The sequence below is a fragment of the Diabrotica virgifera genome, chromosome 3 (genome assembly GCF_917563875.1).
Source record: "Diabrotica virgifera virgifera chromosome 3, PGI_DIABVI_V3a".
NCBI classification, from domain to species: Eukaryota; Metazoa; Arthropoda; class Insecta; order Coleoptera; family Chrysomelidae; genus Diabrotica; species Diabrotica virgifera.
The window spans coordinates 262,752,984-263,041,341 of NC_065445.1; the positions used below are offsets into that span (position 1 = coordinate 262,752,984).

The following is a 288,358-nucleotide window of genomic DNA, read 5'->3' on the forward strand; positions in this document are numbered from 1 at the left end:
AAAAAAGTTTTCTGGTAAGCTTTAGATCAAAATGTTTTACAGAAAAAAAAAATGGTGCCACTTTTAATGTCGATATTAGAAATCCCCAACATACCGCTTATTTTTCGAGACACTGACCATGGGTGAAGAATGCCTAATTTTGGTCTTAGATTATGTTTTTGACCGTGATGAAAACGAAAATGAAATTTATTTTAAATTTTATGTGGGGGAATATTTTCAAAATTACAATTGTACCCTAAAAATAAAAAAAATTAAATCACGTTTTTTTTCGTTTAGCTCGCTACAACTCTGGTCCGTTTTAATATTTTTTTCTGAAATTGTACACTATATATCGCTCACTTTTTTGAAGAAAATGGTTTCTGCTTTAAGCTTTTAGTCTTATTCTAGTAAAAGTTATGAATATTTTAAAGTATAAGGTGCAGACTCGTGAATTGCAAAGTTTAATCGCAAAATTTAACTGACAAAATTTGAAATATACATTTTAAATTAAATTCAAAAATAAAACATGAGTACAAAGAAGTTTTCTGGAAAATTTTTGATCAAAATGTTTTATAGAAAACAAATGGTACAACGTTTAATAATATACGTTATAAATCCCCAAAATAACTCTAATTTTTCGAGATACTGATTATTGGCGGTTAATGGCTAATTTTGGTCTTACTTTATGTTTTTATGGTGCGCTAAAAACGAAAATCAAGTTTATTTTGAATTGTAGGTGGGAGAAAATTATCAAAGTCGCAATTTTGCCCTAAAAATAAAAAGAAGTTAAACAATGTTTTTCTTAAAATTAAAAGTCGCACCATATTTTTTCTATAACACATCTAGACCTAAAACTCCCCATAAAACTTCTTTGAACTCTATGGTTTAACATAAACGTAATCAAATAAATAGATTTTAAATTTTGTCACTTAATTTTTGCGATTTAACTCTGCAATTCGCGAATCTGCACCTTTTATTTTTAAAAATTCATACCTTTTATAAAAAAAAGACTGAAAGGCTACAGTTACTTTCATAGTCTTCACAAAGGTAAGAGATACATGCCGTAGAAATTTTAGAAAAAAACATTAAAATGGAACAAAGTTGTAGCGAGTTAAACGTAAAAATTCGTGACTTTACTTTTTTCCACTTGATTTTTAGGTTAAAATTGCAATTTTGACAATGTTCCGTCACATAAAATTCAAAATAAACCTCTTTTTCATTGTCAGCACCATCGAAAACATAAAATAATACCAAAATGAGCCATTCACCTCCCATGGTCAGTATCTCGAAAAATAGGCGTTAATTTGCGGATGTATAACGTCTACATTAAAAGTTGCGCCATTTTTTTTTCTATTAAACATTTGTAAAACTTTCCAGAAAACTTCTTTGGACTATATGTTTTAAAATAAACGTAATTATTAAGATAAATTTTAAATTTTGTCTTTAAACTTTTGCGATAAATCTTTGCAATTCACGAATCTGCACCTTGTACTTTAAAAAATTCATAACATTTACTAGAATAAGACTAAAATCTTAAAGCAGATACTGTTGTCTTAAAAAAAGTGAGGAATATAATATAGTGTACAAACCTTAGACAAAAATATTAAAATCCACCAGAGTTATTAGCGAGTTATACTCAAAAAACGTGATTTCACTTTTTTTATTTTTATGGTAAAATTGGGATTTTGACAATATTCCCCCACCAAAAATTTAAAATAAATTTGATTTTCGTTTTCAGCATCGTCAAAAACATAATCTAAGACCAAAATTAGCCATTCATCACCCATGGTCAGTATCTCGAAAAATAACCGTTTTATTGGGGATTTATAATGTCAATAATAAAAGTTGCACTATTTTTTTTTCTATAAAACATTTTGATCTAAAATTTTCCAAAAAACTTCTTTGTACTCTCTATTTTAACATAAACGTGACTAAAAGGCTAAATTTTAAATTTCGCCACTCAACTTTTGCGATTAAACTTTGCAATGCACAAATCGGCACCTTTTTCTTTGAAAAATTCATAAACTTTATCACAATAAAAATTAAAGCTTAAAACAGATACCGTTGTCTTCAGAAATGATAGGGCTATATACTGTAAAAATTTCAGAAAAAAATATTAAAATTGAACAGAGTTGTAGCGAGGTAAACGCAAAAAAACGTGATTTCTTTTTTTTTATTTTTTTTGGTTAAAATTGCGATTTTGACAATGTTCCCCCACATAAAATTCAATGTAAACCTTATTTTCGTTTTCAGCACCTTCAAAAATATAAAGTGTGAATAAAATTAGCCATTCACGTCTCTGTGGTCAGTACCTGGTCATTTAAGGGGTTTCTCCCGCTCGCCTATTAGAACTGTTACTTAATTTATACATACATGTTATACAGTGCTAGCCGAAAGTCCCCTCTATGTCGTTTCTGTTGAACGGTTATACTTATACCAGTTCAGGAACCGAAGCTTTTCACCTCACAATTTTTACAGAATGGATCGATTTGCTTGAAAATTTGAGAATAAGTAGTAGATAGTCCAAGGATCAAAATCAATGATGCTGAAAGGCGCTTTTACCATCGAAGTGGTTGCCACCCCATCTCGGGGATGGAAATTTTTTTGGCAAAAACGTTTTATAGTTTTCGATTTATTCGCTATCGAAAGTGTTAGTTTTATATTGAAAAAATCAGTGTTTTTCGACAATACTCATTTACGATTCACTCAATTTTTGCCGTACAGAAAATTTTTTTAAACCAAGTTCTTGGGAATTAAATAACCTCGAATCTCTTGTGCTAATCTTTCTATTCTGAAGAAAATGGCATTTTTTACCAAACTACAAAAATTCGTTATTCGCTTTTAACTCCAGTTTTTTAAAAATTGATCATGCTAATCCAGTCAAACTTCTAGAATCTATTAATAATACATAAATAAAGAAGAATTAATAAGGCCAATGACTAAAAACACCGCTAACTTATATTATTATGCTTCCAATTGGATTTCTCCTTTTTTCTTTCAAAAAAATATATTGATTTTTTTAACCGAAAGTTTTTTATTTTTTATCTTAGAAAGTTTGGTAAAAAATAAATTTGTAGGTTTTTACAAGATCTATAAGTCTATTAATATTAAATCTTTTTAAAATCCTCAGTCACAAAAACTAAAATCGTTTTCCTTTTTACAGTACCGTCCCCTAGAGGAGCTTGGCTACTATGACAGCAATCTTAACTTTGTTGGCTGCAGTTGTGAAGAATTATTGTATTGAACTTCATCCGTGCCACTCTCTTAAATTTTGCTACCAGGAAATTCTCCTACATCCCACATGTCTCTTTCCCGAGATTTTTCCTTGGATTATGAGCCTTAGCAGGGAGTACTTTTCCCCTCTCATTATGTGGCCTAGATGTTCAAGTTTTCTCATTTGTATGGTTTTTATGACTTTGCATTCCTTCCCCATATTCAACAAAATACCTTGATTTGTTACTCTCTCTGTCCATGGTATTTTCCACATTCTCCTATAGCACCACATCTCGAAAGCTTCAATGATTTTAATGTTTGTTCTTTGTTAGTGTCCAAGCTTCCATGCCGTACATCAGAACGAAGGAAACATAGCACCTTAACATTCTCGTTCTCAATTTCACATATACAGTAAAACCTGTGTTAACGGCCACCTGTCAACATCGGCCACCTGTCATAACGGCCAGTTTAAAAATTTCCCAAAACAATTATATGTAGATTACAAAAACTGGCAATAGCGGCCACCTTTCTATATCGGCCAATAGTTCTTTCATTTTTAGTGGCCGTTACTGACAGGTTTTACTATACTTATAGACCAAGAGGCAGCGCTGAAAAATCTCTTTTAATTTCCTAAAGCTAGTTTTTCACAGTTGATTACTGTGAGTGTGTAGAGAAACATACTGCGGTCGGTCAAGCGAAACGTAGAACAGGGGTTACTGAGAGGGTATCAAAGTTGCTTTCCTACGAAGGTAATTATTTCCATTTACTAAGGCTGAAAATCAGTACACACATTCTAAATTAAATATAAATAAAAGTTATTATAGTCGGTCAGCTGTATGACGGGACAGAGCCGGTCGGTCGGCCCCAATAGTCGATTGAGGAAATGAAGCATTTTGGCTCGCAATTTTTTCGTCCAGCATGGATTTACTTGAAACCTTCACAGAAGGTGGGGAATAGTCCAAGGATCATTTTCTATATCATGCTGCTATCATACGCTACAACCTTGGGGGTGGTTGCCACCCCATATCGGGGGTGGGAATTTTTTATTACATTTTAACCATGCAATTCGATGGAAAAAGTGATTCTGAGAAATAAATGTTTTTTACATTTTCTTCGTAAAACTAATATTTTTTGAGTTATTCGCGCTTGAAAATAACAGATTTTCGACGAAAAAATCGACTTTTTAGAGGGTTTTTTGAGAATACCTCGAAAAATATTCTATATATTTTTGGCGATAAAAAGTTTCTTTAAAAATAATTTTGTAGGATTTTTAAAGAGCTATAAGACTGTGTAAATTAGATTCCGTAAGATCCCTTAGTTTTTAATTGGGGCGGGTTTAAAGGGCTCGAATAAGGGGGTGTTTGCTGGTAAATAGAGGATTTAAACAGCTATATCTGACTAAATATTCACTATAATGAAAATCGGTGCACAGGGTAACTTTAGTCATTAAAAAAGATACAATTTAGTAGTTTGTAATTTTTTTCGTATCTTCAGTATTTTCGGAGATATTTTGAAGTAAAAGGTGAAAAATACCAAATTGCAAAAAATCTATTTTTCTTTAAATTCCAATTTTTTCAAAATTAGGCATTTTAAATAGTTTTAAATAAGTCAAACTCCTTGAGTGTATTGATAATATAAATATAAAAGGAACTACAGAAAGGTGAAGACCATTTTTGAATTATGAAGGTAGTTAGGGGGTTGTTTTCACTGATTTTTTCGTAGAGAAAAGCAGGTACCGATAATTTTTTAATTATAAGTCGCTTAATTTTCATGCTAGAAACTTTTTATTATTTTTTTTTTGAAAGGTCTAATTGTATACTTGAAAAAAGATTACCTATTTAAGTTTTCCTCGAAAAATGCAAATTTTTCCCATTATTTGGATTTGAATATTTCAAATTATGCATTTAATTAAAAAAGCTAACTTTTAACATGCCGTATCTCGGTTTGTGTTGGTCTTAAAAATATTATTGGAAAAGAATTTGGTTTGTGTTACTAAAAGATACAATTTTGATATTTACCTACACTTTTTTTGATTAAATGCATATTTTTTTTAAGTTTTAATGGCATACCTACTTTAAAAAAGATTATTTAAGTATTCCTTAAAAAATGCAAAGTTTTTCCGTTATTCTGCTTTGAATATTTCAAATTATGCATTTGACTAAAAAAGCTAACTTTTAACATGCCGTATCTCAGTTTGTATTGGTCTTAAAGAGATTACAGAAAAAGAATTAGGTTTGAGTTATAAAAAGATGCAATTTTGATATCTACAGTTTTTTTTTGATTAAATGCATATTTTTCGAGGTATTCTCAAAAAACCCTCTAAAAAAGTCGATTTTTCCGTCGAAAAACTGTTATTGTTATGAGCGAATAACTCGAAAAATATTAGTTTACGAAGAAAATGTAAAAAACATTTTTTTCTTAGAATCGCTTTTTCTATCGAATTACATGGTTAAAATGTAATAAAAAATTCCCACCCCCGAGATGGGGTGGCAACCACCCCAGGGTTTTAGCGTATGATAGAGGCATGATATAGAAAATGATCCTTGGACTATTTCCTACCTTCTGTGAAAATTTCAAGTAAATCCATGCTGGACGAAAAAATTGCGAGCCAAAATGCTTCAGTTCCTCAATCTACTATTGGGGCCGACCGACCGGCTCTGTCCCGTCACACAGCTGACCGACTATAATAACTGTTATTTATATTTAATTTAGAATGTGTGTACTGATTTTCAGCCTTAGGAAATGGAAATAATTACCTTCGTAGGAAAGCAACTTTGATACCCTCTCAGTAACCCCTGTTCTACGTTTCGCTTGACCGACCGCAGTATGTTTCTCTACACACTCACAGTAATCAACTGTGAAAAATCTAGCTTTAGTAAATTCAAAGAGATTTTTCAGCGCTGCCTCTCCGTCTATTATGTCTCGGCAGCACTTTGATAAATGGTTGTCTCGCTATTTCTATTCGCCTCTTAATTTCTCTTGTCTGGTCACTAGTATCAGTGAATTAAACCCCAAAATATTTATAGGACATAACTCTTTTAACTAAAATCTTAAAGATTAATAATTTGGCAGAGGAACTTTTTCAGAAATACCTGGCATAAATAAAAAATATATTACAAAGTCATATTTTGCAGTACAATTATTGAGTTAAGAGATGATTTTAATTTAAAAGAAAATCTGGGATCCCACACCGCCAGCCAGCCATATTTCTTAACGTTGTTCACAGCTTCTAAGATGAATTGGCATGTTTCCTTCATCATAATACTCCCGTCCCGACGGATTTACGTCGAACACGCCGCAAGCTGGAAATAACGGTTGTTTTTATTTTGGAGAAGGCCGTTGCGGCAAAAAATCGTTGACCGGCGCTCTATGGTATGTCTTGCAGCATACACAAGCACAAGCACAAAAGAGAACGCTTGATTTATAGACGGTTTTCTTTTTTTATATATAAAGGGCTTCGGTAATGAAAGGGATAGCGACATCTGGAAAATAACTATATTTCATTTAATAAAGAAGGTTTTGATTAATAGACAGCCTTCGTAGCAGTAAATGAAAATTTCTTCTTCGGCGGACAAAAAATCAAACGCAGTGCGGCGTGGGTGTTCAAAGAAAGTTTATCGATTTATTAGGAAATTTTATATTATTAAAACGGTTTTATATACTTGGCTTGGTCTTTGTAACTATGTAACTATGTCCGCAAATTGTAATCCATTTTAAAAATACTTCTAGGCTATCTAGGCACCTGAAATTTTCAGAATAGTTTAGAACTAGCTATCAATGCTTCCGACGCTATTATATGAATAAAACGATTTTTTTTAAATTTCAAACTATTTTAAAAATAATGTGATTCAGTGGAAGAGCATTAGACTGTAGATCGAGAGGTCCCGAGTTCGAACCCGGCTGCACGAATCTTTTTTTAATTTTTTTAGTAAATAATTAAAAGTTGATATAATAAAAATTCATATTGTATAAATTAATTACTATTATATAAATATTATACCTATATACCATTTTAAATATTTTCTTTGATTTATATGAGATTATAATTTAATGCGGCCGACATTATAGCGGTAATTACATTGTTGTCAAATCTTCCGTTTTTCTGGAAATCTAATGAACTTTCTTATTTTAAATGGAACACCCTGTATATTTGCGTTTTGGAATTCTTAAGGGATACTGATTATTTTTCATTTGATATTCCCTATAATTAATTGCCATAATTTCAGAGTTATTACCACATTTATAAAAAAAAATTAAACAATTTATAAAAATCAACTTTTGAGGCCCGGTTAGACATCATTTTAAAATCCTTGGATCACTGTAAACAAAAAAGGTCTTTTTTTAATTTAAAACGGAAAAAAATCGAAAAATGGCGATTCCTAGGTTCAAAAACACAAGTAAAAATATTATTTTTGAAGCTACAAAGTGCCTAAATTCAAGTAGGTACAAGCCTTATTTTATCAGTTTCCGATAAGCAATTTGGTCTTGTTTCATTTTAAAGTATTATTTTTACCGGGCGGGCCGGTCGCCCGTTCTCTCATATGCGCATTAGTAATAATTAAAAAATAATATTTTACAGTAAAATCTCCTAAATTCTAATAGGTATCTGATAGAGGAAGTTAGGTACTTTGTAATTTCAAAAATATTTTTTTTACTTGTGTTTTTGAACCTTGAAAATCGTCATTTTTCTTTTTTTCAGTTTTAAATTGTTTATAACTCGAAAACCATTAACTTTAGAGAGAAATTACAAAAGACCTTTTTTGTTCCCAATGATCCAAAGAACGTAAAATAATGTCTATCCGGACCGCAAATATTGATTTTGATAAATTGTTTAAAAATTTTTTTTTTTTTAAATTTAGCAATAACTCCGAAATTATGGCATTTAGGTATAGTGAATATCCCACGAAAAATAATCAGTATCCCTTAAGGATTCCAAAACTTAAGCAATATACAGAGTGTTCCATTTGAAATAAGAAAGTTCAATAGATTTCCAAAAAACGGAAGATTTGACAACCATGTAATTACTACTGTAATATCGGCCGCTTTAATAGACCCTTACCCACCAAAATCTATAAAAATCGTTTAAGTAAAATAACGTGTTGCCAGACTTTGTCGCTACCCTGTATGTACATTACTCTGAAATTATATTCTCCCAATCTTTCCTAACATAATTTATGTAACCATATTTTACGTTTTTAGGGGAGAAATCTTTTTAGTATTTTTTAACGAAACCGACTCTGTTTTTGAGGTAAATTGAAGTATTTATCATTTCATGTCCTCCACATTACTCATTCCACTTAAAATTTAATTTAGTTGTAGTTGAAGGATGCGAATATGGAAATATCAAGTAGAAATATTGGAGTGCTTCTCGGCAATTTAAACACGGATTCAGATTTGATATTCTGTGTGACCCATAAAAGATGACGGTGGAGAGTGGTGAGTCGAAGGGTGTTAAGGGGAAGAGAGGACGAATTTAAATTATCACAGTAATGCAGTAACGGTCGAAGTGAATTTATAGCATGTCGTTTATGCATTAAATCAAACATTGAAATGTCCAACTCCCGATAGATTTTGTTTATTAAATAGGGTCAAAGAGAACATGTCAGTTCTGTGGGAGTACGCTAGACGAAATTGCTGACCAAAGTTTTTTATGACTGTAAAGTATGTTTTTGCTTTTTCAATTTTAATAAGAATTGAAACAGTTTTATAGCCAAGTAGAACAAAAATATCTATACAGTTTCAACTCATAAATTTAAATTAAACTCGTTTTACATGTGCTCAATTTTAATTTAGTTCAATGCCAAAACGTGGTAGTAGAAATATAAATAGTTACTTTAACCCATTAACGCCGACAAAGAAAATTGTTTTCCACCAAATTTATCAAAGATCGTTAAATGTAACAATATTCTGTACAAAACGTAAAAAGATTTTTTTTTGTAAATGAAACAATTATTGAGAAAAAAACTGTTCCCATATGGGACCACTAGGCGTGAACCCGGTAGATGTTCGTTAAGGGTTACTTGGTATGAAAATTGCGAAACAGTCAATACAAAGGGCCACATCATATTTGCAGAAGATTGTTCTCCCTCGGCTTAAAAATTCAATGCGTGCGCATCTTCATCTTTTGTTTTCTGGTACAGAAATCACAAAATGATTTAATCCCTCGTACCGAATATCTCCAATTCGAGAGTCACTTCTTGCAGCTGCGGACACTCTTCCGGGTGCTCTCGGTGGGATTTTATATATTATTGGATACATTTGGATAATATCCCGTGTAAATTCCAATTGGCTAATGTTACGACCAGATTTTCTATACAACGTGCATGCATTTTTAATATTCGCGTCCACTAGGTTTGTAAAAATAGGCCAATACCATTTTTTTGGAACAGATTCCAATTCGATAACAAGATACATCGCTATCCATCAAATCAGTACCACCTATATTATTATTGTATTTTGAAAACAATATTTTTGGCCTCGGAACAACAATGTTTTTTTTTTCTCTTGTTTTGTTGAAGTAGAAATGTAGAAATGTTGAAAACCTTTCAACATGTCTAGTTGCTGTAATATAAAAAGTTCTGAAGGGCTTGAACCAGCATACTTTGAGTAATCAGACTCTAGAAAATCATACACTGTAGAAACCAAATCCCTTTCTTTGCAAAAGTCTGCATTTTGCTGCAGCGTGAACATATTTAGACCTCCATCAGTTGCCGCAGATGGAATTGCTCTGCTAGTATGGGGTGGATCTAAGTGGATTCTTCTAAGATCGTGTCTTCAGCAGTGCCTTCGATTCTAGTATCATTCGAAAAATTTCCGCGCCTGAAGACAGCTGGTTCCGATTTCAATTATCAATAAACCCGTGTCATTTTCATCTGCCGAATCTTCGTTTGTTAAAATATTAGTATCTGGAGATTCTATGTAAACAGCAGAAACATCATTTTTATTTTCGTTTTCCTCAAAAGCCATATCGAGATCTTTTTTCGAAGAAATTACTCTAAAAATAAGAAAAGTAAAAAAAGAATAGTGAAAATAACATATCCAGCAAACCGCCTAGCGGTTCCATTTGGGAACACCCATTTTTTGGCCTATTTACGAAAAAACGAAAATATGAAATATTATGGAAACCTGTACAATTCATTTATTAAAGTTTGTAGAACATCTTTTGAAAACAAAAACAGGGATGATACTACAAAAAATAATAAATAAAACACTTACACCAAACGAATGTCCATATTTTGGCTCAAACAAAACCAACCGTACATTCAAAATTTTATTGTACTGGAAAATAGGTATAAAACTAAATTTGGGTTGTTCACTCAAGAAGAGGTAACCTTGAACTACAAATACACCGAATCTCTCTGCTAAATTTTACCTAAAAATATGGTAAATTGACTCCGATGCGTACGCAATTTGTTGGCTCCATATGGTACCCGTAGGCGTTAATGGGTTAATCTCCGTGTCCGGAACACCAACAACTTTAAATTCTGTATTTCCAATGGTTGGCCACATAGATGGCCCTGTCATTTGCTATAATTAAGTCTTCTTCTGTGCAGGACTCTCTCATCTCTGTGCATGATAGTAGATGCCGGCTGGTCTGAACCGCGCCATAGTCGTAGGTATCGTCCTCCTGGTATTCCTATTTTTTCAGGTGACTAGCACAACGTGAAACGCCGGTTCTTTGTCTGTTTAGCGCTTTCCAAGTCGGATACGGTAAATTGTGTCGCGGTAGCTGACGCTTGCCATAGGTGTATTCGGTGCGTCTATGGCGCTTCGGGGATGGATCTTGATGTTTTCAGAAAGCTTTTCCGAGATCTTAGTCTGCTTGGCTGAGTTTGGTGGTCATATAAGGGGTGTCTTTCCGTCTCCTACTATTTTCGTTCTACCTCTGACGTGACCTTCCTCCTGATAGGTGGTGGAGCAATCTCAGCTATGGGGTATACCTTTTCGGTAGGTGTCGGTTTCAGGCAACCCGATATTATAAGAACCGTTTCATTTAGAGCCACCTCAACGTTCTTTGCGTGAGCAGAGTTTGCCCATACTGGTGCTCAAAACTCCGCGGCCGAAAAAACATAATGCTAAGGCAGAAGTGCGGAGAGTGTGTGGTTGTACTCCCCATTTTGTATTAACTTGCGGATGATATTATTTCTGGCACTTATTTTCTTCTTGACATATTGATAGTGGTATCGGTAAGACAGAGTTCTATCCAGACGGACGCCAAGGTATTTTGGCGTCTTGTTGTGTTCCAGCATCTGACCACGCCATTCCACCTCCAGCGGCCTTCGGGCATGCTTGTTTCTAAGGTGGAAAGTACATACCTGGGTTTTTGTGGAATTGGGTTTCAGATGGTTTTTATCGTAGTATAGAGCTAAGTCTCCCAGGGTATCTGTCAGTTTCACTTCGACTTCATTGAAGGTTCTTCCCTGAGCTGCCACACCTGTATCATCAGCGTAAATAAATTGCCTTGTTTGTTGGTATATGGGTTGGTCGTTGGTGTATATGTTGTATAGAATCGGCATGAGGACACTTCCCTGTGGCAGCCCATTTTTTTGGTACCTCCATCGACTGATCTTGGACTGGAGCGTTACGTAGAAGCGTCTATTCTGGAGGAGATATTTCACTAACTTTGTTAGTCGGAAATCCTTTGTAGTCTCGTAGAGTTTTGCGAGTAGACGTTGATGGTTAACTCTGTCATAGGCGGCAGTTAGGTCTATGAACGCTACTCCTGTTATTTCTTTCCGTTCAAAACCATCTTCAATATGTTGGGTGAGATTAAGAATTTGACTGCAGCAGCACTTTCCGGATTTGAATCCTGCTTGTTCTGGAATAATTTTGGTCTCCATATATTCAGCGATCCGGAGGCTCCTTTCATGTCCCCCCAACATACATATAAATAGTTAACACGAGCGTATAAATGTTATCATTACACAATAGATATTTATTCCTTTTGACCTTGTATAAAGAATGCAAGTCGCATATTTAAAAAGGAAAGAAAGTAGATAGACAAAGTTTAGTTCTTAAAAATTATAATCCGTCTTTATTTTGAGAAAACTCAACATGAGAAGTCAACTGGGTTAATGTAGAGGAATTCCAACATTGCAAGGTCAAATAAAGAATAAAGTTATAATTTTCTCTCTCTTGCATTCACTTTTGTGGTGATTTATTCTTTGTGTTAACCACTGCGATGTTTGCGCTATATACTGCCCATCATATTCGAGATAAAAAAGTTGGAAAATGCAATGAGTCTGGTTTAGAAGCAGTTATGCTTTGAGAATAAGCTATAATTAGATATGTTGTTATATTTAGCTATGTAAATTCCAAGAGAACGAAATGGAAGGATCATCTGAACATACACAAATAGTTAAGATAAAAACCGGAGAGTTAAGCGAGGCCCTCAAAAGATCGGAAAACGGTAAAGCAGCAGGAACTGGAGACCTCACAATTGAGTTGGTAGAGTACGGACCAAAAATATTATATGAGATGTTGGTTCAAGTATTTAATAAATGCTTAAAAGGACAAAATATCCCTGATGATTGGAGTGTTAGATACATCAGCTCAATATACAAAAAAGGGGATAAACGCATATGCTCTAATTACAGAGGAATAACTGTTATCAGCTCAATAGGGAGGTTGTACGGTCGAATAATAAAAGAAAGAATAGAATCAGAATACGAAGACATGGAAAAACAAAATGGATTTCGTGGAGGAAGATTGTGCACTGATAATATATTCGTTCTGCAGCAGGTAATAGAAAAACGGAAGGCAAGGAATCTATCTACCCACCTATTGTTTGTAGATTTAGAGAAGACATACGATACGGTACTTTTGAAAAAACTGTTTCAAACATTGACGAAAGTAGGTCTTAGTAGAGAGTATGTGGATGCTATCGCAAATATATGGAAAAATGCAAGAAATGTCATTAGAGAAGGAAACTTTATATCTAAATCATTTCCAATAACAAAGGAGCTTAAGCAAGGATGTTGTCTGTCTTCGTCTTTATTTAAAATATATATTCAATCATCGCTAGAGCAGTGGAGGAAACAAGTACCCGGGATGGTAATAGACATAGGCGGTGGTAAATGTCTAACAACTTTGTTTTTCGCAGATGATCAGGCAGTCGTCGCGAATGGATTGAGGAATCGATGAGGAAGACATGGACTACATGTTTAGAAAACTAAAGAAAGAATATGAAAAATGGGGCCTCAATATGAATATGTCAAAGATAGAATATCTTAAATTAGGGGATGATGAAGAGGATCCAGATTTGGAAATTATAACCACAAAAACATGTAAAGAATATAAATATCTCGGATCTATAATATATGCCTAAAGAAGGCACCACCAAAAGAGACATCGAAAACAGAACGCACCAGGGCAAAAACTCTCTACTATGGTCTAAAAATATAAGACAAAAAACGAAATTGATAATCTATCGTACCTTGGTAGAGCCTATTACGACTTATGTGGCAGAAGTTTGGCAGATCAAGAAGAAAGATCGAAAAAGAATATAAGTAGTAGAAATGGATTATCTAAGGAGAGCGTGTGGTATATCCAAAAAAGATCAAATCAGGAATGAAGATATTAGAATGAGAACAAGTACTGTGTATTCCAGTGTAGATAGAATTAAACCGAGACAACTAACGTGGTATGGTCACGTGAAACGAATGAATGAAGATAGATGGCCAAATTAAGCTTTAAATTACATACCACAACAAAGAAGAACGGGAAGGCCTTCAGTTGCCTGGGAAGAAAATGTACGGCACATCATGAGAGATAGAGCCATCAAAGAAGACGAATGGATGGACAGAAAAAAATGGCGGTCTAAATGCGAAAAGCCGCAGAGGCTGTAGGAACCTCGCTTATACAGTGCGGTGGAATAAGTGTTGCCCACCCTGTTAACTTGTTTATTTTAAGAATGTGAGCAAAACGCTCGGACAGGTCGATTTTTAAACTAACCATAGTATATTACAGCATCAACGTTTCGAACTTTACGCGATGCCTCTTCAGGTGACAGCCATAACTTTGATTTTTTTAAATGGGAAAGTACATCATGTGACACCTCATTTAAAAGCTCTTAAAATACTGATTTCAAACATGTATAATAATTTAATCCTGTTTGAGAGCGTAGGCGCAAAATTTCGGTCGAATTCTTTCTAAATGCAATCATTTTTTTCGAATCCTGAAAAATCTAATAAATATTTTTGAAAAATTTAAACGCATAATGAAATATTACAGTATTCTCAATCGTCCAAAGTCCCTGAGAACTCCTATAATGTTTATTTTAATAAGTCACAGTGGTGAAAAAAAGAGAAAATTTAGTGTGATTTTTAATGTCAAATATATCATTTAAAAGAATCTTTTTGTTTATTCTAAAGGACAGTCGGCCTCGGTAATAAACTAATCTTTCATTCTGCGTTTAAATTTTTCAGAAATGCTTATTAGTTGTCTCAGATTTCGAAAAAAATTAATACGTTTAAAAAGAGTTCGACCGAAATTTTGCGCCTACGATCTCAAAAAGGATTAAAGTAATATACATTTTTGAAATCAGTATTTTAAAAGCTGTTAAATGGGGTGTCACATGATGTACTTTACTATTTAAAAAAATCAAAGTTATGCCTGTCACCTGAAGAGGTATCGCGTAAAGTTCGAAACGTTGATGCTATAATATACTATGGTTAGTTTAAAAATGGACCTGTCCGAGCGTTTTGCTTATATTCTTAAAATAAACAAGTTAACAGGGGGGGGGGCAACACTTATTCCACCGCACTGTAGATAGATATCTAGCTATTTTGATTTTAGGAATTCCACTCAGCAACTTAAAGTACAGTCAGAAAATGAAAGGATACCCATGAACGATCACATCAAGCACTTATTTTCAATTTGCTTTCTTTTTTTATAACAAACGTTTGTTATTTATAGAAAAAGACAGCAAATACAAGATAAGTGATTGATGTGATCGTTCATGGGCATTCTTTCATTTTTCCGACTGTATGTATATTGTTAGTTAAGCCATTCATTTACGTAGGGTAATAAATAACTTCAGTGTATAATTAATAACTTCATAAATAATTCAAAATAGGTGTTTACGGGAAACAACACCAAAATTACAAATTCTAAATATAAAGTAAACTAGGATAGGTATATGAGATAAATAATAACACAAATAATACACACATACATACACAATAATACGCATTCAATGATCGAAAATCATTTAAAATATGGGATTGTGTATTCTTGTGACGTAAAGTCAAAAATATAACTCTCCCCACCACCGTCGGACAAGACAACCGTAGTTATGTCTAATAACCGTAGTATATACGCCCTGAGCTTCGCTGGTGTCGCTCCTAGCGGATTGCTAATGCCACTTTCACCGGTAATTTTTAAATTTATTATTTAATTGTTTTCGCTTAATATTTACAACTCAAAAAAATTATTAAAGTGTAATCGATTTTTTAAAGATTTTGCTAATCATTTTAACGTTCTATTAATGAAATATTAATTTCTTACTTCGGATACTTTCACAATTATCGTGTAGATGGCGCTTAGATTAATTTATAATTACATTATTACGAAATATTAAAAAATTAAATTCAGTATTTAAAACGTAAGTATGGTTCATTTCACAAACATACGACTGTTTTGGATTATCGCGACAACGAATATTTCAGTGTGCAACATAAGAAGTACGAAAGTAAATGGCTCTAATAATTATTCCAATAAACAGCAATGTAATTTGCAATTTATTTCCGTTCTTCATATTTTGCACATTAAAATATTCGTTGTCGAAATAATCCTACACATTCGTATATTCGTGGAGTAGGGTATACATTTAAAGTAAAAATATACACCACAGCTTTGACACCACAACTAATATTATTTCCTATTAATGTTTTTAATTTCAATGTTTTAAATTAATCACTTTGACATTTATGTCAAATTTCAAGTAAAAGCTTACAGACTTGTCACTACTGGCGCTCGCGAATTTTTAATTATCCCCTCTACCTAAGAGCTCATAGTGTATACAGCCGGAAAAATTAAAGAATACCCATGAATGATCACAACAATCACATATTATTCATATTATTAATAATCTATCTCTCTCGTTTGTTATTTATGAAAAAAAAAACAGCAAATACAAAATATGTGATTGATGTGATCGTTCATGGGTATTCTTTCATTTTTTCGACTGTACTTACAGTTTAATTCAATTTTACATAATGTGTTTCTGTCTGCTTAATTAAAAGTTAATAATATTTCGTCTTAAAGTTTGAAATAAGAACAGTTTATATGGAGTTGCAGATGTTAATTTATTGTTTTCTCTTTTAAAAACTTAATATTAAATTTTGATTAAATTGTTGTAAAGTTAATTGTGTGGGCTAAATTTCAAAAGTTTTATGAAACCTTTTTTAATTTTGGTCCTGTTTTGATCTTTAAGCCTCGTCCAACTTTCTTCAATTCCAGTTTAATTTCTCCGTTAAAGTTCTTTCTTAATTTCGATAAAGTACAATAGCTTATGTAAAGCTTTAAACTCAATTTGGGGCGCCGAAAGTTTATTTACAATAAACCAAGAAGTATAGCCTTTTGTATCCAAAAGTCCTCTCCCGCTCTAATTTAGTCTAGGAGCCCGCTGGATCACGGTGGCCTTTTCAATTATAATGGGTCTACCCAAGTATTTTTTTTGAAGTATTTTTGGCTACTGATTACGAATTTCGATGGTAGATCTCGATCTGAGTGGTAAAAAAAAAAACAATTTAATTTTTATACGGCTTTATAGCTCGTAAACTAATATGGATAGAAAATATTGAAAATAAAAGTTGTTTCTTGAATAAAAATAAAGAAAATAGCGTTTACAAAACTTTAATCCAACAATTAGAACTAGAGGCATAGTAAAATTAGTGCAAAAAGGTTTCAAAAAAAAAATTCCAAGCTTTTTCAATCGTAACTCAGCTTTGACACATATAAATGAGCTTTATTTTTTTGATACATATAAATGAGTTCTATTTTAAAGCTTAGTTTTTCATGGGCGACAGGAAATGATCTTCGATCACTTTCCCAGGTATCTTACACTGCTGTAAATATATTAAATCAATAAGTAAATGTAAATATAAAGGAATAAGAAGAAATGATATACAAATTAAATAAATATTTATTAAAAATAACTACTAGATTTTTGACAATCTATTAGTTAAACCAAATTGAATATTATGTGACTCTAAAATGACAAAGTTATACTTTAACAGAATATACAATATAACAGGGGTGGCCAAGCTCCTTGATAGTCCGAGCCATTTTTCAAAATTTGAAATTTTTCGCGAGTCGCAATTAAGCAATTATCTAAAAAGTGTATAAAAGGTATTGAATTTTTCTCTTACCGTTTGGATTTCAAGAATTTTAAAGTGAAATAAAATGAGGACTAAGTTTTCATTCTAATGGCATATAAAACAAGATAATGCTATTCTACATCCCACCAGAATGAAAACAATGGGAACCTTCTCTGGTTACACCTCCGAGGCTTCTACAATTTGCAAGCCATTCGGATGCTGAGACTAAGGAAGATGAGGGAATTCTACAATTTAAAATTCACGTCCCATCTGCTCAGCGCGGTAAAGTTTCAATGAGAAAGGTTCCCTTCATACTCCAATCAGAGTAAATGTAAATAAAAAATGAATAACCATTTTCAATTTCGTTGCAAAACGAAAATACAGCCGAACCATATTCTAGTCTAATCAGATAGTGCAGCAAGCACCTCTACCGGTTTCGGAACTTATTAGTCTCTCATCAGGAGGCACATATGCTGCTCTCTCTGATCCAACCAAAACAAACACTCAGCGTGCAGTCCCGGATTGCAACGAACGAAATGGCATAGATGCCCTAGCGGCAACTGCTAGCAAAAGGACTAAGTTTTCACTCTAATGGCATATAAAACAATTGTACAATTGTAGAAGCCTCGGAGGTGTAACCAGAGAAGGTTCCCATTGTTTTCATTCTGGTGGGATGTAGAATAGCATTATGTTGTTTTATATGCCATTAGAGTGAAAACTTAGTCCTTTTGCTAGCAGTTGCCGCTAGGGCATCTATGCCATTTCGTTCGTTGCAATCCGGGACTGCACGCTGAGGGTTTGTTTTGGTTGGATCAGAGAGAGCAGCATATGTGCCTCCTGATGAGAGACTAATAAGTTTCGAAACCGGTAGAGGTGCTTGCTGCACTCTCTGATTGGACTAGAATATGGTTCGGCTGTATTTTCGGTTTGCAACGAAATTGAAAATGGTTATTCATTTTTGAAATAAAATGGTTCACAACGTTGTTTCAAATAATATGCAAATAATTCTACAAGCAGCTTTTACTAATTCAGGATACTTCGATTCTTCATCATCCTTCCATATTTTTCTGGGATGGCGTATTGGTCTTCTATCGCCTCTCAAAAAACACCATCTTTAACACTCTGTCTTCCTCTGATCTACCACATGACATGCCCATCTTATCTTAGCTTTTGCATGTCTGACTATGTTTTCAGTCTCCTGTCAATTCATCTCTTTGAGGACCAAATATCATTCAGAGGACTTTGCTTTCAAATACCAGCAGCTTAATTAGTTTCCAGTGGTTTATTTTTTTAATCTGTGAGAACATAGCCGATCTTCAACAACTTGTCACTATAATCGGAGAATACAGTAAGAGAATGTGATTAGAGGTTAATACCAAAAAGACCAAATTCATGATCATCTCCAGAAACATGGATGCACCTTAAGACTCCACCATAACACTGAATACCAAGTCCATTGAAAAAGTGAGCAAATTAAATACCGGGGAAAATGGCTTTTTGAAGACTGGGCATCGGGCAGGGAAGTAAAAGGTCGCATTGAGCAAGCTCGACAAGCTTTCGTAAAATTCAGGAAGGTACTGACCTGTTCAGAGTTCGATCTTCAACTGAGGCTAAGATTTACTAAGTGCTACGTATGGTCGGTGCTGCTATATGGCGTAGAGGGCTGGACACTCAAAAAGAGGGATATAAACATATTAGAAGCTTTCGAAATGTGGCTTTATCGCCATATCCTAAAGATACCATGGACAGCGAAAGTCACAAATGTAGACGTCCTTAAAAGAATCAACCAAGAACGCCAACCTTTCGAAACCATTAAGAAAAGGAAGACTGTGTATCAAGGTCGTCCCATGCGAAATGAAAAATACCAGTTCCTCCAACTTATAATCGAGGGTAAAATTTAAGGCAAGCGAGGAATGGGACGCAAGGAAATATCATGGCTCCGAAACATAAGGCAATGGACTGTGATTTAACGACAATCAATCTCTGATACATTTTACAAGAAATAGAGATTTAATGAAAAATGCGATGGCTAATATCCATTAGTGGATTTGCATCTGAAGAAGATTTATTTCCCACTGATGTAGAGTCCAAGTTTCACTTCTAAGCTAGCAGCTTTAGATCTTAGTATAATGCTCTATTTCACGCAGCTATCCTTGCTAAGACCTCTTTTTAAAATGTGATTTTCATGTGTGATTACCGTTCCTAGATATTTAAACTCTTTTGCTACTTCGAAGTTGTGGTCATTAATAGTTTTGTTCTGCCTAACTCTTGATCTTAGATTTTTTGGTTACTAGCATGTATTTCGTGTTCTCTTCATTTGTTCGAACGCCCAGACTACCTGTTTCTTCCTTGAGTTCTGAAAACTTCTCTCTCATATCTATTGTATAATGATCGACTGCACCTATATCATCAGCAAAGGCCAACAATAGTTTTGATCCTCGATTCGAAAATCCTCCTGTCAGCTCAGATGATATTTTACTTATTAGATATTCAAAGGCCAAACTGAATAGCAGCAGTGATAAGGGGTCTCATTGGCCAAGTCCTGATGTTACGCTTAGTCTTTAATATTTGTTGCCACATTTTGAAATGAAAATTGAAAGTAATTCAGCGACATTTATTGAGAACCACAAATAATCCTTCTAAGAGCCACATGTGGCTCACGAGCCACAGTTTGGACACCCCTGCAATATAACAACAGTCCTGTTAGATGTTACAAAATTGAATACCTCTTACTTATACATATATGGTACAACTCACATGACACTGCCTTCACCAAATGATTATAGTACGCTTGCTACGTACAATTAAATTAAAAACCGACAAATATGAATAATAATATAAATAAGCAGGTACAAGCCTGACTAAGGGAATTACAATAAAATGAATTAAGCAAAGTTAATGAATGTACGTTAAATAAATTGAAGTTAAGATAAAGACCTATACAAACGACTTGAATTGACCGAACAAATGAAGAAAATCAAATGAACACCAAAATATCTGGGAAACAAGCCATTAATATTACAAACTAAATTTAAATAATGAAATGAAATTAACCAAATTAACCAAAAAATAATATAATACCTTTTTTGGCAGATACGCGCTCAACGTAGAGTACCGCAGGATTATACATGACTTTGGGAACTTACTAAACTTATGTGTATAATAAAAAAACCCAACAAATGCAAGCTAAATCTTAAAAATAATAATTACTAAACATAGTGCATTAAACCAAAATGTCTGTGATATGACACACCATATACAGAAAGATACTGTCACAAAAACTCATTGTTCCCAAACAAACCCAAACGACTCCTCAAAAGGTTGCTGCTGCATCCCCGAAAATAAGCAAAATGCCTCCTGTGCAAATTTGGTGCCAGCCATGCCTCCTGTAGACCAAGGTGCCAAGACGAAAATGGAGCTGGAACGCTCCAAAAGCTTGTTCCCCAAGTGGCTAATGGTTGGAACTGGTTGCCTCTCGGTGTTTTGATGTGAGGGGTTTTTTAAAGTTTTCACATGAGTGGCATGTGACTGCAATAATTATATGCCGGAAAACTCCACAGATTTATTTCTTGAGTTCTTCTAGACACTCCTGAATACATTATTGATACACATTTTGAAATTCCAACAATTTAACTAAAAACTAGGTATTGTTAACCTCTAAACTTGACCAAAATTTGCCACATGCCACTCACAAGTTCCAACCAAAACTGAAAACCGATCTTTCCGTCTGTCACAGGGACGACCTCAGAACACGAAGTAATTTCACCTAAACCAACCCAAGAACCTAACAAGTAGTTTTAAGTGCGTTTAGGTATAACGTCATTAAAAAATATTTTTAAAATATTACTTCGATTTGGACTGTAATTTCATAACAAACGTCATTAAAATTAAGGGAAAAAATAATAAAATTAATTAAAGATTTCAAAAACACTTGACTAACGGAACGTACCGTTATTGAAAAGCTTCGGAAGATATTTATTTTGCAAACATTTTGCACAAATTTTACAATATCGCAAGTTATAATTATTATTTGATGAAAGTTTAGTTAATTATTTTTACAATTTTGATCGAAATCCACCCTCGAAATTCGTAATTTATAGGGTGAATTTCGATTCTTTTCCAGCAGCCAAAAAAAAAATTAAAAGAAAACTTGGGTGGGATCCATCACAATTGAACAGGCCACGGTGACCTAGCTGGCTCCAGGACTATCTCCCGCTCTAATTATTTTATTGGGTGAAAACTGAACCAGTTATTCTTTAATGCGTAAACTTCACACTTTACGATGCCGTTTGAATTTTAACTCCCCCTTATAGTGTGCATAAAGCGACAAATAAAATACACATTTATGTTTTATAGCCCTTTTTATCTATGAAGATGGTAAGAAGTGGTAGAAAGTATCCATGAATCAAACTTAATAGGCCTAGTTTAAGGTTTCGACTGTTAAATTATCCAAGTCTAAGTGTCTTAGTTGGCAAATGGGGCTCTAACTTTAAAGTAACTATTTCTTTTGCTAAGGCGGTATTAAGCTTACGTTTGAATGTGATATTCCCTCGTTTGCACCCATAAAAGTTACATTGATCATAGTGAGTATCTGCGAGGTCTAAATGAATAAAATAAGTAATATTATTAATTATTGAAGAAGACGAGTAGGGATGGCGGTTGTTGACAAAACACAGGTTTTCGATTATACCGGTTTTTTTACCTACGGTTTAACCTGGCGGTTATAACCGGTCAATAAACCGGTTATTCCCAAAACCGGTCAAAAAACCGGTTATTTCAAAAACCGGTGTTAGGTTTTTTTAGTCAACAGCCAATACTCAGTAGGTTAGAATTACATTGCTGTTTATTTTGCGATACTCCATTCGAATCGATATCAGTCATCAGTGTTGTCAAGTCGGTTTCTGTCAGCTTAAACTTTCTCCTTTGCGTGCAAGGAGAGAAAAATTTTCCCATTTATTCTGGTTTTTTACGGGTTATTACTTAAAAAAGAAAAAACCGGAACCGCGACAAAAAACAACCGAAAAAACCGATTATTGCGGAGTAAAAAACCGGTTTTAGTTTATAACCGGTAGGTTTTTCCCATCCCTAAAGACGAATAAGAAACAGAACGGTAAAAGGGTGATTCCATTTCAAATCACTCAATTTTGGACCAAAAAAACATTTGGATCTCCGATCTGTCTGAAAATTGGCATATAGCATCTGCGGGATGTAGAAATAAAATATTTAAGATCGAATTATCTTCTTCTTTTTCTTCTTCTTTTTTTTTCAAAATGGTATTTTAAGCGATTTTACAGTGATTTGGTATTTTTATTTAAACTAATTTGCATTTTCTATCGTAATGGATCAATGGAAAACATATTATTTTAAGAGAAAGAAGTCAAAAATATCATTATGTGGCATCATAACAAGTTATTTTGATTCAAAACAAGTTTTTGATCGAATTTTATTGTGTAGAAAACGTTAAAATATCGTTTTTGACATTTTCCTCCATTCCCAAAATACATCATAATTGATGTGGCTGAAAATCTGCCTACATATATCCAAAAATAGGACTTTAAGTTTTTAGAAGGGTTTGAATTATATTACAATACCAAAAAAGTTACATGCAATATCATAGTCAAAAATATAGGCTTCTACTGTAAGTACAATTAACTCGGAAAATATCGACATCGCGACAAAAATTGCTAAAAAGAAATTGTAATAATTGTAAGTACGACTCACTTGGAACAATTTCAGCTCACCATTTTTGTTGAAAAGTTAAAAATGGGGGAGATATTGAGCAAAATCGGTTCTCTTTAAAATAAAGATTGCGGCTAACGTAACAGAAGAATTCATTCGCGATTTTAAACTTACGCTATCATTGATCCCCATAAAGATTAGAAAAATTAAATTTTGGGCAGCTCGGCTTGCAAGGGATGCAAATGCTATCCCGACTAGACTAATATACTTTTGAGTCTGATAATATTACATGTAACTTTTTTAGTATTGTAATATAATTCAAATCCTTCTAACCACTTAAAGTCCTATGTTTTGGTTATCTGTGGGCAAATCTTCAGCCAAATCAATTATGATGTATTTTGGGAATGGAGGAAAATGTAAATTTTTAACGTATAACGTTTAAGTAAGGTATAACGGTAAGATTTTTAACGTTTTCTACACTATAAAATTTGATCAAAAAATTGTTTTCAATCAAAATAACTTGTTATAATGTCATATAATGTCATTTTTGAGTCTCTTCTATTAAAATATTATTATTTCATTGATACTTCACCATAGAAAATACAAATTTGTTAAGTAAACACAAAATCACTGTTCATTCGCATAAAATAACATTTTGAGGAAAAAAAGAAGAAGAAGATTTTTTGACCTTAAATATCTTAATTTTACGTCCCGCAGAAGCTATACACCAAGTTTCAGAAAAATCGAAGATCCAAAAATTTTTGCCAGAGTGGTTTTTGCCGACCGTAGGTAATCGCTTCGACTAAATAAATAATTTTTGAAGTGAAAACTTCTTGAGGGACGTTGTGCACTTCTTTGATGGGGAAAAAGTATTGACAAATTGAAGAGTCTCAGATGCAGAATCCACCAAAAATGGTAAATAGTTATTTAAATCTGAGACTATTCGTGTTGAAAGTTGTTTCTGGTACATCCTTAATCTGCGACTTTTTCAATTAATAAGACCGCAGACGACGAATATAGAAAACGAAAAGGAAACGATCACATTCCGTTTTCATTCGTCTAGGAAAATAGGACAGAAGAGGAACTTTCAGTAATCAAATCCGAGTAAAGATAGAAAAATAATAAATTATGGTTTTGCTTGTTTTCTGCAATGGTACACCGAGAGAACAATTTCTTTTCTCCTAAAACACCAATTTCTTTGAGCAATATTTCTTAAAAGTTAACATATCCTATTAACTTAAACATACCGGTTCACATATAAAGCAACGAGTTTTTTAAACACAACTCAATAATTTCTTACAGATAATTTCTTCAATACTAAGAAATGCATTAATGGTTACATTTAATTTTCTTATCCTAAAGTTTTTATTTCTTAAATTGAAAACTACAAATATTTTGCAGTATAAGAAATATAATGTTAAGTTAATCCATATTTATATTTGTGAACAAGAAATTTTCTTGCAATCAAATAAATATTTTAAACCACAAGAAATAATTCTTCAGAAACACCCTCTGTAGTAACTGTGGTTATAAAATAAAAACTTTGTCATTAATGCCGAAATGTAACTTGCAAAGAGATTTTCTTCCACAAAAGAATTGCGCAGATTAACTATTTATGATTTAGTCGTCAGTGTTTGTCAAGATGGCGTGATATGTTCATGCTCATATAGATGGATTTTGGATTTATCGGTGTTCTTTAAAAATTAACGGATATTTTGAAGGTACGTACATATATAGGTATTAAATAAAAGTAAATTGAGTAATTTAAGATGTAATAATAATAATGTTGCGTATCCGAATGGTTAAAAGAGAAACATAATAGTATTTTTATATGCTTTTTAGGTATAATGATGGACGACTCTGAAATAAAGGAGCTTATTATTCTAACTGGGAAATATGCCACAATTTAAAGCTGGGACAGAATGATATAATATATAGCTTCAGAACAATATTAAGAAAAGAGTTATTAACCAACTGCGGGGCCTTCCAGAAATGGTAGAACTTCATACATGTAAGTACCTTTTTAAAAATGTGTATACTTATGTATCAATTATAATAGGTTTCTTGAATGTATCGTCTTCTATAAAAATATACAATAAAACGATATATCAAACATGGCGGGTGCAACGCTGAGGATGTGTTCTCTTAATTTATTTGAGATAAAGAAATCAGTTAGTCTAAAAGGAATATATGTTTATGGTTAAGAAATGTTATTGCCGAAAACCGTGAATTAGTTAATATGTATTAAATGACTTAGATGTAAACTAATAATACTTTCCCGTAATAAAATTTCTTAATGATAAGGTATGCTGTCTCTTTTAGATTATAAAAATTAAGAATATTACATATTATTATGTCTGCTTCAATGTTTTACATTGGTTGTATTTTCCCTCTTGTTTTAGCTAAACAATGTTTATTGTGTGACTTAATATTATACAGATAAATAATTAATATTTCATTAACAAAAGGAAAAAATAAACAAAGATGTCTAGGTTAAATAATGCCATGTTTGAACTAAATATGATTGATTATTATTAGTATTAATAGTTCTTATGTGGGGCCGTGTATTTGTTTTTTTTTTGTGTTTCCTAACTGTGTTTCCTTTTTATTACAGTAAGTTTACTCTTTCTACATAACGATTTTGTTTTAGTGAATTGCTGATATACAAAGTGCTATTAACAAAAGAAGGAAATTTTGAGGAAGTTGGATTTGCCTCTCCGTCCTTTTATTGTTGTGCAGAAGCAAGTGGTTTAAGAGTGGAGAAAATATTTGTATGTAATAATAACGTTTTCTTAACACAATGATTTATTTCGCCGTATGCAATATCACTTTATTTCAAGAAATATTAACTTAACTCTAAATATACGTTTATCTCTGCGAAATATATTTCTTAACATTAAATACATTAATTATTAATAGTAAAATAATAATATTCCTTATTAAGAAATATTATTGCCCAGAAAGAATAGTTTTGTAATGTGTAGAAAACATATTTTTATTACTAATAAAATTAATTAACATCAAGTGTAATTTCTTTCTGATAAATGGGTTTGAAGTTTGCCAGAAAGTGATAGTTCAATCATGTTTAAGATATATTTCTTTGGCTATAGTAGAATTTATTTGAAATATTTTAAAAATTATATCTTACATACAAAGATATATTTCTTAGGCAATATGCCAAGTCGATCTTTCTTAAATATTAATAAAGTTTCTTTATGTCAAGAATTTTTTTCTCTCGGTGTAGAAACAGCCTGTCCAGCGGGTGTACATCCCTCTGAATCGAAAACAAGGAAAACCATCATTTATTAAAAAGTATTGAATTTGCGATCATCATCACGTTGCTGAAATAAATTTTATACGTATATAAATTATGTGTATGTATACATAAATTGCATAGGGCATCCGCATCGCGCATATGATATAGGTATAGTACTTATTTTTGGATGGGGAAAAAGCACTGACCTCGTAATTTATTTACTATAAGAAGTTTTCACTTCTGTCGGCATTTCCATGAGTGCCGTCAATTTTTTTTTTAATTACAGGGTGTTACATTTTAAAAAACCCCTTTTTATACCATCTGAACCGCCTATGCTAGAGTAAAAGAACTTTCAGCGATTATCCATCTACTGGTGTTATTTACAAATTTCTATAATGCACCCCCATTTTTTTCCGGAACCACCCAAGAAAAAGGAGAATTAATAAAGAAAGTGATTTTCTTGGAATCCTTCACACACCACGCCTTTTATTAAAATGCTTTATATATCATTTTGTGCAAGTTCTTATTATCCAATGCAGACGATACAGCAATAGCGGCCAAACACAGAAATATCGACATAACAGTTAACAACCTACAAACAGCACTAGAAGACATCGAAGAATGGTGCATTAAATGGAAAATCGCCATCAATTCAGAGAAAACACAAGCGGCAATGTTTAAGAAAAGAAGAGAACGGCCAGAAGAACAACTGACGGTACTAAATAACCCCATCGAGTGGAAAGACAACGCAAGATACCTAGGCGTAATAATGGATAAAGGCCTCACATTCCAAAAACACGCAGAGGCCACAGTACAAAAAGCAAACGCTGCAAAAGCGTCAATAAGAGGATTAATGGGCAGAAAAAGTAAATTAAAAACAAAAACAAAGATAAGACTTATAAACAGCATAATAATCCCGATACTGACATACGCATCTCTCGCATGGGGGCAAGTATGCAACACGACAAAAAAGAAAATCCAAGCGGCACACAACAACAGCTTAAGGGAAGCAGTAAACGTACCAAAATACGTAGCAGAGAGACATCTCTTCAGAGATCTGAAACAAATAAGAGCCATCGACACCATGAAAGAAAGAGCCAGGATAAAATTCCCAGAATTAGAAAATCATCCAAGCCCCATACTGCGGGAGATGCTAGGGTACGACGCTTTCCACCGATGGAAACACAGACGACCAAAACAACAAATAGTGGAATAAAGAAGTACACGAAGAAGAAAAAGAAATAAAAACAACATAGCAAGGGAAAAAACGAAAGCAAAGTGGACAGTTCGTAGTTCTACACAACAACGACAGCGCTAAAAAATACAAATACAAAGGTAAGACAACTCAAAATAAGATACATTTCAATAATAATATCCAATTGGGACCAGGCCTTAAGCCTGGGACCCAAGCAAGCATAAAACAGTACCGCGGACAAATCACCAGTAGTCACAGGCTAAAAGCGCTTCACGCTGGCCTAAATTTCAAAACCGATTAGGACACCACATTGGAATCTTATTACCCAGGATTCCCATGTGAAGAGCATTTGGCTGATAGTTGTGCCCCCATCGCGCATCAGCGTGCTATGGGGGGGGGGGAAGGGAAGGCCTGGAGCATTGGAGCGGGGTGGAGTGACTCCTGCCATAGGCACGGGTTAAAACACTTCGCTCCAATGAATTGTTACACCCGAACGTAATTTAAAAAGGGTGAACAAGTCTCACGGGTCGGGTTTAATGTGCTTGCTTGCTTGCTCTTATTATCCATGCATGGACACCAAAAGCGATTTCTTAATGCAACCCCTGTAGCCAAAAAAAAATAAATAAGGGGGGTTGAAAAAAAATATTTTTTTTTGCTTTTTGACCCATACGGACATATGCTCCATCAATAGAGTTTCTCATAAATATATATGATTATTTCGAGCATCTTATATGGTCGCCTAAGTGCATATTCAGAGGAGCTTCTTGGAGAATATCAAAGTGGTTTTAGGCCTGGTCGATCAACAACAGACCAGATCTTTGTGCTAAGACAAATACTGGAAAAAACCAATGAATTCAATATCGACACTTACCATCTTTTCGTAGATTTTAAATCGGCCTATGATAGTGTCCTAAGAAATAAATTGTATGAAGCCATGGATGAATTCCACATCCCTGACAAACTGATAAGATTGGTTAAGGCTACAATGCGTAAAGTCGTTTGCAAAGTCGAAATACAGGGCGAACAATCACAGGCGTTTGAAACTAATATTGGGCTGCGACAGGGAGATGCGCTGGCGTGTCTCCTCTTCAACATAGCTCTGGAAAAGGCGGTCAGAGATGCCCGAATAGACAGCAGAGGTATTATTTTTAATAAATGATCCCAAATTTTGGCATATGCCGATGACGTGGACCTAGTTGCCCGCACAACACGCAAACTAGAAGAAATGTATACCACCTTCTCAAATGCCTCAAAAAATATGGGCCTGACAGTAAACGAGGAGAAAACTAAGATGGTGGCATCAACACCCAACAATAGAGCCATAAACATCGGTCACCAATTCTCTGTTGATAACTCTACCTTTGAAGTGGTGGACAAATTCACATACTTAGGCTCCCTGATCACCAAGGAAAACGTCATGACAGAAGAAATCAAGCGAAGGATAATCCTAGCGAACAAATGCTATTTTGGACTGAGTAGACATATGACAAGCCGAAACTTAAGCCAAAAAATAAAAATAACCATATACAAAACCCTTATACAACCAGTGTTGACATATGGATCGGAGACATGGACCATCTCCAAGGCAGATGAAAACCTTCTGCTTATATTTGAACGAAGCATCCTAAAAGGCATATTCGGTGGCATCTGTGAAAATGGTATTTGGAGGAGGAGGTACAACTACGAGGTATACCACAGATATAAACATATATTTGGTGGAAAAGACGTAGTATCTCTTATAAGAATAGGACGACTAAGATATGCAGGACATCTAGCAAGATCATAGCATAACAACCCTCCTAGAAGAATCCTTATGTCACAACCTGTGGGAAGTAGAAATAGGGGTAGGCCAAAACTTAGATGGAAAGATGGTGTAGATGAGGATGGAAGAAAAATAGGCGCAGCAAACTGGCAACGGTTGGCAATGGATAGGACTGACTGGCGTAATAGACTTGGGAAGGTCGAGGCTCTTTCATAGGGCTGTAGCACCATTGATGATGATGATATATGATTATTGCAACATCCTTGTAGAAACTACCCCTTTCCTTGAAAATGTACTGCACAAACTACTCCTATCTCTCCCTATGCATTTTTTTAAAACAAAACTTATACAGAACTAAAGACCACTATTTTTTTCTACAAATAAGGTCCTATGCATTTTTTTCGTATAAGCAACCGTTACGGCACTGTGGCGCCGTAAACCTCAGAAGTGCTTTGGGGGGATCCAGTCTTTTTTTCGTCACCAATTCATTTTATGGATAACGTACTTATGGAAAACAAAATAACACACTCTCTGCTACACATTATGACCTATGCATATTTTATTTTCTTTGCACCCTAAAGCCACAGTGCAATTTTTGATTATTCTCTTTATTAATTCTCCTTTTTTTTAGGGTGGTTCCGGGGAAAATATGGGGGTGCATTATACAAATTAATAAATAACACTAGTATATGGATAATCGCTAAAAGTCTTTTTACTCTAACATAGGCGGTTCAGATGGTTTAAAAAGGGGTTTTTTGTAACAATCTGTAATTAAAAAATTTGCAGTTTCTTTTAAATGTAACCTATACTAAAACACCATCCACTTATTTGTGATTAATTTCCGCAGGGTTTCTACTTAATTTTCGTTACAGTTAGGGAAAAATAATTTTTTTTAAAAACATATTTTTTTAAAATTTGTCAAATTTGGGGCGCCACCCCCGCTAAACTGTGGGTGATAGACATATGCTGTCGCGAAATAAATAGTAGGAAATATAGTCTTCTTCATTTTACTATTAAGTAATTTTTTTGCAAAACGTACAGAAAGGGCTACGTTTTGCAAAAAACCACAAATTACCCCCTTTAAAGAGATGAAAGGGGGTTCCGGGCGAAATTTTTTAAGAAAAAGTTGGTCTTATAATAAGCACCTCTTCATATACCAAAAAAAAAAACTTGACTTGTGTCCATTTTGCGAGGTTCAACCTCTGTTTCCTACACTAATAATATGGTTCATAAGCTATTTCCACTTTCATCTTATTTTTATGCATATGCTGCAAATCCATCTTCAGAGCTATGGTCAAAAGTTGAAAATACCCCTATAAAGAGGGATCTCATTTTTAAATGAAACAATTTTTAATTAAAAAATTCCATATGATGCTAGAAAATCTCTGTTGGAGGTTGAAAAAATTCTGCCAGTCGCGTCCACTTCAGATGGTGTGTACGTAAACCTTGGCATGATAAAATTGTTAATGTTCTTTGTGAAGTTCCAATATGCTGTTTTAGAAAGTATTTTTTAATTCTAATGAAATATTGTTCAACTTCCAACCAAGTAACTTCATTTGGGAATTTTTTCAATTCAAATTTTTTCAATTAAAAATAAGTCTATATATACCACAGGCTGTAGGTGAAAAAACGTGATATAATTCAGGAATTTTTGAAACCTATCAGGTGTTGTAAAGGACGATGCCAGGAATAACTTCTACTAAAATGTGACCAAAAATATTGTGAGCTTTTTTTGTTATTGCGATTTTCATTTGTTAAATTTGCAATTTTTAAAGATTTTTAAGTTTGCAGCTTATGATATTGATTCTAGAGAAAAACTTTTTAATAGAAAGTTGTAGTAAATTAAAAAACCTACAATTTGAGCTATGGTAAGTTTAATTTCGTTTATTGGCTATTGCAAAACAGCCCGCGAAAAGTCCAAAATGGCCGTTTTTTACAATTGCGTTATTTATTGTACAAATATTTCTTTTTATTTTTTAAAGCTTTAAAATGAAGATCTCTCAATTCCAAATATAAAAAAATATTGTCAGGCCCGATTAACGAATTTGTTGCTTAGATATTATAAATTGTTTATCCCAAGAGGTCAAATGTCGAAGGCTATAACTTTTTGAAAAAAAATCGTAAAGAGTTGTTGAAATATTCAATCTACTTGTAAAGAGTTATGTTTTCATATTCTGATGTAAATAAATGCGTAAAATATTTTTAAACTTATAATTTTTGGGTTTGAAAATAAGGGGACAAATTTCGTTATAATCATTTAGAGCTGAAGCGGCTCTGTACATGCTATAAGTTTTTAACTTACAGATTATTGTTGCTGAAGACGAAACGAAGATTTATAAAAAAATTAAAAATTTTTACAACCAACTGAAGCCGAGCTAAATGTTGGGTTTGAATATTAGGGGGCAAATTTCGTTATAAACATTTAGAGCTGAAGCAGCCCTGTACATCCTATGAGTTTCTAACTTACATATTATTGTTGCTGATGACGAAACGAAGATTCATAAGAAAATAAAAATTTTCTACAACTAACTGAAGCCGAGATAATTGTTGCTTTTTTCTTAAATCGTAGTGCCTTTATTTGAAACAATTAAGAAATTATTTTACAGTCATTGACTAAAGAAAGACTTATATTATCTTAAAATAAAAATTATTATACAATACAGTTACATTTAATTGTTAAAAATTATTTTTAAAATCGGCTCGCTTCAAATCCGCGCGCTCTGAAAATTTTTACGTAACTTGTATTAAATTTTGACCGAAAACAGTCTATTAACCGCTGTACTTGTTTTTCTTGATAAACTTTTATATGTGAAATCTCATTTCTGAAGAAATAATATTACAAAAATGATACATATATGAAATATATAACTATATTTTTAATTTTTTCGTTATATAAATATTTTTTATATAATAAAAATTTTATATATATATATATATTAATAAATTATTTTTTATAATATTTTTTTGTTATATAAATATAATAATAATAATGTTACTTTTTATTAGACAATATAAAACTTTTTCTTCTTGTAGTGACTATCCGTTTTGTATGTTCTCGACCATCATGGCAATTTGGCAAACCCCATTTGGAAACTGAGAACCAGGAAGGCGAAGGATTACCTTGCTAGAAAATTTACGTACGTCGTTCAACACAACAACTACAATTTTTTTTAGAGCAGCAGTACCGATTTAGTGAGTAAGTACAGATTGCCATGATGGTCGCCAACATCCAAAACGGATAGTCACTACAAGAAGAAAAAGTTTTATATTGTATAATAAGAAGTATCCTTATTATTATTATATTTATAAAACAATGAAAAAATTAAAAAATATTGTTAAACATTTCATATGATGTATCATATTTGTAATATTATTTCTTCAGGAATGAGATTTCACATATAAAAGTTTGTCAAGAAAAACAAATACAGTGGTAAATAGACTGTATATTATAATGGTAATATTATTAAATTGTTTTCGGTCAAAATTTAATACAAGTTACGTAAAAATTTTCCGAGCGCGGGAATTTGAAGCGAGCCGGGCGATTTGCAAAATTCGGCCGCTCGCAAAAGCGCCGATTTTAAAAATAATTTTTAATAATTAAATGTAACTATATTTTCTAATAATTTTTAATTTTAAGATAATATAAGTCTTTCTTTAGTCAATGACAATAAAATAATTTTTTAATTGTTATAAATAAAGGCACTACGATTTAAGAAAAAAGAAACAATTATCTCGGCTTCAGTTGGTTGTAGAAAATTTTCATTTTTTTATAAATCTTCGTTTCGTCTTCAGCAGCAATAATCTGTAAGTTAGAAACTCATAGGATGTACAGGGCCGCTTCAGCTCTAAATGTTTTTAACGAAATTTGCCCCCTTATTTCGAAACCCAACATTTAGCTCGGCTTCAGTTGGTCGTAGAAATTTTTAATTTGTGTATAAATCTTCGATTCGTCTTCAGCAAGAATAATCTGTAAGTTAAAAACTTATAGGATGTATAGGGCCGCTTCAGCTCTAAATGTTTATAACGAAATTTGCCCCCTATTTTAAAACAAAAAATTAAAGGTTTAAAAATGTTTTACGCATTTATTTACATCATAATATGAAAAGATAACTCTTTAGAAGGAGATTGGATGTTTCACCAACTCTCTACGATTTTTTTTTCAAAAAGTTATAGTCTTCGACATTTGACCTCTTGGGATAAACAATTTATAATATCTAAGCAACAAATTCGTTAATCCGGTCTTACAATTTTTTTTTATGTTTGGAATTGAAAGATCTTCATTTTAAAGCTTTAAAAAATAAAAAAAATTATTTGTACAATAAATAACGCAATTGTAAAAAACGACCATTTTGGATTTTTGGCAGGCTGTTTTGCAATAACCAATAAACGAAATTAAACTTACCATAGCTCAAATTGTAGGTTTTTTAATTTACTACAACTTTCTATTAAAAAGTTTCTCTCTAGAATTAATATCCTAAGCTGCAAAATTAAAAATTATTTAAAAATTGCAAATTTAACAAATGAAAATCGCAATAACAGAAAAAGCTCACAATGTTTTTGGTCACATTTTAGTAGAAGTTATTCCTGGCATCGTCCATTACAACACGTGATAGATTTCAAAAATTCCTGAATTATATCCTGAAATCGACATATTTTTCACCCACAGCCTGGAGTAATAGTGATACTTTAAAGTTTTGACCATAGATCTGAAAATGGCTTTATAAGCTGAAAGCGTTCAGCTAAGAAATTAAATAATTTTACCCACTTTAAAATTTAATTTTCTTTTTCCATTCATGCATCTTATTTTTCCAACTTTTGACCAAAAATCCTTGACTATTACAGTGAATTACTAAATATAATTAAATATAAATATAATAATAATTGTATGCATTAATTTCTAGCAATTCTAAAAACCTGTTATCAGTACTGTATAATTACCTTAGGAGGGTAGTTTAATGAACATAATCCAAATAGCTTCTCTTGTTACCGTAATAAATCATATCGAGGCAAATCAGTCTAGTTACATAAACTGTATATATTTTCAAGGTTCAAAGGTTTGTACAGACCGCTCTCTAAAAAGACTTTATCTCTGCCAACAACGATAAACATCAGTTAGGAATCCCTTGATCGGCAAAAGGATTGGCCAGAACTCATTTCAGTGATGGATCGCAACGCTGTGTTATCTTACACATTAGAAATACTGAAGGGCTGTTGGCTCCCTTCTTTTTCCCTCGGTAGTTATAGCAAAAACAAATTTAACTAAGAATACAGGCAAAATTTTTAACTCTACTAAATAAATTGTAGAGTCAATAAATGTTACTTGTAATTATATTCACAATTCGCGTTTAAACTAATTTAAATCGCTGGAGTATGTTAAAAATCTCCAGAAGGACAAAATAATTCACAAATACTTTTTTTTTAATTTGACAAAAATGTTTAAGTATCAATATATTTTCATGGAGAAAAAACTAACACTATTGAAAACTATATCGAAAGAAAAAAAGATATCAGCGGGCTTGAGGATTGAGGATACGGCGGGTAATGACAATACCTACGTAAAAAGAAGACAACAACAATGTGTCATAATGCTATTTATCGACTTCAAATAGGCATTTGATTTATGATTTAAAAGATTCATAAGAATATAACTAATTATAGCACTGGAAAATTAATAATCCCACATAAACTTGAAAATAGAAATATGGCAATGATAACTTAATGCCATATTTGCGTAATAATGACAAAATTAGCACAGACACAAAGAGGGGAGAGAGATAAAATAATTACAAATAAAGAGGTAAAACAAGAACATGCCTTTTCCAACACTGATTAATCTAGCTTTATACTAAGTACTACGAAATATTAACAAGAGGAACGTAAGAACAAGAAGTGAACGAATAATTGCCTCACACAAAAAATGTTCTTATTGCAGGAACAGAAATATAATGAAGAAAAGCTGGAAAATGGTTAGAAATAAAAGGGAACGGAGAGGCAATAGTAGAGATAATAAATTAAATCAAAAAGAGATAAAAATATTGCGATTACGAATAAAATAAATACAATTTAAATTTTCAGAAATCTGAAATTTTTCATTTTTTAATTTCAATCTAGAAATTAATACAGAAAAACAAAATATCTGCCAATAGGTACCGAACTATCGAACATCACATTAGAAAATAATGAAATCATCATGCCCTGCAACCATTACACATACCTAGGAATCGTTTTGACACAACGGGGAAAGATGATAAAGAAATAAAGAGAAGAATAACACAATCCAGAAAAACAATAGGTTGTCTAAACAGCGTACTGTGGAGTCATGAAATAGGAAAAAGAAGAAAGCAAAATATCTACGAATCTCTTATTAAAAGCAGTCTATTGTACGGAGCAGAAACTTGGCGGAAAACCGAAAACAACAGAAGAAAACTGGAGGCAGTAGAAATGGACGCTTTTACAAGATCAGTAGGAGTGTCACGCAGAGAGAGAATACGTAATGATGAGATAAGACAGCGAATGGGGGTTGACGGCTCTCTAACAACAGACATAGAAAGAAAACAGCTGATATGGTACGGACACGTCCAGAGGATGGATAACTCAAGACTCCCTAAAATAATTATGCAATGGGTACCACCAAACCGCAGAAAGAGAGGAAGACCCAAGAAATCTTGGAGAGAGGGAGTAACGAAGGCGATGAGCGCAAGAGATCTTAGAGAGGGCCAATAGGATGATAGAGTGTCATGGAAATTAGACATCGGACAACGTCGCAAGACGTTTTAAAACCGATTGATATATATAAATTTAAAGAATGAATTTTAAATTCGTAATAATCAGCATCAGCTTAAATCTCTATAGTCAAGACTTACCAGTAAATTAAAAATGATTGATATTATTTTTGTACATACCTGCAACAAGAAATAAAAGTTAATATAAATAATATTGTTAACGAGAAAAATTATTATTTTATCTGTTATAAAAAAATTATGTATACTTTTTTAATCCAGTGCAAATTTAATGGAAACAATATGCACCTAAGTGTCATCAAAACACAATTTATTTTCAATTTGGATTCTTTTACAAATGAGTGGCCGTTTGCCAAAAGCTGATTATGTTATAATAAGCGAGATAAAAATTTTCATAAGTATTATAATATTAATTAATAGATAATAATATCCAATATTGAACTGGATCAAGATTGTGAAATGTCGAGTAACCAAATGTATCTAGTGATGAGCGAGACTGGTCTTGGTCTTGCGGTCTTGGTCTTGGTCTCGCAGCAAGACCAAGACCAAGACCGCCTTTTGGTTGCAAGATCAAGACCAAGAACAAGACCAAGACCAAGACCAAGACCGAACCTTGCAAGACCACGCAAGACCAAGACCGACCTGCAAGACTCTTGCACTTTTTTGAGAAAAATTGGTTTTTATTATTTAACTTTATTTTTTAGTTCAATAATATATACTGACATTGTAAGAAACCTTAAACAATATCGAATTTTTAAAATACATAATATTTTGGTTATATTTTTAAGTCGTTTTGATTAAGTCAAACGGTTTGCATTTTCTCAACCTTCAAAATGTCCAGAAGGCAAGTTTTCAAACCAGGACAGTTCAAGGACAATTGAAATTACTTGTAAGACAAAAAAATGTAATTATAGATAGGGTAATCCATTTTAAAAAAATGCAATTAAAAACGGTTTTTTTGTACCAGTAGTTTTCGCTTTTTTGTCCAATAAAAATACTGAACCTTATTTCAATTCTTTTCGCATAATCGAGGAAAAATGTAGGTCGTTAAATTTAAAATGAATACAAAAAATATCATAACAGATTTTGAAATGGGATTCACAATGCTCTGAAAGCATTGTGGCCTGAATAAAAAATAACTGGTTGTCGATTGTAATGTGTCAAGCTTGGTATCGCAAAATCCAAAGCTTAGGTTTAGTTTCTGAATATAATGACAAAAATTCCGATACTGGGAAATTTTTAAAATTATTTTTTGGATTAAATTTTTACAATCAACGAAAGTTGGAAGTTGAATTATTTGTGAAAATCCCGGATGACAAACGTATAAAGAATTTTACTGATTTCATAGTTGAAAACTATTTGGAAGAATCTAGGTTTTCCCCAGAAAAGGCCAGTAGTACAAATAGCACTTGAAATGCATGCGCATCATTACAGTGTGTTTTAAATTCTAGTTTTTACTACCCACATCCGAATATTTTCAACTTTTTAAATGTCATAATGGGTATTCAATCCAAAAATATGTGAAAATAAAAAGTGTGAATAACTCGTGTTACGAGATCAATGTAGTTTAAATAAAATTAAAGAACTTCAAGATAACAAAATACAGAATTAAGCGTTTATAACTCCCTATTAGGTTTAGTTATTATGTTATAGTATTAGGTCTATAAATAGGTATGGTAAATATGTACGTATTTACTAAAAAGTATGTATTAGTTAGTTTATGAATAAGTTAATTATATTAAATAATGATTAAATAGAGTAAAAAATATTTGATTTTTGTGTTCTCTTAAAAAAATTTAATTTATGTTCTTACATTTGACCCTCGTAGGATAAATACTACAATGTTCGAGTGAAAGGAGCAGATCATTATCTGTTAACAACTATAAACCGTTTATCCCTTTTCGTAAAATCCGTGAATGAAGGTCCCCGGCCATTTGTGGCACCTTTAAGGAGGTCTTTTTCTTTAACATTTTATAAAATACAGGGGCAATAAACAATAATCCAGACTCAAGACGTGGTCTGAATGCAGGCGGCAGTTATCGACAGCATGCAAAACACAACGTGACACAACCGAAGGCCGGCAATTGCAACAAGGGTTGTAAATGCAGGTTTTTCATAATGATAAACATTACCATTATAAAAATATACTCTAATCTCTTTATATATATAGAGAGAAATAATTAGGTTATTAAGTGAATGTATAATGTTAAAATTGGTATCCGTTTGAAACTACATTATACATTCCGTTAAAATTTTAAAGCAAAAAATATAGTTTCATTCTTCACATCTTTATTTATTTCAATGTACATTTTATTCGAAATGGTTTGGTTCAAATTATTACTACCAAAAAAGCAACGCCAGCAAGACTCTTGCAGCAAGACCAAGACCAAGAAAAAGACCGGCTAGTGCAAGACCAAGATCAAGACCAAGACTGCCTTTTAGCTGCAAGACCAAGACCAAGACCAAGCTTGCAAGAACAAGACCAAGACCAAGACTAGCCTGGTCTTGGTCTTGTTCTTGTTTTGCTCATCACTAAATGTATCATTGTTGGAACAATTTCCGAAGTATAAAATGTATACTTCGGAAATTGTTCTTAAAATGCAAATTTCGAATTTGAGAAGGATTTCCGAAGCGAAAACCGAAACGTCAAAAATATATTTTAAATAGAAATTTTGATAGTTCCCAATATAAACAGTAAAGAAATAATTAATTATTGTTTGTCAGTAAACAGAGATAATACTCCCATTCTCAGAACATATAAAAAGTAAGGCACGTCAATGTAAAATTTAAATACAATTTATTTCAAAAATAATTTGACAAAGTAAGACATAAAAAAATCAATCAAAATTCTAAACCAAAAAACGTAGACAAAAGGGACTTACGGATAACAACAAACCTTTACTGGAATCAAAGAGCACACGTTGTAAGAGATATCGAACCTAGTGTAGAAATGGCCACTCGCACGGGGGCGATTACAAACAATATTACAGAGGTATAATAGAATTAATAAGTTATCCTAATATAGTAGCATTAAGTTGTCACAATAATATCATATAAAAATGTTTTAGAGTTTATGATACAGCGACACTTTAAAAAAAAATGAGAAACTTTGTCTATCTGGTTGGAGTCACTGAGTATTTCACATAGCTGCGGTTTGAGTTCTAACTGTCGTTTTACTGTACTAAATTTATGACATTTGGTAAGAATGTGTTTGACTGTTAGGTAGAACTGGCATGTTTGACAGTTAGGCCGGACATCTAATGTCATTAGGAAGCTGTGTGTTAGTTTGGTATGGCCTATACACATTCTTCTTATAATTGTAAGGCCTTGTCTAGAAAGTCCCGTGGGTCCAGTGTATAGAGCCTCATGCAATGACGGCTGGACTGCACGTAATGCAGTATTTAAAGAGCCCAGTGGGTTTGCCATAATCTCCTGGTGAATCTGTACGCTTCTGTTTTTAAGTCTTTGGTAATCTGGATATGCGTTGTTGACATGGTATCTGTTAAAGCAGTTTTAGCATGTTGATCTGCGAGCTCATTACCAGGTATACCAATGTGAGACGGAATCCATATGAAGGTGAGCTTAGTGTTTAGTGTAGAAAGGTGGTGGTAAGAGTGATGGATATTATGGACAAGGGGATGATCGGTAAATAATTTCTGAATGCAGAATAAGGAAGCTAGAGGGTATGTACAAATGGCACCATTTATGTTCGGGAGGTTAATGTGCTTAACAGCCTGTAAGATACTATATAATTCTCCAGTATGTACGCTACACAAAAGAGGAATAAGAGAAGCACAAATGAGATTGTTTTTAGAGGTAACTGTACAGCCAACGCCCAAGTCACTTTTGGAAGCATCGGTGTAAAAATCTTGATCAAATTTGTCCTTATATAGTGGTATCCCTCAAAGTGTTTTAAATGAGGAAGTTTGGAATTTGTTGCGTTGGTTTCTTGCAGGCATATAATGTTTGGATTAAATTGTGATATTAAGTGTTGGATTCTCTCCAGCCAACGGAAGAACCCATCGCAATTCCACTGGATTAACTTAAATACAAAAAAGAAACAATATACGAAGACAACTATTCATTATGTGTGCTGTGATTAGATCCGACATCAGAGGGGTTATCGGAGGAGGCAGGAGGCACTTATATAATCTGGTGTATCATCGAAAGTAGGCTGTTGTTTTAATTTTTTCGAGATTCTGGTTATACGGTTTTTAGTGACCTTTCCTTAGTACCTGTGTGAATCTGTAATAAGTCCTTCAGAATACCATCTATGTCGGAGGAGAATTTTTGGGCTTCTAGTAGAGGGTTGGGGCCTCCAAAAGAGTTCTCAAGGAAAGCAATGAGTTGAGTAGAATTGAGTGTAAAATTACACGGATTTTCTTTGTAAGCCGATTCTATTTTGGAGATACCATTAGGCCCCATTGAATAATTCGGTCGAGGATTAGATTTGGCCTTTTTTTGGCCTGTTTTGGTGGCATCATGAATGTCGAACTGTCTTGAGAAGTTGATTGCCCGGAGTAATGGAAGGAGAGATCATGGTAGGAGTGTCAAGGGGACTGTCAGTAGGGTGTCCTCTTTTTTGTCCTACTGTCAAAATGGGCTCAGTATTAGTTGAAAGAGTGATAGATAGATCCGTAATGGTAGCCGAGGTAGGTGTGTCGTTAGGGGAGATGGACTCAGTTTCTGAAGATGGAAGTTCTTTTGCTGAAGTTAGGGAGTCAGCTGAAAGTGAAGAATTGGTAAGAGCATTAGCTGAAATAATTGTATGGTCTATTTCACTGGGGACTTTAGAGCAAGACTCCGCAGTATGTCCCGTAAGTTTACAAAGAAAACACTCCAACCTGTCGGTGGATAAAAATATCGTAGAAATATGATGTAAGAGTTCCAGCTCTATTATTTTTGTTGGTTTTAATTGTATTAAAAAACAACAGATTTTTCAAATTTTGCGTCGCCGTCGAATTATTAACAGTACACTTGTCGCTAATGTTATTTTTTTTAAATTCATGTTTAACCTGATGTAGTTCTATTATTATTCTATGCTTGGCTGACGAATTATTGGTGGCGGATACGGGTGTCTGACACCAGTGACTTCATCTGAAAGGGTACTAAGACACTCATCGACGAATACTGAGTCACTAAGAGGAGCGAGACAGGTGGCGGACACTGGTGTCGGACACAAGTCGGTTCGTCTGAAAGGGTACTAAAGACAACCGCCTATTATCTATCTATATGTAATCCCGAGAAACGTATGTCTTCTACTAACGTTACAGATATTTATGTACAAAATTTGGGAAAATGTTAAACATACATGTTTCTAATGTGTGGAAAGCGTACCGGTGCGCCTTTCTATATTGCTAAAAATAAACAAAGCGCACCAGTGCGCTTTCCATATTTAAAGAGTCAACTCAAGTCTACCTAACAAAAGTTTCTAAAATTATACAGGGTGACTCACCACTAACGCGACGGAAGATTACAGCGAAATGGTAAAAGATTTGAAAACAATTTTTAATTAGTGGTTTGTAAATTGATAAAATCTATATTTTAAAATTATCTTAAAGTATACAGGGTGTCCCAATAAATAGCGGCGTATCAAAGTTATACTTTTTCTTATGGAACACCCTGTATTTTATTGCATTTTTTATATAATATAGTATAGTTTCATAAGGCTTCATTACACCTATGTACAGAGTGTTCTGAGTTATGGTGACTTTTCTTGAAATGTAAAGTTTTAAAAGAAGGCTTATTCTCAAGTTATTTAAGAAATTATAAAAAATACATTTACATCTAAATATTTGGATATTGGTTGAATTTATTTCATGATTAATTGTTACACATTTATTTACAGGGTGTACAAAATTTACAGTTTTAATATTGGATTATTCAATGTGTCATATGATACTTATTTTAAATAAAACACCATGTATATTAATAAATAATTATACTAAACAAATCTACCTCTTTCGAATGGTATATAGATGTCCTATACCCAGGAGTCATAGTTTTTGCGTAATTTACAATTATTAAAATTCTTAATCTGTAAATCGATTAAAAAAAAAGATGTAGATAATTAATGGCATTGTATGACATTGTCATTTTATGACAGTACGGTCTGGTAATTATTTTGTAATTAATGTATTCCATGATTGATTATTACACATTTATTTACAGAGTGCTCAAAATTTACAGTTTCATTATTGGATTATTTAATGTGTCATGTGATGCTTATTTTAAATAAAACACCATGTATGTTAATAAATTATTATACTAAACACAGGTTCTTCTTTCGAATGGTATAGGGATGTTCCGTAACTAGGGGTCACAGTTTTTGCCTAATTTACAATTTTCTTAAATGGTGAATTAATTTTAAAAATAATATTTATGCACTCTCGATTTTTAAACTGTAAGAAAAAAATGTTAGTTTACTGTATCATAATGAAATGAAAATTATGCCTATTTACTAGACCATTATTATGAAAAGTAGGTAGATTGGTCTATATACAATACACTAAAAGAAATCAGGATCTGCTCCAAAGTCTAAAGTCCATAAACGATAAGTTAAATATTTATCATAATCCTGTTCGGTCTAATATTGGTGTAGTTGAATTTTATACGGATAATAGTGGTTTCTCTTAAGTATGTATTCTAACAGTCGTTTGACTGATTTACCCGAAATTTTTTCTTTACTAGTATTTGGGTTTTCCGTAACAGAAAGCAGGGCATCAAGTTCCTTGACGTGATCACAAATAACTGGTTTATTTTTATTTAACTTTCCGAAATTTCTCAAAAACTTCCTTTTTTGGATGTCTTCTATCAGGATGCGTAAACTTTACTTTTGAGCGTAAATTTTAGAAAGTAATATACAATTTTGCAAACACTCCCCAATGCAAAGTACCATGTCTACTCTTTCGTAGATAACGTGGTTATTCATTTTTAGGAACAATTATATTTGAATATCATACATGGATGTTTATATTTTTGATAATTACCAGACCGTACTGTCATAAAATGACGATGTCATACAATGAGATACATCTTTTTTTTTTAAATCGATTTACAGATTAAAAATTTAAATAATTGTAAATTACGCAAAAACTATTAAACCAAGGTATAGGACATCCTTATACCATTCGAAAAAGGTGACTTCGTTTAATATAGTTAATAATTAATATGCATGGTGTTCCATTAAAAATAAGCATCATATGACACATTGAATAATCCAATAATGAAACTGTAAATGTTGAACACCCTGTAAATAAATGTGTAATAATCGATCATGGAATACATTTAACCAATATCTAACTATTTAGATGTAAAAGTATTTTTTTATTTTCTTAAATAACTTGAGAATAAGCCTTCTTTTAAAACTTTACATTTTAAGAAAAGTCAACATAACTCAGAACACTCTGTACATAGGTATAAGGAAGACTTATGAAACTATACCTTATTTTTTGCGGACAATTAAAAGATGCAATAAAATACAGGTCGTTCCATAAGAAAAAATATAACTTTGATACGCCGCCATTTATTGGGACACCCTGTATATTTCAAAATAATTTTAAAATGTAGATTTTATCAACTTACAAACCACTAAATAAAAAAATTTTTCAAATCCTTTACCATTTCGCTGTAATCTTCCGTCGCGTTAGTGGTGACTCACCCTGTATACACACACACATCCAACGATCAACTGATGGTTGAGTATGCTAAAATCTCTAGAGTACTTATAACGTAGATTTTTTGCAGTGTAGGAAAGTAAAAATGTAGACATAACAAGTATGTTTGCTTATTTCCTTTGGCCTTTCTACTTCAAGTCGGATATACTCGAAATTGTTGACTTTATGTAAAGCAAAATTTAATTACCTTCTTATGAGCACAAGGAAGAGCAAACTTTCCCATTTTAACATAATTGTAAGATCAGCTAACTATTATTGCTTCAATAAAGCGCCCTTAATATGACTGAAAATTAGTTTAAGAACAACAAAAACAATCCGGAGCTCCTGCTATTATTGCTTTCGATTATGTTATAGCTGTTATGAACTGAACTCTTTCTATTTTAAGCTCGAGGGTGAGTGTTGGCAATGGGGAAGATAATTCAGAAAGCCCCAGGAGGTAAAGCAATATCTTGAGAGCGCCTTCCTAACAATGGACGTTCATTATCGAATGATTAGTGCCTCTTTTCAAAGAGTGGAAATTGTATAAGGGTTTTATCGGAATAACCTATTATAGGTCTAATAACAGGTAATTTTTTGCACCGTTGGGTGATGAAATTTCACGGTGCTGGCTAAAATGCCGGTAAAACATTTAAGTAAATATAATAGACCTAAAGTGGATACTTCCATCTATAAATTTAGAAATATTTTTTTAAAATAATATGTGCTTGGGAATAAAAATTAAACTTTCTCGGTTGTAGTACCAATAGTATATAGTCTAGGAGCTAGGCTAAACTATAATACTACCCTTAAGGGGATGGGTACGAACTTTCGGTTTCAATGGTATTTAAATGGGATTCATTTTTTTCGAATCCTGAAAAAACTAATAAGTATTATTGAAAAATTTAAACGCAAAATGAAAGGTTACGTTATTACCGAGGGCCGAAACTTCTATAATGTTTATTTTAATAAGTTACAGGGGTGAAAAACTAAGATAAAATTTAGTGTGATTTTTAATTTCAAATATCTCATACAACAAAAACTTTTTATTCATTCTAATGGACTTTCGGCCCTCGGTAATAAAGTAATCTTTCATTATGTGTTTAAATTTTTCAAAAATACTTATTAGTTTTCTCAGGATTCGAAAAAAACGATTACATTTAAAATACATTGAAAGTCAAAATTTTGCATTTTGTTCCTTTCCCCTTAATGCAGCTAATATAAAAATATATCTTACACCTAATCCTAAATAAAAAAGTTATTTACCATATCGTAAAGCCAGTGACCATAAGTAGGTAAACATAAAACATTACTTGACCGTGTAGAACATTACTTTAAATAAGTAACAAAAGGCAATCTAAATAACTTAAGGCTTTCTTTAACAAATGGCGATACCTGCGAACTAGGCACTTCTATAAAGTCGGGTTCTCATTAGTCAACCTCATTGATCAATAGCGCTGATTCTATGCAACTGAACATAGAATTCAAATTCACACTGAACATAGAATTCAAGGATATTGAATTCGGTCTACAAAGTGCTAACTTTGTCTAATAATGGCTGTAAAGAAGAAAATTGTGCATGCTGGCGTTCGCAGTGTGTGTGAATATTTAAAAAAACGTAATTAAAAATTGGAAAACAAGAACATCTCTGACTGTCTTTTGCAACGGGAACACCTCTTAAACGTTTTAAATCGGCCAATTCGCTTGGCCGAACCAAAATAGTTTGGGTTTATGGTTTATACTATACAGATCATCTGTTCCTGTACCACTTTTATTTGCTTTTAATATTTTATTCAGTTCAACTTTGTAGGTTGTCCGGATACTTTTAATTTTATTTTGAATATCGTTTAGAGTCAGGGTTTCTATTTCCATTCCAAAACGATTAGCCTCGTAGCTTGTTTCCCGCTTTATTAAATTTTTATATTGTTCACTCCTAATATTCCATAGCACTCCTCTCTCTGGTATAATTCTAGAAACTTGCAGATATGGTTGTCACTCCATTTAAAATTTGTCATTTTTCACGAAATTATAATATATCTATGGTTTTCACAAAGAATTTAACCTCATCTCATATGCTTACTATTTAACTCCACAAAATATAATGCTAGTTCTCATTGTCAAGCACTGATCTATTTGATAGAATCATGTCCATTGATCTATCAAAAGTAGGAAGGCTTTTCACTTTTATTGAAATACCATATGATAGAACAATATCGCTGAATCGACGTTCATATAAATCTATTTTTCTTCTATAGCATAGAATCAAGGATATTGATCAATGAGATTGACCAATGAGAACCCGCCTTAAGACAAACATTGCAATAAGCAAGTGTCATATAACTAATGAGTCGTCATAAGAAATGTAGAAGTCAAAATTAGTAATTTTTAGAAGAAGAATTATTTAGATTAGAGAAAGGACAATATTAGAATGCTGAGCTTTCACAAGACAAGACAAATTCATACAATAAAAATCACACAGTTTTGGTCTCAGTAAAAAGATACTAAATGATTATAGAAGCTTGAGAGCTTACAAAATACAAACTCCGTGTTTTGAAGGTTACCTGGTCTTATTTAAGGATAAGCATTTGGATAAAAACAGGAGTTGAGGTTGTAAAATATGTTAAAGAATTTGAAGTGCATAAAATATCCATTCTCGTTGTTTGAGCTAACCATGTCACTCTACGGATTGTGCATATGGATCAAGGTGAAATTTCGGCATCAAGATTTCCGAAAATCTACCCACCGAGTTAAACCATTTTGATTTAGGTCAAATGTAGGTACTGGGGCTACAGAAATGAAATGAATATGATATATAAACGATATAATGAAATATGAATACGAAGATATGTATGTCAATATGAATTATGTAGGAAATGGTTAATGTATATTAAATTTAGGAGAAAGTACTAATGTATAAAAAAAATTGAAGTATGTATTTGTGGAGTAAAAGGCAAAAAGGATACTCAGCTCCTACTATTGTTTTCGATTATTTTATAGCTGTTATGAACTGAACTCTTTCTATTTTAAGCTCGAGGGTGAATGTTGGCAATGGGGAAGATCATTCAGAAAGCTCCAGGAGGTAAAGCAATATCTTGAGAGCGTCTTCCTAACAATGGACGTTCATTATCGAATGATTAGTACCTCTCTTCAAAGAGTGGAAATTGTATAAGGGTTTTATGGAAATACACCGTTTTCCGTAAGGGTTTTTGCACCGTTGGGTGATGAAATTTCACGGTGCTTGGTAAAATACTGGTAAAACAGTTAACTAAATATACCATTTTTAATTTTAAATCCAGCCGTTTTTCAATCATTTATACTTCATAAATGGCCACATTATCAATTTTACTATACAGATTGATCCAAAGTACAAAACAAAAGACGATGTGCAATAATCAATATTCAAAGTAGATTAAAAAAATTATTCAAATTGTCTTGTGAATCATCGATATAAACCGCTGAAATGATAGCCATACTTTTTGATTTAAGACACATATTTAGTAACGAATCCTATAGTTGCATAATATTGACAGACAGTAAGAGTGTCGTTGATAAACTAACGTACATAAGTCCCAACAACTTAATCATATAGAACTGGAAATTATGACTCTTTATAATAAAATTGCAAATTTAAGAAAAACCATCATTATATCTTGGATAAAGGGACACGCAGGCATTAGGGGTAACGAAATAGTAGACAGGCTAGCAAAATCCGCCCTAGAAATAGGCGAAGAACTTCCCATGAACTTACCACCCATTTCGGATATTGATATTATTAGTAGACGACACCAAAACGAAAATTGGCAAAGGTATTATCGAAACACTAGAACTGGTAGTAATTACAAACAAATGCGGCCTGAAATTCCCATTAGAAGATGGTTTCATTCTGTATCAAATCGCCATTTCATAAGAGTTATAAATATATTGAGATGTAATCATGCTCTTACCCCCTTCATATGTACAGTTTGGGTCTCACAGAGTCACCTAACTGTAAGTGTGGAATAAAAGGTGACCTACTACATATTCTCCTCGAATGTTCACATCAATCAGTAAATATAAACAAATTTTATGATAATTATAATATATATTAAAAATTCCACTTCCCGTTTATCTAAACAATTTTATATTTTCTGAAGATATTAATACATTAAAAACAATTTACGAACATATCAAAAACTGTAAATATAGATTGTAGCAATAAAATTTACCCTGTACTTAAGTAATTTTGTTAAAACAAAGCAGGCATGTTTGTTAAAACAAAACAAACATGTTTGTTTTGTTTTTATTTTTTTAAACCCTATAGATTTATATTATAATTGAAAAAACAAAAGAACATGAAAAAAAAAGAGAAAAGAAAAAGAAAAACAAAGGGAAAATAGCAAAAAAAGCAAAAAAAGCAAAAAAAAAACTAAGAAAATGTAAACCTCTGAGATGTTGAATTTGGTTTGTCTTAGCGTAGTAAAAAAACAATTAATAAAAAATAATAATACAAAAAATACAAAAAAAATAAATATGTACAAAAAAATATTTACAACCAAAACAGTGTATTATTTAGATAATAATTGTAATATGTTATTAACCTATTTAGAGTAAAAATTTTGTTATGTACCTATTTAGAGTTAGAAATACAGAAAAAATTCCTCTGATTGGAAAATCAAATTTGTTTGTTTTTAAAATAACAAAATGTCTGGCTAATTGGCTTGGTCAAGGCCATCAAATTCACAAAAAAAATATACCATTTTTAAAGTTGATGTCTTTAACTATAAATTTAGAAATATGTTTTTAAAATATGTACTTGGAAATAAAAATTAAATGCACGATATACATACTTATATTGCTAGTAAATATAGTATTATAGAAATAAAGTTTGCTAACCATAAAAAAAGTTTTCGTTATAAAAATGCTCACATTCCTAGCTTGCTAATAAATAATTTTAAAACATAATATCTATCTATAAGCGCTATGAGACACTTTGTTTTTGATTATAATATCAAATCCACTTCTATATTTTCTGTTTGTTTGAATGTAATTCACACCTTTATCCGAGATAAAAGAATCACATTTCCTTTTTATTATTCGAAATCTCATTTTTCGTCTTTCTTGAAACAATATTTCCGTAACCCAAGAAATAACGATGAGAATAATATTACCGGCTTTTGATGATTACTGTATTTCGTGAAATGAAAATACGATTTCTAATTACGCGGCATTATACAGGGTGAGGCAAATAAAGGGCCTATTAGAAATATCTCGAGAACTAAAGGCAACAGAATCATGAAAATTGGAATAAAGGGGTTTTGAAGGACGATCTATTAAATGAAAATATTTTCATCTCTTTGGAACTTCCGGTTATACCGGAAGTTGCTTATAACTTCGTTTTTTTAAATGGGACACCCTGTATATTTTTACATTTTTGGATTCTCTTCGATGTCTTCTTTTTAAAAATATGAGGTTTTCTAATATTATACAGGGTATTTTAAAAGATAATTACGTTTTTTTATCAATTTTGTAGCAAAATTCACACCCTGTAGAATTGTAGTAGTTTGACATCTAAGACTTTACTTACGTTCAAATGATTTTTATTATATTCTACTATTGTTAAAAATCATTAGTATAGCTAAATTTTTAATTTTAGTATACAGGGTTGGTCGAAACTCGGCATGAGAATTTTCTGACTTTTCTTAAATGGAACACCCTGTATTTTAGTATTGTAATGAAATGATATTTTATGGTACTTTTTATTTCTTAAGCATTCCCTATACCTAACTGCTTTAATTTGTGCTTAATTTTTAATCGCACCAACAATGTTAACTACGTAGGTATTTTGATAGCTAAACCATTATTGGTAATTTTAAGGATCAGTCTGGATTAATATGTATTTATTTCTGAAAAATTATTTGGGATTGAGTATTTTCACGGCCAACCTAATAAAATTTTACGTATTTTTTGTTGCAATTTATGTTTAGTTTGAATCACCAATAACTCACAAATTAAAGCAGTTAGGTATAGGGAATGCTTAAGAAATAAGAAAGTACTATAAAATATCATTTCATTACAATACAAAAATACAGGGTGTTCCATTTAAGAAACCTCAGAAAATACTCATTCCGAGTTTCGACCAACCCTGTATACTAAAATTTAAAATTTAGCAATACGAATGATTCTTAACAATAGTAGACTATATTAAAAATCATTTGAACGAAAGTAGAGTTTTAGATGTCAAACTACTACAATTCTACAGGGTGTGAATATTGCTACGAAATTAATAAAAAATCGTAATTATCTTTTAAAATACCCTGTATAATATTACAAAACCTTATATTTTAAGAAAGAAGACATCGAAGAGAATCCAAAAATGTAAAAATATACACGGTATCCCATTTAAAAAAACGAAGTTATAAGCAACTTCCGGTATAACCGGAAGTTGCAAAGAGATGAAAATAATTTCATTTAATAGATCATCCTTCAAAACCCCTTTATTCACATTTTCATGATTCTGTTGCCTTTAGTTCTCGAGATATTTTTAATAGGCCTTTTATTTGCCTCACCCTGTATAGCCATCACAATATTCGGGTTTAGAGAAAATAGTCGCTCTTTCGTATAATCTAAACTCCAAATGGTTTCATTAGTGCTTAATATAAACTAAGAGGATTACTAAAGTATTTCGGATTAAGACAAATCATTATTGTTGTGTTCTATATTATCCCCCTCGGGACCAAGCGCTATTAGGGTAATATTTCTCTTTCAGGAAAGTTCTGAATAATTCTCGAAATTATGGTTAAGCGTCGCAATCATGGTATTAACACACAGAACTTATTTGGACCCTGTAGTCCAAGTCATGAAGCTTAAAATAGGACAAATCCTCGCAATTTTTACAGAATGGATCGATTTGCTTGAAAATTTAAGAATAAGTAGTGGATAGTCCAACGATCAAAAACTATATATTAGCCAAAAGACGCTTTTACCATGGGGGTGGTTGTTACCCCATCTCGGGGGTGGAAATTTTTATTATATTTTGACCGCAAGAGTTGGTAAAAACATTCATTATAAGCAAAAAACTTCCTATACATTTTTTTGATAAAATTAATATTTTTCAATTTATTCGCTATCGAAAGTGTTACTTTTGTACCGAAAAAATCAATGTTTTAATCAGTTTTCTCCTAATAACTCAAAAAGTTTTCGTTTTATCAAAACAACTTAACTAAACAGAAATGTACCTTTTAAAAAAATAAACAAAACCGTTTTTTTTTACTTTCTTTAAGACCAATAGTAATCGAGCTATACTTTATTATATGTTGGCTCTTCTTCGTCAAATGCTAAATATTGCACTTTCAAAGTCAAAGGCCGGGAAAACTATGCATTTTTCAAGGATAACTTGTTGAAACTAATATAAAGTATTTAAAAATATGTATCTCCAGAAATAAAAAAAAATCTCTAGCTAAAAAAATTAAGTGACTTATAATGAAAAGAATGTCAGTCCCTATTTTTTTAGCAAAAAAGTGATCATAAACAACCCCCTAATCACCACCCTAATTAAAATTTGTCATTGACTCGATTTGGTTTTCTTGATTTATGCATTTTTACTAGGCTCTAGAAGGTTGATCGGCTTAGAATGATTAGTTTTTAAAAAACTGAAGTTTAAAGCGAATAACGAATGTTTCCAATTTGGTAAAAAATGCCATTTTCTTCAGAATAGATAGATTATCTTCAGAGATACGACAAAATGTTTAAATATGAAATTGTAGGCAATTTAATTTCCAAGAAGTTGGTTTAATAAAATTTGTTCTACGGCAAAAGTTGAGTGAATCGTAAATGAGTACACCATCGAAAACATTGATTTTTTAGATATAAAACTAACACTTTCGATAGCGAATAAATCAAAAACTATTAATTTTATCAAAAAAATGTATAGAACATTTTTTGCTTAGAATGAATGTTTTTATTAACTTTTGCGGCCAAAATATAATAAAAAATGTCCACCTCCGAGATGGGATGGCGTCCACCCCCATGGTACAAGCACATCATATAGATTTTGATCCATGGACTTATCCACTACTTATTCTCAAATTTTTAAGCAAATTGATCCATTCTGTGAAAATTGCGAGGTGAAAAGCTTTGGTTCCTGGACTACTGAGATAATAGTGAGTTTTAATTCATGAAAACAAAGTTAACGAAAAATTAGATACAGTCAACTAAGCGTCATTATTAAATTTCTTAAAGCTCCCTCCTCCTATGTACTTCTTACATTCAATGTCCCAATTTTAATTACTTCCTTGGATTTTGCCTTTTTGTGCCTTTATCTCCATTTTCGATAGACCGTTTATATTCCGTTTCCTTACGGGTTCGTATCATTCCTCCTACCTTCACTTTGTCGGTGGATTTTCTTCTTGATTTTTCTTTTGGCAATTTTATTCTGGTATTTTTTTTTTAATTTTTGTGTTTCTTATTCACGTTCCTTTTTATTCACGATCAGCTCCTTATAGCCTATTTTTTCATTGTACAGTTTTATTTATTTGATCTTTAATATAGTAGCGCACGCAGAGCTTTCTACAGAAGCCAAAATGCACGCAATATTTTATACAGCACAAGTTTTTTTTTTAACATCCAAGTTTTTTTACAATCTGTTTTACAATGAAAACAATAAGTAAAATTGTTAGTCTTTACAATGGCAGAGAGATGTAAGGTCCAGTGACCAAAGCATCACGACACACACACACACATTACCTTGTTTACCGGTGAGATGCATGCGCACATATACTGATACGCGAGCACGAAAACTAAAACTAAAACTGGCACAGAACACAATGGCTGGACGCTGTTGAAGGCGTAGCTTCCTCTGCTGTAGGCTCTGTCAGGATCGGTTAGGTAGGTCCAAGGGATCATATCGCTTCAATCTCTTCGCTTGTTGCTTGTTGAGAAGATTGTGTGCCAGGGTATTTGGATGTACCCGCAACCTATTTTGATATTGTTCAGAAGATTTTTTGCACTCTTCGGAGACTGATAGTACCTGAAGATCTCTATGTATTGCGTCATTATGGATGTACCAAGGGGCATTAGCGATTGTTCTTAGAGTTTTGGATTGAAATCTTTGTATTTTCATAATATTAGATTTGCTAGCTGATCCCCAGAGCTGCGAACCATATGTCCAAATGGGTTTTATTATTGTTTTATATATAAGCAGCTTGTTATCGATCGATAGGTCAGAGTTTTTTCCCAACATCCAGTAAAGTTTTCTGTATACAATTCCCAGTTGAAGTCTTTTCGTCCATATATGTTTGGTCCAAGTTAGTCGTTTGTCAAGGTGAATACCTAGATATTTTACGTCATCCTTTTGAGGTAAAGGATGTCCATCGAGATTAAGTTCTGGACATGTACCTCTTCTTAGAGTGAATGTAATGTGTGTGGATTTTGAGGGGTTTACTCTAATTCTCCAGAGTTTAAGCCATTCATTTGTTTTGTTCAGATACAGCACAAGTATTTAATAATAGGAACCGTCTCTTTTCGAGAAGGCCTGTTGCACAGCCATCAGAGTAGACAGCGCTCTTGCACTTCCTCACTGAAATTGTGTAGTTTCAAGACACGGCGTTCCTCTTCTGTTTTTGTGTTTGTATTCTGCTCGGATGGCTGATGAGGCTATGAGATGCCGAAACATGTATCATCCTATTGAATATCAATTCATCACCAGAACGAGAACGACTTTTACCTGCTCTTTACCGTGCTCTTTTACCATTTCCGTGTGTGACTTCGCTCTATCCACTTCCTTCTTACTCCATTCTCCTCTTTCTTTGATTTCCCTTCCTAATTTCCATACTTCTTCTACTTGTTGTCTCCATCTCAGTTTAGGACTGCCTCTGGTTCTTTCACCTGGTGATATCCATTCTGTTATAACTCTTAACGGATTGTTTTTCTCTCTTCTCATTAGATGTCCATCCCATTTAATTGTTTGTGCTTTTATTGCACTAACTATGTTGTCTTGACCCAACCATTCTTGTATTTCCTGGTTCATCCATTGCCCATCATCCCGTTGGTTTTCCCTCTTTGGTCCCAGTATTTTTCTCATAATTTTCCTCTCAAAAACTTTCAGCTGCTCTTCTTCTGTTGCTGTTAATCTAAATGTCTCCAAAGTATATAGGCACTACTGGTCTTATGGTCGTTTTGTGAATTTTCACGCTTGAATTCTTCTTTTCATATCTACACTTTCATTTCTTCTGTTGACTAATATTCCGAAATATTTGAACGTTTCAACCTCTTCGAAGCTGTGTGCGTCTATTGTCATTTCTGTCATTTGTGTCTTCTCTTTCTTGCTTATATTTCTTACTATTTCTTGGAAGGTTGTCTTCAACCCCCTTTTATCTGATGCTACTATCGTTATATCGTCCGCATATCCTATTATTTGTAGTAGATGCTTCTTTATAGTTCCTGCGTTTGACAGCTTTTTATTATCTTGTTTAGTGATAAAATAAATAAACTTACGTGCATAGAAATCGGCCCATTTAAAAATTTGGTAATTTTTGATGTCTCATATTTCCTAAACCCGTTGTCCGATTTAAGTGATCTTTTAAACATGTTATAGCCTGATTCTTTAAATACTACTGTAATAATATTGTTGCTAAACAGGTAAATTTTTATTGTATTCCGGGTGTACCAGTCAAACTGTGTTTTTTTCCCAAAGTTCGCATCACCCTGTGGAATATTCTAGCATTTTTAAAATACTGAAATTAAAACAAAACTATAGCCTCAGGTTTTCTTAACATTCTGGTTTTTGATTCATTCTTTTATGTTGGATAATAAAAAAATTAGGTACTTTAACAACTAGACATGTTCTTCATCACTACACGGTGTTTCTAAATAAGTGCGACAATATTTAAGGGGTAATTATGCATGAAAAATAATGACAGTTGGCTCTATAAACGTATGTCCGCAAATGTTTTGAGACAGAGGATGTTGAATTTTTTTTTACAAACTGACGATATATTTTATTGCTTTAAAACCAGTTTAGTTATGCCAATGAAATTTGGAGATTTTACGTCATAGTTATTGCACATTTTTTGACATACAATTAAGAATTTAATATTCGCCATTAGCGCGCACACGTGTAATATGATATTACCCGTATGCACGTGCACGCTAATGGTGAATATGAATTCTTAAAACCTACCAAATTTCATTTGCTTATCTCAACTGGTTTTAAAGCAATAAATAAATCGTCAGTTTGTAACACAAAATTCAACATCCCGTATCTCGAAAACGAAACATTTCGAACATACTTTTATAAAGGCAACTGTCATTATTTTTTATGCAGAATTACTTCTTAAAGTTTGTCGCACTTTTTTGGAAACACCGTGTATTGATGAAAAACATGTCTAGTTGTTAAATTACCTAACTTTTTTATTATCCAACATAACCCTTACGCTCCATACACTCACAATTGTGAGCGTCTTATTTATAAGTGATATTAGGTTTAAAATATCATTTTGCACCAGTTGCTGCTCTACGACACGATAGTGGGTGCACGTGTCTATCATATTGTCGCGGGAGATTACCGAAAATTTGCTTAGATTCGTATGATATTGTTCAGTGAATGGTAACAACTTTTTGTCAAGTGTGTTAATATGGCTTTTAGACGTTAGTACACATTTTTATTTGTTTTAAAATATTTATTTTGGTGGATAGTCGTCACAAATTGTGTATGTTTACCTATTTAGACAAAATCATTCAATACTAATTTGAGGTTACAAATCCACAAACGTGTTTTGAAGAACAACACGTTTGTGAGGGTCAGGAGTGAGCGGTGTCAATGTAAGTTTTGAAGTGTTTCACGTTTATGTAGGCCGGGAGTAAATGGTGTAACAATGTAAAAAAAATAAATAATGATTCAGTGAACAAAACTGGTAACAAGGGTTTCTTTTTCAGGAACAACTAGAAAAGTTGACATGGCGAGACTGGCTGCTCATCCAGATGAAATCTACGAACTGCTGGATGAAATTGATTCCGATTTGGAAATTGAACTCGGAGATGATGATGATGATGATGATTGGGTACCGTCTGAAGAGGAGAATTTGTCTGTACAAGATGATGAAATTGAAGAAAGTGATAAATCTGATGAAAGTGGAGACGAAAATGATTCAGCAGTTCCCAGTACTGTACAAAATCTCCAAAAATCATCAATGCTAAATTGGGGTAGAACTAATCCATTTAAAAATGAAAATATACCCGAAACAATACTTCCAGATCCCACTGAAGTTTTAACACCATGGTGTTACTTTGAAAAGTATTTAGGAAACTCATTTTTTCAACTGTGTGCAGAACGTACTGCACAATTTTATTTACAAAAACACGGAAGGGAACTTAAACCCAAAGTAACTCCTGAAGAAATAAAAAAATTTTTTGGAATCCATGCAGTGATGGGTTGTTTAAAATTCCCTCGAATTCATTTATATTGGAGCAGTCGCTTTAAACTTCCTGTAATTGCGGATGCAATTCCAAGAGATAGGTTGTACCTCTTGAGAGTCAATCTTCATATTGTGGATGTATGCACGGTAACAGAAGAAATTAAAAAAAAATAATCGTCTGTGGAGAGTTCAGCCAATGATCGATTTAGTCAGAAGCCGATGTCGGGAATTAAAGAGAGAATCTGAAGCTGCATTCTCAATAGACGAACAGATGATTCCGTTTCTTGGTAGATGTGCTCTTCGGCAATATGTAAAAAATAAACCAAGACCTGTGGGTTTAAAAAATTTCGTTTTATCAAAAAGTGATGGTACTGTCCTAGATTTTGAAATATATCAAGGAACAAGTACCAATTTAAGAAATAAAGAACTGGGACTCGGACCGTCAGTCATCCTTAGGCTAGTGGAAACGTTACCGGTTAATAGCTTTGTATTCTTCGACAGATATTTTTCGACGATACCTTTGTTGCTCAAATTATCTGAGCTACAAATACATGGCACAGGAACTATTATGAACAATCGTTTTAAAGGATTTACATTTAAAACAGATAATCAGATGAAAAGAGGGGATTCTGAGCAGGTTGTTAGCAGTGATCAGAAGATATGTATCACTAAATGGAAAGATAATAAATCCGTTTTAATGGCATCTACGGCTTTTGGCCAAGAACCCACACATTTAGTCAAACGATGGGATAAAGCTAGTGCTAGTCGTGTAGAGGTTCCATGTCCAAACGTAATTAAAATTTACAACGAAAAGATGGGTGGAGTCGATATCTGCGATCAAATGATGGAGTGTTATAGAACTTTCTTCAAAACTCGCAAATGGACATTAAAGGTAATCCTACATCTATTTGATTTAGCTATTGTTAACAGTTGGATGGAATACCGTCGCGACTGCCGAAGTAACCAATACAAATCAAAAGATATTAAAGATTTATTATCCTTTCGCTTAGAACTAGCAGATTATTTGTTATGTGGAACGAAAAGTCCAAATACAGAAAACGTGGACACAGAAGATGAACATGAAGACCCTCGTCCAAAGAAAATGAGACCGTCACCTTTACCTTGCACTGACAAAAGATATGATGGTTTTAATCACTGGCCTGTCTTGGAAGATCTAAAAAATCCTTTATGTTGCAGATTGGAATCCTGTAAGAGTAGGTCTAGAGTTTCATGTAGCAAATGTAAAGTTTATCTCTGTATGAGCAAAAATCAAAATTGTTTTTTTAACTTTCACAACAAATAATTTGTTAAAAATATACTAGTTATTAACATTTGTAATAAATGACAATATTATGTGTACTTAATATTACTAATAAATGTTGTAAAATGTTATAATTTATTTGTTTTGTTTTCTAGGGGGAGTAGTCATACACTCCCAGTACTCACAAATGTGTCAGTCACACAATTGTGCATGTCATGCATATACTCCTGGAAAACACAATCGTGAGTATCAATAAAATCTGTCAAAGTGACATACCAAAATTCTGAAAAAAATTAGTATATCTCTTTGTTCCCATATAAATTGAAAAATAGACTGAACAACTTTATATGTCAACTTACATAGTTTCGGGAGTGTAAGGGATAAACGAATGAATCAAAAAACAAAATAATAAGAAAACGTAAGGCTATAGTTAGGTTTTAATTTCAGTATTTTATAAATGCTAGAATATTCCACAGGGTAATGCGAACTTTGAAAAAAAACACAGTTTAATTGGTACACCCGGTATACAATGAAAGTTTACCTGTTTAGCAACAATATTATTACAATGGTATTGCTAAAGAATCAGGCTATAACATGTTCAAAAAATAACTTAAATCGGCCAACGGGTTTAGGAAATATGAGAAATCAAAAATGACCAAATTTTTAAGTGGGCCGATATACAGGGTGCTTCATCTTATTCGCCTCGGTCTCTGTACGGAAAACCACTTGATATTTTAAAAAAATTTCTTCACAGAAATATACAGGGCCTTTAATACTACAACCTAAAAATAATGTGAATTATACAGGGTGTTCCAAAAAAGAGTGGTATATCAAAGTTATATTTTTTCTTATGGAATGTCCTATATCTGATGACATTATTACCATAATCGAGGTCGATTACCTTAAAAAATAAGCTATACTTTCATAAGGGTTCCCTATACCTAAATACAGGGTGTTTTGATTTATTTCGATTTTTATAAAAATGTAAGGTTTTAGAGAAAAATAAATATCTACGAATCTAAGAAGCAGTAACAAATTCTTTCTTGGATCTTCATAATAGACTATTTAGCATACTTAAATAGATGCTTATTGCAACAAAATTTCTTACAGGGTGGTCAAAATATGAGATTGTTCTATTAAAAAATTCAAGCTGTAATAACTTATTTATTTTAAATGGAACACCCTGTATCTTACTAGTCTATCGCGTAGAAAATTTAATTAGCTTTCAATTTGTATTAGGGTTTCCTATACCTATCTTTTTACAGGGTGGTCAAAATATTAGATTGTTCTATTAACAAATTCAAGCTGTAATAACTTACTTATTTTAAATGGAACACCCTGTATCTTACTAGTCTATCGCGCAGAAAATTTACTTAGCTTTCAATTCTTATTAGGGTTTCCTATACCTATCTTTTTACAGGGTGGTCAAAATATTAGATTGTTCTATTAACAAATTTAAGCTGTAATAACTTACTTATTTTAAATGGAACACATCCGATTATGGATTTGCAGATTGAGAACATTTTGATTACTCAGAAATATCCTCATCTTCAAAAAAAAACTACTCTCGATGGCTCTATTCTTAATCTAATTTCTCATCTCGGATTTAGGTCTTTAGTAGATCTTCCTTTAACATTCTACTTTTTCTTGTATTCAATAACTTGCTTCTTCATTCGTACCTATTGATTGATACCTCTATGGGAGATTGCCATTCATATCACATAGTGATCCTTTGGACTTAATTGATCGTGGAGGTGATTATTCCTGAAGCCGAACTGATTTTTTGAAGATTTTTTCTTATAATATCAAGTCTCTTAACAATCGCTCCCAAACAGTTTTGATATTATTGGTAATACTAGGATACGGTAGCATTGTCCAATACGAGGAGACTGTATTTAGTGATTTTTTATCTTTGGGGGCATTATGACTTTAGCCTTCAGGCTTCATTTTTTTTAATTATTTCTGTTATGAGATTATATTTTGGCGTTTTTTGGATTGATGTTTTTCTGGATTTCTTTAGCTACTTAGTTGGGAGTTAGCTGGCCTGATGTTTAATTATAGCTTCATAACTTTACGGATTTTGGTCTAATTGGAAAATCTTCTCTAGGTGCGTAGCGAACATGTTTTTCTTCTGCGTCTTGTCTTACTTTATATAAACAGAGTTGTTTGTTTATTTTGGGGCGGTTGCCTCTATGGAAGATTGTTACTCTATCTCTTGCTCGTTCGACCGATACTTTTTCTACCACTTGATGATTTGCCCCTTGCTATTTTAACAACTTTTGCTTCCTTCATTATATTCATCTGATTATGTCATTCTTTTTTCTATTTAGTGTCTACTCGTTTATACCCAGTACGTTACATTTTGTTCTAATCACGTCACTCCTAGCATCATCTTGGCGTGCTGTACTCGATCAAAATTCCATTATAAAGAATAGAATATCGAGTATGTCATTTAAAATAAGAACACTCTGTGCGATTAAATGATAATAATGTGAATTTTATTAATGAAACTATCTTGACTAAGATATTTAAGTATATTGGCGGTGTTGATGATGTGTTGTACATAACCACGACATAGGTATTTAATTCTAATTTTTAAAGCTTACAAATTAGGAAATCTTTAAATATTTAAAAAATGAAGGGAGATAGGTATAGGAAACCCTAATAAGAATTGAAAGCTAAGTAAATTTTATACGCAATAGACTAGTAAGATACAGGGTGTTCCATTTAAAATAAGTAAGTTATTACAGCTTGAATTTGTTAATAGAACAATCTAATATTTTGACCACCCTGTAAAAAATAGGTATAGAAAACCCTAATACAAATTGAAAGCTAAGTAAATTTTCTACGCGATGGACTAGTAAGATACAGGGTGTTCCATTTAAAATAAGTAAGTTATTACAGCTTGAATTTGTTAATAGAACAATCTCATATTTTGACCACCCTGTAAGAAATTTTGTTGCAATAAGCATCTGTTTAAGTATGCTAAATAGTCTGTTATTAAGATCCAAGAAATAATTTGTCACTGCTTCTTAGATTCGTAAATATTTATTTTTTTCTATAACCTTACATTTTTATAAAAATCGAAATAAATCAAAACACCCTGTATTTAGGTATAGGGAACCCTTATGAAAGTATAGCTTATTTTTTAAGATTAATTCAATAATGTCATCAGATATAGGGCATTCCATAAGAAAAAATATAACTTTGATATACCACTCTTTCTTGGAGCACCCTGTATAATTCACATAATTTTTAGATTGTAGTATTAAAGGCCATGTATATTTTTGTCAAGAAATTTTTTTAAAATATCAAGTGGTTTTCCGTACAGAGACCGAGGCGAATAAGATGAACCACCCTGTATATGCACGTAAGTTTAGTACCGTTGAGAGCGCACTTCCTTGTCTTACTCCATTTTTTATTTTTATTATTTCTGTTCTCTCTCTTCCGGTGTCTACTGTTGCTTGGATATCACGCATTGTCATTTCTTATCATTTCTATAATTTTATTTGTTATTTTACTCTCTTGTTCACTTTGGATAATTTTTATTTTGTTTAGTTTGTCAAGGCCTATTTAAAGTCTAGCAAAATTATAACGAGCCAGAAGTTCTACTGAATATAAAAAAGAGAAAACTTGAATACTTAGGCCACCTGATGAGAGGACAAAAGTACACATTCCTACAAAATAGAATGCAAGGAAAAATTCAAGGACGAAGGAATCCAGGCCGTAGAAGAATGTCCTGGATGAGAAATTTGAGAGAGTGGTTTGGCTGTACCACTAAAGAATTGTTTAAAACAGCAGTAAATAAGATTAGAATCGCCCTAATGATATCCAATCTCGGATAGGAGAGGCACTCAAAGAAGAAGAGAAAGTTATGTGCTTTTCCCTCGTACTCGTATGTTTTCCCTATCACCTGTTTAAGTGTATGAATAGCATCTACCGTGGATCTTCTTTTTCTCAAACTCTACTGGTAGTCGGCTATGCTTTGTTTATATGTAGAACATAAATTATATATAATAACAAAGTAATTATTCTATATAATCTATTGAAGAAGAGGGAAAGAAGATGGGACTAAGAATTAATGAAAAGAAAACAAAACTAATGAGACTCGGAAAAACAGAACAAAACAGAGAGATAACGATAGGAAATAAAAAACTCAAGAAAGTAAAAACATTTAAATACCTGGTCGTTATGATAAACAACAAAGGAGAACGAAAAACGCAGATGGAAGAAAGAATAACTGAGACCAACCGGGTATACCAAACAATTTGGAAACTACTAAAGAGTAAAATATTCACCAAACAAACAAAAATGAATATATAAAACAATATTAAAACCAATAACAATGTATGCAGCAGTAACGATGACAATGATAAAAAAAGAAGAGAAATTAAGGATACATGAACGAAAGAGAATAAGGACAATACTGGGTTTAGGGAGAATCGAAGAACAAGAGTAGGTATAGAAGAAGAACGAATAAAGAAATTTTAGAAGAATTAAATGGAGAAGATATAGTAAAAAAAAATAAAAATACAAACAACCAAATGGCTGGGTCATATATGGAGACCAGGACCAGAATCAGTATCAAAAGCTATGATATTATGACAACCAGGAGGAAAAAGGAGACGTGGTCGACCCAGATCAAAATGGTTGACTGAAGTAGAGGAGGACCTAATAGGGGCAGAAATACAAAATTAAAAGAGAAGGCAATATAGGCGGAAGAAATGGAGACATATTAGTAAACAAATACAATGATTATGGGGAATTATCCACCCCGTAAAATGGATCTAGCAAGCGGCGAAACCCCACATGGGGTGTTAAGCCATATAATTACTATAAAGCAATTATCATTTTTTGTATATTTAGATCAAAATAAAATATCTTAACAAAAATGACTCCTGCCTTCTACTGTGATTTACTACCCTAGGTTATCACAATTTCCATCATGACTTTCTATCCTTTTTTCCTTTCTCTCTTTCTCTGATTTAATACAAAATATTTAATAATATTTTAGTGCTTAATCACTGATTCTAGAAAACTATAATAACTTTATACAGTATAAAACTCGTTACCTTGATAATACTTGAACAAATTTTATAACATTATTTTAAACCGTCCCGATCATCTTAATATAACCAACAGACCAAGACACAAGTATCCCATTATCTTCTATGATTCAGGCTTATTGGAGTTTGCTCACAAATTGAATATATAAACCAGTCTCTCGAAGTTTCCAAGAACTTATTTGAAGGAATCCTTGAAGTTCATTATTGATATTGGCATATTATAGTTTGGCACTTGTAAGAGAAACTTCGCTTGTAACTACCGAAATGTTCACAAATTTTAGAACAAACGCAAGGATGATAATGTTAAAACGACATAATACTCACTTGGAAGAAATTGCCGAGAAGACTGATATTTGCTTATTGCGTTATAAAGTACAACTTTCGAATGCTAAAGATAGGAACTTTTATCGAACAGAAGTGGAGAAAAGAATACAAAAAACTAAAAAGCTCTGGTATCTAAATTTGTCCACCATTTTTCAGGGAATTACTATTATACATAAAATGTGGGTTATATTATTATAGTCTCTTTACAGTCTGTTTAGACTTGCGGGTACGGACATACCGAAGATACACCTATTTTATCTTCAATATTAGCCTCCTAAATTCTTGAAGTTATCGCAACATCTTTTTCTTGGTCTGCCAATATTTCTCCGTCCATTTGGTGACTTATCTCGTACTATTTGTACTATCCTATCCTCTGCCATTCTACTAATGTGTTCGTTCTACTCCTGTTTCCGTTTTTTCACCCATCCATTTATGTCTTCTACATTGCATGATCGTCTTATGTTTTCGCTTCTCTCCCTATCCAGCAGACTCTTAACTGATATTCGTCGTAGTATTTTTATCTCTGTTGTTTCTAGTAGTCGTCTCGTTTTAGATGCGTCAGGTCTTGTCTCCGCCGTGTATATCAATATAGGTCTAATTGCTGCTTTATAGATTCTTGGTTTTGTGTCTTTTGTTAGGTGTTTGTTCTTCCAGATTGTGCCATTAAGAGATCCCGCCGCTTTGCTTGCTTTTAAGCTTTGTTGTCGTATTTCCTCTTCAACATCTCCGTAACTGGTTATATCTATTCCCATATCTCTAAACCTTGCTTCCTGCTTTATTATTTCCCATCAATTTCGATTTTACATCGTAGTGCAGCGTTTCTCAACGTTTTACCATTTGCGCCCCAATTTTCCATAATTATTTTCACCGCGCCCCCCCCCCCTCGTTCAATAACAATATATCTATGCAATAATAATATACCTTGAGCAGCAATAAACCTAATAAACTAAAAAGACATTGGGAAACGCTTCATAGTGAGTACATTAACAAACCCCGAGAATTCTTCGAGTTAAAATTAAAATGGCGTGAAAAGCAAAAATTAGTTTTAATAAAAACTTTGCCTGTGAATGAAATAGCTTTACTTGCCTCTTATAAAGTCTGATATTAAATAGCCAGATCTAAAAAGTCTAACACTATTGGTGAATATCTTATGTTACCAACTGCCATCAAAATTGTAGAAACTGTGTTTGGAGATAATTTTGTTAAAAAATTGGGATATACCTCTATCAAATGATACTGTTGCCCGCCGAATTGGTGATATAGCTGAATATGTACAGGATCAGCTAATCAGGAAGTTGCGTGAAAAGCTGTTTTCGATTCAGCTTGATGAGGCAACAGTAACAGTAGCAATAAATATGCTCATTTTATTGCCTACGTTCGATTTTGTGATGGCAGATTAGTAGTAGAACTACTTTTCTGCTAACCAATAGAATTGATAGCAAAGTTGCTTGAATTATTTGCTATGTTAAATGATTATATAAATGAAGCAAAAATAGAGACACTGTATGATCAACAGAGAAGCTCTGGTTTGAATATTGTGCTAACTACGGTTGTAACCATAGTTAATTATCTACATAAAAATGAGACCTTTGAAAACTAGAATCTTTTCTGTACTTTGCAAAGACATGGATGCAGTACATTCAGCATAATTATTTTATTGTGAGGCAAGCTGGTTATTGCGTGGGAAATTTTTACAACGTGTTTTGAATTAAGACATGAAATCGCCATTTTTCTAGAAGAAGAAAAGAGGCCGCAAGCCTAGATGTTTCACGATGGTTTATTTTTGATGAAATTAAGTTACTTGGTTGATATATTCGAAAAACTAAATATTTTGAACTTAAAACTTCAAGGGGCCAATACACATATATTTGATACGAAAGATAAAGTTACCGCTTTCTGTAGAAAATTGAAATTGTGGAGCAGAAATTTAAAGCAAAAAACCTAGAAATATTTGAAAATGTGGATGAATGATTTAAAACTTACCAGGCTGAAGAACAACACGTGAAAGTTGTTTTTGTAACCATTGAAAATCATTTAGCAATGCTGACAAAAAATTTTAAAAAGATATTTTTTTGCCGACGACCAATTAATAGGTACCTAATAGTTATAAGTGGGTCGGGAATCCGTTTCAAATTACACCCGAAGAACTCTCTATTGCAGAAGAAGAAACCTTCATAGACTTCACAGCAAATGCCCAAATCAAGAAACAGTTTAATATTAGAGCCCTCTTTGAATTTTGGGCAGGGGTAAATGATGAGTTTTCTGCACTGAAAATCAGAGCGTTCCGTATATTATTACCGTTTTCACCATCCTACCTTTGCGAAACAGGATTTTCCGTGATGGCTGCTTTAAAGACCAAGTAGATCGCAGCTAAATATAGAGAAAGAACTGAGAGCGTCTATTTCTAATATTACACCCTGTTTCGATAAGCTTTGCTCTGCAAAACAGGCCCAAGGATGTCACAAATTTACATTAAAGTTGTTGATTTAGTATTCAGTGCTCATAACCATGTACAGCTCCTTGTTCATGGGTATTTTATTTTTTTGTTTGTCAGAATTTTGTTTTGCTTTGATTTTAGTAAATTAGTCAATGTTTTAGGTGTTTTCTTTGATAATTTCACGCCCTCCCATTGCTAAAAGCGCGCCCCCCTAGGGGCGTACAGTCGTAGTGGGTATTTAGATGTTTTCATACATTTAGTTTTTTCTGCTAATATTATCATATTATATTTCTTGGCTGTTGTATTGATGATGTGTGTTAATCTTTGGAGATCGTCTTTTGTCTCGGCGATAAATGCGGCGTCATCTGCATAACATAATATTTGGATTTCTTTGTTCCCTATTATGTAACTATGACCTTGACTGGAGGTTATGAGCGCAAAGACTGAGTGGATTGAGTAGCTCAGAAGCCGCGTTCACACTCAGAGCCGGTCCCAAGTCTGGATAAAAGAGAAGGGTTGATGGGCAAGGTTAGTATCCTACCCATTAGGCAATCCATCGACCTGTCAAAGATAAACCATGTGATCTTTGGTTGGCACACAAAACTGTTCTTAACCTAAACTCAATGTAATTATTGATTTTTCTTATTTGTTTTTTGTCGTGATTTTGAGGTAGTATAGTATTTAAAGACATTCATTAGATTAATTATTTTATAAACTTTACGTTTTTGATGATTTTGAGTGCTGACAACATGCCTGTGACTTGTATAGTAGTGAACTGTGGAAGTCCAACTGATCGGGATAATGTTAATTTTAATTTGTTTTTTGTCCTGATTTTGAGCTAATATAGTATTTAAAGACATTCATTAGATTAATTATTTTATAAACTTTACGTTTTTGGTGATTTTGAGTGCTGACAACATGCCTGTCACTTGTGTAATAGTGAACTGTGCAAGTTTAACTGATCAAAATAATGTTAATTTTAATTTTTTTTGTCGTGATTTTGAGCTTAATATAGTATTTAAAGACATTCATTAGATTAATTACTCTATAAACTTTACGTTTTTGGTGATTTTGAGTGCTGACAACATGCCTGTGACTTGTATAGTAGTGAACTGTGGAAGTCAAACTGATCAAAATAATGTTAATTTTAATTTTTTTTGTCGTGATTTTGAGCTTAATATATATAGTATTTAAAGACATTCATTAGATTGATTATTTTAAAAACTTTTCGTTTTTGGTCATTTTAAGTGCTGAAAACATGCCTGTAACTTGTATAGTAGTGAACTGTGGAAGCGTTGAGTTAAGTTTTTAAATGGTGTCTAAGCTGTCAGGATCAGACATACACACCGCTCAGTATAGCCGAAAAACTGAAAAACTAAACTTTGAAAATTTTGGTTTTTCGACAATTCCTCAAAATTTCAACCTACGAATTGCGCCAATAACTGAGCGTTTGTAAAAGGACTCTAGACGAGTCTAACGGTGTATACCTCATATCCGGGAAAATTCGAATTTTTAAGCTATAGGCTTTATAAGTATGATCAAATCTATTTCCTATGGAAAATAACGGTTTTTCAAGCTCAATATTTCCTGTAATAGCCTTAGTTATCATACTTGACCTTAGATGCATCAAATACTACTTGTCAATATGTTTCAAATTCATGTTTAGTGATCAAAATCGGTTAAGCCGTTTAGAAGTTATTAAGCAACAAAAGCATAATCCAATTAACGATTATTCCCGAAATGGTTTATGTAGTTGTAGTGGTTACGACGCTAAATTTGATCTGGCAACGGGCAATCCGAGTATATTTACCAACCATCCCAATATTTTTTTCAATCTATTTCGAATATAAAAAAATCTAGTGAATATTCGATGGACACTAGATTATTTGGGAGATAATGCGACAAAGGCGACCATTTATAAAGCTTAACGTGTAATCGAGAAACATTTCATTCAACTTCATACATTCAATTTATAAATAACTTTGAAAAATTCCTGATACAAGAATAAAAAACCGCTAAACGCCGTAAAAATGAGTGGCGCATACAATATTCCAGCTACAAAAGATCTGATATGAATATTACGTGGCGCGAAAATGTATTTTCTTTTTGATGCAAAACAAAATTCTAGTTTTATTTTAAAAGATTTTTCCATATTTGCTAAATTTGAAGTAAAAGCGCCACAAAAGATTTTCAAAATTCAAACTGTATCAAAGTTACTCTTTTGTGGTGCGTTTTACTTCAAATTGAGCAAATATTATGAAAAAATCTTTTAAAATAAAACTAGAATTTTGTGTTGCATCAAAATGGAAATACATTTTTGCGCCGCGTAATATTCATATCAGATCTTTTGTAGCTGGAATATTGTATGCGCCACTCATTTTTACGGCGTTTAGCAGTTTTTTATTCTTGTAGTTTAAATACCAGACAATCTCAATATATTGAATTCAAAAAGCCTTTACGAGTAAATTAAATTCTTGTACACTTAGAGTTATCAACTATAATTAGGCACAGATTTATAATTTGTTTCTCCACTTAAAATTTTTGGGAAGCCCCTATTAGCCCTTATCCACTGACATTGATGTTTCAGGACGTAAACTCTAACAAACGGTATATTATGCCGTTGCCTATTCTTCTTTGTTTTCATTATGAATTTATCTTATATCACTATATTTGTTTTTTACATCAACTACGAAATGATTATTAACACTGCTGTCGAATAAAATATGTACTGTTCCAAACAAAACAATAGTATATTACTTTATGAGGCGGAGAAGCATGACTTTTCTTGACGCGCCCGATATTACGCGCCGAACGAAGTGAGGCGCGTAATAGAGGGCAAGTCAAGAAAAGTCGCTTCTTTGCCGAATAAAGTATACTATTTTTTCTTCAAGAGAGGTGGCAACAACGCATTGTGCGAAATAAAAGTGTTAAACATTTTCACCAGAGTTTATTCCGATTTTTGAGGTAATAGTGCGAAATAAAATATTAACTATATGCGAACATTTGTATAAGGTCATAAACTATCTAAAGTGCAAAAAATAGTGGCAAAAATCGGCCTATAAGTAACTTATAGAACATTTTATGTTAATCAAAACAAACGACATTTTATAAATTCCAGTTCTTTTGACAACAGATAAGAGAACAAGTCTTGATCAAATTAAAAGCGACGTTGCCGGTTTTCCAAAAAGTTTTAAAAATCCAAGAAAGGAAATCAATCAATTAATAATAAACTAAGTAAACAAGATTTCGAAGTAAAAAGAATTTTAATATATTTAAAGTCATACTCAATTATTGCTTGAGAAGTTCTAGAGCCTTCGCCGGGTCGACTGGGGAACTAGAGCTTATCGCTTGCTTTAATATAGAGTACAAATACATAAAAAATGGTGGATAGTGATAATGATTACACCTCAGAAGACAGTAAAAAGAGAAGTCTAGAGATAGATGCAGACAATATTTTTAACAAGAGCAAGAAACTATCCAGAACACCAACCAAACAACAGAAAGATGAAAACAAAATTGATCAGCTTTTAAAAATGATGCAAAATTTAACAGATCAAACACAAAATTTAACATCGGAGGTAAAAGGAATAAAAGAAGAACAACGAGAATATAGAAATGACCTCCGAGAATTAAGAAAAGAAATAAATGAATTCAAACAAAGTAACCAACAACTACAAAAAGAAAATGATGAAATGAAACAGGAACTAAAGATAGTGAAAATGAAGGTAGAAAAGTTCGAGAAAGAGAGAAAAGCTAACAATGTTATTGTCCAGGGTCTACCGATGGATACAAATAACCCAAATGTAGTCAATGAGGTTATGGCAGATTTCGTGGAAAGAGAATTAGGTATTCAAGTAGAAATAGAAGAAGCTTATAAAATAGGGGACAAAACATGTCTTGTAAAACTAAAAAACAAAAATGAAAAAATAAAAATTATGAAGAACAAAAACAAACTAAGGAATTCAAAGCCGGAAATATATATCAATAACGATCTAACGCAAGAAGAGATGAAAATACAACAAGAAATACGGAGAATTGCAAAATTTCAAAAAGAAAACGGTAAGAACACTAGAGTAGGTTATCAAAAATTAATTATTGACGGGACTGAATGGAAATGGAACAAAGAGAAGAATGAACTGGAAAGGGCAAAGCAGGACACGCCAAAAAACTGATAAAAAAACAAATATTGGATACAACACAAAAAACGGACACGAAAATGGCAAAGGAAAAGGACCTGAACAGATTAGATAAAATAAAACATACGAACACAAAAAAATATAATAAAAAACCGAAAAAATGTGATCAACTAAAAATAAGTACGTGGAACATCAGAACAATGCTTGAACCAGGAAAAATGCAGGATATCGTCTCAGAACTAGAAAGATACCAAATTGATATTGCAGTGATTCAAGAAATCAGATGGGCAGGTCAAGGAGAAATAAATAGAAAAAACTACACACTACAGTACTCGGGACATGAAAAACAAGGTCAATATGGAGTTGCTTTCATAATTATGGGAAAAATAAAAAATAACATTATGCAATTTAAACCAATAAATGAACGTATGGCTTACCTGAGAATTAACGCCAAACCATTTAATATATCAATCATAAACGTATATGCCCCAACTGAAAGTGCTACTGCGGAGGAAAAAGACAAATTGTATGAGGAACTCGAACGAGAAATGGAGAAGTTACCTAGAGAAGACACAATACTGGTAATGGGAGATTTTAATGCCCAAATAGGTAAGGAAGACTACATTAACCAAGTAGCAGGTAAGCACACAATACACGAAAAAACTAACGACAATGGCCAACGATTATGTAATCTAGCATCTAGTACCAATATGATTATCGTTAGTACAAAATTCGAACATCCCAAATACCATAAAGTGACGTGGATTTCCCCAGACCAAAAAACATGGTCACAAATAGACCATATTCTGATTACAAGAAGGAAGCAAACATCGGTAACAGACGTGAGGTCCTACAGAGGTGCACATGCAGACACAGACCATTTTATGGTGACTGCAAAAGTAAGACAAAAAGTCAAAAGAACACTAAAAAACACGACAACAAAAAATAAATGGCACGTAGAAAAACTGAATACTCCAGACATAAGGATTAAATATGCTGATGACATGAACAAAAAACTGAAGGAACAATCTAAACCTACAAAGGATATAGAAACAGAATGGAGAAATATAAAAAAATGTATAAATGAAACAGCGGAAGTACACGTAGGGATAAAAAGAAACAAAAAAAGACAAGAATGGTATAATGAAGAATGCCATAAAATGTTAAAAAAGAAGGTAGAAATGAGACAAATGTGGATAAGAACAAATAGACAGGATTATAGGGAAGAATACAATATAATAAGGCATGCATGTAAGAAAAAAATAAGGAAAATTAGACGTGAGTGGTTGGATGATAAGATAAAAGAAATAGAAAAAGAGAGTAAGAACAGAAACACAAAAGAATTCTATAAGAAAATTAGTGAGCAGAACAAAACGTTTAAAGGAAAGATAAAAAGCATAAAAGATAAAAATGGAAAAGTATCAGAAAACGATGAAGAGTATAAAGAAATTTGGACTAACTATTTTAAAGAATTATTAACAGAACAACAAGATCAAGACCTAAATGAAAACAGAGGAGAAGAGACAATGATGTTAGGAAACCAGCTACAAATACCAACAAAAGAGGAAGTTGAGGAAATTATTAATAGCAGCCGTAATGGTAAAGCCTCAGGATCGGACTGTATCAATATGGAGCTTATAAAATATGGTGGTGAAGAATTAAAAGATAGATTATACAATTTAATAAAAGACATATGGGACGAAGAAAAAATGCCGGAAGAATGGTACAAAGGACAAATTATCACGATTCATAAAAAAGGAGATCAACAGATGTGTAAAAACTACAGAGGACTGACGCTATTAAACACAGCATATAAAATCATGTCCGCCTTAATACAACGAAGACTGACCGAAGCTACCACGAATATCATAGGACACTATCAATGCGGATTTGTTAAGGGAAAGTCTACAACAGATGCCATACATACAGTTAAACAAATTATGGAAAAAGCTCATGGATATAAAATAGAAATTGAACTGCTTTTTATAGATTTTCGACAAGCATTTGATACAATAAATAGATCAAAACTAATGGTAGCTCTGAAAGAAATGGGAATACAACATAAATTAAGAAGATTAATACAAATGACAATGAGTAGAACTGTAGTTAGTATAAAAACTCAAGTAGGCGACACAGAAGAATTTGTCATCAATAAAGGGGTGAGACAAGGAGATTCATTATCAGCAACTCTGTTTAATCTTGCCCTAGAATACGTCGTCAGGAAGATCAACAAAGGCACCCTCCGAACGAGAGAAGGACAAATAATAGCATACGCTGATGATATTGTGCTAATAACAAAAAATAGAAAAACAATGGAACGAATGTTAAACGAAATGGTAACAGAAGGAAAAGTAATGGGATTAAAAATAAACCAAGAGAAAACCAAAATAATGAGATTTGACAAAAACTTTGAAAACAGAAAGGTTAGAGTAGGAGAATACACTTATGAAGAAGTCGAAAAATTTAAATATTTAGGAATATTAATAACAAACAATGGAGAAAGAGAAACCGAAATCAAAGAAAGGATTATTACAGCAAATAAGAGCTTCCATGCAAATAAAAAATTACTTAAAAATAAGTTATTGAGTAAGAAATCAAAAATGAAAGTATACAAAACAATAATTCGACCGACGATGATGTATGCAGCCGAAACTCTTAGCATGACAAAAAAACAAGAGGAAAACCTTAGAATACAAGAAAGAAAAATACTAAGAGCAATATTAGGACCAATAAAAATAAATGACAATGAATTTAGACAAAGAACGAACCTTGAGTTACTGGAAGAAATTGAGGAGGATATAGTATGTAAAATAAAACAGCAAAGAGCAAAATGGCTAGGACACATATGGAGATCCGGATCAACTACGACGATATACTCAATATTGGAATGGACACCAGCTGGCAAAAGAAGACGTGGAAGACCAAGATCTACATGGTTACAAGAAGTAGTAAGTGATCTCAACAATGCGGGCATACGACATTGGAAAGGGAAAACCAGAGACAGGAAAGAGTGGAGAAAAATAACAGAGAAAATTAAATAACGAACATGAGGACTGATCTACCTCAAAACATAGATCTAGAGAGCGTAAGCGGCGTAACCCCTAAAGGGGTGTTTAGCCACTATATATATATTTTTTCTTCAAACGTAGCAAAATCTAGAATGCCTCAAACGACATGGGGGCTGGAAATCAAGCACGGTTGCCGAAGGATATATAGAGGATTCAATAAGAAATAAGAACGATAATGCTCAAAAAATTTTAAACCCTCATGATTCGCCAACATCGGGAATGATTGCTGAAAGTTGTGCTCGACCATCAGTATCATCAACAATTACCAATGCGTATCAAGAGTCGGGAACATTTTTTGCACGGTTTCAATTTTGAAAATGCCTCATTAACTAATTGTACTTTTAATATTACTATAAATAAAAATGATGTTTAATTGTTGTTAATGACATTTGTATTGTTGCTTTGTGACATGTTTCATATTGTTGCCATGACAACATTTTTCCCTCCGCCGTAAAGAAATGGGAAAAAAGCTGCTGCCGGCGGAGACATCAAACTTTGACAGGATCAAGTCAGATAAGTAATGTCATCATTATTTGACGTTTGAAGAAAAACATTTTTTTTCAAGAAAATTATAAACGCATGTATAATATTATTAAACTTTTCTTATAAAACCCTTTATAACCTGAATTATAAAAAAACTTGAGTATTGGTAACTCAAAAATAGGAAAACAGTGCTTTCCACTAAAAAGGTAGGGCAACTGGATGAACTTGCTGCCATACTAATAGTGAAAAAATACACTGAACTTCTTTTAACTATAGAACATAACATGCGGTACGTGATATAACAAGAAAACTGTACGTCCAAGTAGCTCAAGGACTATACTAAAACTGCAGCTGTTGGGAACAGGTACAATTACGCACAGTAGAATTTTGCGCATATCATTTGACAGCTAATGTCAAGCGTGTGACGTAGAAAAGATCACTGTGAACGAATATTTATAATGGAAGTTACTATTATGTGGATTATTTTGCAAAATTCTTATAATTAACTCGTTTTTAGCGATTTTTCTTTCAGTGTTTTGGATAGTATATACAGGGTGTCCCGAAAAGATTGGTCATAAATTATACCACACATTCTGGGGTCAAAAATACTTCGGTTTAACCTAACTTACCTCAGTACAAATGTGCTCATAAAATCGATTACAAAATTAAAATCGATTTTTTTCAATATATCGAAAACTATTAGGGATTTTTTATTGAAAATGGACATGTATTATTCTTATTATGGCTGGAGCATCTTAAAACACAATTATAGTAACATTTTTCCACCCCATAAAATTTTTGGGAGTTTTGTTCCCTTAAACCCCCCAAACATTTGTGTACCTTCCAATTAATTCATTATTGTGGTACCATTAGTTAAACACAGCGTTTTTAAAACTTTTTGTCCCTAGTCTTTTTTTGATAAGTTACATTTTATCGAGATGTGGCTTCCATTTCAAAATATACCTAAAAATGTAAGTTATAAATAAATTTTCAGATTGTTAAAATGTATCATAATCATACTCTTAACCATTTACAAATATGTGGTGGATTCGATAAATATTCAAAATATCTTGATAAACACTGGCTTATCAAAAAAGTACTAGGAGGCAAAAAAGTTTTAAAAACATTGTGTTTAACTAATGGTGCCACATTAATAATTTAATTGAAACATACAAAACAGTTTGGGGGGGGGGGTTAAGGGAACAAAACCGCCATAAAATTTTTATGGGTTGCACAGTTTTCACTTTTTTTGAAGTTATACTTCTTTAGGCGCGATTGAGATTGAGGGTGAATTTATATTGGTCTGCGCGCATGCGCACACCGACAGTTTGGTATTAGTCTTTATTATATATGTTGAAATGATCTGTCAATAATTGTTCAATATGGAGGTTATCGGTAAACAAAAATGTTGTATAATATATTAGTTTTTATTGTTGTGAGTCTGGATAATTAGGAGTGATAATTATAAATCAAATTTATAATTATAGTGACTTTTTAAATAGTTTTGAAAAGCCGCAGGTACGTAATTCTAAATGTTTCAGTTGTATTCCAATAAAAAATTATCTTCATAACTATTTGGAAAATGTAAAAAAATAATGTATTTACCAAGTATTTGCTATGCTATACCCCTAGTAGGCAATGCTTTAATTTACACAATCTGATAACGAATCAACTTTCTACAAATTTTCATCTAATGTATCGTTTTCTTACTCTATATATTGTTGTATTTTAATTCGACAAAAATCAAACTAATAAAAATTCATATAAACAAAACGTCAAAAAGTTGTTCAGTTTGTGTATATTCCCACATGACGAAGGTATGTGACGTATACGCGAAGGTGGTACAGTTTGAAATCGCTTCGACTCTCGTACGGCGTAATACACGGCAAGTAGGTTCAAGCCCAATGCAAGTTATATCATTTTTTAATTTTTTTTTATAGATTTTATGATTGTAAGTATATTATTATAAAATTTTTTTTTCGGAAAATACGTAGTTAATTAAAATTTTTGGCAACAATTATTGTTCAGAAATCATTTGTGGCATTTTTTAATGTGTTTGCGTGTGTTTTATTCTTTTATTTTTTTAATTTTTGGTATTGTTTTAATAAAAATTTTTAAAAAGTAGTAGAGAAACTGTATATTGATTTGGTTGAAATCATATAATAGAAGTATAACTTCTTACGTGCGTACAAAGTACACACATTCATTTTTTTTAAGATGTTGCTGCCATAAAAATTCCACATGTCCATTTTCAATAAAAAATCTCTAAGAGTTTTCGATATATGAAAAAAAATCGATTTTCATTTTGTAACTTCAAAGGCCTGTAAACTTTTTGTATGTACTATTGTATATAAGTAAGTGAGGTCCAATCAACCTATTTTTGAGACTGGACTCAAGTATAGCTACAAATTTTGAGTATCTAAATTACAAAGTGATCATCAACAAATTAAGAAGTGGGAAAGACTGTCCACAATATGTCTGCAACGAATTCTGCAATTCTTTGGTCACGTGGTTCGCAGAGGTGACGACAGTTTGGAGAGATTAATTGTTTCTGGAAACGTTCCGGGGAGAAGATCAAGAGGACGATCACCAACTAGATGGTCTGACCAAATAAAGCATTCAGCTGGAAACTCATTTTGCGAAGCTCTTAGAGCAGTTGAATATAGAGACCAATGGAAAAAAATTGTTAGGAATATTGGAAGAAATCACGATCCTCAGTAATGGGTAAACGACAAGAGAGAGAGAGAGAGAAACAACTGAAATATCGAACTCTGGAGTACCACTTGATCAACCTGTATGTAATAACTTGTATGAACAAATAATAATTAAAAAATGCTTTATAATGGATATCTGTGTTAACATAATAAAAGTTTCTAAAATATTAGTTTAAAAAATTCGGTAAAATAACTACCCGAAAATCAACAAAGTTAAATTAGCTACAAAATATTTTTTACTATTAAATATTATAATAACATAAAACTTTATAATTTCTTTATAATTATTATAATTAAATTAGCCAAATTTTATTAAAAATTTAAAATTCAAAAGTCTTTCCTATAAAACTACATTCAAATATTGCCTAAAAAACAAAATGATCAAATTCTTAAAAATAGCTATTTGGAATGCCAACGGGCTAACAAATCATGCTCAAGAGGTTAAACTTTTATACTAATACACAACACCAGCATAATGTTAATATTTGAAACACACTTTACAAATAGAAGCTATCTGAGAATTCCCAACTATGCAATATATAACACCAAACATCCATATGGCACTGCACATGGAGGAACTGCAATCATAATTAAGTCATCGATAAAACACCACGAGTTAAATAAGTTTAAAAGAGACTATATACAAGCAACAAGTATTAGCATAGAAGACTGGAACTGTCCCTTAACAGTAACTGCAATATATAGCCCACCACGACATACTATAGGCAAAAATCAATACCAAGAATTCTTCAACACACTTGGAAACAGGTTTCTAGCATGCGGCGATTATAACGCAAAACACACTCACTGGGGATCCAGGCTAATAACCCCGAAAGGTAGGCAATTATACATGGCAATGGAAACCAACAACCTTAAATACATATCTACTGGCGAACTCACATACTGGCCCACAGACAAAAACAAAATTCCAGATTTGGTTGATTTCTGTGTGACGAAAGGAATACCACTTGAATCCCAGACAGCACAATCTTGTTTCGATCTTTCATCCGACCACTCTCCTGTCTTGGTCATGATATCCACAAATATCCTCGAAACAGAACCTCCCCATATCTAAGTGGTAAATATACCAATTTGATTAAATTCCGGGCTATCCTTGATGAGAGACTGGACCTAAACATCCCACTAAAATCGGATGGCGAAATTGACGATGCAGTAAATCAATTAAATAGGATAATTCAGGAAGCTGGCTGGCAGTCAACACCTACACAACCAAGAACAATCATACACAAAGATTTACCCAACGAAATAAAAGAAAAAATCGCAGAAAAAAGAAGACTAAGGAAAGTATGGCAAAGAACCTGCGCACCCCAGGATAAAAATTAATTAAACCAAGCTACAGCGCGATTAAAAACTTTGTTAAACAACAATAAAAACAACGACATAAAACGATATCTATCTGCCACGGAAACCTCCGAATACTCGCTATGGAAGGCAACACGAAAGATTAATAGACCACAACTCTCTAATCCGCCTATCCGGACCAGTAACGGACGATGGGCTAAAAGTAACAACGAAAAAGCTACAGTCTTTGCCAAATACCTGGAGGAAGTGTTCCAACCACATGCCCAAAACAACAACCCTGATGAAGAAGATAATTATCAATTGTATTTAGAATATCCATACCAACTAGAAGCACCGTTAGAGAAATTCACAGCCAAACAAGTTTTCAACAAAATCCAAACAGATATGAATCCTAAAAAGTCCCCAGGGTTTGACTTAATCACTGCAAGAATTTTAAAAGAACTTCCCAAGAAAGGCGTGCAATATTTGACACAGATTTTTAACGCAATCTTAAGAACTGGTTACTATCCCCTTTTGTGGAAAGTGGCACAAATCATCTTAATACCCAAACCAGGCAAACCTGTAGAAGAAGTTAAGTCTTATAGACCTACCAGTCTACTTTCAGTGATGTCAAAGGTTTTTTAAAAACTCTTACTAGACAGATTACAGCCAATCCTCGTGGAAAAGCAGCTAATACCCAACCACCAGTTTGGATTTAGACAACAACATGCTACCACCGAGCAAATTCATCGAGTCTGCAATTCCATAAACAAAGCCTTAGAAGAGAAGCAATACTGCTCTGCAGCCTTTTTGGATGTCTCGCAGGCTTTTGATAAAGTCGGGCACACTGGCTTGCTATAGAAAATGAGAAAAGTCCTTCCTCTCAACTACTTTCTAATCCTCAAGTCCTATCTCTTCGACCGACATTTCCTTGTAAAAGTTAAAGATCGGTGCACTAACTTATATCCAATCAAAGCTGGAGTACCTCAGGGTAGTGTCCTTGGACCAGTTCTCTACCTACTCTACACAGCAGATCTTCCTACAAGCCAAAACATCATCACAGCCACATATGCAGATGACACAGCAATCATTGCAGCTCACTCAAACCCGTACATCGCCTCGCAACTGCTCCAGACAAATCTCGACAGTATAAATATCTGGTTACAAACATGGCGAATTAAAGTAAACGAAAGCAAATCAGTACATATAACGTTCACTAATCGAAAATATACGTGCCCAACCGTCTCATTAAATAATCAAGTACTACAACAAAAGGATGATGTAAAATACCTAGGTATGCCCTTGAACCGCAGAATAACGTGGAAGAAACACATATTCACGAAAAGAAAACAGTTGGGTCTGAAACTCAATAAAATGTACTGGCTGATAGGAAAAAGGTCACAACTGAGTTTGTACAACAAAATTTTAGTATACAAGGCAGTGATTAAGACAATATGGAGCTATGGTATCCAACTGTGGGGATCTGCATCGAGATCCAATATCGACATCCTTGAGAGATTCCAATCGAAAACCTTGCGCATTATCACAAATGCACCGTGGTACATGCCCAATGAACACATTAATCGTGATCTCCAAATGAACACTGTCAAAGAAGAAATTGCCAGTTACGCCCAAAAATACGACATCCGACTACAAAACCACCCCAACGGACTAGCGAAGAACCTAATGAGACCCCAGCCAAACAGAAGGCTAAAGCGCCACACTCCAAGCGATCTACGAACAAGATTTTAAATTTTAAATTTTCAAAAATGTTTTATTTATTATTGTTTAATTTATAGGGTTTTATTTATTAGTCACAAATAATTTTGTTAAGTACTAAAATTATGATTTCATAGGTTATTGTCACTGGACAAGTCTTTATTTACTTATTGTAATCATTATTACAGATTGTAAATAAATGGGATGTTAAAAAAAAATATTGCGTGAAGAAGGATCTTTACTACGTCATGCGCGAAAGCGACCGATTTTGGAACATTACGTGCCATACCTAAGAAATGTATTGTACCAAAATCACGCACCACTTGAAGGTACATACAGAGAAATGGTATTCTAGAAATCTTTTATAAAATACGTTTTATAAAAATAGTTATTTTTTTACAAAGTCAGTAAAGTTACTCTTTATCGAACGAGTCTGATATTATGAGCAGAGCGAGCGTAGCGAGCGAGACGAATATCAGACGAGTTCGATAAAGAGTCTTTACTGACGTGGTGCATACAAAATTTTATCGCTAACATAATTTTTGATTGGAAATCAACTTGGAATTTGCATTCCGATGATTCGCACCTTAAAGTTGTCTACGTACGAGTTTGGGCTCTGTAATTATTTTTTAAAAATAATATAAAATTTATAAAATAAGTTGAATAAAAATCTGTCGTTTATTTAACTTCTTTAAAATCTTATAACACATTTTTTAATTTTATTATGTTCATTATTTCATAATATTAATCATTTTTAATTTTAATAATCCCTGAATGAAAAACTGGAAAATGAAGTATGTACTGATGGCCTGGCAGCTTGGATAATGCCAAAATATATTTTATCTAAAATTTCACTTTCTCCAATAATTTGATATTGGTTTTAACACTTACCTACTTGCAACTTACAATTTAAGAACTTTTTAAATTTTAGACGTCATAATAATTTCATGACAGTGTTGACAGATAGCTGTCGATTTTTAATCGATAGTTATCAATATTGAATAATTACTAAAGCGGTAAAGTTTTAATTTATTTTATATGAATAAATTTACAAAATACTACAGAATTTCACTTTTTGACATAAATTTAATTGATAATTACACAAATTGTGTACAATATTTTTAATAATTAAAGTAAATAAATTTTAAGTTCACTTAAATTCTCGCCATTCGATTACTGCCATCGACCACTTACATTCAATCTGGGTTAATTTGATTAATCGCGGCAGGTAAATTAAAATTCTTCTTTCAGTACAATAAAGGGTTACTTTACTGCCGCAAATGGCGGCAAATGAGTACAATAATGAATGACTTTAGTGACGGTTGGCGATAAAATATATTTATTTTCGTCAAGGTATGACATACCGTATGTCAGTGGTTAAGGGTTAAAAGCTACATTACTTATTAGTTTAGAATAGGATAGGATAGAATATAACTCTTATAAGAATCTTACAATTTAATTACCATCTTTCTATTATTATTACATATGTTGAATTGTAATTTAAAGAAAAAATCTGCTTAACAAGGTGAGTAGAATTCATATCTAATTTTCTGTGTTACCCTGTAGCAATTTCTGATAAAATCGCTGTTCGCATTTGCCATCAGAAATAAAAAGAGTCAAGCGAGTCATCGGCCGATCCCACGGCAAAAGCAAAACCGGAGATGATGGAAAAGGCAACAAGAGAGTGCGACATTTCATGATAGATGAACCTCTAAATCACGAAAATTTTGACGTGGTGACAAGTTGTTTAAAGCTCGGACATGTATCAAGGAAAAAGTGACAGCTGCCTATTGTGATGAAAATGAAACGAACAATGAACCGGTTTGTGTCTTTCTACGGCAGTTATTTAATCATGGTTTTGCGGGATATGAGCTCTGTATGCTAGATTGGAGTGTCATTAGAGCCCGTTCACATGACCGGCGTTTAACGCGCCATTTTATAACGCTCGATTACAACTACGGTATGCAGCAAAATAAACAGCACTGAAATTCGTTTGCCTTAAAGTTGTATGTGTATGGCGCCGAAACGTACTGAGTAGTTTCCGAACGTCGTTATAACTTATGTGAATATCGTGATAATGTTAGGTGCATCGGAATGGTTCTCAGTTTTGCAGAAAAAAATTTTATGGTGGAGTACTATTTTCGGTATACTTATTTCAGAAATCACACAGGCGCTAAAAGAAATGAAATCAGATAAAGCAACTTGGTTTGATGGTATCCATCCTGAGTTCTTGATACACAGTCGTGCATACACGAAACAGTGGCTTGCAATGTTCTTTAATGTTATACTTTAGTCAAATAACATTCCTTTCTCACTTAAGCGAACAAAGATAATTGCAATTCCGAAACCGGGTAAGTCAAACGATAAGCCAGAAAACTACCGCCCCATAGCTCTACCCAGCATGGTATATAAACTACTAGAAAAGCTTCTCCTCAACAGAATTAGTCACAGGATACTAGAAAATGTCCCAATTGAACAAGCTGGCTTCCGCCCTCATCGAAGCTGTACGGACCAAGTGCTGCCATTAACAACTTAACAACAAAAGCTAGTTTTCAAAAGAAACAAAAGACAGCAACAGTATTTATAGATCTAACAGCAGTATATGATACTGTTTGGAGACAGGGATTAATATATAAACTGACCCGTATTATCCCCTGCAGAAAGATAATTAACCTCATTGACAACATGCTGACAAACAGAGCCTTCCAGGTTATAATGGGAAAGGAGACGAGTAAACAGATGAAACTTAACAATGGCCTTCCACAGGGTTCTGTCCTTACCCCTTTACTTTTCAGCCTCTATATTGCTGATATGCTTGAAACCCAATCTCGAAAGTTTGGATATGTTGACGACTGGACCCTTGCAACAAGCCACCAATCTTTAGAAACTACAGAAATCACTCTCACGAATGACATCCATCCTCAACGAATACCTTAAGAAATGGAGACTACAACCAAGTACTATAAAAACTAAAGTATCAGCTTTTCATCTCAACAACAAGCTGGCAAACAGAGAATTGCGAGTGTGTTTTAATAACAAGCTGTTGAAACAGAATAAATACCCGAAATACCTTGGGGTTACTCTAGACAGAACGCTCACATTCAGAGAACACCTGACGAAAACAGCAGCAAAATTGAAAACACGCAACAATATAATACAGAAACTCTGCGGCACTACATGGGGGTCCACAGCATCAACTTTAAGATCCTCTGCTCTTGGTCTGATATATCCGGTGGAAGAATACTGTGCACCAGTGTGGCTAAATAGCAGGTACACCCACCTGGTTTACACCCAACTAAACCGTGCTACGCGTATGATAACAGGCACAATTAAGCCCACCCCTAAAATGTGGCTAAATACCTACCCTTAGTCATATAGCACCACCCAACCTACTCCGCGAACATGCATTGGTTAAAGAATATAACAAAATAACGGACAGTCGCCAGCTTTTAGTCCACAACGATATCCCCGATATTCTTGGAAACCGTCTCCGATCCAGGTTACCTCCTCTACAATTTGCTTAAGCGCTGCAGCAATCCAACTTTGACTTAAATACCCGATGGAGAGAAGATTGGAAAAGTAAGACAGATCCGCATTACCATAGTCTACCGGACATCATAGGAAAACTTAGCGAATTTGAGCGTCCCCGTAAGATTTGGGCAGACCTTAATCGAATTCGAACAAACTGTGGAAGATGCGCCGACTCCCTCTACAGATGGGGTAAATTTCCCTCGCCTTCTTGTGACTGCGGAACTGCAAAACAGACGATCAGTCACATTGTTCAGGACTGCCCACGCAGAGCATACACAGGCGACCCTATAGACTTTGTAATGGCAACCGAAGGGTCAATCGAATATATAAAAAAACTGGACATCTGTTTGTGATGCATTGGATAATGCATAACCCTAAATATATTCTGTGATGTACTTAAGCCATACGCTAAAAAAAACTATTTTCGGTCATACGAAAAAAATCACGAAAACGGACCAAGCTAAAATCATCAATGGCTTCAGCAGGACGCGACAACGTGTCACACTGCCCGGGAGTCTCTTCGAATACTGCGTGATCATTTTGGAAGTTGCCTGTCACCAGAACTAACATTACCAGAGAAATTTACCCTAGGGGGAACATCCAATGAAAAACCAATCAAAATACATAAAAAAGATAAACTCAGATTACACAAAAGACATAAATAATAACTTTATAGGCATTAAGTTCACTTAATATTCCTAACAATCGTCTCTATTGGGTTGAATTTGTTTTTCTGTGTGAATTTTTCTCTTTAATTTTGCACTTTGTTCTGGTTAGGGGGCAAATTTCCTCATTTCCCTCCCCGTAGATCCGCCACTGGCTGGAGAGCAGTTTTAACATCTGTTTTATCGGGACCGTGCGTCGTCGTGAATAAAGTTTGCATGTATACTAGATAAATAATCAAAAAACACTGTAATATTCATTTCAGTACTGTTTATTTTGCCGCAATCTGTACCTACATTTTATTCACATGCTAACGCGAGTTTTAATGAAACGCTTGCCACGTGAACGTGCCTTAGAGTCCGTTCACATGACGCGCGTTTTGATAACGCGCGATTACACCTATATACATTTTATTTAAGTTCATGCCAACACGCGTTATAATGACTTGAAACGCGAGTTAGCATGTGAACGGTTTCAAGTAAAATGTATGTAGTTGTAATCGCGCGTTATCAAAACGCGCGTTAAGCGCCTCTCATGTGAACGGTCTCTTAATCATGGTTTTGCGGGATATGAGCTCTGTATGCTAGATTGGATTGTCATTATTCGTCGGCGACATTATGTACTTCTATTACTAATGAAAAGTTGGGCCATAATTTCAAACTGTTGCGGAGTGCAAATTACTAAGTTGTTCTAAACATTCGCAGGATTGTGTTAAACGGCCTTTTTTGTTTCAACTGTCGACATGCAGCGCTCTACTATTAAACTATTTACATCTCTTGTTCTGAACTTGTGCTTGCATTTTCATGTATCAGTTATTAAATGTTACTCTTTCTTTGTTTGCAACTTCCAACTCCCAAAAATTTGTAGGGATATTTTCATATTATAAAAGTAATAATATATTCGGGCTGTCTAATGTTGCGAAATCTTGCACAAAAGATATTGCAAATAATAAAATTACTAAGTTACTCTAAACATTCACAGTTTTGTGTTAAACGGCCTTTTTTGTTTCAACTGTCGACATGCAGCGCTCTACTATTAAACTATTTACATCTCTTGTTCTGAACTTGTGCTTGCATTTTCATGTATCAGTTATTAAATATTACTGTATCTTTGTTTGCAACTTCTAACTATCCAAAAATTTGTAGGGATATTTTCATATTATAAAAGTAATAATATATTCGGGCTGTCTAATGTTGCGAAATCTTGCACAAAAGATATTGCAAATAATAAATTGTCATTGTAGAGCATGGAGAATTGTAGAGAACAATTAATGCATGCCCTGGAGTCAAAGTAGCTGGACTACAATGGCCTCAGGATTATATCGAATTTCTACTGTAAACAACGAGCAAAAGTACGTGTTAACGACCAGCTGTCAGAGGAAATTGAAATCAGACGTGGAGTGAGACAGGGATGCGTGTTGTCGCCAATTCTTTCTAATGCCTACTCGGAAGAGATCTTGAAAAAAGCTCTTGACGGTGAAACAGCTGGAATAAAGGTAAATGGAGTTCCCATTAACAACATTAGATATATGCGGATGACACTGTCATCTTAGCTGAAAATATTGGGGATCTTCAGAGGCTGGTGACCAGAATAGCAGAGTTTGGACAAGAATACGGGCTAACAATGAATGTCAAGAAGACAAAGTTTATGAGAATATCGACAACTCAAAGAAATAACGAAAATCTCTTCATAAACGGATCCAATATCGAACGAGTAGACCAATATGAATACATTGGAACAATGATCAACTCCACAGGAGATTACTTACAGGAAATCAAAATCAGAATAGAAAAGGCTAGATCAAATTTTAACAAAATGAGAAAAGTGCTCTGCACAAGAGATTTGAAGTTGTAGCTAAGAGTTACGTTGGCTAGGTGCTACGTTTTCTCGGCTTTGTTTTATGGAATGGAAGCTTGGATCTTGAATGCTGCATAAATAAAAAAAAAAATAGAATCATTCGAGCTGTGGGTGTACAGAAGAATTCTGAAAATATCGTGGACAGAACACGTCACAACCAAAGAGGTTCTGAGAAAGATGAATAAAGAAATGGAAATTCTAAATACCATCAAAACAAGCAAATTGGAATATCTCGGACATACACATGGAGAGAGATACAGCTTGCTCCAATTGATTATGCAGGGAAAGATTCAAAGGAAGAGAAGCATAGGGAGACGCAGAATATCGTGGCTGCTCAACCTGAGAGAGTGGTACGGATGTACATCAAATGAACTTTTCAAAGCAGCCGTCTTTAAAATACGAAAAGCTATGATGATTGCCGACCTCCGCCGCGGAGATTGCACTTAAAGAAGAAGAAGTAGAGCATGGACACGCTGCCAGCTTCAAAATTGGAAGATGGCGACTTGAAGACCTAGACACGATGGTTATTGAAATTGAGGACGTCCTTCAACAATGTGGTCGGAGGACATCAAGCGCATTCAGCACAACTGGATTCAGGGTGCTCAAGATCGAATGCATTGGAGGGAGGCCTATTTTCAGCAATGGACTCAAAAGGCTAATGATGATTATGATATGGGATTCGTGGAATAATTGGTTCGATATGGAAAGTTTTGTAAGATGGACGAATTTGAACGGTGAATAGAGATCGAAGATTTCCAACCTTCGATAGAATAACTTAAAGAAGAAAAAGAATAGAGATCACTGAGGCGGTAATAGATATAACACACTTATTGCCCCACTGACGTTTATAACCGAGTTATAGGGTGTTTTATCGAGTTTGTCTATTTTTTTGGATCCATAGCTTTAGAACCACCTGGTATATTTTTTTGATATTTGGAACATATAATATTTATGTGTCATTTAGAACCTAAACGCTCCAACTACTAATCGGAAGAAAAAACCAGGTACGAATTACCAAAAAATAAAAAAAAATTGTGACCTTGAAACAACACCCTGTAAGTTAAAATTTTCAGAACCCATTTAAATATTTAAAAAGAGTTTAAAAATCTTAGTTTAATGGTACTCTTCAATTTTTTGGCTAGACAATTTAATATCTTTAATTTTGAAATTACATATATTGAAATTTTTAATAACATTAAAAAGCAGTTATTATTAACTTTTAATAATAAATTATTAAAGTTATTTATTTACAATATTTATTTACTACATTGAAACGACCCCACTTAGTAATCAGAATAAAAATCCAGGTCCGGATTAACAAAAAAATATAAAAAAATACTAGATTTGTTGTAAAAGGTATATTTTAAAATACCCTAAATAAGGGTCAAATTAAGACAAAACGTTTTCGGATTAAGAAATAAATCATCAGTGTTCTAAAAGCCACAAAATAGCATGCCACCACAATGTGTTGGGTAAAAACGCTTTAAATGTGAACGGTTATGTTACGTTACATATTTATATAATGGTTAAATGATGTTTCAGATATGCCTGGATGTTACCCAGAGCAACACAGGACTCTTCCCACGTGGTTGGAATTTTTTTGGAGAAATAAAATCTCATATATTGGATTTCAATGGCCAACTAATGTGAATGTTGGCCAACACTTGGTCATTGAAATCCAATATGTGAAGTTTTATTTCTCCAAAAAAAGTTCAACCACGTGGGAAGAGTCCTGTGTTGTCCTGTTGTCCTGGGTAACATCCAGGCATATCTGGAACATCATTTAACCATTATATAAATATGTAACGTAACATAACCGTTCTCATTTAGAGGGATTTTACCCAACACATTTTGGTGGCTCAGGCATGCTATTTTTTGGCTTTTAGAACACTGATTATGGATTTATTAATCCAAAAACGTTTTGTCTTAGTATGACCCTTATTTAGGGTACTTTTAAATATACCTTTTACAACAAATTTAGTATTTTTGTGATATATGGTATACAGCAAGCTACAGGAAGTTTAATTTCCTCGTGGATTTTGTAAAAAATATAAAGTAATTGTCATCTTAACAATACCCTGTATATTGAAATTTTTAATATACGTTTGCACATTTGAAAAGAGCACAAAATACTGACTTTATGTTTGCTTCAATTTTTTGCGCAGAAAATATAGGTAATGCCTTTAATTTTAAAATTACTTATATCGAAATTTTTAGGAACTCCGAGAACCGTAACAAAAATTTCGATATAATTTCAAAATCAATGTCATTAAATTACAATATCTAGGACATGCAATGAGAAATCAAGAACGTTACGGCCTTCTCCAACTGATTCTCCAAGGGAAGGTAAACGGTAAAAGAGAACCGGGAAGAAGACGCATTTCCTGGCTTCAAAATTTACGAAAGTGGTATAACACGACTACCACTGAACTGTTCCGCGCTGCGGTAAACAAAGTCAAGATAGCCATGATGATCGCCAACATCCGGAACGGTTAGGCACTTTAGGAAGAAGAAGAAATTGTCTGGTCAAAAAGTTGAAGCGAAGCGATAAACTTATTTTGTACTCTTTTTAAATATGCAAACGGAATTTGAAAACTGCAATATACAGGGTGTTGTTTCAAGGTCAGAATGATTTTATATTTTTTCGGTAATCCGGATCTGGATTTTTCTTGTAATTATTAGTTGTGTGGTATGAGTTCTAAATGAGACATGTATGTATATACCAAATATCAAAAATATTCGAGCTGGTTCTAAAGTTATGGATCTTACCTATGGATCAAGTTACCTATGGATCAAGAAAGAAATGGACAAAATCGATAAGACACTCTGTAACTCGGTTATAAAAATCGGTGGGGCAATACATGTAGTATACAGTGCGTCCATAAAGTAACGCATAAATTCATTATTTCGTAAACCGGCGACTTTAAGGAAAAATTCCGAAACAGGTCGATTTTTATTTTTAAATTACAATTTTTTGGCATATATATCATATTGGTGACGTCATCCATCGGGGCGTATTGACGTAATCGATTATTATTTCTTTAATGAGAAGACGGGTCATGTGATAGCTCATTAAAAAGGGTATTTAATTCTCTATTCAATAATATAAACACTAACATAATTATTTTATAAAGGGTGTCCAAAAAAAATTTTTTTTAATTAAATGAGTTGACATAAAAATATAAATGTACGTAATTTGTTTAATTGTTAATACATTTTGCTGCTATCAGAAAACAGAAAAATGTTTTATTTGAAGAATAAACATTGATTTTCGCTTAAACGAAATGTTCAAACTGTCAAGAGGCAGGTGGGTGGGAGTTTAACATTGAATTTAAGCGAAAAGCAATATTTATTTGTCAAATAAACATTTTTTCCTGTTTTCTAAGAACATAAAAACGTATTTTGAATTAAATAAATTATATTTATACATTCTTCTTTTCGTCCCAAATAATTTAATTAAAAATTTTTTGAACACACTGTATAAATAATTATGTTAATGTTTATATTAGTGAATATAGTATCGAAAACTCTTTCAAATGAGCTATCAAATGACCTCTATTCACATTTAAAAAAAAATCATCTATAACGTCATCACGCCCAGATGGATGACGTCACTATTATGATATATATGCAAAAAAAATCATAATTTAAAAATAAAAATCGATATGTTTCGGGATTTTTTCTTAAAGTCGCCGGTTTACGAAATAAAGAATTTATGCGTTACTTTATGGACGCACTACATGTAGAACCGCCCCACTGACCTCTATTTTCCATTCAAATATTTCCGTTTTCCAATAAAATACCTTGTATAATATGCAAAAAAAGGTAAATATGGTGTATAATATTTATTATTAAACATACATTTTGATATGTCGTTATTGAATAAAAAATTCCATCTGATATATTATCCAAACACATTTTTGTGAGTGTAGCGAATCTGGCTTCTGAGCCACTTAACCGTTAACTTGACATGCACACAATACATTCAAGAAGAAATTTTCCTATTTCGCGGTTCAGATTTTTACAGTGTTGAACTCACAGCCTCTCAAGAAGCACTCCTCATTTTTCAGCTGGTAGATAATCTTTTGTGCTAGTGCATTGCACTTTGCCTAGATTTGTCTACCCAAGGGTACATTCGTGGTAAAGTGCAAATGGCTATTCACGGATGCTCTGTGCTCTAATATGCACATCCATTTTACACATGACATTGCTGTAGGGTTATCCATCTGTATCTCGGAAAAGGGGTTTTAGAGCACGTGTTTAAATAATGCCGGGCGGTGGTGCTGATTCTACAGGAGCGTGAAACACATTCACCTAAATTAATACAAAGAGGATTAAACTCGAGAATAAAAGAATTCTTAAGCTTAGTTAAGGGCTAGGGGTTTAGTCCGTTACTGGAAACTGAAAATCTGACCAATATACATAGAAATTTAATAGGAGGGTAGAGATTTTTAAAAAAAATTTATTCGACGCGCTTTAGCAAGACGAGAACAAATAATATATTTTTCCGGTTTCATGTCCGTCTGTCTATCCATTCATAAGTGTAATCCTTCGTTGTTATAACAGATAGAATGAGAAATTATGAAAAATGAAAGCTTATACTTAATTTAAAGACGCTTTAAGATACTAATAAAAGTGAGAAATTCTAGTTCCAGAGTTGCAGCCGGAGGTACCGTTTAACGTCGCCGATATAGTACAAACAATACATAAAAAAGAATGTGTGTGTGTGTACTTTGTACGCACGTAAGAAGTTTTACTTCTATTGTATGATTTCAACGAAATGAATATATTTACTTTAAACACTTTTTTTTCTATTTTATTTAAATATTAAACTAATTCTAGGAAGATCTTATTTATTTTTTTTATTTTTTTTTTATTTATTTATTGTTTTTACATATGACCTGGCCTCTAGTGACTAATCCAGGTCGTTTTTTCCAGATGGGATTACAGATATTTTTTTATATTTTTACATTTTTTACTAAACTACTAAATCTATTTTTACAATTTATTAACTAATTTGCCATAATCTATTAATTACATTACAAACATTTACAAACAAATACAATTAACAAATTTAAGTAAACATAAAATATTTTTGGTACCATCAACTCCCTTCTAAGTTATAAAGACAGTCCCTCTATTTTCAGCAGAGTGTTGGTAGTATTCTTTTTAATTTAATGAATTATTTATTGATTTATTATTTTTATTTATTTATTTTATATTGAATTATTATTATTATAATTGTAAATATCTATTTTGAATTTATATTTTATTTTATTTATTTTAAGTTTATCTTACTTAACTTCAACAGGGTTGGATTATTTGTTGCCTTCTTCTATTATTATAGATTTCTTGTTTTTTATATATTATTTCTGTTAGATTGTTTAATATTCCAAAATATTCTTCATTTTGTAATATATCTCTTATTTCAATTCTTTCTAATCTTCTTCTCATTTCTCTATGTTTTTAATTTTCTATAGTATTTTCACAATGTAACACTATATGTTCTGGTGTACCTAGTTCTCCACATTCACAATATGCATCATCTTTTAAGTTAAATCTTTCCAAATATGTTGGGTACGGTCCATGTCCTGTTAAAAAGTGTACTAAACCTTGTTTTGGATTAAAATAATTTGGAATGTTTTCTAATATTGGTATAAAATTATATAAACGTCTAGATTTTGTTGGATTTTCCCATTCATTTTGTCTTTTTCTATTTATTATTTCTTTTAATTCTCTTTTATTTCTTATATCTAATCCTATTATTTGTATTACTTTTTCATATTTTTCTTTTTTTAGCCAATAATTACATGCTCTTTTTTGTGTTTCTAAATGCTTTGGCATTACTCCAGTTAAAACTGTGAGTGCCTGTGTTGCCGTTGTTCCAAATGCTCCCGTCATTCTTACAAGAAATCCTCTCTGAGCTCTATTTAATTTTTCTGAATTTTTTTTATTTATTAATCTATGTGCCCATACACTTGAACCGTACCCTACAATTGATGCAAGTATTGTACTTAGGTATATTCTCATCTGTCGGAACGAAATTCTATATTCCTTCTGTGCTAGACTAGCAATGCTATGCATGATCTTTGTTGCCTTTTCACAGACACAACTCATGTGTTTTGTAAATAATTTTTGTTCGTCTGTTATAATACCTAAATATCTTGTTTCCATTTTTCTTTTTATTGTTTTCCCTCTAATTTTTATAATTGGATCTCTTTCAAAATTTCCGTTTATTAAACTATATGTTGTTTTTGAATCTGATATTGTTAATTTTACTTTATTCATCCAATCATTTACTCTTATTAATACTTCATTTGATTTATTTTCTAATTCTCTTCTTGAGTTTGCATCTATGATCAACAACAAATCATCTGCATCTGCTATGCTTGCAAGCACGTCAGAATCTATATTCAATTGTTCCAACAGTTCCTCTAGCATTACATCCCAGAACATAGGTCCACATACTGATCCACATACACATCTAGAAAGAACTAAAAGAATACCAAAAATTAAAAAAATATGAATTGTCCGGATTGTAACGCGGGACCTCTCGGTCTGTAAGCGAATGCTCTACCGATGAGCTACCACCGTTTTGTATACATACGATCATTTTTCGGATTTAATTACAATTAGGTCTGGATCCCGCGTAAGAACAAAAGTTGATTAATAACAAGCTGAAAATTTTTTAATAGCTTAAGGGTGTCTAGTCGGACAAACTTTGATGTATGGGAACACTGGAACAGGGGAAGTTTTAATTGAGGAACAGGTTAAAAATTTGGAACGTTAGACTACGAAAACATCCCATGTATTTTGTCGGACAGAACTTCCAATTACAGTAAAACCTCGATATAACGGACTAATTGGGGGGACGGGGTGTCCGTTAAAGCCGAAAGTCCGTTATATAAAAATAGGTTTAAAATAAATAAAAAAACTTCTTTTTTGAAAATATGTACATTGTATTTAAATATAAATAAAAAACACAAACAAAATTCTATTAAATTATCTTCAGAAATTCGTCGTGAAGTGACGTTGTTTGATATCTACACGCTTGCTTTCGGTAATCCTGCTTTGAAAAAGAAATCAAGTTTTGTTTGCACTTTTGAAGTTTGCTATTTTTTTATAATCAACTCTCTAAAATTACGAAGCTGGGTATAATACAGTTGAACTTCGTCTGAATAATCAAATAAATGTTATTAGATCGTTAAGATGCGATCTTACCTCTGAGAACTTCATTTTTTGCAGTGTTGTTTTGCCATCTTTGCTATCTTCACTTCCATCCTCATGTTTTAGGTTCATAACTTCATCTGCTATTTAACTTTCAGGCGTGATATTATACCCAGGGGCACCTTCATCTACTTCTAGCCATTGTAAAATAAAACATTTCAGCTACCTACTTCTTCGCCGGCATTATTAGATATGTATTGTCTTACAGAAATCAGGAATTTCCAACCCTTCTAATCTTATGTCTGTATCTTGGCCAACAGACAATTTTTTTTTATTAGATATTCGTTTGGTTTCCAAAATTATTCCCTGATCCATGGGTTGAATATGCGATGTTGTATTTTTGGCAAAAACATACAACTAAAGTTTCTAGGTAGGTGTAGCATTTGGGGTCCACGGGGACCCCGTTGGTATTCAATGTATCTTGGTATGTGACAGATTAAGCATGTATCATATCAAGAGGACGTTTTTATTTTTTTTTACATTTGACCGGATTTTTCGTCCGTTATATCCAAAGTCCGATATATAGAGGTCCGTTATATCGAGGTTTTACTGTAATTTGTTACTCTTTCATTAAACTGTCCTGCAAAAATCAGACTGATATTTATCACCAACTAGGCATTTTAATGAATGGAACACGTAGAACATGTCAAATGACAGGAATTATGACAGGTGACAAAAAGCAGTCTGATTTTTGCATGAGAGTTTACTGAAAGGTTAACAAATCTATTGGAAGTTCTGTCCGACAAAATACATGTTAAGTTTTAGTAGTCTGACGTTCCAAATTTTTAAATTGTTCCACAATTGAAGGGCTCGGAGCAATAAGGGACCTAAGCCACATTTTTTGTGGCCACATTTGCCAATTTTGTAAAATTGGCAAAAAAAAATAATTATTAAATTGTTAATAATGGCCAAATATTTAGTAATTTTGCCAATATTGGCAAAATTGGCAAGAAACAAAAGAATTAACTACTAAAATAACTAGCCAGTTGTGTCTGAGTTTAGCAAACCGACTATAAATATATTTACTAAAAACATTAATATAGTTTTTTCACGCACAACTTATTTGCGCTACATAACTTAAAAGATTTAGTGACTACCACTATACTGTCGGTGTGCGCAGGCGCGTGGGATAATAAAAATCACTTTCAATCGCGCGTAAAGCAGTATAACTTCAATAAATTATTCGACGCACCTTTAAAAGACGAAAACCTTCGGTTTCACGCCTGTCTGATCGTCTGTCTGTCTGTCCGTGAACACAAATACTCAGTTATCCCAGGCAACCAAGTGACGTCATATAACGTTGGGGAAACCTCAGTTTTTGGTTGAAAATAACACGTGTTTGAACAGTACGTCAAATAGACGTCTTTTGTAGGTGATTTTAAATACGTAAGATTAATGACGTTAAAATTACGTTTAAAAAACGTTTTAACTTTAGACAGCCTAAGTCTGACGTCACAAAATTGGGAGGAGCTTGCTTGTTTGTATTGACTCCAAACAATTCCGTTTTGGTATAGGTAACGCTAAATGTTTATAAGAAATTTCTCATTTATTGTTTATGCGGTTTGTGTCTTGTGTGATAAAATAATACTTTTCATTTATATATTTAGTTAAAGAAAGGTATAAATTAAGAGATTTTTACGCGTTTTTGCTCAGTGAGTTAGTTTGATGCAGTAATTCTTCTTGACAACTATCTGAGGTTATGTTAATTTGTTTTTAATTAAGCGTTAAATGAAGATATTAAGACAGCGTTAAATTAAGATATTAAGTATGCTGGATAATTTGTTAATAAATTATTTATTAGTTTCATATTTTTTGTTTTTTTATATATTTATGTTTCATATTTTTCGTTGTTTCAGTTTTGACACAGTAAGTAGGTATATATATTGGATGGATGGAAGTAGGTACATATAACTAGTGAAAATTGTATAATGTGAGGGCTGGTACAATCAATGTTGCTTCTAGCCTAGCGCACAAGCGATCTTAAACAAGAGACACATGGGACGCAGGCCTATAGGTTTCATGTTATGTACCTATTATACTATTTATACTATTTTGAAACATCTGAAAGAGGTCACTTTTTGAAAGTATTAAAGACGTGATTTTACCGACGTGAAAAAAACGTAGATACGATTACGTTTTAAAATCGTCACAATTATAACGTCAAATCGATGAGACCAATAGACGTGATTTTCAACGTCAGTACTACGTCATAGAAACACGTCAATTGGTCATTTTTATGACGTGTTATCTACGTTATAAAAACGTCGTTTGGTTGCCTGGGTTCTAATATATTAGAACAGATAGAATGCCAAATGTGATGTCGAATGAAAGCTAATAACTCAAAAATGATAATAAAGGTGTATCTTATTGACGTAAACGTTGGCAAAGACGAGCAAATATTGCGTGATGGGATATCCTACGTCCTGAATTTTATACAATAGTCGAGCGGACCATTTCCATTATTTTGACCATAGACAAAATCCAATCATCCAAATCGTTTGTATATCTAAACCGGTTTTAGAGAAATAAATAGATTATCAGTTTGTAAAAAATCGACACCCCGTATTTTGAAAACACAGCATTTGCGGATACACGTTTATAAAGCAAACTGTTATTATTTGTTCATGCAGAATTACCTCTAAAAGATTTTAGCACTTATTTAATAACATCCTGTGTAAAATGATGAAATAGTTGCTGGTGTGAGTACATATTCATATATGTTAACTCTTAAACGCCCAAGGGTGGGTGAAAAATGTCCACCTAATGCGTATTCCCTTGTAACTTATTTATTACGTGTTTAATAGTTATTTATGAAACAGTTCGTGAAGTATATTTTTGCGAACGCACGCGATTTTTAGAGCAGGAACGACAACGGAGCGAGTGCTATAAATCGCGTAAGTTAGCAAACAGTACTTCCCGCACAGTTTCATACAATATTTTATCTACGATAAACAAATAAAAAAGCTGTAACTCTTCGTCACTAGAATTCATTTCTATTTTACAATTTTTAGAACTTTGACATTTAAAAATTCTAACTACTTTCAAACCACAAAACTGTCAAAACTTTTGTTGTAATTCATTGCTCATATTGTCATCACCATGACAACGCGAAAGTTAAGGATTGTCACCATGACAACGCCAAAGTTAAAAACAGTTCGGAAAAGTAAGTCCCATTTAATAGTATATTACTTTATGAGGCGGAGAAGCATGACTTTTCTTGACGCGCCCGATATTGAGGGCAAGTCAAGAAAAGTCGCTTCTTTGCCGAATAAAGTATACTATTTTTTTCTTCAAACGTAGCAACTTTCAACGATAAATAGTACAATTCATACGCTATTTTTACTCGAAATTAACTGTGACAACTATCAAAGTCGTCTAGATGTTAGAAATTAAAATAATTAAGTCGTCGGTGGGATTTGCGTCTCCCTGGTTACAGTTGTTTGACAGTTGTTTGCAATTATTAAAGACAGCTTATTGTTGTTGCAACCGCAAGCGCAAATTTAGTGCGAAAATGGAAAACCTAAACGAAATTGAGTCCTTGGCTAATGATGCAGTAGCACGTTTGGCGCCCTCCAAGTCCGGAATAAAGTATCGGTTAGCGTACAAGCACTTCCAAGAGTGGTGCGATACAAGAGGAGTACGGCAAGTTACCGAAGACGTTTTACTGGCATATTTTAATATAATGGAAAATGAAAATAAATGGAAATCTTCTACAATGTGGTCACGATACTCTATGATAAAATCCGAGTTAGTTATTAGAAAAAATGTGGATATAAGCAAATTTTTAAAGTTACGTGCCTTTCTGAAAAAGACAAGCGAAGGATATACTGCAAAGAAGTCTAAAGTTTTCACTAAAGACGAGTTTGATAAATTTTTGTTTGAAGCGCCAGATAAGTTGTATTTAGGATTAAAGGTAAAAAAAATTATATTGCAAAGCATGTAGTATACTATACTAAATTATAAAAATATTTCAGATTGTTTTGTTAATTGGGGTTACCGGCGCCTGTCGATGTTCACACGATGTTCAGTTACTTCACACACACTTTAAATCCTTCACGTACTGCTATCTATAATGACAGTTTTCACAAACTAAAAACTTATACATAATATGACATAGAGTAGATAAAAGTTTTTTTGAGTCTATTTTATCTACTCTATGTCATATTATGTATAAGTTTTTAGTTTGTGAAAACTGTCATTATAGATAGCAGTGCGTGAAGCGTTTAAAGTGTGCGTGAAGTAACAATGTATTTTAAATGGGACTTACTTTTTCGCACTGTTTTGCCATACTTTTATATAATCAAATATTCTTAACTTTCGCGTTGTCATGGTGATGACATAATGAGCAATAAATTACCACAAAAGTTTTGACAGTTTTGGGGTTTGAAAGAAGTTAGAATTTTTAAATGTCAAAGTTCTAAAAATTATATAATAGAAATAAATTCCAGTGACGAAGAGTTACAGTTTTTTTATTTGTTCATCATAGATAAAATATTGTATGAAACTGTGCGTGAATTACTTTTTGCGAACTTACGCGATGTATAGCACTCGCTCCGTTGTCGCCCGTGCTCTAAATATCGCGTGCGTTCGCAAAAAGCATACTTCACGAACTGTTTCATAAATAACTATATTGTTAAAAAGGCAGCCTTTTATCGAATGTGAATTTGGTTCTACCGATATTTTTGAAAATAAAACTAGCATCTTGAGTTAAATATGGGTGGGCATAAAAAGTACACCCTTGGTAAAACTTGTTCCTAAAGGTATCTATATAATTTATCGTTGGTAAGAAGGTAATCCATATAATTTTCGACGTATAATTACAGAATTTACATAATTATCCGCCAATGAAGAGGCTGAAAGGAAGAATGTGGAGAAAATCGACAAATCTGAATTACTGGCTTTTGCTGGTATGTTAATTTTGATGTACATTGTAATTTTGTTGTAAGGTTTGTAAATTGTTTATATTAATATTTTAGAAAATACTGTGTTTATTAAGCATAAGATTCTTAAGTTTAATGCATTTCCAACAACTCTAAATAAATATATTAGCTATTTTCGAGGTGGACTTTTTTACCCACCCTTGGGCGTACATGAAACCTAAAAAAGGTTGGGCGTTTAAGGGTTTTAAGGAAAAAAAGTCCGCTAATCACAATCGTTTTACTTGGTTTTATTTAAAAGATTGTAAAAAGTCGGCGACCGGTTTCGCTGTTTACAAGTTCCACGGCATCCTAGGCCCACACGAAACTAAGGATATCAGTACAATATCTTACAATTCTTCATTGCATTTACGTGGTACATACTTAATGAGATAAAATTAAAATAAAAAAATAGCCACCTCCTTCTAGTCACTTTTTAAAAAAAATTTAAGATCAACAAAAAAACCTAAAAATACATGTACAAGATCTTACAATTCTTCTTTGCATTTACATGGTACATACTTAATGAGATAATGGTAAAATAAAAAAATAGCCACCTCCTTCTAGTCACTTTTTAAAAAAAATTAAGATCAACAAAAAAACCTAAAAATACTCATGTATTTTTAGGTTATTTTCATTGGTTTCAATTTTTGTTATAAATTGATTATAAAGAGGGGGCTATTTTTCTATTTTACCACTTTCTCAATAAGTATGTACCACCTAAAGGCATTGAAGAATTTTAAGATCTTGTACTGATATCCTTAGTTTCTTGAAGACCTGAGGATGCTTTACAACTTGTAAACAGCGAAACCGGTCGGCCAACGTTTTACACTCTTTTAAATAAAACCTAGTAAAAAAATTGTGAGGAGCGAACATTTTTTCTCTAACATACCCTGTATAAAATTCACCTCTGTGTTAGAATTTTTAATCATTTATCACATAGGCCATTTCTTATCTCAACGATTTAAAAACCTTTACAAAAATTAAGCGAAATTTGTCATAGGCGGCCAAGTTATAATTAAGCTGCTATATACAGGGATAATTATTTTCCCCAACATCATCATTAGTCATTCTTTGCAGGAAAACATAGCCGAAGTCAGGAAACTTTCTCGAAAATATTATATATCAATTTGACTGGAAGTCTGGCTAAATTTATAACTGCCAGGGACAGGAGATGAAGAGATGACGTATATTACTTCATTCCTTTTTTCTTTTACGTAACAGGCAGAGTCTTCTAGACATGAAATAAACAACATATGCTGCAGCGATTGAGCTTTTCCTCATAACTGAACATCTGATTTTTAATGTAACTATTTCGAGTTTTCAATTTAGATTTATATTTCCTTCTACAATCCTTAAAAATGAAATAAATGTTTTACAATATTCTTATATGTTTAAAAATTTTAAATAAAATGGAAAACTAATAAATTTATCATTATAAGTGTATGCTTGCTAAATAAGTAGTTCTCCATTTCTTTCACTTATTTTGTAATATAATTTTTTTAAATAAAACAAAACAAACCTAGTATTAACCGTGGTATTAACAGTACTTCGAAAAAATTGTCTTAATAATCAACTTGATCATTTTCTTTGCCTTTATTCCTATGCAAGTTCGGTTTCCCTAATTATATCTTCCATAAGTTTCTATCTTTCGCGCTGTTTACAAGTTCCACTGCATCCTAGGCCCACACGAAACTAAGGATATCAGTACAAGATCTTACAATTCTTCATTGCATTTACGTGGTACATACTTAATGAGATAATGGTAAAATAAAAAAAATAGCCACCTCCTTCTAGTCACTTTTTAAAAAAAATTTAAGATCAACAAAAAAACCTAAAAATACATGTACAAGATCTTACAATTCTTCTTTGCATTTACATGGTACATACTTAATGAGATAATGGTAAAATAAAAAAATAGCCACCTCCTTCTAGTCACTTTTTAAAAAAAATTAAGATCAACAAAAAAACCTAAAAATACTCATGTATTTTTAGGTTATTTTCATTGGTTTCAATTTTTGTTATAAATTGATTATAAAGAGGGGGCTATTTTTCTATTTTACCACTTTCTCAATAAGTATGTACCACCTAAAGGCATTGAAGAATTTTAAGATCTTGTACTGATATCCTTAGTTTCTTGAAGACCTGAGGATGCTTTACAACTTGTAAACAGCGAAACCGGTCGGCCAACGTTTTACACTCTTTTAAATAAAACCTAGTAAAAAAATTGTGAGGAGCGAACATTTTTTCTCTAACATACCCTGTATAAAATTCACCTCTGTGTTAGAATTTTTAATCATTTATCACATAGGCCATTTCTTATCTCAACGATTTAAAAACCTTTACAAAAATTAAGCGAAATTTGTCATAGGCGGCCAAGTTATAATTAAGCTGCTATATACAGGGATAATTATTTTCCCCAACATCATCATTAGTCATTCTTTGCAGGAAAACATAGCCGAAGTCAGGAAACTTTCTCGAAAATATTATATATCAATTTGACTGGAAGTCTGGCTAAATTTATAACTGCCAGGGACAGGAGATGAAGAGATGACGTATATTACTTCATTCCTTTTTTCTTTTACGTAACAGGCAGAGTCTTCTAGACATGAAATAAACAACATATGCTGCAGCGATTGAGCTTTTCCTCATAACTGAACATCTGATTTTTAATGTAACTATTTCGAGTTTTCAATTTAGATTTATATTTCCTTCTACAATCCTTAAAAATGAAATAAATGTTTTACAATATTCTTATATGTTTAAAAATTTTAAATAAAATGGAAAACTAATAAATTTATCATTATAAGTGTATGCTTGCTAAATAAGCAGTTCTCCATTTCTTTCACTTATCTTGTAATATAATTTTTTTAAATAAAACAAAACAAACATAGTATTAACCGTGGTATTAACAGTACTTCGAAAAAACTGTCTTAATAATCAACTTGATCATTTCCTTTGCCTTTATTCCTATGCAAGTTCGGTTTCCCTAATTATATCTTCCATAAGTTTCTATCTTGAGTCATATCAATAATGGTCCCTTTTACCGATATATCCGGTCTAAGAGTTTCCTCCAGGTATTCTTTGGTCTTCCTCTCCTACTCTTTTCAGGAACCTGCAGTTCAAAAATTCTTCATATGGGTGACAGATGTTTCCACGTTGAACATGACCAAACCATATTAACTTATGCTCTCTCATTTTAGCATCAATTGGTGCCACACCTAGACTTCCCCTAATATACTCATTTCTAATTTTATCCTTCTTTGTCACTCCACTCATCCATCTAAGCATTCTCATTTCCGCCACGTGCATTCGTTGTTCCTCTTTCTTTTTCACTGCCCAACATTCAGTTCCATGCATCATAGCTGGTCTTATGGCTGTTTTATAGAATTTTCCCTTCAGCTTCATTGGAATTTTTCTGTCACACAACACACCACTCACTTCTTTCCACTTCATCCATCCAGCCCTAATTCTACTGCTTGCATCTCCATATATTTCTCCATTACTCTGTAATACCGATCCCAGGTACTTAAAACTATTGCTTTTTACAATCAGTTCACCATCCAAAGATACCATTTTATTTGTAGTAACTCCATCTTTAAATGAACATTCCAAATACTCTGTTTTTGTCCTACTAAATTTTAAACCTTTCTCCTCCAGAGCTTGCCTCCAATGTTCCAGTTTTTGTTCTAAGTCTCTTTCACTATTTCCTACTAACACGACATCATCAGCATACATTAAGCACCATGGAATATTACCCTGTAGTTTCGCTGTTATCTGGTTCAAAACTAATGAGAATAAATACGGACTAAGCACCGAGCCTTGGTGCAATCCTACTTTCACATGAAATTTATCAGTCTCTCCCACACCTGTCCTAACACTAGTCGTTACTCCCTCATACATATCCCTCACAATCTTTACATATTCACCAGAGACTACTTTCTTATTGAGTGCCCACCACAGAATCTCTCGAGGAACTTTATCATATGCTTTCTCAAGATCAGTGAATACCATATGAGCGTTTGTTTCTTTACTTCTGTATTTTTCCATCAACTGCCCTGATGACTGGAATAATATGTATAAATTGAAATGTATGAATATTTTGTATGTACATACAAGTAACAAATATACGCAAAAAAGTTTTTATTAGCAAATGACCAAATGACTGGATTAATTTTTACATAGAAACGAGAAATATCATCGGAATAGTTGATTTTTAAAACGTACCAAAATTAATGTGCATAGTTTTATTGCTATATTACTGACTCAACATATTCGAAGCAAAAATACATAACAGTAACAAGTAAATATGAATGGCCGGTATCCGTAATGAATTTGATTGTATAATATGTGAACAAATCAGTATTAAGCCTTTGTTAATTTAAATTACATTTCATTGTATTCAAATTATTCCAATTATATTTGAATAAAGTGAGTTTTGATTATAAAATTCAAATAGGCATGTGGTTTAGTTTATTCCGATCGATTTAAAATTCATTAAAAATAAATTTGCAGCTAGTGTCGAATTGGTCAATAAATAGACTGGATCTTGAGTGCTTTATTATTAATTTAAATATCAATGGAGTGGTGCTATTGTTTTATTATACTCAAAGGTTTTTGGAAAACTGTTCACGAGCTTTTGAAATACATTTCATTTATTCATTTACTGATGTTTAAAAATATAATATTTTGAAAATAATGGGCACATATTTATTTACAACTAAAGTAGCTAACAAATTTTTTATTTATTAACCGCCATTTTTGATAAAAATATTAGACGAAGCTATGAAGCAAGCAGGTCAAAGCGATTAGGTCAAGTTAAGAAGGGGAGACATAAAGAATGGTTTGAAGCCGATTGAAATAAAAGCTTACCAAACGGAATGAGGCGACACTAAAATATATGGATAGCGGCGAGAAAATACGCCAAAAAAGTGTGTAGGAGAAAGTCCCTGGGCAAATGGATAACAACAATTTGATAAAAGCAAATGGATAAAAACCTGAACAATTTGATATTTTCTGAAGATATTAATATATTAAAAACAATTTACGAACATATCAAAAACTGTAAATATAGATTGTAGCAATAAAATTTACCCTGTATTTAAGAAATTTTGTTAAAACAAAGCAGGCATGTTTGTTAAAACAAAACAAACCTGTTTGTTTTGTTATTTTTTTTAAACTCTGTAGATTTAAGTAATTATTGTATATTATAGTTGAAAAAAGAAAAGAACAAAAAAAGAGAAAAAGAAAAGCAAAAAAAAACAGAAAAAGCAAAAAAAAAGAAGATGTAAACCTCCGCGAGGTTGAATCGGGTTTACGTCTTAGCCTAGTAAAAAAAAACAATTGATAAAAAATAACAATAAAAAAATAAAAAAAAATAATAAAAAAAAACAAATTAACAATACAAAAAAAATACAACAAAAAATACAAAAAAAAATAAAAATTTACAAAAAAAAATGAACAACCAAAACAGAGTATTATTTAGATAATAATTGTAGATAATAATGTTAGTTTGTTATGTATTTAGAGTTAGAAGTACAGAAAAAATTCCTCTGATTGAAAAATCAAATTTGTTTGTTTTTAAAATAACAAAATGTCTGGCTAGTTGGCTCGGCCAAGGCCATCAAATTCACAAAAAAAAATGGATAAAAAGGTTCAAGTGATTGAAGAGTATATTAATAAAAATGTAACAAACTTCTACCAAAACCCGAAAAGGAGCAGTGACCAATGTGAAAAAAAAACATAATTACTACAAGAGTAAAGAAGGGCGCCTAATAGGACATAAGCAGGGGCAGCTAGGTAGATGGCAAACAATTTTAGAGAGCTGCTTAATAAAGAACCGGACGGAGGTGATGAGGAAATGGTAGAGAAAGTTAACAACCCGGCGGAAACCATGGAGACTCAAACTGTAGAAGAAATAAGAGAAGTCATACATTGCATGCAAAAAACAATTAAAGTACAGGCAGCAATGGTATTACTTCAGAATTAATCAGGCATGGGGGAGAGTACTTATAATAGTCGAGGCATTGAAGGATTGAAGTGTCGATTTTTTGGCAGTAAGACGGATTTTAATGCGGATTGGTGCGTTGGATTCGTGAGAATGTCAGTAAATTTTGTGAACTAATGTAATGAATAAGAAATCTCAAATTGCATTTGTGCATAAGAAAAATGCATTTCAAAAATGCATTTCGGTAAATAGTGGGAAAAATTGACTCAATTTTCTTAATCGGGGATTTTTGGGGTCGCTGAAAACGAATATGTGGTCGGCGAGAGTGTGCAAACTACCTGGTGCCTGCAGCTGGTGTAATAAACGTCTTCCTCCAGAGTATTATGGTAATTTATCATATAATTAGTTTAAACTCGTTACTCGGGGGTTTTTGGGGTAATCTATTTTCTTCGATGTAACTATAGTGATCGAAAAAGGTGGTATTTTTATTATAAATAAACATAAATTTTAATTATTATATATTTATGATTAAAAAAGTTCATTATAGAAAATTTATCGTAATTTATCTTTAAAATTCATTTTTTTCATCATTATCATCTTCTTCTTCATTATTGCCTTCCTCTCTCGAGTCCAATGCAATATTTGTGCAATCAGAGCCTGCACAATTTTTGCAGGCTAAATTACAAACTAACCCATGCTTCCTGCACCCGCATATGTTGCCGCAGTCTGACTTACAACTACAAAATATTAAATTTAAAATGTATGGAAGACCAGGTGGCTGAGTCATTCTAACTGGAATTGTTACATTATTTTGTAATTCCCATCCCCAATCGGTTGGGTTCATGTTATTGTCCTCTCCATGCAGCCAAATTTGTGTTTGTAAATATACCCTTTTTAAATGCTGACAATCCAAAAAAAATTTTTTCAACGACAATCTTTTTATTTTTGGCAATAGCCATTAAGTACATTACGTATCTAGTAATTTTCTCTCAAGGCAAAACCACATCATTCACTTGCGCCTTAATTCAAACTGCTTTAAATGATATGAAATTAGAATTTAGTCGTTGCGATATTTATTTTCAGCGACCCCAAAGACCCCCGAGTAACAAGTTTGGGCCAATTATTTAACAAATTACCATAATAGTCCAGAGGAAGACGTTTATTACACCTGCTGCAGGCACCAGGTAGTTTGCACACTCTCGCCGACCTCATATTCATTTTCAGCGACCCCAAGAACCCCCGAGTAATGAGTTTAAGCCAATTATATTATAAATTACCACAATACTCCAGAGGAAGACGTTTATTACACCCGCTGCACGCACCAGGTAGTTTGCACACTCTCGCCGACCTCATATTCATTTTAAGCGACCCCAAAAACCACCGAGTAATGAGTTTAAGCCAATTATATGATAAATTACCACAATACTCCAGAGGAAGACGTTTATTACACCCGATGTAGGCACCAGGTAGTTTGTACACTCTCGCCGACCTGATATTCGTTTTCAGCGACCCCAAAAACCCCCGAGGAAGAAAATTGAGTCAATTTTTCCCACTATTTACCGAAATGCATTTTTGAAATGCATTTTTCTTATGCACAAATGCAATTTGAGATTTCTTATTCATTACATTAGTTCACAAAGTTTTCTGACATTCTCACGAATCCAACGCACAAAACTGCATTAAAATCCGTCTTACTGCGCCAAAAATCGACAGTAAGGCCTATTTTTGTGCTTCAATACCTCGACTATAACTCATGTTGCCTACTGACGAAAATCTGGGAGCATGAGGAAATGCCGGAACTATGAAGACCAGCAATAGTAAATTATAAAAAATCCTTTTTAAGCAGGAAGATAGAGCAGTGTGCGAAAACTAGGGGTGTACCACTCTTATAGATGCAACATATAAGGTACTCGCCACAGACATAAGAAGCAGACTGGAAAGGCACTTAAATGAGTAGGTTGGTGAATACCTGGGATGATTCAAAACCAGCGTATCCACCATAGATGAAATATTTGTATTGAAAATTGTTGAGAGCAGTACGTACGAGCAACAGTTGAAGTTAAACCTCCTCTTTATAGATTTTAAATAAGCTTATGATTCTGAGATAAGAATGCGTCTGTATCAGGCCCTAAGAGTACTCGAAATTCCGAAAAAAAAGATCAGACTAGTAAAATTACCTTAACCCTTATCCGGGCAAGACATTTTACTTCCATATAAAAGACATGGCGTTTCGGGCCTATTGAGCCCCACTTGCCCGGATAAGGGTTAATTAAGAAAGAGATTATAGTAAGGATAGAAGGAAGTCTAATAGAAAAACTTGAAGTTAAAAGGGTATTAAAGCAGGGAGATCCGCTGTCCACAGTACTCTTCAGTTTCTTGTTAGAGGCAATATTAAGAGAGAGTGGAGTACGAACGAAAGGTATGATCTATAGCAACAGAAGCCAGGTTCTGGCCTTTGTTGGCGGTGTAGCGTTATATTCTGGGGAGTAAAAGATAATGAAGACGTTTGGAGGGGACAACCAAATGCAGATATCAAATAGCTGTACTGAAACCAGAAATTAGCCAGATTGTAAGAACAAAGAGGCTTAATTGGTTAGTGACGGGAGGTAGGCAATGGATTCGCTACTGAGAGGGAAAGGAAAGTGATAACAATGAGACAAAAGAAAATGGTGGAAATCAGTGGAGAAATTCCAACCCATGGGCCTTGGAATTTCATTGTATTCATATTATTCCAATTATATTTGAATAAATTCATTAAAAATAAATTTGCAGCTAGTGTCGAATTGGTGAATAAATAGACTGGATCTTGAGTGCTTTATTATTAATTTAAATATCAATGGAGTTCTGCTTTTGTTTTATTATACTCAAAGTTTTTGGAAAATGGTTCACGAGCTTTTGAAAAACATTTCATTTAATCATAATTTAGTAATATTTAAAAATATGATATTTGTAAATATTATGCACAAATTTATTTACCGGTTTTTATTTATTCGCCGCTTTTGTTGATAAAAATATAAGATGAAGCTATGAAGGAGGCAGCTCAAAAGCTGTTAGGTCAAGTTAAGGAAGGGAGAGATAAAGAGTGGTTTGAAGCCGATTGCAAGAAAAGCCTTACCAAACGGAATGAGGCAAGTCTAAAATGTATAACAATAAAACACTGAAAACGTTTGTTTTCTATACTTCCACAAAATTTATTACATACAACTATGTGACTACAGCTGTTTTGGCATAGTGCCTTTCTCAAGTGATTTAGATTACTATGGGTTTGCCTTTTTAAAGTCTTTAACTGAAGAGGTTGAGGAGTGGGGAGCTGTTTGTCTCGAGTTGGTCATTCAGAATTATATTTGTATTTTTCAATTTATTAATTTCCATAAATTCTAATAAAGATAGCGTAAGGCCTTTATTTTGAATATGCAGAATTTGAAACTGTTCATTAAAAGAATGATTATGGTCTAGAAGGTGAAGTGCGTATCAAGAAGTGTCTGTTTTTCTATTGTTGAAAGCCCTTTGGTGTTCTGTTATCCGTTTGTCAAAGGTTCTGTCAGTTTGACCGATGTAAGTTTTCGCACAGTCACCACAATTTAGTTTGTTAACACCACTCTGTAGTTGTTTTCTCTTTCGGCTCTTACTGTTCTTAATATATCTGCTTAAGTTGTTGTTAGTTCTGACAGCTGGTGTTATTCCTTTCTTTTTTATGTATCTGTCTATTTTTGTTGTTATCTTGCCAGTATATGTGATAGAGCAGAAGGTACTGGGTTCTTCCTGTGGTGGTGGATAGACTAATTCCAGGGCTTTCTTATGGAGTTTTTGGTTTAAAATTTTATTAATTGTTTGTTGGTTATAGCCATTGTTTACTGCTATTTGTTTAATGATGTCCAGTTCTATCTCAAAATTATTTTTTGACATGGGAATTTCTGTCAGTCTATACAGGGTGTCCCGAAAAGATTGGTCATAAATTATACCACAGATTCTGGGGTCAAAAATAGGTTGATTAAACCTCACTTACCTATATACAATAGCGCTCACAAAAAAAGTTACAGCCCTTTGAAGTTACAAAATGAAAATCGATTTTTTTTAATATATCGAAAACTCCTAGAGGTTTTTTATTGAAAATGTACATGAGGAATGTTTATCGTAGCAACATCTTATAAAAAAATTATAGTGAAATTTGTGTACCCCATAAAAATTTTATGGGGGTTTTGTTCTTTTAAACCCCCCTAACTTTTATGTACGTTCCAATTAAATTATTATTGTGGCACCATTAGTTAAACACAATATTTTTAAAACTTTTTTGCCTCTTAGTACTTTTTTTATAAGCCAGTTTTTATCGAGATATTTTGAATATTTGTCGAATCCACCACCTATTTGTATATGGTAGTATGATTATAGACACCTGTTAATAATCTGAAAATTTATTTATAACTTAAATTTTTTGGTATATTTTGAAAAAGAAGCCACGTCTCGATAACAGTTGACTTATCAAAAAAAACTAAGAGACAAAAAAGTTTTAAAAACACTGTGTTTAACTAATGGTACCACAATAATAGTTTAATTGGAACGTACACAAACATTTGGGGGGTTTAAAGGAACAAAACCCCCATAAATTTTTTATGTAAATATAGTAAAAAAGTAGCCGCATCTCGATAAAAACTGGCTTATCGAGAAAATACTAAGGGGCAAAATAGTTTTAAAAACGTTGTTTTCAACTAATGGTACCACAATAATGAATTAATTGAAACGTACACAAAAGTTTGGGGGGGTTCAAGGGAACAAAATCCCCATAAATTTTTTATGGGGTGGACAAATTTCACTATAATTTGGTTTTAAGGTGGACCTGTCATAAGAATTATACATGCCCGTTTTCAATAAAAAAATCTTTGAGAGTTTTCGATATATTGAAAAAAATCGATTTTCATTTTGTAACTTCAAAGGGCTGTAACTTCTTTTATGAGCACATTTGTACTAAGGTAAGTTAGGTTCAATCGAACTATTTTTGACCCCAGAATGTGTGGTATAATTTATGACCATTCTTTTCGGGACACCCTGTATATCATGCTATGGTAGGCTGCTAATTTGTGTTGTGTAGGATGGAAGCTTGGATGTTGAACTTTCATCAAGTAACGGTCGGATCCATCAATTACTAAAATATATGAATAAAATAAGTGACGAAATGAATATGAAGCGGCTCAAAGGAAACGCGAAAAAATGTGTAGGGGGAAGAAAATGAGCATACGGAGAAAAGCTTCAAGAGATTGAAGAGAATTATATAATAAAAATGTAGAAAACTTCTACCAGGAGGCAAAAAAAGAGAATTAATATAAGAGTAAACAAGGGCACCTAATAGGAGATAAGCAGGGGAAGCTAGTAAGATGCCAAAATTTTAGAGAGTTGCTTAATGAAGAATCAAATGGAGGTGATAAAGGGCAAGTGGAAATGGTAGAGGAAGTTAACAACCCGGAGGAAACAATAGAGTTTCAAACCGTTGAAGAAATAAGAGAAATCATACATAACATGAAAAACAATAAAAGTGCAGGCAGCATCGGTATTACTGTAGAATTGTTCAAGCATGGAGCAGAAGCATTTATAACACGGATATGTAGCCTACTGATGAAAATCTGGGAGCGTTAGGAAATACCGGAAGTATGGAGAGATACAATAGGGAACTTGCACTAAAAATTTTTTTTGCATAAAATTGTTAATTTATGTTTTAAAATGTTATATTCAAAATATTACGTCTGAACAATGAATATTGTACGTACAACATCTAATCAAAGTTTCGCGCCTAAAATTTCCGTTTTAAACAACTTCAAAAACGAGACCTGGGGTCTGACGTCACAGGCCACTCGTATCGTTTGCCCGTTCGGGGTGGGCTATTGCATTTAATGTAGTTTGCCCATAGATAAATAATATAGTTAAAATATCTTGTTTAACTCTGTGGCAAAAATGATTTTTTCTGTGACAGGCAAAATATTAACATTTTATCTCTGTTGACATGTATCAAAAAGTTCTTTTTTATGAAATTACTTTTGTCGTTTCTTGTGTTGAAGAACAAAGAAGAAACAAGTAACTTAAAAATAAACAAAACTTTTGGTAATAAAAGTAAGAGTAACTAAAAAGTATTGGTGCTACTATAGTATGCGGTCTACAGTCGGGTTACTACTATAGCTTGCGGTCTACCGAGGGATGCGGTGTAAGTATAAGCTGAGATGATAAAGATATTAACTTGTAAAATTACAATAATGATTCTTCTTATTTATGCGTAATATTAACTTTGTAAAGAAGGATTCTGTTGGTTATGTACACGTTATATCGGTACGTCTGCTAATCACCATAATCTTTTCTCAGAAGGCTTTGAACACAATAATGAAAGGCTCCAGTAGGTACTAAAAAATATTACAATAAAGTATAATCTTTATTATAATGCAAATTACACCGTAATCTTTTCCAGGATATACGAAATCCTTCGATTAGAGGTAGGTAGATCAAACCCACAGGGTAAACCGTATACTATAATTGGTACCAAACTATTGTTATTAACGGTTTAAACATGCTTATTAATAACTCTTACTTATTTGCCTTGACACCTCGCATTTCTCTAATAGAATAGAGCTTTCACTACTTTTTATAAAAGTTGCCACGATGAAGACATCAACGGTAGGTAAGTTAGTCAGATTGACCTATTGAAAAACCCTCGTCCGTCATATTATGCGTTTTAAACTATTTACAAAATAGCACTCAACTTTATCAATTTCAGTTTAAAACTAAGCTGATTGGGGAACTACTATTACAATATATAAGGTGAAGGTTTCCGACTAGCTAGCCCGGTTGACGGTGGCCAGTGACGTCGAACCAATAGAAGGACGTTTAAGAGCCTCCTAAGATATTTAAATTTTATAGCATTTTCAAATCGTGGTAATTAGCGTAGGGGTTAAAAATATTTGTTTTTTTCGCATGCAAGCGTTTTAAGATCATGTTACCTTATGTTTTTTAATATTATTTTAATATTTAAAAATTTATGCAAGTTCCCTATTGTATGTAAAAAACTACAGGTATATTACTCTTGTAGATGTAATATAAGGTACTAGTGCTCGTAAGAGAAAGAAGAAGATTTAGCTGTAACCATATTTTAAATTGTTCGAATATAGGCTTACATTAACCTAAGCTAACGAATAATAAAAAATTTCTAAACTTTTACGGTAGTAAAAATAAAATAATTACTTTATTTGTTACCTAAACTTGCGTGCATAGAAATCCGCCCACTTAAAAATTTGGTCATTTTTGATATCTCGTATTTCCTAAACTTGTTGTCCGATTTAAGTGATTTTTTTTTAATATGTTATAAGCTTATTCTCTAACAATATCGCTGTAATAATATTGTTGCTAAACAGGTAAATTTTCATTGTATACAGAGTGTACGAATCAAATTGTGGTTTTTTCTCAAAGTTTGCATCACTCTGTGGAATATTCTAGCATTTACAAAATACTGAATTTAAACCCCCTACTATAGCTTCAGGTTTTCTTAACATTTTGTTTTTTTATTCATTCGCTTGTGTTGGATAATAAAAAAGTTAGGTACTTTAACAACTAGACATGTTCTTCATCAATACAGGGTGTTTCTAAATAAGTACGACAAACTTTAAGGGGTAATTCTGCATGAAAAAATAATGACAGTTTGCCTTATAAACGTATGTTTGCAAATATTTCGTTTCCGAGATAGGGGATGTTGAATTTTTTCTTACAAACTGACGATTTATTAATTGCTTAATAATCGGTTGAAATACGTCAATGACATTTGGTGAATTTAAACACGTAGTTATTGCACATTTTTTAACATACAATTAAGAATTTAATATTCACCATGGGCGCGCATACAGGTAATATAACTGATCATATTACCCGTATGCACGCTAATGGTAAATATAAAATTCTTAATTGTATGTCAAAAATCCCGCAATAAATATCTTATAAAACCTACCAAATTTCATTTGCATATCTCAACTGGTTTTAGATCAATAAATAAATCGTCAGTTTGTAAGAAAAAATTCAATATCCCGTATCTAGGCAACAAAACATTTGCGGACATACGTTTATAAAGCAAACTGTCATTATTTTCTCATGCAGAATTACCCTTTAAAGTTTGTCGCAGTTATTAAGAAACACCCTGTATTGATGAAGAACATGTCTAGTTGCTAAAGTACCTAACTTTTTAATTATCCAGCATAAGCGAATAAATAATAAAAAAAGAATGTTAAAAAAAACTGAGGCTATAGTTGGGTTTTAGTTTCAGTATTTTATAGATGTTAAAATATTCCACAGGGTGATGTGAACTTTGAGAAAAAAACACTGTTTAATTCGTACACCCGGTATACAATTAAAATTTACCTGTTTAGCCACAATATTATTACAGCGGTATTGTCAACTAATCAGATTATAACATATTTAAAAAATCACTTAAATCGGCCAACATGTTTAGGAAATACGAGACATCAAAAATGATCAAATTGTTAGGTGAGCGGATTTTTAATGCGCAAGTTTATATCTAATAAAAATATGGCCAAATCTGTCACGATTTGAATAGTGCAATATTTCAGCCTACACTCGCACTTTTATTATCTCCATTCATCTCCCAGGTTTATAAAACCAATCCAGAATTTAATTTACAGATACATCATACTCTTTATAAACATTTTTGACGATAACATCTTTAATAAATCCAAATAAAAACTCAACCTTTTATCTGCTTCGAGTGGAATACGACCAATGGTGCTACTCTCCCTTGTTCTGATTGTTTGATTTTACAGTGGATACAAAAATGGCAATCTCTTTTATCTGTCACTTTTCGTATTGTATATATCAAAAAATATATTTAGATGTCAGAGCTGAACTGGCGCACTTCTTTTTGTGCTACTTTCTGAAATGTCATAAACATAACTCGCTGTGAGCACAAACAATTTATAAAACTCACAAATCAATAACAGATTTGTGTCCGTTCCCTTCAAACAGATCTGATGGAGGACGATTAGCAGGCTATGTTCTCAAGAAGACAATATTGAAAAATATATGAGATTTATATACTTCCTAACTTTTATCAGCCGTTCTTGCAAATATTGATATTGTGAAAACATTGCCATTTTATAACTGAATTAATATTCTCTTATTGAATGATATTGAAAAAATATGTATCAACTGTAAATATACAGTATTGTAAATATTTTTTCGGCACATAGGCCTTTCAATGCAATGGAGTTAGATTCCTTGACTTGAAATAATTTTTAACCAGTATAAAATTTAAGACAACTAGTCCAGTCGGATTAGACGAATAACAGGCCTAAACCTGCATTAGGAGCTGCCCCAAATTTTATTTTTCTAATCTTTAGGGAGGGTCAATAGTAGTTTAAATTTAAAATCTCGACTGAATTGCGCCGTTGCGTTAGCCGCCATCTTGATTTTAAACTAGAACCGTTTTTGCTCAATATCTAAGCCATTTTCAACTTTTCGACAAATAGTATCTGAACCAAAATTAATAAAAATGTGATTTTCTATAATTTCTATTATTACAGTTTTTCATGTGGTCAATATTTTCCGAGTTATGGAAGAAGATATATAGTATATTTGGAATATAGTATAAATATGGAATAGTATTTACAATTGAAGGAATATTTCATCGGTAGTTTAATTCGTCTTGCGCAATCTACTGTAGTAATTAATTCTTTGACGCGAGAGAAACAATTTTTCTTTGTCCAGAAAATTACGAAGATAAGGTAAATGAAACCAAACAATAAAAAATTATTTAACGATATTAAAATCTGTGATCGTTAATATTTACACCACCTAATGAAAAATGCGTCTTCTGCAAATATTGTTTTAGTAGATTGACGGCCTAAATACGCCTCCTACCTCGTAGATACTCGTATCGACCCTTCTGGATATACTCTGGAAAGACGTGTACTAAAGCGGGGTGATTGATGTATTTACCTGTAACGGAACTCATGTTTGAACGGGGTCCAGAGCTTTGTTTAAGTTAGAATCGAAAAAAAACGGCACACGGGCAAAATTAGAAAGGTAAGCAAATATTTAGGGGCTTTGGAATTCGCTAGGGATTATAGATGTATTTTTGGACGAATAAGCTTTGTTAAAAGTTTTGATCTAAATATAAACAGATTTCGGATTCATATGCGAATTTCGGATTTGGTTATTCGTGATTAGGTTTCGAATTGATGAAGTGGATAATGGGATAGCTTTATACAAAATATTGTAATATTCAACGAGCAATAATATGTACAATTACGGCATATACATAATATCAAATTATTAATATAATTTCAGCTGTGTGGACTGTATGCTTTTAGGTTGCTGGGTCAAGTAGAATTTAGAAAGGGTTTATGGTATTATACAGACAAGATTATAAGTTTACAAAAAATCTTACACCGGTTTCACACACGAGTGCTTCCCGTACGAGCTTTAATTGTTTTTAGTGAATTAAGGGGTACCCCGTCAAAATAGCCCCGTCAAAAAAGCTCCGACAAAATAGCCCCGACATAATATCCCGCACACAAAATAGCTCCGACAAAATAGCCTGCAGACAAAATCGCCGCGGAATAATAGCCCGCCGACAAAATAGCCCCGACAAAATAGCCCCGACAAAATAGCCCCGAAAAAAAAGCTCCCTTCAGAATTCATCATGAAATAATTCCTTAAAAATACATTTTTTCGGAAATGGTAATTATCCTCTATTCAGATGTTTATTTTAACCACATTAAATAAAAATTGTCTTTTCAGAGAACTCGAGTCCTGTCTTTCCTGCCTCTTGGAAGTTTGAACAATAAAGTTAAGCAAAATTCAATGTTAATTTATGATATAAACATTTTTTTCTGTTTTCGGGCAACAGTAAAATGCATTTTAAATTAAATAAATTAAATACATTCTTCCTTTTTGTCAAATAATTTAAATTAAAAAATAGTTTTTGGACACCTTGTATAAATAATTATGTAATTGTTTATAAGAGGCTGTTTTAGCCGGGGCTATTTTAGCCGGGGCTGTTTTGACCGGGGCTATTTTGTGTGCGGGCTATTTTGTCGGGGCTATTTTGTGTGCGGGCTATTTTGTCGAGGCTATTTTGTGTTGAGGCTATTTTGACGGGGCTTTTTTGACGGGGCTGTTTTGACCGGGCTATTTTGACGGGTCACGGAATTAAGGGTTTGTCTATATCTGATTACCGTCTTACATTATTGCAGAGAGAGTAAAAGCGTTTTTTCAGCGATATTCAAAGACAGAGAACGGTTCGCTTTCAAAGTAGAGGCCCAAAGTAAAGGCAGGTTAACATTACTAGTGAATAACAAACGTGGCTCACGCTTACGTATTTTGCCCGTGCTATTGTTAGATATTTTATTTCATTTTATTTCATTTGTATTTATGTAATGCATAGATATAAATACAAATGTACTGCTCGAGTTTGAAAATAGATAATAAAATATCTAACAATAGCACGGGCTAAATACGTAACCGTTCGTTATTCACTAGTAATGTCAACCCACCTTAAGGTTCAAGTACCTGAGGGATGTGTGGCCAACTAAAGCTAACACAAGAAAGAGTTTTTACTTACAAGTAGGGACCTGTCCAGAGTTCTTCTTCTACTTTTGGCATTATAACCCTCAATGGGTCTTTGCCTATCTGACTATGTCCTTCCATTCACATCTCTCTTGTTCCCTTCTCCTCCATTGTCTTATATTCATAGTTTTCAGCTAGTCTTCCACGTCATCCAATCATCTCGTCCTGGGCTTCCACTGTAATACCTTTTTGTCGTTTTAGTACTGTCCAGAATTACACCAAAATTTATAGGCTGGTCTAATTGTGTTGGTGGGTTCTAATGTATTACCACTTCACATGAAATTTTAAGTTTTCGCTTGGCTTCCTTTACACCTTCGCGTAAAGCGGCACAGACACAGGCACAATAAAGGCACAGACTTGGGTTTTATAAAAATTGGATCTCAGAGAATTCTGCAGGTAGTGTACGCCGTGACTGTTTTTAAATCAGGTTCGAGTGTCTCCTCCACTTCTTTAAAATTGGTTTCTTAAGCACATATTGCGAGATCTTCAGCTTAGAAGTGCTTGGTGTCAGTACGCGTGGGTTGCTCGGTTGTATATATGTATTATTGTGATCTACTTTGATTAATTAATCAATTATTTATCTCATTAATCAAACAAATCAAACATAAATAAATTGTAAATCTCAGGGCTAAATTATGCTATCAATACTTACTTTCGTGGCTTCAAAATATTTCTCAGTGGCTTCCTAATAGGGATAGATAAAAGAGAATAAAATAATACACATATGAATTTCAATTAGAAATTATAAAAGTCGTTTATTTTATCAAACAGAAATAAATGTTCAATATCCCAAATTTTATTTATTCTTCTATCTTTATTTTATTTAACAATTATGAAAATAGGAATCTTATTCCTTTTTGTCTTCAAATTTGTTTTTTTTTAATAATTAACTATAAATCTCTCTATCTCTGCTATACAGGATATTCTACCTGTTCAAATTTTTTTGATATAAAAAAAAATTATTTTATCAATATTGTTGTATATAAAAAAAATCAAATATAATGATTTATAAGTAACAAAATTGATTGAGGTTTGATGATTTTATAATAGAGAAATGTATAGTTCAATATGCACTGTGGTATTTAATACGCAAAACCATACATTCATGTCTCAACAAACAAAATAAAACTGACCTTTGCTGATGATTCGACAATGTCTTCACACAAAACACGTTTCCTTCTTTGCTGGTGTTGCGATCCAAAGAAACTCGTCCACGTTTTCCAATAATGTCCCTGCTCCTCTGCAAGCTCGTTCTCCCTTTCCTCACTATGCCTCGTACAGTACTCGTTCCGGCTTTCTCCTGATGAAGTGTTCCAACTTTTTAAAACACTTAAAACAAACACTGGATACTTTGGACTCAAGGAGTTATATCATCTCTCGACTTGGCCTATTACTCGTTCCACGATATGATGCTTGTCACTTTTCCAAAAACCAACCGGCGTTTTACTTTTTTTGTACACTACACTCAAAACTGGACTCTTCCTTTCGATCCAACAAAACAGACTGACTCTCTCTCCTCATTTATTCTCATCCTTTCAAATCGTTTCCCTCCAGAATTAATTTTCCAACCAATCAAAACAACTCTCAATCATGACGTTTTTACCAAAAAACTCTTTCCTTTTTCTAAACATGTCTTTATGGATTTCCAAGAAAAAATAATATTCCGACTATTTTAATTCTATTTTCTACACTAATCATATTTTTATCTATGTTTAAGAATCTTAATACACAGGTATATTTTAACTATCTATTATGTACCGTGCGGCTAATGAATTACCTACCCGCATATCTTGAAAAACTTAATGACCTACATATTCTGCCGTGCTAAGCCCAAAGGCGCGAACTGATTTTTTATCGAAAATGAGATTTTTGTATTTTTAGGTAGAATAGGGTATTAAGTATATATTTATAAATTCTTTGTAGTTGTGGAAGCATTATATTTTAAATAAAATTGCAATTTTGTTAGCGGTATCTACACTTTTCAGTTAAAATACTAAGCCATTTGGCGGCAAATGTTAAATACTATGGCGTTTTGACGGTATCTGCTACAGTTGCCGTCCATATATAATCTACTTTCAAGAATGCTACGCCTACATTTAGAAACCGCCAAATCGCCTTAGTATTACAAAGTAAATTCGGCCTAACTTTAAAAGGGTTGTGTTTGTAAAAGAAATAATTAGCGAAGATGGTAAGAACTTTTCGAGATTATTATCTCTATTGAAATGTATTTTCATTTTTTTTTTATATTTTTGTATTTCAAGAATTAACCAATTATGTTGTCCTAAACAATATGAATCTGCGACAAGTGGATAATTTATATCTTGAATTAGGCGGTAAGATATTTTCATATTTAAAAATATGTCTTTTTTTAATTAGGTTTTAAAAACTTAATAATATATCCACACGCTGTCCACAAACATTTTTAGAAAAAGAGACTCAAAATATGTTGTTTTTTTAGAAAATCAAGTAGAGTCGAGTAAGAGTTGTGAAACACGAGGTGAAACCACTGAAGACAATATTCTAGAAAGAGAAAAATTTATTGTAAAGCAATTAAAAGAGGTGGAAAAAAATTATGTTCAGCCTGTACAGGCGCAAGGTTTGTTTCATACTTAAAGTTTTCTGTATGTTTAAACCCTTTGTTGGTCGTACATGGAATTAGCAGTCCCATTGATTGCATTTTTTGTTTAAATACAAGCTATTATAAGTTTTATACAAAAATGCTGGTTTTATTCCTTTATAAATTTTCTAAGAATGCGTCAGGTACTTGGATAATGATCCAAAAATTTGTTTGCATATTTTAAAAATCTTATATATCCCATAATTAGGTATTTTTCGGTCTAAAAGACAATGTCATCATATTTTAATCATAACATATAACTAGTTTGTACAATACAACTAATATAAAATGTTAAAATTTGCCCTAATTACTGTAAGTAATGGTATTTACCCGAATGTAATATTGAGAAATACTCAATAATATAACAATGCATAATAATATTAGGGTAGGTCTCGGCGATCATAAGAAGCTCTATAATAACCTGTCGTAAAATAGCAAACCTTTGTCGCTAAGAAACAAAATAAAAATAGCTGAGAAAGTCAAAAGTATGGTTTACAATCACATTCACATTTGAAGAATTCTTTAAAACGCTTAACATCAGCAGGTGTTTAAACATCTATAACAATCTGAACGGATTCTGTTTTTTCCTAGTATAAGTACAATTCTGCCCAAATTATTAGACGCACTATAAAAGATTTTATAAGAAATGTTAATTATGAGGTAATTCCATTGTAATACTAAATAGGTGTTGTGTATGTACCGGACACAAGGTATGTTGTTCGGTTGTCTATTAAATTGTCTATATTGAATCACAAATAGAACATTAATATTAATGAACCAATATAATATATTATATATTATAACATATTATGTATTTATTGACTCTTGAAAGAAAACAGATATAACGACAACTAAATATTGTTAATTTGTTGTTGTCATATTGTGGCTTAACAAAATAATAACATTTAATAGTACTTTAATTCTTTCAATTTAGTAAATTTTATTACACAGAAAAGCTTTTTATTTCATATCAATCACAACTGTAAACCACATACCGCTAATAGGCTTAGTTTTATAGTAAGTTTTGATAAAACGTTTTAACGGTGTCTACCTCTTTTTATATAAAACTTTGTTTTAAAATATAATCCTAACGGGCCAAAATTTTAGCATTCAATTTTGAAATCGATTTTGCCACCATTTTGTCAAATGTTAGTTACCGCCTTTGGGCCTAGCACGGCAGTATTATATTGTCCGTGGTATTGATAAACAGTTCAAAGAACACTTTCTTAAACCAGTACCCTAATTGCTTACTTAAAATGCATTGTTCATGGGGCTAGTAAACAATTCTGCGAAAACACTTTTTTAAAACTAGCTATAACTATTTTTACAAAATTTGTCTTCTACAGGGTGTTCTATATGCTCATGGTTGAGGAATATGAAAATTTTTATTTTAATTTGAATTTTAAATATAAATATAGTCTTTTATTTCTCATGTCAAATAGGAATATAACAGTATATTGAAAAGCATCGGTGCTAAAACACACTTGCCAGTTGGCAGGGGGGGGGGGCGTTCTCTTGAACTCTCCACCAGAATGCCCTCCAGAATGACGAAAAAACGTCTGTTTTGAAGTAAGAAATATACGAGCTTACACAAATGGTGGTCATTGAGAGTTGTCGACATTTTTTTCTATTCTGGCAAGGATGAATCTCTTGTATAGTTTGAAAAAGTGCCACAACGGCGAAATAGGTCTGTAGCTATCTGGGTCCTTTCCTGGTTTTAACAAGGCTAGTACTTTAGATTTTCTCCATGATTTTGGAACTTACATAAATACATCGTTGCAAAACTTTTTAAATTGTAAATTATGATTCGGGACTGCCCTTAGTAACATTTAACGTGTCTTGGTTTGTTTATTTCTACTCTGCATCTTGAATGCAAATTTGGTATAACTATATCTCCTCCGTTCGTTATGTCCCTTAGTTCATGGTACATTCTTCTTCTCAGTTCTCCGTTTTCGCTTCTTACCGGGCCCATAATTCTTCTGAAGATTTTCTTTTCGAATATTCTTAATTTTTCTTCATATTCATCTGTGAGGTATATTGTCTCAGCTGCGTATATAACTACTGATCTAATTGATGGATTCGACCGTTACTTGATGGAAGTTCATTTTATCTAACAATAAAACACTGAAAACGTTTGTTTTCTATACTTCCACAAAATTTATTATATCTAAGTGACTACAGCTGTTTCGGCGGAGTGCCTTTCTCAAGTAATATAGTTTACAATGTGTTTGCCTTTTTAATCTTCAACTGAAGAGGTTGAGGAGTGGGGAGCTGTTTGTCTCGAGTTGGTCATTCAGAATTATATCAGTATTTTTCAGTTTATTAATTTCCATAGATTCTAAAAAAGATAGCTTAAGGCCTTTATTTTGAATATGTAGAATTTGAAACTCTTCATTGAAAGAATGATTATGATCTAGAAGGTGAAGTGCATATGTAGAAGTGTCTGTTTTTCTATTGTTGAATGCCCTTTTGTGTTCTGCTATCCGTTTGTCAAAAGTTCTGCCAGTTTGACCGATGTACGTTTTCGGACAGTCACCACAAGTTAGTTTGTACACACCACTCTGTAGTTGCTTTCTCTTTCGGCTTTTATTGTTCTTAATATATTTGCTTAAGTTGTTGTTAGTTCTGAAAGCTGGTGTTATTCCTTTCTTTTTTATGTATCTGGCTATTGTTGTTGTTATCTTGCCAGTATATGTGAGAGAGCAGAAGGTACTGGGTTCTTTCTGTGGTGGTGGATCCACCACCACAGAAAGAACCCAGTACCTTCTGCTCTCTCACATATACTGGCAAGATAACAACAACAATAGCCAGATACATAAAAAAGAAAGGAATAACACCAGCTTTCAGAACTAACAACAACTTAAGCAAATATATTAAGAACAATAAAAGCCGAAAGAGAAAGCAACTACAGAGTGGTGTGTACAAACTAACTTATGGTGACTGTCCGAAAACGTACATCGGTCAAACTGGCAGAACTTTTGACAAACGGATAGCAGAACACAAAAGGGCATTCAACAATAGAAAAACAGACACTTCTACATATGCACTTCACCTTCTAGATCATAATCATTCTTTCAATGAAGAGTTTCAAATTCTACATATTCAAAATAAAGGCCTTAAGCTATCTTTTTTAGAATCTATGGAAATTAATAAACTGAAAAATACTGATATAATTCTGAATGACCAACTCGAGACAAACAGCTCCCCACTCCTCAACCTCTTCAGTTGAAGATTAAAAAGGCAAACACATTGTAAACTATATTACTTGAGAAAGGCACTCCGCCGAAACAGCTGTAGTCACTTAGATATAATAAATTTTGTGGAAGTATAGAAAACAAACGTTTTCAGTGTTTTATTGTTAGATAACTAGTGATCTAATTGCAACTCTGTGTATTTTTAGTTTTGTATTTTTGTATAAGTTCTTGTCCTTCATTAACCTATGATATCTTCAGTATACTTTTTTGCCTGCAATTTTCACTCCGTTACTTCTTCACTTCTCTTATATTTGCTATTCACAACTATTCCCAAATATTTAAATTGTTGAACCCTTTCAAGAGTATTTTTTCTATCTTGATTTCTCTTGCCTTGTTATTTTCTCTTCTAGAGCACAATCTTCTCTTCTACTAGAGCAGAATATTTTGTTTTTCCTTCGTTAATATCTAGACCAATTTTCCATGCTTCCATGCTAGTCCTTGTACTGCTATGTTGAATAGTGTGCTTGACACAGAATCGCCTTGACGCACTCCTGTTTATATTGCAATTGATTTTGTGGTACCTTCTACTCTTGTTACTTTAGCTTGTCGTCCATTCATAGGTATTTTTGGTATAAATCTGACCAAGTCTAAGAAAAGGGTGTGGAGATCTAGGCTGTGTTCGTGGCATTTCTTGATTGTTTGCGTAATTATGTGGATCTGCCTTTCTCGAACCTTTGCTGTTGGTACTTGCTCCCCAATTTTTTTTTGAACAACTAATTCAAAAAATGATAGAGCATGTGGACACAATGATTGACACTTATCTACAAATTAATTGTTTAAAAATTAACACCGTAGTAATTAGAATGATTATTTCATTCATAAGAGATTCTGACCAATAGAAAGCTACAGAAATCTAAATTAAATTGATTATTAGATTCATAGGAGATTCTGACCAATAGAAAGCTATAGAAATCTGAACTAAATCGATAATTTTTGATAATTGCCAGTCGTTAAGTATATTACGTCAGATGCCCTTCGTTGCTACGAAAAAATACATTCAGGGACATTAATGACAATTAATGTTTTAAAAATTATAAAAGTGATGACTTTCAATCGTCAATTATTTATAAAAACTTTGTGTTTAATTGTACTAATTTGTACTTACATAAATAAATTACAATAAAATTTTGGTTTTGAACAGTTTTATTCATGAAATAATCGCAACAAATTGCACTCAAACTCTAAAATTAATATAGAATTTTAGAGCTCTTGTGCAATTACTACTGATTATTTTTTAATGATTTTAACTTCCAATCGTATAGTAAGATATTTGGTCACGTGTTTAATTCTGTCCAATCAGATTAAAATTATACTGAGAATTATCTACTGTAGGAAATTACCGATAGAATTTTTTTAAGTAGATTATTTCTGTTTAATGGCAACGAGTTTCCTAATTTTGACAACTGTCACATTTAAGAAAATATCCATAATATACGTATTAAAAAATAATCTTACGAATATCACACGACAGTAAGAATAAATAAGAAAATAATGGTTCATTTTTACTCAAATTTGTTGTCATTGGGCAATAGCCACACAAGTCCTGCGGGCTCTCGTGTCTATTGCCAGACAACAAATTTTCGAAAAACTGTCGCACTATTTCCAATTTATTCTCACTCTCTTGTGATATTATACCCGATAATTTTTGATAATTTCCCGTCGTCAAGTATATTACGTCAGATGCCCTTCATTGCTACGAAAAAATATATTCAGTGGCATTAATGACAATTAATGCTTTAAAAATTATAAAAGTGATGACTTTCAACCGTCAAATATGTATACCAACTGTGTGTTTAATTGTACTAATTTGTACTTACATAAATAAATTACAATAAAATTTTGGTTTTGAACAGTTTTATTCATGAAATAATCGCAACAAATTGCACTCGATCTCTAAAATTAATATAGAATTTTTGCCATCGTGACACTTTGACATAATTTCACTCGCTTTCGGCTCGTGAAATTAAAACTGTCAAAGTGTCACTCGGGAAAAATTAAATAAATTTAGAGCTCTTGTGCAATTACTACTGACAATTTGTTGCAAAAGCGACTAGGAGACCTTTAAATGTATTCCATAGATTTGTATCATACTGTAGAGTAAATAATTGTTATTTTAGTATTATATTTTCTTTTCGTTCAACGCTTGAACGGAAAACTAAGGTAAACTTTTAAAATTGTAGATCAATTTTGTGTTCACTAACAAGTTAACAGCACGAGGGCAAATCCTTTTCCTGGTGGTAGGTGTCAAAGCAGGAAAAGCAGGAAACTGCCGCAATATCGGGTATATATTATGTTCATGCGTAATTTTATGTGAACACTCTATCTTCGATGTTTCCCATATGAATATAAAAGTTTTGATTGGATTTTGGAAACTCGTTTATGAAATTGAATTTCAGCATGTCGACGGTATTCGGGCAATATTTTTTTGGAAGGCTCGATTGACTGGCATTTTGTGTGTTCGGTGCTGTTTGGCTCTGTTTTGCGGGATATTCTAGATGAAATTTTCCGCTTTTTGTACGTTACTGAATAATGGAAAATACGTGAATGTGTACGGATTAAAATGAAAATATTTCATAGAATATGCGTTCGCCAAATGGAATATTTTCATATAGCAAAATAAGAATGCAAATTAAATTCCTAGTAATAATTGTTTTAATAAACATCGGTTGTGTAGAAATTTAATTCGACGGTGGTTGAGTGTTACTGGGAATACTTCTATTTTTTATGAAAAATGGTATGTTTTTATAGAGCCATCGCAAAACATTCTAATTGGGGTAGGTTTTTTTAATGCGGTATTTACAAAGATCCACGAGGAAAATAAAATTCCTTTAGCTGGCTGTATACCATAAATAACATTTATTTTATTTAGCGTATGGCTTAAGTCATCACAGAATATATTTGGATTTATGCATTATACCATGCATCACAAACAGATGTCCAATTTTTTTATATATTAAATTGACCCTTCGGTTGCCATTACAAAGTCTATAGGGTCGCCTGTGTATGCTCTGCGTGGGCAGTCCTGAACAATGTGTCTGATCGTCTGTCTTGCAGAGCCGCAGTCACAAGAAGGCGAAGGAAGTTTACCCCATCTGTAGAGGGAGTCGGCGCATATTCCACAATTTGTTCGAATTCGATTAAGGGCTGCCCAAATCTTACGGGGACGTTCAAATTCGCCAGTTGTATCTATGATGTCCGGTAGACTATGGTAATGCGGATCTGTCTTACTTTCCCAATCTTCTTTCCATCGGGTTTTTAAGTCAAAGTTGGATTGCTGCAGCGCTTGAGCAGATTGTAGAGGGGGTAACCTGGATCGGAGACGGTTTCCAAGAATATCTGGGATGTCGTTGTGGATTAGAAGCTGGCGACTGTCCATTATTTTGTTATATTCTTTAACCAATGCATCTTCGCGGCGTAGGTTGGGTGGTGCTATATTACTAAGGGTAGGTAGCTACATTGTAGGGGTTGGGCTAAATTGTGCTTGTTATCATACGCATAGCACGGTTTAGTTGAGTGTCGACCAGGTGGGTATGCCTGCTATTTAGCCACACTGGTGCACAGTATTCTGCCAGCTGATATATCAGGCCAAGAGCAGAGGATCTTAAAGTTGATGCTGTGGACCCCCATGTAGTGCCGCAGAGATTCTGCATTATATTGTTGCGTGTTCTCAATTTTGCTGCTGTTTTCGTCAGGTGTTCTCTGAATGTGAGCGTTCTGTCTAGAGTAACCCCAAGGTATTTCAGGTATTTATTGTGTTTCAACAGCTTGTTATTAAAATACACTCGCAATTATCTGTTTGCCAGCTTGTTGTTGAAATGAAAAGCTGATACTTCAGTTTTTGTAGTAGTTGGTTGTAGTCTCCATTTCTTAAGGTATTCACTGAGGATGGATGATAGGTCATTTGTGAGAGCGATTTCTGTAGTTTCTAAAGATTGGTGGATTGTTGCAAGCGTCCAGTCGTCAGCATATCCAAACTTCCGAGATTCTGTTTCAGGCATAACAGCAATATAGAGGCTGAAAAGTAACGGGGAAAGGACAGAACCCTGTGGAAGGCCATTGTTAAGTTTCATCTGTCTACTCGTCTCCTTTTCCATTATAAACTGGAAGGCTCTGTTTATCAGCATGTTGGCAATGAGGGTAATTATCTTTCTGCAGGGGATAATACGGGCCAGTTTATATATTAATCCCTGTCTCCAAACAGTATCATATGCTGCTGTTAGATCTATGAATACTGTTGCTGTCTTTTATTTCTTTTAAAAACTAGCTTCTATAAAATTTGCTAATGACAGCACTTGGTCCCTACAGCTTCGATGAGGACTGAAGCCAGCTTGTTCAATGGGAACGTTTTCTAGTATCCTGTGACTAATTCTGTTGAGGAGAACCTTTTCTAATAGTTTATATACCATGCTGAGTAGAGCTATGGGGCGGTAGTTTTCTGGCTTCTCGTTTGATTTGCCCGGTTTCGGAATTGAAATTATGTTTGTTCGCTTAAGTGAGAAAGAAATGTTACCTGACTGAAGCATATCATTAAAGAACATTGCAAGCCACTGTTTCGTGTATGCACCACTGTTTATCAAGAACTCAGGATGGATACCATCAAACCCAGGTGCTTTACTTGATTTCATTTCTTTCAGCGCATGTGTGATTTGAGAAATAAATATTCTTGCTGAATATTCCAAGTTCGTTGTGTTCGTTTGTTTTAAAGCCCTTAAGTCTCTTTTCACGTTGATAGTATGTGTTCGATCTATACAGATACAGATACTATATGTGAGGCAACCTTGTTAGGAGACATTTTAGACTCTCTGCATTCCAGCTGGTTAGCTCCTCCAATTTTCCGAAACAGGGACCATGTCTGTCGGCTTGATTTTTAAAGTCAAGTTTTTCAACAGTCTTTATCCATTTTTGGCGTCTAGCTGTATCGATGTTGTGTAAAAGCTCGTCGGCTATTTCTCGGTCACCACTTTCGAGAAACTTTGCGTATAAGTCTTCACATATTTCAGTCCATCCGGGCACATATTCTTTGCGATACCCCCTAGGGATGGTTTCCTTGACAGCGCTTATTACTGCACCCACAAACCTCTCGTAATGTTTGCTGGTTGGAGGGACCCAGCTCAAGGTCCGGTCTAGTTGTTCAGAGAACTTCTTCCAGTTTGCTTTTTTAAGATTCCACCTGGATTGAGGATATGATCTAATTATTGGAATTGATATTCCGATGGTGATAAGCACAGGACGATGTTGAGTATGTGGAAAGTCTGCAAGGACACTTCTCGCAGTTGCTAGTGGTCTGTCATTGGTATCTTTTGAGACAAAACATAGGTCTGGGTTATATTCTTTTCTCCATGCAGCTGATTTAAATGTTCCTTTGTCTTTGGCATTAAAAACTAGATATGTGTTTTGCTCTTCGGACCATTCTACTAGTGCCTCCCCATTTTCATCATTCTTGGTGTACTTCCACATTTCGTGGTGGTTGTTGAAGTCGCCAATGTATATAGTAGGGTGTGGATGAATCTTTAGCACTTCTGGGTTCCATGTAGTGGCTGGAGGTTTGTATATGTTAACTACGGTAATCTCTCCAATTTTGGTGACCACTTCATGTATATTATTTTCATTAGAAGCAGAAATCAGGAAACCATTGTCTACATTGCAGCGAATATAGGTTGCGACGCCGTAATGTTTATCATAAGTGGCTGCCAGTATATCGTAGCCAGGTATCTTTCCCCTTAAATCAAGCTGGGCTTTGTCTTCAGTATGGGTCTCTTGTATGGCAACCAGGTCAATGTCGTTATCGTGCAGGATTTTTTGCAACACTTGGCATTTTGCCTTGCCTATGCCCTCGATGTTAAGGTGACAGATCATAAATCACAAAAAATACAAGATATTTTGTAAAAGGTATATTTAAAAGACCCCAATAAGGGTTACATCACAAAACAAAACGTTTCCGTAACAATCCATCATCAGTGTTAAGCCAATAGCATGCATGCGTGAGCTACCAAAAAGCTATGGGTAAAAACCCTTTAAAAGTTGCAAGATATTAAAATGATACTACATATTATGATTAAAATAGATGGATGTTGCAAATATCGTTTGAGGATCCTTTTATATCACATCCACGTGGGTTACAGTCCTGTGTTGCTCTGGGTAATATCCAGGAATATTGCTTTTGTGACTTCGCATTCCTTCCCCATCTTCAGCAAAACATCTTGATTTGTTACTGTATCTGTCCATGGTATTTTCCACATTCTTCTGTAGCACCACATCTCGAAGGGCTCAATGTTCTTGACGTTTACCTTTTTTAGCGTCCAAGCTTCCATGCCGTACTACAGTACGGAGAAAACAGCACCTTAACATTCTCGTTCTTAATTTCAAATTTATGTCCCGGCAGCATAGGAACTTTTTCATTTTGATAAATGATTGTCTCGCTGTTTCTCTTCATATTTTATTTTCTCTTGTCTGGTCATTAGTATATCAGTGAACCAAACCGCTAAATATTTGTAGGACGTAACTCTTTCTACTTGCTTATTATTTATGGTTAAGTTCACATTGGTGTATAGCTTCTTCAATACAATCATAAATTTAGTCTTTTTGATGGTCAATTTTAGACCATACTTGTTGGTTTGAGTGTTTATCTTTTCCAGCCAATACTGTAAATTTGCTAGGTTATCTGTTACTATTAGTGTGTCATCAGAGTATCGTATATAGTTAGTTAACTCTCATACATATTGTTTCTCTAAATATATTGAATAGTAGTGGAGAAAGCACACCTCGACGAATCTTAATTTCTTCTGTTAACTCATTATCAACTTTGATTTTTGCCGTTTGTCCCCAGAACAACCTGGATATGATGTTATTGTCGCGACTGTCGATGTTTTTGCTTCTTAGGATTTTATACAGTTTTTTTTTGTCTGACTTTATTGAAGGCCTTCTCAAAATCTATGAAACCTACATAGAGGTCTTGGTTTACATCCAAACATCTCTGCATTGACACACTCAGACCAAACAAAGCTTCCCGTGTTCCCAGTCCCTGTGTATTTTTTATCGTGATTGGTAATTAAAATGTTTATTCCCCGAGGAACCTAATAATAGTTAACCTTTAACTACACGCGCTGGCGTACTTTGTACGCCAGATATAAGAATTCTACTGGAATGTGCTTTACAATTTGGTTTTAGTTTCGTTATAATCGGCGTTCTGGAAAGATCGTAATTTACATTTTATTATTTGTTGTTTCCGGTGGTGGACAATATACCCCAGGATTATATTACTATAAGTCGTAATATAAGTACATATTTTAATTGTTTTTTAGTCATTATGGCAAAAAATATATTTTTTCTTCAAACGTCAAATAATGATGACATTACTTATCTAACTTGATCCTGTCAAAGTTTGATGTCTCCGCCGGCAGCAGTTTTTTTCCCATGTCTTTACGGCGGAGGGAAAAATGTTGTCATGGCAACAATAAGAAACATGTCACAAAGCAACAATACAAATGTCATTAACAACAATTAAACATCATTTTTATTTATAGTAATATTAAAAGTACAATTAGTTAATGAGGCATTTTCAAAATTGAAACCGTGCAAAAATGTTCCCGACTCTTGATACGCATTGGTAATTATTGATGATACTGATGGTCGAGCACAACTTTCAGCAATTATTCCCGATGTTGGCGAATCATGAGGGTTTAAAATTTTTTGAGCATTATCGTTCTTATTTCTTATTGAATCCTCTATATATCCTTCGGCAACCGTGCTTGATTTCCAGCCCCCATGTCGTTTGAGGCATTCTAGATTTCCGCCTCCATCAATTAAAAGTGTTGCTGAAGTTCGTCGTAAAGAGTGACCCGTGTATGCGCTTGCATCGTTTAAATTTAAATAACTAGCTACTTTTTGGGCTACTGCGCTGATCGAATGTATTCCCATGACACTTCGGTAACACTTTCCATTTTGGTACTTGATAAAAAATCGGTTTTTTGTGAAATTTTCAGGCCGCAGTGATGCATACTTTTTATACAGTTTAACGTAGTTTTGACCAATTATCGTAAATATCTAATTGGTCGTGTTTTACTGTCTGGGATTTTGATAATTATTACATTTTCTTTATCCTCAATGTCCACAGTCTTCATTTTTACCATTTCGTCGCATCGACAGGCGCCGGTAACCCCAATTAACAAAACAATCTGAAATATTTTTATGATTTAGTAGAGTATACTACATGCTTTGCAATATAATTTTTTTGAAGTTATACTTCTTTACGGGCGTAATGACGGTGAAATTTTATATGGGAAAACCTAGCGACCGGACGCATGCGCATTATAACTTTGTTCTGATTGGATGTTCAAATGACATGACAAAAATTATCCAATATGGCAGCTGTGGCACAGCTGTGGGACTGTGTTTGGTTATAATGTATGCTTGTTGCGTTTTAAAATTTGTAGGAAGAGAAACAACAAACAAAAAGTTAGTTAATGGTTATACTGCCTTTTTAAATAGTTTTCATATTATATTTTTGGACTTATTTACATAGAAGAGATGATTGTTGCATGCCAATGTGAAAGCTCATCAAACTGTGCCTAGTATGAGTGCCGCAGATCTCGCTTATTTAAAGCTAAAGAATCTTTCACTGGTAAGTGTTTTATAAATAGTTGATCAAATTTTGTTATGATATTTGAACATAGCCACTTTGCACGACGCAAGTGATTGCGAAATTTATTAGTCGTTATACGGGCTCCGATACCTACCTTGAACCTACCAAAATACATAAGTAGTATGTAAAACTTTTTTTTACATAATTTGATTACCATCAAAATTTCTATCAATATTCACCTAATATATTGCCTTCTTACCCTATGTTTTGTTGTATTTTTTCAATTCTAAATCATTTCAATTCAAAATCAAAATAATTTGATTTACATAAGTTAAAAATGTCAAAAGGTTAATCTGTTTAGGTAGACGATCTTCGCACATAATGACAAGCTGTCTCTGTGGCGCAGTTTTAATGCGGGTGAATCCCAATACAACGCAAATACCAGCTGCGTGGTAAGTTGGTTCGAATCCCAATAGAAACTTTAATTTTTTTATTTTTTTTATACATTTTATGATTGTAAGTACAGTGGAACCTCGATAAGTCGGATTAATCGGGACCGCAGCCGATCCGGGTTATCGAAATTCCGGATTAGCCGGAGAATATGGTAAAAATTAGTAAAATACATATAGATAATAAACAAATACAGAGTCTAATTGCAAAAACATGAAATTAATACAAATGCACAGTATGTACATACATCCAAATTACGTACAGTTGTATACAGTATTGTTTATTTCTTGGTAAAAACTCAGTCAAAATGAACAAATGTTTGTTTTGGCTGATGAAAATCGGTCCGGGTTATCCGGACTTCCGGGTTATCGGGGGCCGACTTAATGGGGTTTCACTGTATATTTATTATATAATTTTATTTTCAGAAAATACGTATTTAGTTAAAAATTTTTCCGACAATTAATGTTCAGAAATCATTTGTGGCATTTTTAATGTGTTTGTGTGTGTTTTATTTTTTTAATATTTTAATTTTTGGCACTGTTTTAATAAAAATGTTTGAGAAGTATAAATTAATTTAATATTTAAATAAAATATAAATAAAAAGTATATTAATTTCGTTTATAATCATATAATCATATAATCATATAATAGAAGTATAACTTCTTACGTGCGTACAAAGTACACACACATTCTTTTTTTTACCTTTAATCCTAAATACAACTTATCTGGCGCTTCAAACAAAAATTTATCAAACTCGTCTTTAGTGAAAACTTTAGACTTGTTTGCAGTATATCCTTCGCTTGTCTTTTTCAGAAAGGCACGTAACTTTAAAAATTTGCTTATATTCACATTTTTTCTAATAACTAACTCGGATTTTATCATAGAGTATCGTGACCACATTGTAGAAGATTTCCATTTATTTTCATTTTCCATTATATTAAAATATGCCAGTAAAACGTCTTCGGTAACTTGCCGTACTCCTCTTTTATCGCACCACTCTTGGAAGTGCTTGTAAGCTAACCGATACTCTATTCCGGACTTGGAGGGCCCCAAACGTGCTACTGCATCATTAGCCGCGGACTCAATTTCGTTTAGGTTTTCCATTTTCGCACTAAATTTGCGCTTGCGGTTGCAACAACAATAAGCTGTCTTTAATAATTGCAAACAATTGTCAAACAACTGTAACCAGGGAGACGCAAATCTCACCGACGACTTAATTATTTTAATTTCTAACATCTAGACGACTTTGATAGTTGTCACAGTTAATTTCGAGTAAAAATAGCGTATGAATTGTACTATTTATGGTTGAAAATTGCTACGTTTGAAGAAAAAATAGTATACTTTATTCGGCAAAGAAGCGACTTTTCTTGACTTGCCCGATATTACGCGCCTCACTTCGTTCGGCGCGTAATATCGGGCGCGTCAAGAAAAGTCATGCTTCTCCGCCTCATAAAGTAATATACTATTTGTTTGTAAACAATACTTTTTCTCCTGTAAAAAATCACATTTAAAAAAATTTTTTAATAGTAATTTTATTTATCATGGAATCCAGTTATTCCATGATTCCAGTTATAAATCCCAATTGGCTTACTGAAAAGGAACTCCAAGTATTCACTGATGCCGAATAAGATTTATAACAAACAACTAAGTGTATTTTTTCAAAAAAAAATTAAACAAATCCGCTGTTTTTAAGTGTATTTTCTGGTGGCGTACAAAGTACGCCACGCGTGTAGTTATGTTATAACTTGATGCGCGGGTAGTTAAAGGTTAAAAACGTATGCTTTTCTCTTTATCCGCTTACAATAAGCCGTTCGGGTGGGAAATTATTCCGAATCGTCGTAATTGCCAGAGAGCGGTTGTTACTACTAAAGTTGGCAAGCATTTTAAGCCTTCAGGTTAAGTATATTAATTGCAAACATATTGAATTTGCACACCTGCGTTATTAATTAGTTTGGATTACAACCAACGCCCATAAATCTTATCGGGATTGCTGTTTGACTGAGATTCTGTTGGATTTGGTGCCAATGGTAAGCTTCAGGACCGAGGTAAATCCACTATTGAGAGATCCTTTATTATCACGATAACTGCAAATCATACATAAACAAAACTAATTATCAGTAAGAGAATAAAAGTTTAAAAGTAGTAAGTAAAACATTTTTAAAATAAAATCCTTTATAAAAGGTATATTTATTAAAATTTCCTAAAAAGGGCTACATCACACAAACAGAACTAGTTTTCGATCTGATTACAGATCATCATCAGTGATGACCTAAAATAAGTATAATCTAATAAGTTAAAGCAAAATTTAAAATGCTGACTAAGGTTGAACAAACATATAGGTCATACTCATAGACGAAGAGGCAGCGCTGAAAAATCTCTTTAAAATTACTAAAGCTAGATTTTTCACAGTTGATTACTGTGATTGTGTAGAGAAACATACTGCGGTCGGTCAAGCGAAACGTAGAACAGGAAATGAAGTATTTTGGCTCGCAATTTTTCGTCCAGCATGGATTTACTTGAAATTTTCACAAAAGGTAGGGAATAGTCCAAGGATCATTTTCTATATCATGTCGATATCATACGCTAAAACCTGGAGGGTGGTTTCCACCCCATCTCGGGGGGTGGAAATTTTTTATTACATTTTAACCATGTAATTCGATGAAAAAAGTGATTCTAAGAAAAAAATGTCTTTTACATTTTCTTGGTAAAACTAATATTTTTCGAGTTATTCGCGCTTGAAAATAACAGTTTTTCGACGAAAAAATCGACTTTTTTAGAGGGTTTTTTGAGAATACCTCGAAAAATATGCATTTAATCAAAAAAATTGTAGATATAGATATTGTGTCTTTTGGGAATACAAGTCTTCGTTCTTCAAAACGGCTGATTGGACTAATATTCGACTTACCATTCCGAATTTCGTGTCGAGATACTTTTAGATATTTTAAAATCTAACAGTCCCATCTATTTACATCTATAAAATAGTTTCATGTGTGTTTAAGAAAAGGTTCAAGTAGTTGAAATTTTTGGATATACATTCATACCATACCAGGCATAAAGACAACTTTATTCTGAATAAAATATGTATACCACAATTTTTCAAAAAAATTACCTTTAAATTCAGGTATCGCTTTATATAATATGCTACCAGAACAATTAAGCTTCAATAATATCATTTTGTATATCACTTGAAACTCTCGAAAAACAGTTGATGTTTCTAGATGTTGGCAAAATTTTTGATCTTTTTTGTCAATTAATGTTAACAATTCCCTGTAATTGCCTCGAATATCAGAGCCGTCGCCCTCAAAATTACCACGAAACGCTAATCCTTGTTTGGCCAAAAAACATACGGTATCTATTACAAGTGTGCTAAGGATATACCTATCTATTTTTTATCAAACTCAATATGTTTAGCAATATTTGCTTTAAAAGCTTGTTTAAGAGAACTTTCGATTCTTGTTTTGCCAAACTGAATCAAATTGGGTATACATCTTACATGTAGGTAACGGAGAAATTTCATGTCTCTTTCTTAAAACTCTAAAACTATTTAAATCGTGAACCTGGTCCACCCATTTTTCTGTAGAAACCAGAAGACATAGCCAACAATATAGTCCATTTTTCTTGCAACCACGTAACCAAGGATTTTCACTATACCAACTAAATTTAAAATATCGAACTACTTTTTTTTGATTCCTTTTTTAAATTGTTTAAAATAGGTCTTTCATTTTCAATAATCTCATTATTTTTCTTCAATCAGAATTCCTTTTCAAGTAGTTGATCGATTACGCAGCGACACTCGTCCATGGTGAACTGCACGCACACTTTTTATAGGTACTGTAACCAAATTTAAATCTGGTAACAGCCCTACTGATATACACAGCGCGCTTACGCCCGTCGCTCCTTCAAAATTTTCAGACACTAGCCGGTCCCGAGCCGCCCGAGCCGGTATATTGTGATTGCGTGCAGCGGTCAAATACCTCCTGGGGTACTCTACACTCTAATACCCGAAAGTTAGGTTTGGACCGAAGGGTTCCTTGTTTGAAAATTGTACTGTATAGTATATAATATATATAATATATTAATTTTTTAATTAATTAATTTTTTAAAATTAGCAAAAGTTTCGTTCAAAACGAATAAGAAGTAAATAAAACTTAGACACCCTGTTGAGAACCCTGACCGCTGCGCGCAATTGCAATCTGCCCGCCCGAGCGACAGCGAGATAACCATTCATTGTAACCACAAATTAGACTGGTAACAGAATATAATAAAGTGCAACTGAGTCACATAAACTCGCCAATATTTTCGTGTGTCTACGAGTAGTTGGCTATTTACCGAATTAGGTACTTACTATTAACACACAAATATAATAATATATTTCTATTAGTAAAAATTTAGATAAATGAAATTATTCATCATCATAAAATATTTATTTGTAAGATTTTTAACTGTTACCAATGGTAACAGTGGTTACATGGACGCTTCGCCAGTGGTGTAGTGTAATAGTGTTTTTGTATATTATCTGTGTTTTGACTTTGATTATATTGTGTATGTTAACACACTATATTTTATATTATATGTAATTGTAATTATTTTTAGTTTTAGCTTATTACTTATTATTATATACTTATTATACATTTTTTTGACACGTCCAATCTGTATATTTACAGTGTAAAGGGATTAAATAAATTTGATTTGATTTGATTTGGTATAAATGTGAATATTATTTTTCGGTTTTTATCTTTATTTATTAAGATCTACTAATCTAGACGGATCGAAGTATTTACTAATTTCATTATTTTATGTCGAATTCATGTTTAATTATCCTGTCAATAAACACATAAAGTAAATCCGAACAGCCTCCTGTTTGTACAATTGATTGAGGCTACTACCCCTTTTAGCTTAAAATTTTCAAACGCTCCGTAAATATTGTAACTTAGTGCAAACAAAGCGTTAATACGTATGGATCAACTAGACATAAAGTCTTTAATATTCCCCTCTTTATTTACACTGCAAACAAAATACAAACGGTTTGCATTAAAGTTTGTTTATATACGAGTGGCAGGTTCGGTTAAACTAGAAAATCGCTTCAATTGTAATTAGCGTATTCGGGTAAAATGATTCACTGTTGACGTCGACAGGTTAATGCGGATGAAATGCCTTTTTGTTATTTCAATTATGAATCAAAGAGATTGTTCAGTGTTTTAATTTTAATCAGTTGATGGTATCAACCGTGGCTGATTGAAACTTTATTTAAAAATTAACAAGAGATATTATATTTGAGACCGAAAAAAAAATTAAATCAAAATAAACGGTTTCTATTTGATTGAAATCGAGTCTCCTGTCATCCTCTGACGCCGTGTTTCTGGGTCTGGGTGTCACGATTTAAATCAAAACGAAACCGTTTATTTTGTTTTTACACTTTACTCAGTATACGAGTGCAAAAATGATTTCTGTGCCTCTGGTACTTTGGGCCTTTCCGAATTGCAAAGAACGAAGTATCACGGATGCACTAGATGTATGATGCCTGGAGAAATCGGAGAAAAGAGGATATGGGACTGCTGATGAGGAGAAAAAAAAACCTCCGAAACCGGTATACACTCTTCCTGCACTCTCCGATTTAACCAGAGTATTATGCAGTTGCTGCATTTTCATGTAGCAAAGAAATTGAAAATGTTTATACATTTTAATTCATTTACTCATTTGTTGAGTACTAAGGAATTTTTCTTGTTGGAACTTTTAACAAGCTGAGCAGATGGGTTGTGAATTATTTAAAATCCTCTCATCTTAATTTCCTCGGCATCTTGTATGATTTATAATTTTTGAAAATCTCGGGAGGTTGTAACCAAAGAAAGTATTCTACCCAGAGTTGCCAATCGGCGTATAATTATCCAATTTGCGTATCTTTTTGAGAGTTGTCGTATCTTCTTCGTATTTCTAAATAAATCGGATATTTCCGTATATTTTTCAGTGTATCTACCAATCTACTACAACAGACTAATAACAAAAATAAACTTCTCCGGAAAAATCCGCTTCTCATTCATATATTCCCAACAACACATTAATTTTCTTTAGTTCCACCCAAATTTCTATAAATAGCCTATATATTGGATGAATGGTAATTATCTTAGATTAGAAGGGACAAATGTGACCTGAGCGAATTGTTTTGTTTAGAATTTGAATGCACAATGCACAAATGTTTCCACTTAAGGCATACTGATCCAACTCAAATTTCAAAAACAGCGATTCTGCCGTCCGATTTTATTTATGGGTTTTTAGTCTTTGATGGCCACTGCACGATTTAGTTTTATTTTTATTTTATGTAGTGCAATGCTTAAGTAAACGTCTGTTGAAATAACTTTTGGTTTGTGAAAATACTTTTTTATAATGGATAAATGGTAAAATTAGAAAATGGAGCTAAATATATTTGTTTCCTAATTTAAAGAAGTATTTTCATTGCTATTTGTTCTACCATTTTCAAACGCTAGTGTGAAAGGGTTTTTAGTAATGTATTCAATATAAAGAAGATAAAAGAAACCAGGAGGATCATAATCCTAAGGGAGGGGGGGGTTACAACTACTGGATGGTCTCTGGGAGGAGTCGTCCCCAAAATCGCAACTTTGAAACGAGAAGTATAAAAAAAATATGCCTGTAATTTTTTGAGCATTATAAAGTGAGTACAAACACATACAATTTTTTTTTGTAATTCCATCTTCAATTTACCCTGCACTTCTCGTAGACTGTTATTGATGAGGTAGAGTTGTCACTATTTTGGGTCGCGCCCCTCTGGGTGGTATCGAGAGCTCAAAGTACATCCAAATGGGAGGGGCTATAACCCCCAAACCCCCCTGGTTACGCCTATGAGCGTATCTTTTCGTGAGAAATCGGATCTTTTTCGAGCGATCATCGGATAATCTAGAGAAATTCGGTTGGCAACACTGATTCTACCTGTTGTCAATTTGATGGTATGGGAACGATATTTATTGTCGTTTTCAGTGCTACTTCGATTAATAACTTTTTTGTTTTAAAATAGAATTGTTGAAAATTCCATAAAATGGTAAATTAATCGCTAGTCCTAACTGTTATAATAGGGAATTATAGAATAACTAAAAATCGTTTTCCAAAAAGAAAAACTGATTCAAATTGGTTAAACGCTTTTAATTAAACAAGATAATACAAAAAGAGATTTAATGAGCTTTCGTTGGACTGAATTTTGTCATTCTTTTCTACGAAATTCATTTACAAGACTAATTCGAAACGTCGTTCAAGGAAAAAAGGGTAATCCAGGATTGTAAAGGCCCTGACACGTTCTGGGCAACTCTAATCCTGATAGGATGGGTAGCGGATCTAATTGTCACTGAAATCGTGGCAAGGATTGCTTTGTGGCGATGACTAATTCGGACCTGTTAGGAATATTCCGACACTTTTTGCAGATGTAGTTTTGGTATTATGTTACGATTAATGTCATGTAATAGATTTTTTCTACGACTGTATAATGACATGCTCATTATTGACAATTTTTGAATAGATAATTGCTTTACCCGTGAGTAATAGTTTATTACTCAATGGTCATTACTCACGGGCTGAAATTAAATTCAAGTGGCGAATGTCACTTTTAATATTAGTCTTATATAAACTGCAAATAAATTTACTTAAACTTGTTTATTTAACACAATAATTATTGTAATTTATCTTATATCTTAAAACCATGATTTTTTGGAGTTACGCGCCCATTGAGTCTTTTGTTCTACACATCAAGAACTACCACAACCTAAAGTTTCAGAGCATTTGACAGAGAGCCATTTCCCACAAGGTTTTTGCGGGGTCCTTTAAAAATAAAAAGAAGAAATTGTTTTTGTTTTAAGTTTTCAATGTAATTAGTACTTATAAAAACATATAAAAACGTTAAATTTGATTACAAATTAAAAATGTTTAGAGAACTTCAAAATTTTAAAGGAAATTTTAAAAATAGAAAAATTATAACTTTATGTTTAATATGAATTTTCGTTGTTTTATTATTGAAATATGTTTTAAAAAACAAATTCTTGAGTGTTTGATCTTTCAGGGTGGCTCTTTTTTTTTGTACAGAAATTTGCTGAATTTGAAAACAGACTTTCTGTTGATGTAGGTCTGACACTTTTTAGTGCAGTGAGTACCTTTTTTAAAAGTCCGGTCAGCTGATTTGCACCAATATAATGTATTAAATTTCCTATGTACTACGACGAGTATATTCTAATTGATGTATATTTTAATTCAAAATAAATATTTATTTTATAATTCTGGATACTTCCAAATGGACCAGATCGTCTCATAAACAAAAGAATGTTTATGCTGATAGATATAATACAATTATACATTCTGATTTAACGCCAAAATTGTAAGGTTTAAAATAATATAATTTAAAAATAAATATTGTTAGTTGAATAATTTAAAATGATTAAGCAGACAGAGATAATAATTGTATCAGAATCATTTATTCATTTTGAGTTAGTAATATCTCCGCTCATAATTTAAAATAAAATATTTTAAAAAATCTCGGGAAATTTGCAAGAATTTCCGGGAATCGGAATTTCCATTTTTTACTGATTTCCCGGGAAATTTGTACCGGGAATGCAGCTCTAGCCAGGGTCAGTATATTTTTTACTTTTATACCTTGATTATTAAGAATTTTGACGTTTATTATTTTCAATGACAGTGACATTAGCGTATTTGCTGTGTTTATTAGAATTTGAAACTTATATTGTGTTTAATTTATATTGTGTTATACAGTGAGGACGTTTGAGTTGGAATAAATTGATTTTCTCGGAAATGGGCGACTCTGGAGATAAATCTCGAAACAGATCGATTTTTATTCTTAAATTATAATTTTTTGGCACATATATCATACTAGTGACGTCATCCATCTGGGCCTTATGACCTAATCGATAATTTTTTTTAAATGAAAATAGGGGTCGTGTGATAGCTCATGTGAAAAGTTGTTCAATTCTCTATTCAGTAATATAAGCATTGCCAGTATTATTTATACAGAGTTCCCAAAAAAATGTTTTTTTGAATTAAATTAATTGAGATAAAAAGAAAAATGTATATAATTTATTTAATGCAAAATACATTTTACTGCAGTCAGAAATCAGAAAAAATGTTAATTTGAAAAATAATCATTGCTTTTCACGTAAATTAAATGTTCAAACTGCTAAGAGGCAGGTCGGTCACAGCTTGAATGTTGAATTTAAGCAAAAAACAATATCTATTTATTAAATAAACATTTTTCCTGTTTTCGGACAACAGTAAAATGTATTTCGAATTAATTAAATTATATACATTCTTCCTTTTGTCACAATTAATTTAATTCGAAAAAATGTTGTTGAGCACTCTTTATAAATAATTATGTTAATGTTTATATTAGTGAATAGAGAGCACTGAATAACCTTTTGAATGAGCTATCACACGACCCGTATTAATTCCCATTTAAAAAATCATCACGTCATCACGCCAAGATGGATAACGTCATTAGTATGAAAAAATTATATGCCAAAAAATTATAATTTAAATCTGTTTCGGGATTTATCTGCAGAGTCGCCCATTCTCCAGAAAATGAATTTATTTCAACTCAAACGTCCTCATTGTATATTTGAAATATATTATAACATATTAAACTCGTACATAGTTATATTATTATATTATATATAGGTAAATATAAATGTACATTATAATTTTGTAAGATACGCCCACCGATAATAGCCATTTCCTATTTATTGCAATAACAGTAGGTACAAAATTTGTACTTATAATTTTTCGGAAATGAATATATCAAAGTAGAATTGACTATTTGTTGTTGGGCTTTTTACAATAATTATTTTGTTGTTAGGTAGTTTTTGGGCAAATGATTATTAAATTTATTGGTAAACAAAATTTATTTTTGTACATTATAACTTTAATCTCGAATAGATGATAATTATATTTTTTCACTAATTAAAATAAGAAGGTCGTAGAAAAAGTATAGTATTATATTTGCATGTAATGGCTATTACATACTCGTTGAATAATATACTAATTTTCACACTTTTTACATGATAATGAAACAATAGGTATAGTACGTCTGCTATAACTTTTCCCGTGCGTCACGATTCATTTTCAAACAAATTAAGTCAAAACATAAAGTGAAACGAAGGTCGATGTGTATATGCATTTTGTATACTGTATACTATACAGGGTGAGGCAAATAACGGGCCTATTAGAAATATCTCGAGAACTAAAGGCAACAGAATCATGAAAATTGGAATAAAGGGGTTTTTAAGGATGATCTATTAAATGAAAATATTTTCATCTCTTTGCAATTTCCGGTTATACCAAAAGTTGCTTATAACTTCGTTTTTTTTAATGGGACACCCTGTATATTTTTACATTTTTGGATTCTCTTCGATGTATTCTTTCTTAAAATATGAGGTTTTGTAATAATATACAGGGTATTTTAAAAGATAATTACGTTTTTTTATTAATTTCGAAGCAAAATTAACAACCTGTAGAATTGTAGTAGTTTGTCATCTAAAACTCTACTTACGTTCAAATGATTTTTAGTACACTCTATTATTGTTAGGAATAATTAGTATAGCCAAATTTTTAATTTTAGTATACAGGGTTGGTCGAAACTCGGAATGAGTATTTTCTGAGTTTTCTTAAATGGAACACCCTGTATTTTAGTATTGTAATGAAATGATATTTTATGGTACTTTTTTTTTCTTAAGCATTCCCTATACCTAACTGCTTTAATTTGTGCTTAATTGTTAATCGCACCAACAATCTTAACTACGTAGGTATTTTGATATCTAAACCATTATTGGGAATTTTAAGGACCAGTCTGGATTAATATGTATTTATTTCTGAAAAATTATTTGGGATTGAGTATTTTCACGGCCAACCTAATAAAATTTTACGTTTTTTTTGTTGCAATTAATGATTAGTTTGAATCACCAATAACTCACAAATTAAAGCAGGTAGGTATAGGGAATGCTTAAGAAATAAAAAAGTACTATAAAATATCATTTTACTACAATACAAAAATACAGGGTGTTCCATTTAAGAAAACTCAGAAAATACTCATTCCGAGTTTCGACCAACCCTGTATACTAAAATAAAAAATTTAGCTATACTAATGATTATTAACAATAGTAGAGTATATTAAAAATCTTTTGAACGTAAGTAGAGATTTAGATGTCAAACTACTACAATTCTACAGGGTGTGAATGTTGCTACGAAATTAATAAAAAAACGTAATTATCTTTTAAAATACCCTGTATAATAATAAAAAACCTCATACTTTAAGAAAGAAGACATCGAAGAGAATCCAAAAATGTAAAAATATATAGGGTGTCCCATTTAAAAAAACGAAGTTATAAGCAACTTCCGGTATAACCGGAAGTTGCAAAGAGATGAAAATATTTTTATATAATAGATCATCCTTCAAAACCACTTTATTCCAATTTTCATAACTATGTTGCCTTTAGTTCTCAAAATATTTCTAATAGGCCAGTTATCTGCCTCACCCTATATACTACACACATCGGCGTACATTTCACTTTATGTTTTGACTTAATTTGTTTGAAAATGAATCGTGACGCATGGGAAAAGTTATAGCGGACGAACAATATATAATTTATTTGCAGAAAATTTTTTGTCTTTTGTCAAGTTATTGTGTAGCAAAATATTGGTAAATAATAATCCCCAGTACACCGTTCTTGTTTGAAAATGATTATAGATATCTTAAAAATAGTTTTCACTGCTTCGTTTCAGCGAGTCTACCACTTTCTGAAAACTTTCTGAGTGCAGTTTGGACGCGTTTCCGCACGCACAACACCTAAACCTGTAGCTCTAGCGCAGCTATATTTTGTTATGGTAAAACTATAATTTTTAAGAGTGTACGCGCAAATATTTTACTGCAATCCCTACTTTTTCTCTATTTAGACGGCAAGTTATGTGTAGTAAAATTCTCACTGGTATGGATATGTAAACATTACTTGACAATGTCATCACTTTAAAGAGATGGCTTTTGAATGTTCTTGGATATCTGTAACTTGTATAATTGCTTAAATTATTAATTCATAATATATTATATTGTTACTATGGAACGCTTAGATAAAATTTGAAACTATTTAACAACAAAATATTTGTATCACAGAATATATCCTGGGCTATTCTCTGCTTGGATCTTCCATAAATAATAAACAATAAATAAATTTTTATTAAGTTCACTTCTTAAATCAGTTATATTTTTTAAGAGTGTACGCGCAAATATTTTACTGCAATCTCTACTTTTTCTCTATTTAGACGGCAAGTTATGTGTAGTAAAATTCTCACTGGTATGGATATGTAAACATTACTTGACAATGTCATCACTTTAAAGAGATGGCTTTTGAATGTTCTTGGATATCTGTAACTTGTATAATTGCTTAAATTATTAATTCATAATATATTATATTGTTACTATGGAACGCTTAGATAAAATTTGAAACTATTTAACAACAAAATATTTGTATCACAGAATATATCCTGGGCTATTCTCTGCTTGGATCTTCCATAAATAATAAACAATAAATAAATTTTTATTAAGTTCACTTCTTAAATCAGTTATTTATCAAATACACTATAAATATTATTTAATCAACAACTCAAAATATTCCCGATGCCATATCAAATATTGAAAATTGTCACTGTCTTGTCACCATATTCTATTCGACTAAATGCGTTGTATGACAAAGATAGCAAATTTTTGATTTGGAAAATATCACCACGGACATGTTGTCCATTATTTTCGAATCATGAAAAAAATAATAAATATTTTTAAAAAATTTAAACGCAGAATGAAAGACTAAGTTATTATCGAGGGCCAAAAGTCTCTTCTCTCTCCATCAAGACTCCACCTTCTATAAAACCCCATATCAACCCCCTAAAATAGTATAAATTAGCCCCCAAAGCCCTTCAGAGTAAGCATCCCAATTGTTATACTTTTATGAAGGATGTAATTGGTTAAATATTTAGGTATGAATGTAATTTTTTCTTGGAAAACTGTGTGGAGTATCCAAGTAACTTGGGTTGGGTAACATTGATCTTTTTAGATAAGATTTATAGCCTTTAGTGGTAGATTTATGTTTGTTGTGTCACAAGATTTCAACCGGCAGTCAGTAACAGCTTTAAATTTAATCGAGCATATTTAATTTGTTTTGCATTACTTTTTTTTTCACTCGTATTTTGGTATTGGCCAGTCATGTCCCGCTAAAAAAAAAGAAAAATATGAAAAAATAATACAAATAATAGGATTAGATATAAGAAATAAAAGAGAATTAAAAGAAATAATAAATAGAAAAAGACAAAATGAATGGGAAAATTCAACAAAATCTAGACGTTTATACAATTTTATACCAATATTAGAAAACATTCCAAATTATTTTAATCCAAAACAAGGTTTAATACACTTTTTAAGAGGACATGGACCGTACCCAACATATTTGGAAAGATTTAACTTAAAAGATGATGCATATTGTGAATGTGGAGAACTAGGTACACCAGAACATATAGTGTTACATTGTGAAAATACTATAGAAAATGAAGAACATAGAGAAATGAGAAGAAGATTAGAAAGAATTGAAATAAGAGATATATTACAAAATGAAGAATATTTTGAAATATTAAACAATCTCACACAAATAATATCTAAAAAACAACAAGAAATCTATAATAATAGAAGAAGACAACCAATAATCCAACCCTGATGAAGTTGAGTAAGATAAAGTTAAAATAAATAAAATAAAATATAAATTCAAAAATAGATATTTACAATTATAATAATAATAATTCAATATAAAATAAATAAATAAAAATAATAATTCAATACATAATTCATAAAAATAAAAAAAAAAAAAAAAACTACCAACTCTCTTCTGAAAATAGAGGGACTGTCTTTATAACTTAGAAGGGAGTTGATAGTACCAAAAATATTTTAAATTGTTTATTTAAATTTGTTTGTTATACGTAATTAATAGATTATGGCAAATTGTTATTGTAAAAATAGATTTAATAGTTGAGTAAAAAATGTAAAAATATAAAAAAAAAAAAAATATCTGTAATCCCATCAGGAAAAAACGACCTGGATTAGTCACTAGAGGCCAGGTCATATGTATAAATAATGAATAAAAAAAAAAAAAAAAAAAAAGTCATGTCCCGCTAAATGTTTTGTCTAGTCACCCCCACATTAGCATCAGATTACATCCAGATTACAATTATTAGCAACGATCAACGAGAATCTGTTCACTGCGCTATGAAATTCACCCCTATCAAAATGTCCTAACGCGGTCCGTATTACGTATATAATAGTTAAAAATTTTTAATAGTGTTATATTTTTTAATCTAATAATGATACTTTTCGCCCCTGACATTTTTTGTCTGCTAAACTAAACTTCAATTTTTTCTTTGTTTGCTTATCATATTTAGAGTATCTATATTGTTGATAATTATGGTGTGGGAAAAAATTGCAATCTTTATTGGCTCTTTGAAAGAGAATAGAAGATTTTCCGCAATAAGATGAAATCGATCAACCGCACAAAAATTTTTCTGTTGTTTTAGTGAGGAAATAGAAGAACAGACTGTACAAAGCCCTGCTTTTACACAGTCAAACATATTTAATATCTTACAAAAATTTAATATTTCAAAGGAGTCTATTATACTGTTAAAGACAAAACATAATAAAAATTATAAAATGTGTATCCTAAATACGACATTACATGCACCGTCGGCAATTTTTCGCAGTTTTAGTCTTCTTCTTCTTCTAATACTTGTTGTAGATCTGTCGATCTGTTAATTCCGACGTTGAAGTATTTCTTGAGAGGTAGACTGATAGCTATATCTCCATCTTTTTGGTGGTTTCTCCGGTGGACGCTTGCCTGCTGGTTTTTCTTCTAGCGCAATTCTTGGTAGTCTGTGCTCCTCCATTCTTTTTACATGACTGAACCATTCTCTTCGTTGCCCCATCTGACTACATCTTGCTCGCCATATTGTTCCCTGATGATGTTGTTTCGTATTCTATATCTTCTTGTCTTCCCTGCTATTTTTCTCTTAGTGTGTTCATTTTGGCTGTTCGTAGCATGCTTTTGGTTTTATTGGTGTCTTCTCTTGATTCAATGCCATAGGTCATAACAGGTCTGATGCAAGTTTTATAAATTATAACTTTGCTGTCCATTCTCATATATGGGTTATTCCAGACCACATCTCTCAAACATCCTTGACAGAGGCCTTGTTAATTTGTCCTCTTAGGTCTCTGGATGGATATTTGAACTGGTTTAGCTGTTCTATGGGTTTCCCCTCTACCACGAGCTTGTATCCAATTGGATCTTTCGCAATGGTAATGCATTTTGTTTTCTGCATGGATATGTTCATATTGAGTGGTCGACATGCTTGATAGAATCGATAAAGTTGTCTTTGTAGGCCATCCTCGTCCTCTACAATCAGGGCTGTATCATCCGTAGAGCACACTACATTGATTCTACTGTGGCCGGGTTTGTATCCTAGTTGTAGCGATTTCACATCTTCTACTATTTCATCCATTAGCATATTGAACAGAAATGAACTCCTTGGAAAAAGCTGTCTCCTTGCCTAATTCCTCCTGTTGTTGGTTTGTTGGCCGTAGTGGTGACGTTTGTTTTAATTTTTGTCGTGTTGTTATTGTTCATTTGTTTTTTGACTTCAACAATGTTTGTCGGTATCCTCTTTTGCTTAATTTTCTTTATTATATCGCTAAGTCTGACTGTCAAATGCTTTCGTTACTTCTACAAAGCAAATATATGCAGGTTTGTTATATTCTATTGACTTCTCTTTCACTTGTTTCATCACAAATATTGCGTCCGTCGTCGACCTGTCTTTTCTGAATTCTTGCTGTTCTTCTCCGTTCTTTATCTGCGATTCGAATTTATCGTTGAGTATGCCTGTGAATAACTTCATTGTCGTATTTAAGAGATTTATTCCTCTGTAGTTGTTCGGACGTGATCTTTATCCTTTCTTAAAAATCGGTATTGTGATACTGGTGTGCCAATCTTGTAGTATCTCTGTGTCTAAGATTTTGTTAAACAATGTTGTGAGACAATTAGTGAGTTTCTGACCACCGTATTTCAGCAGTTCGTTCGGTATTCCATCAGTACCTGGCGATCGTCTATTCTTTAAGATCTTCATTCTCGCTTCTACTTAAATTTCTTTAATGACATACCTGTCTTCTCTTTTGTAATCGTGTTCGTCATTACCATTAGCGTCTTCACCTTTGTAGAGTTCTCTAAAGAATTTTTTCCGTGTCTCAGTTGGTATCCCCTTTGTCTGTACAAATTCAGTTACTGGTTTTATCTGTTTTTTTGCATTTTGATGTCGTGATCCATGTCACTTGTAAACTTGATCCAATACTCTCTTTTTATTGCTCTTATTCGCGAATTTATTATGTTTCTTGTTTCTACATGTACTATGTATCCTGTCACATAAAAGAAAAAAGTATAACAGCAATCTTCTTCTTTAAGTTGCATCTTCTATCGAAGGTTGGAAATCATCATGGAAATGCGGACCCTGTTGACTGCCGCTCTAAATAGCTCTGCACTACTGCATTCGAACCATTCCCGTAAGTTCTTAAGCCAGGATGTTTTTCGTCTTCCCACATTTCGCTTTCCTCGAATTTTGCCCTGCATAACAAGTTGTAATAATGAGTATTTTTGCCCTCCCATCACATGTCCCAAGTACTCAAGTTTTCGTCTTTTGATAGTATTATTTCCGGTTGATTTCCTATCCTTCTAGTTACTTCCACGTTCGATATTCTTTGAATCCATGATATTCGTAGGATTCTTCTGTAACACCAAAATTCAAAGGCGGCCAACTTATTCAAATGGACTTGTTTCAATATCCACGCTTCCAAGCTGTAAAGAAGAGTAAAGAACACGTAACATCGAAGCATCCTTAGGCGTAGTTCTAACCTTATATCCCGACAGCAAAGAAACTTTTTAAGTTTAATGAATGATACAGCGTACTATTTCAATACGTGTCTTAATTTCTTTGGTTTGGTCTACATTTGATGTTATCCATGTTCCTAAGTATTTGTAGCCATCCACACTCTGAATTACATTATCTTCAATAGTTAATTGGATGTTTGCGTGTGCTGATTTAGTCACAATTATGCATTTAGTTTTCTTTAAATTAATCTTCAGTCTGTAACCATGACAGCGTTCATTATGGCGTTGCATTACGTTCTGTAAATCATTGTTGTTTTCCGTGATTATTACTGTATCGTCTGCAAAACGTAAGTTGTTTAAAACTTCTCCATTGATAGATATACCTTCTATTGAATCTGAGAGCGCTTCTTGAAATACCGCTTCACTGTAGACATTGAAAAGTAGTGGAGACAGCACGCATCCCTGACGGACTCTTGGGTATCCTGGTTGTCAACTCTTAAACTAGCAGTTTGATTCCAATATATCGCACACCTAGTTCAATTGTGCCACAACTGCAAAAAAATCGAATTTTGGGTTAAGGCTGTAAAAATATTGCCTATATAATGGCCCATCTAATTCAATACAGCCTGAACTAAAATATTGTTTTGGATAAGTATAAAGTAAGTTACTTCGGTATTTCACTGTAGGGTTTTTGGAGGTTTTGAAAATGCAATATGGCCATAACTGGGAGATGTGGCGATAATATACACTGCCACAATACAACCGATGTAATTCAATACGTTCAATATGGCCACAACTGCAAAAATCAAGAGAGATGTGGCGATAATATACACTGCCACAATACAACCGATGTAATTCAATACAGCCACAACTGCAAAAATCAATTGCTTTTTTCATTATATTGCCGCCGTATCTCCTAGGTATCGTTTTATAAATGACTTTCTTCACAATGCAATATCGCCATAACTATCCAAATCATAATAACGTTTTATTTTTAATAAATTGTAATAAGATCCAGCGAATAACTGTATAATATGCTACCTAAATTGTAATTTCGAAGCCAGTCATTCTCAAAATAAATCATTTACAGGGCATAACGCGTTTGCTACAGAATGTTTTGCTCATTTCTCGAGAATATTGTGTTTTGCACTTGTGGCACTATTGAACTAGGTGTGCGATATATAAGATATAATTTTCATATCACGACTGTCAATATTTTTGCTATTTAATACATCTACAAGCTTTTTATGTTGAACTTTATCAAATGCCTTTTCAAAGTCTACAAAACATAAGTACATATCCTGATTCATGTTTATGCATTTCTGGACCAGCACATTCAAGCCGAACAAAGCATCTCGTGTGCTCATACCATTTCTAAAGCCAAATTGTGTGTCACTGATTTCATATTCGAGAGTTTTAACAATTCTGCTGTGTATTATTTTCAAAAATGTTTTAAGTATGTGACTCATTAAAGATATTGTTCTGTTATCCGAGAAGGTTGTTGCACTTGACTTTTTGGGAATTGCTACAAAGGTCGATTGTAGCCATTGTCTGGGGATTGTGGCAGTCTGATTTATTAGATTAAGCTGTCAGTATCTTTATACAAATTTACTCAATAAACACATTTTAGACCAATTGGGTAATAGAAACTAATTCCAAGAAATAAAATTTCGTTTTCTCGTATAACAGACCCGTTAATAGTGTTGTCTACTATGTCACATTCCGTAATTGCTTATATTACTTGGTAAATCTTTTAAGTGAAGTTATAAAGAATGCTCCCCAAGTGACAAATGGATTCAGTCCACTAGCGCCCATTCCTAAATTTGCCTTTCGCATGCTAACTGGTCGTTAGACATCGCCAGCAATTATGTGCATCAACGAGACTTATCGGGGAACACAGAAGTCTTAATTTTATTGCGTTTCGTTTGTTAGAATGAGCAATTTGCTAGATTATCTTAGAGGAATAAATCTTAAAAAATAGGTAAACTGGACTACAAGTTCCTGTGTCAACTTTTATATTTGAATACGTCGGTCTACAGATTAATGTAACACGATTCAGCGAAATGTTGTTTGAAGTTAAAGTTACAGTCCCGATTTCAAAGAAGTTTCGCTAGTGATAGTGTCTGATTTAGTATTTATCCTGCTTTTATTTTTACATGTTTTCCATATGTCGCAAAATTATAACAGATTCAGTTAAACAGAGACCCAAAATCGTACCATTTTTATATCAACGGATATAAACGAATGCGAAAACTCATAACAGAGATGGGCATAATAATGAATCTATACACTCATCAAATCATAAGACTCGTCACAAAGATGACCTAATCGAACAAGTCCTGAAAATAGCAACCTGAAACGCCAACGGACTCAGTCAATTTACTCATAAACTAAAATACTTCATTATCAACAATGGCATTGATATTAAGGCCATCGGTACATAATTCGCCAATATTTTACGGGAATCCCTACTTTGTCTGTCTTTACACGCAAATTACGTGTAGTAAAATTTACACTGGTATGGATATGTAAACATTACTATGTAGAATGTCAGTCTAATTGAAAATGTCATCATTAATTTAAAGAGATGGCTTTTAAATGTTCTTGGATAAGTGTTATTTTTATAATTGCAAATTAATAATTCAGTTAATAGATGTTATAATTTTTTTTACTAACTATGTATTCAGTTATTGTAATAATTTATATGTACAAGAAAAACTAATACTCAATCGAGAAAAGAGGAAAAGTGTTAAAGTAATTTTTTAAGAATATATTGTTACTATGGAACCCTTACAATTTTGAACATCTTTAACAACAAAATACTTGGATCACAGAATATATTATCCTGATGTATTATCTGCTTGGATCTTCCACAAATAATACACAATAAATAACTTTTTATTAAGTTACGGTTCACGTCTTTTAATCAATTATGCTTTTTCTCATGATGATCTTTCTGCGCGTCACAGTTTTTCGATTTCTTTCTAACGCGTTAAATTGCATGTGACAGAAAAAAACGCACGTCGGTGATTATATTTCGTCGGTGACATTTATAACATTTATTCTAGTTGTCAATAAAAATTGAAAGTTCAGTTGAAATAAAAATTATTTTCGAATTATGTATACAGGGTGAGGCAGATAAAGGGCCTATTAGAAATATCTCGAGAACTAAAGGTAAGAAAATCATGAAAATTGTTGTATATAGGGGTTTTGAGGTGTGAACTATTTAATGAAAATATTTTGATCTCTTTGCTACTTCCGGTTATACCGGAAGTAGATTGTAACTTCGTTTTTTTAAATGGGACACCCTGTATATTTTTACATTTTTGGATTCTCCTCGATTTCTTCTGTCTTTAAATAGAAGGTTTTGTAATATTATACAGGGTAGGTTAAAAGATAATTACGTTTTCTTATTAATTTCGTAGCAACATTCACACCCTGTAGGCTTGTAGTAGTTTGACATAATAAACTCTATTTATGTTCAAATGATTTTTAATTTAGTCTACTATTGTTAGGAATTATTGGTATAGTTAAATTTTTCGTTTTAATATACAGGGTTGGTCGAAACTCGGAATGAGTATTTTCTGAGTTTTCTTAAATGGAACACCCTGTATTTTGGTATTGCAATGAAATGTTGTTTTACGGTACATTTTAATTACTTAAGCACTCCCTATACCTAACTGCTTTAATTTGTGAGTTATTGGTGATTCAATCAAAACATTAATTGCAACACAAAATATGTGAAATTGTATTAGGTTGGCCGTGAAAATATTCAATCACAATAAGTTTTTTGGAAATAAATACATATTAATCTAGACTGATGCTTAAAATTGCCAATAATGGTTGAACTGTCAAAATACCATCGAAGTTAAGATTGTTGGTGCGATTAACAATTAAGCACAAATTAAAGCAGTTAGGTATAGGGAATGCTTAAGAAATAAAAAAGTACCATGAAATAAAATTTTATTACAATACTAAAATATAGGGTGTTCCATTTAAGCAAACTCAGAAAATACTCATTCCGAGTTTAGACCCACCCTGTATACTAAAATTAAAAATTTAGCCATACTAATAATTTTTAACAATAGTAAACTATATTAAAAATTATTTGAATATAAATAGAGTTTATTATGCCAAACTACTACAATCCTACGGGGTGTGAATATTGCTACGAAATTAATAAGAAAATGTCATTATCTTTTAACCTACCCTGTATAATGTTACAAAACACTATATTTTAGGAAAGAAGAAATCAGGAAGAATCCAAAAATGTCAAAATATACAGGGTGTCCCATTTAAAAAAACGAAGATATAAGCAACTTCTGGTATAACCGGAAGTACCAAGTAGATGAAAATATTTTCATTAAATAGATCAGTCTTTAAAACTCCATTATTCCAATTTTCATAATTCAGTTACCTTTAGTTCTCGAGATATTTCTAATAGGCCTTTTAATCTGCCTCACCCTATATAATATATCTACGAATATAATCTGTACAATTTATAAGACTATACAAATCAAAGAAAATACCATTTTATAAATGCAATAAACAGAATTGATTTGTTTTTATGCCAAATTGCAAATAAAATTTGACAACTGTCAGATTTAACTAAAATGTCATGTCACTAAAATGTATATTATCACGGACTTACCTTTTTTCTATCATTTGTGACGCACTGAAAAATGCTCATGAAAAGAAGCATATTTATCAAATACACTATATATCAATATTATTTAATCAACAACTCAAAATATTCCCGATGCCATGTCAAATATTTAAAATTGTCACTGATTGCCACTGTCTGACAGTATGCTGACAATATTCTATTCGACTGAGTGCGTTGTATGACAAAGATAGATTTGGAAATATTACTACCACGGACATTGTGTTAATTTTTTTCAAATCCTGAAAAAACCAATAAATATTTTTGAAAAATTTAAACGCAGAATGAAAGACCATATTATTACCGAGGGTCGAAACTCTCTTAGAATAAATAAAAAGTTTATTTTGAATGAGATATTTTAAATTAAATATCACACTAAATTTTCTCTTAGTTGTTCACCCCTGTAACTAATTAAAATAAACATTAAAGAAGTTCTCAGGGACTATCGGCCCTCGCCAATAACGTAATCTTTCATTCTGCGTTTAAATTTTTCAAAAATACTTATTAGTTTTCTCAGGATTCGAAAAAATTAATCCCCATTTGAATAGCATTGCAGCCGAAAATATATACCCATCCTCTTAAGCTATTATCAGAGACACACATCATTCACTATCATCAAATTTACTAATCATTCAGACGGGAATGCCCATGGTGGAACTGCTTTTATTGTGAAAAACGGCTTAAATCACCAAGAGCTGCAGATCTATCAAAAGGATCACATACAGTTCATACGTATCGCAGTAGAAGATAAAAAAGAACAACTAGCTTCTCAGCAGTTTACTGCGCTCCCATATTTAATAACATGTAGCAGCAATATTAACATTTTTTCCAAAAACTAGGTGATAGATTCGGCGCAGGTGATAACTATATTATTAATAAGCTATACAAAGTTGAATCGAATCTGGATACGACATCTGATCATAATATGGTTATTTCAACTATGTATACCAACATAAAAAAACAACATTTTTGTTTATTTTAGTAGTATTTTGTATTTTGACAACGAAACCCGATTTGGGCTTCGAAACGTTAATAAAATTATTTTTTTAATTTAATTGTGGCTTATTTCCCATCTAAATAGTTAATAATAAAAATGCTAAAAGGAAATAGCTTCAGAACAACATAAAATTAATGCTAAATATATGCTTTCCAGTTAGACCCCAAGAATGTACCGAGTTGTACCCAGTTGAATCAGGTGTACCCTATGACAGTGTTCTTGGATCTGCGCTTTACCTACTGTACACCATGGGCTTTTCAGCAACACACTCAACGATAGTAGGTACATTCACGGAAGACACTATCATATTAGCATCACATCAAAATGAAGACAAGGCTACGAGAAACTGAACATTGAAAAATAAAAGCAAATGAAGCCAAATACATAGATTTATCCACCTTAGACAAGGCACTAAACTCTTTTCACGATATTTGAACCAAGAGAAAGACATTGAAGGTAGTAAGAAATGTTCACTCTTGAATCGGGATTTAAGCAACTCAGCAGCATCCCTTGTAAAATCTTCCTTGGATCTCTTCCTGGGAGAATAATTTTGATCTAGTGCCATTTTCAAAGTCAGCTTGTATTTCATCTGTATCTGAGTTTGGTATATTTCTTAACGTTTCAAGAGTCTTGGCACAGATGTTTCTATATCAAGATTTGGATATGTAATATGGTGTTTAATTTCAAATACCATGATAATGTATTTTTCTCTAGCACAAGTGAGTCATTTGAATTACATAAGGTGTTACACATATTTGAAATAATATAGAAATTTTTATGACAAACATTAAAATTCTAAACAGGTGGAACGATTTTCAAATATTAAAGAAGAAAACAAGTTCAAATAATAAAACGTTATAAAACAGTAGCCCCACCTACTTTGTTATAATTATGGATGTAAAAGCTAGAATATAACGAAAAGAGAAAATTTTCGTATACAACCTGGTGAAATGACACCTAGTAGAGTTGAAAATTATTGGAAGACTTGACAGACAAGTAAAAAAAGAACTGAGTATTTACTCGCTTAACGATAAAGTGAAGGAATGCAGAAATAAAAGGAAATAACACAAGTAGAATGGATGAAAACCGACTAAGCAAATACTTAATTGCAAACCGGAGGGAAGAAGAAGTATGGGACTACCTGAACGGAGGCCGGAACCGATATCGACGGGCTATATCATCGAATAAAAAAGAAGATATTGTTACAAAATCCTTAGAAATTAATTTGTTCTGTGTTGGGATTGATTTCATTATAAAAGGTTGATTCAGTGTTTTATTCCGTTGTTAAGAATGAAGGGTCAATTTATTAGTAATTACATTATTATGTCAAAGCTACTATCTCTAGCAATTACTTCACGGCTCCAGATGTGAAACACCTGATGCCACACAATTATTATAATATTAATAATCGCCAACGTATCCTCCTTCTTCCTCTATTACAGTGTGTTCACTCTTTATGTAAGCAATAACTGGAAAATTTTGTCAAGTTTAATTTTGTGGCAGCGCCTTTTCTGCGTGATTATTTAGGAAAAGAGTCGACCGGCGGCTTTATGGGAATTATGCGCTTATGAATAATTCAAATCGAAAAAATGCGTCGAGTTGTGACTTAATTTGAAGTCAGTTTTGTTTCTCTTTATGGATTTATGGATGGAAAGGGGGAGTGGATTTTCGTGTTTAAGAAATACACGAAAATTTCAGTCGTAACCAGATTTAATAGCTTAAATTTTGCCGCATAAAAGGTTAGGGATTAAGAAACAAAGTCCTTGATAAAAAACTTTTAATAAAAAATATTTTTTATGACGCGAGTGTTTTTTCAAAAATAAATTGTTTCTTTTTTATTAGTTTTTCGCCTTAACACGTTCGGGGTAAATGAGGTATATATAATTATGGTACATTCCATGTCAAATCACTCAGGCAAAAAATTTTGGATCTCCGATTTGTCTGAAAATTGGTATATAGCTTCTGCGGGACGTAAAAATAAGATATTTAAGGTCAAAGAATCTTCTTCTTCTTTTTTTCTCAAAATGTTATTTTATGCGATTTTACAGTAATTTGGTGTTTATTTAAACAAATTTGCATTTTCTTTCGTAAAGTATCGATGAAAAACATAATATTTTAATAAAAAGGACTCAAAAATGTCATTATATGGCATTATAACAAGTTATTTTGAATCAAAACAAGTTTTTGATCAAATTTTATAGTGTAAAAAACGTTAAAATACCGTTTTTTGCATTTTCCTCCATTCCCAAAATAAATTATCATCGATTTGGCTGAGAATTTGCCCACAGATAGCCAAAAGATAGGACTTTAAGTGGTTAGAAGGATTTGAATTATATTACAATACCAAAAAAGTTACATGCAGTAATATTCAGACTCAAAAGTATATATTAGTTCAGTCGGGATAGCATTTGACCTTGAATGCCGAGCTGCCCAAAATTTTATTTTTCTGATCTTTAGGGGAGTCAATAGTAGCCTAAATTTAAAATCACGAATGAATTCCTCCGTTACGTTAGCAGCCATCTTGATTTTATAGGAGAACCTGTTTTGCTCAATATCTCCGCCATTTTTAAATTTTCGACAAAAATGGTAGGAACTGAAATTGTTCCAAATAAATCGTGTTTACAATTATTACAATTTCTTTTTAACAATTTTTGTCGTGAGGTCGATATTTTCGAGTTAATTGTACTTACAATAGACGCCTATATTTTTGACTATAATATTGCATGTAACTTTTTTGGTATTGTAATATAATTCAAATCCTTCTCACCACTTAAAGTCCTATGTTTTGTCTATCTGTGGGCAAATTTTCAGCCAAATCGATTATGATGTATTTTGGGAATGGAGAAAAATGTAAAAAACGGTATTTTAACGTTTTCTACACTATAAAATTTGATCAAAAGCTTGTTTTGAGTCAAAGTAACTTATTATAATGCCACATAATGACATTTTTGAGTCCCTTCTATTAAAATATTATGTTTTCCATTGATACTTTACGATAGAAAATGCAAATTTGTATAAATAAACACCAAATCACTGTAAAATCGCATAAATAACATTTTGAGAAAAAAAGAAGAAGAAAATTTTTTGACCTTAAATATCTTATTTTTACGTCCCGTAGAAGCTATATACCAATTTTCAGACAAATCGGAGGTCCAAAATTTTTTTTGCTCCAAAATGAGTGATTTGAAATGGCCCCTATACATATAATGTTTTTGCGAAGAAAAATTTTTAATACGTGACTTATCAAACTAATTAACCTGTATTCGTCGCATCTTTTTGCTATAGTTGTTTTTTCGAAATTGCTATAAAAATAGGCTTTAACCATCCCTCAGGTATTTTATCAGAAGTATATGGGTCATTAAAAAGCTTAACTATACTAAATTTACAATCAAGATGCAGTAGAAATAAACAAACCAAGACATGTTAAATCCTACAAGGAGCACTCCCGAATCATAATTTACAATGAATATACATTGTAAATCCCAAATTATGATTTCCAAAGTTTATACATTGCTAATTATGATTCGGGAGTTCTCCTTGTAGCATTTAACGTGTCTTGGTTTGTTTATTTCTACTGCATCTTGATTGTAAATTTAGTATAGAGTACTGATATTGTACTCTTATAGCATTTTTAAGAGTTCTTCTGGGATGTTGTTCAGCTAATTAACTTTTTTGGTTTTGGCTGATTTTGTAGCATGAAAAACTTTTAACTTTCAGTTATTTCTGGGTTTCCAGACATCATACAATTTAGTTAAATACATATGTAGTTACTCTAATTTTTTAAGTAGTTTTCGTTCATCAATGATTAGTTTTTTATTTTTTCACTATCAACTAGATTATACAACTACGAGGTATGCCACAGATATAAACAAAAATTTGTTGCTAAAGACGTACTATCTCTTATAAGAATAGGAAGGCTAAGATGGGCAGGCCATCTAGCATGATCACAGCAGAACAACCTGCCTAGAAGAATCCTTATTTCACGACCTGTGGGAAGTAGAAATAGGGGTATGCCGAAACTCAAATGGAAGGATGGTGTAGATGGTGGTTTTTTGTTTTATTTCTCTTTGTTTTCTTTTGTATTAATATGCCTTCCCTTGCATTGTGTTCTTTGTTGCACATTGATGTTTTCTCTATTCGTTTTAGTCTGACTCCTGCATCGGTGTTTAAGTATATAATATAATATAATATAATATAATATAATATAATATAATATAATATAATATAATATAATATAATATAATATAATATAATATAATATAATATAATATAATATAATATAATATAATATAATATAATATAATATAATATAATATAATAACCATAGTTTCAAAAGTTATGCTTCACCTAAAATTGAATTGATTTTTCGTGAACAGATTAAGTAGATATAGGAAATAATTTTATCTTGGTCCTTAATGTATAATAAGACATGGTCTTCTCACGTATCGCATGTCGTCAGTTAAGACACATATTAAAGAGTAAAACCGTCTAGTTTCTTTGTTATTACAGATATCAGAGAAACAAAAAAACAAATGTTTACAAAATATAAGATTACAGCATAATTTCCATGTATTTTCCTTCCTACAGGGTGTCTCAAACTTTGGTTTCAATTAAAACACATGTTAAAGATTAAAACCGTCTATTCTCTTTGTTTCATAAAAAACAAAATATTCACAAAACATAAGGCTATAATACGATTTCGATGCATACTCACACTTTGACCTTATCGTCGCTAGAGGGCGTTGTATAAACTTAACATAAGAAAAATATTTCTATTCTTCCACGCGGTATAAATAAAAATAAAAAAATATGAAACAAAAATTTTTTTACGAAACGCTTTTCTTTAGTTACGAGTGACTAAAATTAAAAATATTATAAAAAAATCAACTAAAAAGCAAAGAATAAAAAAAATAAAGAAAAATCTAACACATCCGTCAAAGAAAGGCGTGTTCAGTGTTCATCGAATAAACGGTTATCGCCCCACGTTTTTTTTTAACGAATGTGTTAGATTTTTTCAATTTTTTTTTATTTTTTGCTTTTTAGTTGATTTTTTTATAATATTTTTAATTTTAGTCACTCGTAACTATAATAAGAATTACTATAATAAGAAAAGCGTTTCGTAAAAAAAATTTCTTTTTCATACTTTTTTATTTTTTCTTTTTAGTCTTACACTTTTCAAACATTAAAATGTATCGTCATGTTTATTAAAATATGTATAAAACATATTTGAAACTTTATTGTTTAATAATGAAGCATAACGTAAACAATTAACGTAAAAAGTAAAATTATGTATTGTTCATATCATTAGCTATTACTAGTATAGTTGATCCAAAAGATGGCATAACCCAGACATCCAAAGTGAAAGCTATCCTTCAACACCAAACTGTTCTATATGCTCCACACAATGTCCAGAAAAAAGTCACACCATTTTGAGCGTCGGGTTTGGGAGGGAGAGGGGGGAGAAATCGGTAAATTCGTAATTTTTTAAGTTTTTCGCCAATATTTCTAAAACTATGCGGTTTAGCATGAACAACCCTCTATACAAAATTGTTCTACATTAAATTTGAAATAAAAAAAGTTATATGCATAATCTTTCTAAAATGAATGGTTCCAAAGTTACGGAGGTAGTATAGTATAACTGGTCCAAAAAAAGGCCTAACCCAAACATCCAAAGTAAAAGTTTCCCTCCAACACCAAAATGTTCTATATGGTCCACATATTGTTGAGTAAAAAGTTACACCGTTTTGAGCGTCCGGTTTGGGAGGGAGATGGGAGAGAAACCGGTAAATTAGTTAGTTTTTTTAAGTTTTTCGTCAATATTTCTAAAACTATGTTTTAGCGTAAACAATGTTATATACAAGAATGTTCTACATGTAATTAAAAAAAAAGCGTTCTATACATAATTGTTATAAAATCAACGGTTCCAGAGTTACGGAGGGTGAAAAGTCGAGGTTTTCGATACTTTTTATATTTTTTGGGCAATATTTATGATATAACTATACCAAAAACCCAGACATCCAAAGTGAAAGTTATCCTCCAACACCAAATTTTTCTATATGGTCCACATAATGTTCAGAAAAAAGTCACACCATTTTGAGCGTCGGGTTTGGGGGGGAGAGGGGGGGAAATCGTTAAATATAAAAAGTATCGAAAACCTCCACTTTTCACCCTCCGTAACTCTGGAACCGTTGATTTTATAACAATTATGTATAGAACCTTTTTTGTTTTAAATTTTATGTAGAACATTTTTCTATAAAACATTCCTTACGCTAAAGCATAGTTTTAGAAATATTGACGAAAAACGTAAAAAACTACTAATTTACCGACTTCTTCCCCATTTCCCCCCCAAACGGGACGCTCAAAATGGTGTAACTTTTTACTGAACAATATGTGGACCATATAGAACAATTTGGTGTTGAAGGAAAACTTTTACTTTGGATGTCTGAGTTAGGCCTTTTTTTGGACCAATTATACTATACTACCTCCGTAACTTTGGAACCGTTCATTTTAGAAGGGTTATGCATAGGGCCTTTTTTATTTCAAATTTAATGTGGAACAATTTTGTGAAGAGGGTTGTTTATGCTAAACCGCTTAGTTTTAGAAATATTGACGAAAAACGTAAAAAACTACGAATTTGCAGATTTCTCCCCCCTCTCCCCCCCCCAAACCCGACGCTCAAAATGGTGTGACTTTTTTCTGAACGTTATGTGGACCATATAGAACAAGTTGGTGTTGGAGGATAACTTTCACTTTGGATGTCTGGGTTTGGGTCTAACTATACCATACTATATACAATCCGTAAAAGTTTCAAGTTTTTATATTGTAAAAAACAAGAGAATTTAAGCGTTTTCCATTAACATCTTTTTTTTTATTTAAACAATTAATAAACATGAAAAAAAATTTTATTGACTATTCGTGTATTGTTCCAGCGAATGCATATGTCTGCAAATTTTCATTCATTTGCATTGAAGAAAAGGCAGTCAAATTAACGTCTAAAGATTTGACGCAAATTATTGGACTAAATAAAAGCGTTTAAAAATAAGTTTGATTTCCACTCTTTGTCCAACTGATTAAAAACCAAAGAAAAATATAAAATAATAAAAAAAATTTGAGGAATCCGTTATTCTGTTCATGAAAAAATCAACCATGAAAATGAGTATAATTTTAGGTGATGTATAACTTTTGAAACTATTTGTATAATAATATAATGAGAAAATATACGATTAGTAGATATACATATAGTCCGTCCGCTATAACTTTTCCTATGCGTCACGATTCATTTTCAAACAAATTAAGTCAAAACATAAAATGAAACGAACGTCGATGTGTATATTTATACATTTTGTATACTGTATACTATACACAGTGCGTCCATAAAGTAACGCATAAATTCGATATTTCGTAAACTCGCGACTTAAAGAAAAAATCCCGAAACAGGTCGATTTTTATTTTTAAATTAGGATTTTTTAGCATATATATCATACTAGTGACGTCATCCATCTGGGCGTAATGACGTCATCGATGATTTTTTTTAAATGATAATAGAGGTCGTATGATAGCTCATTTGAAAGAGTATTCAATTCTCTATCCAACGATATAAACATTAACATAATTATTTACAAAGGGTGTTCAAAAAGCATTTTTTTAATTAAAATAAGTGAGACAAAAAGAAGAATATATGTAATTTATTTAATTCAAAATACATTTTACCACTTACTAAGTAAATAAACAAAATTATTTGACAAATAAACATTGATTTTCGCTTAAACGAAATGTTCAAACTGCCAAGAGACAGGTGGGTGGCAGCTTTAACATTGAATTTAAGCGAAAAACAATATTTATTTGGCAAATAAACATTTTTTTCCTGTTTTCTGACAACAGTAAAACGTATTTTGAATTAAATAAATTACATACATTCTTCTTTTTGTCTAAATTATTTTAATTAAAAAAACGTTTTTTGAACACCTTGTATCAATAATTATGGTAATGTTTATATTAGTGAATAAAGAATTGAATACCCTTTCAAATAAACCTATTTGGCATATAAAATATATATGCCAAAAAATCAGAATTTAAAAATAAAAATCGACCGGTTTCGGGATTTTTTCTTATTGTCGCCGGTTTACGAAATAATGAAGTTATGCGTTACTTTATGGACGCACTGTATACTACATACATCGGCGTACGTTTCACTTTATGTTTTGACTTAATTTGTTTGAAAATGAATCGTGACGCATGGGAAAAGTTATAGCGGACGAACAATATGTAGCATACCTCAGTTGAGAAACTGACACATGATATTAAAGTACATATTGACAATGTCGCTAGAACATAGAATCAAAAGGCCCAATAGCAAGATGAAAATTACACATAAAAAGATATTAGTGATTATATCTAACGACTTATTTCAAAGCGTTAACGAATAATACAAACTTCCTATTCTTGACAATAAAAATAGCTTTAAAATAGAGCTAAATGACTAAACTACGGACGAAACAAAGAAAAAACAAAACTAATTGTTTATCGCCGGAATAATGAGCCTCAATATATTTAAAAAACAAAACTTTTAATTGCCCAACTTTGTTAGAAGACGTTTACAGCATACGATTAAGAAAATAAATGGTATAAAGTTGCAACAAAAGTTTAAAAAGTCCAATACCTACCACCGGAAATGTAAACATTGATTACACCTTTCTTAACAACTCTTTAAGTCAGTTTCGAACTTAATGTTAAATTTACTTTTCTATTTATTTTTTCATTTAATCTCCTTTGGTAGTTTCAATATATAAGTTTAATTTTAAAAGATTTTTTGTAAACACTTACCGCCAAATTTTTTAGTATATTATATTTTATGCATACGTACCTAAAACAAAAAGAATAAAATTAGTGCATGTATTTAGTAAAAAATGAAAACAGTTCTAAATAAATTACTACTTTTAGTAATTTGGTGTTTGACTGGCATAAATGCCAGTGGCATAAATCATTGGATAAGCCGTATGTAATAACGTTTTTTTTTTCTAACTTTATATTTTTTGTGCCCCTAAATCCGAATTGAATATTGCTAATTATCTCCTCTAATATAGTGTTACTTAGCTCTATGTATTACTCGCAGGAAGATCTTCAAAAAGTTACTCATCAGACTTATTGTCCGATTATAACTGTATATCTTTGCACGATGTTTCTTTGGTATAAATAGTATCTGCTTGCTGGGGCGTATGTATTTCTGGTTATACAGGAGCGAGATATTGTTCTGAAGCTATTTCCTTGTGGCATTTTTATGATTAACTATTTAGATGGGAAATAAGCCACAATTAAATCGAAAAAATAATTTTATTAACGTTTCGACGCCCAAATCGGGTGTCGTTGTCAAAATACAAAATACTACTAAATTAAACAAAAATGTTGTTGCTAAGTAAAAAAATTCTTCTAATAATTTATTTAATCCGACTCATTTATATTGGCAATTAAATTAAAAGAACGAGATGAAATTCTGGATGTGATTAAAGTCATCAATCCCAAAATAGACCATTTTATTGATACTAACCCGGCTTTCTATTGGCGTGAAAAGTGTTGAGCTTACAATCGTTTAATTCTAATTGTGCGTTCTCTAATCCGTTATATGTTTTTATATATGAGTTTCGAGGTCAAAACCCCATGCTTCAGGCCAAGTTGCAATTGAAGACTCGAGTGGATAAAAGAGGTAACTAACATTTTCTGAAAAATAGAGTTTTATACAAGGATAAAAGGGGAAGTGACAACCTAATATATAGCATCAACGCAAAAATATAAAGAAATATAAAACGTTCAAAGGGTTTCAAAGTGCAGAGTTCGAAAGCTGTTCTTTAAAAAACAATATTATTAATGAATTAAGCCAACTTGGCAAATGGGACTTCTCTTTGTTTGTTTTCATCTACTTTGCTTCTATATTTGGTTAAACATTAACAGTTCTGTCTTAAAAATATTTAGATAATTTTGATTATTTATACTCATTTTAACATTTCACTTTAACATTAATTATTTTAATTTAAAATTTAGCTTCATAATTTATAGTAACTTCACTTAACTATATTTAACCTACACATGACATCTTAGTCATTTTCAAATTTTTTAATTATTATTTAATAATATAGAGGTCAAATCGAACTCTGTTTCCGCTTAGATGCTTCCTTTTTCAACATTTAAAAAAACTGTCAGTCTAACAGCTGTTCACGTTACAATGTGGTAGCCATATTGTGTCTAAGCACATTGGTGTGATATTTAATATTTCTAAGAATTTTCACCCTAGATCAGAGGCCTAGCCCTATATCAATTTAATTTTAATATGTTGCTTGTCAACAATAATAATATAAGACGTAAGTTTTTCAATTTTTGTATTTTTATGAATAAATCTCTTAACTTATGTTTTTATAGGAAGCTCTGATGATGGCATTTACTATGCCGAAAGTTGCACTTTCTCGCACGTCGTGCGTGAAAGTAAATTTACCCGCACGGCGTGCGGGGAAGTAGAATATCTTTTAATATGGTATTATAATATACTATAATACATGCAGTAAACTAATATTTAGATATTATCTACTAATTTATTTTAAATGTATCTTATTGTGTTCATGTTTTAATGAAATTAACGCCATTATTTCATTCATAGGAGATTCTGGCCAATAGAAAGCTACAGAAATCTGAACTAAATCGATAATTTTTGATAATCTCCCGTCGTTAAGTATATTACGTCAGATGCCCTTCGTTGCTACGAAAAAATACATTCAGTGACATTAATGACAATTAATATTTTAAAAATTATAAAAGTGATGACTTTCAATCGTCAAATATTTATAAAAACTGTGTGTTTAATGGTACTTACATAAATAAATTACAATAAAATTTTGGTTTTGAACAGTTATATTGCAAATATAACAAATTGCACTCGACCTCTGAAATTAATACAGAATTTTTGCTCTCGTGACACTTTGACATAATTTCACTCGCCTTCGGCTCGTGTCATTAAAAACTGTCAAAGTGTCACTCGGGAAAAATTCAATAATTTCAGAGCTCTTGTGCAATTACTACTGATAATTCGATGAAATAAAATTATTTTGACATAATATTTAAAAGTCAAATCAGTAGACAATTACAATGGTTTTGAATCGTCGTTATGGAAACCAATATCGTCGTGCGTCGTCTTGGTAACCCATTATATTGAAAGTTTGGTTTTGGCAACCTTGTCAAAGAATTAATTTGTGTATTTTCACTCCTAAATAAAAATTAATATGACTCTATACTTTGTGGCTTTTTTCCAAACGTACGGCCCTAGAAAAAATATTGTTCCTAACTCATGCGGAAAGTGTCTTCCCCGCATTCGACTGCTTGCCCGAACTCCGCTCTCGCGTCGCTCGGGTCAACGGCAGTCTCGTGCGGGAAAGTATCACTTACTTTCCGCACTAGTTAGGAAAATAACTATTTTACACACTATCAGTTTTTGAAAACATACACCTGTTGCCGTTTTGACTTATATAGGGTGAGGCAGATAAAGGGCCTATTAGAAATATCTCGAGAACTAAAGTAAAGAAAATTATGAAAATTGGAATATAGGGGTTTTGAGGTGTGAACTATTTAATGAAAATATTTTGGTCTCTTTGCTACTTCGGGTTATACCGGAAGTTGATTGTAACTTCGTTTTTTTAAATGGGACACCCTAAATATTTTTACGTTTTTGGATTCTTCTCGATTTCTTATTTCTTAAAATATAAGGTTTTGTAATATTATACAGGGTAGATTAAAAGATAATTACGTTTTTTTTATTAATTTCGTAGCAAAATTCACACCCTGTAGAATTGTAGTAGTTTTACATCAAAATCCCTTTATATGTTCAAATGATTTTTAATACGGTCTACTATTGTTACCAATTATTAGTATAGCTAAATTTTGAATTTTAGTATACAGGGTGGGTCGAAACTCGGAATGTGTATTTTCTGAGTTTTCTTAAATGAAACACACTATATTTTAGTACTGCAATGAAATGGTATTTTATGGTACTTTTTAATTTCTTAAGCAGTCCCTATACCCAACTGCTTTAATTTGTGCTTAATTGTTAATCGCACCAACAATCTTAACTACGTAGATATTTTGATAGATCAACCATTATTGGCAATTTTAAGTATCAGTCTCGATTAGTATGTATTTATTTCCGAAAAATTATTTGTGATTGAATATTTTTACGGCCAACCTAATAAAATTTCAGGTATTTTGAGTTGCAATTAATGTTTGGCTTGAATCACCAATAACTCACAAATTGAAGCAGTTAGGTATAGGGATTGCTTAAGAAATTAAAAAGTATCCTAAAATAACATTTCATTACAATAATAAAATACAGGGTGTTTCATTTAAGAAAACTCAGAAAATACTCATTCTGAGTTTCGACCAACCCTGTATACAAAATAGGAAAAATTTAACTATACCAATAATTCTTAATATAGTAGACTATATTAAAAATCATTTGAACATAAACAGAGTTTATTATGTCAAACAACTACAATTCTACAGGGTGTGAATTTTGCTACGAAATTAATAAAAAACGTAATTATCTTTTAACCTACCCTATATACAAAAACTTATATTTTAAGAAAGAAGAAATCAAGGAGAATCCAAAAATGTAAAAATATACAGGGTGTCCTATTTAAAAAACGAAGTGACAACCAACTTCCGGTATAACCGGAAGTAGCAAAAAGATCAAAATATTTTCATTAAATAGTTCACACCTCAAAACCCCTGTATTCCAATTTTCATGATTTTCTTACCTTGAGTTCTCGAGATATTTCTAATAGGCCCTTTATCTGCCTCACCCTGTATAGACGTGTGTATTAGGGTGGAACGAAAGGATAGGAAAAAAAATTTTTGTTTCAAAGAACTTTCTAATAGCACTCGAAAGTTGCCTTTTCATGTCTACAATAAAACTACAAAATATTGTTGTTCTAGGTTTACATCTTGAGGTGCCGCAAGAGCATTGAAAATATAGGTTTTTAACAAAAAAATACAGACATTTTCAAATATTTTATATATTTAATCTGGTGCCATAGCTAACATTTCTTAGTCAAATATTGTTTATAATAACAGTTAACATTGCTATCATTGCTATATGTACACATTGCTATAAGATTTCTTTAGTTACAATATTCCGCTTGATACTCAAAACATTGTTATTTATTTCAAACTTAAGAATAATCTTGTTGGAAGCAATATTTGCCCTAGCAAAGCCATTTCTTGCTTCTAGACCACAGACGCTAAGAGATGACTCAGTCACGAGCTTTGTGACTCTTTCCACTGCCTTTGTATGACAGGGAAAACACTGAAAATCCACACACTGCAACAACTAGGGTATCTTGCTTCACTTATATACTTTAAGTCCTCGTCAGTTATATGTTTTATCATATGAGGTTCAGTAATTACTTCTTCCGTCCAGTTAATTACATCAATGTAGTCATTGGCATTAAAGTTAAGCTTTGGGACAACAAAGTTCCTTACACAATTTATGAGTTCCGATCTTGCCTTCAAAAGTCGTCGTAGACGACATATGTGTTTTCTCTCTTATGTGTTTTCTCTCTTATGTGTTTTCTCTTGTCACGTAACATGGAGAGAAGCATATTTTTTGGGTGAGAGAAGTAATCATTCCTTTGAATTACTGGATCAGTTATTTGGAGATGTTCCTCACAAAGATAACGTGAAAATTTGATGAGTCCCCATATAAATTTTGATCCATTTACACAAGATGGTTTTAGTTTGATATGAGACAAGACTGGGGCATACACCTTCATCACATTCATAGTTAAAGTTTTCAGATTATCTGAAGGATTCTCTGTTGCAACACATAACCGAAGAATGTGATTGGCCAAAGTAAGCCATCGTGAATGAGCTAATTTCCCAGGGGTTTTTAATGAAAGATCAGAAGGACATACACTACTGGAGATTGTTTTGCACATATCAAGTAAATATTGTCGATCTGCGCTTAGATCATCTTTAATCTCTAGAATAGGGAGGTTGTTTTGTATGGGAGCGAAATTAACCACAGGAAGCTGGTTACAGATTTCAAGTTCTTTGCTTAAAACATCTTCAAATTCATTAGGGTTTTTAGTTTTTCCATGGCAAATGACGCAAAGGCAATTCATTGGCATGGAACAAACAAATCAGCCACTGCAGCGGCTCATTAAGGTGTTTTTCTTTTAAAGCAATTACACCATTGTTAACACCGGTGATAGGGCAGTTCCATCACATCTGATAGCTGTTATATTGGAAATATTCAAAGGATTGCCTCCTTGAAAATGCTCTACTATGCTTTCTTTTATAGCTTTACCTGTTCCGGAAGCAGAAGTTATATGCCACAGGAAGGTTGATCCAGGTTCCTCTACTATTGAAATGTGCTCTTATAGTATAAGTCTGTTAGTAAAATTTGTGCCCTTGTTTTTCTTGATTAATTGTTTTGTCTTTTCTTTTTTTGAGTGAAGCTAATTTCTGTGGCATTTGAACGATTTTTCAACCATGCTCGATGTATTTTCATCCTGTGTAATTACCTTACTTTTATTATCTTTCATAATAATGCCAACATCTTGTACAGCACTGGTGATTGCTGCTGCTATTCTGTCTGAGACACCAGTCCTGTCACAGATAGAAGCTACTGTTGGCAGTTCTACTCACATTTGTTTAGTTATACTTAAAGAACTTGAGGGCTTTTTGGACTTATAAATAAATTCTTGCAGGTAACTTTGATCGTGATCATCAGTAATGTAATATTCACAGCTGTGTTACCATCAGCTACTGATTGTCTGTAATTCAAATGCTGCTGTACAAGTTTTTGCCTCCTTTCCTCCCTCGTTGCCAGAACCTTTGAAACTATCTTGTCAACTCTATCAATACACATTTTTCTCACGTCTTGGCTTTCATCTGCTACTAAGAATGTTAAAATATATTAAAAAATGAAATAAATATTGACTACTAAATATTTCTTTAAATGTGGAATTCTAGTTCAAACTTTGTCAGTTTTAGTAAAAATAAATATTGGATTATTGTAAGTTAAAACTAAAATTATCTTTAAAGAGTAGTTTTAGAGTGTGTATTTCTCATTTAAAATAGGAATTAGGACATTACAATAGCTATTTTTGACCAAAATAAAATCATCAAAATTCGGAAAATTTAACTAAAAATTCTAATTTTCAACCCTTTTGCGGCACCTCTAAAAATATTTTGTTTTGAAAAATATTTTATTTGTGGCTTAACAATGGCTATACGCAACTTTCTATCACTATTACACTTTAAAATTATAAAAACATTTTTTTCGTTCCACCCTAGTGTGTATAAGTCAAACAGTCTTCTTATATTTAGAGATAGTGCAAATACTCCTGACCATGGAGCTGCGCGAAGGCGGAGTCAAAATTCACGTAAAGGCTACTGCGTCGTGGTCAGGAGTGTTTACACTATCTCTAACTATTTGTAAGAACCATGGCAACTCTGTAATTTAATCCCCAAATGAAATCTGCATCCCTTCTCCTGTTTGCGCGCAGCTCACACTCACATCTGTTCCTATACCAGTCGAGGTGTACCTGCATCATCTATGCGGTATAAGTGCGATGCAAATAGAACCAACAAAGTACGGTCAGGTACGGTCTTATTTTTTCGACTTACCCCCTCTACCAAAATTAACATTTTATCTTCGCTTTAAAAATATTTAATATTATTTTTGTATTTTAATTACGTCGGCAGCTATTATTTTCTTAAAAAAATATTCGACACAAAATAATTTGGGTCTAAACTGAGTGAGTTCGTTAGAGGTAAGGTGGCATTAAATAATCCTGTCAACCGTTACTCCGTGAAAGCCTCTTTGTAATCCGTTTTTGGATTTTTACGGTTGAAGACTTGCGGGTGTCGAATTCATTAAAACCAGCTAATTCTTAAGAGGGAGTCAGAAATATTTAATTGGCCTTATGCTAAACTTTTAAATTGCTTATTATTTTCCGTTCTGGACGTTTTTCTATAAAAAAGGACTCTTAGCTGTTTCCTAAAATATAATAATTATTATTTTTTTTTTATTATCGTTTAAAGTTTTTATCTATATTTCTGGCGATTGCGTTAGATATATAATATTATAGACCAGTAAGGATCTGTTTTTAGGTGGATGTGAGAGGTGGCATTCAGATTTTTGTGGATAAAGTTAGGTGATAACCTCGTTAATAATAATTGATTTATGCTCATTCTCAAATATGCCCAGAACATTAATAAAAAAAAACAAAATATTTAAAAATTTCGAAAAACATCGATTTTTTTCTGCTTTCTTTGCTTATAACTTTAAAACGATTCGTTTTGGAACAAAGTCGTATGGGAATAAAACAAAGATAACTAAATTTTCTATCAGATGCGATTGGTTAAAAATGTCTTAATTTATCACCCTTGCTGCAAAATAGCAATAAATATAAAATAAGGGGGCAAAACAAGCCTATCCTTATTCAATGATTTTCCATCACTTAGGTTACACTTGGAACCTTCCTAATTCTCTTAGAAAATTTTTGTAATGTGCTAAAATCGTACACCAAATTTCATTAAAATTGACTCACTAGATTTTGAATAATAATTTTGCAATCTAAACTTTTTTTTTTAATTAAAATTTTTTAAAATCTTGCACAACAAAAACTAGAACATACAAAGATTTGTCAATTTTTTTACATATAAAGCACTCCACCTATCTAGTTCACTTTACATAATCGAAATCGGATTGTTTAATCAGCCTCAGCAATGTTTTAAAATTATAAACAATTTTTTGGCTTATAAACAAATTAGTCCTGTGGTCAGGAGGGGGTGCTACGGGCTCCTTTATTTAGATGGACTTACCCAAGATTTTTATGTATTTTTTGACCCGTAGAACACGATTTTTTTGGTTAACAGTTGATCCGGATATCGATAAGATTGTTATAAACAAAGAACTTCAGGAATTACATAACATCGATTTTTCGCAAAATAAATTTTTTTTGTATTTCTTGGGTAATTCTAAGCAAAAATGTTCTTACAAGTTTTTTCGTAGGATGCATAGTTTTCGAGATAAACGCAGTGAAACTTTCAAAAATTCGAAAAATTGCAATTTTTGAATTTTGAAAGCGAATAATTTTGATTAAAAACTAAATTACCAATTCTGCTTCAGCATTTGAAAGTTTAAGTCAAATAATACCGGTTTTAATTATTTGCATTGCTAAAAATTAATTTTTTTATTATTAAACAAAGCTATTTGTTTATAAGTCAAAAAATTGTTTATAAGTTTAAAACATTGCTGAGACCCCTTAAATAATCCGATTTTAATTATGTAAAGTGTATTAGATAGGTAGAGCACCTTTTTATATGTAAAAAAATTAGATAACTTCTAAATGGTCTACTTTTTGTTCAGAAAGATTTTAAAAAATTTGAACTTTTTTAAAAACATTTAGATTGCAAATTTATTATGCAAAACATATTAAGTCGATTTTAATGAAATTTGGTACACGGTTTAAGTATCTTACAAAGAATTTCCTAATCGAATTACTAAGGTTCTAAGTGCCACCAAATTGGTTAAAAATATTGAATAACAACATGCGTATTTTGCCCCCTTATTTTGTATTTATTGCTATATTGCAGACAAGGTAATACGTTAAGACATTTTTGACCAGCCGTATATCATACAAAATTCAATTATCTTTATTTTGTTTCTCTACGACTTTGTTCCAAAACGAATCGTTTTAAAATTATAAGCAAAGAAAGCAGAAAAAAATCGACGTTTTTCGAAATTTTTAAATATTTAAATTTTTTTGTTAATGTTCCGGGCATATTTGAGAAGGAGCATAAGTCAATTATTATTACTGAAGGTGTCAGCTAACTTTATCTGCAAAAATCCGAATGCCACCTTTCACATCCAAAAATAGACGTTTTTCACAGATCCTTACTGGTCTATTATAAAAGTGAGAAAAAACGTGGGTGAATAAAGAAGTAAAACCTTAACGCATACATACGAAATCAAGGGAGTAATGTTCTTTTCACGGTTTTTTTTTTCTGTGGTGCATTGCTTTTTAATCCTTTCCTTCACGTGCCATATCAGAATGATCGATATTCTGCAACATGGAAGATTTCTCCTGCATTTGACATCTGAGTCCATTCACGAATGGACCAAGAAATATTCTTACCAAGAGACTTTTGGTTTCTAGTCTACATTTCTAGCCTACATTTCTAGTCAACTTTTGGTTTTCTTCTTACGCATCTACGGCCCTCTATTTTGCCTTTAAAAATAAGTTGTAGTATTCTATATTTATGGATTTACCTGGATGAAAGTACTAAAGAAAATTGAACCAGAATGAAAGATATAGGGTTAAGGATCCTATTATGAGACCCGTTCCTAATATAAGACCCCTGTCTCTAGAGTCTTGTAAGTGCTGCAGCCTGGTGAGTGGGGTAAAAACTAAACTCTGGTATTGTTTCCACTAGGCTCTGAATAAATCGAGTGTCTGTGATTTAGTATTACCAGTCAGTAAAGTTTTTAAATTTTTTGCGAGTCAAAAGTTTTTTAATCGGTGTAGCTCAAACTGAATTTTTATTTCTAAGGTGAGAGAAAAAAATCACCTTAGTAGTTAGTTGATAGCTACTTAAATTAGTTACAGAAACACGCAATTATAGTGGCTCAAAAACCAATCCTTAACTCAAAACACGGACTAAAATGTTCACAGGTGGTTGCTCCTAATATGAGACCCTCAAGTGTGCCTAATATGAGATATATCATATTAGGGTACTGTAATGGTAGGGGAGCAAAGTATGCTAAATGTGCAGTCACTCGAGCGCTTTGGAGACCTATTGGGTTGTGAAGAGTAGGTCCTAAAACCAAAAAAAGTTAAGTAACATTTTCCATTTTAGTGGGCGCTTGCCATTTTTAAATTTAATTTTCCATTTCCAACAATTGTTTGTTCCGATTATAACGCCATCTATGCATAATTCGAAAAAATGTTTCGAATAAAAGTTACTTATTTTTTCGTAAGGAATCCAAATCTGCAATAAAAAATGAGGGCTCCTATTTAAGATTTTAAAGTAACCCCCCACCCCACCTCCGTGGGGGGTCGTGTTTGGTGCCATTCGATAGATTTTTTTTAAATATTAAATAAGTGTATTTCACAGTTTTTCGATCTGATGTTCATTTCGCGAAATATCGCGGGATTCGTATTTAAAATATTAAATTTACCCCCCACCCCTCTACGTAAGAAGTCGTGTTTGGTATCATTAGATAGATTTTTAAAAATATTGAGCACATATTTTTTACTTTTTCGATCTGTCATTCATTTCACGAAATATTCGCTTTTTTCTTGTGAAACTTTGGGACACACCCATTTCCATACGCCCGGCTCAAATCGTCAGATTTTTGAAATATACACTCTTTTGCATGTACTTAACTTACTTTACCTTAATCCGACAATTTTGGGTTTTTTTAAGGATAGATTTTTATTTTCGGCCCTCCTTAACGAACTCCCCGGTGTTAAGAGCCAATATATGGTAGATGTACATCTGCAGGGTACCAGGTTTCTCTCTATATGATAATCTGACGCGCTCGAGTAACTGCAAAAATCCCCGCTTGGGCTCCCCTACCATAATGTTTTGAGTATAGCATCATGTCTTTTTACTATTTTATTCGGAAATAAGCCGCAATTTAAGTTAAAAATGAAATTTATTGACGTTTAGACTTCCAATTTTTATTTTGAATTTAAATTGTGGCTTATTTAAAAAAAAAGAAAATTACATAATATGCCACAAAGAAACAGCTTCAGAACAATACAATCATGTCTACAGCATATAATACAGTTTATATCCAGAACAATGCGTTAAAATAATTTGTATCACCTGTTTAACCTATATAACGTGGTGTCTCATATTAGGTTACCACATGGTCTCATATTAAGACACCTTTTTTTAAGTTGGGAATTTTGACATTTTTCAAAAATTCATTTATTGTTAAAAAAATATTAGTTTAAAATTAATTTTGAACCTGTTGCAATATAATAGCATAATTATCTGACATGTATCTAATTTAAAACTTCTTTAATCCATAAACTTTACGATTACCAAGAGTTTTAAAAAAAGGTCTCATATTTGGATCCATTACCCTATTAGGGACCGTTTAAGAAAAAAATTGAGTGCTGTAAAATAAGTAAAAAACAAGGATGCAGAAACAATAAATACTGAGACTTCGGGACCAAAGAAGAGAAGTCAAAAATAAAGGTAATCCGAATACAAGAGCATCCATGCAATAATCAGGCAAAAAAACATAACATGCGAAAACACAATTTCATAGAAAAGAATGTACGGGAATTGAAAATTAAAAAAAAACACGATACATTTCATCTGTACAAGAAATTTCTGCATTATATGAGGATGAAAAAGTAGAACCTATACAACGATTGCCATAACAGGTCCATAAGAGAAAGTAAGGTTACGTGGCAATACAAACAGCAAAAAAACGGAAAAGCACTTGACACCATTGAAGTAAGTTCTGAAGTACTAAAGATTTTGGGGGAAAAGAAATAAAAGCACTATGTGGTCTCGTTAACAGAATTTGTGACACTGTGATATTTACAACCGAATTTATGACACGTCAGCGTCTAGAGTTCGTTATACGCTTATCTCCTTAGGTTTTTCTTAAGCATATTATGATTAGCACAGAAATCAAGCAAGTCAAAATTGGGCGTTGTTATGCAAAAAGCAACCAACCCACATTTTTTAGGAAAACAAGATAATGTCACATATCGTTTTTAAAATGTGTATTCTACATTGTGTAAAAAGCAACCAAGCCATTCTAAATATTAAACCATGAAAAATACTACTCCGAATTATTTCTGCTTAATAATAGTTCACTTAAGATTTCTCATAAGACAACCAACCCACTTGGATTGTTTGTGTGACTGAACATATTATTACATTGCACTGTCGAAAAGTACCAGGCAACAACAACATTGTTTGATTTGCTTGTCTGGATAATGTTCAGAAGAAATGCGTTCAATGTGCTTCCCCGTTTAGGATTTTGTCCTCTTCAGGGTTTGAGGTGAATGTTTAGTGTTGGCAGCAAAAGCAAACAGTCCGAAAAACACACTGGGGCAAGCGCCGTGTCCTGGTGTTCTTGGATCCTGGGTTATGCCGGACGGTGGTGTCCAGAAGGCTAAGAAGTCAACAGAGAAGAAAGTTTGATGGATTGTTGTTGGTTCCATAGACATTTACGTGTACTGTCCGTGCTTTGCTCTCGACCAGTCTCCCTAGAAACCATTGTACAACGACAGGCGAACCTGCGTCCCTCGTCGGCGGTCAGGAGGTGGCTTTGAGCGCAGCGTGGACAGTGTGCGTTCGAGTGGAGAAAATAGTTGCGGCTATTTTCTTGGGACGAACAGGTATAATTGTGCAACCACGTGGGTTGATATTTTTATGCCGATTACGGTCCCTGGAATGTTGCATCTTTTTGTTTTTACGTGTAGGTACTGACCAATATTAGTTCGTGCTTAAATATTAAAATATTTGTTGTGTTATATCTATTATATGAAGAAATCTTTAAATCTTTAATGCGAAAAATATGTTTAAATCAAGAACTGTTAAAATAATTAAAGCGGCTCGTGAAATTGCAGAAAGTGGTAAGTTTTAGGATTAAGGCTATGTTTATCTTACTTTTTAAATATTAAGGTTTGTTGTTTTGACTGATTACCGCATATTTTTTATTTGTATTGATACTATGTTTAATAGTAGAAATTCTACTGTATGGTATTACTGAGTTGACTGAATTTATTCGGTTTTATTCATGGATCTTGTGGGTTGGTTGGATTTTGCAGATTGCATTTTATTAGATATATTTCCAACAGCAAAAAGAAACCAACCCTCAATACGGCTATTTTTTTTGTAAAAATTTATTAGGATCCTTTTGATACTACTATGATAAAATTGCTCTAAAATTATACTATTGATTCGTGAAGTTATCGTTTAAAAAAGTATGACGGAAAATTAAATATTTAGAAAAACATAAAAAGTTAATTTTCTCTTAATTTACAAATTGAGGGTTGGTTGCTTTTTGTTTAACATGGCCCAATTATACAAAATATAATCCTCTCCATTTTTGTTTTTGTGTATTACGGGATTTATTTGTAAAGAAGAAATTGTAGGAAATCGTAAATGCACCAATTTAAATCCTTACCATTTTCTCGAAAAGCTTTAAATGTCATAAATTGTTATCAGGGTGTCCCAAAAGCAGTGGAACAGTCGAATATTTCGCGAACTAAACATCGGATCGAAAAACTGAAAAATACGTTTTCAATCATTTTCAAAAATCTATCCAATGACACCAAACACCAACCCCCACCACACCCCCTGGAGGTGGGGTGGAGGGTAACTTTAAAATCTCAAATGGAATCCCCTAGTTTTTCTTGCAGATTTGGATTCGTTACGTAAAAGTAAATAACTTTTATTCAAGACATTTTTTCGAACTGTGGATAGATGGCGCTATAATTGGGAAAAACGATTTATCCTGATACCATAGGTAAATTATAGAAACGGTCTATTATCTCGAGAAATACACTTCCAAATGAGAAACCAAAAAAAAAGTTTTTAATACGTTTCGAAAACCTATCGAATAACATTAAACATGACCCTCAAACCTACCCCCTGGAGGTGAGGTGGGGGGTAACTTTAAAATCTTAAATAGCAACCCCCACTTTTTATTACAGATTCTGATTCGTCATAAAAAATTAAGCAACATTTATTCGAAACATTTTTTAGAATTGTTGATAGATGGCGCTTTAATTGGAAAAATACGATTTATTAGCGCCGTCTATCAGCAATTTTAAAAATGTTTCGAATAAATGTTGCTTAATTTTTCATGACGAATTCGAATCTGCAATAAAAAGTGGGGGGTTGCTATTTAAGATTTTAAATTTGCCCCCACCCCCCGTCTCCAGGGGGTGGGTTGGAGGATCATTTTTGGTGCTTATCGATAGGTCTTCGAAAAATATTAAAAACCTGTTTTTTGGTTTCTCATTTGGAAGTGTATTCCTCGAGATATTAGACCGTTTCTATAATTTACCAGGGGTATCAGGATAAATCGTTTTTCCCAATTATAGCGCCATCTATCCACAGTTCGAAAGAATATCTTGAATAAAAGTTGCTTACTTTTACGTAACGAATCCAAATCTGCAAGAAAAACTAGGGGTTTCCATTTGAGATTTTAAAGTTACCCCCCACCCCACCTCCAGGGGGTGTAGTGGGGGTTGGTGTTTGGTGTCATTAGATAGATTTTTGAAAATGATTGAACACATATTTTTCAGTTTTTCGATCCGATGTTCAGTTCGCGAAATATTCGACCGTTCCACTACTTTTGGGACACCCTATATGTATAACCAATGTGCCGCTGGCTCGCGCCTTTACGGTATATTATGTACGAGCTCAGATACTGATTTTAACAAAAAAAATTAAAGGGATCAAATTTGAATAAGATGTAATTTTCTCAATTTTTTCAAACGAGATAATTCAATAATTATGTTTCCCCTTCTACTATTTTCTCCCGTTTATTCAGTCAATTTGTACTCTACGAGCTCCCTAGTGGGAAAGATTTGGGGTAGTTCTTATTTCTTCATTATATATGGATTTTGGGCTGATGAATCCAAATATGAGGTTTGCGGACAAAATTTCTTGCCGGAACATTGAAAAAATCGCGAGAAAATCGAAAAATTTCAGCTTTTTTCCGCTTTTTTGCTCAAATCTCGAAAACTATTAACTTTCAGTAAATGGTCTGTTAACATAAATTAAAGTACTTAAAATTATCTACAAATATCGCTATTTACTTTTTTTTCAGACGAACCGTTCGGTCTTAAGTGCAAGTTGAAAATTGCCAATTTTTAACGGTCTCGGCAAGCCCCACTTTTTACATTCCAAAACTTTAGTTTTTATTAGAGTGCTGTCATTTGATAAATTTCTCCTAGTTTTCTGAACAAATAATAAATGTTAGTTCATAATATGAATATGGTATGTCTCTTCTTACAGCTTCCATGAATCCATTCCATCCTAAAATACCGAGAATGTCTCTGCTTTTCCCTTAGAGCCACAGAAGATCAGGCACAGATGGAGTCACAGTTTCAGTTAGTGTGAACATTCCCATCGGATCTTGATTTCGGATAAACCTTGAGGTTTTGTCCTTTCAAAATGTATTACTTGAACAGCTCTCTGACTTCCATAAACCTCAGGTGCGGGTTTAGTTTTTAGCTGAGGAATGGATTGGTTAGGAGCTATTGCATGTTTTGGTGCAATACAAGAAATGCCACCAATAAGGTAAAAAGTGTGGTATCCGTCGATTTTATGTACGTTAACCCTTTCTGTCCCAACGCTGCATATATATGTCCAATGCCCTAGAAATATGCCCAAATATGTTATTATTGATTAATTATTGTTCCCAAAGCCTCAAAATGTTGGCACCTAAGACAGGTCATGCGGACCCATTGCCGTATATATATAATTGCCGTATATTTTAGATATATGCTATATTGTAGCACTGGTGGCAACGCTTATAGGTAGCTGCTAGAAGGTGAAGCGTTTGTAGCCAGAGAAAAGACCAGAAAAAAAGAAGCGAATCGAGATACATGTGTGCAAGATGCGGAGTCAGCCTTTGCGTAGTGTCATGTTCTAAGGAGTACCACACAAAGGAAAACTTTTAATGTTAATTTACATTACATCATTTTTTTTAAGTTAGTTACATTTTTTTCAAGTTGGTTTTGCTCTCTGATAAGTACTTTTGAAAAGATAACGTTTAAGTTGGTTAAAAAAACTCATTAAACAACATGTTTTAGCCATGTATTTGTTCATTTATATGCGACGTATATATAAGGCAATGGGACTCTAAGCATGAAAAACCTTTGGGATTAAGGGACCTACATGCAAATTAAGGCCTGGCATAGAAAGGGTTAAAATCAGCGTTTTCGTACACCTGTTGTGTAAATCATGGCTGGTCAATTTTCTGCGGATCACCTGCGATTGCTGACACTTCCAGATAAGCAACGCGCTTGCTCAAAGTCTTGTAGCGGCAGTAAGGCCTAGATAGTTGGTCTCGCCATTCCTTGCAGGGCTTGCCTTTTTCTCTACAAAAAGTACGGCTCAAGAAAGTAGGTTGATCTTGTTTCCTCTTTGGGGTTTTGTTCATCCTATACAGAAGCTGTTTGCCTGGAAGTGTCAGCGTTCGCAGGCGATCCGTAGAAAATTGACCTGACGTGCTTTGCACAGCAGGTGTACGATAACGCTGATTTTAACGTACATAAAATCGACGAAAACCACAATTTTCTTGTATTGCACCAAAACATGCAGTAACTCCTAAGCAATCCATTCCTCGGATAAAAAAGAAACCCGCGCCTGAGGTTTATGGAAGTCATGGAGCTATTCAACTAATTCATTTAAAAAGGACAAAACCTCAAAGTTTATCAGAAATCAAGATAATAGATCCGAAGAAAATATTCACACCAACTGAGACTGTGACTTCATCTGTGCCTGATCTTCTGTGGCTCTAAGGGAAAAACAGAGATATTTCCGGCCTCTTAGGACGGAATGGACTCATGGAAGCTGTCACAAGAGACATACCATATCTATGAACTAACATTTATTATTTGTACAGAAAACTAGGAGAAATGTATCAAATGACAGCACTCTAATAAAAAATAAAATTTTTAAATGTAAAAAGTGGGTTTTGCCAAGACCGTTAAAAATTGGCAATTTTCAACTTGTATTTTAGACCGAACGGTTCGTCTGAAAAAAAAAGTAAATAGTGATATTTTAGATAATTTTAAGTACTTTAATTTCTGTTAACAGACCATTTACTAAAAGAAAAGAAATCAAAACTTTCCTAGTCAAAACACAATTTTATTGAATCACGTGACTTGGAAAATATAGACCGCACGAAAAAATTTGTAAAAAATCAAATGTTGAAAAGTGCAAAATTGCGGATATTATTGAGCAGAAATGGTTCTCCTTTAAATTCAAGATGGCGGCCAACGTAATGGCCGAATTCAGTCTCGCTTTTAAATTTACACTACTATTGACCTTTAGTAAAGGTTAAAATAATAAATTTTGGAGTAGCTCGCTCTGCAAGGTTGGGCCTTTTCTTCTTCTCACTCGACTGGACTAAAATGGGAAAATTTGCAATTCATTCACTCATCTATTTAATCGAATGTAACAAAGTAAAAGAATTTTTATCCATGTGGGACCGCAGGTGTTTAAATAAAATTGGCATCTCTTTGTAAAAACAGTGAAGTCGATTTTACTAAGTAACTAGATATTTACCCAACATGTGCCCTACATATTATTCCCTGAGCTAGTGATAAACTATAATCTGATTGCGACTGTCTGAATGATTAATATGCCACTAAAAAATAAGGTGCATGATGATTTCATCGCGCAGATGAGATGTATTTTGCGCAAATAAAGTAAGGTCAATAAATTGCACAAATAAAATAAATTTTTGGAACTTTTTGATAAATGACAAAAATGAAGTGTTTTGCATTACGCTCGATATACAAGACAATATTTCACGTGTGTTCTACTTTTGAAGCACATAATTTAAAAGCTTTATATGTAATAAGCATGTTTGAATGACACATCTAATACCTACAAACGAAATTGCCAAAATTATAATAAATGATATCCACGGGAAATTTAATAAAGAAAGCTCCAGCACGATAAAGTCCCTCTTTATTATGTCAAAATTAATAATCGTATTATAAAGTTTAATGAAATGTTTCGCCCCGGGTAGTTTCGTCAATCAATTGTTTCAGCTGTTTTGTGACGATATTTTGTCTCATGAAGGGGAGCGAATTTTATATAATCAGTGTCAGCTCAAACATTTTTAACAGTAAAGTTTCTGGGCGAATATAATTAAGGGGAAACAATGGCAACGTAGCTAGCTTGAAAATCGTACTGGCGATATTCAAATAATATGTATGACGGAAGCATATCACTGAAATACTAAAATTTCATCTATACACGCTTATAAACTTCATAATGCTGTATACAGTTAGTCCAGAGAAATAAGGTTTTGTCGGGACACTTGAGCAGCCAGGTTGCAAATGGATTTTTTGGGTACTATATACCTAATACATTATAAATACAAAAATACCCGTCACAGTTCAGACGAGAAACTTAGTTATTAACAAATAAGTGTCAAAAATGGCAGTTTTTTCGTTTAAATTGCTACAGGTAAAAATAGGGTAATTAAATATATTATTTATAATATTTTTCTTTTTGTAAATGAGCCAAGGTTTAAAATGGTAGTTTTTTAATTTTTTGCTTCGAAAATTGCAAAATAAGAATAAAATTTCAAAAATAAAAAATGTGCTATAACTTTTGAGAAAATGGCCTTAAGATGAAACAGTAGCGATCAACAGGTAGCAAAAACGCGTTCCAAGATTGCGGCTGTAATTTTGAATATTTTTTCGAGATATTTGGCACAGGTATTCGCATTATAATAAAGAATGGCGGTACAGAGCCCAATTTGAAAAATATATTAATATGTGGAAATTACTCTGTAATTAAATACAATATTAAAAAACGAGCCTGTACCGCCATTAAGAAGAAGAAGAAAATACACTTTCTTCAAATAAACTTTTTTATCCGATGCCTAGATTTTGTGTCATTTTGAAACTACTAAAATTTTTTATTTCATTAGTAGTTCCAAAATGACACAAAATCTAGGTATCGGATAAAAAAGTTTATTTGAAGAAAGTGTATTTTTTTGTTCTTCTTAATGGCGGTACAGGCTCGTTTTTTTAATATTGTATTTAATTGCAGAGTAATTTCCACATATTAATATATTTTTCAAATTGGGCTCTGTACCGCCATTCTTTATTATATTACGAATACGTGTGCCAAATATCTCGAAAAAATATTCAAAATTACAGCCGCAGTCTTGGAACGCGTTTTGGCTACCTGTTGATCGCTACTGTTTCACCCACTTTCATATTGCACGAAAAGTTTAGTCAAACATTCCATATAATGCATAGAGACTGGAAAATATGCACTAAAAAATGTCTAAAATATGCATGCAATATGCATTTTAAAACAAGCTGAATATGCACAATTAACATGCAAATATGCATTTATATATGCACTTATTTTTATATGAATAATTTTATGGTTTACGTTAAATACATAAATAAATAAAAAATAATAAAAATAAATAAATAGGTTTGAATTTAAACCAAATTGTATTATTATTTCTTAATATATTTTTTTAACTTCAGGTTTTGTGACAAATAAAACGGCAAAATATTTTATTTTGACCACAAGATAAATAAGAGTACAATAAAATAAATGTACATATTTTTATTGTTACAATATTGATTCATATTTTCTAAACTAATATTATAAAAAGAGTACAATAAAACAAATTTACATATTTTTATTGTTACAATAAATAATCATATATTGATTCATATTTTCTAAACTAATATTATGTCTTCTATCTGTTAATATTTGTTTATAGGCAGAAAAAGATCTCTCAACGTCACAAGATGTAATTGGGGCATATTTAAACTTTGCTATTAGAGACGGATCCATATTAATATTTTCATCGAAGTTTCCAAAATTGATTATATTATTTATTGAACGCAATAAAGTGACACCCTCATTTTTGTTTAAAACGTCATCAAGTTTATCTTTAATTTTTACTCCAATTTCCCCATTCAGATTTGTTATTTTCTGTTTAACCGAATCAACAATAGACATACTATTGTGAAGACATAAATTTTGAGCCTCTAATTTTGTAATTGAACTTTCAATGATATCGAAATTCGATTTTATATACAACAATTGATTTTTAATAGACTTTTCTTTAAAAATATTTTGACAGTTATCAATAGCGGTACAAGTCGGATCAAAACTTGAAATAACGCTTTTGATGTCGTCGTAGTGTTCAGATAAAAATATAGCACTTTTAAGCCAAGTTCCCCATCTGGTTAATACTGGTTCTGGTGGTAAAGGAATATCGGGAAGCATCTCCCTATATACCTGTACACGTAGTGGTGCTTTCAGAAATACTTTTTTTACATTATTTATTAAGGTGTTTACATTGGGAAATTCAATTCTAACTTTCTCTGCAACTCTGTTTAGGCCGTGCGCCAAACATGTACAGTGAATTAAATTAGGGAAAAAGATTTTAAGATTGGATGCAGCTTTCATCATATATGAGGCGGCATCACTAAGCATTAATAATATTTTTTCAAATGGTACTTGATCAGGTAAAAAAAAATTTGTTAGGGATTCGTTAACAAATCTAGCTATTGTAGCATAGTTTGTTTTTTCCAAACATTTTACACTAATTAAGTATGAGTTTTTAAAATCGCCAGAGTCGTTAAGAACTCCAACAATTAGATTCGCAATTTGTCGACCCTTTGTATCCGTTGTTTCGTCGACGGAAATCCAAAGATATTCGGCTTTTAACTGATTTTTAATACTCGTCATCACATCTTTGTAACATGCACTGACATATTTTTTCCGAAGAGTTGAAGAACTTGGTATTTGAGCTGGTTTATCTTTAATCTTGCAATAAGTTTTTAAAAAGTTTTGACACGATTTATGTTCTAACTTGTGCAGAGGGATATTGCAGTTCAAAAAAAAATGGCATAAATCCTTTGCAAAGGTTTCTTGCCCAACTGACGTATTCTGAATCTGCAAACTGTTCTGTAGAATCTGCTGGCGAGGTTTATTATCATTTTTTGATAGCTTAGTTTGGTGAAGTGAAGTTTTTATGTGTTGAACTACTTGGAATTTCTTTTGACATGGAATCTGGAATATAATGATAATGATGTTTTAGATGTTTTCGTAAATAGATACCTACATTAAAATGATCAAACTTTTTAAACCTCCCCCAATTTTTTTTTATTTCTCAAAGTGAAATTGAAATCGTCAAACAATAAAGTACAGTCAGTGTACCGTAGTATACAGGGTGGGCCACTCTCAACACCTCGCTCTGTATAAGCCAAACCGTTGCGAACTTTAAAAAACAGTTTTTGAAGAAATGGGACGGTTTGTCATTTTAGAATAGACAGACACATAGATGTGCAAAGAAGTTTGATAAGTTTAAAAATCTATTGAAGTGGAGAACTTACCTTTTTATCACAAATGGTGCAAAACATACTTTCACTGTCGATAACTTTTAGATGATTGTTACTTCCAATCCAACTTCTGAGAAGACTTGATTTTTCCCTTGCTACTTTAGGCATTTTCACAATAATAATAAAATGATTTTTTTACACAGTATAGTCAATAACTTGCAATCACAAAAGTTGAATAATCGGCGATTGATTTAAGACTAACCATTCATAAAATAAAATAATCTATCCTACCCTTAAAATGCTTAAAATTTCGTTTTGGTTGGTTTTCCCAGAATAATTCATAGTTGGCCGACACCAGCAGAAAGTACAGGTAATATTTGTAATGTTATTCAAAATATAATCGGTATTTACTTAGGTAATTTGTAAATTCTGAGAAGTCTATAAATCTTAAATATCCGGATAATGATACCTGCAGCTATAAATAACGCCCATTATGTTTATGGGTACAACAACAAAGGAGCTTAACAGCAAAATATTTACTTTCACATTTTATTTTAATGGATGTTGATGTTACTAATATATACCTTATTTTTAAATGGGGTAGAGTAAATTCCCATCAAAATATGCATTTATATGCTCTTAAATCTCCAAATATGCAAGGCATATGCATTTATGAAAAACATGAGAAATATGCAGCATATATATGCATATGCATTTTGCATATAATCCAGTCTTTAATAATGCACAAAAAATTTTAAGGCGATTCGTCAATCAGTTTAAATTTTATTAAATTTGTTTATCGCAAAGAGCTTTTTTTCGCAATATTATTGTTCAGAAAATAATAATGACATAGCAATTCTGTGGAAACCACATGCAAGAAGAATAGTTATATCTTCAAAGTGTTGAAAAAAATCATTAAAAAGTCGTTTTTATCACTCCGAAAAAAGTTTAGTAAAATAGAGTCATTTTTGGCTTCTAAACAATTTGAATAGCTTTATTAATATTGACTATAGAGTAAATCTACTTTAGGATTTCAAAAGCTTTTGCCTAGGTTAATTAAGCTGAAAGTTAGCCACTTTTATTATTTAAGTCGCAGTTACTTCTATATACATCAAATTCTCCTGTAACAGTGTTTGTTACCATACTACTCCGAAACGGCTAGGCCGATGTTTATGAAATTTTACACGTATATCCTATAGGACGGAGAAGAAGTTCTAATCCATTTTTTATACCCATAAGCTATAAGGGGGATTGCCCCCCTGATATTTTTTTTTAATTTTTTTGGACAAAATTATCTAGCTTAATTTTATATGATGTAGAATTAAAAAATACATACAACCCTTAATTTGTACTCTTCTATCACCAACCCCTATTTGTTAATAGCCATCTCTATATTTACATCTATAAAATTCTCCTGTCACAGTGTTAGTTTCCATACTCCTCCGAGACCGCTTGACCGATTTTTATGAAATTATATATGTATATTCGGTAGGTCTTAGAATTGGTCGTAATCTATTTTTCATGTCCCTGACTGATAAGGGGAGTTCCCCCTAACATTTTGTAATGTTAGGTGGGGATGTGTATACATAATGTACTCTATAAGACTACGAGTACATACAAATTAAAAAAATTATGATCAAAATCCATCAACAAGCTCCGGCGATATTAATCGCAGCATATGTTTGAAGAATCAGTTTCATTTTTTGAGTGCACGGATTTTAATAATTCCCCTCCACCGACCACGAATTAATTCCGTTGGGACGCCATTTTTAAAACTTTATTAACCACTCTGTTAAGGTTCAAAGTTTACTCAAACTTTTACACATAAACTATATATCGTCGACTTCAAAATGGCTCTAGTTAGGTTGCTTAATTGTTATAAACAAAGTAGCCGTCAATTAAATAAAAAAGTGGGCTAACTTTGACCGTAATTAACCTAGGCGAAAAGTTTTTCTTTGAAAATTCGTATAGAAATACCAGTTTTTCAAATCCCGTTTTAGTTTTAGCCTACAATCAATATTAATAAAGTTATTCAAATTGTTTACAAGCCAAAAATGACTCTATTTTAGTAAAATATTTTGTGAGTGACAAAAATGAATTTTTAATGATTTTTTTAAATGCTTTGAAAACATGACTACTCTTCTTTCATGTTGTTTTCACAGAATTGCTATATCATTATTATTTTCTGAACAATAACATTGCGAAGAAAGAGCTCTTTGGGATAAACAAATTGAATAAAATTTAAACTAATTGACGAATCGTTTTAAAAATTTTTGTGCATTGTGTGGACTATTTGACGCAACTTTTTGTGCGACATGAAAGTCTTAAATTCATTTTCGCAAAAGTTATAGCAAATTCTTTATTTTCAAAATTTTATTTTTATTTTGCACTATCCGAAGCAACAAATGATAGCAACAAAATTCAAAAAGCAATGTTTTAAACCTTGGCTCATCTACTAAAAGAAAAATATTATAAATAAGATAATTAATTACCCTATTTTTACCTGTAGCGATTTAAACGAAAAAACTCTCATTTTTGACACTTATTTGTTAATAACTAAATTTCTCGTCCAAACTGTGACGGGCATTTTTGTATTTATAATGTATTAGGTATATAGTACCCAAAAACCCGACTTGCGACCTGGCTGCTCAAGGGTCCCGAACATGGTATATTTTTGCCTTATTTCCCTGATGTAAGTATTTTTTTAATTAAAAAAGATTCACTGTTCTACCAACTACTTCATCGTACAGGTTAAAAAATGCTTGACTGTCCATTCTTCAGAGAACCAGAGCTGACCTGAAAACCACGTTGAAGTAAAATATTCATGATAATTGAGTGAACTGAGTGATAAATTATTTGAAATACATATACAGAATTTTAATTTTATTCTTCTTTCTTATATAAATGTAATAAAGTTTAAATTATTGTGATTTTTCTCCCATTAATAATTTGCTGCATGGTTGAGGTAAATCTTTTTTATACAAACACTATTCAAAATGCACTTTTCTGCAAAGTTTTATGTTAAGAAACTTGACATTTTCTCACAGTATATGATATATGACATTAGTGTGCAGAAAAGTAACGTTTCTGTGCCGGAGACACAGAAAAGTGTCTCCGGCTTCTACGCTTGTGAGTGGTAACTCCGCTTCGCGTCGTTCGGCAAACTGCAATGGCGTGCGGAAAATTATGCCTTTCCGCACTTGTTAGGAAAATAACTATAACAAGATTCTGAAACTGTTTTCTTTTAGCAAGCTAAATATTTTGTTTCTATGGATGAGCCACAGTTGTTTTTAATGACAAATTATTTACCTAAATATATTTGACGTTCCGATTTACACTCCGGAAATGATTTTTAAGAAGATTATAAGAAAATTGTGTTTAAAGAGTATATAACCACCAAGTTATTTATTCACTACCAAGTCAAAATTGACGTTATACTTGACCATGGTGTTGTAGGCACCAATGTTGCTTTGGCTGAAAAGATCTAAAGGTGTTTGTTTTATGCCCCACCGTACATCAAATTCTGAGTATTTTATGTGTTTCTGCATTATTTCTATATACCTTATGCGGATGTGCAGCTGAGAATGTTTGTATGGTATTGCATATATATTTTGTATGACTAAAAAATGTGCGTTTCACATATTGTCATCCGCTATTTTTGGTTAATTCGTGTTGCTAACTTTTTCTTTTTATAAATATGGAGTACAATGGAAACATGCATCAAAGGAGCAGCCCGAATGTAATAACTAATGTCGCTAATGACCCAAGTGGTTAGACTGTCTTTTATGTTTTTTTAGAAAAATATTTATACATAGATGTCAAACCGTATTGTTCTATACACTTTTACTATGATCGTAAAATCGTAACAAATTATTGGTTTTTGTTTTCATCACACGTTTTAAATGGTTAAATGGATTTTTCAAACTTAATATCACAGTAGATTTCATCTATTATAGTACAGTTATTACTACAAACCTATACTAAATTTAAAATCAAGATGCAGTAGAAATAAACAAACCAAGCTACTAGGAGCTCTCCCGAATCATAATTTACAATATATAAACATTGGAAATCATGATTTAGGATTTACAATGTATATATACAGGGTGAGGCAGATAAAGGGCATATTAGAAATATCTCGAGAACTAAAGGTAAGAGAATCATGAAAATTGGAATACAGGGGTCTTGAGGTATGAACTAGTTAATGAAAATATTTTAGTCTCTTTGCTACTTCCGCTTATACCGGAAGTTGATTGTAACTTCGTTTTTTTTAATGGAACACCGTGTATATTTTTACATTTTTGGATTCTGCTCGACGTCTTCTTTCTTAAAATATGAGGTTTTGCAATATTATACAGGGCAGTTTAAAAGCTAATTACGGTTTTTTATAAATTTGGTAGCAAATTTCACACCCTGTAGAATTGTACTTATTTGATATCAAAAACTCAATTTATATTAAGTGGTTTTTAATATATTCTATTATTATTAAGAATTAATCATATAGCGAAATGTTTAATTTTAGTATACAGGGTTGGTCGAAACTCGGAATGAGTATTTTCTGAGTTTTCTTAAATGGACTACCTTGTATTTTTGTATTTTAATGAACTGATATTTTATAGTACTTTTTTATTTCTTAAGTATTCCCTATCCCTAACTGCTTTAATTTGTAAGTTATTCGTAGTTCTTTAAGCCAAACATTAATTGTAAAAAAATTACGTGAAATTTTATTGGGTTTGCCGTGAAAATATTCAATCATAAATAACTTTTTGGAAATAAACACATATTATTCTCGACTGACATTTAATTTATTAATACTGGTTGATATATCAAAATACCTACGTAGTTAAGATTGTTGGTGTGTTTAATATGTATTAATAAAAACATACAATATTCTATCTAGTTGGCTATGACTTTAATGCTTAAACATTTGCTTTGCTTAAACTTTCCACTATTTTTGAAGTTCCAGTTGCTTGGCTAGCATTACTAATATGAATTTTTCTAATGAGGAACTGATTCAGATGTTTTTTTGTTCTAGGAGAGTATAACAAAAAAAATGTGCTACTAGCAATAAGAATTTATTATCAGCAATTCCATGATTGGTGACAACCAAAAAGAAAACTTTTCAAAATTTACTAGAGCGGTTTCAACGAACTGGACATTTAGATTATGAGAAATCTGATTGAACAAAAACTATTGTAAATAAATAAAATGAAGTAAATGTTAGTGTCACTGAGAGTCTGCATATTAGTATGAACGTTCTCGTAATCTAAGTGTCTAGTACGTCGAAACTATTCTAGTAAACTTTGAAAAGTTTCTCTTCTTGGTTGTCGTCTATCAGGGAGTTGCAGATGATAAATTCTTATTGTTATACTCTCCTAGAACAAAAACTTTGCTAATCAGTTCCCCATTACAAAGATTTATATTAGTAATCGTAACAAACCAACTGAAACTATAAAAATAATAGAATGTCTAATGTTTAATCAAGTGTAGTGTCAAAGCCTTAGCCAACTAGGTAGAATATGATTTGTTTTTATTAATATTTTATGCACAAACAATCTTAACAACTTAGCCATTTTGGTATCTCATCCAATATTAATAAATTAAGAAACATTCTAGATAAACATGTATTTATTTTCAAAAAATTATTTATGATTGAATATTTTCACGGCAAACCTAATAAAATTTCACGTAATTTTTGTTGCAATTAATGTTTGGCTTAAAGAACTTCGAATAACTTACAAACTAAAGCAGTTAGGTACAGGGAATTCTTAAGAAATAAAAATGTACTATAAAATATCATTTCATTACCATACTAAAATACAGGGTGTTCTATTTAAGAAAACTCAGAAAATACTCATTCCGAGTTTCGATCAACCCTGTATCTAAAATGAAACATTTCGCTATATTAATATTTTTTGATTATAATAGACTATATTGAAAATCACTTGAACATAAATGGAGTTTTTGATATCAAATCAGTACAATTCTACAGGGTGTGAAGTTTGCTACAAAATTTATAAGTAACCGTAATTATCTTTTAAACTACCCTGTATAATATTACAAAACCTCATATTTTAAGAAAGAATACGTCGAGCTGAAACCAAAAATATAAAAATATACAGGGTGTCCCATTTAAAAAAACGAAGTTACAATCAACTTCCGGTATAACCGGAAGTAGCAGTGAGACCAAAATTCATTAAATAGTTCATACCTCAAAACCCCTGTATACCAATTTTCATGATTATCTTACCTTTAGTTCTTGAGATATTTCTTTATCTGCCTCACCCTATATATTATATTGTAAATTATGATTCGGGAGTGCTCCTAGTAGCATTTAACGTGTCTGGTTTGTTTATTTCTACTGCATCTTGATTTTAAATTTAGTATATCTTATGTGAATTTTGAGCGATAATGGGAGACTACAACGCTAAAGTAAAAGAAGATATAGCTCCAGGAATTACTGGAGGGTTCGGTCTAGTGGAAAGGAATGAAAGGAGAAATAGACTGGTACAGTTCTACCAAAAGGAAAACTGTTACCACCAATATATTTATGGTTTTAACAACCAATGAGACGTCTCTATTCAAGAGATTTAAATAGATTATGTATATCATAATTAATAAATAATCATTTAATTGATTTTTCAATGTATTTTTTTTTGTCAAAATTTAAAAAAAAATCGTGTCTCGTATATATGAGCGTTTATATTATGAGTCAACCTACGCATTGCTTCCCAATATCTACGTATAATATTATGTAGATTGGCAGGAAAAAGGATCATTTAATAATCTATATTATAGCACCATCGTAAACAAACTCTGTTTAATACATCCTCCATCATACTTGTTTTACTTTGAACTGATTACGTTTCACAATTATTCACGAGTAATCAACACAAATATCTATGTTCATTAATTATCGTATTACGTACGCGAAATTCCAGATATTCACATTTAATATCACAGCGTTAATCAAACTAGCGTCAATACACATGTTTATGAATATGGCATAATTTTTTTCTTCATTCTTTTGTTTTTGAAGTAGCACAAAATTTTTAAGTAAAAATACAATTTAAATTTTTAATTTTTTGCAAAATGTTGTATTGGGGGAATAAAATAAAACTAAAAAATGAATTATTGTTTAATCATATCTACCATTTATATTTAATTATTTAATCGAGTAAGTCCAAATATTTTACGGTTATCCCTACTTTTTCTTTATTTACACGGAAAATTACGTGTACTAAAATTTTCACTGGTATGGAGATGTAAACATAAGTTGACAACGGCATTGTCATCATTAATATACATATGGCTATTTCGTTCAGTTTTTGAATGTTCTTGGATAACCGTTACTTGTATTATCGCTTTAATTATTAATTGAGTTAGTTAATAGAATTATTTTTCACTAACCATGTATTTTATAAGAGAAAAAGCGATAAAGTTATTTTAATAATATGTAGATATACAGGGGGTTTGGTAAAGAGCCATAGCTTAGCCTCAGGTTCCTGAGGTTAAAATAGGCCGATTAAAGTTAACTTACCTTAGTACAAAGTTTATAATATCCAAGATACAGGGTGTCAAAGTTAAACTTTTTTTTATTTATTATTGAATATTTCTTGACAGGTATGAGATAACAACATGAAATTTGTTATGTGGGGTTTTTTGGGTCGAGAAAACTAAATTCCCAACCAAAAATTATGTATTGCCCAGGGGGCGCCACATACGCTTTTCAGCACTAATTTATTACGTTCAATTTTTTTTATCCCTCACTCTGTATAATTTTGACATTAAAATTTTTATTCTCCTATTAGTTTTACTTAAAAAAGGTATACTTCTTTCATCTCCCTGAACTTAACAGTTTTCGAGATAAACGGAATTTAAATCTGCGATACACCATCATTTTTAGCATAATATCATTGTAGTTACACCCGAAAAATAACTTAAAACCATAAAATTATCCAAAAATGTATCGCAAATTTTTTCAAATGGAATTTGGGATGCAATGACGTAAATTTAAGAACTGGCACAATTATTATGGTTTAAGTTATTTTTCGGGTGGAACTACAATGATATGCTAAAAATGATGGTGTATCGCAGATTTAAAATGCGTTTATCTCGAAAACGGTCGAGTTTAGGGAGATGAAAGAAGTATACCTTTTTTAAGTAAAACTAATAGGAGAATAAAAATTCTAATGTCAAAATTATACAGAGTGAGGGATAAAAAAAATTGAACGTAATAAATGAGTGCTGAAAGACGTATGTGGCGCCCTCTGGGCAATACATAATTTTTGGTAGGGAATTTAGTTTTCTCGACCTAGAAAACCCCCACATACCAAATGTCATGTTTTTATCTCATACCTGTCAGGAAATATTCAATAATAAATAAAAAAAGTTTAACTTTGACACCCTGTATCTCGGTTATTAACTTTGTACTAAGGTAAGTTAGCTTAAATCGGCCTATTTTAACATCAGGAACCTGAGGTTACGATATGGCCCATTCTTTACCAAACACCCTGTATTGTTTCTATGGAACGCTTAGATAAATTTTGAACATATTTAACAACAGAATACATGGATCACAGAATATACTCTTTTGTATTATATGCTTTGATCTTCCACAAATAATAAACAATAAATAACTTTTTATTAATTTCACGTCATAAATTAATTATTTATCAAATACACTACAGTAGGAAAAATGAAAGATTACCCATGAACGAACATATAAAACACGCTGTATTTTCCTGTCACCGTGTCACACAAAAAATTGGCCAGCGCAAGTACATGTAATAATTATTATTACATGTACTTGCGCTGGGCAATTTTCTTTGTGACACGGTGACAGGAAAATACAGCGTGTTTTATATGTTCGTTCATGGGTATTCTTTCATTTTTCCGACTGTATCAATATTATTAAATAAAAACTCAAAATATTCCCGAAACCGTATCGAATATTTAGTAGCCTTGTTTGTCACTGTAGACAAGACGAAAACGGCGGGTTCGTTGGGAAAAATATTCCCATGAGATTTTTTTGCATAATTACATTCGTGAGACATCCCAGAATAAGGTTTAAGAAGTCTCCCACGTGTAAAGTGGGCCAAATTTTTTTTAACAATTTTTTTTAGTCAAATTGCAAAAATCAATATTTTTGGCCCGGACAATTTTTTTTGTAAGTTTTTTGGACCATTCTGGATAAAAAAGGTCTCTTATAATTTTTCTCTAAAGTTGATCGTTTTCGAGTTATAAGCAATTTACAATTGAAAAAAACGAAAAATGGCGATTTTCAAGGCTTAATAACTCGGTTAAAAGTTATTATTATGAAAGTCCGAAAGTGACTAAATCAAAGTTTAATGCCCCCCCCCCCCCTACAAGACCCTGAAGAATTTTTTGTCATAAAATCATTTTGTGGATAAAATCAAATGCTTAGTAGTCTGAATTACTGAAGATCTAAATCCGAAATCAGAAATTCGATCAAAAATAGAGCAATCAAGAGTATCCTTTTTAAAGAAGGCGAATTTCTGAGGAACCGAAGACTCAATCTGAAAATCCAATATTGAATGGTAAAATTTTTTATCCATTGTATTCTTTTTTATGGTGCCGAAATTTGGTCTGTTAATGTTGACTTAATGAGAAAGTTGGAACCTTTTGATATGTGGCTTCTTAAGAGAATTTTGGAAATACCATGGACCGACCATATTACGATCGAGATGGAGTTGCACAGAATGACAAGAAATAGAAAGCTTTTGACCACTATTAAAAGTAGAAAGACAGCATATTTGGAGCACATACTTAGAAATGATAAGTACGAGTTGTTGCAGCTGATTTTGACGAGTAAAATCTAAGGAAAAAGGAAGTCTTGGTGGATGACAAATATCCTGACTGGAAAACATTCGCGGCTGTATTGGGTTAAACAGAAAAATCAAAATTGTTCTGATTTTCTTGAACTATGTTTAAGAAAATCAGAAGATAAAAACGAATTTGCAATGGTATTAGCCAACCTTAGAGTCAGTGCTAGAAGAAGAAGAAGAAGAAGAAGAAGTAATAGCTTCCCTCTTTTGAGTCAACTTACGTAAAAGCTAGGAACAAAACACATCCACTTTGTTTAATTTGTTACCTGTTTTTCTTTTCCATCGATATGGTTTTTCTCATGAGGATCTTTCAGTGCGTCACAGTTTTTCGATTTCTTTCTAACGCATTAAATTGTATGTGACAGAAAAAAACGCACGTCGGTGATTACATTTCGTCGGTGACATTTATAACATTTATTTTAGTTGTCAATAGATGCCGCTATAATCGAAAATAAAATAATTTGCGAAATATGTAATATTTTTACGAATATAATCTGAACAATTTATAAGACGCAAAGAACGTCGACGTGGCTCTAAATGAAACGGTCCGTATAATATCGGGTTGCCTGAAACCGACACCTATCGAAGAGGTATACCCCACTGCTGGAATTGCTCCACCACCTATCAGGAGGAAGGTCACGTCAGTGGTAGAACGGAAAAAGCAGGAGACGGAACGAAGACACCCCTTATATGACCACCAAACTCAGCCAAGCAGACTAAGATCTCGGAAAAGCTTCCTGAAAACATCAAGATCCATCCCCGAAGCGCCAGAGACGCGCCGAATACACCTATGGCAAGCGTCAGCAACCGCGACACATTTTCCTCCCTCGGAGGAAATGGCTGCTGGACACAATTTACCGTATCCGACTTGGAAAGCGCTAAACAGACTAAGAACCGGCGTTTCAGGTTGTGCTAGTAACCTGAAAAAATGGGGATACCTGGAGGACGATACCTGCGACTGTGGCGCGGTTCAGACCAGCCGGCATCTACTATCATGCACAGAGATGAGAGAGACCTGCACAGAAGAAGACCTAATTATAGCAAATGACAGGGCCATCTATGTGGCCAACCATTGGAAATACAGAATTTAAAGTTGTTGGTGTTCCGGACACGGAAAGTAAGTAAGTAATTTATAAGACTATACAAATCAAAGAAAATACCATTTTTTAATGCAATAAACGCAATTGATTTGTTTTTATGCTAAATTGCAAATAAAATGTGACAACTGTCAGATTTAACTAAAATGTCATGTCACTAAAATGTATATTATCACGGACTTACCTTTTTTTCTATCATTTGTGACGCACTGAAAAATGCTCATGAAAAGAAGCATATCACCAATATCCCTCATGTTAAAGAAATAATTAACCAACTCGTTGCTGGCCTGATGTTTGTGCTTTAATACTTAAAAACCAATCCCGTCTATATATTTATAGTAAGGCATAGAAATTATTTATATATTTATAGATAGCTATAGAAATTATTTATAATATGTCAGTTTACAGGCAGATTTTAATTAAAATTTCATAACGGCTGCATAATGTATTAGCCGTTTTCGACCTAAATGTTGTAGCTTAATAGCAACTGTCGAAAATGATATGCACGCTATTTATAATTTGCACATATATACGGACCTAGTGGCCTGTCAATTATTAAATTAAATATTGTTTGTTTCAATATATAAATTCAGGTACAGCTGAATGAATATTACAATAAAAATTTAAAAAGGTTAACAATTAAAAATAACAGTGTAACCGTATTTCGCTAATACACACTATTAAATTATTTTTATAAATGTAGTGAGTGAGCGTAAACAACACCAGAGCAAAGATCAGTTTCAACAGACCAACTTCTAAAGAAATAAATGTAACGGTCCACCCGTTATAATATCATTTTTAGCTCTTTAATTATTTTTATAATTATTTTCTCTTGGCCTCCCAATTAATTTCTGTAATTTTCTCGTAAAGCACTAATTACGTGACGTCATACCTCGGTGATGGAACGTACTATATACGCCACCTATCGAGAATTATTTCGTGTTCTGAGAGAATTTGACGTTTACCTTGGCGGAGAAACGCATCTCGTTCGCCACTTGACTGTTGGCTGTCTCGACGAAATGGTGGGTTGATAATTTCAACTAAATTACTTATATTTAACATCTCCCGTTTAATTTTAAAATGAAATGTAGTTATTACCAATTGTTGTTTTGGAGAAAGGAGAGAAGTGTAAAACACAAATGAAATCTGGATACGAATCACCCGGTAAAATATTTATTTTTTCATAATAATTTTTTTATATATAGCCTGTTTTTTTTGTGACGGAACATTTGATATATTAGGTTCATTGTTAAATTTCTTAGTCAACTCATTATTTGGATTTTATGTAGATTATTACATGTTTTTTGAATATTCATTCAAGGAAAATTATATATTAATATATTTTTTGGATATACATAACCAAACATATGCAATTCTCAATTAATATTGGAAATACTTATCATTTCTCTGTAGGTTTTAAATTTATTGAACATCCAATATTTTTATAAATTCAATATATTTTTACAAATATATTCCCTCAGATAAATCATATTTAAATTTCAAATTCAATGTCATTATTTGTTCATATCTTCACACCCAAAATAGTTCAAGGTTGCCTGAGATTAGTTTTTGCTCCATTTAATGGTTGCTTTTTCTGTATTACATATTTCTTCTAAAAAGGTTTTTCTCATCTACTTATTTCTTCTTCTCTTTACTTTTTGCTCACCGGTTTATATGAGAAATAAAACGAAGGATATGTTTTTAGCCATTTGAAAGAAATATACAAAGCCATAGCCCTTAAAACATCTTGAGAAGCCCTGAGACAGCCACAACCAAGTTAATCATGGTAGTATGTCTATTTGGGAGCAAGCTATGGGAGTGTTCCAGCTCAATTTTCGTCTTGGCACCTGGGCCTACAGGAGGCATGGGGTCGCACCATCCTGATGCTCATGTTCGAGGATGCAACCGCAACCTCTTTAGGAGTTGTTTGGATTTGTTTTGGGAACATTTTGTGTTGTGCTTTAAGTAACTATTGGTTTTTATATTTCAGACTCTTGGTTTAATGCACTATGTTATTAATGTTTTTTCAGATTTAGTTTACTTTGATTTTTTATATGACATATTTTTTTATTATATTAATATTTGGTTCCCAAACTATTGTATCTATGGTAAGTTACTTGTGTGCACAAGGTAATCAGGCCTAGAAAATTAGGGGATTATATTTTATTATTGGTTTGATATTTATTTTGTAATATTACTTGCTTGTTTCCCAAATATTTTATTATTTATTCGCTTTATTCCATTTGTTCGGTTAATTTAGGTCATCGTTTCGGTATTTATCTTAGCTTCATTTCTATAACTTTTATCAATTAATTTTGCTTAATTCGTCATTGTATTTTCTCTTCGTCAGGCTTGTGCCTATTTATTTATATATTTTCAATATTTGTCAGTTTTCATTTAATTATACGTAGCAAGCGTACTCTAACCCTTTGGTAGAAATCTCATGTGAGTTGTACCCTATATGTAAGTAAGAGGTACTTATACAGTATGTCCCTGTAAGTTGTATCCATATGGAAAACTTTTTTATTATTAATTTTACGAAAAAAAGTTATTCTTTATAAAAAGCTCTGCATGATCCAAAACCTAAGATTTAACCATCAAATATCAAATTTTTTGAATATTATACGAGGTATGTCAAAAAGTTTGAATTTTACTCAAGAGTAAAGTAGCTTTATTTTCACAATATTGAAAATTGCTATTATGAAAAGTTGTTTGGAATTAAAAACTGTATTCTAGTATAAAATTACATCCTTCTAATTGAATTTCTTTTTTTTGAAAAATTATGGATAACTAACATAATTTTCAGTTATTTTAATTCAGATAACTCTTTTATTATTAATTTTATGAAAAAAAGTGATTCTTAATAAAAAGTTCTGCATGGTCTAAAATTTAACATACAACCATCTTATGTCAAATTTTATCAATTTTATACGAGGTATGTCAAAAAATATGAATTTCGCTCAATAGTAAAATACGTTTATTTTTCACAATATCGAAAATTGTTGTTATGAAAAGTTATTTAGAATTAAAAACTATGTTTCAGTATGTAATTACATCTTTCTAATTGAAATATTCTGAACTATAAAGGTACTTTACTTTTGATCTAAATTTATCTATTTGACATACCTCATATAAAATTGATAAAATTTGATATAATATGGTTGTATTTTAAGTTTTAGACCATCTAGAACTTTTTATTAAGAATCACTTTTTTTCGTAAAATTAATATTAAAAGATTTATCAGAATTGAAATAACTGAAAAAATATTGATAGTTATCCATAATTAAAAAAAAAAAAAATTTCAATTAGAAGGATGTAATTGCATATTAGAATATAGTTTTTAATTCCAAACAACTTTTCATAATAGCAATTTCCAATATTACGAAAAATAAAGCTACTTTACTCTTGAGTGAAATTCAAACTTTTTGACATACCTCGTATAATATTCAAAAAATTTGATATTTGATTGTTAAATCTTAGGTTTTGGACCGTGCAGAGCTTTTTATAAAGAATAACTTTTTTTCGTAACATTAATAATAAAAAAGTTTTCCATATGGATACAACTTACAGGGACATACTGTATAATTTTGTAACAGGTTACATTATTGTTGTTATCTTAGATAGATATAACTTTTGTATAACTTTTGTATAACTTTGTGATTTTAGAGTCACATTATATTCAATTTGATCTAACTCAGAGATTGCGAAAAATCTGGTAGTTAAAATTAATAAATGTTTATTTATTTTGTACATCATTTATTCTTATCCCCTTTATATTTACATTTACCTATATATTTAATATATTTAATACTTGACAGCCGTGTAAGATACCTGGGAGAGTGATAGAAGATCATTTTCTTGGCGCCCATGATTTGTTAGTTTTATTTAATTGGTTCTTGTTTAGCACTTATTCATCTTTATACATTTTCAGTACATTATCCTTATCTTAATATTTATCTTTTTTAGTCACCATTATCTACTATGAGCTACTGTTCTTCGGCAGGCATGCAAACGAGCCGTATCCATCCTTGAGTGTCAAGTTGTTCTCTTGCATCTCTTGCTAGCCAACTCCATTTAATTTGCCTCGGTCTCTTCGTACTTCTACTTCTATCCCTTTTAATATCCCCTTCTCTTCACTTCTACATCCTTCCACCTTCCTCCACTAATACTACTGGAAAGTAGTATTTTTTCCTACTGCGGCTTCTCAACGTAGAAACCACTTCATTCTCTTCTTTACATCCCATCTATTTTCATTTTTGTCCCACTAGTTACTTTCCTTTTCCTTACTTCTGTTGGAGTATATCTTTCTTTTTACTTTCACCAAGGGCGGATCCAGGGAGGGGGCCATGGGGGCCATGGCCCCCTCCGAGAATTTAGAATAATATAAATTTAAATATTTTCAGTTCAAATATTTTTAATTTCAAACACATATATATGTACAAAACAGGGGATAAATACGCTTTCTGCACTAGAATTGAAAAAAAGAAGTAACGGAGAAGCTTCAAGAATGACTTTTGGGTTTTTTATAAATCAAAATGTTGATAATTTTACAGAGTGCCAATTGTTAGAACGATCTTGACAGCCATCAAAATCGTATAAATTTCCATATTCTATACACACAAAGAATAAAACAGAAGTGAAGCGTTACTTGGGTCACTAGCACTTAGAACAAATGAAATGGTTGGTATTTTCGCACAGTCAAAAGGAATTGTTTTACAAATATTGCGTTTCATTTTTCTAATGAAAAATATGGACACAATAACGGGATGACAGCCCAAAGCCTTGTCACGAAACCTTTAACATCTTTCGCCAAACTAATGAGCAAAGACGGAGTCATAGTCATATAAACCCATGAAAAAACATCATACCACAAGGAGTGCGTTCAGGTTGAGCTGGATTTTCTAAAAAGTTATCGCAACACTCAAAAGTCAGTCATTAACCAGATAGACTCTCGGATGTACAAGAATTCATCTGTACTCAGTAGATATATCTTAAAAACACCCTGTAATTATCTACGATAATTACTTTCAGTTATTTATGTCATCATAACAATATTACAACCTTCATTCGATTATATAAATATTGTTATCCTATATCACGATTCAACTAATAATTGCAGAGTCAATTATAAACACTTTTCATGGTCGATGCTGAATAGGCATTTCTAAATATATAAACAGTAAAACTATAACAAGGGAATTCATATCATTATATTAGACATTCGTCATTCTATTTTGGTGATCAGACGTAATATTTCCACATTAAAGATTGTGTCTCTTTCTACACGAGATGTTCTTTGGGTGCGGTGCTACCAGCTTATGCTAATGCGAGTGTAAATAAAACAACTCAACAAGTAAAAGCGTATCAATTATTCCACCCCTCGGATAAGGGATAACCACCCTCACCGGGAGAAGATAGCCTTAGTGCCCAGGGCTGTCATATGGCGATCCAGAACCAGGGAAGAAATCAGGACTGGTGAACAGGACAGGTATGAAGAAACACGTCAATGTTCAGGCACCTAGACCACCTTAGACAACAGTGTGGTATGTAAAATGGATGGAGACATCAGGCCGACGCGGAGCTGAAAAGGGAATAGTATGGAGATGGAACATCGTGGGACAATGGAAAATGGACAATGCTATGGAACGTGCAGCGAGGACTTGTGATACGAACAAAGACGTGTAAAAGTGGTAAGTTCATATTAGCTATTTTTATGGTATTTCCTGATTAATATAAAGTATAAAGTATAAACATTATGTGCTACCTTAATTACATTAATATATGTTTCAAGTTTACCTATTTTTACTTAATTATTCTATTCTATTACCAATATTTATCAATATAAAAAGATTTTTTTACCCTCATATTAAGTTATTATAGGACGCAATGATACAATTTTACATGATTTTTACATATTTATCAACGTATACTTTATCCTTGCTGACTTTTATTCATTTATTATTTGACTACTGATTTTTAGTACATTTTTGCAATTTTTTATGATCTTAATATTTGCTATCGTAAATATACCTATCAAAATAAATATACGATATAACAAATATACGCTATATGCATAATACATTTAAATTATTATTCTAACTACTTATTTACAAGGGTTAATATAACGTTATTTATTTTTGAATTTTTATTACTACTGCAATTTTTACATATTTTTACCATATATTGACGTATTATTTTATCTCTATATTTTTTACTATATATCTATATACTACATATCTATATACACCGTAAGACTATCGAATTTATATTTTCGCTAAGAAGTGCAGAAGCTGAAAGAAAAAAAATTATGTATAAATGAGTAGCAACAAAGTTACTTGGGAAGATTTTGTCAAAATAGTTGAGGAAATTGCACAAGAAATAGACAGGCAAAGCAGAAGAGTCTTAAAGAAAAAAGTTCCGAAATCTAAGGACATAAAGGAAGAAGTAACGACACAGCTAATTAAAGCTTATAACAAGTTCACACAATTGACTAGGAAAAACTGGGAAGCACTTTCGGACAAACAAAGGGAATCGTGCAACAAATATTTTGGAAAAATCAGAGACAAAGTTATACGATCATTTCAAGCAGTAAATGTGAGAACAGTGGTTCCAAGTTCAATACATCAACCAATCGACAAGGAAGTTGAAGAGGAACAAAGCGATGAGGAAATAGAAGAAGGAAAAAAGCGACGAGGAAGGAGAAGAAGAAATAATTACCGACGAAATAAAAGAGAAAAAAGGTGACATAAAACAAGATATAACAATATTAAACATGGCTTTGACAATCAATGAATTTTTGAATATCGCAAGCAAGATATTGCCCAACGAGTTCGATGGAAGCGCAGGGAAATTACAACCATTTTTAGACGCATTAGAACTACTTGGAAAATTGGCAGAAGGTCATGAAGACACAGCTGTAACGCTAATAAAAACGCGACTCACCAATAAGGCTAGGAACCTAATAACCACAGAAGATACGATTCCACGGATAGCTGAAGCACTAAAGAAAGAATTAAAAGGTGATAATCCGAAGAATTTAATAGCCAAATTAGCCAAAAAAAGGCAAGGGCATAGAGATGCAGCAGTGTACGCATCTGAAGTGGAAGAGTTAGCAGAACAATTAAAAGTAGCATACATAGTGGAAGGAATGCCACTTGACTTAGCAAAGAAATATACGACGGAAGCTGTAGTAACAACAATGAAACGAAACGCTAATGCAGAGAAAGCTAAGCTAATACTAGAAGCAGGTAACTTTACATCACCGCAGGAAGTAGTATCTAAATTTTTGTCGATCGATACGACTGAAGAAAATGCACAAGGAAGAGTCTTAAATTATAGGACAAACTACGAGAATAGGAGAGGACAGCAGCAATACAGAAGAGGATACCATAACAAATATGACAGAGGAAGAAGAAATAACTTCGGACAACGGAACGAAGGAGGAGCAACGGACAATCAACGAAATTATTCGAACAGAGGATACAGACAATTTAACAATCAAACATACAGAGGAAACCAGAGAGGCGGACGTAAGAGGAACGTAAGGTTACTAGAAATAGAGGACAGTCAAGAAGAGCAAGAAAACCAGCAGTTGGGGTTTTGAATGAACAAGAAGTTGGAAGCACACAGGCAGAAATAAAATATAACATTTACAACTTCGACCTAAACCTAACGAACTTTGTACGAATGAAAACAGGAATTCTTGAAAACACAAGCACTTTTATCATAGACACAGGAGCTGATATTTCAATACTAAAATGTTCACAAGATTTTATGAAGGAACAGGTGAAACCAAACACAAAGGCGAAAATAAAAGGAGTCACTAAAGGAGAGTTGCAAACAATGGGAGAAGTTGAGACAACACTCGAAGTAAAAGGAACTCGATTCGAACACATCTTTCAATTGGTAGAACCTAACTTTCCAATTCCAACAGACGGAATCATTGGGAGAGACTTTATTTCTAACTTTCAATGTATACTAGATTACGCAAACCTTAAAATGCACATTACAGAGGACAACGATTGTTACATTAGTACGAAAATTCTGGATAATATAGACAATGACACCATAATAATACCGCCTAGATGTGAAATTTACAGAATCGTAAAAATTTTTCAAACGTTAAAGAAAGACAGGATAGTGGAACAGCAAGAAATACAACCAGGAGTATTCATAGCAAGAGCAATTATTTCAAGTAATAATCCATACATCAAAATTTTGAACACAACGTACGAAACAGTAAATGTAGACGCAAGCACAATCAGGACGTTGGATATTAAACTATTCAATATATATAGGCTAGTCAACGACAGCAAGGACAGGAAAAAAGAATTACGAGAATCACTGAAATTAGACATACCAGAATACATACGAGACAACTTAGTATCGTTATGCGAGGAATATTCGGACATATTCGCCCTAAGGCATGATATGTTAACCTGTAACAATTTCTACGAACAAAAACTAAGAGTTAAAGACCAAACTCCGGTATATATCAAGAATTATAGGACACCTCATGCGCAAACAGAGGAATTAAATCGACAAGTACAAAACCTAAGAGACCAAGGAATCATAGAACCATCTACATCCGAGTACAACAGCCCAGTAGTACTGGTACCGAAAAAAGCTATAGATGGAGGAAAAGCATGGAGATTATGCATAGATTTTAGACAACTGAACAAGAAGATAGTTACAGACAAATTTCCATTACCAAGAATAGATTCGATATTAGATCAACTAGGAAGAGCAAAATGGTTTTCAGTTATAGACTTAATGTCAGGCTTTCACCAGATACCATTAGAAAAATCATCGAGAAAATACACATCGTTCAGCACAGAAAATGGAGCATTTCAATTTACCAGATTACCTTTTGGATTAAATGTAAGCCCAAATAGCTTTTCAAGAATGATGTCAATAGCATTTTCAGGATTAACACCAGACAAAGCATTTCTTTACATGGACGATATCGTAGTAATTGGAATATCCGAAAAACATCGCTTAGACAACCTGAAAAAGACATTCGAGACATGTCGAAAATTCAATTTGAAACTTAACCCAGGAAAAGGTCAATTCTTTAGAAGGGAAGTAACATATTTAGGACATGATCTTTCTCAAGAGGGAGTATCACCAGACAAAGCAAAGTATGCAGCAATTGAACAATATCCGACACCTAAGACAGCGGAAGAAACAAAGAGATTTGTAGCATTTTGCAACTATTACAGACGTTTTATTAAAAATTTTGCGGAAATATGCAGACCACTCAACAAATTATCGAGGAAAGGAGTAGAATTTTCGTGGACCGAGGAGTGTGAAAAAGCATTCAAAAAGCTTAAAGCATCTCTGACGAAACCACCAATTTTAAAATATCCTGATTTCAACAAACAGTTTATCTTAACAACAGACGCATCCAATGAGAGTTGTTCAGCAATCCTAAGTCAAGACTACGACGGAATTGACCTACCTATAGCATATGCATCAAGAAGTTTTAGTAAAGGAGAATGTAATAAACCTATAATCGTTAAGGAATTACTAGCGATTTATTGGGGAATTAATTATTTTAAATGTTATCTATATGGAGCACCAACATTCAAAGTAAAAACAGACCATAAACCTTTGACACACCTATTTGCAATGAAAGAACCAACCTCAAAACTCACGAGGATCAGATTAGACCTAGAAGAATATGACTTCGAAATAGAGTATATAACAGGGAAAAGTAACTACGCAGACAGCCTTTCAAGAATAACATTGCATCAACTAAAAAACCTATACATAGACAACGCCCATATACTAGCTATAACAAGAGCTCAAGCAAAAGAAAGGGAGAAAGAAGCAAGACAAACAAAGGCTGAAAGTGAACTCGCACTACAGCCAGAAGCCACCAAACAGACAGTAAGGAAGGTACTAAATAATTTAGAGGCGCATAGACTACCAATTTTGTCCTTTGGAGCAGAACTAATCTCACCAAGACTGAGCATTAGGGCCAAAAACAAAATAAAATGCAGCAAAAGCATAACCACAGGATTGAATCATTTCGATTTAAACCAAGCGTTGGTACAGCTTGATAAGCTGGCGGTAGAGAATGCAGTACGTAAAGTAAAAATATACGTAAATGATATTATTTTTAAAATGTGCACAATTGATGAATTTATTAAAGAAGGAAATAAAAAATTGAAGAATATAGAAATATACATATGTGAAGTACCAGAAACAATAAAAGATGACAAAGAAAAACACAGATTAATAGGAGAATACCATAATCACCCGATGTTCGGAGGACACGTAGGGAATAACAGACTAATAAAGAAGCTAAAAGCAAGATTTAGATGGAAAAATTTAGAAAAAGACGTAAGAAAATACGTTAAACAATGCCATGAATGTCACATTAACAAACCGAATAGAACACTTGTCAAAGAAGACGTGATATCGGACACTTCTTCGAAACCAGAGGACACAGCGTACATAGACACGATAGGTCACCTCACTAGAAGCAATGAAGACAAAAAAGAGCGGCAAGAAGAAAAGAATAAGCTCAAAGCAACACCACAACACTTTAAAATGGGAGACCTAGTCCTTGTAAAAAGGGAAGAGAATGGTAAGTTTGATAGTCTTTATGTAGGTCCTTTCACGATAACAGAAGTAAATAACGTTAATTGTAAAATCAGAATAGAAAACAATAAAATCAAGGAAATACATAAGAATAGATTATATGCTTACAATCCGAAAACACAGTGAGTGACAAGTGTTACGAAACAATGTTGTTAAACGAACATTTTATATTATTTATGTATTTGCGTAGGCTTAGGAAGTTTGTATATAAAATAAATTTTTTGTATTGATTACAACACAGTATGGGTTGGTAGCACGACTTGCAAATTTCCCTCCCCGTAGTCGGAAAATTCCTAAAAAGGGAAGGTGTACAAGAATCCATCTGTACTCAGTAGATATATCTTAAAAACACCCTGTAATTATCTACGATAATTACTTTCAGTTATTTATGTCATCATAACAATATTACAACCTTCATTCGATTATATAAATATTGTTATCCTAGATCACGATTCAACTAATAATTGCAGAGTCAATTATAAACACTTTTCATGGTCGATGCTGAATAGGCATTTCTAAATATATAAACAGTAAAACTATAACAAGGGAATTCATATCATTATATTAGACATTCGTCATTCTATTTTGGTGATCAGACGTAATATTTCCACATTAAAGATTGTGTCTCTTTCTACACGAGATGTTCTTTGGGTGCGGTGCTACCAGCTTATGCTAATGCGAGTGTAAATAAAACAACTCAACAAGTAAAAGCGTATCAATTATTCCACCCCTCGGATAAGGGATAACCACCCTCACCGGGAGAAGATAGCCTTAGTGCCCAGGGCTGTCATACGGAGGTCTAAACAGAAACAGAAAATAAAGAAAGACTACGACCAATAGTAGGGTCTATAGTGTTCTTAGGTCGACAAAATATTCCTCTAACTAAGAGACCATCGTGATGATGGCCTTATACTTCTGGACGAAGATGCTGGACCTAGGAATGAGGGGAATTGCTGTGGTACTAAGGCAAAACCCGATATGTCAACAATTATCGATTTTTCGTTTTTAATGCCAATATGTACATTGAGCGATGAAGAATGTGATGACAAAACCCTACATGGCTAAACGCATCCATGTAACCAGTAGATAATAAAATTGTTTCCGATATGTCCACTATTACAAAAACACTGCGAACTTTTAAACTCATCTGCTGCAAAATCACGTTTTTTTACATATCGGGTTTTGCCTTAGCACCACAATGTTAAGGTTTAAAATCGCATCAGGAGATAAGACTCTTAAATAACACCTATCCACAGTATCTTCCTGAGCAACATGCATTAGTAGCAGCAGTTAAAATCAATTAATAAGATGTTGTGGTGAAGAAATAATTGAACAAATAATATTTGACGAAACGACTGACGTATCCCACGTGGAACAGCTTTCTCTAAATTTGGGATACATACACAATAACAACATTCGTGAAGACTTTGTCAAATTCTTTGCCGCTTATGAGGACCTAAAAATAATTAGTGAAAATCAAGAAAGAGGGAAAGAACGAGGCCTGGCAGGAGAAGTATTGGAAAAAATTGTATTAAACTTGTTGAAAGAACTGCACTTGGATCCGAAGAAATGTGTAGGAATCGGTACTATGGCAGGAATGGTGAGTTTTAAGGCACTTCTCAAAGTGTGTGGAAAGTGACTTAAAACTCACCATTGTAACCCTAATTTTTAAAAATTACCCCCCGTACTTCTGGTACTCCTCCCCAAAAAAAGTTTAAGGCCCCTCCCGAAAATCGGTCCTGGATCCGCCCTTGACTTTCACTCTAACATAAGTTTTCTTTATTTGTTTCAAAAGACGTGAAACAAGGTGACTCTATCTCACCGACTTTATTTAACCTAATATTAGAAGTAATAATAACGGGGACAAACTTTGCAAACAAAAACATTATTAACAGATCAACTTTAACTAGAAACATATGCAGATGATCTACTCATCATAGCGAAGACGAAGATGACACTTATAAAACCAGTTGAAAAATTAAATAAGGAAGCGAAGAGAACAGGGCTAAAGACAAACTATCACAAAACAAGATACTTGACGATAGGCAAAGACACACAAATACTAAGAAATATCTAATAACACAGAACCATCAATTTGAAACTGCATCCACCTTAAGCTTCGTGGGAGTAACAATAGATAAAGCCGAAAAAAGAGAACAGAGGAAAGAATTCTGAAGGCAAAAAGGCATATGGAATGAATAAAAATCTGCTGAGGAGCAAGACTCTAATAGTCGAGGAAATGAAGCATTTTGGCTCGAAATTTTTTCGTCCAGCATGGATTTACTTGAAATTTTCACAGAAGGTAGGGAATAGTCCAAGGATCGTTTTCTATATCATGTCGCTGTACGCTAAAACCTTGGGGGTGGTTGCCACCCCCAAGGGTGGTGGGAAATTTTTATTACATTTTAACTATGTAAACCGATGTAAAAAGTAATTCTGAGAAAAAAACGTTTGGTACATTTTCTTCGTAAAACTAATATTTTTCGAGGTATTCGCGCTTGAAAGTTACAGTTTTTCGTCGGAAAAATCGACTTTTTTAGAGGGTTTTTTGAGAATACCTCGAAAAATATGCATTTAATCAAAAAAACTATAGATAACAAAATGGTATCTTTTAGTAACACAAACTAAATTATTTTCCTATAATATCTTTAATACCAATACAAACCAAGATACGGAATGTTAAAGTTAGCTTTTCTCGTCAAATGCATAATTTGAAATATTCAAAGCCAAAAAGACACTTTGCATTTCTCGAGGAAAACTTAAGTTATCTATTTTCAAGTATATAATTAAACCTTTTAAAGAATAACAATAAAAAGTTTTTCTAGCATGAAAATAGAGCGACTTATGATCAAAAAAAGGTCGGTACCTGCTTTTCTTTACGAAAAAATAGACTACTAAATAGTAGTTTTTTAATACCTAAAATTATATTGTGCATAGATTTTCATTACAGTGGACAGTTAGCAAGATATAGCTGTTTAAAACCTATATTTACGAGCAAACACCCCCTTATTCGAGCCTTTTAAACCCACCCCAATTAAAAATTAAGGGATCTAACAAAATTTAATTTACACAGTCTTATAGCTCTTCAAAAATCCTACAAAATAATTTTTGAAAATACTTGTTATCGCCAAAAATGATGGATCAATGTTTATAAAACAAATTTTATTTTTTATATATAGTCCGCTTATGGAACATTTTCAACGCATGTATAAATACCTCAGAACTGGTTCGTATACTGGAAGATGACTTAAAAGCTGTTTGTATCTTTGTACTTCTACATATTTGTAAATTCGTATTTTTGTGTAAATAAATGTTTTTCTAATTTTTTAATTATACTTTTTTTTCTGCATAGATCTATTAAGTTATCTACTTATAAAAATTGTAATCTTCTTAAGGGTGATTTTTAAGGGTTGAAATATTATATTATATCCTGAAGCATAAAACAATCATTATTTTTAGCAAATCAAAACCAAATTTTACCCATATTAAAGTTTACAATGTTTTTATATAATTTTTGAAAATAAGGGGTAGTGTACACCCCTAGAAATAATCAACGCCCTTGAGAATGTTATAGAATTTAAAGTACAGGGTGAGATGATCCTAATCCCAAATTATTATATAAATCGATGCAAATAGGAATTATTTTTTAGGATAAGTAATTTTTTATATATAGCTCCAACAAGGGTGGTTTGAAGGGTTAAAGTATTATGATAGTATATCTTAAGGCATAAAACAATCATGATGTAACTAATAAGAACCAAATCTTGACAATATTAAAGTTTAAAATGCTATTGTATAATTTTTTACAAGTAGTTTTTTTATGGGTAGTTTTCACCCTTAAAAATCCAAAAGCTTACAACGGCTCAATATAGAAAATGAACTAGAGGGTAAATGAGCCTAATCCCAAATTTTTGTACAAATCGATGCTGGACGAAAAAATTGCGAGGTTTTGCCATTTTTTCAGTTTTATTTCCTCGACTATAAGTAAGAGAATAAATATGAACCTATATAAGACCTTAATAAGACCTGTTTTTACATATAGGATGAAAACAACGACAATTAACAAAAAAGAAGGAAATAGCCTTCTTGAAAGAAAAATATTGAGAACAATACTGGGCTGCAATGTGACAAGAGAGGGAGAAATAAGAATGAAAGAAGAAGAATTAAAGAGAGAAAATAAAGTCAGATACAGAATGGATAGGACATATGCAGAGACGTCCATACTCAAATATGTTGAGCAGGATAACTAACTAGACACCACTATGGCCCAGGTATAGAGGAAGACCTAGAAGGAGATGGCCGGATGATGTAGAAGAAGACATAAGAACAGTGAAGATGAAAGACTGGAAAGTTCGGTTCAAGGACAGGAAGAAATGAAAAAGAGTCACGATAGAAGCAAAGACACATAGCAACGTGTTATTTAATAACAGAGGAGTAATCCACCTCATCCAAGAAGAGGATTTTGAAAGACATGCTTTAGCAATAATCCCTATGGATTGTATTGCTTAATGAATGAATGAATGAGATGCTCTGGCTATTTAAAATTTAACCCCGCCTCTGGTAGTTGCTGGGTGAATTAAGTAGCTCAATAACTCTCAGTGCTGGTCCCAAGTCCGGATAACGGAGGAGGGTTTGGGTCAGGAAGGGCATTCGGCTGTAAAAACCTTGCTAAAATTTAGAGACTAGTTGCGGCCTCTCCTGACCCGTGCGAACATTGAGCTAGGACTATCTCTTAGAGAACGGAGGGGCTAAAGAGCATAGTATTACAGGTAAAGGAAAGGTAAAGAAACTTGTTGGAAAGCTAGTAAGTCGAGAGATCTTAGAGATGGAAACAAGTTAATATATGGTAGTTCGAACGGTAATGGCAGAAATGGATAGGCAACACCGACCAGTAATAGTGTGACAACACCGACCAGAAAAAAAGTGAGGCGAAAAGGAAAGCAAGTAGGCCAACAAAAAATAAAGTGGTGAAAGTTAAGGATAAGGATTTGGCCAGATTGTTTGAGAGAAAAAAGCTGGAAGAGCTTGAGGAAAAGGATACGGTCAATTTTCTTCAGGTTCCATCTCACCTACGGAGGTTGGAAATCATCCTAGCTATTTTAATTTTTGAGGCAGTAGCTCTAAATAGTTGTTTTGAGCTACATCCAAACCATTCTCTCAGGTTCTTCAGCCGTCCAATTCGTCTTCTTCCGATGCTTCGTTTGCCATCTATCTTTCCCCGCATCACATGTGAGAGATACTGTAGCTTTTTGAAGTTATACTTCGTTACGGGCGTAATGACGGTGAATTTTTATATGGTAAAACCTAGCGACCGGGCGCATGCGCATTATAACTTTGTTCTGATTGGATGTTCAAATGACATGACAAAAATTATCCAATATGGCAGCTGTGGGACTGTGGTTTGGTTATAATGTATGGTTGTTGCGTTTTAAAATTTGTAGGAAGAGAAAAAACAAACAAAAAGTTAGTTAATGGTGCTGCCTTTATGCCTGCGTTAATGCTAATACTGCCTTTTTAAATAGTTTTCATATTATATTTTTGGACTTATTTACATAGAAGAGATGATTGTTGCATGCCAATGTGAAAGCCCATCAAACTGTGACTAGTATGAGTGCCGCAGATCTCGCTTATTCAAAGCTAAAGAATCTTACACTGGTAAGTGTTTTATAAATAGTTGATCAAATTTTGTTATGATATTTGAACATAGCCACTTTGCACGATGCAAGTGATTGCGAAATTTATTAGTCGTTATACGGGCTCCGATACCTACCTATTTGAACCTACCAAAATACATAAGTAGTATGTAATACTTTTATTTACATAATTTGATTACCATCAAAATTTCTATCAATATTCACCTAATATATTGTTTTCTTACTCTATGTTTTGTTGTATTTTTTCAATTCTAAATCATTTCAATTCAAAATCAAAATAATTTGATTTACATAAGTTAAAAATGTCAAAAGTTTAATCCGTTTAGTTAGTCGATCTTCGCACATAATGACAAACTGTCTCTCTGGCGAAGCTTTTAATGCGAGTGAATCCCAATACAACGCAAATACCAGCCGCGTGGTAAGTTGGTTCGAATCCCAATAGAAACTTTTATTTTTTATTTTTTTTTTATACATTTTATGATTGTAAGTATATTTATTATATAATTTTATTTTCAGAAAATACGTATTTAGTTAAAAATTTTTCCGACAATTAATGTTCAGAAATCATTTGTGGCATTTTTAATGTGTTTGTGTGTGTTTTATTCTTTTATTATTTTAATTTTTGGCACTGTTTTAATAAAAATGTTTGAGAAGTAGTAAGTATAAATTAGTTTAATATTTAAATAAAATATAAATAAAAAGTATATTAATTTCGTTTATAATCATATAATCATATAATAGAAGTATAACTTCTTACGTGCGTACAAAGTACACACACATTTTTGTTTTCTTTAATTGTAAGTTCAACTTTCTTCTCTTTACCTACCTGTTCTTCTCTATACGGTCAATAACTTGTGGTAAACTAACCGTAAAGTTGTGTTACGAGTGTGAGAGAAAGGGCTGGGAAAAACATCTAGTAAACGGCCTCCTAGGGAAAAAGAAACAGAAGGATAGATAGAAGAAAAATATATGGCAAGTCTAAAGCAAATATACACAAGAAGATTTACAAGAAACGTACTGCAGATACTGCTGTATCTTCTGTACAGCTGTATAAATGTTTGGAAACACTGGAAGGGATGAAAAGGTTATACAGCATTGCTAAAGCAAGGAACAAGTCATCGAAACACTTGACTAGACATTTTTTTGTGATCTGCCTGGATATACTCGCATTACATTAATGGGTTTTTGTAGTAAAGACCGTAAGTGTTTTTTCAATTATTATTTTTCTAATTTATTTATTACTTAATTGTATAGTTTATATTAATTTTCCTTTGAACTGTCATATTAGGTCAAAATGTGTGAGCCATAAGTTACGTTGTTCATTTTTAGATTTTTTAATTCTTTATTCTATATTTTCGTAGCACTGGGAGTTTAGTAGTAGTCTAAGGCCAATTTATACTTTTTTTTCTAACAATACATATTCTCCATCTATAAAATTTTTATTTAAAATAAATTCTATATAAATAAATATTGATTTAGAAATTGCACCGAGATTGTAATATCAGATGACATAGAGCAATCTAAATATATTTTCCAATACAATAAAATTATGTTTGCTAGATAAAGGTAGCAAGGGAATATTCAATATAAATATTCAATATAGCTTTTCCATTTGATTCCGCTATAAAACTATATTGTTATTAAATTAGATGCACTTGCTAGTTTCAATATTGCCAGTGAAGGATTTTATTTACCATTTTTTGTTTTCATAAATGTGGGCTAGTTGAAACAAAGGCTTTATTCCAAGTGTTGATGATTTGGGATGAAAAAAACAATATTATTCTGAAGCTAAGCTATTTCTGTGTGACATTTTTGTAATTAACCATTCTAATTGGGAAATAAGCTACAATTTAACGTAAAAAAATAATTTTATTAACGTTTCGACTTCCACTTCGGACGTCATGGTCAAAATAAAATTAACATTGATGAGAAAATCTAAATAATTAAATCAAATTTTCAGATCGTTGAGCTAATATTTTATTCTTCCTCTTTGAGTGTCGTGCCCAAATTTTAGGCATGGGGAGTGTGTGAGGTAGCATGATAATTTGCTGATATTGTTTTCGATCTTGCACGATCTGTAACAATTCATCTGCTGATAAGCCAGTCCATTGACAAAGGCTTTGGAGCTATGAATATTTCTTCCTACCAATTTCTCTATTTTCCTCAATAGTCCAAGTAATGAAGCTTAAAATAGGACAAAACCTCGCAATTCTTACAGAATGTATCGATTTGCTTCAAAATTTGAGAATAAGTAGTGGATAGTCCAAGGATCAAAATCTATATCATGCCGAAAGGCGCTTTTACCATGGGAGTGGTTGCCACCCCATCTCGAGGGTGGAAATTCGTTCTTATATTTTAATCGCAAAACTTGGCAAAAACGTTCATTCTAAGTAAAAAACGTCTTATACATTTTTTTGATAAAATTGATAGTTTTCGATTTATTCGCTATTGAAAGTATTAGTTTTATATCGAAAAAATCAATGTTTTTAAAATTTTCTGCTAATAACTCCAAAAGTTTTCGTTTTATCTAAACAGCTTTACTTAACAAAAATGTACCTTTTGAAAAAATAAACAAAACCGTTTTTTAAATTTTCTTTAAGACCAATAGTAATCGAGCTATACTTTATTATATGATGGCTTTTCTTCGTCAACTAAATATTTTAGTTTCAAAGTCAAAAGTCGGGAAAACTATGCCTTTTTAGAGAACGACTTGTTGAAGCTAATTTAAAGTACTTAAAAATATCTATCTCCAGAAATAAAAAAAGTCTCTGGCTTAAAAATTAAGTGACTTATAATGAAAAGAATGTCAGTCCATATTTTTTCATCAAAGAAGTGATCGCAAGCAACCCCATAATCACCACCCTAATTAAAATTGGTCATTGACCTTATTTGACCTTTTTTATTTATCGCCTCTTTGCTTCAATAACGTGACAAGTCCAAAAACTCAATATTTTTTTATTTGATAATTAAAACCGCCGTGTCAAACTTTATTTTCTCCAAAAACGCGGTATCTATTCAGTGAGTAATAGCAAATGTATGAGGAAAAGAAACAGCGGAACGGTGCTACATTGCGATATCACGTTATCTCTTTCTTCCGAGTGCTTTGCTTCAAAAACGAGACAAGACAGTTGTCATTCCGCAAGCAAAGCCTAGTTTTTCGACAAAAAAGTGATATCACGACCATATTACATTGTGATTGCAAAGGTATGTATTCATTCAATAATATTTTTTGATTCTATAGTGTGATAAGTTTATTTTAAAACAGTGTTGTTGAAAAATGTCCATGGAGTGTGAATTGGTATATACCTTCGTGTCACACTGTTGCTGAAAATATGTAAACTTTGCTTTGGTCATCTAAGGATACCACGTTGTATATGATAAAAGTTTTCCCAGTACAAAAAACAAGTTCAAATTACATTCTGATGTTTCGTTCTTCCAGAAAAAAACAATATTTTTGTGGAGAATATTTTTGAATATTACATTGTTCATACTAAAATAAATAACTAGTATGTACTTATTTTTTCAGATGGAATCGTGATCTAAGAGGATCCTTGAACTTGCAATGGCAACCGAGAAATCGAACATTCCCGTTCTAATGACTAGGACAGGTATGTAAGTTTTAGTTATCTACAAAGTATTTAGGCACCCATTAGACGATAGGTTTTGTTGTCATTCATCACCGATTCTGGCTACGATTGACCGATAACTTGTGTAAAATTTAAATATCTGTGTTAGGTAGGGTATGCCTAACAGGTTTACGTATATGGCTGTTATTACTATTATTTTCTTGTTTTATTCTTATCTTCTATTATATAATATTATTAAATTTGACGTACCGTTTTTTAGATAATGGCACAACATAAAACATACAGAATGGAACTTCAAACATAGACGACTCATTGTTAACAGAAGGAAAAGTTGACTTAATATTTCCTAATCGTAGTCGTTGTGATTCGACTAGCTGTAGTTCGTCTATTGACTCGTCAACCAGCTCATCAAGCTCTTTCAGTGAAGGTAATTTTATGTATTCAATTAATGTTCATTTCAATGTAATCAAAAGCATTTCATTTTTTTTAACTAATTTCAGTAATATTCTATTCAATGTAATCAAAAGCATTTCATTTTTTTTAACTAATTCTGGTAATATTCTAACCATATCTTTCTTTACAGATAGCGACGACTCCTTAAAAGACCCAGACTATGAAGATGCAGAACTAAGACATCGTAATCGAAGAAATGCTTCATGTTCTGACGAATAAGATTTACCTATTAGCACAAGAAATCAAGAGAATTTTTTATGTGAAAATGTGAATCAGCTACCTAGGGAAGATCATGAAATGATACTTAATAACCTTATACCAATACAAAGTAAACCGTCTGATAAGGAAAATATAAGCGCCCCTCAACAGAAGTTAACAAATCCAGATTGTAGTCAAAATAAAATAGAAAAGAAAAGACGAAGACAAGAAGATAATTGGCAAAAAAATGTAGTAAAGAAACTGATAAATTGTGGAAAATCTCATCAAACACTAAAGGCAAAGAAATCCATTCCAGAATGTACATTGAAACTACCTTGCAGAAAAAGTTTTGCTTTCAAATGTCGGTCAAATATCACAGAGGAGCGACGTTTGCAATTATTTAAAGAATACTGGGATTTAGAAAACATCGAAAACAGTGGTCATTTATCGCAAAGAGTGTTGCAGTAGTCGTCCCAAAACATCGTTACGTTAAAATGGATGCCGATGGGAACGTTGCACCTTCTCGTGACAATAATAACGCTTTCTTTTTAATTGTTGCTGATGTAAAGACTAAAGTGTGTAAACTATTTTTTTAAAATACTTTAGCAATTAATAACCCGCCTATTGAGACGGCCTTAAAGAAGACAAATAGAGCCAGCAGCATTTCAGCAATGAAAGATAATTGCGGATCTCATGTAGTTCTCTCACATATAGAGAAAGAAAATGATAAAAAAGACAATACAATTCTGGTCGCAGTGTATGACTTGAAAGCAGTGTTTCAATGCCCCAAAAGGGAGATCTCAGTCTGCTACTATAAATCGACATTGAATATTTTTAATTCAACCATACAATATTCAGAATAACTGTGTTGAAAGCTATGTTTGAGATGAGTCAAACGCCCATAGAGTTGTGAATGAAATCGGTACATGTGTTTACAAATACCTTAAGAAAGTTTCAGAAACAGTCAACAATTTGGACGTTGTGTTAATTCTGTGGACTATTCTGATAATTGTGTAGGCCAGCAAACAAATAAATGTATGACCCGTATGTATCTATACACAGTAAAAACAATTGAAAATCTTAACTCAGTAACGCATAAATATTTGATAAAAGGGCACACCCAAAACGAGAGAGATCCTGCTCATTCTCAAATTGAGAGAGAAATTAAACGTCAATTAAGATGCAGCCCTATGTAACGGCTCTAATTAACTTTTCTTTACTGAAAGATGAACATAATGAGACAGTAAAACTAGCAGGTTTAAAGGTGAATCAACTTAAAAAAAGCGAACCGATGCTATATTTTTTAAAAATTCATACGCTGACAAACAATTTAAGAAAGCAATCGTTATTAATAAAAAGAAAAAGGGCAAGAATTTGGAATTGAGAGATGCATACAGCGCAAAACCAGGTATGCCCGATAATAAAAAAGCGGATCTCCTGGATTTGGTTAATGAAATCCTAATTCCAATATATCACAGGCCATTTTATGAATCGTTGTAGTTTTACAAGTCACGTATTTTTGCTTGTTTTGACAAAGACAACATTTTAAGTGTTACATTTTCCTAAATTAATGAAATTAGTTCGTTTAGAATTTAAGTTTTTACGCATTATTAAATAACTAAGAAATAGTTTTAATTTAAGAATTATTCCAGTTTAATTTCGCCTTGTAATTCTAATATTGTTTGTTATAGTTACACTTTTTCAATGAAGAACATATTCTCAAATTTAAAATCTTTTACTTCGACAACGTTTGTTTATTGTATAATCCAGTAACATAACAAAAATAATATCATCAACAACGTGACAAGTCAGTTTGTAACATTCATCTTATTACATTTTTGCAGGAAAAGTGTGACACATTATCACATTTTTTATAAATATGCAAATTTTACGTAAGTAGTTAACATTTATAGTTAATATTAGATGGACTATAAAAATGCATTGCTTTGGAGACAATAATTTTTTGTAAGTTAAAAAGGAGGCTCCTGTAAAATTGCACTTTTTAACTAAACACCTTATTGAAGCAAAGAGGCGTTATGTATTATTAATACGTTCTAGAAGTTTGACTGGCTTAGAGTGATTAATTTTTAAAAAACTGGAGTTAAAAGTGAATGACGAATTTTTGTAGTTTAGAAAAAAATGGCATTTTCTTCAGAATAGCAAGATTAGCATCAGAGATACGAAAAAATATTTAAATATGAAATTGTAGTTCATTTAATTTCAAGAACATGGTGTGCAAAAATTATTTCTAAGGAGAAAATTGAGTGAGCTATTAACAATTAAAGCTTGTAATAACATGCAAGAACCACCTTTACCAACACTTTCAAAGTCACCTCTTTTTGCGACTGAGGATTTTAAAAAGATTTAATATTAACAGTCTTATAGATCTTGTAAAACCCTATCAAATTGCTTTTACCAAACTTTCTAAGATAAAAAATAAAAAAGTTACGGTTAAAAAATCAATATATTTAAAAAAAAAAAAAAAAAAAAAAGGAGAAATCCAATTGGAAATATAATAATGTAAGTTAGCGGTGTTTTTAGTCATTGGCCTTATTCATTCTTGTTTATTTAGGTATTATTAATGGATTCTAAAAGTTTGACTGGCTTAGAATGATTAGTTTTTAAAAAACTGGAGTTAAAAGCGAATAGCGAATTTTTGTAGTTTGGTAAAAAATGCCATTTTCTTCAGAATAGAAAGATTAGCATCAGAGATAGGAAAAATGTTTTTTTATATAAAATTGTAGGTTATTTAATTCCCAAGAACTTGGTTTGAAAAAAATTTTTCTACGGCAAAAATTGAGTGAATCATAAATGAGTAAGTATATCGAAAAACATTGATTTTTTTTTGTATACAAAATTGACACTTTCGATAGCGAATAAATCGATAACTGTTAATTTTATCAAAAAAATGTATAGAACATTTTTTGCTTAGAATGAATGATTTTATCAACTTTTGCGGTCAAAATATGATAAAAAATTTCCACCCCCGAGATGGGGTGGCAACCACCCCCATGGTAAAAGCGCCTTTCGGCATCATATAATAGATTTTGGTCGTTGGACTATCCACTACTTATTCTCAAATTTTCAAGCAAATCTATCAATTCTGTAAAAATTGCGAGGTGAAAAGCTTCGGTTCCTGGCCTACAATCTTCCCGTTCAGTATTAACTGCACTATCCAGTATCTGCTACCTCTCATTATATTAGCAATATTTAAGTTTTCTGTTTTTCTAATATCTTCGTCAAGTCAGCTCTCATCATCTTATAAAGATAATCTGCTATGCCGACGACGCCATAAAAACAGCCGAAAATAAAGATGACCTACAAAGATTAATTAAAGAATTCGAAGATACAGCTCGCATATACAATATGGTGATCTCAACAGAGAAAACTAAATCGATAGTGGTATCAGCGGAACCGAGGCAATTTATATTAACAAGCAAACATGGCGAACAGAGCAGCAGGATGTCTCAACAACACAATCTGGAGAAACAAATACCTCACAATGGAAACGAAAACCAGGATATATAAATCAACAATAAGACCGATACAGCGGAAACAAGAGCAGATGCGGTGAAAACACAAAGACTGCTGAAAACAGCAGAAATGAATGTCTTACAAAAAATAACAAACCAAACTCTAAAAGGCAGACTAAGAAGTGAGGAAATACGAACGAATTGTGGTACAGAAGAAATAAACATGTGGACTAAAAGAAGAAACATAGAATGGAATCAACACATAGAAAGAATCACAGAAAATATTATAGTACGAATAGCAAGAGACAAATCGCCAAATGGAAGAAGATCATTGGGACGGCCCAGGAAAAGATGGTCAGACAATGTCAGTTGAGGCCAAAAACCGAAGGAAAACAGGCATTGAGCTTATTTATAGAGTAGGAAGAAAGAAGAAGAAATCAAGTCATCTCCGCCTTGACCTATTCCCTTTCAGTTTTCTATGTTCGAAATGTGTGAAACCACTGATATTTTGAGCATTGTATGACCACATCTCGAAAGCTTCTACTTTGTTCATCATATTATAGTATGGTATAGTTAGACCCAAACCCAGACATCCAAAGTGAAAGTTATCCTCCAACACCAAATTGTTCTATATGGTCCACATAATGTTCAGAAAAAAGTCACACCATTTTGAGCGTCGGGTCTGGGGGGGGGAGAGGGGGGAGAAATCTGCAAATTCGTAGTGTTTTACGTTTTTCGTCAATATTTCTAAAACAACCCTCTACAAAAAATTGTTCTACATTAAATTTGAAATAAAAAAGGCTCTATGCATAACCCTTCTAAAATGAACGGTTCCAAAGTTACGGAGGTAGTATAGTATAATTGGTCCAAAAAAAGGCCTAACCCAGACATAAAAATAAAAGTTTTCCTTCAACACCAAATTGTTCTATATGGTCCACATATTGTTCAGTAAAAAGTTACACCATTTTGAGCGTCCGGTTTGTGGGGGAGATGGGGGAGAAGTCGGTAAATTAGTAGTTTTTTTACGTTTTTCGCCAATATTTCTAAAACTATGCTTTAGCGTAAGAAATGTTCTATAGAAAAATGTTCGTTATAAAATCAACGGTTCCAGAGTTACGGAGGGTGAAACGTGGAGGTTTTCGATACTTTTTAATTTACCGATTTATCCCCCCTCTCCCCCCCAAACCCGACGCTCAAAATGGTGTGACTTTTTTCCTGAACATTATGTGGACCATATAGAACAATTTGGTGTTGGAGGATAACTTTCACTTTGGATGTCTGGGTTTTTGGTATAGTTATATCATAAATATTGCCCAAAAAATACAAAAACTATCGAAAACCTCGACTTTTTACCCTCCGAACTCTGGAACCGTTGATTTTATAACAATTATGTATAGAACATTTTTGTTTTAAATTCCATGTAGAACATTTTGGTATATAACATTGTTTACGCTAAAGCATATTTTTAGAAATATTGACGAAAAACGTAAAAAAACTACTAATTTACCGGCTTCTCTCCCATCTCCCTCCCAAACCGGACGCTCAAAATGGGGTAACTTTTTACTGAACAATATGTGGACCATATCGAACATTTTGGTGTTGGAGGAAAACTTTTACTTTGGATGTTTGGGTTAGGCCTTTTTTGGACCAGTTATATTATACTACCTCCGTAACTTTGGAACCATTCATTTTAGAAAGATTATGCATAGGGCTTTTTTTATTTCAAATTTAATGTAGAACAATTTTGTATAGAGGGTTGTTCATGCTAAACCGCGTAGTTTTAGAAATACTGGAGAAAAAAAAAACTACGAATTGACCGATTTCTCCCCCCTCTCCGCCCCAAACCCGACGCTCAAAATGGTGTGACTTTTTTCTGAACATTATGTGGACCATATAGAACAATTTGGTGTTGAAGGATAACTTTCACTTTGGATGTCTGGGTTATGCCATCTTTTGGATCAACTATACTATACTATTAGCCTTAAGGTCCAGTTTTAAAGTTTTCATATCCATATAGTAATTCAGGATACACGTAGCAATTTAGGAATATGATTCTTAGTTGTAAATTCAGCTGAGAATTGCACAATATGGACCAAAGTTTCAAACATGCTCCTCCGGTTGAAATTTTTATGAATTTTAGTTTCTTTCAATTTAATATAACCGCCAGAAAATTTAACATTTTAACAAATCCACAAGGAAAAACGTTTCCTGTAGCTGGCTGTATACCATATATCACAAAAAAGTTAAGTAAAATCCTTTTTAAAAGGTATATAATTTATTAAAATTCCCTAAACAGGGCTACATCACATACTCAGTGCGTTTTCGATCAGATTACAGATCATCATCAGTTCTGAACAGGATGCTCACCTGCTAAGCCACCAAAATTAAAAATATTTGAGTAAAAATCCTTTAAAATTATCATCATTATACCCGGATCTATCCACTGCTGGATATATGTCTCCCTCGGTCTTTTCCATGCATGTATGTTTTTGCTGTTTGCATCCAGTTTGTGTCGATCCATTTTATGTCATCCGACCATCTGGTTGGCGGATGGACCTCTACTTTAAAATTATACAGTCATGAAAACATTAACTAAAATTGTTATAACGTGTGATCCAAAATTATTGTCATCATAGGTGGCTCTGAACAACAGAGATTATACAGTTTATGTCTATTATTAATTCAGATATACTTTCCAGTTTACGTCAACTTTGACAGATACTTGTCAGTGTACGTACGTCAACTTAAAAAACACCATGGTTGAATATAAAAAGTAGCAGAGGAAGCAAAATTTTAACTTTATAAGAATTAAAAGGTCTTGAGATGGGTATCTTTTCAACTAGTCCTGTCGCCAGGGGGGGTACAACGGCCTCCTTAATTCAGATGGACTTACCCAAGTTTTTTTTATATATTTTGACCCGCAGAATACGAATTTTTTGGGTAACAGTTGATCCGGATGTCGATAAGATTGTTATAGACAAAGAACTTGAGGAATTACATAACAGCGATTTCTCGCAAAACAAAACATCTTTTTGTATTTTTTGGGTCATTTTAAGCAAAAAATATTCCTACAAGTTTTTTCGTAGAATGCATAGTTTTCGAGATAACCGCGGTTGAACTTTCAAAAAATCGAAAAATTGTAATTTTTGAACCCGAATAACTTTTGATTAAAAAATAAAGTAGCAATTCTGCTTACCGCATTTGAAAGTTTAAGTCAAATTATATCGGTTTTGATTATTTGCATTGCTAGAAATTTATTATTTTATTGTTAAACAAAGCTATAAACACCTAGTATGTGAGTGATGTTTTCAATTATTTCTCATTTAAAATCGAACGAGTAGGTAGAGTAGCTACGAGTGCAAGCGAGGCAATTTCTACGTAGCATGCGTTAAAACGCATGTATTAGGCACGGGAAACACTATGTGTTTATAGATTAGTTTAACAATAAAAAAATTAATTTATAGCAATGCAAATAATCAAAACCGATATAATTTGACTTAAACTTTCAAATGCGGTAAGCAGAATTGCTACTTTATTTTTTAATCAAAAGTTATTCGGGTTCAAAAATTGCAATTTTTCGATTTTTTGAAAGTTCAACCGCGGTTATCTCGAAAACTATGCATTCTACGAAAAAACTTGTAGGAATATTTTTTGCTTAAAATGACCCAAAAAATACAAAAAGATGTTTTGTTTTGCGAGAAATCGCTGTTATGTAATTCCTCAAGTTCTTTGTCTATAACAATCTTATCGACATCCGGATCAACTGTTACCCAAAAAATTCGTATTCTACGGGTCAAAATATATAAAAAAAACTTGGGTAAGTCCATCTGAATTAAGGAGGCCGTTGTACCCCCCTGGCGACAGGACTAAACGTGTTTTCAATCTTTATTCTTTATTTGGAAAATGAAAGTGATCATAACAACACTGAATATAGCCGCAGGTGGCCCTGACGTCACACTCTTTCAGAATAAAACAAGACATACGTAATTTTTTGCACGGATTGCTTAGATCCCAATAATTGTGGATCGCTCGTTATGTAACATGGATGTTGTAAATATTACATGATTTTTCCCCGGGCACCATTTGACCCTCACTTAAGTTAGACGCGTTCAGAGATTCAGCTACCTTATATCTTGAACGGTCGATATCAAATCGACCATCCAATCGAGTCGTGTCTATACAAAGAGAAGAAGAAGAATCTCCGCGAGAAAAAATAGTTATTTTTTTACCAACAAATATAAAAATAAACTTCGTATCAATCTAATTTTCATATGCTTTATTCTAAAGCGATAATAATAGGTATTAATAACGTTTAAATTAGCATAGCATTCGAACTGTAGGCCAAGGCCATATGGAAATTTCTGTGCAGAATAATAAAGGGCTGTTTTATGTTATACATACTAGGGCATTAATAATCGTCATATACGAGACCATGTGATAAAAAATATAAGAGGATAATAAAGAGCTTCATGATTTTAAACCGGCACTAAAGTTGTACTGCATGAAACTAGAAGTTATTTATGCATTTATGGCAAAAACTGCTATATTATCGGTCAAAAATTTACACTGCAGTAATATTTTAGGTGCCACACGAAACTTAATGTTAATTACTCGTGAGTAATGCTGTAACTTTTTCTTTCTAATATTTATCACATTTTTCTACAAATACTTCATAAGTTGTAACTATTTTTAAATGCCGTCCTCAGCGTTGGTTTCCTCTAAACAGGGAAATTACAGTATGGTTTAGAATTTGAGAGAGGAAGATCCTGTCTTTATGTTACTGCCTCATCTATGAATTTATTTTTGTTGTTTGGTAGGGATTTGTTATCGCAGGCTCTCACTTAGAGCCGTGCTATTGGCTGATTGACTTGGAAAACTCTCCATCAATACAAATGAACCTGGCACTTAATATATAAATACAGTGCGGAGGAATAAGTGTTGCCCCCCCTGTTAACTTGTTTATTTTAAGAATATAAGCAAAACGCTTGGACAGGTCGATTTTTAAACTAAGCATAGTATATTATAGCATCAACGTTTCGAACTTTACGCGATCCCTCTTCAGGTGACAGCCATAACTTTGATTTTTTTAAATGGGAAAGTACATCATGTGACACCTCATTTAAAAGCTCTTAAAATACTGATTTCAAAAATGTATAATAATTTAATCGTGTTTGAGAGCGTAGGCGCAAAATTTCGGTCGAATTCTTTCTAAATGCAATCATTTTTTTCGAATCCTGAAAAAACTAATAAATATTTTTGAAAAATTTAAACGCAGAATGAAATACTACAGTATTCTCGATGGTCCAAAGTCCCTGAGATCTCCTATAATGTTTATTTTAATAAGTCACGGTGGTGAAAAAAATTGAAAATTTAGTGTGATTTTTAATTTCAAATATATCATTCAAAAGAAACTTTTTGTTTATTCTAAAGGACTGTCAGCCCTCGGTAATAATATAATCTTTCATTCTGCGTTTAAATTTTTCAAAAATACTTATTAGTTTTCTCAGAATTCGAAAAAAAATTAATGCGTTTAAAAAGTGTTCGACCGAAATTTTGCGCCTACGATCTCAAAAACGATTAAAGTATTATACATTTTTGAAATCAGTATTTCAAAATCTGTTAAATTAGGTGTCAAATTACTATTTAAAAAAATCAAAGTTATGGCTGTCACCTGAAGACGGATAGGGAAAAGTTCGAAACGTTGATGCTATAATATACTGTGGTTAGTTTAAAAATGGACCTGTCCGAGCGTTTGGCTTATATTCTTAAAATAAACAAGTTAACAGGGGGGGGGCAACACTTATTCCACCGCACTGTATAATAGTCCAGAGAAATAAGATTTTTCTCGTGACACATCCCATCCAGGCCAAAACCAAATTTTTTAAGTAGTATGGACATCTATATTAATAACCTTTATTTTCTTTAATAACCTTTATTTTCGTGCAGCTGATTTTGATGATATACATGTCTCCGTTAAAACACGATTTCAGTTAAAACCCGAATTTACTAGGAAAAACTAGTTTTAACTAAGCGCTTTAGACAATTCTAGTTTTAACTAGTCAAAACTAGATTTGACTGCTAAATTCAGTTAAAACTAGAAATCGCGAACGGATTTCATTTAGAGTAGGTTATATGCGATTCTCTTATGATTGCATATCGATCAAATCTACCTGACAGCGACTATTCATTTCTGAATGCAATATAGGTTTGGACACAAGACCTCTCTTCGTTTTTATATTTTTACTCTTCTTCCGTTGACAGGTTTCACACAATGGTATAAAAGTATTGATCATATCAATAAAAAGTTATATTTGCCTATATCCTGGCGGTTTCAGTCTTCAACCTATCCCGATTTCCATGAAAAATAGCAACATGCACTGCTTCAATTATGCCAAAAATATTTTCGACAGGTACATAATATTTAATGGGATCAATTGTAGAAGCTAACTTTTTTATCTCGCCAATTTAACAATTCTAAATCATTTTAGTCTTCGATTTTGTAATGGTGTTTTCTTGGCAGACAGGTCCGCATCTTGTACTTCGACCATTAATTTATTATATATGCTTTTGGTCACAACATTGTAGTGACTTTCTTTCTTCTCTGTCTCTTCCATTTGTAAAATCATTTCCAAAACACGTTCTTTTCACGTTCTTATATCTCTGCTCTCAATCTGATCTTCGATATTATCACTAATGGTGAATAATACACAGTAGTGTAATATAACCAATAAAAGCGATGCAAAACCAACAGTTTCACACACTATTTTGCTACCGACAGGCCGCCTTCCTCATTAACACTACCCCGAACAAGCCGTAGTACATACTAGGACTTGTCTCTTCTCTTGTAATAATTTTAACTGGTATTCGCATTCCAAAAAAGCTACTTTGAACTAATATAAACTACTATAAATGAAATCCGTTTGGGATTTCCAGTTTTAACTGAATGTAGCAGTCAAATCTAGTTTTGACTAGTTAAAACTAGAATTGTCTAAAGCGCATAGTTAAAACTAATTTTTCCTAGTAAATTCGGGTTTTAACTGAAATCGGGTTTTAACGGTAACATACATAATTATAAACAAATGAAAATCAAAAAACGGTATATTTTCGCTTTTTTCGTCTATAACCAAATAATAAAGCACTTTAAACAAATTTGAGAGTAAGAAACTCATAAATCGTCTAAAAAATTTCAATATGGCGTTTGCTGAATATGTCTATCCTTATTGGTTGCTTAGAAAATTGCAAAATAAATAATAAATTTTGAGTTTTTATAAATATTCATAACTTATGTAAAAATTAACTTAGAACCTTCTTTTTACACGAATTGCTGAGACTTCTGGTGCTTAAATTAATATTTAAATTTCAAAACAATTGGTCAAATACTTTAAAAGTTATTTAATTTGTTTATCCCAAATTCATTATTTTTGCAACACTATAAGTCAGAAAATTATGAGGTTACAGTAAGACTTCTGACAGCTGACAGTTTATGGAAGAAGAGCATTTATACTATTGACTTGATGTCAAAAAGTGAAATTCCGTAGTATTTTGTAATTATATGCATATAAAATAAATCAACACTTTACCGATTAAGAATTATTCAACATTGATAAATATCGATTAAAAATCGAAAGCGGCCATCATGCAGAAGTCACCTGTCATCACTGTCATGAAATTTTTATTACGTCTAAAATTTTAAAAAATTCCTAAATTGTAAATTGTAAGTAAGTATTAAAACCAATATCAAATTGCTGGCGATAAAATTTTGTATGCACCACGTCAGTAAAGACTCTTTATCGAACTCGTCTGTTATTTGCCTCGCTCGCTCTGCTCATAATATCACACTCGTTCGATAAAAAGTAACTTTACTGACTTACATAAATATTTGTAATAAAACTATATAATAAACTAAATAAGTAATAAACTATTTTCATATTTGGAAAGACTGAATTTTTATACACATTTAGAAAGAAAGGCAGAATTTACAAAAGGCAAGAAGAAGTGAAAGGCAGAATTTACAAAACAGTCATCAGACCAATAATGACATACGCGGCAGAAACACGACCTGATACAAAAAGGACAAAAAGAATGCTAGAAATAGCAGAGATGAAAACATTGCGAAAAATCGATGATAAGACGCTGTGGGATAGAGCTAGAAGTGCAGATATACGAGGGAGATGCAAGGTTGACAACATTAATAAATGGGTGAAAAGCAGAAGAGTAGAATGGAACGACCACATAAGCCGAATGACAACAAATAGAGTGGTAAGGATGGCGAGAGACGGTTCCCCAATAGGAAGAGGATCAGTGGGAAGACCACGAAAACGATGGAATGACAACTTACTGGAGGCACATTGAAAAACAGACAGAGTAATGTCTATATAAAAAGAAGAAGAAGAAGATTTAGAAAGAAAAACAATTGTCCTGGGACAATTAGGGACGAAGTTAGCCCCCCTTTTTATATTCCCATGTTTTTGCAGTATTTAGAATTATATTTTGCCATTTTTTTTAATAAATTAATAGTATAAATCTTCTTCTTTCATAAACTATCCAAAGTATTAGCGTAAGTTGTTGCAAAAAAAAAATAATTTGGGATAAACAAATTAAATACCTTCTAAAATATTTGACCACTTGCTTTGAAATTTAGGGTATGATTTAAGCACTAGAAATCTCAGCATTTCGTGTAATAAGAACGTTCTAAGTTAATTTTTACATGAATTTTTATAAAAGTTATGAATATTTATAAAAACTCAAAATTTATGATTTATTTTGCAATTTTCTAAGCAACCAATAAGGATAGACATATTCAGCGAAAGCCATATAGAAGTTTTTTATACGATTTATGAGTTTCTTACTCTCAAATTTGTTTAAATTGCTTAACTTTTTGATATTACATTGACAAAAAAAGCAAAAATTTACCGTTTTTTGATGTTCATTTGTTTATAACTATGTATATCATCAAAATCGGCTGCAGGAAACATATATAGATTATTAATATAGATGTCCATACTACTTAAAAAATTTGGTGTCGGCCTGGAGGGGGTAGTTTCACCAACAGGATAATTTTTTCCCTTATTTCTCTGAACTATAAGATGTTTTCGAGCCATATCTCTCTAATACCTGTAGGTACTCCAGGTACTCTAGGTACTCGAGAGTTATTTAGTTGCAATTAGTATTTTACAACCTAACTTATAGAGTGACTACTAGACTCTAAGCCACCTTGTCGTGTCTATGAATACTAAAAAGTTGTTTTAGTCCACGTGGTGAGACCGCTCCCGTCTGGAAAAATTTCTGATTCGGATTCTTTGTGGATTCGTATTCAAAAATGCCTCCTTTAAACAAATCTGAAGGGGGCCTAGCGGAATTTTTGGGCAGAAATTGTTAAACCAATTTTTTAAACAAATACAAAAGATCACGTTTTCTTGTTTCAGAACATACATTTTTAAGTTTTGTGGGTCATTCTAAACAATAAAGGTATCTTGTAATTTTCTCAAAACTTAATAGTTTTCGAGTTATAGGCGATTAAAAATCTGAAAAGTACGAAAATACGCATTTTCGAGGCTTAAAAACTCATATTTAAATTAGTATTTTTGAGGTTGTCAGATGCTTAAACTGAAGTTTAAACATTTAACTTTAAGATTCTGAAGAGTGATTGCGTCTGACCTTCATATAAACCGTTGTTTTTTAATTGTTAATTATACATGCCCATTCCATTTTTCTGCCGGTGCGGCGCGCTCTATTTCAAAAATCTACAATTTTCCTCCAAAAAATATTTTTTCTAGATTCTTTGGGACATTCGAAATAAAATAAGTTTCCAGACATTTTTCTCAAAAGTTAACAGTTTTAAAGTTATAAGCGTTTTAAAATCCAAAAATGCGTTTTTTTGGCATTTTTCGGATTTTAATTAGCTTATAACTTTAAAACTATTAACTTTAGAGAAAAATGTCAAGAAACTTATTTTACTCAAAATATTCCAAATAATCTAGAAAAAATAATAATCTTGTTCGGGGGAAAATAGGAGATTTTTGAAATAGAGCGCGTTGCACCGGCAAAAAAATCGGATAAACACGCATATTTAACAATTAAAAAAGAACGGTATAAATTAAGGTAGACGCAATCGCTCTTCAGAATCTTGAAGCTGAATATTTAATCTTCAATTTAAGTATCTGGCAACCTCAAAAATACTAATTTAAATATGAGTTTTTAAGCCTCCAATATGCGTATTTTCGCATTTTTCAGATTTTAAATCGCCTATAACTCGAAAACTATAAATTTTTAAGAAAAATTACAAGATACCTTTCTTGTTTAAAATGACCCAAAAAACCTGAAAATATATGTTTCAGATCAAAAAATCGCAATCTTTTGTATTTGTTTAAAAACATTTTTTAAACAATTTCTGCCCAAAAATTCCGCCCGGCACCCTTCATATTTGCATTTTTGAATAGGAATTTTTGAATAGGAATCCACAAAGAAACCGAATCAGAAATTTTTTCAGACGGGAGCGGTCTCACGACATGGACTATTTGAAAAAGCCACGTATCTTCTCGAACTGTTTTTCCAGTGATTTGATATTGTGGGAGGTGGTTTTTTGTCCGAGGTAATTAGAATACCGGTTATAGGAATATTCCGGTTTAAGGCATAGAAATTAGAGGTCCCGGAACGTTTCTACTAGCCACAAATCATAGGTTATTAGAATATCTCGGTTATAAGAATACTTCAGCTTGGCACGAAGGCTATTCCATTAAGCGGGTTCGACTGTACTTCCAACTGATTGGCTGCGAACTTGTACTTTTTAAGGAAGGGTTATTGGCGGTCAACATTTGTGTGGGAATCTCCCAATATAGTGTTTAAAGGCTCTGAGCCCCGGCGCCGGCGTTTAGCCAGCTTCGTGGGACATTTACAACGAGTTTTTCTTGTTTGAGCCTTAACATACCTAACACTACATCGTGGTTGACCTGATCCACTACTATCCATGGGATCCTAAAATTTCATGGTGTAGGTTGGTTGCATAGTTGATAACTAAATAAAGAAAATTATATCGATTCTGAATAAAAGAACTTTCATTATATGAACACTTTTTTGCACTTATTGATATGCAATTTTTTTATATTACGAGGATATCATGTGCTACTTTTATTGAACCAAAAACTTTCTCGTCTTTGAAGAGTTGTGACCCAAAGTTTTCATTTAGTTATTATTTACGAAGTCTAAGCAGTAGTCAATTTTGGATAATCATTTATGTATGTCTAGTTTATTAAAGACCGTAATCCATTAATTATAAGAATTTTTTATATAGTGTGTGTTAATTTTGAGCATTAAATAAATACGATTTATAGGTTAATTGTTGACTTAATTGTGGTTTAATGTTTTCATATGTTTTCTTGTAAGATTTGATTCCTCTATAAATGTATGCTTAAGATTTATTGGCGCCCTACGATTCTGCAGTACCCAGAATTTAGTATTTCATGTTTTCTTTGTGTCAAATTGTTATCTACCTGTCATTTATATGTTTTTTCTCAATTAATCAACTCTACATCATTATCATCAACCCGTACTCGTCCACTGCTGGACATATGTCTCTCTCAGCTCTTCCCATCTTTCTCTGTTTTGTGCGGCTTGCATCCAGTTGCCAACAATACGCTTCAGATCGTCAGACCATCTGGTTAGTGGTCGTCCTCTGCTCCGTAGTGCTTCTTCTCGTGGCTTCCACTCGACAATACGTTTTGTCCATCCGTTGTCTGACAATCTGGCGATGTGTAATACCCAATTCCACCTGAGCGACGCGATTCTTTCGACGGCGTCCGTTCTTTTTGTTCTACGACGTATTTCTTCGTTTGGGATTTGGTCCCTCAGGGAGACACCCAACATCTGGCGCTCCATAGCCCTCTGAGTTATGCGAATCTTGTTCACTACCTTTTTTCTGAGTGTCAATGTTTCCGCTCCATAAGTGAGTATGCACATGCACTCTTTGACCACTGGTCAAAGATATTCCTTTTCAGGCATATGGGTAAGTCCGATTTAAATACATAGCTCAGTTTACCAAACGCTTTCCAGGCTAATACTATGCGACGTGGGAGCTCGCACGTCTGGTTATCTCTTCCCAACCGAATTTCATGTCCCAAGTAGGTACTTATAAGATGCAGTCTGGTCAATATCCATTCCATCACAACAGTATTACGATTTAGCACCAGATTAGTCATTATTTGCGTCTTGTTGATGTCAATATTTAGTCCGACCTCTAAGCCCGACCGCACATCAAAGAAACATGAAACGTAAATTACGTTTCATGGAAATAAACCACTGCTAAACAAATATACGTCCGGCCATTTATGAAACTCTCCGAAAATAAAAATGTGTCATGAGCATGAATCACACTCATTTCATTGGTAGGCGGACTTTAAGATTTGTTTAGCAGTGTTTTAGTTTCATGAAACATGTTTTTCGGTTCATGTTTCATGTTTTTCGTTTCATGTTTCTTTGGTGTGCGGCTTGGCTTAGGAAGCGTGATATAACTCGTTCAACATTATTATTGCATCATCCATAAGATCGGCTATAAGGACGATGTCATCTGTGAATCTCAAATGACTGAGCTTCTCTCCATATACAGGGTGTAACAAAAATACAGGTCATAAATAAAATCGCATATTCTGGGACCAAAAATAGTTCGAATGAACCTAACTTACCTTAGTACAAATATGCACATAAAAAAAGTTATAGCCCTTTGAAGTTACAAAATGAAAATAGATTTTTTCGAATATATCGAAAACTATTAAAGATTTTTTATTGAAAATAGATATGTGGCATTCTTATGGCAGTAGCATCTTAAATAAAAATTATAGTGAAGTTTGTGCTCCCCATAAAATTTTTATGGGGGTTTTGTTCTCTTAAACCCCCCAAACTTTTCTGTACGTTCCAATTAAATTATTATTGTGGTACCATTAGTTAAATTCAATATTTTTAAAACTTTTTTGGCTCTTAGTATTTTTTCGGTAAGGCAGTTTTTATCGAGTTGCGGCTTATTTTTTAATATGTTTATATAAAATTTTATGGGGGTTTTGTTCTTTAAACCCCCCAAATGTTTGTGTACGTTCCAATTAAATTATTACTGCGATACCATTAGTTAAACAAAATGTTTTAAAAACTTTTTTGCCTCTTTGTATTTTTTCAAGAAGGCAACTTTTATCGAGATATCGCTTCTTTTTTAATACGGTTCAAAATATACCTAAAAATGTAAATCATACATAAATTTTCATATTATTACTAAGTCTCCATAATCGTACTTAACCATATACAAATATGTGGTGGATTTGACAAATATTCAAAATATCTCGATAAAAACTGACTTTTAGAAAAAGTACTAAGAGCCAAAAAAGTTTTAAAAACATTGTGTTTAAGTAATGGTACTACAATAATAATTTAATTGAAACGTACACAAAAGTTTGGGGGGGTTTAAAGGAACTAAACCCCCATAACATTTTTATAGGGTGTCCAAATTTCGCTATAATCTTTTCTTAAGATGCTACTGTTATAAGAATGCCACATGTCCATTTTCAATAAAAATTCTTTAATAGTTTTCGATATATTGGAAAAAATCGATTTTCATTTTGTAACTTCAAAGGGTTGTAACTTTTTTTATATGCACATTTCTACTAAGGTAAGTTAGGTTCAATCAAACTATTTTTGGTCCCAGAATATGTGATTAAATTTATGACCTGTATTTTCGTTACACCCTGTATATTGTTACCGTATTCGTTCACATCTGCCTTTTTAAAAGTGTGTTCTGAAATGGTTGTGAACAGCTTTGGTGAGATGGTGTCTCCTTGCCGTACTCCTTGCTGCATACATAATTTATTAGTTTGTTGATCAGAGAGTCTTACGCTAGCCGTTGCATTGTGATAGATATATTCTATCATGTTAGTGTAGCGATGGTCTATTCGGAATTCTGTCAATGCTTTTAACATTTTCTGCTGGTTTATGGCATCTCTACACCTCCCTAATAAAGCACCAGACTCTGAGCAATGATGCCTTCGTATCTTCTTGGTATATGATCGGATTATTAATACCATCTTAAATCATGACTTGGTCCATATAAGGATAATGATGGTCCCGATCTTCTTTCTTTTTGTCTTTATCATTTTTCTGCCTTCTGATTATTATAAATTAAGGGTTATATTAATTTTTTGCACGATTGATCATTTTTGACTGTTTACCCTGACAGATTTTACGTCAGTAGGTGACATTTACTAGCAACTCGACGGTAAGTAATCCAACTCGACGGTAAGTAATTCACTTACCGTCGAGTTAAAAAATCTCTTAATTTTAATTTATTTTTTGAAAGAATAAAGAAAACTAACGAATTATTTATTAATATTGAAACTTATGGTACAATTTGTTAAATTATTTAATGAAATACCACTTGTTTGGGCTGTGGTTTCACTTCTAACAGAAACTCCTGCAGAATCGCATACATTAGTAGTATCCAACATTTTTTCTCTTCAAATACGCGATCAAAGTTGAAAACTTGGAAATATCAATGCCATCATAAAGAAAAACGGTGGATTTAATCATTGAATATTCTGCCCAGAGGCTTCCAGGAGCTTTCAACTGCATATGTCTTTGAACGAAATATGCCAATAGAGTCTTTTCTTCGATTCTTAAATTCTTGCCTTCGCACCATTTTTTAAAACTTTGGTAGGTATTTTGATAACGGATTTTGGATTTTTCGGGAATAATTCCGGAACACCCTTCTTCCCAAGCCCGTTCAATTTCTTCAAATGCACTTTCGCTCATATTTTAATTTATAATAATCAAATTTGTACTTAAAATTATTGACAACTAAATAAAAACTCAATTCCCCATTGTTGTTATGCACCCTAGTTACTACCTAACAACCAAAGTATCTATCTTGATAAAATGAATGAAACTAGTCAATATGACGAAAATGTTTAATTTTATAATTTATAATGGTATCAATCGTGCAAAAAACGTTATAAGCCTGTCGAACGCTAAGGGTAACCGATCTCAGACAATAATCGCTCCGCTCCTCCTCCAAACAATTGTCTTCGATCGGTATAAAACCCTTACCGTTCTCCATACTTAATATACTATTAAATTCGTTATTTTTATGACCAATACGAAAAACTCTTTGTTATAGATACAATAAAGGCATAATTGAGTTTTGTATAAAAGTGCTTTCTTTCAGTCCTAATTTATTTTGTGTGCCAAGTCAGGGAATATTAATTCTGTATTATTAATGAAAGGAGTAATATCCGGAAAAGTAATATACCCTGTCAGGGGCTAGACATACTAGAAAAGCAGCGAATGTTATTAAAACTTGTTTTGAAATTAATTTGAGAATTTACTTAGTTGCACCAACCGCAAGCTCAAACTGAAAGCGATGAGAGGTGTTATGAAAACGAAAACGTCCTCTTTGAGATAGAATATAATTAAATTCCCAGTTTTTACTTAACACCAAAATTCAGCTAGCAAATTCTAAGGAACTAGAAGCAGATATATCGACATTTTTTACAAAAGCTTATAGTAGTGGGAGTGTAGAATAAAAGTACAGTATTTATCAAAATATACAGTATACAGTATGTAAATTAAAAATTGTATTTAATACCTAACTGTTCACTCAACTCCAATAGTTATAGTCCAGTTTGTTTTTGCACAAACTTACTCAAAGGGAGGTCCTTATAACAAATCTACAGGGTGCCAGGATATACCGCGGTCGGAAAATTCCTTAAGCCAGCGATTCTCAATCTGCGGTACATGTACCACTGGTGGTACATTTCATTACTTGCGGTGGTACACAAAACACAAGAAAAAATTAAAATAGTAGTACTTAGTAAGTCTTCATAATACACTTTAAAAATACAGGATGTAACAAAAATACAGGTCATAAATTAAATCACATATTCTGGGACCAAAAATAGTTCGATTTTACCTTAGTACAAATGGGCACATAAAAAAAGTTACAGCCCTTTGAAGTTACAGAATAAAAATCGATTTTTTCCAATATATCGAAAACTATTTGAGATTTCTTATTGAAAACGGATATGTTAAAATCTTAAAAAAAAATAATAGTGAAATTTGTGCACCCCATACAAATTTTATTGGGGTTTTGTTCCTTTAACCCCCCCCCCAAACTTTTGTGTACGTTCCAGGTAAATTATCAATGTATTTAAAACTTTTTTGCCTCGTAGTAATTTTTCGAAAAGCTTGTTTTTATCGAGATATTTTGAATATTTGTCAAATCCACCGCATATTTGTATATTGTACGATTATTATATAGAGACCCGATAATAATATGAAAATTTATTTATAAATTACAGATTGAGGTATATTTTTAACCATATTAAAAAAGAAGCCACATCTCGATAAAACGTGCCTTATCGAAAAAATACTATGAGACAAAAAACTTTTAAAAACGCTGTGTTCAACTAGTGGTACCGCAATAATAGTTTAATTGGAACGTACACAAACATTTGGGGGGTTTAAAGGCAAAAAACCTCCATAAAATTGTTATGTCAACATATTAATAAAGAAGCCGCATCTCGATTATAACTGGTTTATCGAAAAAATACTAAGAGGCAAAAAAGTTTCAAAAACATTGTGTTTAACTAACGGTACCACAATAATAATTTAATTGGAACGTACATAAAAGTTTGGGGGGGGGGGTTTAAGGGAACAAAACCCCCATAAAATTTTTATGGGTGCACAAATTTCACTATAATTTCCTGCCATAGTAATGCCACATGTCCATTTTCATTAAAAAATCTCCAATAGTTTTCGATATATCGGAAAAAATCGAGTTTCATTTTGTAATTTCAGAGGGCTGTAACTTTTTTTGTGTGCATATTTGTACTAGGGTAAGTTAGGTTCAATCGAACCATTTTTGGTTCCAAAATATGTGATTTAATTTATGACCTGTATTTTTGTTACACCCTGTATACATATGTGGTACCAAAAATAATAAAAAGAACTGTAGGTGGTACATGTAAAGACCGGATTATATGTTCCTGTTTTGACTGAAATATGTGCATATATATGTCTGAAATATGAGTAAAATATGTTGAAAATATTCCCTAAAAGTTTAAAATATGTTCCAAATATGTGGAATATGTGAAAAACATTTTAAAGTAACAAGAAAATATGCATTAAAAAATGTATAAAAGTTTTATTAAATAACGGTAAGTACATATATTGACAAAATTAACCTAAATATACGAATGTATACCTATCTAGTACCTATTACTATTACACGTTTCTACATTTTATTCCTTCTTATAAAAACAATTCACAATCAAATGTTTTTAAATATTTTCAATAGTAAAATTATGTCGCCTATCCGTTAGTAGTAATTTGTATGTTGAAAATCTTTGTTCAACATCAACTGATGTGATTGGTGCAAATTTTATGACGTTAACAATCTCCGCATTTAAATTGGTATTGACATCAAAATCGCCCCAAAAATTATTTTTTTTGCTTCCTGTAATAATAATTTTAAATCACTATTTTTCTGTAAAGTTTCAATCCACTTTTTATTTATTGACTGTCCAATTTTTCCAGAAACTTCTTCAGCGTTTTCCTTAAATTTCTGAATTAAATTAAGGGACTCTTTTAGTGGAAACGATTCAGTTTCATGATTGAGGATGGTTTTATAAACAAATTCATAATTCGATTTAATAAAACAAAGCTCATTGTGCAGTGATCTGTTTTCTAAAATTGATTTGCATTTTAAAATCGCACCAATATTTGTTTCTTCAAAACATAAAATTAGTTCTTTTATATGGAGAAAATGTTCCGCATAAAAACAGGCAGCTTTTAAATATGTTCCCCAACTTGTGATTATAGGCTCCGGTGGCAAAGGAGTATTTGGTAATTTTTCTTTATATATCTGAATCCTTAAAGACGATTTTAAAAATATTTTCTTCACGTTGCTAATTAAACTATTAAATGTAGGAAATGAATTTCGAACGCCACTCTGTCTAAACCATGCGACAAAAACCCGTCACATGAATTAAATTGGGATATAAAACTTTTAGTTGTTGGCCAGATTTGACCATGTATGACGCAGCATCGGAAACCATAAGCAAGATTTTGTTAGCTGGAACAATGTCGGGAAGGAAAAAGTTCATGAATGCATTATTTATAAACCTAACCATTGTTACATGGTTAACTGTGTCAAGCTGTTTACAGCGAAAAATATGTCAAAATATGCCAAAATATGTTAAAAATATGCCAAAATATGTTAAAAATATGCCAAAATATGTCAAACGGTCGAAAATATGTTCAAACCATCAAAATATGTTAAAAAACCGAAAATATTCTAAATATGTAAAATTAAATTAGTGTCAAACGCCTTTAATTATCATAATTCGTCCACATCCTGAAGCGTTTGATTGTATCTTTGATGGTTATCGATATGCAAAAAACATATAATCCGGTCTTTATGACTCAAAAAGTTTGAGAACCGCTGCCTTAAGCTATTTTTTTACATATTCAAACTAGAAATTTTTGTCATTATTTTATTACTAAGCTGTTATTTTTAGTTGTTAACAATGAGCGCTAAGCGCGTATTGAGGAGGCCGTCAATGTGAGTGCGAGTTAAATGCACCTAGGACTAGTGTTGCCAGGTCCGATTTGTTTTTAATCGGTACATAAGCAAAAACAAATCGGGATTTAGGGTTGTAGATCGGGACAAATAAACAACAACAGCCCAGTAAATGACCGTTTTGGAGTGTACCTAATTTTCAGAGTCAACTCCGAATTGCATGAAAATCTGGTTTTAGGTTCTACTTACTGTTTACTGTTGAACTTGTATCGTTGGTTGTTTTTACTTGGGGGGTGACAGTTACAGTTACCCCTTCTCGGGGGTAAAAAAACGCGCGTTTAAAGTAAGTCCCAAAATGGATCAACTGACTAACTCTAAAAAACTTTTGTTCTATATAATTTTTAAACTAAGTCAATACTTTTAGAGTAATTTTATCGAAAAAAATATTCTTAGCAAAAATGTAGCTTTTAAAAAAGCAAAAAAATGTGTTTTCAGAAAGTCTATAAAAGCAGTAAAAGCAAAGTTGTAGCTCATCAAAAATACGTTCTTATTCGTCAAATTCCAAGTCGAATTTTTCAACTTGAAATAACCAAAAAATTAAGCAATTTTCGAGCAAAATTTTTTGAAAACTTTTTAAAGTGTTTAAAAGAATCTTTAATTTTGTTTTATATAAAAATCTTTAGCATTAAAACTAAGCGAGTTACGCTCAAAATAAAGTTGGCTCCTTTTTTTGGTAAAAAAAAATCGTGAAAATCTCCCCCTATTTAGCACCGTAAATAAAATTAATCGTTACCGCTTTACCATTTACTTTATATGTGTATTGTTTATACGATCCCTAAGATTTACCGGTTGGGAGTGCTTAGTTTCGGAAAAAATTGGTTTTATAGTAAAAAAAAATTCCTAAAATATTGGAAAATGCCTTTTTTTTTCAAAATAACTTAAAAAGTATTAGGGATACTAAAAATATCAAGGAGTAAAAAGTAGGTAGGTTTTGCTTTTATAAATATGATAGATTCATTTTGTTTTTCTGTTAGACAAAAATTAGTTCAAATATGGCTGTTCATATTTTGCATACACTCGTGATTGGTGACTCATTCAGGTCCTTTCAATCATGTAAAAAATACATAAGTAAATTGTTTGTAAAGCGGTAAAAATTAATTTAATTTGGGGTGCTAAGTAGGGGGAGATTTTCACGATTTTTTACCAAAAAAAAGGGGTCAACTTGATTTTGAGCATCACCCTATTAGTTTTGATGCTAGAAACTTTTTTAAAACATAAAAATAAAGCTTTATTAAGTAAAAAAGTTTTAATTGGTGTTTCCCGAAAGGTGCTTCATTTCTTGGTTATTTCACGTTGAAATATTTGATTTGGAATTTGAGGAATAAGAACGTATTTTTCATGAGCTACAACTTTGCATTTGCTGGGTCTATAGACTTTACGAGTTCACAATTTTTCATTTTTTTTTATATTATGCTACATTTTTGCTAAGAATATTTTTTTCGATCAAATACTTACTTTTTGAGTAATTTGTGAAAATCGCCTGAGAACGTGATTTTTTTGTCAAAAAATAAACATTTTCAATCGTAAATAACTCGAAAAGTATTAACTAAGTTAAAATTCTATAGAACTAAAATTGCTTAGAATTAGTCAATTTATCCATCTCCGGATTTATTTTAAACGCGCGATTTTCACCTCCAGGGGTGACTGTCACCTCCCGAGTAAAAGCAACCAACGGCACAAGCCGCCAAAATTTTTATGCAATTCGGAGTTGATCCTGGAAATTCCACGGTATCGCCGTATTTCCAGTTCATTTACTGGACTACAAGGTGTTTCTATAATCTGTATTTAATCCTACATAATAATAATAATAATCAGACGAAATTACAAAAAAAAAAATCGTAGATTAAGTAAATTATTTATTTTTTATTAAAATTATATTTTTCATTCGCTTTTGCCGCTTTTTGGAGTGCCTTGTTTTTATAACATAGTTATAAAATTCACTGCAAGTCCTCCTGAAAATGGTTTTCGTGGGTGAAAATCGGGACATTTATTGTCCCGATCAAGTACAAATCGGTACGCGCCCCCAGACCCCTGAAAATCGGGACGTCCCGCGCAAATCGGGACACCTGGTAAAGCTACCTAGGACGGTCAGAATGGTGCATCTCTTTCACACTCGCCATTGACGGCCGTCTAATACGCTCTTATTTGTTAATAATTATAAATAACAGCTTAGTAATAAAATAATGACAAAAAATTCTTCATAACCTTATAGGGAGGCTTTAAACTTTTATTGGGTTACTTTCTAGTTTTTATAATAATAATTTTTAACCGTTAGTTATTAAGCCGTGAAAATTGCCATTTTCGCTTTTTTTCAAATTTTAAATCGCGTATAACTCGACAACAATTAATTTTACAGAAAAATCAACAGAAACCTTTTTGCTCATAATGGCCCCTAGTATCTAAAAAAAGTGAAAAAATTTATTGTTTGAATTTGTTTAAAAAAATTGTTTAAACAATTTTCCAACCGCGGCACCTCTTGGCACCCTATGGATTTATTATAAGGACCTCTTTTTGAGTAAGTTTTTGAACAACCGAATTCTAATAATTTACCTAACGGAGGCGAATATACATCCTAGACTCTAGACTATTACAAGTAGTGTCAGATATGAAAATTAAGATAAGATTTTTACCAATTATTTTTGACAAAAAATTGCAACAGGATGGAACCTATTAGAAGAGAAACAAAATATAATAAAAATTTTAAGAAAATATAATTTGAAGAGTACAGGGAAACAACAAGGAGTGTCACATTTTATACATATTGGGATAAACACCATAGACCAGGGCGCATCTGTAAAAATATTATTACATTTGGACGTTGAGAGGTGACTCAATTTTTTTTGCAGAAACTCAAATTGCTTGAAAATAACTCAAATGATAATATTTGAGTTATCCTCCCTCTCAAAAAGGTCCGGAACATTAATTAAATAATAAAAATATCAAAAAATGAATGAAAAATTCGATTTTTTTCTTCGTTTTTTGATTATAACTTTAAAAGTATTCATTTTCGTGAATAGTTGTACACAATGGTTGTGCTGACATAAAAGTTGCGTAATTAAATTTCAGACAATATAGAATTGGTTAAAAGTTTAAAAAATAGTCACCCTTGTTGCAAAATAGCAATAATTGCGAAAACCCATACAAAAACAAGTATTCGCATTTACGTTTTTCAACCATTTATGCTACACTTAGGACCTTCATATGTCACCCAGAAAAACTTTATCATACAGTAAAACAACACAGTACTTTATCATACAGTAAATTTCAATAAGATCGGTTCAATAAATTTTGCAAAATAAATTTTGCAATTATTCAAAAAATTCATTTTTTCAAAATGTTACAGGACTGAAAATAAAGCAGATAGCAAGTTGAATTGTTTTTGCGTATAGAAGTGTACTGTACCTTTCATTTGCAATTTGCAAAATTAAAATCGATTAACTATCACGGCGTAAGGAATTTTTTTAAATAAACATTAATTATTGGTGCTATGCGCAGGACAGCGGATAGTTTGCTCTGATTGGGCATTCCAATGACCTTTTTTTAAATTGGATGACTATTTTTTAAATTTTTAATTAATTCTATATTTAAAATTTAATTTAATTTAATTATAATTTAATTATACAACTTTTATGTTAGTTTAACTTTTTTCAGAAATGAATATTTTTAAAGTTATAATCAAAAAACCAATAAAAAATCGAATTGTCCTTCATATTTTGACATTTTGATTATTTAAACAATGTTTCGGACCATTTTGAGTGGGAGGATAACTCAAACATTATCATTTGAGTAATTTTCAAGCAATTTCTACAAAAAAATTTAAAACACCTCTCAACGTCCATCTCAAAACAGATGCGCCCTGGACTACCAATAAAGGTTTAATTCTTGATGATATCTAAAAACTGCTTAGGAGATTCTTAGCAGAATTCTAGCAATTCTTATTCTATAACAGGGGTGGCCAAACTGCGGCTCGCGAGCCACATGTGGCTCTTTGAAGGATTATTTGTGGCTCTCAATAAATAATGTCCTGAATTACTTTCAATTTTTGTGTTTCAAAATGTCTTAAATTACTAACAACAAATTTTAAATAACTAAGTGTAACATTAGGACTTAGGCAAGGAGACCCCTTCGCCGTTGCTATTCAATTTGGCCTTAGAATATGTAATAAGTAAAATATCATCTATCCAGTGGACTTACCGGGTCACAAATGAGGAGATACTTAGAAAAATGGGGAAGAACCGAGAGGTACTAATCACTATCAAATCTCGAAAGTTGGAATATTTTGGACATATTATGTGAAATGAATCCAGATATGCCTTCCTACAAGCCATCCTGCAGGGAAAAATAGTTGGAAAGCGAGATCCAGGAGGAATAAGAACATCCTGGTTAAAGAACCTCAGAATCTGGTTCAACACAACATCTGTGCAGCTTTTTCGCATTGCTGCAGATAAAATAAGATAATTATAAGATAATTTGCGAATCGAGGATCAAATTGCTGGAATTTGATGATGGTCTACATGCAGCCCCCCCATTCTACAATAGACGTGAGAGAGGTGTTTTCACAACTCGAGGAAGAAACAGGTAGTCTGGGCCTTCGAATAAATGAAGAGAAGACGAAATACAACTGAATTGGTGAATGTGTATGGTACTGAAAACATCGTCAGACATATAAAAGCTTAAATAAGATGGACAGGTCATGTAGCAAGATCAGAGGAAGACAGAGTGTTAAATATAGTGTTTTTTGATTTCGTTAGATCAGTAAGCCGTCCCAGAAAAATATGGAAGGATGATGAAGAATCGAAGTACCCTGAATTAGTAAAGGCGGCTTATAGCATTATTTGAAACAACGATGTGAACCATTTTATTTCACTTTAAAATTCGTGAAGTCCAAACAGTGAGAGAAAAATTTGATACCTTTTTGCACTTTTCAAATAATTGTTTAGTTGCGGCTCCCGAAAAATTTCAAATTTTAAAAAATGGCTCGCACTATCAAGGATCTTGGCCACCCCTGTTCTATATATAACCTTAATATAATATGAATCTATTTTAACTTATTAATTTAATAGTGCACCAAAAAACTTCTAACATTCCTTATTTTTGTTCAGTGGCGTGCGGAAAATCCTGGTCCTTCGCCTGGATACAAATTCTTAAAAAATTTATATAGACTGATATTTCTGTTTATTGACCTGAACCGATAGCTTAGTCGATAGAACTCAGTTTTTGCTACCACATGGCGGGAAGAACCAAAATTAATGAAAAAGTGACATTCCTTGTTTTTCCCCTGTACTCTTCATTTACAGGCGATATGAAGTCGGAAAGTGGAAGAGAGGGCGAGTTTTGTAACGGTAAACATGATTTATCACTATTTTCTGCAAAACTACAATTAAAAAAGTAAAATGCAAATAAAAAATGATCTACAAATTTTGTACAGTAAAACCTGTGTTAACGGCCACCTATCAAAACTGGCCACCTGAACTAGCCGGCCAGTTTCAAAGTTCACCAAATCAAAATATGTGGACTACAAAACCTGGTATTAGCGGCCACCTTTTTATATCGGCCAATAGTTCTGTCATTTTTAGTGACCGTTATTGACAGGTTTTACTATATTTACAGTTTTTTTCAAATAAACACAAAATATAGGTAGGTATACTCCGTCTAATATACTTACCGTTGCACGTCATCCGCGTCATAGCCCGTGACGTCACATGATACCAACACGAAATATTTAGGCGGTAGGTGTGTTCTTTTTAGAATCATTTTGCCGAGTACACTGGAATTGCAGACACTAGACATATTTTATTATATACGCGTAGAAATAATATTTGAAGATTTTTATTAATGTTAACAGAAATACACAATAATATGTTTCATTTAATTTGGATAAATGAATTATAAGGCGTTTTTATGAAGCATATTTGTTCGGAACACACTGTAACTCTAATCGAACGAAGCTGATATTTTGGCATAAATTGGTAACATTTATTTGACAATTGCGGTGATGACACTTCATATTTGTTTTTATCTTTATACAAGTATTTGTTTTATTATATTTACTGTATATATTATTTTTTTTTCCTTACATTACGCGTCAACCACGCAGGGTTATTAGCGTGTATGGATTGTGTTACAAAATTATAACTTAAAAATAGATTTTAAACATAACAATAGGAAATTATAAAAAGCTGTAAATCTATACAAAGTAAAGTAAAATACTATACTTTTGGTAAGAGGTTGCAGTCTTTGAGGAATGTGAAGATGCTTTTTGTATCACTGTCTTTTCCGAGTGCACTATTTAATGTTGGTGGTATGTTGCACTTTTTTCGTTGCACTTTATACTTCGGGCACTGCAATAAACAATGTTTTACGGTAAGGACACTTCTACACAAATCACACACAGGTTGATCGGCACGTTGGAGTATGTAGTCATGGGTTAATCGAGTATGGCCAATCCGGAGACGAGTGAAGATTACTTGCTCTCTTCTGTTTTTGAATTGTGGAATTTGATTGTGGTTAATGTCAACTTCGTATAGCTTGGTTGATAAGTCCCTCCATGTATCCTGCCATATTTTAAAAGTATTTACTTTGAAATATGCTTTCAGGTCGGTGTGTAGGGTTTTCGTGTTCTCTTCTGCGTTTGGGTTATTAGGTGCATTCTTTGCTATTTTGTCCACAACCTCGTTACCTTCGATTCCAGTATGAGATGGTACCCAAATAAAATTAACTTTAATATTCATATTTTCTGCATATTTCAGTTCCTTTTTAATGAAAAGTAGTAGTGGATGATCAGAATAGAGTTGTTTTAATGCCAATATTGAGCTGAGAGAATCTGTGATAATGATGTTTCTCTTATTATTTTTGTTAACTATCAGAGCCAATGCTTTTAGAATAGCAAACAGTTCAGCGGAGAACGTTGTTGTATATGAAGGTAACTTATAAGCTGCTGTGTAATCTGATGAGTAGATTGCTGCGCCAGTTCCGTCTTCGTTTTTGGAGGCATCGGTGTAAACTTTGAAGCAGCTACCATATTTGCTTAATATTTTAAGAAATTCTTGATTGATTTGACTTGCAGGCGTTTCTGATTTGTTTAGTCGCAATAAGCTGGTATCAGTAGAGGGAAGGCGAATTGTCCAAGGAGGAGGGGTTTGGATTGCGGAAATATCGTAGGTGTCTGGAAAATGAATACCTATTTTTGATAAGTAAGTTTGTATGCGGTAATAAAAAGGGTGATCAGTTCTATTTGAGTTTTGGAAACAACTTTTAAAGCGGTCAGCAAATACGTTGTGTATAACTGGGTTATCTTGATTAGAGGATACTGCAGCGGCATAAGAAAGACTTAGATATTGTCTTCTAAACGTGAGTGGTATCTCTCCAGTCTCCCAGTATAGAGTTTGTATTGGACTTGTGTGGTGTGCTCCTAAGGAAATTCGAAGACCTGTATTTTGAATCACGTCTATTGTTTTTAAGTACGTCTTTTTTGAGGAGTTGTAAACGATTGAGCCGTAGTCAAGTTTGGAACGTACTAGGGCCTTGTAGGTATGTAGTAATGTAGACGAGTCGGCGCCCCATTTTTTGTTTGCAAGTGATCGTAACAAATTTATTCCAGGCTGACATGTCCTTTTTAAATATTCTAAATGTATTTTCCAAGTTAGTTTTTGATCAAATATCATACCGAGAAATCTAACTTCGTCTACATATTTAACCTGTGCTCCATTTAAGTATAAGTTCTTCAGTTGTATTTGGTGACTTTTCGTAAAACACACTGCTTTGGTTTTAAGGGTATTAAACTGAAGTCCACTTGTGGATGACCATCCTTCAATATGATTTATGGCTTTTTGGACATGGTTATGGATAGTTTTTGGGTTCTTTCCTCTACAAAGTATAACCAAATCATCTGCATATAGCCTAGCTTTTACAGGAGGTTTAATTTTTGCGGTAATAGAGTTCATAGCTATAAGAAACAGAGTTGTGCTAAGGTTCGAGCCCTGTGGTATACCATTTTCTTGATTTCTTGTTGAGGAATATACGCCATCTACTCTGACTTGAAACTGTCTATTTTCTAATAAGTTTGATATATATTTGAGTATATTACCTCTAATTTTCCATTCGCTAAGAGTTTTTAATATTGATAATTTCCACACTGTATCGTAGGCTTTACGAATGTCGAAAAATATTCCGATACAATGTTGTTTAATTGCAAAAGCCTCATGTATTTCCGATTCTACGTCAATAAGATTGTCTACAGTAGAATGATGTTTTCTGAAGCCACTCTGTTCTGGTATAATTAATTTTTTTGATTCCAGATACCACATTAGTCTGTTATTTATTATTTTCTCTAGCATTTTGCCCATACTACAAGTAAGAGATATTGGCCTATATGTTTCGGGATCTGATTTTGATTTACTTTGCTTAGGAATAGGAATTATTATTGAATTTCTCCACGATTTTGGAAATAAACTTTTCGAGAAGATTAAGTTGAAAATGCTGAGTAAGTGTTCTTTAGATGGGTAGGTGAGGTTTTTTAGAAAAATAGTGGGTATATTATCTGGTCCAGGGCACGAGTTCGTACAGTTTTTTATTACCGCTTCTAATTCATCCATCGATATTGGAAAGTTTATTTCACTATTATTTTGATCTTCATAATCTATGGTATATCTTTCCTCATTTCTTTTGTTCCTTAAGAAATTTGGTGAATAGTTTGCGTCGCTTGAATTTTTTTCATAAACTAATGCCAGTATATTTGATATTTCCTTTTGGGATTTATATATTATATTATTTTGCTCTAACAGATTTATTGACTTGTGTGATTTTGCACCAGATATTCTTTTTACTTTTTTCCATACAGTTGTCATTGGAGTAGAACTGTCAATTGTTGAAACGTATGTTTTCCAAGATTCGCGCTTAGCTTTTTTGATAGTAAATCTGGCTATAGCTCTTAATCGTTTAAATTCTAAAGAGTTTTGTTCATTTTTCTGTCGTTTGAATTTATTAAACGCTTTTTTGGATTGTTGTATTACTTGTCGACATTCATGATTCCACCAAGGAACTGGATGGAATTTACTATTAAAGTTAATTTTTCCAATATTTTTATCTGCTGAATCTATTATTAGTTTTGTAATGAAATCTACCTCTTCGTTCACATTACTATTTTCATTTATGGCATGCAAGTTGCGTTCGATATGATTTTGAAATTTCGTCCAATCCGCATTTTTTAAGTTCCATTTTGCTTCTGGTGTAGCTGTAGATGCATCTTCGTTATGGATTAAAATAGGATAATGGTCGCTGTCGTATGGCTCTGGTAATACATACCATGAAAGTGTATGCGTTATTGATGGTTCACATATAGATAGGTCGATAGCAGAACCCTCGCCCGTCCTTATGTCGAAACGGGTATCTTGTCCATCATTAAGTAAATTTAGGTTGAGTTTTTCCAGAAGTACTTCTATTTTTCTACCCAGATGTTTTTTAGTTTATGTGCAGTGTTGTTTTTAAAATTAGTTTCTTGTAAACATAGAATCATTAGTCTGTATTTTGAGATTAGTATTTGCAACATTTCTAAATGGGTGTAATACCCATTCAGATTCCATTGAATTAAACTAGTGAATGATATTGATATTTTAATATGTGTCCGTAGAGGTGTCGCTTTCTGGTTCGGTATGGAAGTCCGGATCAATCTGTCGTAAAATTTTATTTCTTATTCGGGTGCATGTACTTTTAATTTTTCGGTCAATTAGTTTAGGATAAATTTTTGTCAGTAGGTCTGTAACTTCAGAAATTTCATTGGTATACATTTTTGTAATGCTTATTGGGTCGGAAGAGCCTGTACAATTTTCGAAGAAATCTATTAGTTGATCATAGTTTAAGGGATAACTGGAATTTTGGTCTCTAAATAATTCTTCTGTAGGTTTCAGCATTTCCTCTAACGTCTTTTTTGGTTTATTGCCTTGGTTTAATTTAGTCTTTTTCTCTTTGTTTTTTGGTACTTCAAAAGCGTGTTCTGATGAAGGAGTTGGAGAACGCTCAGAAACTGTGCGTTTTTGTGATATTGGATCTGTTTCTATTTGGTTAGTTTGGAGTTCTGTGCTCAGTGTTTCATTTTGTACAACTTGATCGTTAAGTTCGGTTTTATTTTGTGGGATGCCACTCGTTAGTCCTTTAGTCGCGTGATTGTAATTACTTTCAATAGAGTTTTCGCCTGATTCTGTATTTTGAGGAATTGAAGTGGTGTCACCTGATACAGATGCCTTTGTTGGACAGTCTTTTGCTGAATGCTTGGCGTTTTTGCATATATGACAAGTCTGGTTGTCTAAAGATATCCATATTCTATATGATGTCTCCTCGTGGGTTATAATAAAAGAATCGGGTAAGGTATGGTTGGTTAAAGGGGATATATAGGTTTGTCGCCTAAAGCTTAAATATGCTGGAACTCAGGACTGGAAGTCCCTATACGGAGAAATGATAAGGGTGATAAAAGGTTGACACCAAGTGTTTGCAATTCGGATTCTAAGATTGAGTGTGGAATAGATGGACATACGCCTGAGAGTACTAGTCGTTGGCTGGGTGTGATTAGTCGTCGTGCTTGTAAGAGTTGTTGATTAACTTTGATTTTTCCGTGGTTGGTAATAAAGTCGTCCACTAATTTTTCATTTGCTAAGTAAATGCACATTCTGTTGTTGGATAGCTTTGAACAGAAAATAATATTTATTGGTCGAATAATTTGGCTTAAACTGTGGAGGTAATCTTCAATTTTGGTGTTGTCAATTGCGTCGAACACAATTGCTTGGTTTCTTGATGGAAAAACATTAGCGGTTGGTTGTCTGGTTACGGAAGAGTAGCTTTTAAGTTCTAGAGATTGTTGGTCTGGTGTAGAAGTAGGTTTAGTTGACGTAGATGAGGATGCCATGATGTAGAAATTGATATTTTGTATGCCAAAATATCAATTATTTGGGGCCAGTAAATACTGGCCTATACTGTATATATTATTTACTTTAACGTAAGATTATAACTTAATTCTTGTTTTCTATTTCTAAAGATTTTATTTATTTACTTTGAATGTTAATTTGTTTTGTTGTATAATCCACGTTTGCAATAATTATGTGATTTATTTGATTTAAAATGGATTCAGGTTTTTTTATACTTTGGCAACTACGTCAACTTCTATCTCTGACGTAGATAATGACGTGCAGCGGTAAATATATTAGACTGACTGTATATGCGAAAATTCAAATAACTTAGTTTTTGGTTTTTTTATATTCCACAAACAAATATTCCAAAATTTGTAAATATTTACCTTTTTCTGCCCCAAATATATTTTCCCCGAAAACGATTAGAAAAGTCTTGATTAAATTTTCATTCCAAATCGATTTCTGTTTTCAAAGACATATTGAATACAACTTTTAATTCGTTTACTTTACGCTTTCTATTAATACACGAATATTAATTACAGAATGCTTTTTTCTCATTTCTGCGTATTAATGACCCATATTGGTGATTAATAGATTATAATATGTTGCATCGAAAATAAAAAACCGTTACCAAGGATTGTAAAATATATTGGTGGTCCCATAAACAAATGCATATCAAACTTATATCTCAAAAAGTGTACATTTGGCAATGTCGGAAATATAAAATTTTAAATAGTTGGTGAATCTAATATACATACAGAATGTCACAGATATCCTTATATTTCCAAACTTTACGCGCGCACTGTATATTTCACACTGACTAAAAATAGCTAGAGTAATAACGATTTTAATCACCGGTTTAATCTATAAAACAAATGTCGAATGTGGGTTAAGTAGAACCCTATTTAAGTATATTTTTATTTAGTTTTTTAAATCTAAATGAATGGAAAGCTACGAGTATGTATATATTCTTCCTGCTTTTTGTAACAGCACTTAACGCTACCTAAATATAAAGTCCCCTTTTCCAATTACCCACTTTAGTTAATAAAATTCAATTCACGGAGCATACTCAAACCAAACATAGATTCAGTAAAGCAGATAAGGCTATGTAAATGCGAGTATTGCATTTGATTGACAAAATACTAAGCACGTCCGGCTAGCCGTCCGCGTCCATAGAGGCCGAGCACTGACCCTTAGCCCTTAGGATTTTCCAGCTCTCCGAGCTTCTTACGCTCCTATTTACAATTTCATGAAACGTCCGCTCGATATTTAACTGTCGGTACTTGCCAATGCACCGCTGGGCTACCGAAGTAGCTTCAGAAACTAACCTTGTAATATAATTACATGTTGGGAATTCTAAATGTTCTCAAATCGCAAACATTGTTTTCTTTGCGCACGTTATTTATACAGGATTTAATAAAATTTCGGAATTTCCATTCCTAAAAACTAAAAAAATGTTAATACTCATACATTGTACAAACTTTAGAAATAGTTGTTCGGTATTGAAGACCCATGTAAAACTTAATTTAACTTTTAATAGGTGTATTACTCTTATAAAAATAGGACGACTAAGATGGGCAGGACATCTAGCAAGATCACAGCAGAACAACCCTCCTAGAAGAATCCTTATGTCACAACCTGTGGGAAGTAGAAATAGGGGTAGGCCAAAACTCAGATGGCAGGATGGTAGAAAAATAGGCGCAGCAATCTGGTAACAGTTGGCAATGGATAGAACTGACTGGCGTAATAGACGTGGGAAGGTTGAGGCTCTTTTATAGCGCCTGTAGCACCATTGATGATGATGATTGAAGACCCATGTAAAATTCAATTTATTTTTAATAGGTGTAAATTAAAAGGAGATGGTACTGTGAGCCAGATAGCGCAAATTTATGATAAGATTTACTAGGCAAGCTATGATCACACAATATATTTTTATCGTCAATAAAGGGAACATTGTCCAAATAAAGGCAGTAAACATAGTCCAGTTGTTGTTTTTTTGTTATATCGGCACACTGCATCTCAATAAGTTGCAGTTGTTGCAGTTAAGCAACTTTATATAAATACTGTTGACATTTCAACATACTTTTTACTTGTCTTGTTTCCTCTCGTGTAGTTAGACAATACTCCGCCTACCAAAACCTAACCACTATCGAACAATAGACTGTTTGTTGAAACAATGTTATAGAGCAATGACCCATGGTGTAACAAGTATTGTTTAGTTGAAATTGCAGATCCCTTGGGCAGTATACACCAACGCGTCCCATCACACTATAAAAAAAATTCTTTAACCAACTGCCGTTCAGACATACAGAAAATCATTTCTGTTTTCTCTGGCTGTCGAAGTAGACGTCGCTTACGCTCTCATCAGTGTCGGCCGGTAGCTTCTGCTACCAATTCCATGGGGTAACATACAACTTATGTATATATCTACATTATGACACATATTATAATATTATGTTACCACATCACATCGTTGCTGTGATATTTCAAGTACGTTTATTGGTATAAGGTAGTTATTTGCTGCAACTTCAATCATTTGCGTGAAAAGTATATAGACGTGATACGGTTTAAGTGATGAGTACGGACCCTTGGTCCTGAGGATTTTCCAGCTCTCCGAGCTTCTTACCCTCCTATTTACAATTTCATGAAACGTCCGCTCGATATTTAACTGTCGGTACCTGCCAATGCACCGCTGGGCTACCGAAGTAGCTTCAGACACTAACCTTGTAATATAATTACATGTTGGGAATTCTAAATGTTCTCAAATCGCAAACATTGTTTTCTTTGCGCGCGTTATTTATAAAGGATTTAATAAATTTCAGGATTTTATTTTTCACATGTAAAAAATAATGTTAAATTTTTCACTGTGTTAAATCCATAGTAATTACAAAGCCAACACTTGTCCAATAGTGCCTAATTCATCCCTATTAAATTTTCATCCATTCCAATACAACAATACATACAACTATGCTTGGACAGTGGACATTACAGGAGAGTTGACTTTCTCTTCTAGTCAGGGCCGGCGGTAACACGTCTACAAGGGATACATTGCAGGAGGGCGCACCTCTTTGGGGGGCGCCAAAATTAGCTTTTTCCTGGTGTCTAAAATACTAAAATAGAGAAATTATTTTTTTTAAATGTGATTTAAATTCCTCATATTCCCTAATCTGTGTCTGCCATTCTTGCATTATTACACACGTAAATTATACAAAAATATACAGCCATAGAATTCCTACCATGTAACTATAGTAATATAATTTATTGGTCAAAGCACAGCCGGCAAAGGTATTATATTTCAAAAAACCAAATACCTCCACACTATACTCACGCTTTGTTTATTTTATTCAAATGTTTGTAAATTTTGTATCAGCAGTTCCCAGAGAAAATGTTCGATTTGCAGTAAAATAAACAAGGTTCTGAAACTATTTTCTTGCGGCGGCCCGTCTAAAGTATTAATTCCATAATATAAGCAATATTTCAAATAAGCAATGGATATAAGATTAATAGTTCAAGTTCGAAGCTCTTTCAATTTAGTATTAGTAATAGGTATTCTATGTGAACAGAAATACATAAACAGTGTGTCAATTTACTGTGCGGTAAAAAGAACATTATCAGTGTAGTATCAGTGTATCATTTCATTCAATTATATAATATAAAATTATATTTGGTAAGTACTCAGTACTATTATTATTACAGGGGCGTAATTTTGAGAGATTATTATTTTTAATCAACTATTTCTAATGGGAATAAGCCACAATTTTACCAAAAAAATGATTTTATTAACGCTTCGAAGCCCAAATCGGGTTTCGTTGTCAAAATACAAAATACTACTAAAATAAACAAAAATGTTGTAGCTAAGTAAAAAAATTCTTCTAATAATTTATTTAATCTGACTCATTTATATTGGCAATTCAGACGTATATTATACATTTTAAAGTAGAAGACTTTAAAATGATATCGCCAATATTTATGAGTTGTAATAGAATCATTTTTTTGGTAACATTGTGGCTTATTCCCGTTAGAAATAGTTGATTATAAAAATGCCACAAGGAAATAGCTGCAGAACAACATTATTATTTTTATTTAGTTAAATAAAAATAGAATCCAAAAAAAGTTATCTGGGCGCAAAATAGAAAAAGAAGCGTCGAAAAAGAAGAAATGGCAAAAAACAATGTGGTTATCTTAGCCAATTTCTGAAAAAAGTTAAAAGTGATGTTGTTTTACCCAATGATAATGATGAGTCCAACAAAACTGTAACCGAACCTAATTTACCGGGGACATCCACATCCACACAATTTGTTGATGGTCAAACCACAAAACCAGGTGGCTTAACCACAGAAAGTAACACAGAGGACGTCCCATTATCCAGGGCATTCCCATTATCCAGGGCATTCAAGGTAATGTTCAGTACAAACTCTCCTCACTCGTTATGTACTGCGATGGGGAGGGGATTTAGTATAGCTTGGGAGTCAGAGAGGTACCACTCTATTACGCAGTGCGACCTGTTTGATCTTCGGACATGTGGGTCCCAATGTTCCATTAGAACACACATGTCCCCCGATGCTGGTATTGTACAAGTATATGTGTGTGTATGTGTGTGGGTGGGGGGGGGGGCGCCTGTGCTAGTTTTACAGGTGGACATCTGATACCCTAGCACCGGTATGCTTCTAGTACTGACCGTCTGAGGGTGAACAACTCCTCTTTCGACTGTCACCTGCACACGGGACCATTCTCATCACAGCCTTTTTTACTTGAAGGGACAAATAAGTGAGTCTTTTTTGGGCTAAATCTCAGTAAAAAAAGGAATATTGTGATTAGCAATCTCTCTTTGGTGCTATCACCCTTAGCGTACGGATCTGTTGTGCGTCACCCAGTGCGTCAGTTGTATCCCCGTACGTCACACAAATATATCGTTTTAGACCTTTCTATCTGGGTTCTATTAACGCGGAACAAACGCTTTTGTTCTCTGTGCGATTGTTTTAAGGCAATACATCGCGTCGGCATAAAGTACTCATGAATATATATAAAATGTAGTAGTAGTAATTTAAATAATTTAATAATCATATGAACTGGATGGTGGCTCGGTACCAGCCTAATCGTGAATAAAAGGAGGCCTCCATCCAAGTTGAGACACAAAAGAGGGCTTCATACTAAGATGAGATATACCGCCAAATTAGGATGATCGTCAATAATCAGGACGAATTAAAAAGCAAGAAGCCTCAAATTATGAGGCATATTATCTTATAATGCATTATTATAATTATTATAATACAAATGTGGATGATCTACACTCAACGAAATAGGTAAGTAATATCAATAAAAATTTTAATTCAGACAACAAACGCAATACTTAAAATTTGTCAAATTCTTGGTTTTATTGGAACAACAAAGCGATGTTCATCAATTCATTATTTTCGTTAGTTGAGCCAATGTATTACGTTTATTGAATGGATGAACATTCATTATGTATACCATAATATCACTTTATTAATATTACGAACTGTGTTCGTTGAGTCAACGAATACTATTCATTGAAACAACAACTTCGTTAATTGACCGACGAAGACTATTCGTTGTGTAAATAACAGTGTTTTTTTCTCCTAACGTATTTCGTTTATTTCTACAATTATTTCCGTTTATTCTCACAATTAATCCCGTTGATTCCCACAATAAATACGGTTATTCTTATAAGCAATTCTATTCATTCTTACAATCAGTTTCGTTAATTCCTACTATTAACGTATTTTATATTAATAATTACTGAATGCATTAGCCCAATGTATGATATTGATTAATATTAATTTTTTAATTTCCCCTTTTTTGTCCTAACCCTAATGGACTTTACACTGTGTGATTTCTCATAATATGAGAAATCATGTTATGATTTCACTTATACAGTGCGCTGGAATAAGTGTTACAATCCCCCCTTATTAACTTATTTATTTTTAGCACATGAGCAAAATGCTAGGATAGTTCGATTTTTAAAATAATCAAGGTATATTATAACATCAATGTTTCGAACTTTACACGATCCCTCTTCAGGTGACAGGCATAACTTTGATTTTTTATTGGGAAAGTACATCATGTGACAGCTCATTTAAAAGAGTTTCAAATAGTGATTTCAAAAATGTATAACACTTTACTCCTTTTTGAGAGCGCAGGTGCAAAATTTCGATCGAATTCTTTTAAAAAGCATTCATTTTTTTTTGGAATCCTGAGAAAACTAATAAGTATTTTTGAAAAATTTAAACGCAGAATAAAAGATTAGGTATATTATTACCGAGGGCCAAAAGTACCTTAGAAAAAAAAAGTTTCTTTTGAATGGTATATTTGAAATTAAAAATCAGACTAAGTTTTCTTTTTTCACCCATGTGACTTATTAAAATAATCATTATAGAAGTTCTCAGGGACTTCAGACCCCCGATAATACTGTAATATTTTATTCTGCGTTTAAATTTTCAAGAATACTAATTAGTTATCTCAGGATTCGAAAAAAATTTAAAAAGAATTCGACCGAAATTTCACGATAATAGACACACGAAAACTTCCTTTTAATACGGACTACACTTGGAAACGAAATGAAATTATTATTCCTCACTTCGGCAGAGGTAACAGCATTGTTTAACAAAGAACTCTTTTTTAAACAATGGTAACACAGAGAAGCTAGGAGTATCACGATAAGGAAAAGCCGTTACATTTCAAATGGTCAAAACATTTATTGTCTCAACAACTACGTTTATTGTCACCATGAACGCATTGAATGTGGTTATTAAACGCAGTAGTAGATTGATTAATGCATTCGTTGTCACAACAATCACTTTACATTTATACAATAATCATATATTACTTTATATTAACAAAATGTGTACATTGTTTAAATGAAATCTGTACGTTGCCACGATAAACCAAGGTAATTGTTTGTCATCTACGAAATCAAGAAAGTGAGTTGATGACAGAATTAACATTATTTATTAAATATACGAAACTAAGTTATTGGCTGAATAAATTTAGTGTTATTCATTAATGTACTATACTTATTTTCACAATTATTATTCAATCATTCTGACAATAACAAAATACATTCGTAAATGTCTAAAAGTTCGTTGAAACAAAAAATTAAGTTGTTGTTACAACGAAATACTATTCAATAATCACTGTTGGTCAATATTACGAACTAAATTTTTTTGAGTGTAGTAATTATTATAGTAAGAGGAAAATATGATGATGATGTGATATTATGAAAATGTTCTATCAAGGACACCCCAAAGAACATTAAATATCCTTACTATGTGGTACCACAGTCAGATTGTCAGTCATTGGTCAGAAATATGATTACATAACAGAAGCTAAATAAGCTTTAAAAACAAGTATTTTAAGCAACTTTTTATTGCAAAGTTTCTCCTCATTTTCGTCTGAAAATCAGTAGAAAAATATTATGTATAGATTAAATAGTAAAGCTCCAACTCTATTGTTTCTCGAAACGTCTACATTTTCACTTTGGCGCTTTTGCTTTTTAGCCCTTCATTTTATCTGATGATTTTAAACTCCTTGAATTACTGTAGAGCCCTCCCATAGAACTCTCGAGCTACATTCGTAGTATCAAACTAATCAATTTAGACCCCAATTGTATAATACACTATTAAAAAATAGATGTTCCAAATAAGTTATTATAAAATAATTTCGCAACAATGAAAGGGTTATTAGGATAGCAATTATTCTGCTTATACATTATACACACTCTACAGTAGCAATTAGAATTAATTTCATCTGACGAACCTAAAATTAAATTATTTCATTATGATAAATAAATAGAAATTGGCAAACATGGTGAGTCTTTAACGATTATAATTAGATTCTTACTCTGCTCAAATTGTGTTGCAGCCCCAAATTTTGTTCAGATGTTTGTTAGCAGTTATAATTTAATAGTTAGCATGGTGACCCGATGAGATAATGCAATTATGTCCCAAAATTACTATGGGATGGACCTTCCAATTAATGGAATAACTATTTGGATTATTTGGTTAAACCAAATAAGCCAACTAAGCCTACGCCTATCACTTGTTTCTAGTTACTAATTAAATTTTATTCAATTTTATATTTACTATTTTCACCAATTCTTACTAAAAATATTTTGTCCCTTTAAAATTAGTGGTATCTGCAAAACGACATCTTCAAAATGAATATTTTTCACCAGAGCACCTTAAAGTTTTCACAATTACTGGTTAGTAGTAACAAATAAATCGGAAATTGATTAAATTAAGAAAAATAGGCAGATATGCCAGTTTGACTTTAAATTCAGTGTAATTTTTGCTTTTGTGTCACTGTAGCATCTTATACCTACTATTGTCAGATAAATTATGTTGAATGACATTAGTACAGTATTAGTGCAGAGAAATAAGGGAAAAAAATATCTCGTTGGTGACACAACCCCCTCCAGGCCGAAATCAAAATTTTTGAGTACTATGGACATCTATAAAAATAACCTATACGCTCTGAGCTTCGCTGGTGTCGCTCCTAGCGGACTACTAATTCAACTTTCACCAGTAATTTTTAAATTTATTATTTAATTGTTATCGCTTAATATTTACAACGCAAAAAAGTAATTAAATTGTAATCGATTTTTTTAAGATTTTGCTAATCATTTTGACGTTCTATTGAAAAAATATGAATTTCTTACTTCGGATACTTTCACAATTATCGTGTAGATGGCGCTAAGATTAATAGAATAATTTATAATTATATATTACGGAACATTAAAAAACTTAAATTCAGTATTTAAAACGTAAGTATATTTAAGGTAATAGTACATTGTTTACCGGGTAGGAAAAGCTTAACATTCCTGGACGACTGTGAAGATTGCTAAGTCGAGGCGCAAGCCGAGACTTAGCAACACAGAGTCCAGGAATGTGGCTTTTCCTACGAGGTAAACATACTATTTTTCCGCAAATCGTTTAAAATTCGACAGATATTGATTGATTTAAAAAAAAAAACGCGATAATTTTATTCCCAAATAAATGGTGCTTTGAAATTCCTAATAAAATTACTTGGGTTACTATGGAAACGTATTGAGGTTGAATTGTCAAACTTGACGCTTATAAATTTAATTGCTGGTGTTCTCGAAAGTAAAATGATAAGTGATGATGAAATTTCCATTCCTGGGACTCCTCCAGAGCTGGTTGAGGCAGTGAATACTGCTTCATTAGAATTATTAGAAGGATATATCGAAGAATCGCTTAACAATAAGGTTGAGGTGGCAAATAAAATTTTCACAGTACAAAATATTCAACAAAATGACCCTTCCACCCTGCATGTTGTCCAAAATGTTTCTCATAGTTCTAAGAGTGTTCCTCCAATGTTCAATAATTGTACTAACTGTCAAATTACTGTAAATATAACAAATTGATCTTAAAAATGTATTCAGCAATGACTTGATGTTTTCAAAATATAAATTAATTCCTTATAAGCAATGTGTTTTCTATCATTTATGTAGAACACTAACAACTGTACGGAAATATCATTTCCTTATAGTAAGGAAATGACATTTCCTTACAGTAAGGAAGTCCTGACTTTTTCTTCAAGAAATTTTGACAGAAATGTCAAAATTTCCTGGCGATTTGCGGAAAAAATATATACCACAGCTTTGACCAACTAATATTTTTTATAATTAATGTTTTTAATTTTAATTTTAAATTAGTCACTTTGACATTTATGTCTAATTTCCGGTAAAGGTTTACAGACTTCTCCACTACTGGCGCTCGCGAATTTGTAAATATCCCCTCTACGTACAAGCTCACAGCGTATATGTTTCCTGCAGCCGATTTTAATAATATACATAGTTATAAACAAATGAAGATCAAAAAACGGTAAATTTTCGCTTTTTTTTGTCTATTACAAAAAGTTAAGCATTTTAAAAAAATTTGAGAGTAAGAAATAAATCGGATAAAAAACTTCAATATGACGTTCGCTGAATATGTCTATTCTTATTGGTTGCTTAAAAAATTGCAAAATAAACCATAAATTTTGAGTTTGTATAAATATTTATAACTTATGTAAAAATTAACTTAGAACCTTCTTATTACACTCAATGCTGAGACATCTGGTGCTTAAATCATACCCTAAATTACAAAGCAATTGGTCAAATAGTTTAAAAGTTATTTAATTTGATTTTCCCAAATTAATTTTTTTGCAACACTATCAGTCAGAAAATGATGAAGTTAGAGTAATACTTTGGATAGTTTATAAAAGAAGAAGATTTACTCTATTAATTTAATTTAAAAAAATGACAAAATATAATTCTAAATATTGCAAATAATTTTTTCTACGGGTAACGGTTAAAAAGTTAACCTAATTTTTTATAAATAAGCAAAATATCGACATGTTTTTGCAAAATAATTGTACACTGTTTAAAATTACTTTATCTACTCTATGTCATATTATGTATAAGTTTTAAGTTTGTGGAAACTGTCATTATAGGTAGCAGTTCGTGAAGTGTTTAAAGTGTGCGTGAAGTAACAATGTATTTTAAATGGGACTTACTTTTTCGCACTGTTTTTGACACACTTTCATATAATCAAATATCCTTAACTTTCGCGTTGTTATGGTGATGACATTGTGAGCAATAAATTACGACAAAAGTTTTGACAGTTTTGTGGTTTGAAAAAGTTAGAATTTTTAAATGTCAAAGTTCTAAAAATTGTAGAATAGAAATAAATTCCAGAGACGAAGAGTTACAGTTTTTTTATTTGTTCATCATAGATAAAATATTGTATGAAACTGTGCGTGAAGTACTTTTTGCGAACTTACGCGATGTATAGCACTCGCTCCGTTGTCGCTCGTGCTCTAAATATCGCGTGCGTTCGCAAAAAGCATACTTCACGAACTGTTTCATAAATAACTATATTGTTAAAAAGGCAGCATAAATTACGACAAAAGTTTTGGCAGTTTTGTGGTTTGAAAGAGTTAGAATTTTTAAATATCAAAATTCTAAAAATTGTAGAATAGAAATAAATTTCAGCGACGAAGAACAATTTTTTTATTTGTTCATCATAGATAAAATATTGTTTGAAACTGTGCGTGAAGTACTTTTTGCGAACTTACGCGATGAATAGCACTCGCTCCGTTGTCGCTCGTGCTCTAAACATCGCGTGCGTTCGCAAAAAGCATACTTCACGAACTGTTTCATAAATAAGTATTTTGTCATTTTTTTTAATTGAGTTAATAATATAAATGTTATTCTTTCATAAACTGTCCGAAGTATTACTGTAACCTTGTAATTTTCTGACTTATAGTGTTGCAAAAAAAATTAATTTGGGATAAACAAATTAAATAACTTTTAAACTATTTGACCAATTGCTTTGAAATTTAAAATATAATTTAAGCACAAAAGGTCTAAGGATTCCGTGTAATAAGAAGGCTCTAACTTAATTTTTACATAAGTTATGAACATTTATAAAATATCAAAATTTATGACTTATTTTGCAATTTTCTACGCAACAAATAAGGATAAACATATTCAGCAAACGCCATATTGAAGCTTTTTATATGGTTTATGAGTTATTTATTCTCAAATTTGTTTAAAATGATTCACTTTTTAGTAATAGACCAAAAAAGTGAAAATTTACTGTTTTTTGATCTTCATTTGTTTACAACTATGTATATCATCAAAATCGGCTGCAGGAAACATATAGGTTATTAATATAGATGTCCATACTTCTCAAAAAATTTGGTTTCAGCGTAGAGGGGGATGTGTCACGAGAAAAATCTTATTTCTCTTGACTATATGATGTAAGTATTAGTCAGTATGATGAATGACGTGATATTAATGGTTGGATTTTATCAATGTAAAGTTTAATAATTATTAGGTCTGTATTTTACAAATCGTAGCTGTGAACTTAAACCGGCATATCTGCAAAAATTCAGTTTTCGATTTCTTGGTGTCAAAAAATTTATTTTTGAAGTTATACTTCTTTAGGAGCGATTGAGAGTAAAATTTCATAATTCTGCGCGCATGCGCGCACAGACAGTTTGGTATAAACCTTATACGGGATCTGATTGGGTGTTAAAATCATCTGTCAATAATTATTCAATGTGGAGATTTTGGATAAACCAATTAATGTTGTGTATATTAGTTTTTATTGTTGTGATAGCAGAGAAAATGCAAGTTTATAATATTGTAGTGACTTTTTAAATAGTTTTTAAAAGCGACAGGTACGTAATAATTATTGCAAATGTTTCATTATCCTAATAAAAAATTTCATAGGTAGGACCTACCTATTTGGAAAATTTAAAAAGAACCTACTAAAATAGAATATAATGCTTTGATTTACATAATTTGATTACCATCAAAATTTCTATCAATATTCACCTAATATATTGTTTTCTTACCCTGTTTTGTTGTATTCTAATATTTCTTTCAATTCTAAATAATTTCAATTCAAAATCAAAATAATTTGGTTAAATTCAGAACCGTCAAAAGTTTAATCCGTTTAGTTAGTGGATATTCGCACATGATGACACATGGTCTCCGTGGGTTAAAGTTTAAGGTGAATGAATTTCAATACTAACTGCACTGATAAACGGGTTCGAACCCCATTGGAAACTTTTATTTTTTTTATACATTTTATGATTATAAGTTTATTATATATTTTTTTTTCAGAAAATACGTATTTAGTTAAAAAATTTTCCTACATTGTTCAGAAATCATTTGTGGCCTTTTTCAATGTGTTTGTTTGTGTGTGTTTTTTTCTTTTATTATTTTAATTCTTGGCACTGTTTTAATAAAAATTTTTGAGAAGTAGTAAGTATTAAAATTAGTTAAATATTTAAATAAAATATAAATAAACTGTTTAAAGTATATTAATTTCATTGAAATCATATAATAGAAGTATAACTTCTTACGTGCGTACAAAGTACACCCACATTCTTTTTTCCATTCTATTTTTATTGTAAACTGCCCTCTCACATAGTTGAATAAAAATCCGGCAGAAGGTGTTGGGCCGCTATGCATTTACGTGGAAATGGTCACTTTGTTTTTCAGAAGATAGATCTAGTGCGCAATATGCCAGTGGCTTCAAAACCTTCATGGGGTAAAGACGTCCATAATGTAAGTAAAACTGATTATTTCAGATTTGTTTTGCCCTCGGGACACTTTGACATAATTTCACTCCCCTACCGGGATACAAATCGATAATTTCAGAGCTCTAGTGTAATTACTACTAATAATTATGAGTGACCCGTGATTCTAATTGATTAGTCCTATGGTAGTGGAGCTGAAGCGGGGATTTTTGCAGTTACTCTAGCGCGTCAGATTATCATATGGGGAGAAACCTGGTACCCTGCAGATGTATCTCTACCTCTACTATATATTGGCTCTTAACACAGGAAAGTTCGTTAAGGGGGCCCGAAAAAATAAATCTATTGTTAAAAATACTCGAAATTGTCAGATTAAGATAAGGTAAGTTAAGAACATGCAAAAGAGTGTATATTTCAAAAATCTCACAATTTGAGCGGGGCGTAAGGAAATGGGTGAGTTAAAAAGTTTCACAAAAAAAAGCGAATATTTCGCGAAATGAACGTCAGATCGAAAAACTAAAAAATACGTCTTCAATATTTTTCACAAGTCTATCGAATGATATCAAACAGGACCCCTCACGGAGAGGCGTGGGTGGTAAATTTAAAATTTTAAATACAAACCCCGCGATATTTCGCAAAATGAACATCAGATCTTAAAACTGCAAAATACACTTTCAAAATGTTTTTGAAAAATCTATCGAATGATACCAAACACAAACCCCAACGGAGATGGGGTGGGGGGTTACTTTAAAATCTTAAATGGAACCCCCAAATTTTTATTGCAAATTTGGATTCTTTACGTAAAAATAAGCAACTTTTCTTCGAGACATCTTTTCTAATTATGGATAGGGGACGCTATAATCGGAAACGACAATTGTTGGAAATGAAAAATTAAATTAAAATATGGAATGTCCCCACAAAAATGGAAAATTTTACTTAACTTTTTTTGGTTTTAGGACCTAATAATCACAACCCAATAGGTCCCCATAACGCTCGAGTGACTGCAAATTTAGCATACTTTGCTCCCCTACCACTATCTTGACTGCCTGATGCTAGATATTTGCGATATTAAACGAAGTTAATGTATAACATCTGTTATTTTCCAATTAACGTAGGATTTCGCCATCACTACATTTCGTCTTAAAAACATTTTAGGTCTAGATGAAAAATTGCGAAGTTAATAGCTCAATTATCGCTTCAACAATTTTCCAACTTCAAATAATAAATCTTTGGATATTAAATTAACTTCCGGAGTTTAACATTCTCTGACTTATTGTTACACGAAAAGTTGAATGACTGTGGAAGTAGAGTTCTTAAAATGTTTCTGCCATTGTCAGTCGGCAAAGTTGAAAGATGAAATTGAAGTCTAATACAGTGAACGGGACTCGTTTACCTTTTATTTAAATGATGCTGATAAGACTGTGCTTCAGAAATTATGTACATAAAGAAAATCGGATTACTTGCTGAACTTGTCTTAGATCAATTTTAAATATGTACTACATTTTAAGTGATCAATTTGTAATAAATAAAGATAGAAGTTGCTATATAAAACTGCCTTTTGGTACTTAGTTAAATAAATTCGTAGTCAGCGTCTTCAGTTTCAACATTACATTCATAATATAAAGCAGTGGCGAACCACAACTATCAACAAATAACAGTACTGATCTATCTAACATTATTTCGACACATTCACACCTAATAATAAATACGAATGTTTTACACCTGGTTTTGGTCAATGTTTTATATACATTAAAATATTGCAACAGCACGAATATTTCACGGTCAAATAAAGTTTGATGTTTACTTATGGTCAGTGGCTTTGGATAATATTAATAACATTTTTCTACCTTCTAGTATTTGATGTGTCAGTAATAATGAATTTGAAATGTATTTAGTCGAAATAGTCGATATCTTAAAAGCAATAGTATAAAGCAGGACATATGTACCTACTTACCATCATAATGTGCATCTCTTTGTAGTATGTTGAAACTTAAGTCGTAAGAGGTTTCCGAAAGAACCCTCCGATAACAATACAGCAATTAATAGAGAAAAAATACAGTCGCAATACGACAGATTTAACCGGATGTTTTTTCAAATAGGGTCAAAAGGAAAAAACCATACGAAGGAAGTTTTTGGTATTATAAATTAACGGGCATCGCATGCTGACGACATTTTTAAAAGCCGGTCAATTAACTGTAATAACTAAGTTATGCAATAAAAGTTCCCAACAATGCCCAATAAAAACGTCATAAAATTTTAACTGTTTGGAGGGGTGGTCATTTTAAAGGGCATCAATTTGTGGGGAATTGTGTGAAATAATTAACAACAATTATTACGACTATAGAGGTTGTCCCAGACTCATTTTTCCAGGCTATACCTCTTAAACGAATAGAGATTTTCGAATGGGACAAAAACTGATATATACTATTTGTAATACACTTTAATATGACGTAGAAAAAGTAATCCCCTAAATATTCATCCCTCAGTTACATCCCCTAAATTAAATTTATTAATAACACCCTGTATATTTGTTTATAGTTTCGGATGCGGTCTTATATCGTGTATTCAACAGATTTTTTTTAAATAAAATCGGTTCGTAAATAATAATCAAGAAATTATCCGTTTATTTTTTATTTTTGTTATGTGTCCCAGACTAAATTATCTAGGCTATATCTCTTAACCATCGGATGACCAAGCGGGGGAAATTGTGACCCCAGCGTATGTTTTTCTTTAATAAATTCAGAAGTATTCTAGACATCCTCATATTTTGAAATAAAAAAAAATTCCCTATATTTTACGAATAAAAAATATATTCTGAAGTTGATGTTTGGTAAAATACCGTGTATTATGTGTAATTCCAAGTAGTTTTACGCTAATGACGTCGACTTTGCAAAGTAACAAGACACTTACTCAACATACACACTACACATGGCACTAATACTCATGTTGTGACTGGCTGAAGGACATAAAGTCCATGCCATAAAAAAAACTTCATTTTTTTGTTAATTGTCATTTTTGACATTTTTGACCTGGGGTCATTTCCCCCTCTTGGTAATCTGTTTAACAAAAAAAGGTTGGTTATCGGAAGGTTAAACGAATAGAGATTTTCGAAGTATATGGTCTTCTAACGTCTGTTCAACAGATTTTTTAAAATAAAATCGGTTTGTAAATAATTAAGAAAATATCAGTTTGTTTTTAATTTCTGTTAATTATGGTATAGTTATTAAAAATTAAAGTTAGGGGTTGTAACTAAGGGATGAATATTTAGGGGATGATTTTTTCTACGCCATATTGAAGTGTATTACAATTGTAATAGACCAGTTTTTGTCCTTTTCGAAAATCTCTATTCGTTTAAGTGATATAGTCTGGATAAATTAGTCTTTGACACCCTGTATGCGATGTGTATTATTATATATAGTGGAACCCCGATAAGTCGGCCCCCGATAACCTGGAAGTCCGGCTAACCCGATTTTCATCAGATAAACATTTTGATTTTCATTACATATTTTGTATTTTGACAACGACAGCCGATCTGGGCGTCGAAATGTTAATAAAATTATTTTTTAATTTAATTGTGGCTTATTTCCCATCAAAATACATAGTTAATTATCAGACAAACATTTCAACAATAAAAATGTATGTAATAAAATATTTGAAAGATAATACGTATTTGTGTAATTTGAACTACATAATATACCATATTAAAAATGACTCATGGCACACAACGTTCATTGTCGTGTTATCGAAAACAACAGGCACCTGTAAGTATCCTCTATTTATTTGAAACTGTCTTAGCATTGTTTAGAAAAGATTAAAAGACTATTAAAATTCTTTTTCAAACAATGCGCTTAGTCTTCACTGTTATTAAATAACATAACTTCCTTGCGATTGAGACCGTATTGTGTGTAGTAAAGTCGCATTGTTCGCTTCCGTTCTGTAATCGTTCGTAAATCTATTCAGATTTTGTGTTTGCATGTTTTTTGTCTACGTAATGGCAATAAAACGTAAAAATGTTGTTTTTGTTTCAAAGTGATATCAAAAGACAGTTTGGACAATCGGTGCAAAGCTAATAAAGCTAAAAATGAGACTCTCGACGACGCGACGCTTTGTATGTGTGGTTTTGTGCGAAGCGCGAACGTGGTTTACCAGTGTCTGTGTGCCAATTAATAACGGACTTTATTTGTAAGCATACCATATTTTATTAATTTTTACCATTTTCTCCGGCCAGCCCGGATTTTCGATAACCCGGATCGACCGCGGTCCTGATTAATCCGAGTTAACGTGGTTCCACTGTACTTACATTCCTATATTTTATTTATCATAATAATAATAATAATATGGTACGGCATTTTTGCCGGGGCGATCCTTTTGGACGGGTTTCGGCGCCATTTACATATTTAACCCTGTTTCGAGTAACTAGTGTCGATGTATACACTAGCCCAGGGGGACCGACGACTTAACGTACTCTCCGAGGCACGGTGAACAGCTCGTATCAGTTTCAGAAATGAAAATGGACTGTCTGTGCCGGGGCTCGAACCCGAGCGCTCTGGCTTATGAGGCCAGTTATCATTCCGCTGCGCTACGGCTGTTCACAATTTATGACATACGGAATCAATGAGAGATACTGAAAGGGTATCTATGGAAGCGATATCCTAACGAAAACATAGCCAATACTTCAAACTATATAATGGCATAGAAATATTAACAGCTAATTACAGTGAGTACTATAATATATTATACTATACTATGCTAAGAAGAATAAAAGAGAATTTCCAAAAAATCCACAAGAATACGCTTAAGATGTGTTATCCTTGTCTGAGGAATAGCCCAAAATTTCTCTACCAGGGCCATAACTGTCCCAAATTTTCTGGAGATCTAGGATGATGATAAATAGCTATTTTCAGTTCATTACATAAATGCTCGATAGGATTGAGATCTGGGCTGCATGCGGGCCATTACAATCTTATCAATCTAACCTCTATTTAAGATATTTATGTTTGAGTCAATCCGTGTTTTATTTACAAAAAATTGCGCAGCTCTTACAAGAAAAGAGATATTCGGATTATTCCAAAAACAAAATCTTAGTGATGCCTCCGGGATAATACGAAAGGAATATGAAACAAAATCAGCCCTTCAATTTGTCCACAGAATTTTTTAAAATTAGGAGAAAATGCAAACGATATAGATATATGTACCTGCAAACTGATGTCAGAATCTTGAAAATCGGAGTACAAATAATACCTAAAGTTACAAGTTGTCAAACTTAATCAAAAATTTTTAGTCGCGGAATTTTGTGCCGGGGAGTGTAGAATGAAAAATAATAAGCAATGAAAACCACATTTTCTTATCAACAAAAGCAACAGTCACTCCACACTTTCTATTTAAGCCACACAAAAGCAAACTTATTACTTTAGCGGCTGATGAATTTCCCATGCAGAAAAATTAATATAAACTGACTCTGCAAATAAAACGAAAAAAAAAATGTAGTCCACGTAGACCAAGCTGTATCGTCGCCCCCGTTAGTAGTTGAGGAAATGAAGCTGGAAAAATGGTAAAACCTCGCAATTTTTTCGTCCAGCATCGATTTGTACAAAAATTTGGGATTAGGCTTATTTTACCCTCTAGTTCATTTTCTATATTGAACCGTTGTACGCTTTTGGTTTTTTAAGGGTGAAAACCATCCCTAATTGTAAAAAATTTTAAAATATCATTTTAAACTTTAATATTGTCAACATTTGCTTCTTATTAGTTACATAATGATTGTTTTGTGCTTTAAAATATAATATCACAATATTTCAACCCTTAAAACCACCCTTGTTGGAGCTATATATGAAAAGTTTACGTATCCTAAAAGAATAATTTCGGCTTGCATCAATTTACATAAAAATTTGGGGTTAGGATCATCTTACCCTGTACTTCATATTCTATATCATGCTCAAGGGCGTTGATTATTTTTAGGGGTATAAACTACCCCTATTGTCAAAAATTATATAAAAACATTGTAAACTTAAATATAAGTAAAATTTGGTTTTGACTGGTTAAATAATGATTGTTTTATGCTTTAGGATGTCTTCTTCTGTAAGTTCCATCTTCTATCGAAGGTTGGAAATCATCATAGCAATGCGGACCCTGTTGACTGCCGCTCTAAATAGCTCTGCACTACTGCATTCGAACCATTCCCGTAAGTTTTTAAGCCAGGATGTTCTTCGTCTTCCCACATTTCGCTTTCCTTGGATTTTACCTTGCAAAACAAGTTGTAATAATGAGTATTTTAATAAGTATTAAAAGTAGAATTAAATAATTACAAAAACATTTATTTACACAAAAATACGAATTTACAAATATTTAAAAATACACATACAAAAAGTTTTTTAGTCATCCAGTATACGAACCGGCTCTTTGCTATTATATAGGCACATTGAAAATGCTCTATAAGGGACTATTCGAATTTTTCGATAAAAAATTAGTTTTATAAACATAGCTCCTTCATTTTTAGCGATACACAATTTTTTCAATAACAGTTTTGTAGGATTTTTGAAGAGCAATAAGAATGTGTAAATTAAATTCCGTAAAATCCCTTAATTTTTAATTGAGGTGGGTTTAAAGGGCTCGAATAAGGGGATGTTTGCTCGTAAATAGATGTTTTAAACAGCTATAACTCACTAACTATTCACTGTAATGAAAATGTATGCATAAGGAAATTTGAGCTATTAAAAAAACTACAATTTAGTAGTCTATCAATTTTTCGTATCTCCAGTATTTAGTAGAGATATTTTAAAGAACATGATAAAAAATGCAAAATTGCAAAAAATCAATTTTTCTTTAAACTACAATTTTTGTAAAATTAGGCCTTTTAAATAGGTCAAACTTCTTGGGTGTATCGATAATATAAATATAAAAGGAATTGCAGAAAGGCGAAGACCAATTTTTAGTTACAAGGGTAGTTAGGGGGTTGTTTTCATTGTTTTTTTCGTAGAGAAAAACAGGTACCGACTTTTTTTTGATCATAAGCTGCTCAATTTCTATGCTATAAACTTTTTATTATTTTTTTTGAAAGATCTTATTGTATGCTTGGAAAAACGTCATGTAAGTTTTCCTAAAAAATGCAAAGTTTTCCCTTTATTTGGCTTTGATTATTTCAAATTATGCACTTGAAGAAAAAAGCTAACCTTTAACATGCCGTATGTCGGTTTGTATTGGTTGTAAAAATATTATAGAACAACAGTTTCGTTTGTGTTACTAAAAGATACAATTTTGATATCTACAGTTTTTTGATTAAATGCATATTTTTTGAGTTATTCTCAAAAAACCCTCTAATAAAAAAGTCGATTTTTCCGTCGAAAAACTGTTACTTTCAACCACGAATAACTCGAAAAATATTAGTTTTACGAAGAAAATGTAAAAAACACTTTTTTCTTAAAATTACTTTTTACATCGATTTACATGGATAAAATGTAATAAAAAATTCCCACCCCCGAGATGGGGTGGCAACTACCCCCAAGGTAGCAGCAGTACAGCAGCATGATATAGAAAATGATCCTTGGACTATTTCCTACCTTCTGTGAAAATTTCAAGTAAATCCATGCTGGACGAAAAAATTGCGAGCCAAAATGCTTCATTTCCTCGACTATAGGTGAATTATTCCGATTCGTCTTTTTTTCACAAACTTACTCAAAAAGAGGTCCTTATAACAAATTCACAGGGTGCTGGGAGGTGCAGCGGTCGAAGAATTGTTTAAACAATTTTTTTAACAAATTCAAAAAATCAATTTTTTCACTTTGTACAATTTTTTTAAATTATTTATGTCACTATGAGCAAAAATGTTCTCTTTTGATTTTGTTTCTAAAATTGATTTTTGTCGAGTTATACACGATTTAAAATTTGACAAACGCGAAAATGGCCATTTTGAAGGCTTAATAACTCGGTTAAAAATTATTATTATGAAAGTCAGAGAGGGACTAAATAAAAGTTTAAAGCCCCCCCCCCCCCTACACGATCCTGTAGAAATGTGTTATTAATTTATTACTAAGCTGTTATTTTTAATTATCATCAATGAGCGCTAACAGCTATTGAGGCGGCCGTCAATGTGAGTGCGAAAGAGATGCACTATTCCGGCAGTCCAATGGTACATCTTATTCGCACTCACATTGACGGCCGCCTCAATATGCTGTTTGCGATGTTGGCGCTAAAAATACCAGCTTAGTAATAAATTAATGGGACAAATAATTTGTTGATGATCGTGTAGGGGGCTTTAAACTTTGATTTAGTAACTTTCTGACTTTCATAATAATAATTTTTAACTGAGTTGTTAATCCTTGAAAATGGCCATTTTCGCGTTTTTCCAATTTTAAATCGCGTATAATTCGACAATCATAATTAATTTTAGAGAAAAATTACAAGAGATCTTTTTTGCTCATGATGACCCAAAGAATCTAAAAAAAAAGTGTAAAAAAATTGTACGAGGTGAATTTTTTTGTTAAATTGTTTAAAAAAATTGTTTAAATAATTTTCCGACAGCAGCAGCTCCCGGTACCCTGTGGATTTGTTATAACGACCTCTCTTTGTGTCAGTTTGTGCAAAAAAACGAAACGGAGTAATTTACCTAACGGGGGCGACGATACATCCTGGTCTAACGGGATCAGAGGGTCGTTTTATATTTTTCCTGTATTAAGACTGAACATAATGAGATTCAGATTAAAAATTCTCGGTGAGGTGAATATCGGTCAGGTTTTTCGATTGGCGGATGAAACTGTTTTAATTAATTTCTATTCAGAAAACTTATTAGATTGATTCTATTCACTTCCGGAGTTCCAAGTTGAATAAAACGGTGGTTAATGAAAATTTTTGAATTAAGTGGACAATACATTATAATATTTTTGGCTATACTTATATAATTTAATAATATTATGATGATCTATTTATTTATTTATATTATTGTTTATTTATTTATTTTCTTTTATCTTTATATTTTTATTTATTTAAATTAAAGTGAATGTGATAACTATGGTCATTAGTACGAGTTACAGTTTACAGTTTTCGTGGTCTATATAAATATCAATTACATATAATATTCTTAAAAAAGGTATAACAATATTTTGTTTAACAGTTTATTTTTCTTGAGAAAGGGTACCCCCGTTAAGATAGGTAAAATGCCATCACCCCATAATTCAATTTTTCATTTGTTTTACGATCTATGTGATTAAAAAAATAAGACCCAGCTCAATTTTAACTCTCCTTGCCCCTTCCCCTCCCACCCCACACAAACGTTATTTTTTTTATTTTTTTTTAGGTGGGAAATTCTTCGCTGAGGCTATCTTTTTCGAAAATATCTTTTTCGAGAAAAAGATTGGGCTACACATCTTTAACCCCCCAAAACCCATATTTTTTTAAACTTTGTTTCAAAACCATGAACAAATATATTTTTTGGGGGGGTTTAGATATATTTCACACATTTGTTGAATATCCTAAAGGAGTCACTAACTTTAAATTATATACTATGAGGGCGTTTAAGTTGGAATAAATTAATTTTCTCCAGAATGAGAGTAGGGGTCCTGTGATAGCTCATTCGAAAAGTTATTTAATTCTCTATTCACTAATATAAACATTAACATAATTATTTACACATGGTGCCCAAAAATATTTTTTTAACTAAATTAATTGAAAGAAAAAGAAGAATGTATATGTAATTTATTTAATATAAAATACATTTTGCTGCGGTCAGAAAGTAGAAAAAAATGTCAATTTAAAAATAAACATTGCTTTTCACTTAAATTAAATGTTCAAACTGCTAACAGGCAGGTTACTGGCGCCTTTAGTATTGAATTTAAGCAAAAATAGTACATTGTTTACCGGGTAGGAAAAGCTTAACATTCCTGGACGACTGTGAAGATTGCTAAGTCGAGGCGCAAGCCGAGACTTAGCAACACAGAGTCCAGGAATGTGGCTTTTCCTACGAGGTAAACATACTATTTTTCCGCAAATCGTTTAAAATTCGACAGATATTGATTGATTTAAAAAAAACGCGATAATTTTATTCCCAAATAAATGGTGCTTTGAAATTCCTAATAGAATTACTTGGGTTACTATGGAAACGTATTGAGGTTGAATTGTCAAACTTGACGCTTATAAATTTAATTGCTGGTGTTCTCGAAAGTAAAATGATAAGTGATGATGAAATTTCCATTCCTGGGACTCCTCCAGAGCTGGTTGAGGCAGTGAATACTGCTTCATTAGAATTATTGCCAAAGAAATCAAGAGAAAAGTACGAAAATGCATACAGACGTTTTATGGATTATCGCATGAGTAAAAATACGAGTTCTTTCTCAGAAAATGGTGTAATGGCATACTTCCTAGACCTTTGTTTAAAGATGAAATCTTCAACATTATGGGCCAATTATTCAATGCTGAAGTCAACCCTTGCACTTAAACACAATGTAGATATATCTACATACTCAAAACTTCGTTCTTTATTGAAACGGCAAGCTCAAGGTTATAGGGCAAAGAAATCTAAGATTTTAACGAAGGAAGAAATTTAAAAATTTATCCAGGAAGCTCCAGATAAAGAAAATTTAATGATTAAGGTAATTTACAAGGTTTTAATAGCAATGTGTTTTCTATCATTTATGTAGAACACTAACAACTGTACGGAAATATCATTTCCTTACAGTAAGGAAATGACATTTCCTTAAAGTAAGGAAGTCCTGACTTTTTCTTCAAGAAATTTTGACAGGAATGTCAAAATTTCCTGGCGATTTGCGGAAAACAATATTTATTTATCAAATAAACACTTTTTCCTGTTTTCGGACAAGAGCAAAATGTATTTCGAATTAAACAAATTATATACATTCTTCTTTTTGTCTCAATTAATTTAATTCAAAAAAAAATTTGGGCACCCTTATAAATAATTATGTTAATGTTTATATTAGTAAATAGAGCATTGAATAACCTTTCGAATGAGCTATCACACGACTCCTATTCTCATTTAAAAAAAATTGTAGATTACGTTATCACGTCCAGATGGATGACGCCACTAGTATGATATATCTGCCAAAAAATTATAATTTAAAAATAAAAATCGACCTGTTTCGGGATTTATCTCCAGAGTCGCCCATTCTCGAGAAAATGAATTTATTCCAACTCAAACGTCCTCACTGTATGCAACCTATAAAAAAAAACATTTGACATTTTTGACCTGGGGTCATTCCCCCCCCCCCTTGGTCATCCGTGTAACAAAAAAAGGTTGGTCATCGGAAGGTTAAGAAAGCTCAAGTTGTCTTCATTAGCTCATAGAAGAGAAAGAGGCGATGCCATGTCTACTTAGGGGGGAATTTTGTAACTCATCAATTTTTTAATATCAGTGAAAATACTAGACTAAGAGGTCATAACTATAAATTGAAAAAGGTGTCTTCAAAATCTAGGTACTATAAGGCAAAACATTTTAGTTAATCGAATGATGAGATAGTAGAAGCTACCAGTTTAAATAGTTTCAAAACCAGGTTTGATGAAAACTAACTGGATATTGTACCTAATTTTATGTTAACTTTGTATAACGTTTTCAATTTTTGAAGTTATACCTCTTTAGGCGCGACTGGTAAAAATGTTGAGAGTTAATTTTTATAAGAGCGACAGTGTGAAGTACCCGCATCCTGACAGTATGAAGTCAGTTGCTAAATCTTTCAAGATACATAATATGTATGATACATGTATGTATCAATGCAAATAAAGTGCAAAAAAATATATTGGTGTTTTTAATAAATATATTTTTTATAATTTTTGTGTCTTTGGATTTGTCTTCGTTGGGAATAGGATATAATTAATACTAAAACATGATAACAAAAATAAAAAAAAATAAAAATTTGTGTAGAAATTCTGATGTTCTTTAGATTTTCTACGAATCATCAAGGGAAAAATAATTGCGGGAAAGCTACTCTTCAATTTTCACATGTCAAAAATATTATTATATTTTTTACTGTGTTTAATCTCTTATTAAAAGCCTTAACTTTAAATAAATCTCAAACCAGCCCTGTTCAATAGTACCATTTCATCCCTCCTATTTCTTACCCTCTCTCCTCACCCTTACAGACAGACAATATTTGGACAATTTGGGATTGAGAACTCTCTCTCTTCTTCTACACCCGCCAAAGGGTGAGCTTCTCTCTCTCATCAGCCGTTCGACGGTCAACAAGTACCACTCACACGTGTGGTGCAACAATAGCAATACGTGCATGAACAGTAATTCGGGAGTGACGCCATACACGATTTCGCAACAGTCAAAACGCGAGGCACGTGGTACGGAATCAGTCATCTCGTATGCGACCGGCTTCAGTGTTCCGGACAAGATTTTACAACTTAGTAAGACTTTATTACACATATGAATATTGTCTGTATAAAACCCTATACTTTATACTCCACTTAAACCAGTAAACTAGCAATTCCCTAACTACAGTCCACACCCCCTGAAAGTATATTCATACTCTCACGTATGTACATATTTCGTACAGCTACTGTCCATAAAAAATGACGTATTAACCTTAATTTTTGTTATTATTTTAAGTATTAAAATTAGTTTAATATTTAGATAAAAATACAATTATATTTATTTCGTTGAAATCATACTTATAGAAGTATATCTTCTTAAACTTGAAAATCACATATAGTCTAGGCTGATTATCGGAGAATAGGCCATTTTTGGGAAAAGTTATTTACCAGCAATTTTATTGCTGGAATCGAATCTTATGATTGGATATATTATTAATATAGATATGCAAAGTCCGCAGATAGTGTGCTACTTTTTTTATAAACAAAATGGAGCCCGAAAATCGTGTTTTTTTCAATTTTTGCTCTATAACTCCGAATATTTTAACTTTAGACCAAAAACACTCAAATAAAAATTCACTGCAATTAAATTCTGCATAGAGACATGTTTTTTCCGATTTACTTCGACGAAAACTTTCCCCGGAAAAGGCGGGTTTTTCCAACAAAATCTTTAATTTTCAATTAAACTTTTAGATAAGTAGTTGTTAATCAATAATTAAATAACTTGGTAAAGTAAAAGCCCTTTCCACATATATTATAATTCCAGAAGCCCATTCAAATTGAATGAACAGTTTAGCAACAATTGAAATGTTAATTAAGAATTTACGGTCGCTATAATAACGACAATAATTATGATGTATAAGAATATCTATGATTTTTTCATAAAAAGACACTATACCTATCTAATTTACTTTACAGGATTGAAATTGGACTATTTAAGCGGCCTCAGGAATATTTTAAAATTATAAACAATTTTTTGGTTTATAAACAAAGAGAATATCTCGAAAAATGTTAAACTAAATTAAATCATGAAAACGGTATTCGAAAGACAGAGACAGGACGCTTCTTTTAAAAGAAAAAACGTTTAATTATAATGAGCGGTTCCTGAGATACAACCGGTCAAATTTGACCGAAATTTACGCCAAAGATATAAACAATAGGATCATAATTTTTAAACCGTCACCTTTTTGTTTTTGTTCTCTTTCTCCACACCAATTTTTATATCTTTAAAATCCTCATAACATATATTATTATAATAAAAACTATCGATAATACCTGTGAAAATTGCCAAAAATAGCAAAATTCCAATCAAAAATTAGGTTGGAGAAAATGTAACCCTCAAAGTGCAAAATCGGTATACGTTAAAAAAATGCATTTTCTCGGCTTCCCATGGAGCAATTTTCTTCATTCTTTTTTTGTTCCCAAGTAACTCGAGTAGAGCCATCGAACTAATGCATTATTAAATGTCAAACTTGCTTTTGTTTTGTTATAAAAAATTAGTTTATTTATTATAACACAATATTTTAATTTGTTTAAATAAAAATTGTTTAAATAATTGTACAGCTTTCAAATGAGAATATTTATGTTTTTAACTTTAAAAGGTACACTTGTAGTAAGTTTATCTAAAAAAAGCCTACAACTGGAAAAAATATGTAATTTTCTGTTCTTATAAATAAATTAATCTATTATAACAAAACAAAAGCAAGTTTGACATTTAATAATACGTTAGTTCGATGGCTCTACTCGAGTTATTAGGGAACAAAAAAAGAATGAAGGAAATTGCTCCATGGGAAGCCGAGAAAATGCATTTTGTTAACGTATACCGATTTTGAACTTTGAGGGTTACATTTTCTCCAACCTAATTTTTGATTGGAATTTTGCTATTTTTGGCAATTTTTACACGTATTATCGATAGTTTTTATTATAATAATATATGTTATGAGGATTTTAAAGATATGAAAATTGCTGTGAAGAAAGAGGACAAAAATAAAAAGGTGATAGTTTGAAAATTATGATCCTATTGTTTATATCTTTGCCGTAAATTCCAGTCAACTTTGACCGATTGTATCTCAGGAACCACTCATCATAATTAAACGTTTTTTCTTTTAGCAGAAGCGTCCTGCCACTGTCTTTCGAATACCGTTTTCACAATTTAATTTAGTTTAATATTTCCCGAGATATTCTATTTGTTTTTAAACCAAAAAATTGTTTATAATTTTAAAATATTCCTGAGGCCGCTTAAATAGTCCAATTTCAATTCTGTAAAGTACATTAGATAGGTATAGTGTCTTTTTATAAAAAAATCATAGCTATTTTTATGCATCGTAATTATTGTCGTTATTGTAGCGACCGTAAATTTTTAATTAACATTTTAATTGTTGCTAAACTGTTCATTCAATTTTCATAGATTTCTGGAATTATAATATATACAAAAACGGCTTTTATTTTGCCAAGTTATTTAATTATTTATTAACAACTACTTATCTAAAAGTTTAGTTGAAAATTAAAGATTTTGTTGGAAAAACCCGCTTTTTCCGGGGAAAGTTTTCGTCGAAGTAAATCGGAAAAAACACGTCTCTATGCATAATTTAATTGGGGTGAATTTTTATTTGGATGTTTTTGGTCTATACGCTGTGAGCTCGTACGTAGAGGGGATATTTATAAATTCGTGAGCGCCAGTAGTGGCAAGTCTGTAAACGTTTACCGGAAATTTGACATAATTGTCAAAGTGATTAATTTAAAATTAAAATTAAAAACATTAATTATAAAAAATATTAGTTGGTCAAAGCTGTGGTATATATTTTTACCTTAAATATACTTACGTTTTAAATACTGAATTTACGTTTTTTTAATGTTCCGTAATATTTAATTATAAATTCTTAGCGCCATCTACACGATAATTATGAAAGTATCCGAAGTAAGAAATTAATATTTCATCAATAGAACGTCAAATTGATTAGCAAAATCTTTAAAAAATCTATTACAATTTAATTACTTTTTAGCGATGTAAATATTAAGCGATAACAATTAAATAATAAATTTAAAAATTACCGGTGAAAGTTGAATTAGTAATCCGCCAGGAGCGACACCATCGAAGCTCAGAGCGTATAGTTAAAATATTTGGAGTTATAGAGCAAAAATTGAAAAAAACACGATTTTCGGGCGCCATTTTGTTTATAAAAAAAGTAGCACACTATCTGCGGACTTTGCATATCTATATTATTAATACATACAATAATAAGATTCGATTCCAGCAATAAAATTGCAGGTAAATAACTTTTCCTTGTATTTTGCTAATTAGCCCAGAGTAATAATGTATTAAATTTTTCCTTGCTTACTTCAGTAACTATCAGGCTTATTGACACGGACTCTGAAGTGATTTCAGCAAAAAACTCCACTCTTATAGTCCAGGAACCGAAGCTTTTCACCTCGCAAATTTTTACAGAATGGATCGATTTGTTGAAAATTTGAGAATAATTAGTGGATAGTCCAAGGATCAAAATCTATATCATGCCGAAAGGCGCTTTGACCATGGGGGTGGTTGCCACCCCATCTCGGAGGTGGAAATTTTTTATTATATTTTGACTGCAAACGTTGGTAAAAACATTCATTCTAAGCAAAACACGTCCCATACATTTTTTTGATAAAATTAATAGTTTTCGATTTATTCGCTATCGAAAGTGTTAGTTTTATATCGAAAAAATCAACGTTTTTCGAAAATATACTCATTTACGTTCCACTCAATTTTTGCCGTAGAATAAATTTTTTTAAGCCAAGGTCTTGGGAATTAAATAACCGACAATATCATATTGAAATATTTTTTCGTATCTTTGATGCTAATCTTTCTATTCTGAAGAAAATGGCATTTTTTACAAAACTACAAAAATTCGTTATTCGCTTTTAACACCTGTTTTTTAAAAACTGTTCATTCTAAGCCAGTCAAACTTCTAGAATCTATTAGCAATAAATAAATAAAGAAGGATGAATAAGGCCAATGACTAAAAACACCGCTAACTTACATTGTTATGCATCCAATTGGATTTCTCCTTCTTTTTTTAAATACATTGATTTTTTAACCGTAACTTTTTTGTTTTTTATTTTAGAAAGTTTCTTAAAAAGAATTTGTAGATATTTACTAGATCTATAAGACTATTAATATTAAATCTTTGTAAAATCCTCAGTCGCAAAAAGAGGTGACTTTAAAAGGGTTGGTAAAGGTGGTTTTTGCATGGTATAACAAGATTTAATTGTCAATAGCTCACTCAATTTTTGCTGTAGAAAAAATTTTTGCAAACCAGGTTCTTCTCTGATGCTAATATTTCTATTCTGAAGATAAAACCATGTTTTTCCAAACTACAAAAATTCGTTATTCGCTTTTAACTGCATTTTTTTTTAAAACCAATCATTCTAAGTCTGTCAAATTTCTAGAACCTATTATTAATACATAAATAAAGAAGAGCAAATAAGGTCAATGACTAATTTTAATTATGGTGGATTAGGAGGTTGCTTCCGATCACTTTTTCGCTGAAAAAATAGGGACTGACATTATTTTCATTATAAGTCACTTAATTTTTAAGCTAGGGACTTTTTTTACTTCTGAAGATAGACATTTTTAAATACTTTAAATTAGTTTCAACAAGTTATCCTCGGAAAATGCATAGTTTTCCCGTCTTTTGATTTTGAAACTACAATATTTAGCATTTGATGAAGAAGAGCTAACATATAATAAAGTATAGCTCGATTACTATTGGTCTATAAGAAAATTAAAAAAACACCGTTTTGTTTATTTTTTCAAAAGGTACATTTTTGTTAAGTAAAGTTGTTTTGATAAAACGAAAACTTTTGGAGTTATTAGCATAAAACTTATTAAAAACATTGATTTTTTCGATATAAAACTAACACTTTAAATAGCGAATAAATCTAAAAATATTAATTTTATCAAAAAAATGTTTAGAACGTTTTTGCTTAGAATGAATGTTTTTGTCAACTTTTGCGGTCAAAATATAATAAAAAATTTCCACCTCCAAGATGGGGTGGCAGCCACCCCCATGGTAAAAGCGCGTTTCGGCATCATATAGATGTTGATCCTTGGACTACTTATTCTCAATTTTTCAAGCAAATCGATCCATTCTGTAAAAATTGCGAGGTAAAAAGCTTCGGTTCCTGGACTATATTTTCAAGCCAATCGATCCATTCTGTAAAAATTGCGAGGTTTTGTTCTATTTTAAGCTTCATTACTTGGACTATTACGGAAAATGTTCATTATGGTCTCTTTTCTACAGATTTTCGCCTGGACTATATTGGGAAAATAGTGGGATAGCTTTTCTTATTGTATGGTGGGCAGATGCTTTTTTTTTATTAAAATCAAAACAATAAGAAAATTTTCCAAAAAAAAATGATTACATGAGCGAGTTGTAACATCCAATTAAATACGGCTAAACTGCCTTTAGGAAGTACATCACCACACGCCTTCGACACAATATCAATCAAACTTAATTCGAGTAGTGGCACTAACTTGGAAACTACGGCAACGAAGCGAAGATGTGCCGTACAGCATTATGCTTGTTACCTATTGTTAAGGCAGACATAATTAATATAGTTACAGTCTGCTGATCTAACTTCACATAATATTATCTCAGCAATGCATCCCCTTCCAAAGATTTTAACTGCTATTGATAAGTCGCTCGTTTACAATAAGCTTTTCAATAATACCGCGTTTGATGTGGTAAGTTATGTCAAGTTAAAATGGAACATCGTGTAAATGGAATACTAAGTTGAGACGTAGCCGTAATTATGTTCATGTCGAGCTTATTATGTTTAATTTTAATGTGAAAGCAGTTGTTATTGTAATTGGCAAATATGGTATATCTATTGATATTAATACAGAATATTAAATATGGCCGCTACATGACCGGGATAAGAGAAACTCTTTGTTAATATAGAGCTTTCCAACATTTATATGCCTCATATAATACAATAAAATTAAGATAAAAACAAAATATACACTTCTTCTTCTTCCTTCTTGTATGTAGGCTTTAAAGCCTGTTTCTTCTTCAATATTAGCCTCCTACATTATTTAAGTTATTGCACCATCTTTTTCTTGGTGTGCCAATAATTCTTCGTCCATTTGGTGACTTATCCGTGCTATTCGTACTATCATATCCTCTGCCATTCTACTAATGTCTTCGTTCCACTCGTGTTTCCGTTTTGTCACCCATCCATTTATGTCTTCTACATTGCATGATCTTCTTATGTTTTCGTTTCTCTCCCTATCCAACAGATTTTTCCCTGATATTCTTCGGAGTATTTTCATCTCTGTTGTTTCTAGCAGTCGTCTCGTTTTAGATGTGTCAGGTCTTGTCTCCGCCGTGTATGTCAATATAGGTCTAATTGCTGCTTTATAGATTTTTGCTTTTGTGTCTTGTCTTAGGTGTGTGTTCTTCCAGATTGTGTCATCAAGGGATCCCTCCGCTTTACCTGCTTTCAAGCTTTGTTGTCGTATTTCTTCTTCAACATCTCCGTAACTGGTTATATCTATTCCCAGATATCCAAACCTTGCTTCCTGCTTTATTATTTTCCCATCAATTTCGATTTTACATCGCAGTGGGTATTTAGATGTTGTCATACATTTGGTTTTTTCTGCTGATTTTATTTTATTATATTTCTTGGCTGTTGTATTGAAGATCTTTGGGGAGATCGTCTTCTGTCTCGGCGATTATTGCGGCGTCGCTAGTCGTCTGCATAACATAATATTTTCTTTGTTCCCCATTTTGTAACCATGACGTTTACGTACTGCTTAAATTATTTCGTCCATTATTATATTAAAGAGCAGTGGGCTTAATGAGTCACCTTGTCTGACTCCGCTTTGTACTGGTTATATACTGCGTTATATAAACTGCGTTAGTTTTCCATTTATCTTCGCCTGTATTCGATTATAAAAATAGCTGTTTTCGATGGTTTGAATAATATTAATTGGTATGTTTCTTCTATACAGTAAATGTAAGACGTCTTCGACTTGGATGCGATCGAAAGCCTTTGTCAGGTCTATAAAACATAGATATGCTGGTTTATTGTACACAGTGGCCTTTTCTGTGATTTTTCTCAGACAAATACGGCGTCTACGCAGGATTTTCCGGCGTGTACATATTGTATACAAGATGATAAAAACTTACATCATGAGGTAATCCATTATATATTTTTTAATTTAAATATACAGTGCGCTGGAATAATTGTTACCCCCCCCCGAATAACTTATTTATTTTTAGCACATAAGCAAAACGCTTGGTCGATTTTTAAAATAATCATAGTATATTATAGCATCAATGTTTCGAACTTTACGCGATCCATCTTCCGGTGGCAGTCATAAGTTTGATTTTTCTAAATAGGAAAGTAGATCAGTAACCCCTCATTTAAAAGATTTTAAAATACTGATTACAAAAATGTATAATACTTGGGCAACATTTCTGTCAAATGTTTTTTAAATGCATTCTGTTTTTTTTTGTATCCTGAGAAAACCAATAAGAATTTTTGAAAAATTTAAACGCAGAATGAATATTACATTATTACCGAGGGCAAAAAGTCCCTAAAAACTTCTATAATGCTTATCTTAATAAGTTACAGGGGTGAAAACTAAGAGAAAATGTAGTAGCTTTTTAATTTCAAGTATATCATTCAAAAAAGTATTTTTGTTTATTCTAAGGGACTTTCGGCCCTCGGTAATAGTGTAATCGTTCATTATGAGGTGTCAAACGTTTATTACGTATTATACGTTCCAAATGAGGTGTAACATGATGTACTTTCCCATTTAAAAAAATCAAAGTTATGACTGCCATCTGAAGATGGATCGAGTAAAGTTCAAAACATTGATGCTATAATATACTATAATTATTTTAAAAATCGACCTATCCGAGCGTTTTGCTTATGTGCTAAAAACAAATGAGTTAATATGGGGGGTAACAATTATTTCAGCGCACTGTATATATACAGACCTGTCAGAGTATATCAGCCGCTCATCGACATGGTTTGTTTTGATTCGAAAAATACTCTCAGGAACAAAAATTATTAGCGAAAAAGTACCTTTATTTGTTAGCAACAAATAAATTTATCCAATCAACGAGAACTTTCTCATAATTGAAACAAATGATGCTCTAGCTTCAATAAAAGATACATCTCCAAGTCCTGATAATATTTTACATATTGCATATTTTGCATATTTTATGCAACTAGTAAACCTTATGCATATTTTTAATCTGAGATACAATCTTATAATTTAAATGTTCTTGGTATTTTACAATAGATAAAATCCCTTTAGTAACAGGGAGAAATACCTATTATTTCACGAGGAAAGAATTTTTTTATTTTTTTTATAAAAACCTATTATATGTTGATTAAATCTTCTTGGTATATTACACACAACACTCACAGTATAATCCCTTTAAGAGCTTAGGCGCAAAATTTGGGAGCAATGCTTTTTAACCCTTAACAACTGACGTGGATATTTCAGGAGGTACATATACTCTGACATGTGGTATGCCATACTTTTGCCTATTCTCCTTTGTAGAAGAACATTCTGCTCCAAATAAAATAAACTTTATTTTCTCAAGAAAACTATGAACGCATGTATCATATTAAAAAATTAGTAAAGATTTTAACAAAATCCTTTATAAACTGAATTACAATAAAACTTGAGTACAGGTAACTCAAAAATAGCAAAATAGTCTTTTCACTTAAAGCTAAAACAACTTTTAATAATAGAATACGTTAGGTGGTACCGCAAGATAACTTTAAGTCAACATAGTTCAAAGACTAAACCATACTAAAACTGCAGCAGTTGGTATCAGGTATAATTACACACCACTTGAAGGCACACAGATGGCGTTCTATAATAAAAATCTTATATAAAACACGTTTTTCCGCAAAAATATGTTTTCGGTAAGGCATGACATACCACATGTCCGTGGTTAAAGGTTAAGCATCCAAAACGACCGTATTGTAAAGTTTTCCTGTATATAAATTCATCCTGCAGTTTATTTTCAAAACTTTTTAAAAATTAATTGCGCTTTTGTTGCAAAACATATAAAAATATTTAAATCATTATCTCTGAAATGCTACAATATGTATACTGTACAAATTGATAACTGATATGTTTTTTGATTTAGTTCTTTGTAAAAAAAATAATGGTTTTAATAAAAAATATTATATACAAAATCCCATTTTTAAAACTTGTTTTTCATATACAGGTTTTTATAATACGGTTGTTTTATTTTATAAATTGGATCCAGTTTACATTTTATTTTTTTATTGTTAGAGAGATCCACGCGTTTTCATACTCAAATCATATTTTTAATATAACTTCCTATATAGTCCAGAGTAAATAATTTTTTTTTCATGACACTTCAATAGCCAGGATACTTAAGCGTTTTTTCAACAGGTAATACCTATAAGAGCAAATTGTAACTATTTCCTGTGTAGGATCTGGTGGCCATTTTTATTTATAAACAATTTAGTGTCAAAAACAGTATTTTTCCTTTTTTTTCAAATTAATGGAAAACAGTTACACCTATGGTTTTCTTAGTACAAACATCTTTGAGAGAATAAAAAAAACTTTAAAATTCCGTATTATAAAGTTTAATATATTCATTTATTGTTAATATAATTGCGAAAAAAATCGAAATTTAAAAAAAAATAATTTTGCAATAACTATTTTAAAAATAAGTGTACAGCTTTAAAATTTTTGCTAAATGAGGGTTCTGTGGTGCTTAATATGTGACAAAAATTTCAAAGCGATTCACTTAATTTTTTTAAATTAAATTCAAATTGTTTATCCCAGAGAGCTTTTTTTTTGTAATAACCAAGTCAGAAAACAATAATGTAAGAACCATTCTACAGGTATCAAATGAAAGACCATAAGCCAAGTTTTCAAACTGGTTTAATGCAAAAAAATATGTCTTCCTTAACAAATAGGTAACAAGCATAATGCTTCTTCGCTTAATGCAATTACATCTTAGCTTCGTTGCCGTATTTTCCAAGTTATATTAGTATATTAGTGCCACTACTCGAATTAAGTTTGATTGATATTGTGTCGAAGGCGTGTGGTGACGTACTTCCTGATGTCAGTTTAGCCGTATTTAATTGGATGTTACAACTTCCCCACGTAATCATTTTTTCTTAAATTTCAGTTCGTATTGTTTTGATTTTGATCTAACTGTTCTGTTTGTGTTTAACATAAAAAGCTTTTCAAATGTCGTCTTCAAAAACTTTTAACTGCAACTCATCTTTATATAATAAAATAATATATAATAGGTCTGTATCCTGCGTCCTAAAAAAAGTTTAACTTAACGGTGTCTAGTCAGACAAACTTTAATGTAAGGGAATACTGGAATAGGGAAGTTTTAATTGTGGAACAGACGTTGTTCGAACTTCAGACTATGAAAACGTCCAACGTATTTTGTCGGACAGAACTTCCAATTGATTTGTTTCCCTTTCATTAAACTCTCATGCAAAAATCAGACTGCTGTTCATCACCAACATAGTTCCTGTGATGTGACATGTTCTACGTGTCGGACTTATTAAAATATTAAACATATTTGTCGGACAAACATTTTTTTATATATTGTATAAAAGTTGGCTATTGAATAAACTTAAAAATCTCGTTCCACAATTAAAACTTCCCCTGTTCCAGTGTTCCCTTCATCAAAGTTTGTCCGACTACGGACAAACTTTGTTCGTAATCGTTCCTACAAAACCTGATACTAAAGTATGTTGCTTTAGGAACAGAGTAGAAATCTTTTGAACACTATAATCACTAACTGAAACTTGTTGATACATTTCAAACCTGCTTGTCTTAATGCAAATTTACAATTGTGTCGGAATATGTATCTAATTAACTCAAAAAGGGAGTTAAATACATTTGGAGTTTGATAGTAAAATTTCCCAATAAACGTTTTTTTTAATGTTGTAATATTTACAATCTGTCCTCAACTAAGAACAATAGGTAAATTATTTGACAAAAAATGAAAATTTGACCTGTAGAGGGAGATCCAGTGATCACCCCCTTTACATAAATTAAATTAAAACAAATTAAAATAAGTTTAGTTATCACAGATTATTCGAATCTTCTTGCTAGGTCCACTACTTTGAATCTCTTCAGGCGTCGTACATCATTGTGGTCATCAGTGAGGTTGCTGGCTAACTCGTTTGGATGAGATTCTAGTCTCTTGGAATATTTTTTGTAATATTCCGTTATTACTGTTTTTATGGATGGCACATTGAGGTCTTGCTCTATCACATAGTTTGGCACGTACCAAGGGGCATTCAGCATTGTTCTAAGGACTTTGTTCTGGAATCACTGCAATATTTCTAGGTTAGTTTGACTGGCTGTCTCCCAAAGTTGGATACCATAGGTCCACACTGGTTTTAATATAGTTTTATATATCAGCAGTTTGTTTTCAAGTGATAGTTGAGATTTACGACCGAAGATCCAGTACATTTCTCGAAATTTTATTCCTAGTTGTTTTATTGAAGATATTCTTCTTTAGCGACGAATCAATTGAGGGTAAAATTGTACATCAACCACGCGCCTGCGCACACTGACAGTATGTAGTTCATTGCTAATCTTTCAATATAGGTATGTATGACAATGTAGGTATCTGTAACCGTGCAAATAAGTCATTAAAAGAATATATTAGTGGTTTTAGGAAATGTATTATTTATTATAATTCTTGTGTTTTTGGATTTGTGTTTCCCTGTAGTAAAATAATAAAATATATAAGCATAACATGTTTATAGTTTGTCGCCGTGTAGTGTAATTATATCCGAAACTTACGTGTCAATTTAAGTGGCTCGATGGCGTAGTTGGCAGAGCGGTGGGACAGAGAACGGAAGCACACGGAAGGTCACGGGTTCTAATCCTAGACGATTCATACTTTTTTTTATTTTTCTTTATTTTAATAAAAATTTTTTGGAAGTGGTAGATAAGAAAGTTAGTTTAATTTTTAAATAAAATACAAATAATCTGTTAAGTATATTTACTTCGTTTAAATTACCTATATAATAGAAGAATATCTTCTTACGTGCGTACAAAGTACACACACATTCTTTTTTTTTTTTGTAAAAATGTGTTTTTGCCAAATTAATCTCCTATCAAGATGGATTCCTAGGTACTTGACAATATCGGTTTGTGGGAGTTGCGTTTCATTTAGTGTTACAGATGGACATCTTTGTCTTCTCATGGTGAAGGTTACATGGATAGATTTACTCTCATTCGCCTTTATCTTCCATTTTTTAAGCCATATTTTTATAATATTAAGGTCTTTCTGAAGGGTTCTGGATGCTGTATTTGGATCATGGTGAGAGGCTATTACAGCAGTGTCATCAGCAAAAGTTGCACACGTTGTTTTGTTACTTGTGGGTAGGTCAGCAATGTAGAGCAAGTACAATATCGGTCCCAAGACACTTCCTTGTGGTACTCCGGCTTTTATTGGTCTTAGGCTTGTGTATTCATTATCCTGCTTGACTAGGAAATGTCGGTTGGAAATATAGCTTTTTAGGATTTGATAAAAAGGATGAGGAAGGTTTTTCTTTAGTTTAAAGATCATACCAGCATGCCACACCTTGTCGAAGGCCTGACCAATGTCCAGGAATGCAGCAGAACAATACCTTTTATTTTCTAGATCACTTCTGATGTGTTTTACCAGTCTATGTACCTGTTCTATCTGTGCCACTCTATCTATTTCTTCCTCTGTGTCACCCTCTTCCATGGGATGTGGCTGGAATACATTAGTGAGGTGATTTGCAAATGCTTCGGCTTTTTCCTTATTATTTCTACACCTGTTTCCCTCTTGGTTTCGTATTGGTGGTATTTGTTGTTTCGGGTGTTTGATTTTTCTCGTGGCCTTCCAAAGGGAATATTCACTATCTGCGTTTGCTGATAAACCTGTAAGATATTCTTGTATTTTGTTATTTTTGATATTATGCAATTGTAGTTTAATTTCCTTGGTGATTTTATTTAATTTCGTCTTGTTCTCAGGTGTTCTTTTCTTCGCCACTCCTCCTTTATTTTTCTCTTTCTAGCAATAATTTCCTCCATTACAGCTGGGCAATTATCTTTCAATTCTGTTTGGTAGCAGTCAGGGGTAGCATACCAAGCAGCTTCTTGTATAGATTTTTGAAGATTTTCTACTGCTGCGTAGATGTCACTTTCTGTTTTCAATGGGATGTTTATGTCAATTAGTTCATCTAGTTTAGTCTTGAAAATGCTCCAGTCTGTTTTGTTACTGTATAGTGATGGTTGTTTAGTACTGTTTGTTATTTGTGCATACCATGTCGCGATTACGCTAGAGTGGTCAGAGGGTAGATCGTAACAAGATTCTACTTTTGCCAATTTAACATTAATTCCTTTAACAATATAGAAGTCGAGTAGATCAGGTATTTTTGCATTGTCGGTAGGCCAGTAAGTTGGTTCCCTTGTGGTGAGGTAATTTGCATTGGTCGCATGTATAGCTTTAAGAAGTTCTCTGCCTTTTGTGGTAATAATTCTGGATCCCCAGGTAGTATGCTTAGAATTAAAATCTCCTCCTGCTATAAATCTATTTCCTAATGTTTTAAAGAAATTTTCAAACTGTTACGTTTTGTTATTGTGCTTTGGCGGACAGTATATAGCTGATACTGTTAGTGGGCCTAGTTGATCTTCCACAACAATGCTGGTGGCCTGTAGATAGTCGCATTCATGTTTTTGTATTTCGTAGTGCTTTAGTTTATTACTAGCTATTATTGCAGTGCCTCCATGTGTTTTTTCGTTGGGATGTTGCGTATGATAAGTTGTAAATCGTGGAATATTAATGTGGTTTTTGGATGTAAAATGAGTTTCTGTAATCAGCATTATGTCAATTTTTGACTTGTTGACATGTTGACTTAAGCCATTGACGTTCCATAATACTAGCTTTAATAACTGAGTCATTTCTGGTTGAGAATAATGGTCAGGAGGTTGAGCATAGTGCTCATTTGTTCCGTCAGTTTTTTTAACATGTCTTTCAGTTCTGACATGTCTGTGTGGTTATTAGTTTGATTTGGTATATGTTGTGTAGTAGTTTGGTTGGAGGCTTGCTGCTTATCTGCTTGCGTTGCTTGTGCGTATGTTATTCCAGGTTGCACATAGTTGACTGTTGTAGTTCTATCTTGGTTTGTCCTCGTGTTGTGTCGTCTCAAGTTAGGGAATTTAAGTTTATGTAATTGTTTGTGAACTTCACACCCTCTATAATTTGCGGGGTGATTTTCACCACAGTTAGCACATTTAACATTACTGTCTCTGGTTTTCTATGGACATTCTTTAGTGTAATGAGGTTCTGCGCATTTGACAGAGCACGGTTGTTTATTGCAGAAGTTTTTTGTGTAGTTGTATTTTTGATATCTGCTACATTCTACTATGGAATGCATTACTTGTTTAATGTTATAGATGTCCTTGTTATTATCTTTTGTTTCTAGATCAATGTAGAACATAGGCAACGATTTTTTTGTTTGGTTATGTAGTATATTCCATATATTTATAACATTATGGTTTTTGGTTTTAAGATCTTCTTTTATCTCTTCTACATTTGTCGTGGGGTGCATGCCTTTAAGAACCACTCGGTAGTGTCTTTCACTTTTAGGTTTATAAGTGTGGAAGTCCGTGTTTTTTGTTTTTAGAGCATTTATTATGGCGGTGTATGCTTTGTCTGATTTTGGTTGAATTTTTATTTGTTCGCTGTTAATAGCTTTAGTGATAAAATCATTTTCTGCTACTTGTTGCAATAGATCGATAAGAGGCTTGCAGATCTGCACGCCTGATACAAATATTGGAGGTGGTTTTGGTTTTGCATCTTAGTCCAGGGCGCATCTGTTTTGAGATGGACGTTGAGAGGTGACTCAAATTTTTTTGCAGAAATTGCTTGAAAATAAATCAAATAATAATATTTGAGCTATCCTCCCTCTCAAAAAGGTCCGGAACATTGTTTAAATAATCAAAATGTCAAAAAATGAAGGAAAAATTCGATTTTTTTCTTCGTTTCTTGATTATAACTTTAAAAGTATTCATTTCCGAGAAAAGTTGTACTGACATAAAAGTTGCGTAATTAAATTTCCTACAATATAGAATTAGTTAATAATTTAAAAAATAGTCACCCTTGTTGCAAAATAGCAATAATTGCGAAAAAAACCATACAAAAACAAGTATTGGCATTTTACGTTTTTCAACAATTTGTGCTAGACTTAGGACCTTCATATTTTACCCAGAAAAACTTTAGGATACAGTTAAACAATACTGTAAATTTCATGAAGATCGGTTCAATAGATTTTGCAAAATAAATTTTACAATCCAGCTTTCGCAAAAAAAATTCATTTTTTCAAAATGTTACAGGACTGAAAATAAAGCAGATAGCAAGTTGAAAATTTTTTTACTTATAGAAGTGTACCGTACCTTTCAATTACAATTTTCAAAATTAAAATCGATTAATTACGACGGCGTCAGGGAATTTTTTAAATAAACATTAATTTTTGGAGCTACGCGCAGGACAGCGGTGTTCGATTCACACAAGTTTATTTCCACCAAAATTTCTTCCAATCTTTATCTAATATATTATTTTCTTACTCTATATTTTGTTTTATTTTAATATTTTAATTCCACAAAAATCAAACTAATTTTATTATTGTTTGTGAAATATTGTTTAAACAATTGCATATGTTTAGAAATAATAAACTTTTATTCTCTTAGTCAAAATATATGAACAAAGAAAGTTTTTGCTAATAAAAGTGTTATTTCAAAGGATAAAGTATGTGTTTTTATTTTGCAATAAACAAATTTATTTATTTATATCGAAATGTAATAAAAATTAAAATGTATCAATCATTATCAAACGTCATTGGAATGCCCAATCAGAGCAAACTATCCGCTGTCCTGCGCGTAGCACCAATAATTAATGTTTATTTAAAGAAATTCCTGACGCTGTGGTGTTAATCGATTTTAATTTTGCAAAATTGCAAATAAAAGTTACAGTATACTTCTATAAGCAAAACAAATTTCAACTTGCTATCTGCTTTACTTTCAGTTCTGTAACATTCTGAAAAAATGAATATTTTTTGTGAAAGCTGGATTTCAAAATTTATTTTGCGAAATCTATTGAACCTATCTTAATGAAATTTACAGTATTATTTTACTGTATCATGAAGTTTTTCTGGTTGAAATATAAAGGTCCCTAAGTGTAGCATAAATGGTTGAAAAACGTAAAATGCTAATACTTGTTTTTGTATGGTTGTTTCGTAATTATTGCTATTTTACAACAAGGGTGATTAATTTTTAAATTTTTAACCAATTCTATATTGTAGGAAATTTAATTACACAACTTTTATGTCAGTACAAGTTTTCTCGGAAATGAATACTTTTAAAGTTATAATCAAAAAACGAAGAAATAAATCGAATTTTTCCTTAATTTTTTGACATTTTGATTATTTAA

General features: G+C 32.4%; 1 protein-coding gene across 1 annotated transcript; it reads left to right on the forward strand.

Annotated features, from left to right (window-relative positions):
• Window positions 1-68,654: 68,654 nt before the first annotated feature.
• Window positions 68,655-213,528, forward strand: LOC126882739 (uncharacterized G-patch domain protein DDB_G0278987-like). Its single transcript, XM_050647728.1, has 3 exons — window positions 68,655-68,852; window positions 213,142-213,283; window positions 213,440-213,528. Exons 1-3 carry the CDS (start codon window positions 68,655-68,657, stop codon window positions 213,526-213,528), a joined length of 429 nt encoding a protein of 142 aa, XP_050503685.1.
• The last annotated feature ends 74,830 nt before the right edge of the window (window positions 213,529-288,358 follow it).

Coding starts and splice junctions, on each gene's coding strand:
- LOC126882739 (XM_050647728.1), top strand. CDS start 68,655: ATGGTGGATAGTGATAATGATTACACCTCAGAAGACAGTAAAAAGAGA. Junction 68,853..213,141: donor CACAAAATTTAACATCGGAG/GTAAAAGGAATA, acceptor TAAAACATACAG/AATGGAACTTCAAACATAGA. Junction 213,284..213,439: donor ATCAAGCTCTTTCAGTGAAG/GTAATTTTATGT, acceptor CTTTCTTTACAG/ATAGCGACGACTCCTTAAAA.